A 239,661-nucleotide genomic window follows, 5' to 3' on the forward strand; every position below is an offset into this window, starting at 1 on the left:
GTTTAAGGAAAGCAAAGAAGCCAGTGTCCTTGGATCATAGAGGATGTACGTGGAGGGGAATGATGTGTAAAAAGTCAGGAAGGTAGAACAGGGCCAGGATATGAATAACTCAAAATACAGACAGAGGATCTTCTATTTGATCTGAATAGGAAGCCTTGGGGTTTATTGAGTAGGAAGCTAACATAGCGCTGTGCTTCAGGAAGATCAGCAAGGTAGAAGATGGACTGAACCAGGAAGAGATTTGAAGTAGGAAGACCAACCGGCAGGATATTGCACTAGACCATTCATGAAGTGATGAAGTCCTGTAGCAGGGTGATGACAGTGACAGAGAAAAAGGGGCATATGCTAGAGCTTTTATGAAGGTAGAATCAACAGGCCTTGGCAACAGTTTGGATATCGGGGTTGAGAGAGAGTAAGAAGGGGCAGCTAGGTGGTGCAGTGGATAAAGCACCGGCCCTGGAGTCAGGAGGACCTGAGTTCAAATCCGGCCTCAGACACTTGATACTTACTAGCTGTGTGACCCTGGGAAAGTCACTTAACCTTCACTGCCCCACCAAAAAAAAAAAAGAGAGAGAGAGAGTAAGGAATTGAGGATCAAACCGAAGTTAAAGCTAGGTAAGTTGGAGGATGGGGTTGCCCTTGACAATAATAGAGAAGTTAGGAAAAGGGGAGGATTTGGGGGAAAGACAATGAATTGAGTTTTGAACATGCTGAGTTTAAAATGTCTATGGGATATCCAGTTTTAGATGTCCAACAGGCAGAGATACAAGACTGGAAGTCAGCAGAGAGATTAGAGTTGGATAAATAAATTCAAGAATCATCAGCATAGAGATGATCATTGAATTCATGAGAGCTGATGAGATTACCAATATAGAAGAATAGTACAGAGGGCCCAAGACCGAACCCTTTGGGATACCCATGGTTAGCTGGTATGACTTGGATCAAAATCCAGCAAAAGAGACTGTAGAGGGGTCAGATCAGTAGAAGGAGAATCAGGAGAGTAGTTTCCCAAAAACCTAGAAAGAAGAAATTATGGGTAAGAGAATGATTAACAATGTCAAAGACTGCAGAGAAGTCAAGAAAGATGACTGAGAAAAAGCTATTACATTTGGCAAATAAGAGATCATTAGTAACTTTAGAGACAGAACTTTTGGTTAAATGATGAGGTCAAAAGTCATACTGTAGGGCAGCTAGGTGGCACAGTGAATAGAGCACCAGCCCTGGATTCAGGAGGACCTGAATTCAAATCCAGCCTCAGACACTTGACACTTACTAGCTGTGTGACCCTGGGCAAGTCACTTAACCCCAATTGCCTCAAAAAAAAGAAGACATACTGTAGAGAGGTAGTAAGGAATTTAGAAGAAAGGAAGCTGAGACACCTATCATAGAGAGCCTTTTCAAGAGTTTAGCCACAAAAAGGAGGAAAGGTATGAGACAATAACTGGTGGGAATGGATGGATTAAGTGAGGGTTTTTTGAGAATGGGAAAGACGGGCAGCTAGGTGGCTCAGTGGATAGAGCACTGGCCCTGGATTCAGGAGGACCTGAGTTCAAATCCGACCTCAGACACTTAACACTTACTAGCTGTGTGACCCTGGGCAAGTCACTTAACCCCAATTGCCTCACTAAAAAAAAAAAAGAGAGAGAGAATGGGAAAGACATGGGTAGGCAGTAGGAAAGCAGCCAATAGACAGGGGGAAATTGAAGATAAGTGAGAGAATGGGGATGATATAGGGAACAATGTGCTATAAAAGACAAAATGGAATCACTTGAGGATGTAGAAAGTTTTGTCATGGCAAGGAGAAAGGCCATTTCATTATGTAAAGAGAGGTCAAGGAAGAGGTAGTTGCAGAAGGCATCGGAGTAATATGAAAGAAGGAGGGGAAGAGAAGGAACTCTTCACAAATTACCTCAATTTTTTTCAGTAAAACATGAGACAAGGTTCTCAGCTGTGAGAGTTAGGGGAGGGAGACCCACTGGAGGTCTGAGGAGAGATGAAAAAATTTGGAAGAACCACTGTGATGAATGGGATTGTGAGTCAGTTAGAGAGGTATAAAGGGCTTGCATTGTAGCACTTAGAGCCCGGTTGGGGTTATGTAACATAAATTTGTAGTAGACCCAGTCAGGAAAGCCCCATGATTTTCTCCAGCTTTGTTTAGCTGCACATATTCAATCCTCCAATATATACTTTTTTTCAGTGCAATAGGAGAAATGTTGCTCGGGGCCTTGCCACATAGACTAGCTTTTCTTAAGGCCCTACTCCATGAAGATTGGCTGGTTCTTTTCATTAAGAGGGCTTAAAACTCTCCTTAAGAGCTGAAACTCTGCTTGATTGGCTAAGGGGACTGACTCAGTTGGTTGACATGGGTTCCTGGTTACCTGAGTAGAGAGGGACACAAGGTGATCCACCTCCTTTTTGAGGCTTTTTTACCTCAAATGAATAGTATGGTCAACACCAAGAAGCAGTGATCAACTGAATCAATCTGGAATCCTCACTGCAACAAAAGATCTATATTGTGCCCTCATGCACCCTTCTTGCCCTCAGTGAGACTACAAGGAGAGAGAGTCAGGGGCGTGACAAAGAGGAGCAGATCAGTATATAGCAGATGTGTAGGCTATCATTCACACTTGATGTCAGTGGAATACCTTCAACCCTGGAAGGTAGGTGCTATTATTATTCCCATTTGACAGATGAGAAAACTGAGGCAAACAGAGGTTAAGTAACTTGGTCAGGGTCACACAGCTGGAAGGCATTTGAGGCTGGGCTCAAGTTGAGCCTTGAAAGGAGCTAGGGATTCCAAGAGGCAAGAGTGAGAGGGGGGAGCGTTCAAGGAACAGAATCAGGAGCTGTTGTGTCATGTGCAGGGAATAGCTTGGCTGGAACATAGTTGGTGAAGGGAGACAGGTTAGTGAAGAGCAAGATGTATTATTTTTCACACAAGTTCCAGGACCCCGTGAAAGCTATCCATGGATCCCAGGTCTGCTGATTGAAGTCTTATAATAAATGGAGGACTCAGGGGCAGGGAGGTGGCACAGTGGATAGAGCACTGGCCCTGGATTCAGGAGAACCTGAGTTCAAATCTGGCCTCAGACACTTGACACTTACTAGCTGTGTGACCTCGGGCAAGTCACTTAACCCCAATTGCCTCACACAAAAAAGTGAAAGAAAGAAAGGAAGGAAGGAAGGAAGGAAGGAAGGAAGGAAGGAAGGAAGGAAGGAAGGAAGGAAGGAAGGAAGGAAGGAAGGAAGGAAGGAAGGAAGGAAGGAAGGAAGGAAGGAAGGAAGGAATGGAGGACTGACTGAGTCCTCTCTCAAAGCTTTTCAAATAACTTTTTTCTTCCTCTTCCACCTGCTTAGACTACCCAACCTCATCCTCTCCCTTCTGCAGCAGCTCCTTGCCTGGATTCCTCAGGTTTCAAGATTAGGTAAGAATTAGCAGGAATATTCTCATCCTCCTAACACATAGCCCCTCAGCTTCTGACCATCCACTCTAGCCAATGTACTATAAAATGAATGAAGACTGTATTTATTAAGTGACTGGGGATATAAACACAAGCCAGCAAGCCAATCCTTGACCTGTAAGGAATGTACATCCTAATGGGGGGCGGGGGGGGGGGGTGAAGACATCAAGGCAAACCAGAAAGTTGGAGGGGGAATATGTGTAAGACAGTACATCATATGAACATGACCTGGAGTGTCATGGTGGACTGCATGTGGACAAGATTAGGCAAAAGCTCCTTTCTCAAAGCCCAGACTCCCAGGGGCAGAGTCCAGGATCGTCTGGAAAGAGGACTAAGACCATGGCCCAAAGGGAGAGTCAACATAATTTGGAAATGTCTGGGAAAGGACCATAGAATTTAGAACTCGGAAGAGAGCTTAGGAGTTTATCTAGTCCAAACCCCCGATTTGACAAACGAGGGAACTGAAGTCCTGAGGATGAAGTGCTTTACCCAGTTACACAAGTAGTGAGCAGCAGGGTCACAATTTGAACACAAGTGCACTGACTTGCCAAGGATTTTTACAGGGGGATTCCTGCTGAATTTCAGTTTAGATGAGATGGTTTCTGCCTTCATCCTTTTCTAGCTAACTCATCTTGACAGGACTTTCTCCACCGTTCCTGAACACCAGCCACCTTTTCTTCTGATCATACACACACACCCACTTCATGTGTTGTCTTCTCCCGTTAGAATGTAAGCTTCATGGGGGCAGAGACTCTCTGATTCTATTTGTATTCCAGTGGTAAGCACGGTGCCTGACCCATGGTAAGCGCTTAATACATGCTTGTTGGTTGATTGACTGACTGATTTCTAACTTAGAGATGTGATCAAGTAAGAGTTACTTCATCACTCCACCGCATCATGGCTTCATCCAATTCTTGGGCCAGAAGGGACCTCCAAAAGCTAACCTGCTAACACCTAATAGAGTCTTCCATTCTTCACAAGAAGATTCTGAGCATCTCACTAATGGGCTCTTTCACCATGACATAAATCTCTTTTACTGAAAGGTCAGTCTGATTCTTTTTTTTTTTTAATTTTTTTTTGGGGGGGGGCAATGGGGGTTAAGTGACTTGCCCAGGGTCACACAGCCAGTAAAGTGTCAAGTGTCTGAGGCTGGATTTGAACTCAGGAACTCCTGAATCCAGGGCCGGTGCTTTATCCACTGCGCCACCTAGCCGCCCCCAGCCTGATTCTTTTGATGGGACTTCAGAAGAGACATAGAGGAGATGGCCAAAATCATCTACAGAACAACTGCTCGCTGACTTAGAGAAAGTTTGAACTTTCCCAGAGTTCCAGCGGAAGTCTTTCTGATTTACAAAAGAGCTACATCATAACCCCCAAATATCAGCTTCCAAACTCTTTCACTGCTACAGGCTATTTGTTTTCCACCAGGTAACACACACCTCGCCGTGGCCCTGGGCTCTTCACACACCTGCCAAAGGACTTTATCGCCTACAACTGGACTGAGGGGCATGTGATACTTCCCAGGGAAAGTTCTTAAATCCATGCACTCAAAGCATAAAACAGTGTTCATTTGGAGAAGTGGCATTATGTTGAAGAGGAGGAGGAGGAGGAGGAGGAGGAGGAGGATTGTTATTTCTGCCCCTGGAATGTTACAGAGAGGTATTAAAAATAAGCTTTGCCAATTGCTGCTGTTTTCCAAAGTCAGCAGACATAGGACCCTGCTGTGACCAATCAAAAGGAGCCTTGAGGAAAAAAAGTTGGGCCATTCTTTGAAACACCCTGATTGGCTTGAAGAGTTGGAGCAGGGCCACTATCCTCTTCTGGGCTTTCCATAGGTGGATTCGAAGTAAAGGAGGGTCCCCAACAGCTTTTTATCTTGCTCCAGAAAGGAATGTCTTCAGGGATTTCTCTGGGAGGCCCTGGCTCAAGAAGTAGGGAAAAGGTAAATTGTAAATAGGAAACCAATTTGAAGGGGAAGAATTTGAAGCTACCATGGTGGCAAGCCCTAGAAGAAAGAAAATCGGCCTTATCTGAAGTCATCACCTTCCTCCATCCAGCTCTGGATGGTTAAAGGGAAAGAGAGGATAGATTTCATAGAATCAGAGAGAGCAGAGGTATAGCCAAGGGAGACTGGAGTCTCTGGAATTAGCCATCAAGGGAAGTGACCAAGAGAAACCACAGTGTGCACAGGCTTTCTTTAAAAATCATCACCATCATAATAAGCTCCCCTGTGATATTCCCAGAGTTGGACTCAGAATCAACAATTCTTTTTTTTAATTCCATGGAAGAAGACCGTTGCTAAAACGCTGGGACCAAGTTAAAGGATTGTCCATGGTGATTCACCCAAGCCAAAACAAAGAAAGAAATCACTATGTCCCCGTTTGTAATCCTTGGCCGATTCCTTTTTCCTGCTCAGAAAACCCTGCTCATCAATGCCACCTAAGGCATTCAAGGGTATAGAGAGAGGCCTAGATACCATTTTTGGTCTTTTTTTTTCATCAGAGTAAAGGCAGAGTCGCCACTAAACTCTGCCGCCTCAAAGCGGGTGCTACCTGAAAAGGGAGACAAGAAAAATTTAAAGCTTGGTGGTGGTGCTCTTTGTTTGTTTGTTTGTTTTGTTTTGTTTTTTTAACTGGGGAACAGGGAGAAAGTCAGGGCTCTTGATAAGGTCAAGGTAAAGCTGAACGAAAGGAAGGGATCAGGCAGGTCAACAAGAGGAGGAAGAGTAGACCATGGCCTTTCTGAAGGAATTGCTTAAAGTGAGGAATTTGCTGCTGGTCATCTTTATCCCACTTCTGCTACTGCCTCTACCAATTCTACACCCCAATAGCGTAAGTATCTTATTTGTTTTCTCACTCCAATGTCTACATGAGCTGACAACTGCATGGCAAATGGGAGAAGGGGTCATCATCTACCGATGAAGGATGGGTGGAGCCCCTGGATGCTTATGTAGTACATAAATAAGATGTAGGACTTGGACTCTTGGCCATTCCTTTTAAGGTATGACTGATTTGCATTTCGGGGAGAATGCTAAAGAATTTCCCAACCTGAAATGGCCATTCTTACCAACATAGCTTTCTTGGTCTATCTGTGCTACCGGCAGTGAGGTCAGAGAGACAGGTAAAAGAAAAGAGATAACCTGAGATAAAGAAATAGAAAAAACCATTCGCTTCTATAAGAAAACATCTTCAGAGACAGGAAACAGGCACTTGCAAACAGGAAACAGGAAACTTGCAAAGGCAAGTTGTAGAAATGGGTAAGGATACTCAACTGTAAAATGAGGGAGTTGGACTAAGTTGAACTCTGAGGCCCCTTCCAGGGCTAGATGCTATGATCTTGTAACTACTGATGAACTTGTATTTGTTAAGAATTACCACTTGGCTGCCTTGCAATATAGTGGAATGAATAATGGTTCTACGGTCAGAGAACCTGGGTTCAAATCCCACCTCTGAAGCTATACTACTTGTATGACCGTGGGCAAGTCACTTACCCACTCCTGGGACTCAGTTACCTCATCTGTAAAATGAGGAGGTTGGACTAGATGGCTCCTGAGGTTCCTTCTGGCTTTAACTCTATGATCTGAAAAGCGCTAGAGGCATAGATTAGACCAGGAGTTTGTAACCGATTCTGTGTCATGGACCCCTTTGGCAGCCTATGAACCCCTTCTCAAAATAACCAGGATTTTAAAAATTCATAATTAAAGGAAATACTAAATTTCAGTTAGAGGTTAGTGAAAATAAAGATGTATTTTCCCCATCCAAGTTCAAGGACCCCCTGAAATGTCTCCTTAGACCCGAGGTTAAGAACCATTGATCTAGACCTTGTAATAAATGGTGTCCAGAAAAGCATACCAGATTTTAAGTCAGGGGCCATGGATTCAAATCCCACAACAGCTACTTATTAGCCAGGTAACTCAGGAAGTCATTTCATCTATCTAGGCTTCAATTGCCTAATTTTTAAAATAAAATAGCTTAGGGGTAGGTAGGTGGTGCAGTGGATAGAGCACCAGCCCTGGAGTCAGGAGGACCTGAGTTCAAATCTGGCCTCAGACACTTAACACTTACGAGCTGTGTGACCCTGGGCAAGTCACTTAACCCCAATTGCCTCACTAAAAAAAAAAAATGGCTGGAATACATTATTTTGAAACTCCCTGCCAGCTCTACATCTTATGATCCTGTATCTTGCTATGACAGTAAATGTCAAGATTTAGATTTCAAGGACCAAACTCAGTTTCGGCAAAGTTTCTTGGGCCAGAGTTTGGGGATCTACTTGTACGTCACTCGGGTCACAGTGGTCCCAGAAAGCCAAAACTTCATCAGAATTCTTACTCTGAAAGACACAGAGAGACAAAAATCGAGGGTGGCTTCTTGCCCTGATCTTGGGCACGTGATTCTTCTGCTTATTTTTTTGTTCTTGTGGATTTCCCCTCTGTGCTCTTGGCAGCAGAGAAACAAAATACTCGGACTAACTAATGACACATTCAAAAACAAAGAAGATCCCTAAGTCCTCAGAGCATGACCTTGAATTTCAGCAGGGTTCATGGAAACAGATCAGTCAGCATCCTCTGTTTTGGTTTCCTACATTGAATTTCTCTCAGACTTAGCACTTGCTTCTCTTCCCTCCTCTTCAAACACAGTCCTTAGTCCTATAGTCCTCTGTAAGTTGTGACTTGATAAATTTCCATCAAACTGTTCCAACTCTTTGAGATATTGGATAAGAGAGAAGGGTGGAAAAAACCAAAAAGAAAAAACATATCACCTTCACCTTAGCTATAATAACTTGGTCGGTAAGATTAAGCCTAGGGGGAAAAAAAGTGAAATGGAGGAGATTAGGATGGTTTCCTCTTGGAAACAAACTGACTTAAATCTTTCAATGAATACCCCTAGAGAGGCAAAGAGAAGCTGATTGAGGTTTGGCTGAGATTGCTGCTCGAACTTTTTGTACTTCCACCCTCCCCATGTCCCCTTGCTGCCACTTCGTTTTCTATTTCAATAATAACTCCCACTTATATGACTCCTTAAGGTTTAAAAAATGCCTTCCCCACAACAACCCTGCAAAGTAGATGGTGCAAATATTATTAACTCTATTTTGCCAATGAGGACACTGAAATTGACACTATGACTTGCCAAACATGTGCCTGCACAGCTAGTGTCTGGGATAACACTTGAACCCCAGGGCTCCTGATTCCAAATCCAGTGTTCTGTCCCCAGATGCCTCCCTTTAATCCAAATGCATTTTAATAAAAAAAAAAATTTTAAGGCGGAGAGGGAGGAGGGAAATGACACAGGAATCTGTTGAGATGAAATGAAATTGTTATTGTTCAGTCATGTAGAACTCTTTGTGACCCCATTTGGGGGTTTCTTGGCAAAAATACTAGAATGGTTTGCCATTTCCTTCTCCAGTTCATTTTACAGATGAGGAACTGAGGTAAACAGGGTTAAGTGACTTGCCCAGGTTCACACGGCTAGTAACTATCTGAAGCCATATTTGAATTCAGGGAGATAGGTCTTCCTGACTCCAGGCCCAGCACTACATCCAGCTGCCCTGGGGTTCTTTGCCAAGAAAACTCCAAATGGGTTCATAAAGAGTCTGACATGAATGAAACAACTTAAATTGGAGGGGACCCATTAGTAATCTCCCTAATTCTTCCCTTTCATGTAGGTCACTAGAAACTTCTCTCCAGGAAAAAATCAACCTTTTCTTCCAATACAACTTTATAGTTTCTTAATTTCTGTTCAGGGGAGCGGCCATTAAGGGAGATGGTGTGGTCTGAGTGAAGGAATCTTGGACATTGTTCTGGTCCCAGTTCTGCCCCTTAGTAGTTGTGAGATCTCAAGCAACTCACTACACTTCTCCATATGTCAATTTCCTCATCCATAAAACAGAGATAGTAACGTTTTCCCCGTTTACCTCATAGTATTGCAGTGTGGATCAACTGAATATAAGGCCCAGTGGAAACTGTAAAGGGCTCTACAAATATCAGCTACTAATATTATTACTCAGAGTGCTCTAGGGCTGTTAGCCAGCCCTCTTCATTCTTTAGCTTCAACTTGTGATGTCTAACTTTTCTGTGACCTATCATGAGCTGAGAGAGATGTCTTTCAGAAGCAAAATGTGATATGTGACAGATAGGGTCAGGGTAGCCAGAGCCATAACTCACAACTCTGTCACCCAGAACATACTGCAAAAGAAAAACAAAACAAAACAAAAACCACCTTCAAATTTATCCTGCAATTTATCATTTAAAAATAATAGAGGTTATTCAGTTAAATTGAAGTGAGAATTAGTTACTATAGGGGGCAGCTAGGTGGCACAGTGCATAGAGCACCGGACCTGGAGTCAGGAGTACCTGAGTTCAAATCCGACCTCAGACACTTAACACTTACTAGCTGTGTGACCCTGGGCAAGTCACTTAACCCCAATTGCCTCACTAAAAAAAGAAGTTAATTAGAGAATTAGTTACTATAGTGGCCCACAGATGGGTGTTATTAACAATACTCAGGGTCTGGTCATTTCTTTTTCAATTAATTATTTTGGGGGAGAAGAGAGAGAGATTAGTGACACCCTTTAAATTTCAGTACCCTGAGGTAAGACATCAGCTACTCAGCCCTTGTTATGGCTATAGATGTGGGAGATCCAACTAAAGACAAGAAGGCAGAGAGACATTCTCATTGGGTATTTATGTTCACGGAAGGACAATCAAAAGTAGGGAAAGAAAAGAAGGGGAAAGGAAAAAGATGGGAGAAGAGAAGTGCTAGGGAGAAGGGAAAAAGAAATGAAGAAGAGAAGAGGATGATGAAGCAATCTGGGTAAAGAATCCCTAAGGAACCTCTGTTTTGCCTGGTTTTCAGATTATTTTTGAGTTTGGGTTCTTAGTGCTCTGCTTCCTCTTTAGCTTGTCCTATCTTTTACCTTCTTTGGCTTTTAAAAAAATGTTCTGTATTAGTTCTGAGAAGTATGATTCTTTTTTTTTTTTTTTTGGTGAGGCAATTGGGGTTAAGTGACTTGCCCAAGGTCACACAGCTAGTAAGTATTAAGCGTCTGAGGTCGGATTTGAACTCAGGTCCTCTCGAATCCAAAGCCAGTGTTCTATCCGCTGCACCACCTAGCTGCCCCGAGGTGTGATTCTTTAAAGCCTTGATTCTTCCTTCAACCTAGACTGCATCCCAAGAAAATAAATATAGCATTAATATTAATGCTTAGTTCTTGAAATTCCCCAAGTAGATATGATTGCTTGATCTGCCTAGGCCTCTACGACATTGATAATGCTCCTGAGCCCAACCACAGTAGTCTTAAGGATGGCACTTAGGACCTTCCCTTTTTCTCTGACTCAAAAGTACATAAGAACTGAGAACCCAGAACCTAATTTTATGTGGGAAAAGGGGAGAGGAAGTGGGACTGACTATATTCAGCTTAAGTGGTGGTGGTGGTGGTGGTGGTGGTGGTGGTGTTCAGTTGTGTCTGACTCTTTGTGACCCCATTTGGAGTTTTCTTGGCAAAGATACTGTAGTGGTTTGCCATTTCCATCTCCAGCTCATTTTACAGATGAGAAAACTGAGGCAAACAGGCTGAAGTGACTTGCCCAGGGTCACAGAGCTAATAAGTGTCTGAAGCCTGATTTAAACTCAGGTCATCCTGACACCATGCCCCACACTGGCACCTAGCTTCCCCCATTAAGCTTAAATAACCTCCCCCAAATTAAAACATTAACTGAGTATTGTGAAGCTAAATTCTACTCAACTCAAACACAATCTCAGAAAAGCCCTGTTTATTTTGCCAACAAATTGAGCTGTTTTGAAATTGGGTAGCACATTATCTAAAGAAGCATTTCAGATTGTGATTTTTGCTTCTTAGTTCTCCAAGATAGAAGGAGTCCCATACTTGGAGCCAAAAGGCCTGGGATAGAGTCTTATTTCTGTGTAACCTTGAGTAAAACCCTCACTTTCTCACACTTGTTAATAAATCAATCAATAAGCATTTATTAAGTGCCTACTATATGCCCATGCACTGTGCTAAGGACAGGGGATACAAAAGGCTAAAGAGAGCCTGTGCCCACAAGAAGTTCCCCATCTAATGGGGATAATGAGCTCTGCCCTGTATAAATAAAAGAACTTTTTTTAAAAAATTAAGTTTTTGATTTCATTGTCATAGGGAACTCACAGTGAGTAAATTTCCCCTGCCCATGCGGCTGAACACAGACTGTGCTCCTTTAGTGGGGCACTGAGGAGGTGAAATAACTTATCCAAGGTCACATAGCCAGTATGAGGAATCTGAAAAGCCTGGTCATCTGAACTCTGAGGCTGGCTGGCTATCCATTATGATACCACCTGGCTCTCCAAAGAATTGTTATAAAGTTCAAATAAGCAAATGGAATGTGAAAGGGTTTTGTAAACTGTAAAGTGTTATATAGATATCATCTTATTGTCACTTCAATTGGATGGTTATGCATACATATGTATATCCAATATACATGTACTAAATTAAGAAGAACATATAAACTTCTTAGAATAAACATGTCAATCATAATAATCAATCAAAAAGCATTTATTAAGCACTTACTATACACTAGGCACTATGCTATTTGCTAGTGCCTAGCACATAGTACTTAATGTGGGAGCAGCTAGGTAGTGGAGTGGGTAGAGAGCCAGACCTAGAGTCAGGAAGATTCATCTTCCTGAGTCAAATATGCTCTCAAATGCTTACTAGCTGTGTGACCCTGGGCAAGTCATTTGCCCCCATTTGCCTCAGTTTCCTCATTTGTAAAATAAGATGGGGAAGGAAACAACAAACCACTCCAGTATCTTTGCCAAGAAAACCCCAAATGGGGTCATAAAGAGCCAGACACAACTCAACAACAAAAAACGTTTTTCTTTGGGACAGAGGATCTTTGTGAAGGGTTGGAGTTTGGTTTTTGTTTTATTTTTTTGCTTTAAAGAAAGAAAAAAAGGTGAAACAGAATGTTAGTCTTCAGGGTCTTTGGGGCAACAAAGAGTATTTCCATTAGCAACAATCTTCCTGGAATACTATTTTCTAGAAAGGATCACAGAATTTGAGTGTTGAAAAGGACCTCAGTGCCCACTGTAGTCCAATTCATACACAAAAGGAATTCCCTGTCTAGCATAGCTAACAAGTAGCAGCCTCTGCTAGAACACCCCCCAAGGCAGAACATCCACCCACCATCTTCTGAGGCAGGTCATTCTACCTTTCCACAGCTCTGATAGCAAGTCTTTACTGGCATTGAGACTCAATTTGCTCCTTTACAACTTCAACTCATTGTTCCTGGCTCTACCCTGCTGTGCTTCCACAATGACACTCATGGATTTCATTCACTCAGATGGCATTCACACGTGTGGTACAGTGGCAAAACTTTTGACTTGGGAACCAGGGGCTTGAGGTTCAAATCCCAGTTCTGCCACCTGTGTAGCCTTAATCTATCTGGACTGTTTCCTTATTTAAAAATAAGGGGGCTGAACCTATATCAAATTGCTTACCATCTTGGGGAGCAGAGAGGAGAAGGAAGGAGGGAGAAAATTTGGAACTCAAAATTTTATTAAAAATGAATGTTGGGCGGGGTAGGTGGCGCAGTGGATAGAGCACCGGCCCTGGAGTCAGGAGTACCTGAGTTCAAATCCGGCCTCAGACACTTAACACTTACTAGCTGTGTGACCCTGGGCAAGTCACTTAACCCCAATTGCCTCACTAAAAAAAAAAAATTTAATTTTTTAAAAAGTTAATGTTGGGGCAGCTAAGTGGCACAGTGGATAAAGCACCGGCCCTGGATTCAGGAGGACCTGAGTTCAAATCTGACCTCAGGCACTTGACACTTACTAGTTGTGTGACCCTGGGCAAGTCACTTAACCCTCATTGTCATGCAAAAAAAAGAATGTTAAAAATTGTCTATACATGTAATTGGGAAAAATAAAATGCTATAAAAAAAAAGAAAAGAAAAAGAAGGGAGCTGGATTGGATGACATCCATGATCTCTTCCAGTTCTAACTCTATGATGCTATGAACTTTCTGGCTTATAATAAACCTTCCTTTTTCCTGACCTGGTCTAGCTAAACTTCTCAATAATTTCAGGAGACAGGTAGAAGAAAGAAAGGGCTGCCCTGGTTTTACTTGATGAAGCACACAAAATGTGAGTGAGTGACCACCCCATAGGAAAAGCCCAGATAAAAACTCAGACTGTCGGGGCAGCTAGGTGGTGCAGTGGATAGAGGACCGGCCCTGGATTCAGGAGGACCTGAGTTCAAATCCAGCCTCAGACACAACACTTACTAGCTGTGTGACCCTAGGCAGGTCACTTAACCCCAATTGCCTCACCAGAAAAAAACAAAAACAAAAACAAACCTCAGACTGTCCAACTCTTGGACTGTGTGTACCACACACAAACCAAGTTTGACGATTTTTGACAGAATTGACTGGTTTCCTCAATTTAAAATAGATGTCGGGGGGCAGCTAGGTGGCACAGTGGATAAAGCACTGGCCCTGGAATCAGAAAGACCTGAGTTCAAATCCAGCCTCAAACACTTGACACTTGCTAGCTGTGTGACCCTGAGCAAGTCACTTAACCCTTGTTGCCCCACAAAAAATAAAATAAAATGAAATAGATGTATATTTTTTAAAACTCAATTCAATCAAATAACTACTAGTGATCAGCCAAATTAGTCATAAGAAGTGGCATATTTGTGGTCCCTTCCATGCTCAGAACCTCAGCCAGTCTCTCTGGCCCCTGGTTTCTGACTCTCTTAGTCTTTCAGCCCACTTACTCTCTGGGAGTTCTTATAAGTGCTTTTCAACCTCAGCTCCCAGCATTCCTGTACTATATTACTTTATGGCACCACTCTACTCCTGGATCTCAGAATCGTGGGGTCTCAGAGTGGGAGGGGTCCTCAGAGGCCACCTAGTTCTACCTATACCTGAACAAGAACCTTCTTCATAGCTAACAAGTGGCTGGTCAACCTTTGCTTGATCAGTAAAAAGGAATTCCTTCCCCTTCTGTATAGCTCTTGTTGTTAGGAAGTATGTTCTAATGTCAAGTAGATTTCCCTCCAAACAATTTCTACCCATTGTTCCCAGTTCTGCCCTCTGAGACCAAGCAGATCTGATAGTATCCTCCAAGATGCTGGCTAAGCAGAGGGCATCAAGGTGCGAGTGAGGCCAGTCTTCATAACAGTACAAAGACAAATTTGATTCATAAGATCATAGGTTGGATGTCTGCTGGAAGCAGGGGCATGCATAGCCTTCCTCCACCAAAGTGGGAACTAAGGATGACAAAAACAACCCATGCCACCCACTGGCAGGTCCAAGTCTTTTTTCCAAGTCTCTTTGACACCTTTCCATAGTGGATCTCAATATCGATTTTTAAATCTTGTGGGCCTGTGGGCTCCACTGCCTCAGCCCGCCCTCTCTGCTGATCTTGGTTTTCAGGGGATGGTTGGAAAGGGAGCAGTCAGTGACGTCTGCTACAACTAACCCCCTATTTCCTCTCCCACAGGAGGCTGCATGTGCCTACGTCCTGATCGTGACAGCCGTGTACTGGGTGTCAGAAGCAGTCCCACTTGGAGCTGCGGCCCTCGTACCTGCCTTCCTCTACCCTCTCTTTGGAGTCCTCCGATCCAGTGAGGTTAGACCACAACATGCCACTAGTCTCATTGCACCCTGCTTAAATATTCCAGGTAGAGGAAGCAGTCCAGGATATTTCACAAGTAAAACATACCCAAATATCACTTGAGTAGGGGAATCTCTTTACCCTCTGGGGGAAAAGAATCCACTGCTTTATACAAACATGTATTAAGCACTTACTATGTACAGAGTATGAGTGAAGAGAACTACCCTCATGGACCTTACAATCTAGGAAACCTTTGTCCATGCTATCCCATACATCTGAGGTATTCTGAACTCTTATTATCTCAGCAAGTTCAAAAAGGCTGCTTTCCCTGAACGACCACACCCAAATCCAATTACCACTTTATTCTGTATCCCCTCAGCAAGAGTATACTCTTTATATTATATGGCTTTGTGTTTCGTGATGTGTTCTTTCCTTTCATGTTTCTCTAAAGTACTAAGAATACAAGAATTGAGCAGCAAATGCTCATTGATCATTTGACTTAACAAAAGTTTCCCAGAATGCACACAGCAGCTTCGCAAATGACCATACCTCAGTCTTAGGTCACTAAGACTCATTCAGCCTCAAATCATTGGCTTCTCCTCACTAAATATCCTTAAACTGTCGCCCCTTTCTCTTTTCAAGGTGTTTGCCACCTTCTTTGACACAAATTGTCAAAGTTGGGTTTAAGCCCAGATATCTGTGTTTAAATGTCAACCTGAGACTACAAAAGGAAAATGGAATTAGGGAGTAGAGACTGCAGAAGCAAAGAGAATGAGTTTTCATTCAAAGAAGACCTAAAATCACGCAGAATCTTATACCTGACCAAGATTCCAGTCTGTGCAATCAGTGACAAAAGGCTATCTGGCTTTTTGTCTAAAGACCTCCAGTGAGACCCAACTTGCTACCTCCCAATTCTCTTTTTGATAGTTCTAATTGTCAAAAAGTCTTTGCTTACGTCAAGCCAAAATCCGCCACTTTGCAACTTTGACCATTTCTTTCTAATTCTGCCTTTTGGGGCAGAGCAGAACAAGTCAATTCTCACTTTTTCATATTATAGTCCATAAAAAGCTCGAAAATAGCTATTATTCTCTCTGCCAACCTTTTCCCAGGTAAATGCTTCCAGTTGCTTCAATCTATTCTTATAAAGTATGACCTCCAGGCCCTTCATCATCCTAGTTCACCTTTAGCTTCTCCTGGACTGAAAACTTTGTAAAGGAAAGGGTGTCTTCTAAAGCAATAATGTCAAATTCAAATTGATATAGGGCCAGTGATCAATACATAAAGATCCTTTCAGGCCACATAGTGACTTAGAAAAACATATATTAATATATCTATGTTTTATTGAATTTTTATTTATTTGGTTAAATATTAACCAATTACATTTTAATTTGGTTCAGGCTGCATTTGGGAGTGTATGGGCCATGTTTGACAGCTTTGTTCTAAAGGACCTGAGAAAAAATTTGCTCCTGGACTTCATTCTTCCATTCTGTTCTTTTTATTAAAGACTGCTAACTTAGAGGTCAGATTTTTAAAATAAGCCAACATTTCATTAAATAGGATAAATTTTTTTATCTCATTGTAAACAGAACAAAAGCCAGACATGTGTCCTAGGCTTAGAGGAGAAATGCGGCCTTAGGGCTCTGAAGAAATGGAATCTTCCAGGAAAAAGCAGCTAGGTCAGGTTCTGAATGCTGCAAGGGAGCTGCTAGGCAACAGTCCAACAAAGAACCAATGAACAGTCAGGAAGGTCAACCCAATAAGAGATGCTGCCAGAGTCTGTGGCAGCATCATTGTTGGGCAAGTTAGAGAGCTAGAGATGTTGCTATTCAAGGGTAGAAGAGGAGAGCAATATGGATGAAGTGTAAAGACTTCTCTCCTTAGAAATACTAAAGTACTCCTCTCACTGGTGAGGATGGAGTGGGAAGAAGACAGGAATCATGCAATAACTAGGACCGATTTCCCAGTAACTGGGAGACTGGTTAACTTGGCTTTCACTTCGTTGATTAATACATGATACCAGTGAGACCAAGGACATATGTTTAGCCTTTGTATAAATAAGCCTGTTAACTTTTCACATGGCAAAACCAGTTCCACAGCCATGAACTCTACCCTCCTAATGCTGAATATGTGACTTTGGTCATAGAAAGAATTGAACTGCTCTCCTACTGAAAGTCTCTGCTCCAGTCAAACCAGACCACGTGCTATCTCAGTAGTGGTCTTTGTACTTGACCAACTCAATTTAACTCAATATTTGCTATATGCAAGGCAGTATGGTACATGCTAGGGATACAAAGAAAAAAGGAAAAGACAGTTCTTGCCCTCTACTTATAGTCTACATTCCTACCTCTATTCCTTTAGATATTCCACCACCACCCCCCATTCAGAATGCCTTCTTCCCAAGCCCATCAAAATCCATTACCCCTCCAAGGCCTGATTCCAATCCTACCTCTTCAGCAGAGTCTGCCCTGTTCACCCCAACCAGAAATTCTCTCTCCCTCTTCTGAAATCATCTCTAACCCTTCTGTCTGTACCACTATATGTGCCATGTATTATACATATTTGTGTATTTGCTTTTATCTCCCCAATTTGCTGATAAGTGCATGGAAGGCAAGGACCTTCTCTTATATAAATATATCCCACTTGGGACCTGTTGAAGAATTTACCTATAATAGGAATATGATATGATATGATATAATAGGATAAGATAGGAACACAAAATAGATAAGAAATAGACTATATGTATGTAACAAGATGGAGTTATAAGAATTATAATTGTCATAACAATAAATGTTAATAGTCTGTGTGAAAAATACCTAAAGGTTTTAGCTGTTGACTAAAAGCTCAATATGAGCCAACATTCTGACATGTCAACAAGAAAATCTAACTCATTCTTAAAGCACATCACCAGAAGTTTAGAGTTTATAAAAGCACAGATAGAAATATCACAGTGCAGTAGATCAAAGGTTAGCCTCAGAGCAGAGTTTCTTAACCTGGAGTCTGCAGACTCCCAAAAAGGCTAGGGATTGATTTTAGGGAGTCCATGAATTTGGATAGAAAAAATGACTTCTTTATTTTCACTAACTTCTAACTGAAATTTAGCATTTCCTTAATTTTTTTCCAAACTTTACTTGGACAAAGGGTCCACGGGCTTCACCAGACTGCCAAAGGCAGTGGGAAAAAAGGGTCCGATTTCTAGTCCCATCTCTGGCACAAACTGGTTGTGTGACCTTGGCAAATAACTCAACTTCTCTGTGCCCCAGGCAATACTCTAAGACTCTGTTGTAACACAGCTGCCTTTTGGATCTCCTAATACAAGTGAAGAAACAAGTCTGGATAATGAAAGCATCTAGAACAAGGGAGGTAATAGTCTGGTTGTATTCTATATGGATTAGACCACTTCTAAAGCACTGTATTCCTCTTCAGGTGTCACATTGTTATAAAGAGCCATTTATTAACTGAAGCATGACCACAAAAAGGCAATGATGTTGTATGAGGATTGGCTGAAGGGAATGGGAATGTTAAATCTGGGGCGGAGCGGGGGAAGAAAGATAGCTTTGGGAGGGGAATGAAAAGCAAGGGACATGATTGCTGCCTTAAGATTTGAATGACTATCATTTAGAGGAGAGATTAGACTTATTCTATGTAGTGCCAATGGGACAAAATAAGGGAACAACATGAAGTTTATAGGAAGGTATATTTTGGCTGAACGTTTTGACAATTGGTACTATCTCCAAAAAGATTCCTCTATGGCATAAGAGGTTCTGTTAGATAACTGGCAAAATCCCTCCCAGTCTTGAAGGGTCTATGATTTGATCATTTTTGAGCACCCATACAGATACATATATGTATATCTGAGTATATGAGTATGTACTTATATGCGTATATATGTGTGTATATAGGATCTCATCAATATGAAAGTTCTTCCCAAAGAAGCAGATTGCATTCCTTCCTGCCTTTCCTATGTGACTCTCCTCCGTGTCCTTCCATAAGTTGGTAACAGGGGCCTTCCTCACCTTCTTTTAATAACACAAAGATACCAATGAAGTCCAGGTACTAAATATCAATGATCCTTTGCTCCTGCCATGTGACTAGCCCAGCTTTTCTGCCCATACATTTCCTTCATCCCATGCTTATCTATACTACTCCTTCATAATTCTTTGTTGTCAGAATCTGCTCACATCCACAACACGCCTATTATCTTCTCCTTTTCAATTCATTAGAGCCTGTTGTGGGTTCCATAAGAGAGTGGGGCTGTTGACCTTGTGCAGCCCTCCCTCGCTTAAATCCAATTCACTGCAAGTCATGACATCACCTCCCTGATGTCATGGTCCTCTTTGAGAACAAAGGACAAACAATTCAGATAATCTCACAAGAAGAGTATCAGTAATAAAAAGATGAACTTTTGTTTCACAGAAAAGCTCTAGGTCATTAAAGGAATTTTTCAATCTCACAAAGGCAATCCAGCCTTCTCTCATCCTTTTTTTTTTTTTTTTTTTTTTTTTTTTTTTGCTGGGCAATGGGGGTTAAGTGACTTGCCCAGGGTCACACAGCTAGTAAGTGTCAAGTGTCTGAGGCCGGATTTGAACTCAGGTATTCCTGAATCCAAGGCTGGTGCTTTATCCACTGCGCCACCTAGCCGCCCCCATCTCACAACAACACTAACAACACCAACAATATTTATACAGCACCTCCTATGTGCCAGGCATCATGCTAAGTGCTTTACAATTAGAATCTGATTTGATACTCACAACAACTCTGGGAGGTAGTTGGTGTTGTTATCCCCATTTTTTGAAGAAAATAATAATAATCACTAACATTTATATGGTGCTTACTATATGCCAGGTACTGTGCTAAGCAATTTACAATTATTATCTCATTTGATCCTCTCTAAAACCCTAGGATGTAAGGACTATTATAATCCTCGTTTTACAGATGAAGAAACTGAGGCAAAAAGAGATTAAGCAACTTGCCCAAGGACACACAACTAATAAGTGTCTGAGGCCAGGATAATATTATCCATTATTAGATTATGTTATCATCCATAGCACTCACTATGCCGGGTCTGCTCTCTCATTTTTCTGTATCCTTCACCCTTAGGCCATCCTCTATAAATTAAACTCTCACTGCGGCCACTAAGTAAAAGATCCCTTTCTGGTTTATTGCTTTTTAATCTGTCATGGGGTAGGAAACCAGATAATTGAGCCTATTGCAAACTGGGATTTAATTAGGAGAAAGTTGTCCATGAATGATAACCTAGTGACCTCTACTAAGAAGTAAGGTGGCAGGCTTTCTGCTTGAGTTTCAACAGCTATTTTTGGTACTAAGAAGTGTCAGGAATGACCTCTTCTAAGCATCTCAGAGCTCCCTGCCTGGTACTCCTCAACTCACCGAACTATTCCCAGGGGCCTCTTCTTGCAATCCTGAAGGCCCTTCAGCTAGAGATAAATAGTCTTGTTAAAGCAAGAGGGAAATGTTGAAAGCTAGATCTGAGATAGCAAAACTGCCTGAGCATCCAGGCCCTGTAAATTCTGCTGACATGCACCTTCCCTTTCTGACCCACTTGTCATAAGTTAGAATTTTCATCTTTGTCTAACCCTAAGCTATTTAGGGAACCATTTTCTACCCTGGCCACCCAGCCTCAACTTTCTATATAACCTGACCTTGTTCTTACCTTCTCTATACTCATCTAACTAAACACAACTACTGTTAGCAATTTATCACTTAGAGACAATCCCCAACCTTCAGCCCAGTAGGACAATATAACTTAGACCCAAACCTTAGATCCCAACCAGAAGGAAATATGGACTCTAGGGAAAAGGTTATTATGGTTATAGCTGATAACAACTCCCGTAAGAAACTTCCTGGCAAAGATTTTAAAGAGTGCCTGATAAAGCAATGATGAATAAGGGATAGGGACTTTGACCTATGACTTTATTAATCTCAGAAAATCCTGAATAAAGAAACTCTCTCCATTCAGAAGGGCTAGCATTTTGCCATCTTAAAGACTTGTCTAAAGCAATGAGAGGTTAAGTGTTTTACCCAAGGTCACAAAGCTAATATGTTTTGGAGGCAAAACTTGAACCCAGATCTTCCTGGTTTTAAAGATGGATCTCTATCCTCTCTATGCTGCTTCTCAATTATCAATAAGACTAAAGAAAAACCTCAGCAAATTCCTCCATCCATTCCAATACAATACAAAAAGCCAATACGGTCTCTGATAAATAAGAGAATATATGAAGTATCAGAACTTGGAGTCAGGAAGACCTGGATTCAAAAACTACCACAGGGTGGCAGGTAGGTGGCGCTATGGATAAAGTACCGGCCCTGAATTCAGGAGGACCTGAGTTCAAATTCGACGTCAGATACTTGACACTTACTGTGTGACCCTGGGCAAGTCACTTAACCCCAATTGCCTCACCAAAAAAAACCAAAACAAAACAAAACAAAAAAAACCCCAACTACCACAGACCTTTAGTAGTTTGACCCCAGACAAGTCATTTAACCTCTCTGACTCTCAGTTTTCACATGTATAAATGTCAGCGGCCTCAGAGGTCCCTTCCACCTACAGATCTATGCTCCTATGATTGTAGGCTCTATTCTTAAGAACAACTGACCTGAGAAACAGGATAATTTAAGGAGGGAGAATTTAGGAAGCATCAGACTCCCGGCAAACAAAAACCAAATTCAAAACCTGGATGCCATATAGCGAGGCTCTGGGCAATTAACCTCTTTGTGCCTCAGTTTCCTTATCTGTAAAATGATGGGAGTGAATTCAATGGCCTCCAAAATCTAAGGCTTATGGTCCTATAATTGTAAGGAACCAGAAAATAAAATTGCTCAGGTCTAGTAGAACCAGACAACAAAGTGAAAATGGAAAGAATTCACCAGTCACCTTCTAAAGGACACCATTAGGACCAGCACGCCTTTCCTAGCTTTCAGTCTGAGCTTGATTCCCTGAGGGGAGAAATGTCATTCTTGTGGAAACACACAAGCCACCTATATCACTTAACTAATTTAGAGATCTCATCTACCTCCAAATAGAGTAATAATAATATTAATAGGATTAGAATTACTAGTACCGTTTGTTACTGCTATTATAATTATATTATTTAATAATATATAATTTCTGTATTAATATTTCTATAATGCTTTAGGGTTTTCAAAGTGCTTCACATATATTCTCATTTGACCATCACAACTCTGTGACAAGGGTATGAGCAGTTTTACAGATGGGGAAACTGAGGGTCAAAGAAATCACATGACTTGTTTAGAGTCAGACAACCAGTAAACTATATCTGAAGCATGATTTGAACTTATCTCTTTCTGACTACATGTTCACTCTATCCTGTACCTCATCTAGCTGCCTCAGTGACCTTGACCATTTGTCTGCCGAAATTTGAAGTATCTGCCAGACCTTCTTAACCAGACTCCTCCTTACACTTGTATGAGTTTGGGAGCGGGCAAGGAAGTTGGTTATATTAATGAAGGAGGGCCAAGCCACAGGGAGAAGGCTGTGGCAACTTCCAGCCATTCTGCCTCCCTACCCCAACACTGACTGCCACAATGGAATAGGAAAGAGAGGGACTGAGACCACAGCCCCAAAACCAATCATTTGTGGGTATGAAATAGACCCACCAGTTGGGGGGTCTGTGCCCTACAAAGACCTCTTCTCACCACCACCACCAAAGACCCATCCCCAGCTGCAATTTCCTCCCTGACACTTGGAGAATTCCCACAACTTGAAGCCTGGCACTTTTCTGACTGGAAAATCATGTTACAGTATGAATTATATAATCATAGTGGTTTAATACTGCAATGGACCTTAAGGATCATCTAATCCAACCCTTTCATTTTTCAAATGAGGAAACTGAGGGCTAGAGAGATTGTGACTTGCCTGAGATCACACAGTTAGTTAGCAGAAAAACCAGGAACCATAAAAGCCACATCTCCGGGCTCCCAGCACAGTGTTCCAGCCACAATACCCTACTATAATGTTATTAGATATTCTTAATGCTTTACCAGAAGCTTTTCTTTGTATATATGATTTTAATACGTGTCATAATGATCTTAAATGTGATTTTATTACACCAAGTTTTTCTGCCAAGATGCAGCTACATTTTTTGTGACTGAAATCAGTGGAAAAGAATCAATTAAACTTAAATTCATTTTAAAATGAATTCTGCTAGAATGTATGCTATATTAGTGAGGAAAACCTCTTCTGCACATAACTAGGAGCAGCTGCTTGGAACTACCTACCGTACATGAATGTTGCATGGTCGTTGGTATGAGTGGAGTTGGGTGGGGTAGTCTGCTATGGTTTCTTAGAGGCAGAGAGTTTCTGGCTAGGATTTGAAATAAGGGAGAAAAAAATTTGGCAGAAGGATGGCTCTCCTGGGAAATGGGAAGGAATGATGGTAAGCAGAATTCTTTAGAGAAAGCAGACAGTCTGAGATTGGGATAAATGGAGGTCTTGTTACATTTGATAGAAGGACTATGACTAGGCATTCAGGTTTTATCGTAGCTGTAAGTGGGATCCTGAGTCAATTACTGTCTAGGAAGGAGAATGTTAGTTTCAAAAAGCACTTCAGTAAGAATATAAAATCATAGAATTTCGGAGTCAGGTAGACATTGGCTATCATTTAGTCTCTGAGAAATCCTATTTGTTATGTCTTTTCCAATAGATGCTTGGTTTATACAAACTTCTCTTTAAATACTTCCAGTGAATCTAACTACCTTCTAATCAACTTGTTTATTATTCCACAGGACAGCCTAGTCTTTAGAACATTATTTCTTACATTAAGCAAAAATGGAATCCTTTGTAACTTTCACACCCTAATTCTAGTTCTGCCTTCTGGAGAAAGAAAAACTAGGCTGCTCTCTCTTCTATGTGCTGGCCTATTAAGATATTGGGGGCAATTAGGTGGCCCAGTGCATAGAGTACCAGGACTACAGTCAGAAAGACTCATCTTCCCAAGTTCAAATCTGTCCTCAAAGATTTATTAGCTGTGTGACCCTGGGGCAAATCACTTAACCTTGTTTGCCTCAGTTTCCTCATCTGTAATATGAGCTGGAGAAGGAAATGGCAGACCACTCCAGCATCTTTGCCAAGAAAACCCCAAATGGGGTTATGAAAAATTGGACAGGACAGAAAAATGCCTCAATAACAACTATTCACACACATTTAGTAGACTAGTTATACTGTAAACATGACTTTTATATGCACTGAGAAACCAAAAAAGTTATGTGACTTGCTTTATTGTGATATTTGTTTTATTGTGGTGGTCTGGAAGCAAACTTGCAATATCTCCGAGGCATGCCCATACTTCTAAATCCCTCGTGACCCTGAACTGATCCCTTTCTTCTCAACACAGTACAGTCTATTTTCAATATTCCTCTTTAAAAAATGTTACCCAGGGCAGCTAGGTGGTGCAGTGGATAAAGCGTTGGCCCTGGATTCAGGAGTACCTGAGTTCAAATCTGGCCTCAGACACTTGACACTTACTAGCTATGTGACCCTGGGCAAGTCACTTAATCCCCATTGACCCGCAAAAAAAAAAAAAAATGTTACCCAGGGGCAGCTAGGTGGCACAGTGGATAGAGCACTGGCCCTGGAGTCAGGAGTACCTGAGTTCAAATCTGGCCTCAGACACTTAACACTTAATAGCTGTGTGACCCTGGGCAAGTCACTTAACCCCAATTGCCTCACTTAAAAAAAATGTCACCCAGAGCTAGACACAGTACTCCAGATATAGTCTGACCAGCAGAGAGTACAGAGGAAATATTACTTCCCAATATGAACAGCATAGTTCTATTAATACTGCCTGATTGCCTCTACTTAGAAAACACTTTTTTTAATCTAATTCAGTTTCAGCTCATTCAAACGAAGCCACCTGATTTTTTTTCACATGAACTTCTGTCAAGCCCAGTCTCTTTAGCCAATATTTTAAAAATTGATTTTTTGGGAAAGTAAATGTTGGACCTACTTATTAAAATTTATTGATTATTAAAATAAGGGACACTTATGCCTACTGAATCTCCTCATTTTGACCTGTCATTCCAGCCTGATGAGATCATTTTGAATCTTAATTGTCACCCATTCTATTAGTTATCCTTCCGGTACTCAGCTATGGTACACATGCTTTCTTTGTCTTCTAGGGCATTCACAATATTCAACAGATGAGAAGGACAAAGCCCTGTGATGTGGAGTACTAAAGATCTTATAGCTGCATATAGACAAGCATGTTATTTCCCTTGGTGGAATATAAGTTTCTTGAGGATAAAAACTTTTTTTTTGACTTTGTATCCTCACAAACTGACACACAGCACATGCTTAATGACTAATTGATTGATTCTTGAAGCTATGTGTAGAGAGGCTGAGATCAATGAGGTGCACTAGTCTAGGTTATTCTTGTTTGGCCTTCATTTTGGAAGAGTTTTAATGACATCACGGGGTGATGTCTTGACTTGCATGTGAATTGGATTTAAGTGAGCAAAGTCGTCAGACTCACTCTTTCCTCCAGAGCCACTGAAGTCCAATGGCAGGACAAAAATCAAGGGACTAGTCTAGGTATGTGTCACATTAATGATAATATAACTGACATTTATTTAGCACCTTAAAGTTTGCAAAGTGTTTTACTTAACATTAGTTTGGGCCTCACAACAACCTCATGAATAAGATATTCCAGTTATTATCCCCATTTTATGGAAAGGAAAACTGAGGCTCATGGAGGTGAAGTAATTTGCCCACAGTCATAAGCTAGTAAGTGCCAGAGATTAGATTTAAACCCAGATCATTCTGAACCTAAGTCCTGCACTCTATCCACCATTCCAAGCTCAACACTGTGCTCCTCAGGGATTCCAAGGACTAGAGTTCTGTTCTAATTCTCTCTTCTCTACACTGCCATCAGGTGGTGCTATGGTCATAGGGTGTAACCAGTAACACCACTGATTTTTAAATCGTGGCACAATTCTGAAAGGCCAAAACTTCCAGGCATGAGAAGACTGGGACCAAGAGATCAAGGTTATGACTGTGAAAATGAATGAGAAAGGACTAGCTGAAGAAGTTCTGTAAGGATACTTATGTCATAGCCATTGGCCCTCAGCTTTGTCTGGGATGCCCAAGTAAATTCAATTGCTAGTGGAAACTGCTGGGTGCTTCCAGTTCCCAGGAGCCATAGCCCCACATATGACTTCTAACACCTGCATTGGACTTCCTGAAGGGCTGTAAGAACCAGAGCCGGTATTTTGAGATGGGAAGTGCGAGGAGGCTGAAATAACAATTACCCTAAAATATATCTAGTTATTGTACAGACTCTTGAAGGTAGCTACTGAAGTCACTCTTTGAAAAAGCACTTCAGAGTACCAAGAGGCAGAAGTGTGGTCCAGTCAGTTGGGTGTCCAAAAAATGAGCTGTCTGTAGTTCAGTCTTTCATAAGCTAGAGATAATACTACTGAGCTACCTGCCAGGACTATGGTAAAGTACCATGCAAATAAAACTATTCATTAGAAAGGAATCATCCAAAGTCAGAATAGAACCTCTGTCTTTCTGACTTCTTGTCTGGTGCTTTTTCCATTCTAGGATGATGGGTGACTCCGGGACAACTTTTCAGATGGTTGCTTAAGTTATTTCTAAAGCCACGTCAATGCATTTTCATCTCCCTGCAGCAGACTGGCACTTTTATGCTTAGGCCGGACATCAACTCCTCCATGTCACCAACAGAGAGAGGATGGCTTTCCCCAAAACATTAATGAGCTCCTGCTGAACCGGGATACCATATCCTCAGTAGGAATAGTGATAACTATTTCCTTTGATACTAAGGGGAAAATGGATTTGTCTATGAGGACTGAGTTATCAAAAGAGGTCAATCAGTCAATCAAAAAGCATTTTGTTAAGTGCCTAGTATTACTGAGCACAGGCTAGGTACCAGGGAAGCCAAAAGTGAGACAGTTCCTGCCCTATGCAAGCATCTTTATGGAAATAGTCTTTCCTGGGATAGACATCCCTAATTCAGGAGTCAGTTTGGGAGCGCTCTAACTTGGAATTGGGGAATGAATTGGATAACCTAAAAGACCTTTCTAGCCCCGGGCTCCTGTGTGATTTTTCACAACATGGATGAAATTAACCAAACGCAGGCCATACAAAACACAGCTTTTGTTTGCACTATTTTGTCGGGTGTTCTATACCTTCCCTCTCCAACTTCAATCATTTTCCAGGAGGCCAAAACCATTTTTATTCATTCATTTAATGAGCATTTATTACATATCTACTTTGTGCTGGGGAATACCAAGAAAATTTGGTTCTCATCTTCCAGAATGCTACAATTAGTGAATAAATGGCATACATATGAATGAAAATTAAATAATGATATGAGTTTAAAATACAAACAATGTCATAAGACAGCACATATTACAAGTCATCTTTGACTCTTTCTTTTCCCTTCTTACACACATCCAAACAGTTTCCAATTCCTGCCAATTCCATTACCATAGGATCTCTCCTTTCTATTTTTGTTTTTTGGCTAGGCAATGAGGGTTAAGTGACTTTCCCAGGGTCACACAACTAGTAAGTGTCAATGTCTGAGGTCGGATTTGAACTCAGGTCCTCCTGAATCCAGGGCCAATGCTTTATCCACTGCACCACCTAGCTGCCCCAAATGGTGGGGAATTATTATTATTTGGGGGGGGGGGGCAATGAGGGTTAAGTGACTTTCCCAGGGTCACACAGCTAGTAAGTGTCAATGTCTGAGGTCGGATTTGAACTCAGGTCCTCCTGAATCCAGGGCCAATGCTTTATCCACTGCACCACCTAGCTGCCCCAAATGGTGGGGAATTATTATTATTGGGGGGGGGGCAATGAGGGTTAAGTGACTTTCCCAGGGTCACACAGCTAGTAAGTGTCAAAGTCTGAGGTCGGATTTGAACTCACATCCTCCTGAATCCAGGGCCAATGTTTTATCCACTGGACCACCTAGCTGCCCTTCTCCTTTCCATTACAATAGAACCCCCAAGTTCCCCCATTTAGACCCTGATCTTTTCTTATTTAGGCAACTGTCTCTTAATCAGTCTCCTTATTTACTGTGTATCCCATCTCATTTATATCTTTCACAGGAGTTTCCTAATCTTCCTAATCTACCTTTCTGACCAATCAATATCAATCAAAATACATTTAATTAAGTACCTACTTACTATGTGCCACTAGCTAGATGCTAGTGATATAAATATAAAAGTGAGACATTCCCTGCTCTCAAGGGGTTTACATTCTACTAAAAGGATACAAAATGAATCCTTAGTAACTTACAATTAGGAAAGATACATTCTCAACACAAATAAATACATATAAGATACATACAAAATAAATAGACAATGATTTGTGGGAGAACACAGTGACAACCAGGAAAATCAGGAAAGGCCTTTTGAAGGTGGTAGCTATTGAGCTAATTCTTGAAAGGAGTTAGAGGTTCTAGGGGTGAAGAGGGAAAGCATTTCAGGCATGGGAGATACCCGATGCAAAGGCACAGAGTGGAAAGAGGAAATATCAAATGGGAAAATGGGGAACAGCAAGTTGACCAGTTTAGTTGGGAATACAGGAAATTATATATAATCATTCTAGAATGACAAACTGGAGTATAATTAGGAAGAGTCATGAAACGTTTCTTGTTCATATCCTTTGACTATTTATCAAATAGGGAATGGCTCTTATTTTTATAAATTTGACTCAGTTCCCTATATATTTGAGAAATGAAGCCTTTATCAAAGAAACTTGCTGTAAACCTTTCTTCCCAGTTTTCTGTTTTGGCTATGTTAGTCTTATTTGTGAAAAACTTTTTTAGTTTCATGTAATCAAAATCATCTATTTTATATCTTGTGATTCTATCTATCTCTTGTTTGGTCATAAAATCTTCCCTTATCCATAAATCTGACAGGTACATTTTTCCATACACCTCTAATTTCCTTATGTCACTCTTTATGTCTAAATCATTTTATCCATTTTGACTTTATCTTGGTATATGGTATGAAATGTTGGTCTATGCTTAGTTTCTGCCAAACTGCTTTCCAGTTTTCCCAGCAATCTTTGTCAAATGTTGAGTTCTTATTGCAAAGTCTTGGATCTTTTTTTTTTTTATGAGATATTTTATTTTTTCCGTTACATGTAAAGATAGTTCTCAACTTTTGTTTATACATGCTTTACAATTTCAGATTTTTCTCCCTCCCTCCCTCCCCTCCCTCCCCCCTCCCCTAGACAGCAGGTAATCTGATATAGGTTATATCTATATATCTCTATACATATACATATAGATATATATATATACACACACATATATATACACATAATAACATTAATCCTATTTCTGCATTAATCCTGTTACAAGAGAAAGAATCAGAGCAGTGATGCAAAACCTCAAAATAGAAAAAAAAAACAACAGCACCCAAAACAAAAGAAATAATATGGTTCAATCAGCATCTATACTCCACAGTTCTTTCTTTCTTTTTTTTTTTCTTGGATTTGGAGATCCTCTTCTATCATGAGTTCCCTGGAACTCTTCTGTACCATTGCATTGGTGAGAAGAATATAGTCCATCACAGTAGGTCAACACTCAATGTTGATGATACTGTGTACAATGTTCTCCTGGTTCTGCTCATCTCACTCATCATCAGCTCACGTAAGACCCTCCAGGTTTCTCTGAACTCTTCCTGCTCATCATTTCTTACAGCACAATAGTATTCCATTGTATTCATATACCACAACTTGTCCAGCCATTCCCCAATTGATGGGCACCCCCTCAACTTCCAATTCCTTGCTACCACGTAAAGAGCAGCTATAAATATTTTTGTACATGTGGGTCCCTTTCCTCCTTCCATGATTTCTTTGGGCAAAAGACCTAAAAGTGGGATTGCTGGGTCAAAGGGTATGCACAGCTTTATCGCCCTTTGGGCATAATTCCAAATTGCTCTCCAGAATGGTTAAAGTCTTGGATCTTTGAGTTTATCAAACATTAAAATATTATGTTCATTTACTACTGTGTATTGTGTACTTAATCTATTCAACTTATTCACCACGATTTCTTAGCCAGTACCAGATTGTTTTGAAGATTACCACTTTGTAATATAGTTTGAAATCTGGAGCCGCTAAGCTGCCTTCCTTCACAATTTTTTTCATTGATTTCCTTGACATTCTTGGGTCATGAAACTTCTCTACTTAAAATCCACCAGCAATTCTCCATTGTGTACAGAAAAATTATAAATCCTTAATCATTGCATTCAAAGCCTTCTACAATATGTCTCTAATCCACCTTTATGTCATCTCCTCCATATATTCTACATTCCACTCAATCCATTCCATTCTATCTTCATTACTGCCCTTTCCAATCACTGAGTCTTTGCCCATGATACCTCCAATGACTGGAACATTCCATTCCACATTCCCCACATCTCAGGCTGTTGAAATCCTTATCCTGCTTCAAGGCCCAGTTTTGTCCATAAAGCTGTCCCTGATCCATTCCTTTCTCCATACCCAGAATTTCTTCCTTTTTAAATTTCTCATAGTACTTTGCTCCTCTAGACTTTTCCTTTGCACTTAATTCATTCTCCCTTGTGTCATAATTATTTGTGTGTATATGTCTTCCTCACCTCTCCCCACCTCCACCATTAGATTATAAGTTTCTTGAGAATGGGGTCTTTGCTGTACCTCTCTCAGTATTCATGGAGTCAAGAAGACCTTAACTCAACCAACCTCAGACACTCTCTAGCTATGTGACTCTGGACCAGTGATTTAACTTCTGTTTGCCTCAGTTTCCTCCTCTGTAAAATAAAAATCATAATAGCACCTACCTACCAAGGTTGTTCTTAGGATAAAACAAGATAATATTTGCAAAGTGCTTTACAAACCTTAAATTGTGTTTGTCCTTCATTCTTTTTGTTTGTTTGTTTTTGGTTTTGGTTTTTTGGTGAGGCAATTGGGGTTAAGTGAGGTTAAGTGGGGTTAAGAGAGTTAATTGTGAGAAGTGTCACACAGCTAGTATGTGTTAAGTGTCTGAGGTCAAATTTGAACTCAGGTCCTCCTGAATCCAAGGCCGGTGCTCTATTCACTGTGCCACCTAGCTGCCTCTGTCCTTCATTCGTGAAGAGGACCATGACACTGGAGTGATGTCATGACTTGCAGTGAATTGGACTTAAGTGAGGGAAGGCTGTACAAGGTCACCAACCTCACTCTCTCTTCCAGAGCCATCTGGGTCCAGTGATAAAATATATATCAGGATGACAGTGGAGATGGCCCTGGATGTTTTTAAAGGCAATTAGCTTAAGTGACTTGTCCAGGGTCACACAGCTAGTTAAGTGACTATGGTGAGATTTGAACTCAGGTCCTCCTGGCTCCTGGGCCAGTGTTCTATCCACTATGCCACCTAGCTGTCCCTTTTTCAAACCTTAAAGAGCTATATTTATTCTTATTCTTGGGCAGCTAGGTGGAGCAGTGCTGGGCCTGGAGTCAGAAAGACTTCCTTTTCCTAAATTCAAATCTCAGACACTCACTAGCTGTGTGACTCTGGGCAAGTCACTTAACCCTATTTGCCTCAGTTTTCTCATCTGTAAAAGCAGCTGGAGAAAAAAATGGAAAAAACCACTCCAGTATCTTTGCCAAGAAAACCCCAAATGGAGTCATGAATACTCAGACATGACTGAAAAACAACTCAACAACACCAATTCTTATTCTTATCATTCCCACGCTCAAGTACAGTACCTTATATGTAGCTATACTTCAACATGTCCATGACTCAGTGCTGATCATCCATGCCATTTCATCCTGTGTGATTCTGGTCCATTCTTGTCCGTGTTGTCCCATAGATTCTCTATGAAGGATCTGGATTTAGAACCAGAAGGAACCCCCTTCCCAGTTGACTTGATGATAGGAGTCAGTCCAAGCAAGTCCATAAATATTTATTGGAGAGTTAGAAGAAAGTCTCCATAAATCCCCCATTCTTCTAGATGACTGGACTCGTTCCCTGCCTCCCTCCAGGTGGCTGCAGAGTACTTCAAAAACACCACCCTGCTGCTGATGGGAGTCATCTGCGTGGCAGCAGCAGTGGAAAAATGGAACCTACACAAGCGGATTGCCCTGCGCATGGTCATGTTGGCAGGAGCCAAGCCCGGCATGTAAGTACAGCCTTAAGCTACTGATAGATTCATCCATGTCAATACCATAATCTAACCAACCAAATGGTTAGGCTTTTGGTAGACTATATACATAACATTAGACTTCTGCCTGATGGAACTTGGGCATTATCTAAAACAAGACAGACATGTAGACTATGTGACCTTCTTACAATGTTTTTCTTTTCACCTTTTAAAATTTATCAGTATTCAGGAAACAGTAAGGGCAAGAGGTCGGGGGGATTGTCTAGGATGTACAAATGTGGTTGTCAGCATTTTCCACTCATGCTCAAATTCTATGTTCATATTTCTACTTGGAGGATGCATTGGGTACAAAAGGTCAGCAATCCACTACCTACTCCCTTAAGTAAGATTTTTTTTCTGTTCTGCCATTTCAAAAATCAGAGGGACTGTTTACTCTGACAAGTGAGATCAACATATGCATGATGCTTGAAAGGGCAACAACATTGCTCCATGGTAGGTCTATCAAATTAACAGCCCTGCTCCTTCCATTGTATAGAGTTGAGCTTGATCACTTAGTCTCTTTTTTGTAGAATGAGAACAAGAAGATAAATACCTTCTAGGCATGTGGAGATCATTAACTGGGTTACTTTTGAAAGAATTTGATCTCTTTTGAATCTTTTCTGTGGATTAATCACAAGAAAATATTCATCCCAGACTAGATTCTCCCTGACCCATTATCTACTGGTTTCTAGATCATCCCCACTCCCCATTTCCCCATTTTCCCCATCATTTGCTATAAGTTCATGCTGTATTAAAAATCATTTGGATATCAGCTTACTCAAAACACCTTTAGAGCATTAGCCTACCCCAGCAATAATTCAGAAATTAGATATGCCTACCCCACTCCACCAAATTGCATTATGTTTCTTGTCTATCAAGTGAGGCTATTTTCATAGATGCCTTGTAGAAATATATACTCATATTGTCACAGCTTTATGTAATAAATCAAGAAGTCAAATAGAAATGATTTTTAATAATCTATAGCCCTAAAAAAAATTATCCATAGCTCTGTTCTTCCCTATTAATAGCCAAGACTGTCATTACAGGAAGAAACAAGAAGCATTTGACTTTAAATGGGCTTAATGGCTCAGGGAGAAAACAAAAAACTGCATACTGGGTTCTGGATTCTGTTCTCTACTTGGCCACCAAAACACCTTAGTTGGTTTCCCTTTATATTTGATGGTATACAAACACTCGAGTTCAAATTCAGCCTCAGACACTTACTAGCTATGTGACTCCGGGGCAAGTTACTTAACTTCAGTTTGCCTCAATTTTCTCATTTTGTAAAATAGGAATAAAAATAATAGCACCTATTTCCCAAGATTGTTGTAAGGCTCAAATGAGATAACAGAATAGCACTTAGCACAGTGCCTGGCACCTAGTAAGCACAATATGAATGTTAGCTATTATTATGTCAATGGTAATTCCTCACTGAGCTCCCTCGTGAGGGTGTTGTCTGACATGTTTTAAGATTATTTTTACATGTATTCACACACAGGAGAATCATGTGGCTAAAGTAAAGGAAAAGTTGTTAACAAATACTATGCTTGGGGCAGCTAGGTGGCACAGTGGATAGAGCACTGGCCCTGGATTCAGGAGGACCTGAGTTCAAATCCGGCCTCAGATACTTAACACTAGCTGTGTGACCCTGGGCAAGTCACTTAACCCCAATTGCCTCACTTTAAAAAAAAACAAAAAACAAATACTATGCTTCTGGCACTAGGGCTATTGTCTATTTAAGTAAGGACTTCTGCCTTGCTTAAGACCATTAGCTCTTGAAATGGTTTACCGGTTCTCTGGTATGAGATATAAGTCCAAGTTTATGCTTAATATATATCTACTATTACTAGATTAGGACCATCCAATGCAAAGCTACTGAGAAATCTACATGCCACTTAGAGGAAGAGTCAAGCTGACTTGTTTCTAGGGCTCTAGATCCCATTACAGTCCTCTTTCAGGTACCATGAGCCCCACTGACAGCTTCTCAGTTGTGCTGTGGCCTCCTTCCTTCCAGGCTGCTGCTATGCTTTATGTGCTGTACCACCCTTCTGTCCATGTGGCTCTCCAACACCTCCACCACCGCCATGGTGATGCCCATCGTGGAGGCCGTGCTGCAGGAGTTGGTCAGTGTTGAAGAAGAACAGGTCATGGCGGCCCCTGGCAACACCAGCAGTGAAGAAACTGAGCCAATCAGTACAGTTTGCTTGAGTTTTCCTAAACCTTTAGCACTCTCCTCTTCCCCATACAAGACCTTAGGTCCCTCTTCTCCCCCCATATATCTCCCTGCTCCTGTGACTTCCATACTTACCTGTATGGCTCTATTTTCCAGTATTCCCCCTAAAACTCTGAGCATTTTCCTTTGAGACTGCCCACTGCCAATCCCTGTTTCTTCCTCCTATCTCAAATAGTGACGGCCACTACAAATTCCTCCTTTTTCCTCAAGTGTTGTGGACCATGTCCAAAGCCCAACCTGAAGCCCATGTATATTATCCCTTTGGGCCATCAGATCAGAGAAGGAAAGCATGGCTATCCACCAAGCCACTCTGGGAGTTAGAAAGAAACAATGATGAATGTTATTGGAGGCTTGAAATACCTTCTCACCAAGCTTAAAACCTTTAAAGAACCATTTACTGGGGGCAGCTAGATACACAGTGGACAAAGCACTGGCCCTGGATTCAGGAGGACCTGAGTTCAAATCTGGCCTCAGACACTTGAAACTTACTAGCTATGTGACCCTGGGCAAGTCACTTAACCCTCATTGCCCTGCAAAAAAAAAGAAAAGAAAAAGAACCACTTACTTCCCTGTGTCACCTGAAGGCCCAATATATTCTCGCTTCTCCCTTCTTTCTCTCTCTCCTCCTCCTCTTCCTCTTCTCTAACTACAGGTCTTGGTGAAAAAAATGGACCCCCTTCTCTGGAGCTAATTTTTGTCAATGAAGAGTGAGTACATCCATTCCCCGAGAGGGAGAGGGGGAAAGTTTCTGCCTCCCTTTGTATGTGTGTTGTACACTTATCATATTCTCTTTTACATTATAATTAGCTGTACTCTGTGTTACTTATAGCTATTGAAAAGCAGCAGGATGTAAGGGACAGAGTACTTGCCTTGAAGCCAGAAAGATCTAGATCCAAGCCCCACTTCTGAATATTCTGGCTATATGACCCTGGGCAAGTCACCTAACCTCTTAGAGTTTTAGTCAGTTCTCTAAAACTGTAAGTTACAAACAAGGTGCCAACTTGTATTAACAGAAGAACTTCACCATGTCCCACAGGTTCAGTTCTTATCCCTGGTTATTTTCCCAGACATTTCATCCCTCCTACTAGCTGCAAACTCCTTGATAGCTGGTGCCTTTGTTATCATTTCTAAACAGAGTGCCTTGTACGTAGTAGGTACTAAAGGAGTGTTTATTTTTTCCATTAAAAAACATAAATATTGACTGTGAAGAATGAAGAGAACTTGAATCTCCTAAAGTCCCACAAAGTCCAGTTCAATGTCCTCCCTCATCTCTTGTTCTTTTTGCTCTCTTCCAGCTCATCAACCCCAGATTTCCCTTCTCTGATGCAGGGCAAGGTACTGCTTTTTCTTCTTTCTGTACTCAGGGATCACTCATCAGGCCAGTGGGATAAATCAGGGAGGTAGCGATGCCCAGCCTCCCTGGCCCCCAAGATCATTACCTTCTTCTGGCTAATGAAGGCAAAGAACCACTCAAAATGGAGGGGTAGGGGAAAGCATCCAAGTGTTGGCAAGTCCATGACTGGCATCCCCTTCTACCACAGGGTCGATCCTAAATGACTCATAATAATGGACACCACCTCAGAAAGTACAAATGTATCTCAGAGGGCAGCTAGGTGGTGCAGTGGATGGTGCACCAGGCTTAGAGTCAGGAAGATATCCTCTTGAGTTCCAATCTGGCCTCAGATACTTACTAGTTAGCCATATGACCCTGGGCACCTGTTTGCCTCAGTTTCCTCATCTGTAAAATGAGTTGAAGAAGTCAATGGCAAACCACTTACAGTATTTCCTCTAAGAAAACCCTAAGTCTAGTCACAAGGAGTCAGACACAACTGAACATCTCAGTTTTCACAAACTTCATATAGGAAAGTTGAGATTTACAAGAAAGATATATTGAGGTATGGGGTGGGGGGAGAACATCATTAATTACTTTAAAGAAAAATCATTCCTATTCCAAAAAGGATTCTCTATTTAAAAAGCATTAATAGTCTTAAAAATAGTTTCAGGGCAGCTGGATAGAGCACCAGTCCTGGAGTCAGGAGGACCTGAGTTCAAATCCAGCCTCAGACACTTAACACTTACTAGCTGTGTGACCCTGGGCAAGTCACTTAACCCCAATTGCCTCACCAAAAAAAAATGTTTCAATAGTCCTTTAAATAGCAAGCTTCTCTATATTTAAAAATAATTCAATTTACAAAAATTCAATATGTACAAAATTTTAAAGGTATATATATATATATATATATATATATATCCATACATACACACACACACACACACACAGAGTACTATAAGTTGGAAGCAATTTAAAGTTTTTGTATCATGAATCCATCTGACAGTCTAGTCTATGAACTCCTCAGAATCATGTTTTTAAATGCATAAAATAAAATATATATGCTTGCAAAGGAAATAAATTATACTGAAATACAATTATTGATATATAATAAAAGCATGCTCACAAATCCCAAGTTAAAGAACCCTGGGTTTAAAGAATTTTCTTTATTTTAAAGGGGGCGGGGGGAAAGAACTAAAAGTTTCTTTAGAGAAAAGAATATTCCAAAAAATTAGGATCAGCGAGAGAGAGGCATCTTCTACCAGACTTTTAACCTGGTGTTTGACACTGAGGGTGTTTTGGAACAAACAATACTATTATTACAACAGTAATAACAATAACAAATTTATATAAGGTTTTAAAGTTTACAAAGTGTTTCACTTAGCAAGATGGAAGCAGAACTGCTGAAATGGGCAGTCCCAGTCAAACAGTCACCTTCCTTGGCTTCTATCCCCCTGACACCACAAGTCTTCCACAGCCACCCCCAGTGTCAGGGGTACTCATGTAGGCACTTTGTCCCAGACAGCCTTCTCCTGGCAAGCTCACTGCTCTTGTTCCTGCAGAACCTGAATGGAGTACATATGGTCACCAACCCTATCATGTCTGTGAAACCTCAGAGCAAGAGACAGCACTCGCCTCAGGTAAGGGGGTCTGAGGTAGTCCTGTTTTGTATATGAAGCATGTTTTGAAGGCACATCGTCTTCCATGTGTGTCCCTGCAGACCTTGGAGGATTAGGTCCCACAGTGCTTAGCGGTGTTATGTCTGAGCCCTCTTTGCCCAGGGATAGAATAATGCCCTCCTCACCCACATGAAGGCTTTAAAGGGTCCAGCTCAGGTCCTTCCCAGGGAGACAGGTATGGCATTGGTTCCAAGCAGTGTGACCTATTCCACTACAATCTGGCCCAACAGTGGGCAAGGGCCAGGGAGGGAAGGGAATGAAGAGAAAGGGAAAGGTGGAGGAGATTCCTACCTTAAGCTGTGTCAATGGGAGCTGTTTGGTGGGTTGGTTGGTTGGTGTCCTTCTTTCTCAAAGAGGATCAAAATGACATCATATTGGAATTAAGTTAGCGTGTCCACCTGTGGCTGATCAGACCAATACAAGCTCAGAATGTTCTACCACAGGTTCGACACAAATAGTTCATTTATATGAACATTTGGGATGGAGATGTCTCCAAATTTGCACATCTCACAGTGGTGGGTGGATCATAATAATAGATCACATTTTATATACATTATGACGTTTGACCCTTCTAACAGCCCTATGAGGTAGGTGCTATTATTCCTCCCATTTAAAGATTAAGAGACTGAGGTTCAGAGAGGCTAATTAACTTGCCCAAAGTCACACAGTTAGCAAGTATCTAAAGTGGGATTTCAACCCAGGTCTTCCTGACTCTAGGTCCAGCATTCTATCCACTTTACCACACTGGCTTCTGCTGGTGAAAATTTGTCAGGAAAAATTGTAGAATATATTCCTTTTCAAGTAGAATTTGGATTATATGACCTCTGAGGTCCCTTCCAGCTATTGAATTCTGGGGTTGTATGAACAGAATGTCAGCTCCCTAAGGATAGGGGCTGCTTCATTTCAGTTTTTGTATTAGCATAGTACTTACAGATAGCAGGTATTTAGTACCTAGTAGTGGTGGTGGTGGTGGTGGTAGTAGCAGCAGCAGCAGCAATAGTAGTAGTACTTGTTGTGGTTGGTGGTGGTGATGGAGATGAGGGTGATGATGGTGGTGATGGAAACGTTGGTGGTGAAAGGCAAGCATCTTTCTGGAGTATGAACCTGGATACCCCATTACTTATGATGCTCTCTAAACCAGGCAGCCAGAGCTGAGATGGAGGGGTACAGTACATTTCCTTTGGCAGGAACGGCTATTAGTCCTGCCCCCTGACCCTAGGAACCTGGAGCTGAGCAGCAGGTACAGATCCCAACATGATCACATGGTCTGCAAGTGCCTCTCCCTGAGCATATCCTATGCTGCCACCATTGGGGGTCTGACCACCATCATTGGCACATCCACCAGCCTCATCTTCCTAGAACACTTCAACAAGTAAGTCATGTGGAATTTTGCCTCAGGCAGAGCCTGGGATAGTAGAATAATGCCATCTTTGATTCAAAAGGCATAGATTGTGGTTTGATGCAGCAGGCCTGTAGCCTTTTGATTACAAAGTACCATGTTATAGTCTGAACACCCATCTTTCCAGACTCAACAGTGAAGCCTGGGTTCCTAGTACCTAAGCAAAAGAGCTATGTCAGACAGCCCAACTACTAAAGACCACAGTGGTCTGTCTAGGCATCCCTTCCAGTCCAGCATTCCCGAGAATAGAAACAGCCCTAAATAAAACTCTAAAGTATATAAAGTTTGTCTTAAGATAGAGAGCTGGCCTTGGAGTCTGGAAAGACCTAGTTTTAAGTAGAACTTCTGACACTTGCTGGTTATGTCACCCTGGACAAGTCACTTCACAGCTCTCGGCAATTCTTTAAGACTACATTAGGAGGAGAGGCCAATCTGCTTTGATCAGGGGAATATCCTCAACTGGAGTTCCCTATACCAATAAAATCACAGGAGAGAGAGTAAGAGAGACAGAGACAGAGAGACAGACAGAGACAGAGAGACAGAAACTTTCCTTTATCTTTATGGTAGCTATTTTGATTACTCAAGGGCCTTTTTTGTTTACTTCCAAGGTCAGAGGAATTGAGGTTGTTGGCTAAATGACTTCTAGATATGGAAGATGTCAATCTATAATTATAGACATCATCCCAACCATATTTGTCTCCCAGAACTTGTTAATACCAAAGTGCCATGTGGAACTTCATCCTCCCAACCTTCGTGGTCAGTGACCCAACTCTTTCTCTTCCAGCCAGTATCCAGATGCCGAGGTGGTGAACTTTGGGACCTGGTTCCTTTTCAGCTTTCCCATCTCCCTCATCATGCTGGTGGTGAGCTGGTTCTGGATGCACTGGCTGTTCTTGGGTTGCAAGTGAGTAGACCCTAATTCAGGAGCCCTGTCAATCCCTCTCAAACACAAAAGATTGACATAGTTCCTCTGTGCTAAGCACTGAGGAGATGGCAACAGTCCTAGCAGTGTGCTCCTGAGGAACCTCACCTTCCTCAAGGAAGGGGCTTCTAACATCTCTGGTTTTTAAAGGTGACTTTTTGATAAACCTAGAAAGAGTGCTTTTAATTAGGAGCCAGGAATTCTCCATTCTGGTCTTAGCTGTTTCATTGATTAAAAGCAATATCAATTACCTATTCAGTCAACAAACACTTATTAAGAGTCTACTATGTACCAGGTTCTGTGCTAAGCACTGAGGATACAAAGAAAGGTTTTTTAAAAGTTCCTACTATCCAGGAGATGGGAAGATAATCTGCAAATAACTATATACAAACCAATTACATACACAATAAATTGGAAATGATCATTAGAGGGGGCAGCTAGGTTGTACAGTGGATAAAGCACCAGCCCTAGATTCAGGAGGACCTGAGTTCAAATCTGGCCTCAGACATTTAACACTTACTAGCTGTGTGACCCTGGGCAAGTCACTTAAACCCAATTGCCCTGCCAAAAAAATAATAATCATTAGAGGGAAGTCAGTACTAGAATTAAGAAGGATCAGGAAAGGCTTCCTGTAGAAGATGGGATTTTCCAGGCATAAAAAGGTGAATCCACCATACTCTGCTATTGTTGGGAACCACCTGGAGTTCAGTTCTCCTGATAACAAACTAGGAAGGACTGATGAGGCAGAGAATAAGCAGGGCAGGCAGTCAGGATGGAGAAGGACCACAAGTCCATGCTATATAGGGATTGGTTGAAGGAATTGGAGTTATATGATCCAAAAAGAGAAGACTCCATAGGGACATGATAAAATGTACTGGAATGGATGCCATTGGAAGAGAGATTAGACTCTTCTGTTTGACCCTGGACTAAGGCTGAGGAACTGTAGGTGGAAGTTGCAAAGAGGCAAATAAAGGCTTAAAAAAATTGGGAAAACTTTCTAACAATTAGAGATGCCCAAAAGAGGAATGGTTGACCTCAGAGGAGTATGGGGGGAGCTCTGGGCACTGGAATTTTTCAGACACAGTTTACATGATGTTATGGCAATGATTCTCTTTGGGAGATGAGTTGGCCTAGATGACCACTCCAACATTCAAATTGAATAATTCTGTAAATCCTCAGGAGGGCAGTTGGTGGATCAGTGGATAGAGCACCAGGTCTGGAGACAAGAAGACCTGAGTTCAACTCTAGCCTTAGACACTTACTAATAGTGTGACCCTGGACAAATCACTTAACCCTGTTTGCCTCAGTTTCCTCATCTGTAAAATGAGCTGGAGAAGGAAATGGAAAGGCACTCCAGAATTTTTTTCAAGAAAATCCCAAAAGGGGGGGGGGGGTCTGCTGTGCTGAGGCAGGAGTGGAGCCCAACTACACAGTCACACTGACACAGATCCAGTCCTAGCCAAGGAAAGAGACCCCCAGAGCCTCTGAATCACCTGCAGCACCAGTATCATCTGAAACTAAGCTCATAGTCTGATGAGTGGGCTGAGCGATTGATGGGAGGAGATTACAGGAGTCTCTGCTGATGCTGAGGCAGAACTTGGGGTTTCCACCCCTGCTGGGAACCAGGAAGTAGGTTTGATTAGTAGTGGTCCAGGTAGGGGAGGGGCACAGGCTCATCGGAGCTGACAACCACAGCACACAAAATTTTGCTGTCTGGTTAATTAGCAAGTTGGCCTGAGGTTATCTATGGACCAGGCTAGGTGAGTGAAGAACCTACCCCTCCTTATATCATACCACCTGGGACCCTTGAAGCTTGGGACAGGGCAGGCCGGAGACAGTGCCCCACTTTAAGGAGCTAAAAGACAGGCAAGATGAGCAGACAGAAAAAGGTGAGGATCATAACAAGTTTCTTTAGTGTGTGGAAATTTATTTTGATTTGGGGACCCTACCTTTGGGCTGAGATTGGAAAGCCTTAGGCCCTCAGGGTCTCTTCTGTGTGTGAGGGGCTGGTGCCCTCCCCCTCTGCTTCAGCTGAGCCAGAAAGCCCCGTGGGCTGTGCAAGATGCCCGGTCAGACAGCTGGGGGGAAGAAGCCCCCAGCTCCCTCCGCCCTGAGCGGAGGTATCTGAGAGATGCTGGGCTCTGGTGTGGCCTGTGCTGGGGCCTGTGCTGGGGTGCATGAGGCTCAAGTGCAGCCCTAACCCCAACCCCCCACCAGCCACAGCCCTGGCTGGTGGATTAGCTTGGTCTGTGGGGGCACAGGAAGCCCCAAGATTTGAGTGGAGAGAAGAAAAGGTATATATAGACCTGGGGGTTAGACTCAGGAGGAGGATAAGGACAGATGAGAGAGGCTGAGAAGAGGGTCGGACAAGGAGACAAGAGGTGGAGAAGAGGACTGGGGGGGCAGCTGACAAGATTAGAAAGGTTGGAGGGTGGCAGATTAGAGATGGGGCTACAAGGACGCAGGAGAAGATGAGAAGAACTAGGAGCAGGGAAAAGAGAGGCCAAAGGGCAGACTGATGGAGCAGACAGACAGAAGGTCGGTGAGAGAAAAACACAGGGGTTCAGCGGTGGCAGTAAGGAGAGGAAAGTTAGAAGCAGGGGGATTTACAAAGTGAAAGGGTACAGGCGGAGTTAGTGAAAGTAGCTGAGCAAGTGAAAATACCCTGAGGTGAGAGGTGGCTAAGGCCCTTATTGTATTAAAAAGGTTCGAAGCGCAGCAGGTGGGAAAGAGATGCAGTGAAAAGAGACCGCAGAAAAGCAGTCAGGTTGTACATTTTATTTCCCTGTATTCTTAATTTTAAATAGTATCTCATAAATAAACTCTGCTTTGATTATTTAGTTAAGAGCCTTCTTAATCTTTAGTTTATCAATTTGGGAGCAGTGTGGTGGAACTTTATAAACGGCCCACATTAAATTAATAGCAGTCAGATAGCCAAACAGTCAAAAGTCCCCAAATTAGTCATCCACAGCTTAGTCCCCCCAAAATAAGGCCCAGCTAGTCATTTAAAATATTCTCACAAGTGATAAATTAGATCAAGGTGCACCCTCAGAAGAGGATAGCAATGTCAGGGCTCCTACAACCAAAGTTCCAAGAAAAATATGAATTAGTCTCAGGCCATAGAGGTGCTCAAAAGGGATTTTGAAGATAAAGTAAGAGAGGTAGAGGAAATATGGAAAGAAAAATGAGAGTGATGCAGGAGGATCATGAAAAAAAAAGTCAACAGCTTGAAAAGTCAAATTGGCCAAATGGAAAAGGAGGTACAAAAGCTCTCTGAAGAAAATCATGGCTTAAAAATTAGGATTGAGCAAATAGGAGCTAATGATTTTATGAGAAATCAAGACACAATAAAACAAATCCAAATGGATAAAAAAAAATAGAAGGCAAGGTGAAATATCATCTTGGAAAAACAGCTTACCTGGAAAATAGATCCAAGAGAGACAATTTGAAAATTATTGGAATACCTGAAAATCATGATCAAGGAAAGAGCTTAGATATCATCTTCCAAGAAACTATCAGGGGGAAATTGCCCTGATATTCTAGAAGCAGAAGGTAAAATAGAAATTGAAAGAATCCACTGAGCACCTCCTGAAAGAGATCCAAAAAGAAAAACTCCCAGGAATATTATAGCCAAATTCCAGAGCTCCCAGGTCAAGGAGAAAATATTGCAAGCTGCCAAAAAGAAAGAATTCAAGTACTATGGAGCCATAGTCAGGATATCACAAGATCTATCAGCTTCTACATTAAAGGACTGGAAGGCATGGAATATGATATTCCAGAGGGCAAAGGAACTGGGATTACAACCAAGAATCACCTACCCAGCAAAACTGAGTATAATCTTTCAGAGGAAAAAATGGAACTTCAATGAAAAAGAGGACTTTCAGGTATTCATGATGAAAAGACCTGAACTGAATAGTAAATTTGACTTTCAAATACAAGACCCTAGAGAAACATAAAAAGGTAAACAGGAAAAAAGAAATTAAGAGGAATGTTAAAAGGTTACACTGTTTACATTCTTACATGGGAAGATAATACTTCTAACTCATAAGAACTTTCTCAGTATTAGAGCAGATGATAGAAATAAATTTAGAAAGAGGGCACAGGTGGGAACTGATCATGAAGGGATGATATCTGCAAAGTATTTATTTTTCATTTATCTTTTTTTGTGGGGTGGTTGGAGTTGGGTGACATGCCTGAGGTCATGCAGTGGGTGAGTGTCTTATGTCTGAGGCCAGATTTTGGCTTGGGTCCTCCGGGGTCCAGGGTGGGTGCTTTGTCCACTGTGTCATCTAGCTGCCCCATGATGACATCTTTAGGTTAAAATTGAGGGGTGAGAGGAATGTACTGGAGGAAGGGGAAGGGGAGAGGTAGAATGGGGTGAAATCCCACATGAAAGAAACAGGAAATGGCTTATGGAGTGGAGGAAGAGATGGGAGAGGAGCAGGGCAGTAAATGAGCTTTACACTCATCAGAATAGGCTCAAAGACCTTAATCTCATCAGAATTGGCTCAAGGACGGAATAACATACACACTCAGTTGAGTGGAGTAATCTATCTAACTCTGCAGGAAAATAGAGGGGAAGGGGATGAGGAGGGAGGGGAAAAAGAAGGGAGGGCATATGAGGGAGGGGGCATCAAGAAGCAAATCCCTTTTGAGGAGGGATAGGGTCAAGAAGATAAATAATAGAGTAAATATCATGGGAAGGGAATAGGATAGAGGGAAACAGTTAACAATAGTAATTGTGAAAAAGAGAAAAGGGGGAAAAATTGTACAAAAAAATATTTATAGGGGCAGCTAGATGGCACAGTGGATAGAGCACCGGCCTTGGATTCAGGAGTACTTGAGCTCAAATCCAGCCTCAGACACTTAATACTTACTAGTTGTGTGACCTTGGGCAAGTCGTTTAACCCCAATTGCCTCACTAAAAAATAAAAAATTTATAGCAACTCTTTGTGGTGGCTAAGAATTGGAAATCAAGGGAATGTCCATCAATTGGGGAATGACTGAACAAGCTGTGGTATATGATTTTATTGGAATATTATTTTGCTATAAGAAATGACAAGCAGGATGATTTCAGAAAAACCTGGAAAGACTCATATGAACTGATGTATAGTGAAGTAAGCAGAACCAGGAGGACATTATGCACAGTGACAGCATTATTGTCCTATGAGCAATTGTGAATGACTTAACTACTCTCAGCAATACATCCCAAAGGGCTAATGATGAAGCATACTATCTACCTCCAGAGAAAGAACTGATATTGATTGAACACAGACTAAAAAAAAAGAGTACTTGTGGATTGTACATATATAACCCATATCAGATTGGTTGCTGTCATGGAGGGGGGAGGAAAGGGAGGGAGGGAGAAAAATTTGGAACTCTAAGTCTTATGAAAATGAATGTTGAAAACTAACTTTACATGTAACTGGAAAAAAAAAGAAAATCCCAAAACACGTCACAAAGAGTCAGCTAGGACGGGAAACAACAAAAACAACTACAAACCCTCACTATTTAAACTAATTTTAGTGGAAGCCATACCCAAATTAATTATGTGAATTGTAGATTCCTTTATTTATTTGTTTGTTTGTTTGTTTGTTTATGGGGGGGGCAGGGCAATGAGGGTTAAGTGACTTGCCCAGGGTCACACAGCTAATAAGTATCAAGTGTCTGTGACCGGATGTGAACTCAGGTCCTCCTGAATCCAGGGCTAGTGCTTTATCCACTGCACCACCTAGCTGCCCCTAGAGATTTTTTTTTAAAGATATATTAAAAACAAATAAATAAATAAAAATTTTTTAAAAGATATATAAGTTAATGATTTCCAGAAAACAGAGTAACTCCAACTTATCATTGAAAAAGTAGCTCCAAGTCCTATCCTGTTTAATGAATACCTACACCATTTGTTATTAACAAATTCCATTTGAATAATAATAATAGTTAGCATTTATATAGCAATTTAAAGTTTACAGAGTACTTTGAACATGTTATTTCATTTGATCCTCCTGACAGCCCTGTAAGGTAAATGCTATCATTCTCCCCATTTTACAGATGAGGATACTGAAGCTGAAAGAGGTAAAATGATTTGCCGTGTGTCACACAAATAGTAAGTGTCTGAGGCCAGACTTAGACTGTCCTAAGGCCCATAAGAATTTTGTTCTCCCTGTACCCCCTGCAATACTGATTTCACTTGGGGCAGCTATGTGGCACAGTATATAGAACAGTGGATAAAGGAGGACCTGAGTTCAAATCCAGCCTCAGACACTTGACTGTGTGACCCTGAGCAAGTCACTTAACCCCAATTGCCTCACCCCCCAAAAAAAAATTAATAATAATACTGTTTAACTTGCTTGGCAAACTGCTTCTTCATAAACTGTACTAAGATAAACTCCAGGCTAGGTCAAGTTTTCATAAATTCCACAACATTAAAGTCTTGAATTACATAAGGGATAGAGCACTGCATTTGGTGCAACCCATGATTTAAATTCTGCTTCAGGCACCTAAACATTGTGTGACCATAAGCAAGTTAATTATCCCCTCTAGGCCCCACTGTCTTCACCTGTAAAATGAGGGTGCCAATACTTGCAGTGCCCACTTTACTCCCTAAAGCACTTCATAGATAAGAGGCATTGCTGCTACATTTGTCCCCCAAAGAGATCAGAAAAAAAGGGAAAGGGCCCACATGTACAAAAATATTTATAGCAGCTCTTTTTGTGGTGGCAAAGAACTGGAAAACTGAGAGGATGCACATTGACTGTGGAATGGCTGAACAAGCTGAGGTATATGATTGTGATAGAATACTATTGTGCTGTAAGAAATAACAAGCAGGATGCTATCAGAAAAACCTGGAAAAATGTATATGAATTGATGCAAAGTGAAGTGAGCAGAACCAGGAGAACACTGAACACAGTAACAACAACACTGTGTGTGAATGACTCAGCTATTCTCAAAACTATTCTGAAGGACTTATGATGACAAATTCCATCCCCTCCAGGGGAAGAACTAATGAAGTCTGAATGCAAATTGAAACATGCTTTTTAAATTTTCTTCATTATTTTCAGTTTTGGGTCTAAATTTTCTTCTGCAACATGGTTAATATGGAAACAATTTGCATGACTGCACATGTATAATCTATATCAGATTGCTTGCCTTCTCAAGGAACAGGAAGGGAAGGAAGAGAATTTGGAACTCAAAATTTTTTTAAATGAATATTAAATTTTTTGTTTACATGTAATTGAGAAAAAATAAAAATTAAATGTAAAAAAGCATAAGTTTGAGGCAGTATTAGAATCAGAATTTTATAGTCATCAGGGCATTGGCAAACACAAGAGAAAGAAAACAGGGTGATTGATGACGACTACTTATAATAACAAAAACTGTTCACATTTCCATGTTGTTTGATAGCTTGGGGAAAAAATGCTTTCCTTACTCCCACATTATGAGGCAAGTGGTGGGGGCATTATTACCCTCAGTTTTGTAAGATGAAGACACTAAGTCTCAGGGAGATGCCCAACCTTATACACCGTAAGTGGTGGACCCAGTGTTCTTCCAGGCTAGAGTTTTTTCCACTACCGCAAGCTACCTGTAACAACCCAGGTATATCTCACATGCATAGATCTGCCACCTTGCATTGATATACAAGAAATAGCCCTCCACCCTCCACATTATGTATACCTGGGTGGGTAGATGTATGAGAGGCTATGTGGTGTGCAGATATGTGGGAACATTCATGTTCCAGAACGTATTTCACAACAACTATGTTGTTTCTCCCATTAGAATGTGAGCTGCCTATTCCTCTTTGTATCTCCAGCGCTTTGCACAGAGTAATAACTTATTAAATGCTTTTTCATTCATCCAGATCAATGATAAAGTGGGGCTAGGGAGGAGAAAACGTATGGGTGAGAGGGAGAAATAAGCATGGGACCACAGAGAGCTGGGGGCTTGATGTCTGATCTACCCTCTGACTTCTCCTTTCCTTAACCTGGAGCCTCTCTCTTCCCCTTCTCAGTTTTAAAGAGACCTGTTCCCTGAGTAAAAAGAAGAAGACAAAAAGAGAAGAGCTTTCAGAAAGGAGGATTCAAGCAGAGTATGAAAAACTGGGAGACATTAGGTAAAAATGAACCTTCTCTCCTTCAAGAGATAACACATAGCATTAACACAAATGAAGGCTTGTTTTTGTTTTTGTTTTTGAGGCAATCAGAGTTAAGTGACTTGCCCAGGGTCACACAACTAGTAAGTGTCTGATGCTGGATTTGAACTCAGGACCTCCTATCCACTGTGCCACCTGGCTGCCTGAGGCTTGTTCTTAAGAGTCTCTAGGTTCAAGGATTTTCCATTACTATAAACCCAAGGGTTCAAGAGATGCCACTGATTGTCCATGACAAACTATGCCAGAGTCCTGATGACCTCACTCCCATTATCCCAAAAGCATTTCTCAAAGTGCATTTCCATAACAGGTGAAAGGTGGGGAGACAAAGGAGAAGATGAGGGAAAGGAAGCTCAACCACCCTTCTGTAACACAAGACACACCCTCAAAGGCTCTATCACCAATTATCGCTCATTCAATTTTTCAGCCCAACACAGAAGCTTTACTTGTGGACAGTAGGGATAGCATGGCAGGGTACAGTAAAAAGAGCACTAAATTTCATCATGGAGCCCAGATCTGAACCCCACCTTCCCTCCTACTACCCCTGTGACCTTGGGCAAGTCACTTCAACTGTCTGGCCTTCAGCTCCTTCCTATTTAACATGATGCTAGACTCAATATTGGACCTGATGGCTTTCATTCTCTTCTATCTGTAACTCTATACTCTTACTTTTATAAGCACAGAAGAGCTGTTGGTTTGTATCAACTCCCTAAGGCAATATTTAATGCAGGCTTGCAAACAGGCTCTAAGTATGGACTTGCCCACTGGGTTTTACCAACTCTTCCCATATGAACAAAGTCATGGTTAGTGATGGCTCTTCTGGTGGTGGGCATTTTGAAGTGATCAAGTGGAAAGAACACTGGATAGTGAGTCAGAGGATGTGGGTTCAAATTCATACACATACCCACATTTGCTGCCTGTGTGACCTTGGGCATCTCTTACTGCTCAGAGCCTCTGGCTCCTATGATGCTAGGCTAGAACCCAGGAGCAAAATGAGGGACCTAAAGGCCTGGGGATCAGTCAGTGGATGTTTCCTTCCTGTTTTTTAGCTACCCTGAGATGGTGACTGGATTCTTCTTCATCCTGATGACCCTGCTCTGGTTCACCCGGGAGCCTGGTTTTGTCCCTGGCTGGGATTCATTTTTTGAGAAGTAAGTAGTAGAACCTCCCTCCTTGTGAACAAGTGCCCCTAATTCCTCACGATGCAATCTCTTGTTTCCTTTCTTCTTCACAGAAGCCATCTCTTTCCTTCTCCCTTCTTCCCGATCTCCAGCCCCATCCCCAGAAGAACTGCCCTAGAACTAGCTTAGCCCCTTCTAGAGAATCTCAGAGGAAGAGAATCATGCAGCCTCCTCATACCTTATACCCCCTCTTGATGTTAGGAAATTCTTCCTTGAGCAGAAGACATGAGGAAAAGATGAGAAGGATAGTAAAGAAAGGCAAGATAATTCTGCACCTTTTCCAAAAATTAAAACTACTTCCCCACCACACACACACACACAAAAAGGGAAGAATACTGCTTAAAGATTGGCCCTGGAAAAGATGTGAGAAATTGCATCTCTCCCTTTTTCAAAGGGGAAGGAGGGCTAATAGGTGGGAAATCCTGCATTGTACTATTAGAAGTCTCTTCCATCAAGAAGTGGTGGATGTATTACTGAGCTGCCTTTTTTTCTCTCCTCAATCTTTGTGATGGCTAGGAGAGGGGATATATCTAGAAATGGATGTGAGATTAAAAAAACAAGAAGTGTCAATAAAAATAAGATAACTTTGGTTAATTTTTATCTTTGTTCTGAATTCTAAAAGCCAAATACAATGAGCCTTTGCATGGACATCGCAGAACAGAAAAAGACAATAGAGAAAAGACTATTAGGTACAACAGCTTGCTTTAAATATATGATAAATATAGCTTTCACAGCAGCACTACTTGTCTAGCCTTCTTGCTGGACTTCTTCCTGTTCTTTTCTCTCCATTGCTAGAAAAAAAAAAAAAAAGATGCCTCAAGAACCCTCTTTTATTGCTCTTCTTTTCCTTAAGATAATTTTTTTAATTTAGAAAAAAAAGTCTTTTCCTACGTAACCTAAGGCTGTCCTGCTGCAATTTGCCAGTTTCCTCTTATTCTGCCCCTTTTGGAAACTATGTTTGGAGAACACAATGTATAACTTCTCTTTCATATGCAGACAGGCTGGGAATGGGAGTTATTAGTATGATTCTGTGTTTTAGCTTGGGTGTCACCAGAATTTTTCCAGTCCGGTGATACTGATCATTTTACTCAATGAGTAAAATGTCAGGGGATCTGTGTGTGTGTGGTTTTTTTGTTGCTGTTTGGTTTTTTGGAGGCAGTTGGGGTTAAGTGAGTTGACCAGTGTCACAAAGCTAATCTGAGGCCAGATTTGAACTCAGATCCTACTGACTTCAGGGCCAGTACTCTATCCATTGTACCATCTAACTGCTCCCTACCTTGTCATTTTAAAGTGCAGATCCCAATTTTTTTTTAATTCAATAAGCTAGTCAATGAAATTAAATGAGGTGCCCCTGAGTTTCATTTCCTCACCTGTAAAAAAGGGATTGTCATAGTTTGTCCCAAAAGTCTTAGTGTAGTCTTAAATTATTAAAGCTTAAATTAAAATGTTAATAAAATTAAAATTTGGGGCAGGTAGGTGGCGCAGTGGATAGAGCACCGGCCCTGGAGTCAGGAGTACCTGAGTTCAAATCCGGCCTCAGACATTTAACACTTACTGGCTGTGTGAACCTGGGCAAGTCACTTAACCCCAATTGCCTCACTAAAAAACCAAAAAAAAAAAAACCAAACAAACAAAAAATTAAAATTTAAACACACATTGAGTTGAAAATTGTAATAAATTAAAGTTTTAATAGCTTATAACTGTACTAAGACTTTTGGAACACCCTGTACTTGCACTACCTCCATTACAAAGCTATTGTGAGGAGCAGCTAGATGGCGCAGCGGTTAAAGCACTGGCCCTGGATTCAGGAGGACCTGAGTTCAAATCTGGCCTCAGACATTTGACACTTACTAGCTGTGTGACCCTGGGCAAGTCACTTAACCCCCATTGCCCCGCCAAAAAAAGAAAACTTCATACAACACAATCATATTAGAACTGGACTCAAAAGTCCTGAAATTAAATACAAACTTTGCCACTTACTAGCTACATGAGCAAGCTATTTAACCTCTCTGGGTCTTGGTTCCTTCTCCTGTAAAATGGAAGAAATAAAACATCATTTCCTTATCATTAAAATCAAAGAAATTAGGTCGACAACCAGAAACCCCTGGATACCATGGTGCACCTCTAGTCTCTCCTACAGCATCTTTGACTTTCACACTTGTTTCTTTGCTAGGAAAGGCTACCGTACAGATGCCACCGTCTCTGTCTTCCTTGGCTTCCTCCTCTTCCTAATCCCAGCCAAGAAACCCTGTTTTGGAAAAAAAGATAAAGGTAAGAGGGAAACTGTGGTGAGTGACACTAGATCCTAAGGACTGACTATGGTCAAAGAACAGCTGATTCTGCAGTTTTCAAAGAGAAGCAGAAGAAAAAAAAAAGCAGAAGAATGATGCCAAATGACCATAGTAAGTAAATGAAAACGACCCTGAAAGCCAATGAAGCTAAGACAAATTGTAGGGATTGCTCCAGGTCCCAGAGAACAGAGATAAACAATGGGTTCCCTTCCTCTCCGTAGAGTAGGGGATTATGGCTTACTTTTCTCTGTGTTTCAAGGGAGGGTTCGATGAGGGAGAAGGTAGATTGAGAAATGGGATCGAAAAACAAAAGTCATTCGTAAAACTTTCACAGAGAGCCTGGGGTTTATCATGACCCCTTCCCAAATATCAGAAGAGTGGATCCATTCCAATCGCCTTTATCCCCTCTAATGAGGCTCCTGGGTTTTCATATAAGCTCTGTACCTCCATGAAACTGCAGATGCTGGGGAGAGCAAAGATTCCATGGAAATGGAGCCCATCATTACATGGAAGGACTTCCAGAAGACCATGCCCTGGGAAATTGTCATTCTGGTGGGAGGAGGTTACGCTTTAGCATCTGGAAGCAAGGTATCTTTTTTTTTTATGGTTTTGGAGCGTTGTGTGTTTTTGCAGAAGCTTCATTTAATTGGAGATCTCAGCGCTGGGAGGGATGACCTAACTTGTGATTTCTCTGGGACCAGTAAAGGAATTGAGTGAAAAAGAATGAGTGTCAGGCAGCTAGGTGGCACAGCGGATAGAGCACCAGCCCTGGATTCAGGAGGACCTGAGTTCAAATCAGGCCTCGGACACTTGACACTTACTAGCTGTGTGACCCTGGGCAAGTCACTTAACCCCAATTGCCCCACACACACACACACACAAAAAAAGATTGAGTGTCTATTCCACAATCAGTTAATTTCCCAGGGCATGGTCGTCTGATTGTCCCACTAACCAACTTTTCTAAGGATGTTGTTGTTGTAGCCATTTGTCCATTCTCGAAGGGAACCATGATGATGTCAGGACTTGCAGTGAACTGGATTTAAGTGAGGAAGGACTGTGCAAGGTCATCAACCTCACTCTCTCCTCCAGAGACATCTGGGTCCAGTGGCAAGATAGATATTGGAACAATCAGATACGGCCCCAGATGTTTAAGGCATTTGGGGTTAAGTGACTTGCCCAGGGTCACATAGGTAATAAGTATCTGAGGCCACATTTTTAACTCAGGTCCTCCCAACTTCAGGACTAGTGCTCTATCCACTGTGCCACCTAGCTGCCCCAGTTTCTAAGGATGAGATAGATGACTGGTTGTGCTTTTCTGTTTGCATTTTGTTTTAAAGATATCAAGAATTTAAGACAACAAACCCCTTCACAACTAAAGAGGGTAGTACCTTCAGATGGCCACATCACATTTATTGGTTCATGTTAAGCTTATAGTCAACTTAAAATAATAATGACATCATCAAACAACTCACATTTATATAGCACTTTAAGGTTTAGCAGCTAGATGGTGCCTAAGTTCAAATCCAGTCTCAGAAACTTACAATCTATGTGACCTTGGGTAAGTCACTTAACTTGTTTGCCTCAGTTTCCTCAACTACAAAATGGGAATAATAATAGCACCTCCTAGGATAGTTGTGAGGATCATAAGAAACAGTATTAGAAAAGCACCTAGCACAGTGGCTAACACATAGTGGTGCTTAATAATGCCTGTTTCCTTCCTTCTTTCATAGCCCTTTCTGAATAACCGGGAAGTACGTCATTTTCTCAGGAAATGCTTATTAAGCAAAGCCTCCTCATGCTATACTTGTACAATTGATTTAAAAAGCCCAAAACACTCAAATCCTATATTCAGTACTTATTACTGTTAAATTTTACCCTTTTTTGGGGGAGGAGTAATTGAGGTCTTTTTGATGTTTAAGTATAAAAACATTTGTATAGCTCTGGAGCTGCAGATCTTAAAGGTCAGCTGACTCAACTCCTTCATTTTACTGGGAAGGAAACTGAGGCCTCAAGGGGGTAAGTGGTACCTGAGGTTACGCAGGGATTGAGTGGCAGTAGGGGTTCAAATTCAGGCCCCATGACTCCAAATTCAGCACTCTCTCTACCTTAAACAATCACAGAGGAGCTACATTGGACTGATGAGGTAGATTTAAAGAGCCAAGTTCATAGTCCTTCTGCCCTGGTAAGTGTAGTTCTGAAACATGGATGGCTTGTGATCATGGCCCCAGTCACCCCAATTAGAAAAAGCAGACTCTCTAACGATTATTTAGGGGGTTGGGATCCCAGCTCTGCACTGTGATGGTCACTCTCAAGGCCCTGTGTGGTTTCTGGAGTTGTCCAGAGCTAGTGATGATGGCTAAAATTTAGATAGCACCTAATGTGTGCCTGCTGGGCATTGCACTAAGCACTTCACAAATATCATCTCATTTGGTCCTCACAACAACCCTGGGAGATCGGTGCTATTATCCCCATTTTAGAGATGAGAAAACTGAAGCAACAAGAAAGCAAGTGACTTACCCAGTGTCATACTGTTAGTAAGTGTCCAAGGGAAGACTAGAATTCCTTTCTTCTTGACTCCAGGCCTGGCATTCTATCCACTATGCCAGCTAACTGCGCCATGCCCTGAACAAAGGGACACAGGGGATGGAAAGCCTAGGGTCGACCACAGGTATTTATGAAAAATAAGGTATGGGCAACTTTTTTTTTTTTTTGCAGGGCAATGAGGGTTAGGTGACTTGCCCAGGGTCACACAGCTAGTAAGTGTCAAGTGTCTAAGGCTGGATTTGAACTCAGGTTCTCCTGAATCCAGGGCTGGTGCTTTATCCACTGCGCCACATAGTTGTCCCCTCAACTTTTTAACAGAATAAGAGAATATGCCTAGGTATCAGTCATAGCGGTGGAAGTAAGGCAAAGGAAGGGCCTAAGGACAGCCAATCACTCCTCCCCATTGCCCTCCAGTTATCTGGAAACAGTGACCCAAGGTTTCATCAGAGGTCTTAGCCATTCTTTCTGGAAGGCTCCAGGAGAGATAACTCAGAAGCAGAATGGATCCACGTCTGAACAAGAATCCCTCTGAAAGCCTCCATGACAAGTGTTCATCCAGAACATCTTACATGATTGCTAGTGAGAGGGAACCGGCTCAAACCTGAGCATGGGTAGAAGGTCAGTTTCACTTCTGGATAATACTCAGGGTCAGGAAGTCCTGTCCTTCTGTAACTGCTGCCCATTACTGCTCATTTTGTCGTCTGCTGCCAAGCAGAGCGAGTGTTTTCTGTCCCCCATCCAGCCCATCCAGTACTAAAGACAGGTGTCCCATCCACCCTGAGGCCTCTTTTCTCCAAGCTAATGGCCTTCCCTTGCTTCTACCAGTGCCTGTATGGAACCTTCCCTACTTATCCTGGACCCCCTCCTCTGGACAATCTCCAGCTCATCTATTTCCTTTCTAAAATGTGGCTCTCAGAATTAACCAGAATACTCCAGATGTGTTCTGAGCAGGTCAGAGTAGAGTGGGCCTATAACCACCTTAGTCCTTCTCTTATTACAGCCTAAAACTGCGTTAGCTTTTTTGTCTCAAACCACATTCCCTTACAGGCAGCATCATTTTCACACGTGAAATACATCATAAGAAAGAATTTCTCAGTAAAGGGGCAGCTAGGTGGCACAGTAGATACAGCACCAGCCCTGGATTCAGGAGGACCTGAGTTAAAATCCAACCTCAGACACTTAACAATTACTAGCTGTGTAATCACTTAACCCCAACTGCCTCACCAAAAATAATAATAATAATAATAATTTCTCAGTCATAAGAATGATCTAATGATAAAAGCTAGCATTTATATAGTGCTTGACAAAACATTATATGTGTTATCTCAGTTGATCCTCTCCTCAACCCTATGAGGTAGGTGCTTTTATTGTCCCTAGTTTACAGATGAGGAAACTGAAGCTGAGAGAGTGACTTGCCCAGGGTCACACAGATAAATGTCTGAGGCTGGATTTGAATTCTGGTCTATCTTGACTCCAAGTCTAGCGCTCTTACCTACCTACAGCACCAGTTAGCTGCCTCTATAACGTGTCTATTGCCACAGAAGGTGATGGAATGAGGGTTAATGGAAACCAGTCCTGATCTATACAAAGGCAGGAGTGGCCTATTTGGCCTCCAGAAATCCCTTACAAGAGTCCAGCTTGAAGATTCCTTGGCCATCTCAGGTATTTCCATCTCACTCTTACCCCGTCACTCTCCTTTCCTGCAGTCCTCCGGTCTTTCCACATGGATTGGGCACCAGATGTTATCCTTGAGTAGCTTCCCACCATGGGCAGTCACCCTGCTGGCATGCATCTTGGTATCCGTGGTGACTGAGTTTGTTAGCAACCCTGCCACCATCACCATCTTCTTGCCTATCCTCTGTAGCTTGGTGAGTAGAAACAGGGGGTAACCTCACTTCGCTGGTTAAACTGTTCCAAACAGCCCCAGTTTGGAGGCCGAGATCAACGGAAAGGGACAAAAAACGTGAGAGTCTATTCTCTTCTATTTCTGATTATTTCCAACAACTTTCAGAGTTTTACACCTCTGAGTCTCCCTTTCTGTTAGGTAGAGGATGAGTAGAAATAAGCTTAAATGATAGGAGAGGGGCCAATAGTTAAACATTAGAACAGCTTGAGTGCAATACTAGAATTCCCTTTCCAGAGTGAATGATTGGAAAAGTGTGTATTAAGCATTTAATGTGCAAAGCCCTGTACTGTGTGCAGAGGATACAAGTAAAAAAGCAAAACAGAACAGGAATCCATATTCCAACTGAGAAAACAACATTTATAAGAGGTTTCAGCTGCCAATCAGGTGGAAAAGTCAGGTGGTCCTCAGGCTAAGCATCAGAGCAGATGCTAATATACCTTCTTTAGTGTCATTTCCATTGATAAAATCATATATGCTGAACAGCTTGAGATGACAGCCAACAGTGTTAGGGAAGAACTGGTCAAAACAACATCAGGAGATTCCTTGTAGAGGCCCCCACAGCCCAGTGCAAAGTGATGCAGGCCCTTCACCTCCATAACCACCCCAACAAAAGTGTCTGAGCCAAGGTAGGAGGGAGCGGGTGAAAACTGAGAGTTACCCCAACCTCAGTAAGAGAACCCTTCTACCAGGTTCAGCTCAAGAAAGAAGGGGAAACAGTTGCCTAGGAGTTTGGAAGAGGCTGAGGCTAAGGAAATGATACATGATAGAAAAATGGTAGCAATCTGCCTCACTCCATCTATCATGAGACCCGGTGAAAAGGAGGCCAAAAAAATCCCTCCTCTTTCTTTATTTTTGTTCCTTTTCCACATCCCTTCCCTGCGCTCTGACATCTCCTCAGTCTCCTGCCTCTCTCCATTGGGCCAGAGGTGGGGTGGTATTGGTGAAATCAAGACAGTGGAGTCAAAATTCTGTAGTCGCCCATCATCTTCACTTAGAAGAAAAATCACATTTCAGAGCTATATACTGAGCATACTCAGCCATATGACAGACATGTGCCACTGGTCACAAAGAAGACTGAGAAAGACTGTAGATAGATGGTTTAATGCAACCCACTGCTACTGGGGGAAAGATCTCCAACCTATTGGGAATGGCTCAATAGCATCAGCACATGATATTGACTTAGAAAAGATGGTCTTTGCGAGTGGTAACTTCACATGATGGTAGCATCCTCCAAGGAGCAACAGTTAATATTACAATCATTCAGAACTCACCAAAAACAAACACAACAAAAAATGGGGGGGAGGGGTTTAATACTAAACTTAAAGCTCCTATTAATTCTCTCCTAGTCTGAAACCCTACACATTAACCCACTCTACACGCTGATCCCTGTGACCATGTGCATCTCCTTTGCCGTCATGCTGCCAGTGGGCAACCCCCCAAATGCTATTGTCTTCAGCTATGGCCACTGCCAGATCAAAGATATGGTAAGTTATGGGTACCCAAGGCCCCAGTATCTCCTCCCCATTCCCAGTCCATGAGAAATGAGTGTTTGCCCCCAACTCTCCTAAATAATAGTGCCCTTTACCAAAAACCGTGTTCCTCATCCTCAAATCAGACATCCCCAATAGCTGCTTTGCTGGTCCAGTCATCCTTCTTCCACTGGTCAAGCCACCCACCCTAAACCCTTAAGATCTCTTTGATGCCTTCGGGTGTCCTTTCCACCCCTCTCTGCTAGGTTCTGATTTGTCATGCACAAAAGAGAACTTCAGGAACCACTGCAGTACGGACCCCGCAGCCTTTAAAAGAGGAAAGGTCTCATTGAAGAGATGGAAATAAGAGGGTGGGACATCTTGGATTAATGATATATGTGATTAAAGGGGGGGAACTGGGGGTATTTACCCTATAAGCTTCAGACGGGCATATGATAACACTCAGGTGGAAGAGAGATTAGATTTGTCCTTGTATTCCCCAGAGGACATAACCACAAGCAATGGGTAGAAGTTGCCAAGAGGGGGCAGCTAGGTGGAGCAGTGGATAGAGCACCAGCCCTGGATTCAGAAGGACCTGAGTTCAAATTTGACCTCAGACACTTGACACTTACTAGCTGTGTGACCCTGGGCAAGTCACTTAACCCCAACTGCCTCACCAGAAAACAAAAACAAAAAGTTGCCAAGAGGCAGATTTAGACTTAATGTCAAGAAAAACTTCCTAACAATTAGCTCTGTCCAAAAGTAGACTAGAATGAATGCTTTAGGAGGTAGTGGGTTTCCCTTCTTGAGGTTCTTTAAGCAAAGATGGCTGCTTGTTGGGTATGTTATAGGGGGAGGTTCCTTTTGGTTATAGGTTGGAATACATGGCCACTGAGCTCCTTTCCAACTCTAAAATTTGGTGATTCTGAGTCTATGATCAATGATCTTTGATCTATTCTATGATCAGTATATGGGCTACGTACTTGTACCTTGGCTTCTCCACCAGATAATCATTCTACTAGCTGATCCCTCACAGAAAAAAATAATGCTTATTAAAGGTTATAACATCATAGATTTAGCACTAGAAGGTGGACTAGAGGTCATGAAATCCATTCTCTTCACTTTACAGATAAGTAAACTGAGGCCTAGAAAGTTTAAGTAACTGGCTCACTATTCACAAAAACTGTGAAGAACAGAGGCAGGATTTGAACCCAGGTCTTCTGCCTCCAAATTCAACATTCTTTTCCTTAAAATACCTTTTGTTAAAAGTACCATCAAAGGCTACAAATGTCATACTGTTCTGACTTTAGAAAAATGAAAGTGAAACATGCAGAGTTCATTTCATTCTTTGTCCAAAGCTTTCAGAAAGAGTGGCTAAAACCTCTGATAAAACCTTGGGTCACTGTTTCCAAGTCCTGAATACAATTATCCCTTCTACATCATGGGGGTTAGGGCTGTGGCACCCCCAAGATCTGGAAAAATCTGCATAAAATTTTTGGCCCTTCCTTAATACCAGAAAAGAAATCTGATTTTTTTTCTTTTTCTTTTATGAGGTGTTTACAGTACCTTATTGTAAAATTTGGGTTAAGCATTTTTTCTGTGTCATTTGTGGCTTCTGCAAAACTCCCCCCAAATTTCCATTTTTTTCTTATGCCAACCCACAATATACCCCAACGGAGAAAGGGGTGTGGAAGGGATAACTACATCATGATTCTTCATTCACCTTTCCACAGCTACATATCTCCCCTTCTCCCCAATAACAAAAAGAACAAGAACAATCTTGAGGTTTCTAGTTTATTGTAGTTTGTAGATATTCAAACCCTAGCCAAATACTATTTGTGAGAGGCAAGAGGGATGTAGGAACACAGCAGACCTCCAGTTAGTTTCCAGTTCTGCCCTTTACTAGCCACTTGATCTTGGCCATTTCATCTCTCTAACGTCAGTTCTCTTACTTCTAATGCAGACCCAACACAAGCTCAACATGCCACCTCCTACCTCCATGCATTTTCGTAGGTCATTCCTCAAAATATGCTCTCCTCCTCTGCTCTAAATTTCAGAATGCTTACCTTTCTCGAAGGCCATTTCCTCCACACAGCCTTCCCTGATCCCTTAACTATTAGTGCGCCTGCCTTCCTTCCTTCCTCCCTTCCTTCCATCAGGAAACATGCCTACAGCACTTTTTGCTGGATCTTTCATTCTCTATTTTGTCTTATGCTCCCCCTCCAGACCCTTCTCCAGTAGAATGTAGGCTGAGGAGAAAGACTAGTTTAATTTTGTCTCCATCCTAAGTGCCTAGTGCAGTGCCATGCATGTAGCAGCACTGAATGATGCCACGATATGAAGTATCTATATTTTCATCAGCATAGATATCCCTGTGTGGAAATTCCCTCTACCAAATGACTTAATAGATAATAATAGCTAACATTTAAACACTGCTTTAAGGTTTGCAGAGTATGTTACCTGTCATCTCATTGTTATTCCCATTTTGCAGATGAGGACCCGGCCTTTCCCTGGGTCATGCTGGGTCTGAGGCAGGATTCAAACTCAGTTCTTCCTGACTCCAGTTCTAGCAGTCTATCCACCAAGCCACTTAGATACTTGCCTGAGGTACACAGAGGTTAGTGATCTGCCCAGAGATGCATTCCAAGTCTCCAAAGCCAGATTGGAATCTGGGTCTTCCTGACTCCTACCCCAATACACTATCCATTATACCATGCTGTTACCTAGAGGTTGGCAGCTAAGTAGCACAGTGGATAGAGTGCTAGGCCAGGAGTCAGGAAGACTCATCTTCCTAAGTTCAAATGAGGCCTCGGACACCTACTGGCTGTGTGACCCTGGGCAAGTCACTTTAACCGCTGTTTGCCTCAGTTTCCTGATCTGTAAAATGAACTGGAAAAGCAAATAGAAAACCACTCCTGTATCTTTGCCAAGAAAACCCCAAATGGGATCACAGAGAGTCAGACACCACTGAAACAACTCAACAGCAACAACTTAGGGATTAATAAATATCGAATTGATTTGAACCTACTTCCTGTTCTAGTGAAGATAAAACAAGACAAAGGTTCTGAAAGCTTCATATATTTTAAAAATACTATACAAATGTGTAAACAAAAGGCAGCAGGGTACAGCGAGATATCCTAGAAACCAGGAAGACTTGGTTTTAAGTCCCATATCTGATACATACTGGTGTGAGCCTCAACAAATCACTGAGTATTTTAGGTAACTCTTATCTATAGCTGTAAGTTGCAGAGAAGGTAATGACCTACATTGGTAGAGGGAGTTTCCTTATTACGAAGTTCCCTATACCAGTAAAAGCATAGGTCTAGTCTCTATTCCTATTGGCGTGGGGCTGGTGACTTTGCACAACCCTCCCTCTCACTTAAAAATCCAACTCAGTGCAAGTCATGGTCCTCTTCGAGAACAAAGAACAAAACAACACCAGTATCTATTGCTACTATTACCTCTATACATATTCAACAATAGGGACACCCACTGCTAACTCTTCCTCTCTCCTCTCACTGTCTAGCAGATGGTATTCTCAAGTGGACTACCTGCTTTTTTCAGACTTCTACCTTGGTACCAAAACAATGGCCTTTATTGCCCCAGAATTTAGACAATGGGCTTTTATGCTAACCATAGCAAAGGACCAGAACAATTAATAACTCCCCAGCTCAGGCTAGAGTACAGTAGGGAGAGGTTTCCCCTGTCTAGTCATTTGTTTGAAAAAATTTCCTAGCATACACTTTTCCCTTGCAGTTTTTCCAAGTAAGTGCCAGGCTAGGTTTGTTTTGTATATACTCTTTGTATGCTTGGCAACTCCCTTGGGTGGAGTAATAGTTATGCTTACGTTACTAATCTTTCCATCTGGCCAAGCTGTTCCCACATCTCCCACACTCTACACATAATTCTGCCCAGTGCTATGGCATAAATGGTATGGGTAAAGGTTACTGAGAAGATATTCCCTGGTAAGAGTCCCCATGCTGGTCCTATCTCCAACAGAAAGGGGTGAGCGGAAAGAAGTAGATATAGGCAATCTCCACTGACAGATAGAATACCTATAGTGTCGATGAAGCTGGCATTGTTCACCCTTTCCCATTCCTAACTCCTGAGAAATTTCCCTTCCTTTCTCACCCTTCTATAATTACCTGGCAAAACCAGAACACATGGCAGAGGAACAAGAACATTTAGGAGCAGTGGTAGGAAGATGTAAGGTAAAGCCAAATGATAAAATGGCAAAGGTGATGTAGCTCCCACAATTGAGACACTCCTCTCTCCCTCCTCGCCCCAACTCCCTCCCAGTGAGTTTGTGCCTTTGGGTTTAGGTAAATGACTGGAATATATTGGTTTGTTTCCTATAGGTGAAAGCCGGCTTAGGTGTCAATGTAATTGGACTGGTGGTAGTGATGGTGGCTATCAACACTTGGGGAATTAACCTCTTCCATTTGGATACCTTTCCAGCCTGGGCTAAGGTCAGTAACATCACTCATCAGGCCTAGCACATGTGGACACACTCACCAAACCAAAGACAGTGAGTGCAGGGAGAGTCCAAACGGCAAGCTAAGGAAGTTGACATGTACACACAACCCCGGAGCCAAGCAATCTGAAGCATTCTTCTCTTCAAAGGCCAGTCACATGTGCATGGAAGAAAAATTTATCAACTGGAAGGAGAGACATTCTGATTTTCCACTGACTTCTTTCCTGCCTGTCTTATAGTGGTCATTAAGAAAGTAGATTTGAATTTTTCCCATTCCTTTCTATCCATTCCCTTTAGATTTAAAAAAACAAAAACAAAAAACAGAGATGTGGTTTTATGTAGGGCCCTTCTAGAAGAAAGCAGTTTCTCTTTTCAAAGCCAGAAAACCTGAGGAAGAACTCTACATCCAGTCTTGCCTGTGCAAACCCTGCCCTGTATTTTAAAAGCAACCTCTCACTGCAGTCCAGAAGCTGAGTTCTTCTCCTACAACAGCCGACCTGGATCTACCCTGTAGCATGTTACAGCATTAAATGTCCCTTTGGAGAGCTGAGGAGTGAAACTGTCAAGTAGAGAAGCACAGAAGGTAAAACAATGCTGGTTAGAATAATTAACACTATTTCTCATCATTCTAGGTGCCTCTCCCAGCTCCTAAAAGGCAACTTTAGTTTCTTTCCTCTAAATAATGGATTGTCCTAACTCCTGCCAAGCAGAACCTCTATTACAACTTCTTCCCCACCGGCATTACCCTTGTTGTCTGTAGCATTTCCCTCTAGAGGAGTAACACAAAGGGGGGGTGGGGGGGGGGAAGGATGTTTCCCTTTTCAGATAGGTCCATACCGTTTTCTATCTCAACATGAAAAGAAGTGCTCAGAATTAATAAGCTTTAGAGTTGGGAGGAACTTAAGAATTCTAGTCCAGCCCTCTCATTCTACAGATAACGAAACTAAAAACTAAGGCCCATAAAAGTAGACTCTCCTAATGTCATATAGGCAATAGTGACTGAACTAGAATTTGAAACCAGGGTCCCTGATTCCAAACCCAGCACTTCTACTACACCAAGCTGGGAGGGACAAAAGAATGAAGGGTAAAAGGAGATTGGCACCCCTCTGTCTAAGTTGCCTCAAGCTTCCCATTAACATGAATATTTTCTCAATGGTTAGGGAGGAAAAAAAATTTTTATGACTATTTTATCAGAGAACTAAAAATTATATATAAACCAGTAAAGCTGCTAAAAGTATTATTTTAACTCTATTTAACCCTACATAGAACTAGAAGGGACCACAGAAAACTATGAAGCTTTTATCATTTCCTAAGACCCTTCCTTAGCAGTAGCTAACACTAGGTGGGTGCTAGAAGGTACATTCTGATAGGGAATCATTGTCATACCTTGCAGACTAGAAGGCCCTGTAGGGCACAAATGATCTCATATCTTTCTGTTTTCCCTAGTGCTTAGCACTATTTCCTGTGCAGTAAGCATCCAGTAAATGTTTATAACTAATGAATATTCCAAAAAGACCATTTCAGAATACAAGCTTCAACTCAATGAGAACTAGCCTACTGTCCCATAATCGGGTTCTATACAACTAAATGAATGCTCATTATTCCAGTAGTTCATCAGCATCATATATTTCTAATCACTGACATCAGTTATTTGCTAAATGTCTTTGAAAGAAGCCCTTGTAGTCATCTGCACTGATTTTAATTGGCTTTAAGTTCCTTGTTAGCATGTTTGACTCCTCCTACATGAGTAACATAAATAAAATCAATTATTTAGCTTCTCTGGGTTGTGAAGATTCTTTTATTATCTAAAATTAGCACTCCATATTACTCATATTCCTATACTGTCTTAAGGATTTTATAAGAGATCATTTGATTTCAGAGTGGTGGGAGAAGGAAGAAAATATATGTGAAAAATAGAAACCAGGACTATGAGAGAACTGCTCTTTCCTGAAGTCATTAATATCAACCACGGCTCCTAGTCCCGTCATACAAAATCATCTTTTCTACTATTCTAATGTTGGGCACTAACACGGTTACTTCATATGAACAGTATTTTCTAACCATTAACACTCCAATACTTGATAACATCATTGCTCACGTAGCCCCCTTCCACAGGTATGTTTCTCTTACCAAGTTCCCAAAATAAGCTATTCTTTCTAGACTCAAAGAATTTTAGACCTGGGAAGGACATAAGATGAAGCTAGAAAGGATCTCAGGAGTTCAATCCAACCCCCTCATTTCACAGATGAAAAAAAATGAAATTCCAAGAGTTTAAGTGATTTGCCCAGGGTGATACAGCTAGCATCTGAAGCAGATCTACCTGATTTCAAACCCAGTGCATTACACACCACACATAACATCCTACCTCTCAACTTCTTCATTTTATAACTAAGGAAATGGAGACTCAGAGTGGGGAGAAAACTTGCCAAAGTTACACAGTGAAGTAGTCGCAAAGCTGAGACCACCAGGACCAAGGTCTCCTGACTCCTAGTTGTATGGCTCTTTCTACCATGACATTTCTTAAATTCTTAGATATTCCTCCATAGTGTTGAAGGTAATCAATATTTGACAATTGGCTACACAATTATGTTTCTCAGACTCAAAGATGTAACTTGAAAACTTGACGATCTATGTAAACTCCCTTTTAAGGCTCAATGTATTCCCTTCCCCAAGCCGGGAGCCCTAGCAATAAGGGTGAAACTAGTACATCTCAACTAAGGATCAAAATGCTACATTGTGGGGCAGCTAGGTGGCACAGTGGATACAGTACTGACCCTGGAGTCAGGAGTACCTGAGTTCAAATCCAGACTCAAGACAATAGCTGTGTGACCCTGGGCAAGTCACTTAACTCTAATTGCCTTGAGGAAGAAAAATGCTACATTGTAGTCCAGAACAATGGTATCAAACTCAAAAAGAAATAGATGCATTTGGGGCCACATGTTAACTTAGAAAACCACAAAATAACACTATCTTTCTTGCACTGTATTTTTGTTAAACATTTCCCATTACATTTAATCTGGCTCCAGCCACTCAGGGAGTCATTACCTCCTGCCATAAAGATGATGAACTCAAAAGGCAGAATGAGACATACATTTTTAGACATGGTCAAAATATGAATTTGTTTTGGTGCACTATGCATATTTATTGTGATGGTATTTTAATTATTATTCAGTGAAGAGAAGTGACAAGAAATGCTTGATAAAAATAATTTTGAAAAAATAACCAGGAGATGCTAAATAATCTTTGGCAATTAAAAGACACGCAATGATTTTAAACTGTTATTTAGTCATGGATACTGCTTTTTCTCTTGATGGAAAATGGATCAGAATCTTACACTGAAATCTATGATAAATGAATCATGCCTCAGTTTTTATTCATGTAACTTAGCAATCTCAGAACTACTAATATACTGGAAGAAGCAAAAATGAAAAGAAAAAAATGTTATGTACAAATTACAATACAGGAAATATAAGAGAAAGCTCATTTCCTCCATGATAGTATATAATGTTCCTTCAGCAGAGGCTAATCAGCGCACACTGAAAAAAGGGTAGACCACAGGGGAAATACAAACATTGGAATAACATCCAAAGTGTGAGGTCTAGCCTAGTGGAAATGAAAACATTATGTGCTATAAATATACGTGTACACACTCTGTGAACATATTTAAAAATACTCATATATAGATGTCTTCTATTTTACTCACATTCACAGAAATGGAAATTGAAGAGGAGTAAATTAGGTGGAAAAAATGAAATGGGGGAGTAAAACTGTTCTTTTAGTTCATGCAGCAGGGTGCTGAAGTTTATAACAGCCTAAAACACCAAATCAGAAGGAGCTAAAAGCATTAGTAATTTCAGCCAATGAAATTATGACCCTCCCTTTTTTGGCAGAACATTTAAAGCTTTTCTGTTCTTCATAATGTAAAAGTACAGTGAGTACAGCAATGTTTTCCAAATTACTCCACAGAATGCACATTCTACATAAACTTTAGAAAAGTGAATCATGTACATATTCTCTCATTTGCTCCCTCACAAGAGCCCGGTATGGTAGATAGGAAAAGTAATTCCTCCATTTTATAGATGAGGGAACTAGAATTCAAAGGCTCGCCAAAGCACATAGCTAAAGAGCTGAGCAGGATGCAAACCCTAATTTCAGAATCTACATTCAATGGTCATTCCATTTACATCATGCTCTTTTGTAGAAACAGTGAGGATCTAAGACTAAGGCTTTGTATAGATGCCCCAAAACTTGCCTATTTAGTAAAACTCTACTTTTGGGTAAAGACAAAACTTCTGATGAGTTCCTCTAGATGGTCTTGTGACAGAAGGGAAGGGGAAAACAACTTTCAATAAACCAGTTTCCCCAGAACCTCTGAGAATTTGTAAAGATAATAAAGATGATAAAGTAATAATCAATGTTGGCAGTCCTATGGGAACACAGGCACACAAACTGTTGGAGGAGCTATGAATTGGGCCATTCCTTCTGAAAAATTATTTGGAGTTATGTGACTAAAATAAAAATCCTTTAACCCATCATTACTACTCCTGAGAATATAATTCCAAGGAGGTCAAGACAGAAGAAGAGGTCTTAAATATACCAAAATATTCATAACAGCACTTCTAATAATAGCAAACAGAAAGCAATGTTGTTGTCATCAATTGGGAAATGGCTGAAAAGACTGTGGTACTTTAATGTTTGCAGACACCATGACAGAGTGGATAACATGCTGGACACTGAGATGAGAAAAAAGACCTCAATTTGAGTCCACCTCTCATGATTACCACTTGTTCAGCCATGAGCAAATTACAACCTCTCTCGGCCTACCTCCTCATCTGTAAAACGGGAATAATACCTCAAGTACCTACCTCACAGAGTTAATGTAAGGCTCATGAGGTAATCTATAAGTTACTTATAAGCTTCAAAGCCCTATATAATGATAGCTTGAAGCAGCTAGCATTTATATGGCACTTTAGGATTTGTAAAAGACTTTACAATATTTTCATTTTTATCTCCAAAACCCTGGGAGGCAAAAGCTATTATACCCATTTTACAAACAAGGAAACTAAGGAAGACTCTTCTCTCTGAGAAGGTATCTAATTTTTGAAAACAGCTAAAAGTTGTTCAGAACCAAGTGGTTCTAACCAGGTAGATTAGACCAGCTGGTCAAAGGCAGTAGAGCTTAGTAGAGACAGGAAGCCTTGAAGTCAGGAAGACTTTGCTTCTAGTCCCACTTCTGATATATAATGGCTATTGGACCTTGAGTAACTCACCTAACTTCCCACTGCCCTAGGAAACACTCTAAACAAACTAAGTTGTAAAGCAAGTGATCTGCATTTGTAGATCAGCAATGCAGTGGATAAAGTGCCAGGCCTGGAGTTAGGAAGACTCATCTTCCTGAGTTCAAATCCAGCCTCAGATACTCACTAGCTGTGTGACCCTGAGCAGATTACTTAACCCTGTTTGCCTCAGTTTCCTCATTTGTAAAATGAGCTGGAGAAGGAATGGCAAACCATTACAATATCTTTGCCAAGAAAACTCCAAATGGAGTCATGAAGAGTCAGACATGACCGAAACGACTAAACAACAAACAAATGATATCAATAGATCTGGCCGAAAATCCAAAATAACCCCAGCTGGTCAAAACCATTTGTCTCTCCCTTTCCCTTGTTCCCTCCTCCAGCCCCCAAAAAGTAACAACAGTAGTTTTATTGTGGTTTAGATATCAGTTCCAAAGGCAATGTTAACTAAACAGAATAGCACCAATTTTGGAACTGGAAGGGCCCTTAGAGATCCTCACCTTGAATACTTTAAAAAAAAATTTTTTTTTTTAGTGAGGTAATTGGGGTTAAGTGACTTGCCCAGGGTCACACAGCTTGTAAGTGTTAAGTGTCTGAGGCCGGATTTGAACTCAGGTCCTCCTGAATCCAGGGCCGGTGCTCAATCCACTGTGCCACCTAGCTGCCCCAAATACTTTCATTTTAAAGAAAAATAAACTGAAGCCTAGAAAGATGATGTTACTTGCCCATGGTCAAAGAAGCTCTACAAGACAAATATTTGTAATTCTGGTCTCTGGATATCAAATCTAGCAGTAAGTTCCTTACTTACTACAGGGCACGGTGTAATGGGAACATCATTTGGAAAAGTTTGTGGTTTCCCAAGGGGAAACTTAGCAGTCTACTGCTTTGGATCGCTAAGTTCTGATGTGGTTTTTTTTTTAATTCCTTACTTTATAGTTACAAAATATACTGCTATGCTGGGTGCGTATAAAAGCAGGAAAAACTAGTTCTTTCTGCTTATAGGTTCTGTTAAATAACTTGGGTAATGACACACCACAAGTGTGGTTGCTAAAAACAAAAAAAAAATTTTAATTAAAAAAAGCAACCCACAAGTCTCACTAAAGCAGGATTCCTAATCAAATAATATTTAATTTTGGCATATTTTAAAATATGTACTTTTAAATTAGTGTGTGGATTGGTAGTTCATCTGCCCAGCAGCAGGGATCATGGAAGAGAACTAAATGTATATAGTGGTGGAATGTTCCTTGAAATAAATGGCTGAATTTGAAAAACAAAAGTTGTAGGAGGTGAGCCAAATTTTTTCCAGAGAATATATCTTTGAAATAATTAAAATAAATATAAAAGTACAGTGCAACAAATATTTTCTTTATATACAACTTTTCACTTATACACAATTACAGAAAGCTAAATCTCTTTAAAATGAGAATGATTACATTTAGGAGGCAATATAGGACAAAATAAGTACATTAATCATAGAAAAACACATTCCAAGGAGACTAATCTCAAAAGCAAGTTTAATGTGTTATTTCTTTTTCCCCCCCAGGGCATATACTGTTCAGCAACTAAGAGGTCTGGGAAAAAAAATACTTGCTCATTATTTAACAGGTTACACAAATAATTATAAAACTGCTGTGCTATGACCTAAAATAAATGAAAGTCACCAGAAATCAATTGCTATATAATGGTTTTAATTGATTTGGAACAACATTGTTTGACACTAAATGCTTATAAAGCATCCAGTGTGGTAGACATAATTAGAGAATTCGTATTACTGCCATCTGTTCAGTCATAAAAACAGCAACTTAAAAGTTACCAGAAATCCACAATTTAAAAGATAAGGGGAGAGACCACTAATCAAAACTAGCATTTCCTAGTCAAGCACCATGACTGAAGTAACAGAATCTCCCACGCAGGTAACAGGGGTCAGCGGAGTCCGGGAGGGGTAATAAAGGGTAGTTTGGGTGGTACAGGTGTATTTTAGCTCAAGGCATCTCAGTGTATCTCAGGGTGAAGAAAGTCATCCAGTCCTGCAGGAAAGAACGGGAGCTTTTGTTTCGAATAGGAAAGCATCCAGACGACATTACTACATGCTGGCATTAAGAGCTAGGAGGCTTCTTCTTGGCGTCTACATCTTTTTTAATCTCTTCAAGCTTTTTGGCCAAGTTCGGAATCTTTGAAAAGAAAAGAAAAAATTTTAACTTTGCATCTAACCAATACCCTCCCTCCCCATCCACCAAAGACAAATAAGTTTCACAAATATGTATATCATATAAATTTGACAAGTTTACATTTCTTTCCAAAAGAGTTCTAAAATCATAGAAATAAGTGCTACTAATACTGCTACTTGAGTACTAAAATATGTAAAAATTTTGTTAAGTTAAAGGAGGAGGCTTCCTTGAAAATGAAGACTATTTCCCTATTTTCCACTATATCACACATTCAAATGCTGTATGAATGAATGAAACTCATAACTAGGAAATTTTATCATTCCAATGATAAGGTTGATACTGCAAATGCTCTTTATTACACAAAAATCTGAGTCTTGAAGACTAACAACATTTTACCTACCATTCTTTAAAGCAAAAACATCCTTTCCTCTGAAAATCTTTTCAGAGGCTCATTTCCATTTCACCTTACCCCCCTCCATTGGTAGTTAGGCAATCCTGAGTTTCTAATCTGCTTTTATAAATGATTCATTCTGTGATTCTGGGAAAATAAACTGTTATAATCTCCATTCAACAAATGAGGAGGCCATGACTAAGAGGAATGGTTACTTTCCCAGGGTTCACCACAGCAAGTAAATGTCTAAGGCCATTTTTGAACTCCCAAATTCAGTAATCTATCCACGAAACCATCTTGCTTCCTTAGATAGTTCTGAAGAAATCTAAATAACTTGTAGAAATTGGGACTATAAAAACCAGTCTTAAAATTATCAGTAAATTCTGTTACTATAATTAATTTCTCTCTACAAGTGGAAGTGATATGAAGCAAAAATTATCCTGCTAAAGGTCTTTTATGCCCTTTCCACTTGATTTTCTACAGGACTTGAAGAAGAGCCCCAATTAAATGAGAAAAATTACAGCAGAAGATCATTGGGAGATTGCTCTCAATTGCTGACAAGTCGCCTTCTTGTGGCGACTTGGGGCAAAGATAGCACTATGGCAGTATTAAAGCGTAAGGAAAAATATCTACTAAATGCTGGACTTACTCCAAGATTTAACCCACAGCCATCATCCCTTATATATTTAAGGGGAAACTGCTCCTTATTTTTGCTGGGATTCAGTTCTGGCAAGGAAAACACCCACAGTTAAGGTAAATCACTATAAAACACTTCAATAGAGACAAAAAGGTCTTAGATGACAGCCACTTACATCATAGTTCTGAGCCAGATACATCCCGACCACATTGCCGAGTGTAAATCCTAGCTGAAGGAAAAAATGGAATAGGAGTTACAGATGTAAAGGGAAAAAGGAATAAGTATTTAGACAGCACTTATTAAGTGACAGGCACGATGTTAAGCACTTTACAAATACCATCTCACTTGATCCCAAATTGATATAAATTGACATTCTTTTTTGGAGAACAAATTTGGCAATACATGATGGAGTTACAAAACTCCCCTTGACCCAATGATCCCAGTAATAGGCATATATCCTGGAAATTTTTTTTTAATGAAAAGGAACCATATCTACACAAAATTCTACACAAAATCACTTCTGTTTCTTTATTTGTAAAAGCAAACCAGAAACAACTTATATATCCAAAGATTGGATATATATGAACAAATAAAATACATCATCACAATGTAATTGAATATTATTGTATTGTTACAAATAAGGAATATAAAGAAACATGGAAAGATAAAAGGCAAATGCAGAATCAGAATATACACACTGAATGCAACTATATAAAAACAAGACTTTATTTAAGTAAACAGATCAACACAGGACAGTAAACTATTTTGTTAATATCTAAATTCTTTTCTTTAAATTGTTGCCCCCCCCAAAAATCAAAAATCATAAACAAATAAATAAATCATTCTGATTGGTATAGCATTCTTATAAGTTAGCTCCTTATTTGTATTTGTTTACACAAATTTATGACAAAACTTTGGGGGGGGGGCGTGCGGTAATGAGGGTTAAGTGACTTGCCCAGGGTCACACAGCTAGTAAATGTCAAGTGTCTGAGGCTAGATTTGAACTCAGGTCCTCCTGAATCCAGGGCTGATGGATTATCCACTAAGACACCTAGCTGCCCCTGACAAAACTATTTTAAGTTAAAAGTTATGAGTGTTGACCTTTCCTCTCCACTTATGAGAAAAGGTGGCCAAGAAAGCTTAACACCAAATCAAATACTATGCCATCTTCCGTATTATTCCACAGACAGATGCAATGAAATTTCACCCTATCTTCTCATCCAGTATTAAAGTGCAAACTCATTTTCCTTGCCAAGGCTAACCTCTCCACATGGGTCGTTGATCCCATACCCTCTGCAACCTTACTACTCTTATACCTATCTTCAATCTTTGCTCTCTCTCTACGAACCAGCTCCTTCCTATTTGCCTACAGACATGCTCAGATTGCTGCATCCACAAAAATCCTTTGTCCCTTTATGCTAACATCTTTTTTCTCTTTTTTGCCGCTAAACTTCAAGAAAAAGAAGTGTGCATTCACTGACATACTTTCCTGTCCACTTAACTCCACAGCCCCCACAATCTGGCTTCTGTCCTCACTCTATTGAAATTACTCTCTCTAAAGTCTCCAAAACACTTTTTTGTTTTGTTTGTTTGTTTTTGTTGTTTTGTTGTTTTGGGGCGTTTTGGGGGGAGAGGGGGGTGGTGGAGCAATGAGGATTAAGTGACTTGCCCAGGGTCACACAGCTAGTAAGTGTCAAGTGTCTGAGGTCGGATTTAACTCAGGTCCTCCTGAATCCTGGGACTGGTGCTTTATCCACTGCGCCACCTAGCCGCCCCCTCCGAAACACTCTTAATTGCTCAATCAACCGGCCTTTTAAAATTTTTCCTCTTGAATTTTAAAATCTTTTTGACACCCTCTATAGGAAACTTATTCCTTCTTCATTTTAATTCAAATCTATTCATTCTCTATCAGTGGCATCATAGTTAATTGCTTTTCCTCAATGCCAAACATTTGAAATGATTGAGGGGAAGGGCTAGAATAGAGGTAAATCAGATATATCAGAAGTTAATCATTTAATTATTATACAGTTTTCTTTGATATAATATTAATTAATAATAACAAACCACTATGGCCAAACTTTAAGGTCAAAATTACAGATGCATATGCCAGAACAAAATACAGCTTTATCTTATAGTTCTGGAGAAGATAGATTGTGCAGTAGGTAAAGTTCCAGACTCATTGTCCTGAGTTCAAATCTAGCCTCAAACACTTACTAGCTCTATGACCTAGACAAGTCACCTAACCCTGTTTGCCTCAGTTTCCTCATCTGTTAAAAAAAAAAACTGGAGGAAGAAATGGCAAACCATTTCAATATCTGCCAAGAAAACTTCCAAGGGGTCACAAAGAATCAGATATGACTGAAAAATAATTAAACAATAACAACAAATACTTGCATTTGTACATAATACAAGCCTGTTTGGATGAGTAAATTAAGAGAAGGGGGAAAAGGAAAAAAAAAAAGACAGAACACAAAGAGAGGTCTCTCACAAAAAACCAAATTCCAGTAATTTTCTTTAGAAAATTGTGACCTTTCCACAACCATCATGTCACATCCCAAACTGTTCAAATTCTTTTTGCAGACACTTAAATGTGAGGGTAAAATAGAGCCACCTTAAAAGGGGGGGGGGGCAGCTAGGTGGAGCAGTGGATAGAGCACCGGCCTTGGATTCAGGAGGACCTGAGTTCAAATTTGGCCTCAGACACTTAACACTTACTAGCTGTGTGACCTTAGGCAAGTCACTTAACCCCAATTGCCTCACCAAAAAAAAAAAAAAAAAAAAAGGATGGAATTTGACTAGTTTTTTTCCCACAGACTTTCAAAGAACCAAATTCTTTTATGGATGTCATTTCATCTGTGCTAGGGCTCTCTACAACTACATAATGGTTCCACTTCCTTTTCCAAGCCTACCTCTTAGATATTTTAAATTCATAATTCTTCATCGTATGTAATAGGCTCTGACCTATGTCTACTATGTATCTCTCCACTGCCCTTTAGATGACCTAAAATTTTGAGTATGATTTGCAACCATAAGGGATCATCAGAAGAATATTGGTATTTAAAACACAGGTTTGCAGGAGGGATATACTGAGATATGGAGAGTAGATATGGAGTGTATGAGGTATTCAGAGCAGGACAAGCACCTCTGTCGTGAAGGCTGCTAAGTCTTTTTCAGGGCTGCTCATCCACCTTTGGTGTCCACCTTCACCCAACTCTCACCTGTGGCTCCAAGAAGGTATAGTATGCAAAACACCCACACCCTGGTAAAACCACCTATGAAGACAGGCTAGCCAGGAAGAGCATAACCAAGAGGCCTCAGAGTCAGGGGATGGCTGCCCCAAGCATGTGAAGACTTCTCCCAGAGGAACATGCAGAGGAGGACAATGGCCATGCAGGCAGCTGAAGCAGGCACTGTGGGGTGCTTCGGGTTTGGTCAGACACTGAAGATGTCAAGGTCATCCACTAACGTTTGTCTTGTCACTGACTGGATTTCAGTGACAGGAAGAAAAGTGAGGCTGATAACTTTGTGCAACTCTGCCTCACTTAAATAATTCACCCAGGAGTAAAGATGTCACTCTGTGATGTCACTGGCCCTCTTCAGAACTGAGGGCAAACAACAAAACAATGTTGGGCTATACAAAAAAGCTAAGAACAAAACATATCAATAAATCTTATATTTTTTTAAAATGTGGTCTTAGAGAAAAGATGAAGAAATCTACCTCTCTCCCTTTCTTAGAAAGGTGAAGCTATATGGCAGCATATTTATTTAACTGGTTTTTCTTCTTTGCTAAAAAGCAAGGCTTATTGGGTAGAAAAAGAGGGAGATATTCAGAAGCGTCTCATGTAAAAAGAAAAAGCATCAATAAAACAAAAATAAAAATAAAGCTTTTAATTTCTGGGAGATGCTTGCAGTCATTAAAAGCACTACACAATTTCCCACTTTCCTGTACCCTTTTCAATTCTGGTCCCATTTTGTTACCCATCTGCAGTGTCTATCCAAAATACATGTACTGACAGACGAACAGATTATTCACCCAAGTACATTTTCAGTCTGGACAAGAAGCATCCTTCTACCACTTTTTTACCCTCTGGGGAAAAACTCTTAGGCCAAACTCTTGATTGATTCTGGATTTCAATTAGAAGGCTGTGCAATATTCTGGGACTTGAAATCAATCAACACAATGCTAAGGATAATCCAGAAAACCTGACCAAACACATGGAATCTCTATACCACTCCCTCTCCCTCTCTTTGACTTGAACTTTGCACTTGACATCTTCCAGGGCAGGGTCAAAAATCCCTGACAAGTACATGTCTATCTGCTCTGTGTTTCATTTGATAACAACCAGGAAGTCAAGGTTGTACCTTTCAAGGACTCTTCTATGGTCTCAACATAAGCATGAAACACACCATGGCGGAGAACAATCTTCGAAGCAGCAGACCTTATCTACCCATTCATATTCCTCCTTAACAGTCAATAAACATAGAAGGATTCTGCACATGCTAAAAACAGGTCCATTGAAAAGATGTGGGATACTACAGAACATGCCTGCAAAAGCCTACCTGTTCTCCCATACCCCCATCATGGGCCCCTCAACATATGGGCAAATCATTCTCATAAAGCTTCTATAGAGATAGGAAAGCAGGCACAGGGGTCCATAGTGACTGATGTTCTCAATCACTTTTTGTCTGTAGTTAATATTTTGTTTCCCAAGCATTTGGCATCCTCCCCTTTTTCAGATTTATTGGGAATCAACCCAAACTCACCTTTTGCTTTTTTGTTTGTTTGTTTGTTTGTTTGTGAGGCAATTGGGGTTAAGTGACTTGCCCAGGGTCTCACAGCTAGTAAGTGTCAAGTGTCTGAGGCTGGATTTGAACTCAGGTACTCCTGAATCCAGGGCTGGTGCTTTAACCACTGCGCCATCTAGCTGCCCCCCTACCTTTTGCTTTTAACAAGTCCGAGGTCAGACTATATACAGATCAGCCAAGTCAGTTTAAATGTACATAACTTGTTGTTTCCTGTCTTTTAAGACATAGTCAGTATCTATTTCATTACTTAATTGGTGCTTCCGATTTCCAGCACCTTCTCACTTTTTCCCTGAAGGAAGTATTCATGGTAGTAGGTAACTCTTCTGTGAAGGCCAAAGCTTCTGTCCTTTTCCTTTTCTTAATCTTGAGCCACTTGCTCCAACATTTTTGCTGACCTCCTCTATACCTACCTTTGCAATTAAATCACTGAGTATTAAGACCCTTCAAATCAAATTAAATGGGCTTTATTAAGTCCCTCACAGAATTTTTCTATCATCCTCTGAATTGACTGCCCAAACTACAATTATATTCATGGTGGGTGTTTGTTTTGGTCTTTACAAATTTTCATAGTGACTACTCAAAATATAAATTGTACCATGAAATAGAAATTACTGTTGCATTTAAACATAACAGCTCTAAAACCAATTCTGCCAGCTAATTTATTTGCCTCTCCAAAAACAGCCTGTGTGCCATCTTTCCATTTAGTTGCAACTCCCTTTTGTCTCCTTGATTTATTTATATCAAGAATGTCAAAATTGATGTGATTCAGTTACTCCAGTGGTATGTCCACTCAGTGGTCACTGGACATGGACTTCACTTTAGAGAAATAACTGAATCCACATTACAGACTGTCTAGAGGCCATACAATTCTCAGTCCCCTTTGTTCTCAGCGGATCAAATACCCGCAAAATCCAGGGAAGTGGGAGGGGTGAGAGGTTAGAAAATTTATAAGGTCAACAATGGGAAATCACTACACAATTTGAAGACAGGGAATGACATTAGTCTGGAACCTATACACCTACAGACTTTGACAGGAAAAAGTAGAAAGCCTGACCCAAAGTGGCAGTATGACTTTTATTGGTGGTGGTGGTGTTCAGTCATTTCAGTCGTGTCTGACTCTTTGTTGACCCCATTTGAGGTCTTCTTGGCACTGTTACTGGAATGGTTACTTGACAAAGTTACATTTCCTTCTCCAGCTCATTTTACAGATGAGAAAACTAGGATAAAAGGAGTTAAGTGACTTGCCCAGGGTCACACAACTAGTAAGTGTGTGAGGCCAGATTTGAACTCAAGAAGATGAGTGTTCCTGACTCCAGGTCTGGCACTGTATCTACTCTGCCTCCTCACTCACTGCTCAGCAGCGGGACTGGTAGGAGGCAAATCCAAGAGACCTTTATAAAGAAAAATCACCAAAACCTGGTGATAGAGTGCACATAAAAGGGGAGGTTGTTCAAAGTGTCAAAGATGACAATTTCTAATCCAGATGAGTAGTGATTCCATGAACAGAAATGCATGTGGAAGGGAGGGGAAGATCATCCACAATTCACATTACTAAACTGTCACAGTTCTCTAAATATGTTGGATTACTTTGCTCAGGTTGAAAGAATGTATGACTCATATAACCAATCTGTATTCTATTTCCAAATATAATTAAGTTACTCACAATCCTTATTGTTAACACATAGGAACATAGTGTATTTTTTTTTAATTCTAGCAAAGTTAACTTGACTTATTCTTGCACAACTTCCCAACTAGCTGAAATAGTTACATGAAAGGTTACAAATTTATTCTAAGGGTTCTTCCTAAATGTATATTATACCAACATAAATTTTAAATGACTAAAAAAATTAATTTTTAAGTATGTATCATTATTTTTATATATGCATATATATAGTAACCAAAATTACTTTGTGTTTCAAACATAGAGAAATCCAAAAATGACCTCCACGAAAATTTCTGTGATAATTTGCAGAATTAACTAGATTCAAGAAATCGTCAAAACTACTTTCATCTAGATTGAGTAGAGGCAAAACAAAACTATAAACTATTTAAAAGGCAAAAATAAATGAGAGTACTGTTCCCAAGGCACAGAGTCAAGACAGCAGAGAAAAGCCAGGGACTCACCTGAGTTCTCCCAAATTCCCCTCCAAACAATTTTAAATAATGCCTTAAAGCTAATTCTGGGGGCAGCTAGTTGATGCAGTGGATAAAGCACTAGCCCTGGATTCAGGAGGACCTGAGTTCAAATTCAGCCTCAGACACTTGAAACTTACTCGCTGTGTGACCCTGCCCAAGTCACTTAACCTTCATCGCTCCACATAAATAAATAAATAAATAAATAATTTTTTTAATAAGATAAAACTAATTCTGGAGCAGCAGAATCCACAAAAGGACAGGGTGAAACAATCTTCCAGCCCAAGACACCTTAGAAGGTTGGCAGGAAAGGTCTGTCACACAGGGTGAGAATGGAGCAAGAGTCAAAGCAAGCCAGCAGAAGACTGGGCCCCAACAAGCCAGTACAGGCATTGGGGGCAACAAACTCACAGGGGCAATTTCTGGAGCTCTCAGCCCACAGACAGATGGTAAGGGGTAGACAATGTCAGAAGATTACAGGAGACCCCTTTCTGGAATCATGTGCAGGACTCTGTTGCACTGTCCATACACAACTCCAAATCACAAGAAAGGAGGGAGCACTAACAGAAGCAGGGACCCTGGACATAGTTCCAGAGTAGAAAAGAGTGCTTGTGGTCACTCACAAACAAAAACACAGGCCAGGAGAATAGTAAATACATCTCTCCTTAGATCATACCACTTGGAAGAACTAAAAATTTAAAGACCCCTCCAGAACTACCTCTGAGAACAGCTGCACAAAAAACCTGAAATTTGGGACAGTTCCCCCTCCACCACAGAAGCAGAGTGCAACTTTAACATAAAGTTAAAAATCAAAAATCAGGCTGTAAAATAAGCAAACTACAACAACAACAAAGGACCTAGCCACAGAGAGTTACTATGGTGACTGGGTAGATCAAAACACAAACTCAGAACTACTACATCCAATACCTCAAAAAAAAATGTGAACTAGTTTTAAGCCCCAAAAGAAATCCTGGAAGAGCTTAAAGAGAATTTTAAAAATCAAATAAAGAGAGGTAGAGGGGGAAAAGAAACTGAGAGTGATGCAAGAACAGTTTAAAAAAAGAAAAGTGTCAACAGCTTGGTAAAGGAGAAACAAAAAATACTGAAGAAATAACATCTTAAAAAATAGACTAGGCCAAATGGTAAAAGAAGCACAAAAAATCCATGGAAGAAAAGAACTCTTTAAAAAAGCAGAAGTGGCCAAATGGGAAAAGATGTACAAAAATTCACTCAAAAGAAGACTCCATTAAAAAACAGACTTGGTCAAATGGCAAAAGAGTTAGAAAAATATATAGAAGAAAAAAACTCCTTAAAAGTAGAATTGGCCAAATGAAAAAGGACGTACAAAAGCTCACTGAAGAGAATAGTAGGCCTCCACCAGTCGCGGACAACCATGGATCAACGCCTTGAAGAGCCACAGGTCACAGTGTGGCTGTGCAGTCCGATACAGAAGCCGAAGCAACTGCTATAACGAGGACATCGGAAAACTGCGCTCTGAAGAAAATAATTTCTTAAAAATTAGAATTGGGCAAGTGGAAGCAAAGGACTTCACGAGACCTCAACAAACAATAAAACAAAATCAAAATAATGAAAAAATAGAAGAAAATGTGAAATAACTCATTGGAAAAACAACTGACCTGGAAAATCAACCAAAGAGTGATAAAATAATTATTATTGGACTACCTGAGAGATATGATTTTTAAAAAGAGCCTGTACATCATTCTTCACTAAATTATCAAGGAAAACTGCCCTGATATTCTAGAACCAGAGGATAAAATAAAAATTGAAAGAATCCACCTGAAAAGGGTCCCAAAATGAAAACCCCCAAGAGTTCCAGAGCTTCCAGGTCAATGAAAAAATATTGCAAGAAGCTAGAAAAAAAACATTTCAAATATCATGAAGCCACAGTCAAGATAACATATTAAGATTTATCAGCTCCTACATTAAAAGACTGGAGGGCCTGGAAGATGATATTCTGGAGGATAAAGGGCTAGTATAACAACCAAGAATAGCCTACCCAGAAAAATTGAATATAATCCTTCAGGAGAAAAAATGGACATTTAATGAAATTGAGGACTTTCAAGCATTCCTGATGAAAAGAACAGAGCTGAGGGGGCAGCTAGGTGGCAAAGTGGATAAAGCACTAGCCCTGGAGTCAGGAGGATCTGAGTTCAAATCTGGCCCCAGAAACTTGACACTTACTAGCTGTGTGACCCTGGGCAAGTCACTTAACCCTCATTGCCCTGCCAAAAAAAAGAAAGAAAGAAAAAGAAAAAAAAAGAAAAGAACAGAGCTGAATAAAAAATATGACTTTCAAATACAAGATTCAAGAGATGCATAAAGAGGTCAACAGGAAAGAGAAATCATGAGGGATTCAATAAGGTTAAACTGTTTACATTTCTATATAGGATGATGATACTTCTAAGTCCTAAGAACTTTTTCATTATTAAGACAGTTAGGAATCTACATAAACAGAGGGTAAGAGTGTGAGTTGAGTATGATGGGTTGCTATTTAAAAAAATAAAGGAATCAGAAAGAGGAATGCACTGGGAGAAGGGGGAAAGGAGAGGCAGAACTGGGGTAAATATCTCACATAAAAAAAAGCACAAAAGAGCTTCTACAGTAAAGAAGATGACTGACAGAGGTGGGAGGAAGTGCTTGAACCTTAGCCTGATTGGAATTGGCTCCTAAAGGGAATAATATATACACTCAGTTGGGTATAGAAATCTATCTTACCTTATAAGAAAGGAAGAGAAGATGGGAATAAAAGAAGGTGGGGTGGGGAGGTAGACTGCAAGAAGGGAGGGCAGACTCACGTATGCCATGCAGAAGCAAAACACATTTGAGGAGAGATAGGGTAAAAGGAGAGAGAGTATAGGATAAATTAAGAGGGGGGAGAAATTAGCTGGAAGGAAATATATAGTAGATAATCATAACTGTGAAGAAAAATTTACAGCAAGTTTCTCTGATAAAGACCTCATTTCTCAAATATATAGAGAACTAATTCAAATTTATAAAACTAAGAGCCATTTCCCAATGGATAAATGGTCAAAGGATATGAACAGGCCATTTTCAGATGAAGAAATCAAAGCTATTTATAGTCAAATGAAAAAATGCTCTAAATCACTACAAGAGAAATGCAAATTTAAACAACTCTGAAGTATCACCCTGCACCTATCAGATTGGATAATGTTATATATAATATTAAAATGACAACAGCACAAGACAAAAGCAGAGACAAATCTACAAAGCTCTTAGGAAAATAAGAATTGGTACAGATGTTCTTAAACTGGGATCCATGGCAAAATTTCACTGGACCCTGAACTTGGGGCAGGAAAAAAAAATTACTTCTTTATTTTCAATAACCTTGAACTGAAATTTAAGGGTTTCCTTCAATTATTTTTTTTAAAAAATAATCAAATCAGGAGGCAGCTAGGTGGTGCAGTGGATAGAGCACCGGCCCTGGAGTCAGGAGTACCTGAGTTAAAATCCAGCCTCAGACACTTAACACTTACTAGCTGTGTGACCCTGGGCAAGTCACTTAACCCCAATTGCCTCACTAAAAAAAAAATAATAATAATCAAATCAGGATCAAATGAGATAATAGTTCTAAAGAATGCTTAGCAGAGTGCTTGGACACATAGTTAGCATTATATAAATGCTTATTCCCTTTCCCATTATTCTGAGAAGGGGTCAACCACCAGGCTACCAAAGGGGTTCATGATACAAAACAAGTTAGGAACCCTTGAGTTAGAAGCAGTGTGTTGTGTAGTAAAGAACACCAGCTCTAAAAGCTCTAGTAAGTTCTGCTATTTACTAGGGTGCAGACTTAGGTGGAGGAGCTGAGTGGTTCAGTGGATAGAGTGCTAGGTCTGGAGTCAGGAAGACTCATCTTTCTGAGTTCAAATATGGCCTCAGACACTTACTGGCTCTGTGACCCTGGACAAGTCACTTCACCCTGTTTGCCTCAATTTCCTCATCTGTAAAATGAGCTGGAGAAAAGAAGAAATGGCAAACCAGTCCAGTATCTTTGCCAAGAAAACCCCAAATAGGGTCACAAAGAATAGAAAGGACTAAACAATAACAAAAATAGTCTTACACAAGTCATTTAAACTAGATGAACCTCAGTTTCCTAGTAGCAAAATGAAATTATACACAACCATCTCTAAAAGTTCAGCCCCGCCCTAATCCCACAATGCAATAAAATCAAACACCAACTCAGCTATAGTCCCTGCTTTTGAGAACTTGATAAACTGGATGGACAGACAATTAATTCACACAAAACAGCATACAATGAAATACTAAATTATGTGGTACAGATTATAAGAGTGTGAGAGGGGGGCAGCTAAGGTGGCGCAGTGGATAGAGCACCGGCCCTCGAGTCAGAAGTACCTTAGTTCAAATTCTGCCTCAGACACTTGACACTGACTAGCTGTGTGACCCTGGGCAAGTCACTTAACCCCAATTGCCTTAAAAAAAAAATAGAGTGTGAGAAATGATTATTTGTAACCAATATCTTGGAGGTTCAATCCATTATGAGAAATGATTATTTATAACAAATATCTTAGAAATTTAATCCTGTCTTCACCTCTCCTTGGTGTTGGTCTGGGCTATAAACCTCTAGATAAGATAAGATAGGGGCAGCTAGATGGCGCAGTGGATAGAGCACCGGCCCTGGAGTCAGGAGTACCTGGGTTCAAATCCGGCCTCAGACACTTAACACTTACTAGCTGTGTGACTCTGGGCAAGTCACTTAACCCCAATTGCCTCACAAAAATACAAATAAAATAGATAAGATAAGATACTTTCCTTGGGTTTGGTGACAGCTATAAATCTTTAGTAATCTTGATGAGGTAAGATAGATCCTTCTAAATTCTAGTCAGGGCCATTAAATTTGGTCTAGGGTAAAGGTTACCATTATGTCCTGCTAAGGAGACAGACTTTTTGTTTAGATAGAAAGACCTCTCCTCTGATGAGGGGTTATTCAGCTTATTTGTTTGAAAGAGGATATGGATGCCCAAGGTTGAGGGTGGTCTGCTACAATCTAGCCTACCTTTAATCAGATTTGATTGCTTCTCAATGGACCTCCTCTTGCCCAAAAAGAGATAAAACCCTAAAGATGCAGCCATTCTGGTGCTCTTTTCTTTTTTTAAATTCAAGAGGTTAAAGAGTCATCTTTGTCCATCTCTTACCAGCATGATTGATAAACATGATTATGCTTTACCCAGAATTTGTCTCTTGTGATTATTTTACTCATCACAAGAGGCATGACTGAGAGGTAGTAAAGTCAGAAAGCTTTCATATAAGAGGTAAAACTAACTTGGCTTTAAGCATGAATAGAATTTGTATTACTGTAGTGGAAATACATATGGCTCTGTGATCCTGCAAGGCTTATACCCTCTTTAAATACAATTATCAAACAAGAAAACATCCCAATTGACATTTATGTCATATTTTACAGTTTACAAAGTAAACTATATGCAATAAATTCATTTATTATATTGTATCCACTTAACTGAAGTAGAGAGCCTCAATAATACGAATGAATCCCTATTTCAGAAATAAACATACTGAGGCCCATATGAAGTACCATTCTAAAATTATTCCACTTGCCAAGTAATATAGCAATGGTAAATGTGTCATTTACCCAATGTTTGAGATATTTTGAGCTTAGGGGTCAGGTATTCAATAAATCTGAAGTTAGGCAGCAAGAAATCTTTCTTCCATAAATTCAAGCTTAGCTACCTTAGCTACCAGAAGTAGTCCTCAAATTCCTATCTTAATTCTTCTCCTGTTTCCTTTAAAAGATTATCATCCATGCATTAATCGCAAATGTTGTCCGACATTCTGTCTTGGGCCCCATTCCCTCTATATACTCTTTCAGCGATTTCATCAGCTTCCATGAGTTTATCATCTCCATGTAGATAAATGCCAAATCTATATATGCCAGCCCCAACTTGCATTTCACAAAACATATCTGCCTGTTGGCCATCTTCACCAGGATATCTATAAGCATCTTAAACTCAATATGTTCAAAATTACACTCATTTGTCCCAGTCACTCTTCCTCCAAACACTCAGGTTTGCGTATCTCAAGTCAGACATCTCTGACTTGTTCATCACTCTTATCCCTCTCACCCAGGTACCAAGTCTTTTCAATTTTACCTTTATCTTTCACATCCAGTCCTTTCTCTACAATGAGAAGTTCAAGTTTTCATTTATCACTTGTAACATTACAACAGATTGTCTCCTTGTTTCTTGTCTACTTCCTACACAGCTGTCAAATTAATATTCCTGGGGCAGCTAGATGGTGCAGTAGATAAAGCACCAGTCCTGGATTTAGGAGGACCTGAGTTCAAATCTGAACTCAGACACCTGATACTTACTAGCTGCGTGACCCTGGGCAAGTCACTTAACCCTCACTGTGTATGAAATGATTATGGATTTGAGTCAGATTAAACTCTGAGGATGGGGTCTGGAAGATACCCAGCCCCGCCCCAGTATAGTTAGTTTAAAAGTTTATTGCTTGTCAAATTCTCACTGTCTTCTTTAAGTTTTATTGCCAATTAACAGTATTTTTACTTCTGCTCAGTTTCCCCACTTGTCAGCTACATATTAGTTTTATCTGGAATCCATCATGGGTCAGAACCCCAGTCCCTGTTGAGTGGGTTGGGGAGTTTGCCCACCAATTCAATACTCGGGACTCAAGAAGAAAGGACAAGGCTCAGCACAGGATGCAGCAATTAAGTTGAGACCAGATGTCAAGTGACATGTTTCTTTTTCTCAGAGCAGAATCCCCTTGACCCTAGGCTCCCAACAATGGATTATTCTTTTATTCTTTATTCTATTTCTTTGATTTCCCAACATAGTCAAAGACAAATTTTAACATGACTACAAAACAATGCTGAAGCATCTGAGTGACTCTTCCTGTTATTCAGGTTGAATATCTTTAGAGATAGAGGCCAGGAGAGGGGAGTCAGTGGGAACTGTGAGATCTGAAACATCTGACTGTTACTCCCCCGTTCCCTCTTCCTTTGGTTTGACCTTGTTCCCCCTCCCCTTTTCCCCCTTGTTCCTGGAACACGTATGCATGTCTCCATACATTGTACACGAGCTAAACATGCTCCCTGGGTGAGACAGGATTGGATGTTAGATTGTGAGCTCGCCCTAGTGTGTGTGGGGACTTCCCCTCTGACCAACATTCCTATAAAAGGTCAAGGCGTGTATTAGCTATTGCGACTCAGATATTGAGTTTGCCCATTCCTGCAGGAATGTAATAAATCTGTCTCTGCTTGACTTGGTGGTCTCCTCAAGTTATTTGGGTAAACTGAGGCAGTTTGCCCCAAACAACTGTCTCACCAAAAAAAAAAAATTAAAATTAATATTCCTAAATAGAGGGTCTGACTATGTCACTCACCTACTCACCTCCTCTATCACTCCCACTCTCTCATTTATCTTTATTCTCTCCTTGTCTACTGGCTGCTTTCCCGCTGCCACAAACTAACCCATGTCTCTCTCATCCCCAAAAAATCCTTACTTGATCCATCCATCTGTGCTATCCTCCTATGTCTTCTTTTTCTGGCTAAACTCCTTGAGAAGGTTGTCTACCATTGATGCTTCCCTGCTTCAAGACTCTTCACTCCAGTTCATTCTCCACTCAGCTGTCACCTGATCTTCTTCAAGAACAAGTATGGGGGCAGCTAGGTGGCGCAGTGGATAGAGCATCGGCCCTGGATTCAGGAGGACTTGAGTTCAAATCCGACCTCAGACACTTAACACTTACTAGCTGTGTGACCCTGGACAAGTCACTTAACCCCAACTGCCTCACTAAAAAAACAAAAACAAATACAAAAAAAAAAGAACAAGTATGACCATGTCAACTTTCCTATTCAATCAATTCCAGTGGCTCCCTATCACTGCCAGAAGCAAATATAATATCCTCAGTTTGGTCTTTAAAGCCCTTTATAACACAGTGTCTTCCTATTTTTCCAGCTTTCTTACACATTAGGACTAAGGGAAAAGTGAAGCCAGCCAGAGTTTTAGCTATTTCCAAGTACTTAATTACTTTTTTTTTTTTTAGTGAGTCAATTGGGGTTAAGTGACATGCCCAGGGTCACACAGCTGGTAAGTGTTAAGTGTCTGAGGCTGGATTTGAACTCAGGTCCTCCTGACTCCAGGGCCGGTGCTCTATCCACTGCGCCACCTAGCCGTCCCCCATTAATGGCATTTTAAAAAGTAATTAAGGGGCAGCTAGGTGGCGCAGTGGATAGAGCACCGGCCCTGGAGTCAGGAGGACCTGAGTTCAAATCCAGCCTCAGACACTTGACACTTACCAGCTGTGTGACCCTGGGCAAGTCACTTAACCCCCATTGCCCCACCAAAATAAATTAATTAATTAATTTAATTTAATGCCATTAATGCCTATATTGGAGAAAGCCATATCTAAAGCACAAAAATGTATCTCAAGGGGCAGCTAAGTGGTGCAGTAGATAGAGAACCGGCCCTGGAGTCAGAAGTACCTGAGTTCAAATCCAGCCTCAGACACTTGACACTTACTAGCTGTGTGACCCTGGGCAAGTCACTTAACCCCAATTGCCTCACTAAAAAAAAATCTCAAAGCCACAAATCTAGGTCATGTTGGCATTAACAATGTTATACCTAGCTTTGATAATGAAGTTGACTTTAATTAGATCGAATTTCTCCCCAAAATGCCAGCATATGTAGCCAGAATATGCCATTTTACAATCAAAGCAAATTGACAATGCATTTAAATTAAGTATTTTCTACAAGTAAATGACATAAAAATATAAGCAGCTTCCAGACTACCAACCCATCTGGGACACCTGTGAAATTACAGAAAACTTGCTGAGAGCACCATAAAAACACAGGCCCAGTTGGGCAGGTTATGCTAATGATCCTTTATACTGGTCTGGATAACTAAGTGTTGCTGTTCACTGCTGTGCAATTCTTCTATGAGCCCATTTGGGTTTTTCTTGGCAAAGATACTGGAGTGGTTTGTCATTTCCTTCTCCAGCTCATTTTACAGATGAGAAAACAGAGGCAAACACGGTGAAGTGACTTGCCCAGGGTCACAGATCTAGTAATTATCTGAGGCCAGATTTGATCCCTAACTCCAGGCCTGGCACTCTATCCACTTTGTCACCAAGCTGCCCAGGATAAATAAGTAGCTACTGTATGTTTAACAATGAGGTAGTACTTTACCTTCTTGTTAAAAATAATCTGATCCTGGGGCAGCTAGGTGGCTCAGTGGATAAATCAACAGGCCTAGATTCAGGAGGACCCAAGTTCAAATGCTGCCTCAGACACTTGACACTTAGGTGACCCTGGGCATGCGACTCAAGCCTCATTGCCCTGCAAAAAAAAAATAATAATAATCTGATCCCTCCCCAAATGCTAGTATTCTCTCTTCCAGACTACTTTGTATTTTATATGGTTTTTATATATTCTTATTTATTCACTTTATACTTGTTGTATCTATTTATATAAATACTTCTTTCCCCTATGAGAATGCAAACTCCTTGCCAGTAAATAAGTGTTTCAATCCAGTAAATGCTTAAAACTTCTTGATTAACATTATACAAAAGAAACCTTATATTCCCTTCTCATAAAGTTAAAGTGGTCACTCAAAAGACATTTGACTATATGCCACTTACAAAATATTAAAACCTAAAGAATCTGGGATTTTAAATAGTAAAATAAACGTTTATTTATTTTTAGAAACTTATTGGCAAGTCAACTCATAAAACTTGCATCATCTGTCTATTAAGCATACTATTTCCTTGAAAAGGGGAGATATCAATCATGTTCAGATGAAGAACTGTAGTTTTTTAAAAGGTTTATGAAAAATATTCCACTTATTCATGGCAATACATTTCCCCCCAAAGAGCACCTTGGAAAAAAGTTGTGTACAACAGTAAGAACTGTGCCAGCTCTACACAAGCCAATCAGTAATCTTCAAAATCTGGAAGCCATAAAATTCTGTGTGGGTACACTAAACCAACTGTAATTTCTGCCAAGTCTCGGTTTATTCCCCTCATTAGTTACTATGTTTAAAAGTCATTATTTATTGCTATTTTTCATCTTTTATGACAAGGACAACTAGTATGTCTCCAAGGCAGGATAACTACATTAAGTGTGGTTGGAAAAATAAACATCCCCCTACTACGCCCTCCCCACTACCAAAAAAAAAAAAGCATCAGGAATACAACAGGCTTTAAAATCCTTGGGCTACACCCGGTTTTTATGAACCAGAAAAACTCCAGAGAAAAATGAAGGTGGAGGGGAGGAATTCAGGTCCGTGGTGAAGTAGGACAAGGGGTAAGAAAGGGAAATTTCGATTTGCTCCAACCATCACTTTGGAAGGGCCAGATCAGATCGGGTGGCAGCCTTGGGGTGCTCGCAGAAGGGAAGGAAGACGACAGTGACGGAGATAACAAGATTCAACCTGACAAGGCAAGCCCGGCCAAGAGTTGGGAAACAAAAGACTTTGAAAAGAGGGGGCCAAGGCAGGCGAGCCTGGAGTCCTCAGGAAGGCTCTTGTAATGACCCAGGACCCAGCATCCCAAAAAGCACGCCAAAGGGGTCCCCAGGCCGGGAAAGCGCGGCGGAGGACACAACGTGGGGAGCGGGACACTCCCCGCAGGCCCCGCCCCCCTTCGCCCCGCCCCGCGGGGGACTGGGGCTCCTCCCGGCCGAGGGAGGGGGCGCGCGAAGCCTCAGGAGCCGCCTCCAATTACCCCACCTTTCCCTCCCCGTCCGAGTCGCTTGGGTCGCGGCAGAAAAGGCAGCGCGAAGCCGGCACTCACCAAAAACTGAATCATGGTGATGGCGGCAACAGGGACAGCGGCAACAGCAGCTGAAGCAAGAGGCCAGACCAATAAGCTCTATCCCTCCCTCTGAGAGGGTGGCGGAAGTGAGTGGACGGAGAAAAGGGGAAAGAAATTTGCTTCCGGGTCACGAGGACACACACGTGGTCTCTCTAGCCCCGCCCCCCGCTTCCCGCTTTAAGTTTTGAACAGGAAAGTCTCCGCCCCCGCTATGGCGGGGAAAGGGTCGAGGCTGCGATCTCAATTGGACTCACTAGACGACTAAGGCTGTGATTTGCTCCCACCTTCCGTCTCTTAGAGTCAGGGTGTCCCCAAAGTGTTAGTGCAGCTTTAAGCTCTTATCCTGCCCCAAAAAACATATAATCTCACAGAACCATGGATAAAAATAAAAGGGACGGTTAAGAGGACCAAAAAAACAAAAAAACCCAACACTTAATGTTGGATGGGTTGTGGAAGGATAGTGGCCCATCATGTGAGGCATGCCTCATATGTAAAATGAAGGGAACTGGACTCCTTGGCCAAGATGGTGATCTGTGGGTGCAGGGAAGGGAGTAATTTGTTAAAAGGCTAGAAAAGTAGGAGGGAGATGTGTTGTAAAGAGCTGTAAATGCCAGAGTTTACAGATACTCCTGGAAGTAACAGGGAGCCAGGCATTAAGTCTACTGAGCAGTGAGTGAGTCACACCTATAATTTAGGAAAATTAAATTCTCAGATACTGAAAAAACTGATTAATGCAATGATCAATGACAGTTGAAAGATAATAGATAACAGAAGAGATACTGCAGGACTGGAAGATAGCAGATATTCTGACTTTTGAAAAAGGGGAAAAAAAAGAATTTGTAAAATACAGGCCAATAATCTCCACTTCAATTCCTGGAAAAATTCTAGAATATACTATTTAAAAGGGGTTAATTAATATTAGAAAAGGAAGCCATGATCACAAAGAGCCAGGCTGACTTCAGCAAGAACAGATCATGTCAGACTAAACTAATTTCTTCTTATGACAAGGTTACAATCAAGGAAATTATATATAGTTTACCTACAATTTAACAAAGTGTTTGATTAATTATCTCATCCTATTCCTACATGAAAGAAAGACACATTTGTTAAGCATTTACTATGTGCCAAAGTGCTTAAAACATAAAACAAAAACAATCCCTGCTCCCAAGGAGTTCACACCCTGATAAGGAGGAAATCTATGAGTTGCAGACAGGGAGTGATGGTTTGGGTTGAAAAGATTGATGAATGAAGTCATAGGGATGTAAGCTGAAGCATCTTTTTTCATGAACAATGACAGAGTTGGTTTGATTATGGGAAGTGTATTAAACATATCAAATGGCAATCAGGATCCAAAAAAATATCTCGATGGGCTAGAGCACTGGGCTAACTCTGAGAAAATGAAACTTAATAGGGACATGTTTTTATCTTCCTCTGGATAAAACTGGATATATTACTTATTTTGAATATTTTCTATCTTCAATTGACCTTGAATACATTTAAATATCTCTCCTTAGAAAAGACAGTAAATCAGAAAAGAAAATTCAGGAGACGTGCACCAGAAGAAACAAAATCATTCTTTTATTTTATTGTCTGTATGCATCAATTGAAACAAAATCAACATGAGAGCAAGTAAGATAATGGACATTCTCTCATTCTGAAGTACTGATCAATCACCAAGGCATTTGTAGCTAAGCACCAGTAAAAAGTGAATTCTAGATACCGTAAGTATCATCACTGAAGAGAAAGTAGCAGTCAACAACAGAAACTAGCCACTATACTATAAAGAGATAGGATCCCGAAAGCAGAGAATTATCATCGAAGAGAACTATAAATTAAGCTAGTACACCAGTATTACATCTCTCAGATTCTACCCAGGTCTAAAATTCTATAACTTTCTTATTGGTTATGTATATGTGTGCATATATACATACACATACACACATATGCATACATACACACAAACAATCAATCTCTGGGGATTCTCAAAATTTTGATTCCAAAGAAATAACTGCTGAGCTAAGGCTACTCAAATAGCACCATCTAGTGGTAACCTCAAACCACAAGTTCCTGGCAATCAAATTCTGAAAGGATGTTTATTAAAATTAGACACTTTTAGACCTAGAGGATTTGGGAGATCATCTCATCTCTTTCATTTTACACATGAGATAACTGATCCAGAGAGGTGATAGCCATTTCCTCTAGACTAAAATGCCATTCTGATTCATTAGTCTTTAAAAGTCAAATGTCAATAGACCAGAAATGGGGATAAAGGCACATCTAACATTATAACAAGTCAATACACTACAAAAAATAGGGTATCATCTACTACTAGTGTGAGTGCTCCTGAAGCCGACTCCAACCCTCTGTACTATAAGAGTGGAGATGTCAAACATGCACATCCATGCAGGGCCCCAGAAGAACCAGATTATAATGTAATTGGGAAATATTTAACAAAAGAAAAAAAATATATATATATATATAGGTAATATTACATTTTAAAACTAAGCCAATATGTGGCTCCCAGGGATCCTTCTGTATGAATTAGTCCTCACCTCCATTTGAGTTTGACCCCACTGGTATAGATGACCAGTTTTCCTGAGGCCCTGTCCTTGCATTTATTACATTCTCCTCGTATGCTAGTTATCTGTGTATGCCTTTCACCCCATTTGGCTTTAAGCTTCTTGAGAGCACAGTCTGTTTCTTATTCATTCGTTTGATAAGCATTTATTAAACTTGTTGTCAGGCACTGTGCTAGGTGCTAGAGACACAAAAGCACACCCCCCCCCAAAAAAAAATCCATGCCTTGCAGGAATTTATATTCCAATAAAGTAAATCATGGGCAAAGATAAATATGAAAATATGCATGCATGTATATGTATATATATAAATATGTATATTGTAATACAAAATAATTTCTTTTGCAGGGAGAGGATAATCTAGACAGTATTCTTGTTAGAAGGGGGGACTTGGAATTAAGCTTTGAAGAAAGTTATGGATTCAAGAAGACTGAATGCAGGCATGATGCAGTATGAGCTAGTACAAGGTCAAAGAGACAAGAGATGGAATGTTATGTACAGGAAAGAGAATACTAGTCAGTTTTCCTGGAAGGCAGAATTCATGAAACCAAAGTCACACGCACTAACCCTAGAAAGGTAAGCGGGAATTGTATGGTGAGGGGCTTTAAAGGTAAGGGAGGCAGGCCGAAGTGACACAGCAGAAAGAGCAATGGATTTAGAATCCGAGGACCAGAATTCCAACCTGCCTCTGCCACTTAATGCCTGTGGGACTCCAGACAAATCACTTAACCTCCCCTCTCCTCAGTCTCCCCTACATGAGGGGGTTGGACTAGCTTCTGAAGACCCTTCTAGCTCTTGTTGTGGTTTGTCCTCAAAGAGGACCAATGACATTAGCAGAGTGACGTGTTGACTAGCAAGTGAACTGGATTCAAGTGACAAAGAGCTGTGCAAAATCATCAGCCACACTCTCTCTTCCAGAAGCATTGGAGTCCAGTGGCAAGGCATAAGTCAAGACAACTGGTGATGGCCCAGGATGCAGTGGAAGACCTTGGCCTATTTAAGCTAAGGTCTTTCCAAGTCTCAGTGATTAAAGGCTAAGTAAGAACTGAGACAAAAGATGGCCTGGTTTGCCTTGCCAAAAGAATCGATATGGGAGGGGAATACCCTCAGAGTTTCTGGCCAGAACAGAAAACAGTTGCTATTTGCACTCATTCTGAGACAAAAATGAGCATGGATCCCATGGATTCTGTTTTATGCATTTAAAAACATCCTGAGAAGGGGTGCATAGGATGCATCAGATTGCCAAAGGGGTCCATGACATACAACAAAACAGTTACCACCTAGAAATAAGAGAAAGCCAATATAGCTTTCTAAGCAGAGGAGTGGCAAGGTAAGAGAATTCATCCTTTAGGAATATTTGAGAGTGGTGTTAAGGATGGACTTGGAGAAACTGAAATTGAGCCTAATCAGGAAGTTATTGCAATAGTTATCTTTGTATCTGTAAAGCCTAGCATAGTGCTTTTCCATCTCAGATACTCACCTCACTGCCATGGACAAAGAAAAAAAAATCATCATCTGGTATCTACCCTCTGGTAATGATAATAGCTAATACTTACATGGCACTTTTAGGTTTTCAACACTTTACATGTGTTAGCTCATTTGATCCTCACAACAACCTGTGAAGTACTATTAGCCCCATCTTACAAAAGAGGAAACTGGGGCACAGAGAGGTTAAGGGACTCCAAGAGGGTCATACAGCCAGGGAATGCCAAAGGCAGGATGTGAACTAAGGTCTTCCTGACTCCAAGTTCTCCACTCTATTAGAGTGTACCACATAGCTGCTCTGGTGAAGTTTCTCAAAATTCAGCCTTCCAATGACATACAGTCCATAAAAGGCATCCCTCCCTGATCTGATGCCTCTCCAGTTTGGTAGAATCTACCAAATCCTGGCTAACATGCCTTTCAAGAACCCAGGTCACAGTGACACTGCCATAAGGCATTAGAGAAAATGAAATTTTATTTGTTGATAGTCAATAACCTAAACAATTTTACAATATCTACTGTGCAAAATAATGGAGAGAGTTAAATGCAGAATGAAGAGTTGAGACCTTCTCATCCAAACCCAAACTGACATTACATATAGTTAGTTCCCTCTTCTCCACATAGGGTGTGGTGTGTCAAGCTACCCAGGCTGTATTAGGAATTAGGCTCCCAATAAAACTGGTTGAGAGATCGATAAGCTGGTCAAGTCTGAAGATTCCATAGAGGGAAAGCCAATAGACTTATCTTAACCTGTGGTCTTCAAGTACTTAGACAAAAGTTACAAAAGCAGGTAATTAACTTCTGTATGACAAAATTAAACAAGTGACAAAAAATTACAATACATGATTCACTGGTAATGTAATAACAAATACCCCATTTATCCAGCACCAGTAGGAAATATAGTACATACATGAAATTGCCATATAATTGAAACTTCCTTCTAAAAAAACCTTTTTTGGTCCATTTCTTTTCTTTTCTTTTCTTTTTTTTTTTTGACAAGGCAATTGGGGTTAAGTGACTTGCCCGGGGTCACACAGCTAGTAAGTGTTAAGTGTCTGAGGCCAGATTTGAAATCAGGTCCTCCTGAATCCAGGGCCAGTGCTCTATCTACTGCACCATCTAGCTGCTCCCTTTGGTCCATTTCTTTTCTGAAATTTCATATACAAAATATTTTCCACTCTTCCTTGCCTTATCAAATATATATGAGAAACAAGAAGAGAATTTAACCCACTTCTGATGTCCAAGGGATACACAGAAGCATGATGTAGTATAGCTTGATGCACTACCAAAATTGCCACAGGCTACTGAGGTTCCTGTTATCTTCTCTCTCAGTTTTAACTATTTACATATTTTTAGCCTGGAATGATGTTCTTGACCCTTGCCTCAGATACTCAAGGAATCAAATTAAAAGGAGCTAGTCAAGTGACTTTAAGATCCACCATCTTAATTAAAACACTTAATTAAAACCCAAGTCAGAAGGCATGGGAGGGCAGGAGGAGTCAGAATGGAGAGGAAAACTTCTCTCATTCACTTTCCTCATAAAACTAGGCCTCCTAACAAAGAAATGCTTTCCCTTCTCCCTTTTCTTTCTGTCTTTTTTCTGGTTTATTTCAATATTGTATCTTTGCCAGAAGTCTAATGGGGAAGTATACACTATTGTAAATGGCATTTTTAATCATCTTTCTTATTCAAATAGACTACCTTTAATTACTCCTATTTGTTACCAGGGTTCTTCTGAGTGAAGGAAGGGATTCTTGGTCCCCACACATCTAGCCTAATTTTGTTTTTGTTTTTGCTCTAGATTTTCTTTCAATGCCCTTTACCAATGTTGATCGACAACAATTCTATGATTTAGTTTTAGCTGGGACAGTGAGAAGTGAGGCGACTTGCCTAAGGTTACACAACCCGTTATTTGTCTGAGGCAGGACTTGAAACAAGGATTTCTTGACTCCCCACCCCAGGATGCCTCTCTCCTCCTGGTATTTTTTGTACAGCTTTGTCCTGTGATGGGTAGGCCAGGGCCAAGCCACTACATGTCCAGTTTTATTCTCCACTGCTCTCCTACACAAAACCCTCTGGTTCTAGGCAAACTGGTCTATTCAGTGTCACTAAACATGCTGTATACTCACTACCTCTGACCTTTTGACCCTTCTGGTGTTATTATCTGGAAGGTCTCCCTCTTTTCTATCTAAATCTTACCAGCATTTCTGGGTATCCAAACCAGTTCCAAAATACTATCTGAGAGAAACAAAGGCATTTTGATAAATATCTTCTGTAGTTATTTTGTCTTCTTAATTACCATGAAAATCTGTAACATCGAAAGCAAAGTTTTCAGTTTCTTTGCTTACCTGAGTTTAGAAGAGCTGTTGCTTCTTCTCAACAGTATTTCTGAAGTGTTAGACCAGAATGGTAAGATTGAAATGAAAAAGGAAGCACTTTCACTAGACAGAAAGTGTGACCAGACATAGAGTAATTAGATAGAGCAATGATCATGTGAAATTTTGGTCATTTCCATCAAGTTAATTATATATGAAATAAAAATATAAAGTTGATTTGGGAAATATCAAGACAACTTTTGAAAAACAATTGTCAGATAGTTATTCCTCCAGTTATATGTGTAACAGAATTTATAGTTTCAGCCCACAAAACATTACTGGAAAAGAGCAGTTTTCTATTTCTATAGTACACTGCTCAAAAAACTGAATAGGCCTAATTTACAAAATGAGTTATATTTACTTATCCATATTCCTACCCCAAGAGTAAAAATGAACATGAAAAACAGCAGCACCATAGTTTTACTGTGATAAAGTAAGGAAAATCCGAAGTTTCAATAATACACCTTTTGTTTTACATATAGAATAGGATCCAAGAATTTTTTTTGCCCTCCCACTCCCAAATAGGGGATCATTCACTGGGTCATTTTTCAAAAGATGGAATATCCATTTGTTTAAAATAAAAAAAAAAACATTTTATTTTTTTTAATTTTTACTTTTACTAGTGGGGAATCAAGATGGAAATTGTACAGAAAAACTATTTGTATAAGAAGAAAAATATGAAAATATTTTTTGGCCATAATTTAGCTGGTCTATAAAACTAAAATTAAAAGTGTCCCTCATTTCATCTGTTCAGGAAGAAAGGACTACAAAGAGTCTTTCAGCCCCTTGACAGCCTTAATAAGCCACGGATTCGCCTGACAAGTGCTTGTATGAAACAATAGCGGGATCGAACTTTGGAGTATAATCCTTCAATATCCAGAAGCTTCTTTTGCAGTGATTCACCAAAGACACTGATGGCCTCAATCTGAAGCTAGAGGAAATGAAAAGGACATTTCTCAAAATGGCAATGTCAAGGTCATTTCATAATTTAAAACAGCTCAGAAATTTCTATACCAATTTGGTCCTTTGGTATATGTCAAGTTTATTTTCATTCACATCCATATCCCACATTTTCTATCCCAATAGTTACTGATGTGTTAGGGTTTATTTTGGATTGGAAAAGGGGATAACAGCTCTTTTTAACAGATCTACCACTTACATATGATGTATATTACTATCTAGATCTGTGATTTCCATAGTTTGGGAAACTCCAGGTGTAGAGACTCATTCCCCTGACTGATGCAGATCAATTAACTTACCTCTCAATTACATTTTCAAAGAGTTGCCAGGGGGCAATGAGAGGTTATGAGACTTTGTCCATGGTCACAAAGCATATATGTGTCAGAAGTGGAATTTAACAACACACACCTTCCTGACTCCCAAGCTAAACTAGCCCATTATCTACTATGCTAGGTACCTCCAACAGTCATTGTCACCAATTTTATCTAACCTTTGTATTTTGTTTAGGGATACTATAGCCTTAGTATCATACAGCACAAAAGACCAATTCCCTGTATGTGTGTATACACATAAGGCACAGCAAATGAAAGATGTGTCTCAGAACTATAAATCTGCTTTAAGTACTGACTGCAAATTCAATGTTTATTTATTCTTTATTTAGGAAGCTGAATGGCACAGTGGATAGAGAGCTAGAACTGAAAAGGAAAAGAACTGATCTTAAATTCAGCTTTAGACACTTACTAGCTGTGTGACCCTGGGCAAGCCACTAAATTTCTGTCTACCTTAGTTTTTCTCTACCTCACAGGGTAGTTCTGAGGAGCAAATGAAATAATATTTGTAAAAGTACTTTGCACAATGCCTGGCTAGGTGCCTAACACACAGTAAATGTTTAATAGATTTTTGTTTCATTTTTCCCTTCCTTGAATTCTATGAGACTAACATAAATCTATAATCCTACATATAGCCAAACTTAAAATTGATGTGACATCACAAATCTAGTCTGGCCAACAATATGTAATAAATTACCTCTATAAAATAACTGTTACATAACTGTAGTCAAGTCTAAGCTGACAGCACTGCAATTGAGGCATGAGTGCAAAGCTGGACCACCTCCTCTTGATCCTGAATTGGACCCAAATTTCAACAATACTATCTCACCCAACAAATATTTGAGTGTGTAATGTCTGTGGTGTATCTATGTGACTTGCTCTGGGACACAATGAGTAGGTGTCTACAGTGAGACTTTAAAGCTAGTCTTCCAGATTCCACTGTTAGCCTTCTGTTCACTATGCCAGATTGCTTCTTATATATTTGCAAGGCACATCAAAATGAAGCAAAGAACACATGCATAATAGTGCTGCTCTTACAAAACAACCCAAACAAGGTGTTTTACTACTATTTTATCATCAAAGACCAGTTTCATTAGAAACTAATAACTACTTAGGGTCTAAGTATATTAACAGGGTTAATCAGGAGAAGCAAAACTATCAGCCCACTTAAAATGATTGATTTTTTACCTTCCAAATTTGAGTATCTGATTTAAATTATATCCTAAGGTTATATTAACTTTTTTATTAAAAAGAAAACAAAACGTATGGAATCTACCTTACCTGCTCTATATCATGCTGGCTCACTCGAGTCAGCCCACTTCTGAAATCCAAGTTTGCTTCTGAAGTGAAAGCATCTAGAAAAAAAATAAAGGTTTTTACTTTTATTATAATTAGAATGTATATGGATATTAATTTATCTACATATACCTGAATAAAAATGTTAGATAGTATGATTTATTGGCCAATAAAGCCGCCTTTCCAATTCTATACCTACCTCTGTGAAAGTCAAAATGCACATAATACAAGTTGCTGATTATCGAGAGCAGCAGATCCCAAGATGCTATATGAATATCTATCCAGAGGTATTCTGGATACCTCTAACTAAGTCAGTCTACGACTGAAGGATACAAACAGCTAGGGTTCATGAATGTTCTTGAGCCCAATACTGGAGTAGAGAGGAAGGCCAAGTAAACTGGCGCATGTTAGCCAAAGGATCTGGAGATGGAATGCTGCAGACCTAGCAAAAACTGGCATACCTTATCCACAAGCTGGCCACCTCCAAGCCAGGTAAGACATGTGACTAGCCTTTGGCTTCATTTGCCTATAGGCCACATAACTTTTTAACTTAGGAAATCTAGGCCCTCTATACTTGCCTGCCTAAAACAGAGGCAAAATCTTGTCCCTTACTCCTGGCTTCAACTATGATTCTAGAGTAATGTATTCTAACGTAAAGTTAAAATTATTACTTGCCTAAAGCCTGACCCAACTGCCTACAGTCTAAACCAATTCCTTTTTAAACAAAAGGGGGGAAATTTTTTTTAAGGGACCAAAAAAAAGAATGTGCACAATATGAAATACTTCGGAGTCTACCTCCAAGACAAACACAGAAAATATATGAACACAATTACAAAACACTTTTCAGACAAATAAAAACAGATCTAAACAAATGGAAATATTAATTGCTCAAAAGTAGGCAAGCCAATATAACAATTATACCTAAAATAATTTATTTATTCAGTGCCATACTAATCAAAATATCAAAGAATTATTTTATAGAGCTAGAAAAAAAAAGAAGAAAATTCATCTGGAAGAACAAAAGGTCAAGAATATTAAGGGGATCAATGAAAAAATGTGAAGGAAGGTAGCCTAGTAGTACCAGATTTCAAAGTATATTACAAAGTAGTAATCATGAAAACAATCTGGACTGGCTAAGAAATAAATGGGTTGATCAGTGAAATAGATTAGAAACATACTACATAGTAATCTAGAATTTGATAAACCCCAAGATCCAAACTTCTGGGACTAGAACTCACTATTTAACAAAAACTGATGGGAAAACTAGAAAACAGTTTGGCAGAAACTAGGCATAGACCAGGATCTCACATTGTACCTAGATAAAATCAAAATGGGCACATGACTAAAATATAAAGGGTGATACCATGAGTAAATTTGGGGAGGATGGAAAATTTTTACTTCTCTTATCTATGGATAAGGGAAGAGTTTATGATCAAAGAAGACATAGAGAAGATCATGGGAATATAATAGATAATTTTGATTATATGAAATTAAAAAGGTTTTTTCACAAACAAAGCCAATGAATCCAAAATTAGAAGGAATGGAAGAAACTAGAGGGGGAAAAAATCTTCCAACAAGTTTTTCTGATAAAGGTCTCATTTCTCAAATACATAGGGAACTGAGCCAAATTTATTTTAAAAATAGCCATTCCTGAACTGATAAATGGACAAAGGATACAAACAGGCAGTTTTCAGAAGAACAAATAAAATATTAATAGTCATACAAAAGGACAAATTGTTTTATTAAAATGGGGCCTCCAGATAACTATGTAGTCATAACTAGTTCATAATAACTACAATTAGCTTGTCATAATGTGGTGATCCTACAAAGAAGTCAAAAGAAAATTACTTGTCAAAACACAAATCTCATTCTCTGTAGGCATTTAAGTTTTACTATATCATAATGCAATAATGTACATGCAAAATAAGTCTTACCTTGTAACCTCCTACTTTTAAACGTAGCCCTAGAAGTCAGTAGAGAATCTTGGGAATCAGTGGGAGTGCATCGTAACAGATAGTATTCTAAGTGGCGCCAAAAAATAAATAAGCAGGTCTCTACAATATCTACAAGTATGACCTTAGGTCAAGGAAAAGAGTTTTATTAGGGCTATTTTCTAAAAAAGGGATCTTCTGAGTCTAGTATGTGTTAGAGTACCAACTATTTTAAAAACATTACTGCTGCTGTGGATATGATGCAGTAGCACTATTCTCATTAGGATTTTTGGGGGGAGAAAATAGTTATACACAATATTGAAATATTATGTGCACATAAACACATATACATACATGATGAAGTAGCTATTAATATAGTTTTAATCAAAGAGTAGAAAAGAATTAAAAGTCATATCATTTTTTAAATAATGATATATATGTTGAAAATGTGAAAATGACTCATTTAGCTATTTTTGTTACTGGTCAGTGGTTTATCGAGCTGTAGGATAACCGATGAAGGAGCTATGTTGCTTAAAGATTTGGGGATTGGGAGGACAGTGTGTTACTGTTGGCTTTTCCAAGGACAAACAAGTAGTAACACTAAAGATGTGCAGAGTAGTCTCAGGGGAATCAGAAGCAAGGTCAGGGTTCCCTCCTGTTGCTGTGCCACAATTTTTAACCAATTAATCAACATTATCAATTTCAACATATTTAACCCAAACAATTTTTAACCTATTAATCAACATTATTAGTTTCAACATATTTAAGAGGAAGTGAAAAAAAAATCTTTATTGTGTTGAATAGCTTGGAGAAAGAAACAATGGAAATTATAAAATTTGATTTATATAAACTCCAATCACCCACTAAGCCTGATGTGGAAAATCACATGTAGGCTCTGACCTTGTCTGTCTCAGACAGGGCCTGGCCTTGCTGTGTTCCAGCTGCAGCTGCAGGCCTGTCTCTCCTTTGTCCTTTGTAAGGCAATCACTGACCTCATCCTTGTTTCATACACTTGTATGTATCTTGCTGTCCTGTAATGATGACTATACCACTATACCATGCCTACTCTTTTTGTATATAACCAGGTGGGCTGCAAGACTCAGGGCCCATTGTTGGAGGTTTGACCCCCACCTTGGGCCTGTGAGTAATAAACTCTTTCTCCACCTCAAGTACCTGGCTATTTTCTGTGTCAATCATGCTGTAACAAGCCCATTCAGAACAAGAAATCTAATAGTTCCATTATTCTCAGCCCTGTTCAAGCCACATCTAGCATATGTATGTTCAGTCCTAGGTGCCACTTCTTAGAAAGATATTAGCAAGAGCACTGGATCTGGAGTCAGGAAGGCCGGAGTTCCAATCCAGGTTCTTACTAGTTCCCTCAACTGTAAAATGGGGATAACAGGACCTAAGTCACAGCACTGTTATGAGGAACAAATAACTGCTTAACACAATACCTGGCACATAGCACAGGCTTAATAAATATTTATTCCATTCCCTATCCACACACCTTTAAAAAAAAAAAAAAGGCTGTTTCCTAAAGGAGAAAAGTTTAATGAAAGGGAATGGTTTGTTTTCAAACTAAATGTAGAATTTTAGTTCTGTTAGATTTCATCTTGTTTTCAGCAAATTGCTAAAGCTTTTTCTTTCAACCCACTGTTCTAATCTATAAAATATTTTTAATTCAGTCATTCAACATGTTATCTAAACCTCTCCACTTCTGCATCATCTGCAGACCAGATAACCATACATTCTATGTCTTTATCCAAATCTGATAACCCATCATGACAGCCATATTTTCTATGCCTTTATCCAAAGTACTGATAAAAATTACTGAACAAGGGGGCAGCTAGGTGGCACAGTGGACAGAGCACCAGCCCTGGAGTCAGGAGGACCTGAGTTCAAATCTGGTCTCAGACACTTAACATTTACTAGCTGTGTGACCCTGGGCAAGTCACTTAACCCTCATTGCCCCACCAAAAAAAAAAAAAAATTACTGAACAAGGCAGGGCCAAAGATACAAATCAACACTCATTAGATTCAGCTATTTAAGCAAGCTAGAAACCACCTAACTATACAATCAGATGGATAAAAATTTATCCAGATTACAAGGCTTTTACAAATGGTCAACTGCTGCATTCCCCAATAGTTATTCCCTCAAGACAAAAGCTCAGCAACCTGTTGATGGACTAATTGAACAGTGAAGAAGTAGTGTAGGTACTTCTTCAGAGTACCTCTGAAGGTACTTGTTACAGTTCCAATTACAGATGATATAGTTCCAATTATACTCGACCAACTGACCTCATTGTCATTGCCACGTTTTCAAGCCTTTAGGGCTCTTTTGTGAAGAGAGAAAGAGAAGATAAATGTAAAAGAAGCTGTTAATCTCCTTAACTCATTATCATTATTATTGTAATATAATAACCATTAAAAGATAATTCCTAAAAAGTCAAAGGGTAATAAGTTCATATGAAGGGTATCACCTTAACCTGATCATTTTAAGTAAATCACTTTCATTTCAATGGATTTAAAAATAAAATAGGCCAAAGGAAAACTCCTTATAGCTGTCTTTACAGAAAAAATACCTTTCTAACACCTGTCCTACACGTGACCTAGGGGAGAAAGACACACACTACATATGACTCCCCTGAAGAAGTCTTCTCTTTGAATGGCATGTCCTCCAGAAAGAGAAACCAGCCCAGAGCAAGGAAAAAGTTGTTGGAAAGAAGTATTGAAGGGACCTGCATTCTCACTTATATCCTGACAGAGGAACAACTTTCACTCTTCAAGTGAAAGAAAAAAGAATGGTTCTGGCTGCCAAGAGAAAGGTCAAAATATAAAAGTTGTAGGAATCCAGGAGAGAAAAGGAAAGGGCAGGTTTACTGGCAGTACTCATCAACAAATAACTCTAGTTATATTGATGAGAGCCCCAGGCTGACAGGCAAGGCCAGTAAAGATCCCAGTTGGGCTGGCCCTGACCCCAGAGCCAAGCAGAGCTCAGCTGACAAAGCATGGCAATGGGATGACAAAGCTTCCTAGCTTCACCTCACCATTCTCCCCAAGGCTCGAAATTGTATTCTAAGATAGGCAGGGTCTTCGATGCCTTCTTGGCACTCACTGTGGGATTACTGAACACAGTTGGGAGGTTTTTAAGAAATACTTTGGTTTGGAATTTAAATGTGCATAAAACTTCATACTTCAAGGACCTATAGTTGATGAGCTCTTTCTTCCAGGGTATGCTACAACCTATTTATAATAACCTACACTGTTAAAAGTCCAAGGCCTAAGAAGGTTAAATGAGTGTCCAAGGTCACTTAGCTACTATGGGTCAGAGGCAAGATGTGAACTCCAATATTCCAATCTGCAATTCCAGTATAGTATCCATATCCACTACATCATGATGTCCCTCACATAGAGAATGAATCGGGGGTAAAAACCACAATCACTTTCAATTCGTTAAGCTGTTGTGCCCAGTGAGAGAATAAATAAGCATGCTATAGTTTTCAGTAGACCTCAAAAGGTTTACATCTTACAAGACTTTCTATTATTTGATTAAGGATACAAGAACAAAGGGAAAGCAATTTGGCTCGATTGTTGATCAACTTCACCAAACGTCGTCTTGCCAAGATGTACTTCTGGGAAGTGGAGATTTTATCGACTCCAGCAGGCATCACTGACTGGCACAACTGCAGAGAAAGGGACACATCATGATGGATATAATACAAATCCAGCAAATTTTCATGGCATACCCAATATGTGAAAGGAAAAAGACAGCACCATAGACTTAAGCAATATGGTCATCTTCTCCTGGGACAGCAGCACTTTACTGCTGACAATTTGTCTGTTTTTCACCAACTTCAAATTATTCTGACACTTTAACTTTATATCTAAAGTAATTCTAACTGGGTTACTTTGTTTGTTTGCTTGTTTATTTTCACTTTTTTCCACCACTTGAATTTATAGATTGCTTCCCAGATATTTGCTGGTAGTTAATGTGTAGCTTGTTGTTGTCTCTTTACCTATAAATGGACAGCACATAAAAGCTAAGGACTGAAATATCCAAACCTTAGTTAACAAAAGGGGCTGGCTTCAACATCTAGTGAATCAGGAACTATGTCTAGAAACTCTGATTTCCAATAACAATTAACATATTAATACTTTGTAAAAGTACTGAGTGTTCTTCTCAAGGCTCAATTGTTAATTGAACAGATACAAGTATCTATCCTATACTGATAGTGAAAGAATATTCACACCAATGAGATCACAGATTCATTGAAGCACAGAAGCAAGTCTCTTCATTTGGAAGCTTTTAGTATATCAAAACTGTTTGGTAAGTGTGATAAACTGCTGATCACTGACTGATTAGTAGACTAATTAAGACTAATACCCGGAATATAGAGGACTACATAGCTCAATTAAAGGAATCAGCAAAACAAGACAACATCACAAAACCTCCAAAACAATAGGGAAGAAATATTGTTCCTGTAATTGAATCTTTAATTTTAACTAATTCTTAAAGTTCAGAACTTTAATAAATGAATTTCAAATTGGCATTTCTATAGAATACACACTAAGTAGTAATCAGAATTTGAATAAGTTTAGGTAAAGGCCTTTATAAGGTTAATTCTTCAATAATAAACCAGTTTCATCAGTGTGAAAGGTATCACTTGCACCTACCAGCAGACTGCATAGACACTTAAATGTTTACTGCCTTAACCTTAAGTTCAGAAAGAATGTGACGACAGGGAAAGTATAATGATGAAAGATAATCTACTTTCCTCATCACAGATTTTAGATTATAAGCTTCTGAAAATATGTATTCAAAAGTAACATTTTCCCACAGACCGACAGGTGGGTTCCATGAGGTGTTCCCCACATGACATTTTATTAAAGAACTGTTAGATTTACAAAGTACAACCACAATATTAGACCCAGATTCCAAAAGGCTACACATAAGAACCAGTCTCATCACTTGATATAGTCAGTCATTCTTCATCTATCATCTTTGATCAGTTATCTTTAAGAACAGTTCCCCTTTTCTTTATCAAAAAAACATTTTTTTCTCAATTTCTTTTTTCCCAGTAAGGCTAGGCAGTTTATTATAGAACACACACCTCTTTTATCTCATCTGGGGGGAGCTGTTCTACATTCTGTAGTTTGTTGACATTCTGTCGATGACTGTCATAATAAGTGAAGAAATCATTGGCACTTTGTTTCAGCAAGTAGACAATAATGCCCAAGCCAGGCAGACGCCAATATGGGACCACTGGTGCTTGAGTGTCTAAGTAGAAATGACAAAACAGGAGAATATTTAACACAGTTATGCCAGTATATTAATCAACAACTATAATGACCAGTTTTAATACAAGGAAAACCCATCAAATCTAAGGATGAGATGCCATATTAAAAAAGACTTCATAGCTAATAAATTCCCACTGACAAAATATACTACCTTGTATCACTAAAAACAATTTTAAAAGGACAATTGGTATAAGAGGACCAGAAACCATGATATATAATAATAAAAGCTGCTATTTATAAAGCACTTAGTTTTTCAAAACAAGTTACAATACCTCATTTGATACTCACAACAACCCTTGAAAGAATAGTACTATAGGAATTACTGTCCTCATTGTACAGATGAGGAGACTGAGGTTGAGGGAGGTAAACTGACTTGTCTATGATCATACAGCTAATAAGAATTTGAGCAGAAATCAAATCTCAACTTTCCTGACTCCAACTCAAATGATCTTATGATGATTAGAGGAAAGAACTAGAGATGACTCATTAAAGAAAATAACACATTATGAAAGCTGTCTTCAAGTATCTGAAGAACTGTCATGTGGAAGATGGATTATACTTGCTTTCCTTGGCTCCAGAGGGTAAAAATAGGACCAACAGATAAAAGTTACAAAGAGGAAAAATTATGATCAATATAAAAGGCATTGAGTTCTCTACATCAATGGTCTTCAAGCTGTAACTAGATTACCACTTGTCAGGAATGTTGTAGAGTTCAAGTGTGAACTGGACTAAATGCTCTCTAAGGTAATTTCCAATATTCAAGATTCTGGGAATCTATTTGTGCTGGGTTCATTTCTAGTTTTCTCTCATTTTGATTATTATATTATCATCTTAAAGTTATTTTTTACTTTCAGCTTGGATGACTTTATTTTGGGAAGGGCCAGAAAGGTCCCTCTGCTCCCAATGGGCAATAAATCCTGTAGAAGGACAGGTACAAAGTTACCAATGTTATAAAAAATGTAAATTCCATTTTATCCAACTCAAAAGTAAATATTTGTGGAAATGGGGTAGTGAAAAAAAAAACAAACAAAGCAAAGCCCTGTTGAACTGGATTATATCAAAATAAGGGAAGAAGGAAAAGGAATTTATATAGTGCCTACTATGTGCCAAGCACTGCACTAACAACTTTATAAATATATCTTATTTGATCCTCCCAACAATCTTGTGAGGTTATTATTATCTTAATTTTACAGTTGAAGAAACTAAGGCAAACAGGTTAAGTGACTTACCCAGGATCACATAACTAATAATCTACAAACAATTGTATTTCGATATAAGTAAATTTGTGCTGGTTCAGCATAGAGAAATTGGTGACAATTTTTGTCAGTGGCCAAATTTAATATTAATCTAAATTCTTGTTTCATTCTCTGGTTTCAAAGAAGAACAAATTTCTTATAAACCAAAAGAATAAGAAGAATAAAAATGAATCCTCAAACCAAAAACTTTACTGACCTTTATCAAAAGGCTAACTGCTTGAAATACAAATTTTGTTCTTCTATTAAACTGAACATAGGAGAAAAAATAGGAAGAAATCGCTTTTTATAAATCTTTTAAAACTTTGTTACCATATATTTAAATGTGATTTGGGGAATTAAGTGTAGGAGGAAAAAGGCACAGTCTCTTTAAAGGTAATTTGTGTTACAGCAGTCCATTAAAGGATAGGTTGTAAAACTGAAGTAACAGAAAAAAATTCTTATTTTGAGCTCTCTGAAAAAAAGTTTGGGCAGATTACAAATTAGCTTTTTGTTGTTGTTGTTTGTTTGTTTGTTTGTTTTGTTTTTGCTGGGCAATGAGGGTTAAGTGACTTGCCCAGGGTCACACAGCTAGTAAGTGTCAAGTGTCTGAGGCCGGATTTGAACTCAGGAACTCCTGAATCCAGGGCCGGTGCTTTATCCACTGCGCCACCTAGCTGCTCACAAATTGGCTTTTAGAAACAACTACTTTTCCCCTAGGAAAAAGAGAATCACAGGGAGTTCACTAATGCCTGAGTGAATATTCATGGAGTGCTCATCATCTCTCTTCTATTTTGATAATAACTTCAAAGTCAGTTTCTACCTGGTGAAAAGAGAGAATTTAATTTATTGGGATTATTAGAGGGAAAGGGAATAGTAAGACTACCAAGTGGAATATGAATTCTCTCTCTGTGATAAATTATAAGCATACTTGGAATGGTTTCTCCTGTAAGAGTAGAGAAAACCTCTAAAGATTTTGGCACCAAGCTGCTTTGAAAAATGGAGGTCAGAGTAGAGAACTGTGTTCATACTCTGTGGGGGTTTGTCTACAAGAAAAGATTCAAGATCAATTGACATTTAGTCTACTTAGACCTGGAGTAAATAAATAGGATAAATTAAGTAGAGATTATTAACAACAAGAAAAGGAACATTTCAGTTCTGAACCATAATTAAATCAATTCTAGGAATTGCGCTCCGGGAAATGGTGTGTCAATTTACTTTCCTATGGCTCCACTCCCTTTCCAAAACAAAATATCCCTCCTTGCATGTCATTCTCCTAGATGTTTTTCTCTCTCCCTATTAGAGTGTGAGGTCCTTGAGGGCAGGGACTGGCTTCACTTTTGTATTTGTAGGCCTAGTGTAGCTTTAATTAACTGCTTAATACAATTATCCCTCCCACATCTCAGGTTCAGGAAAAGGGGGGGAGGGGTGATATTAGGGACACCTTGCCCCCAGGATCTGGAAAATCCATGTAAAATTTTTTGGTCCTCCCTTGGTCCCAGAGAAGGCATCTGATTTTTTTTTTTCCTTTTTCTCTTATGGGGTGTTTACAGTACCTTATTGTAAAATTTGGGTTAAGCATTTGGTCATAGGCAATATTATACAATTATATATTTTATGCATTTCTGAGTTTCCAATTTTTTTTCTGTGTCATCTACTGGTCTTTGTGTGTTGTCTGCGGCTTCCACAAAACTCCCAAAAAATTCCCATTTAATTTTTTATGGCAACCAAAGATATTTTGAAATTGCAAAGGGGAAAATCACGATGTGGAAGGGATAACTATAAATACCAGATACTATATGCATGTATTTAAATCTTGCTCTAAATGTATACTTTACAATTTCACACCAATATTAATATATAGTTCTTAGTATTATTGGTTTGTTTTAATATGTAACTCTACATTTATGTAAAAAGCACAAATGAATGAAAGTTATGACCAGGTACTCAATCAACTACACCTTTGGAAATGTCCATGAGACCATCCATCTGGTAGTAGTTTGTTCAAATTTATTGCCCAGTGCCTATAAGAGAATAAGCTGACTCATATTGCTCACTAGCATAGAAAAGCTCAATCTAAGCCTGATGGAAAGAGTTGGTCTCAAAGCAAGAAGGCCCAGGTTCAAGTCTTCTAACATATTCTGACCCCTGTGTGTGCCCCTGAATAGGTCACCTCTAGGGGCTCTGGCAGAGAAGATGCTGGTTTGCATGGGTGGAGGGAGTTTCCCATACCAAAGAAATCACAAGTACAGTTCCAACCTCAATATAAGGAAACAACAGCAAATTTTGCTTTCTACTATGAGAATGATGAAAACAAGGCCTTGGGGTGAACTAAAAGCATATACAGAATTACCAAACCAAGAAAATTACCATATAATATATCAATTCCAAATAATTTAAGTACTTCCCTTCACACAAAACATTAACGTTAAGTGTCTGAAGGAGATAATTTACCCTCACAGCACAAGTTCAGTCAGTAAATACCAGTATTTCAGGTAAAGTGACCCGAATCTTCCACAGGGTCCGTTCCAACTTTCGGATATGATTTTGGAAATCGAACTTTAGCAGTGATCTGGTACGACCCCTTCGTGTTATAAATTAGGTAACAGATCCTGAGAAAGTGATTTATCTAAGATCACATAGCTAGTTACTTATTGGAAGAATGAGGGCTAGTATCTTATAAAAGTTTTAAAACATGCAAATAAAACTAGGAATGCTTCAAATGAATCAGTGGAAAATGGCAATGTGAATGATCTTTCCAGTTACTAATAAGTAGTCTATTCATTGTACTTAGTTTAATTTATACATGGTAAAGATGGAAATGTGAATTTCAACAGTGTAATATCTTCCTATCAAATGTGTGAATTATCTCATTCAGTAGATTCTGACAGTATCACAAATATTTGTGGACATAGATGAGAAAACCCAAATATTTTAGGTATCATGGTAAAACTGGATACACAAAGCTCCATGAGTTGCTACTGATTCTTTCTTCCACCACTTAATGAATGGAAGACCTCTGGAGAAGACCCTGAGAGAGGAGCCTAACCCAACCCACAAACCTGCACCCACACTTGAAATGGTCCCTGCTTAGGTCACCAGCATGTCGCAGGCTTAGTCACGGTGTGAGGGACAGCATTTACATTAATCGCCGCAAAGAATCTGAGAGGACAAATTATGAAAAGCTAAGAAAATTTTAAGAACAATACTCAGTAGGGGCAGCTAGGTGGCGCAGTGGATAGAGCACCGGCCCTGGAGTCAGGAGGACCTGAGTTCAAATCTGACCTCAGGCACTTGACACTTACTAGCTGTGTGACCCTGGGCAAGTCACTTAACCCCAACTGCCTCACCAAAAAAAAAAAAAAAAAAGAACAATACTCAGTAATTGGATGTAGTTTAACACACGAATGGCTTTTATGGATTGAACTTGTTTCTCTCCAATACCAGCTACTTGCCCCAGATCTTTGGGAAAGTCTTGTCTTCATTTCTGTGCTCAAAGTACAAATTGTAGCTCTTAACTGAAACTGTTCTTTCCACAGACACTTGAACTAAGGGCCAGCTCTTATCCTGTGCCCAAGAAATCCATTGATTTTACCTGTTCCCATGTATGCTCCCAACCCTCCAAACCTAGCCAATATCTCTTTTTTTTTTCAAGTGAGGCAATTGGGGTTAAGTGACTTGCCCAGGGTCACACAGCTAGTAAGCGTTAAGCGTCTGAGGTTGGATTTGAACCCAAGTACTCCTAACTCCAGGGCCGGTGCTCTATCCATTGCGCCACATAGCTGCCCCTGCCAATATCTCTTAAGTAGAATAACTATCCCAGCCTAGAATCCACAGCCCCAAGACTCTTATATTTTTCCCTTTTTATTCTAATTCGTCTACACAAATTAGATTTAAAATTAAAAAGCAATTGTATTTATGATTACTTCAGTATTGTCTCAGTAAGGGATGTACTTAGAATATACTTACCTCACTTATTAAAATAAAAATAGAACTTTGTTGTAAAAAAAAAAAAGAACTTTGTTGTAACCATTTAAATAACAAATTCAAGTTTCCAAACTTAGAAAATAGAGTAACAATTCGCACCTTGTCGTGGTCCATCTCTGTTAATGGTTTCAGAAAGGCTAGGGGTGAAGAGACATACTGCATGCTGAAATGTAGGAGAACTCTGTAACATGAGTGACTGGCAATATTCCATGACATTGGCACAAATCTGCAGTGGAAGAATGGCAGGCACAAGCATCACACACAACAAAACTGAGACATATATCACTGAAATCCAGTCTAAAACGATTTCAAATTATATGATTCTCAATTTAAAGAATACTTCCAAAATTGTTACTCCTCTTACCTGTTGCATAGCCAGTTCAATCTCATCTCTCTTGTTCACTCTATCTCCCTCCACACCGTCTTGAAATTTAAATTGCCGCAATCTGTCTGAACCACCAAAGCGACTTAATAGTCCTAAGCATTGACGCTTTTAAAAAAAAGTAACAAAATTCTAGTTGACATATCATTGAGTAATACAAGGTAGTTTAGGAGAGGATTCGTGTAGAAGGGGGCACTTGAGCTGGACACTGAAGGAAGTGGGGCCGAGAAGGGAATGCTGAACAGGCATGAGGAATAGACAGTGCAAAAGGCAAGGAAATGAGAGGAGGAAGCATCGTGTGTGAGAAATAGCAGGAAAGCTAGTTCACTATACTGAGTCTATATATTTTTTTCCAGGTTTCTCTGAAACTTTCGTCTCCATCATTTTTCATACCACAATAGTATCTATAACATTCATATACCATAACATGTTCAACCATTCCCCAACTGATGCATATCACCTCAGTTTCCAATTTGGGTCATCACAAGGGACTGTGGAAATATTTGTGTATATATGGGTCCCTTTCTCCTCATTCTTTGACCTCTTTAAGGTATACACCTAATAGCGGTACTACCACCACTACAATTTAATGGTTTTGGGGACATAGTTCCAAATTACTTTCAAGAATGGACACAGGGGCAGCTAGGTGGTGCAGTGGGGAGAGCACCGGCCCTGGAGTCAGGAGTACCTGAGTTCAAATCCGGCCTCAGACACTTGACACTTACTAGCTGTGTGACCCTGGGCAAGTCACTTAACCCCAATTGCCTCACTAAAAAAAAAAAAAGAATGGACACAGCTCCACCAACAATGCATTAATGTGCCTATTTGCCCATAGTCAGCTCCTCTTGAATTGTAATTTTCCTTCTTTGTCAACTTTACCAATCTGATGGGTTTTAGATGCGCTTAACTATATTTCTTCATCATAAGAAAGGGTTCTGTTTCTGGAGGGAAGTAGAATCATGGAGAAGTGACAAGATAGCTTTTAAAGAGGATTAACAAAACATTCATTTTATTTCAAGTGAATAAAGATAGGCCACAACATGAGTTCTGACAAGGTGATGTAGCAAATATGAACATCTCAGAGTCTTCTTTCTTATGGACCTGAATCTGAAAGCAACTAGAACAATTAAACAAGTAGAATATCCACGATTTGGTTTTCATTACTGAGTTTTGATACAAATCTAAGTTCACTTTTATGATTAATATCATCACATAAAAAATGGCACAGTAACTTAAAATATGGGAGGCAAATGAGGGATGTGGTATAGACTTCCTACATGTTTCTCCAAAAGAAACATGGAATTTAAAAGAAACAAAATGGAAGCTTTGCACAGTGGCAGTATTATAGCCAAAAAGGTTTATCCAAGGCACAATTATTGCTAAAAAAAATAAAATAAATACAGTAAATTACCTGGAAACGCCCTATGTGACCCTGTAGCTCCATCAGAGACCCTTCGGTTACATCAACATCAAGTTCACTTAGCACCCCTAAAAATACACGGAGACTGTTTTAAATTATAATTTCATAATCAACAGAATGAAAAATACTATCAGATTTCTAATATTTATACACCCTTGATGTTCCCAGATAGACCTTTGAAAGAGATATTTTAGGGAACTTGAACATAAATGCTCATGCCAGGAGAAGAAATAGCATCAGATGAAAATGTTACAGGTATACAAAAAGTAAACTCCGGAGACATGAAATTAACTGTAAAAAAACTATTTTAAAAGTGTTCTGAGGGGGCGGCTAGGTGGCACAGTGGATAAAGCACTGGCCTTGGATTCAGGAGTACCTGAGTTCAAATCCAGCCTTAGACACTTGACACTTACTAGCTGGGTGACCCTGGGCAAGTCACTTAACCCCCATTGCCCCGCAAAAAACAAAAACAAAAACAAAAAGTGTTCTGAGGAAAATTTCAAAAACACTCATCATCACAAAAAATTTAATTACATCAAAATTCAGTAGGAAAATTATTTTTAAGGAAGTCAGTCTGACATACCAAAAAACAAGAAGAATTTGTCATGTATCAATTCTGTAATATAATATTCTTTCTCTAGTTAAAATACTGCTAATAATACTTTCCATGTTCTTCTTCATGCCTTTATGTTTAGAAACTTAAAAGTTCCCTGTCCTCTTTGACCCCTACTCCACACCAATCATCTATCACTAGAACGTACATAGCATAGACTTCATCACTGCAAAGTAATGAGGTCCCTCTAAGATCTCAGCACATGGCATCTGCTCAGCACGTCACAGGATAATTGGATGGGAAGGCCTCATGGAGAAGATGGTGTTTAAGAGGAGTTCTGAAGGAAAACAGGGATTCTAAAAGGTGGAGGTGAGGAAGAAGTGTATTTCCAGCATAGGAAGAGCCTGGGCAGAGGCACAAGGAAGGAACAGGAAGTTGGCCAGTCTATTAGACTGCAGAGTGTGGAAAGGGAAGCAATATAAAGAATGAGACCAGAGAGGGAGTTTGGGCTAGTGTGTAAAGGAGTTTAAACAACAGAGGAATGTATAGGTGATCCTATATGTAATAGGGAACCATTAGAGTTTCTTCACGAGGCATGACAGGTAAAAATGTGCTTCAGGATTAATTCTGTAGTAGCTGTGCAGAGGCGGTATTAGAGAAGGAAGAAACTGGAATCAGGAAAACCAATTAGGAAATTACTATAATAGTCCAAGACATAATTAGCACCTTAACTTCTCATAAAAAATGTATCAACTTGAAGAGATAAAACACACACACAGAACGATCTATCAAAAATCATTTAATCAGGGGCAGGTAGGTGGCGCAGTGGATAGAGCACCAGCCCTGGAATCAGAAGTACCTGAGTTCAAATCCGGCCTCAGACACTTAACACTTATTAGCTGTGTGACCCTGGGCAAGTCACTTAACCCCAATTGCCTCAGTGAAAAAAAAATTCATTTAATCACTTATTATGCATCAGGTACTACACTAGGCACTAGGGATACAAAGGTAGTATTAGATGGGAAGGTATTAACAGCTAGGAGACTGGGAAAGGTTTCCTATCAAAAGTAGGTGATGAGCTGATATTTGAAGGCAGCCAGAGAAAGTAAGAGGTGGAGTTAAGGCGGAAGAGCACTCCTGGAACGGGGGATAGCCAGTAGAAAAGATGAGGAATGGCATGTTTGAGGAATTGGATATAAGCCAACAAAGCTGAATCACAGAGTACATGGAGGGAAGGTAAAGTATAATAACAAAACTAGAAAATCAGAAAGGGGCCAGCATACAGGACAGAAGACAATCAAATGCTAAATTGTATGGAGGACCACAAACAAGTACCATAGGAATTCAGAGAGTAGGTGAAGGAAGGCTCTAAAGAGGAGATGAAATTTGTAATGGGTAGGATTCAGAGAGATGGAAGAGAGATAATTCTAAGCCAGATGTACAGGGGGAAAGCAGGAGCAGAGAGTGCGCCACTCAGATGACATGTTCCTCAGGGAGACAAAGGGAAATTGGAAGAGAGGAAAAATGAACCAATTTAAACTATAAGTCTTAAGATGTCATGTGTTGCTTTATATGTTTGATCTTCTCCTAACTAGGCTAAGTCATATAAAGGCAAGGGCCAAGTCTTTTACTTCTTCCATCCTTAAAGCACCTATTATGTTATATAATATTTTACACACAGTAAGCACTTAATAATCACTTTCAGAGTGGTTTCTTGTTCTGAATACCACCTTTTTACAATAACCTGAAGTTTGAAGAACAAAGATGATCCTAGGAGCTGTTTCAAAGTTTAATCAGAGGAAATTAAATCCATGTAATCATACTGCCAAAGATTTAATATTTTAGTTCATTTCAGTTAAATGAGCACAATAATATCACTGGCATCAATTTCAGATACATCATCGACACCAGCAACATTTTAAAAAACCACAGTGAGTCTCTAAGAGAGTACTAAAAGTTCATTTAAAACAATTAGCTCACCGGGCAATGCAGCTTTGCTGATAATTCCTGTGAGGAGGGCTAGCTCCTGCAGGGAGCCTGCACTGACATCCTGACAGCGTAGTATTGCTTGTATGGTGTCAGAGTGGGAGATGAGAAACTGCAACACCTAAGTTGAAGAGAGAATGAAAAGAAGAAAGCAAAAGAGAGGAATACAAGTAAGGATTTTCTTATAAATTTTAATAGTACAGTTATTAGTGAAAATTAACCATGCCCTTCAATAAAATGAATAGACCATTAAATACAAGAACTTTTTCAGACCCAATTTATGATTTCATCAATGTAGGGAGCTCCTGGTAAGTAAAGTCCCTCCACTAAAGCAGATCAATGTCTACTGCAAACACAAAGAAAAGCCACTAGACCCCTTGCGCTACAAGAGTGGGTAAACCATTAAGCCAGGAGGTTTGGGTTTGGGGTTTTTTTGCCTTTTACTGTTTACCTTTTAACTTGTATGCAGAGAGGCAGCATGACATAGTAGATAGATTGGAGTCAGGAAAATCTAAGTTCAAGTCCCCTCTTTACATATACTGGATGAATTCCATTATCACTTCCAGCCTCTGCTCCCCACAACAACATTTTATGACACACTGCTCTTTCATTACTTATTTAATGTGAATTATGAATTATTTCATGCATGTAAAGCCTTGAACCCCAATAAAATTCTAGATTTCTCAAGGGCAGGAACCATATCCTAACAGTAATAACCCACTTATTTGGAGATCAGGCTTTGATAAACATCTCCTATGCCAAGACAATGAAAGTAAGTGAAACACACAGAGTACTAAATACAGAGTTGATCTGGATGTTATTTCATTAGGATAAGAAAACTCTGAAAAAATTTCTCAACCAATATAGATCGTAAATGATTTTGCAAGTACATTTTTGATAGTAGGCTGAAACCCTGAAAGGTTGGGTCATTTGTCCAGGGTCCTATGGCCAGAATGTCTGTGACACAGTTTATGGACTACATCTTCCTGACTCAGCGGCCAGGATTCCTCTAATCACTGCCATGCTGTCTCTCAATAGTATCTACTCAATCATAAACAGAATTCAATTTTATACCCAACAGAACCAAGAGAACAATTTGTACTCTAACACCAATACTAGAAAGATGACAGACAACTTTGAAAGACTTGAGAATTCTGATCAATGCAATGACCACCAACACAATTCCAGAGGGCTTGTGATAAACACACCACCCTCTTCCTGACAGGGAGGTGATGGGCTTTAGAGTGTAGAGAGAGACACATTTTTTTGAACATGGCCACTTGTTGCATTTGCAACAAGGGTGGGTTTTTTTTTTTCATTTCTTTTTTCAATTGGTGGTGGGAGGAGAGGGTGGATGTACAGTCATTGAAAAAATTAAATTTTTTTAAAAATGTAAAGCTTATACCCTTGCAAAATATATCCACAGAACCTTAGATCTACTGCACTCTACTTAATTGCTCTATCCATTAACCACAATATCACACCCAGCAAACTGATGGTACTAGCAGTAAAACCAGTATAACAGATAAAGAAACAGTAATAAAGTAGTCAACAAACTAATAAAGGGAGTCAGCAAACTTGGCTTCTAGTTCTGGCCACGCACAAGTTGTGAGACCTGGACAAGTGAATTCACCTATGTCTTAGTTTTCTCAGCCATAAAATGAGAGGGTTAGATTAAAGGTCAGTTATGGTGTCTTCCAACTCCTTGATAAAACGTAAGCTGCTTGGGAGTAAGGACTGTGTCATTTTTTTATCTATAACCCAAGGACTCAGCATAGTACCTGGCATATGACAGGCACATAATAAATACTTGTCAACTGATTCCAATTCCAAAATTCTACAATCCTTCTTACCTGTCCTGCTGCCTGCAAATGCTGAGCCATACTTGATGTGAGGATGACCTGACATAACTGGAGAGCAGGCAGAAGAATCTGGCGATATCGATCCACAGGAGCAGGAATGAATACGGGAGGGTCTCTCATGCCAAACAGTCTTTATATATATGTCAATAAAACAGAGAACAAAATATGACAAGATGGTGACGCTTTTAAAAAATGGATCACTTTAATATGTAGGATAGTGGAATTTGCAAAATAGACAAACAACAGAAAGATGATCAAATTGTTAAGTTATTAACCTATTAATTGTTAAGCTATGAATTTCTATTACTCCTATTCATAGGGTGAGACAAAAGGGTATGAGCTTTATTGCTAGTGCTTGCTTCAACAGCACACATACTAATTGGAAGGATCTATAGTCTGGCTCAAAGGAACAAAGCTCTTACCCACACACTATATATTCAGTGCACTCAATCATAGCTTGGTTAACAGAACTATTACTATGAACTTTTAAGACTTCTTAAGAAAGAAAATATTTTTCATAAAACAGTGCCTGAAATTTCCACTATAACTATAACCCTGGTTAAAGCAGATACTGCATCAAAAACATAGAAACCAAGTCACCTCCAAATTTCTCTCTCCCATTCTTGACTTCAAAATATTTCTTTATTCTTTATTCTAATAAGATTTCCTTTCAAATTGTATTAAAATTATTAAGGTGACAAGAAAATGTAAAGTTGGAAAACAACCTTGTAACCTTCAAGATTAGGCCTCAAGTTATCAAGATATCATGCTACCTCCACCAACCTAAAATTTGGAATTATAGAGAGGCAGGTAATCTAAATTTAGCAACTGGAACCTCAACTTGTTTCCCCAACTAAACTTTTAAACCAGAAGGAAATGTTCGATCACATGTAGCTTAATCACCTAAATTGTAGATGAGTTTAAGGAAATGCTTTTTGTATCTAAGTTCAAACTGGAATGAACAACCAAACAAAAGAAAATTGAATAATGCAAAGAAATTTGATGGAGAACATTAAGAATTTGCAGGTAGTTTGGTACATGTTTACAAAATGAAATGCTGAATTCAGAAAAATGATGAATTTTTAAACCTTAATTTTAAGTCCTTCATAACACAAGATCCACCAACTAATTGTTCTTTAGTTTCATTTCTGACTCTTCAATAAAATTCTATGGGCTTGGGGGCAGCTAGGTGGCGCAGTGGATAAAGCACCAGGCCTGAATTCAGGAGTACCTGAGTTCAAATCTGGCCTCAGACACTTGATACTTACTAGCTGTGTGACCCTGGGCAAGTCACTTAACCCCCATTGCCCTGCCAAAACAAAAACAAAAACAAAAAAAATTCTATGGGCTTGCTGGAATGCAAATGTCCTCTCACATAAAAATCAAATTCTCTTGCAAGCTCAAAGCTTCTTTCTGATAATGAAAACTTTGCAAAAACACAGTGAATTTTTATTACTTCATTGACAGTGAAAAGAGCAAAGGAAAAAAAAAGAAAAAAGAACAAAGGAATAGATATTTTGGGCGCAGTTTTAATTTTCTTTTTGGACAAGGAAATTATACTTTACCAAAATTATGTGATTACTTTACATAAACATTCCCCTCCTTACAAGCCCATATTTCTTATATTCATCAAATTCCATATAAAGCCATCTGTCTAATCATCCACCTGAGGATTTATACCTGAATGAGTTTTTGCATATCTATTTTTGATCCTGGATATGAATATGTCTGTGTGCACATGGGCCATTTACTCTGTTACTGAATAAACTCAGGGAAGACAGCCTTGAGTTTTGTTTCCTTCTACAATCCTTTACCTGAAAGTTGCAATCCTCCTGCCCCCATTAGGCAGGGCTGGCTCCCCCACAACAATGTGGAGGCAAAGAAGACAGCAAGCAGTTCAGAAACACTTTGAGGCAATTAAATGTTCATTTAAAATGCTTCTTGGCCATTAATGGATGGCCAAATCAACATGTTAAAGAAATATTGCAAACTTCACTCATTATTATACAGATTCTACTAACTTGCAAATAAAACTCAAACTACCAAGAGATTTGTTTTTTACAAGGACTCTAAACTGGAAAGGGGATTAATATAGACTCAAAAAGTATACTAAGAGACTATAATACAACACTTCACTATGCAGTGGGATTTGAATATCATTTAAGTAGGTTAAGTTACTAGAATATCAAAAACACTGTTCCCAGGGGCAGCTAAGTGGCGCAGTGGATAAAGCACCGGCCCTGGATTCAGGAGTACCCGAGTTCAAATCCGGCCTCAGACACTTTACACTTACTAGCTGTGTGAACATGGGCAAGTCACATAACCCCCATGGCTCCGGAAAAAACAAACAAAAAAACACTGTTCCCTAGTAAGACAGCCCTATGGCACGGTCTTTTCTGCCACCTACCATGCTCAGAGAGGCAGTTTTATAATGAGGATCCATTGAGCGTATCTGATGAATAAATCATACAAGTCACATATTTCTGAATCTCTTATCACACTGGATTTTTAAACGAAAATATTTCAGCTACTCATACAAGTTCTCAATTATTCAGAAAAAGACAGTTCAATATGTGAGTTAATCCTGCTTTTGTCTTTTCCCTCCTATCACATTCTAGAGAAAACAAAATTATAATTCATCTATTTCTAGTGTTTAAAACTACTTGGGCCCTTTTTAAAAAAAGTTTTGTTTTGTTTTGTTTTTTATTGCTATGCTCCAATTGCCCAATAATTGTTATACTTTCTACCACACTCTGAAAATTTCAAATACCATACAGATGTTCTCTATTTTTGGATGTGTTCAGCTCAATTTAGCAGCTTAAATAGAACTGTGAATACATAATGTGAATTTAAAAAAAAAACATTTTTTCTTGGCACAGTAGATAAAGCAATGGCCCTGAATTCAGGAGGACCTGAGTTCAAATCCAGCCTCAGACACTTGACACTATTAGCTGTGTGACCCTAGGCAAGTCACTTAACCCTCAATGTCCCACCACCACCCCCCCCCAAAAAAAAAACCACACCACTTTTTCTTTTACTATAAGGCTTTGAGGCAAGTGTTAGGTTTGTCCAACACTATACCTTAAAGTAGTCACTGTATATTATCAGGATTCTAATTATCAGAAATATATTAATAATAGGAAGCAACAGAGAAAAGAACTACAAAGAAAAAACCCCAGTGTTCAAACAACTTTTAAAAACCCAACAAACTGAAATATTTACTCACATAATGTCTCTTTGCACCAATATTTTCAATATAAAAGAAAGCATTCCTCCAATATAATTTCTATATATTTTGTTGTTGTTTACTTAACCATCTTCATTAAATAGTCACTAAGAATGATTCTCTCTTAGGGCTTAGGGAGGAATACCATCTTAGGCAGAAATGGAATCTAAAAGTCTCCTAGTATTTCCATTTTAATTAAGTCACAGAAGCTCAACTTTAGGAAGAACAGAGGGTGGTCATCTAGTCTAACTTCCAACCTTATGTCTGAATCTTGACAAATATCCCAGACATGTGGTCATTCAGCAGCCACTTTCATATCTTCAGTGACAGGGAACTCACTGTCAGAGAAAGCATCCAATTCTATTTTGGAACAGCTCTAATTGTTAGGAAATTCTTCCTTAAGTTATGCTGAAATCTGTCATAAAGTACATGCTTATAAGAATGGGAGAGAGAAATAGTACAGAAGGGCTTAAATACATTAACATCATGAATGAAGAGAAGCATGGAAACATTCACATGAAGCAAGTAAACTAAGAAAACCAAGACAAAATATACAGTAACTGTTGCTGCTGTTGTTCAGTCATGTCCAAATCTTCATGACCCCATAGACCACAGCACGTGACTGTCTGTGGCATTTTCTTGTCAAACTTACTAGAGTGGTTTGCTATTTCCTTCTCAAGTAAATTTAGGCAAACAGAGGTTAAGTGACTTGCCCAGGATCACACAGCTATTAAATATCTGAAGCCAGATTAGAACTCAGGTCTTCTTGATTCCAGGCCCAGTGCTCTAGCCATTAAGCCATCTATTTACCTCATACACAATGACCACAACAATGTTAATAGAAAAAAAAACACCAGAAAACAAAGAGCATTAATGTTGCAAAATTACAAAGAAATAGCATGGCCCTGAAGAACAAATGAGAAGACACTTCTAGTCTACTCCTTTATAGAGGTAGAAAGTTCATGAAATGTGGTACATTACACATATACCAATTTTTTTTTGATATATTGAACAATTTTGCCATTCTCTTATCTTTTTTGTTCTTTAAAATATTATTTGTTATATGACTCTGTAAAGGGAAGGAATGCTGGAAGAAATTTTGGTGATTAAAAAAATGAATAGGGGCGGCTAGGTGTCGCAGTGGATAGAGGACCCACCCTGGAGTCAGGAGTACCTGAGTTCAAATCTGGCCTCAGACACTTAACACTTACTAGCTGTGTGACCTTGGTCAAGTCACTTAACCCCAATTGCCTCACAAAACAAAAACAAAAACAAAAAAATTAATAAAAATATATCTATAAAATTATGATAAATAACATATTTATAAGAACAGGAGACAGAAGTAGTACCAAAGGCTTTAAAAGTGATGTGGAATGAGCAAGATTCTCTTTCTCTTTTTAGTTTCAAATCTGGAGCAGAAAATTCAGGCACAATTGTTATAGCCTAGGACAACACAGTTTTTTTTCTAATGAGAATGAGACATAATCTGACCAGAATATGGTACAAAAGTGATAAAGAGATAACCAAGCAGGGGTAAAAGTAGTGAATAGCAGTAACTACCTCTCTTCCTCTCTTCAGCTTAGGTTGTACAAGAAAATTGTGTTTCTGCTGGGAATGCAGTTACTATTTTAAATTAAAATTTTACCTTTGTGTTGAGGATTAGGGTAATATTTTTCCTGATTTTCTTCTTAAAATAGAAACACACTGATATATTTACTCAGATCATCAGAAAACAATTTAGTAAGTATAGAAATTATGCTAAACATTACATCACCATTTACTACTCATAATAATGACCTAAGGACATATCTTATAACCCAGTAAAACCCAGTAATACCACCATAATCATTTCTGCACTGCATGTTCATTTTCATGACGATAAGGGATGAAAGGAGATAGATGCAAGAGCAAATGGTTTTAAACAAATGTAATTTGTTACTAGCCACTTGCAAAACTGTTAATATCTAGAATAAGAGATGTTATATGGCTAAATCTGATCTCTGGGAACTTCTGTTAGCACAGCTCACAACTAACAAAATGTATTTAATGTATGAGCTTATCTTTCTGAAAATTGAGTGTAGAAGGCTTTGTTTAATACAACAGTTGAAGCAGAATCTTACCAGCCAGAAGCCAGGACAATTTAATTTTCACTGGCACACTGACTCATCCTAAAAGTAGGGAGAGGAGAGCAGCTAGGTGGCGCAGTGGCTAGAACACCGGCCCTGGAGTCAGGAGGACCTGAGTTCAAACCCAGCCTCAGACATTTAACACTTACTAGCTGTGTGACCCTAGGCAAGTCACTTAACCGCAACTGCCTCATCGGGGAAAAAAACCACACACACACACACACATTAAAAGTAGGGAGAGGAAAATGACACAATATCCCCAAACTGAGAGAGTGCTCATACTGGGTTCACACTGTACTAATACTTACCCCTGATGGTCTATCTCTGGACGCATGTCATAAACTTGGCACTGTGCCAGTCTCACAATCACACCAGACTTCAGCAGTTCTAATGCTCCTTGTTGTATTTTGGCCACTCTTGTCAAGAATGCCTAACAAAGTAGAAAAATTTATTAAGCACCTATAGCATGCCACACACTGGGGAAACAAACACAAAAGTTGACAATTGTGCCCCAAGGAGCTTGTATTCAATCATAAGAACTGGTCAAAGTTATATTGTTTACTCTTTCAACATTATGAAATGCAAAATGGATGGTTTTGATTACATTAAATTAAAAAGGGTTTGCACAAACAAAACCAATGCAACCAAGATAAGAAGGAAAGCAGAAAGCTGGGAAACAATTTTTACAGCCAGTGTTTCTGATAAAGGCCTCATTTTTCAAATCTTTAGAGAACTGAATCAAATATATAAGAATGCAAGTCATTTCCCAATTGAGAAATAGTTAAAGGATACAAACAGGCCGTTTTCAGATGAAGAAATTAAAGTTAGCTACAGCCATATGAAAAAATGTTCTCAATCACCTCACAAGTATCCAATTGGCTAATGACACAAAAAGGAAAATGATAAATGTTGGAAAAGATGTGGGAAAACTGGAACACTCATGCAGTGCTGGTAGAGTTGTGAAGTTATCCAACCATTCTGGAGAGCAATTTGGAACTCTGCCTAAAAGTAGAGTAAAAATTGTGCATACCCTTTGACCCAGTAATACAACTACAAGGTCTATATCCCAAAGAGATCATAAAAAAGGGGAAAGGACCACAAGTACAAAAATATTTATAGCTGCTCTTTTTGTGGTGGCAAAGAATTGGAAATTGAGGGGATGCCCATCAAATGGGGAATGGCTGAACAAGCTGTGGTATATGAATGTAATACTACTGCACTGTAAGAAATGATGATCTAGCAGACTTCAGAAAAACCTGGAAAGATTTACATGAATTGATACTAAGAAAATAAGTAGAACCAAGAGGACACTGTACACATTAACAGCAACATTATGTGATGAGCAACTGTGACAGATTTAGCTTTTCTCAGCAATACAATGATCTAACACAATGCCAAAAGACTCATGATGGAAAATACTCTCCAAATCCAGAAAAAAACTATGGAGTCTGAATGTAGATTAATGCATACTATTTTCACTTTTGTGATTGTTTTTATTGTCATTTTTTCTTCTTTCTTGTTTTTTTCTCTTTATTCTGATTCTTCTCTCACACATGACTAATGTGGAAATATGTTTAACATAACTGTAATGTATAACCTGTATCAGATTACTTGCTGGCTTTGGGAAGGGGGAGGGAAGATAGAAAAATTTGGAACTCAAAATCTTACAAAGGTGAAATGTTGAAAACTATCTTTATATGTAATTGGAAAAAAAATAAAATAAAATACTATTTTTAAAAAAAGATTACTCTCACATAAAATCATATTCTCTCATAGATTAAAACTGAATAATGGAAAATCCCAAACTGGCTAAGAGGAAGCAAGTGCGGCTGGTACTTTTCCATGAGTGCCTAGCTCTAAGTTGCCAATGCTGCCACTCTATATTGCAAACTTTTTTTCTCTGATCCGAATTTAGCTAACCAAGTATTTGATTTGGGATTTGAACCACGTCAATAGGATCAATCGATGAATCAAGGTTACATAAGAAAAAGTTTTCACAAGAGTCAAGCAGTGGTGTTACCCAATTCATTCTAATGCAAAGATGCCAAACCCTGCCCTTTCACACCAAGAAAATGAATTTCCACACTATAACCATACTAACCACATTTAAAATGAGCATTGGATTTAGAGCCAGAAATTCTATGTTTGAATTTTAAGCTGTTTCTTAATACATGTAACCCTAAGCAACTCATATCCTTTGAGCCTTAGTTCCCTTACCTGCAAAATGATGAACTGGACTAAATTATCTCTAAGGGCCCTACCAACTGTAGATTCTACAACCCCAAACTTTAAAATTTCTCAGTGATAACTATAACTCATATGATAGTAAATAACATTTAAGACATATAGTGCCTGAGTTATCTTTGGTAGGTTTGTAAACCCTACACATGTAGCTGTAATTCACTGCTACTGGTTGAATGAAACTAAGTGCTATCACAGAGCTTACTTACCATTTTGGATTCATAAGTATAGAGAGCTTTCAAAAGAGGAGGTTGGGGAGTAAGCAAGCTCTGTAGAGTGAGGTCATCTTCCACTAGGCTGTCCACAAGCACCTTCAAGTAACCACTGTTGGAGAGATACAAGAGCCACTGCTGTTGTTTATCTACAGAAACAATCCGGTCAAGCAATGCCAGGGCCAACATCTGAAGAAAGAATAAATCAAAAACCATAAAGATAACTCACAAAGAATGCTATTTACATATCAGAAGTTTATAATGGTAGGAAAATGTTGTTGAAAAGATTTATTCCTTTTTTTTAAAGAAATGTAAAACCTGATGAATATTCCCTTGTATTATTCAGGATCTTCCTAAGTTTCACCAAAGAAGTACAATTTTCTGGGTGAAAATGAAAATTTTCATAGAAAGTTTATATATTCATGTTTAATCCATCAACAAAGTGGTAGTAACTAAACAAATTTCAGTAAAACACGACTTTTTGTTTTAAAATAATTTTTTAAAAAGTTCTCTCTCAGGAAAAAAAAGGTCTAGAATATAAAAATAAATTCTACTAGTTCATTAGACATCCTGGAAACTAGAAAACTATATTAAAGTGCCACCTCTTGGACAAGAATATCTTTTGCACAAAACATAACAATAAAGCTTGTTCAGTATAGTTTTAGTGTTAAATATATATTAAGTAACTAAAAATTGGCAAAATATATACATATAGACATACACGGACATGTGTATATGCATACATTCATGTATATAAACACATAACTCTCCATTAACCAGAATACAATTTCCCAATAACACCACATATTCATATATTTTATAATAAGCCAGAAAATAAATCTCATCATAATAGAATAATTTTTAAATTGATCTACATTTATATCTAAGCAACTGAATTTCTTATTTAAAATAAAAAATATGGGCTTAATTTACTCTTCCAATCTCATGACCATCACAGGCATCTCGACAGACTACTTCCATAAGGGCTGCTCCATAACTCTCAATGATAGCTATGTTTTCTCGCTGCAATTTACTGAAAACATCCTCAGGTGCTGTTAGCTGTTCCCACATGGTCTTCTTAGCTAAAACAGCAAGGAAAGAGAAAATTTAACTTTTGTCAAAAGGACAAGGCTATTTAATGAATATATTTTCTATATAGTAACGTAAAATAAATTTTTATAATTTTAAAGGCCTAATCAATGCATCTAGAGCAACTAACTTCAGAGAACACTCGATATCCCATAAACATCCCTTAGGATTACAATAAAAGGATATTAATTATTTTTAGAGGAACTAAAATGTGTTACAAGAACCTAGTATAACTAGAAATCCATGGTTATTCTCTTTTGTATTCAATCATATACATCTAACTCTGGTCTTGTCCAGCCCTGTGGAATCTCTCCTTCTTGAAACCTTCAAGAATTGCCTGGAATGACTTACATGCAATTTTTTTTTTTGCAATTTCTGACTAAGATTTTACATTTTAAAAAGCTGCAAAAATAATTTTCAGATTCATTAGAGTTCAAAGATAACATCATAATCTAAGGATTACAATTTCCAATTAAAACCCTCTATTATAAAAACAGGCAGCAGGAAAACTATAATCCAGAATACCAAGCTTCCATTAGATGACACTGGTCTTTGTGACTCAATTTGGAAAATCTGAAGGATGACTTGTATATGTAACATCTCTTATACTAGCATAAACTACTGTCCTCTCTTCAATGTACAATAAAGAAGGCTCCACTCTCAACAAGAGGAGAGATGTGTTGCTGAATGCATTTGCCTACAGAAATATTACATGGCAGTGATATGTGGTAGAAAATGCATTGGATTTAGCATCCTGACTGCACTGTTTTATTATGTGATCCTGGGAGAAATCACTTAACTTCTCTAGGTCTCAGTTTTCTTATCTATAAAATGAGAAAGCTGAATGAACTTTAAGGTTGCTAAAAGTTGTGTTCTAAGTAAGTGCTACCAGGACTAATTCAGATAAACCCATAACATATAAAGGATAACAACTACTAATAGTTTATTTCAGATGCATCATAGACTCATTGGGTTGTGTGAGCTGACCTGGAAATCTAATCACTACTTACCACAGTGAGTCTATAGGAAAATGGATTCTGAGGCCCAAGCAATCAACCTGAAAACAAACTTTTGGAATACAATTTTACAGTAAATTGGGAACTATGATCTAGAAAATAAGCATATGTGACCAATGGGAGTTAGGCCCAAAGATAACATTAAGCATCGAAGATGATCATTCTAAAATTAGGGACTTAATTTTTCAGAAAACATACCTATTAAGAGAAATACAAGGGGATGAAGAGGTAACAAAGTTTATTGCAGAAGCACAGATTCAGAGCTAGAAGAGACCTTTATCACCTAATCCAACCCTCTTGTTTTACAACAAATGAAGTTATTGAGACCCAGAAAGGGGAAATAAATAACTTAACCAATATCCAGCTCTTTACTACACCACTACTTTCTATCTGAAAGTTTTTGTACAATGACTCATGCCCCTCCCATTCTATAAAACAGCAAGATTTTAAAAGGTAAATTGACATGGGTAGCTTTGAAAGTAGCATGCTAAATTTACTATACTTTTTAAAGGCAATCTGTTCATAATAGAAATTCAAATTTCAAATATGATCTTACTTTTCTGTTCCTATATTGGATATGGAAATGTTCTTTTGTAGTGTTCATTAAATTCAGAACATAAAAAAGAAAATAAAGGGGAAAAAAAAGGCAAATTCATGAAGATCACTATAATAGCCTCAAACTGTTTTCCTTTACATAAATCTCTCTTCATCCTTCAATCTATTTTGCATATCATTGCTACCTTGTTGTTGTTGCTACTGTTGTTGTTCATTCATTTCAGTCATGTCTGATACTTCATGACTCCATCTGGAGTTTTCTTGGCAAAGATACTGGTTCTCCAGTTCATTTTACAGATGAGGAAACTGAGGCAAACAGGGTAAAGTGACTTGTCCAAGATCACACAGCTAGTAAGTGTCTGAAGCCAGATTTGAACTCAGGAAAATGAGCCTTTCTGACTACAGATCTGGAATTCTATCCACTGTGCTACCCAACTGCTTAATTTTCTCTAAAGTATGGAAATATTTTATACCATCTGAAAACAGTACTACCCAGCTGCTTAATCTCCTCTAAAATACAGAAATATTTGACACCATTTGAAAACAGGGTTAACATTAAGTAAATTAACTGGTGCCACCACTTCATCATAGCTCTGGGAAACTACTACAGACTTTAATTCAAAGAAAATCTAAGCGTTAATGCTGACAACCAATTTTTAATCACATGTGAACCAAAGAATGGGTGATAAGTTCTTGGAAAATTGAAGAACAGACAGAGCTTCAACTACATTGTTTGAAAACAGCTTAGTTTACTCTGTTTGGCAAACTTCAACTTTAATGGAATTAAAACAAAAAAATGAAACAAAACTAATATTATGCAAAAGTAAGCATAACTGTAAAGAACAAAAAATAACTGCTCTGCTGAAAGAGAATAAAGTTTCAAATCACTTTATATGTTGGTTTTACTAATTAATATACAATGAATTTAAACTTGATTCAAGTTATTTTTTCAACTACCAATCTTACTGCAACTTTTTTACTGTTTTCAAAGATCCATTTATATAGAACACTAGCAAGAAATTAACAAAATAATGAAAAGAAATGTAAACATAGTGCCAATTAATCATTCACACACTGTTCTAATTTTATTCTATAGATAACTCGTTCAAAGGAAAGAATAAAAGAAAAAAATGAAGAAAAAAAAACCACCAGGAAATCCTGGATATAAAGTCTATAAAAAACTATGCCAGGGAAATGTATATTCATAGAGGTAACACAATTTTTAAAAGAACCTGAAAAATACTTATCAGAATGAAATCTACATTTCTGGAAGCACAGAATGTCCTAGTGATACATGACATAATGCCCTAAATACTTAAAAGAAAGGGAATTAGTCCATTAAGCAGATAAATATTATAAAGGTCTCGACATCATTGTAAATTCACGAGTGCCAGGCACTATGACCCAAAGCAGATCATGATGCTAAGAGTCAGAAGAGCTGACCTTCACTCCCAACTCATTATTAACTAATATGAATCCTTTACCTTTTAATACTTTCTATTTTTCCATATATTAAAGTTAATATTCATCTTTTAATTCGCTATAAAAATAAACTAAAACAAAAAAGTAAAAAGGTGCTGAACAAGGGGGAAGGGAAGGGAATAAGCATTTATATCATCACCTACTATGTGCCAGGCATTGTGCTAACTGCTTTTTTAAATAAATATTTTCTCATTTGTTCTCTTCCATCACTATATGTCTATGAGCCTGAGAGCTTCTGGAGGGAAGGGACTGTTTTGTACCCTTTTTTGTATCACTTGCACTTGACACAGTGTCTAGCACCCTGAAGGCACTTAATAAATGTGTGCTGCCTGGCCTTCATTGCCTGAGTATGGGCATAGAGATAGCTCTTGGTTTTTCTAAGTATACATTAGCAGAATACAAGATTTGGCCTCACAAGCTGGAAATGTTCTGAATACAGGTCCAGAAATGCATTATGTCTGATAATCATGGACTAAATAGAGAGACTAACCCAAAGGTTAGTCACCAAGGAACAGAATTTTGGGTCATGGCAACTCATGAAATCGGTGGAGGGAGTATAAGCATGAATAAATCACATAAAGTATCATAATATCAAAAGAGAACAAATATAATGGATCAATTTGTAAATTTCTTTTTCTAGAAACCCATCTATTATTTGGTTAAAAACAAAAGTTACTTGGCATATTTGGTTGTTTATATAGCATAAGATAACTTATGCACTATGTAAAAAGTAGATTTCAAAAACCTGTCCCATTTAAATACTAGAAAAATATAGATTTTTAGAAGAAAGAAAAGCCTTCAAATACCAGAAACCATTTCTGATCAATTTAATAAATAGCATGTTGATTCTGGCCCTAAGTTATTACTATTCATCACGTTATTCATTAAAAACAGCCCAATTTTGCTTTGTTAAGTTTTAATATATTTTTGGAGACCAGAGATTCCTAGTTAGGATTATCTAATCCAACCCCTTTATTTTACAGATGAGAAAAGGAAGGACCAGAGAGATTCAATGCCTTGCCTAAAGTCACATAAAGCACAAGTGGTAGAGCCAGCATTACAACACAAGTCTTCTGGCCCCAAACTGAGTGAGTGCCCTTTCCACTTCATTATACTATCTTTCTAAAAATTACAATGACACCACCTGACATTTGCACTAAGTGCTTCCCTAATACCCTTAAAAGATACAGTGAAGAAATTATTGTTCCCAAAAAGAAAAACAAAATCAGGAATCCAAACTATTTTACCTGCTTCTAAAGTGTCTGGTTCATCTGGCCTCTGGGCCATCTGTAAATAGTAAAGCAAAGAGCCATACAAGTGCGTCCTCACTCTTTGGAACCCACCACCTAGTGAGAGAAAGCAAAGGTTTTAAATTAAAGTCTCTTAAATATACCAGAGATGCAAATCGACATACAAATAATATGTGTAAAAATACATAAGCGGCACCTGTTTTCAAAATGAAGTCTAAGAGTTTCTTTAATATGATGTGAAGAGAGGAATCTCCAATAGAAGCAAACCCCACAGTAATGCCCTCCGGAGCAAGCGGCAAGGTGAAAGAACTATCGAGCATCGAAACAAACTGGGATTCTCCGGGCCCTGCAGCAGCCATGGGGGATGGCTGAGGCTGCTTCTGCTCTGTCCGTACAGACTGGCTCAAATGAGCTGTAAGGGTAAACACAGCCCCCGCCACAACTGGCATTAACTCTTGAGCTGCATCATCATCTAGTATCTTAAAGACAAAAAAGAAGAAAAAACAGAAGATAAGGCTCATACTTTCAGCTGTAATCAGAGTATCTTTATGTATTGCCACTTGGTCCTATGATCTTTGCAACTATTACAAAAGTAAAAAGATAAAAAACTATATAGTTTAAAAAAACAAAATAACAAAAAAACAAAAAGGGGGCAGCAACTAGGTGGCACAATGGATAAAGCAATGGCCCTGGATTCAGGAGTACCTGACTTCAAATCAAGCCTCAGACACTTGACGCTAGCTGTGTGATCCTGGGCAAATCACTTAACCCCCATTGCCCCACAAACAAACAAACAAACATATATAGATATAGATATAGATATAGATATAGATATAGAGAGAGAGAGAGAGAGAGAGATATTATTATTATTTTTTTTTTTTTTAGTGAGGCAAGTGGGGTTAAGTGACTTGCCCAGGGTCACACAGCTATTAAGTGTTAAGTGTCTGAGGCCGGATTTGAACTCAGGTACTCCTGACTCCAGGGCCAGTGCTCTATCTACTGCACCACCTAGCTGCCCGAGAGAGAGAGAGAGAGAGAGAGAGAGAGAGAGAGAGAGAGAGAGAGAGAGAGAGAGAGTGTTTAAAGGGGAAAAAAAGTAATCTGAAGAAAGATTTTAATAAAATGAACTAAGAGTCCACACCACCACAATCTACACCATATGAGCTCACAAAGAAAAGCCCTTTAATAATTAATGTGCCCTATTTATTACCATGCTTTGTTCATACTTGAAAAAACACTAGGAGATTTAGCAATTTAGGATATGTATTACCTTATCATGTACATCCTGTAAGAGGTCACGAATAATCAATTGCCTATCCTCTGCCTGTATGAGGTCCTGAGGACAAGCAGTTAGAATAATTTCTACCAGCTGTCTCCATGACTCCAGTGCATGCCGTTTTGCATGAAGGCACTGTAACAATTTGTTTCTGCCCACAACATATTGTAGAATAGTGCTGATTTCCTAAAGATCCAGAAATTGAAAAGAAGTCATAGATTAGTACATAAGCAAACATGGTCAAACGAAGGAGGCCCTAGGATCCACTGGAGTGTCCAGATTAATTAAATTAGCTATACAGAAGAAAAGGCCATTACGATCTCAACTGCCTCCTTTCTCCCTTCTACCCACCTCGTGCCTAGCTTCAAATATCATTTTTTTAAAGGAAATTTATTTGGGGCAGCTACATGGCACAGTGGATAAAGCGCCAGGCCTGAATTCAGGAGGACCTGAGTTCAAATTCAGCCTCAGACACTTGACACTTACTAGCTGTGTGACCCTGGGCAAGTCACTTAACCCTCATTGCCCTGCCCCCCCCAAAAAAAATAAAATAAAAGGAAATTAATTTATGGAGACTAAACCAGACTAAAATACTGCAGGTAATTTTTAAATACTTGTTTCCTAGAAAAACACTACTATACCACAGGCCAGCAAAATATATCACATATAGCAAAGATGGCATGTGAGGTGATTTTTCATGACATATTAAGCCAGGGTTACAGAGAAAGGAATTTATAAGCAGGTGCACAAAAAGGGACATAGCTCTATCCTCCCCCTCCTCCTGGGTAACTAGACTCCTAAGAAGCCTAAGGATCAGGAGAATGTTTTTTCCCATTTGTCCCTTCTCTAGACATATGAGCTTAAGTGAGCCCTTTGGGTGTGCTCTCCATGTGTACCACTACTACCAAACTCCCATGCTGACTGTGTGTACAGGAGAGTTATATCACCTCCACCAAGATCACCACCACCATGTTCTCCCTCACCCTTTTTAATAAAGAATAAATGAATGAAGACTTAGCATGCCACTTCTGAAAGGTCAACCCTTGATCTATGTCCTGTCAGAAACCAGATACACATTATTTACTCATGGGTATAAAATTAAGCTAACTAGTTCAAAAGTTTAAAATCAAAGAAATACTTTTGACATTTAGCCGTTAAATGGTTACTTAAAACATTTTTGTCCTTTAATTTAACTTTTGATAAAATCAATTGAATTTAACTTTCTAGGTAATATCCATTTTCGACATCTTACTACTCAAAAGAATATCCTTACTACTTGTCAAACACTATGAGGTAAATCCCAAGTTTATCATGTGAAAAATTACCTCTTAAAAATTAAATTACCCTTTCCATTTTTAATGTCCTCTTTAACTCCTTTTTTCTTTTTCTCATCCAAACTTCACACTGTATGAGAACGAGTAACTTCAGTTAACAGGTCTTACCTCCATAAGCAAAGGTCTCTGGCCTATAGCTGCCATACCCTGAAGAGCATTTACTTCTGCCACAAGAACCCTGTGAAGAAGCTGGAGATTTAGGGGAGGAGAGAGACGCAAGGTTACTGCTTTTACACATGGATAAATTAGAATTTAAAAGCAACTCAGTGGCCAGGAGCTGCTCTAATGCAGGTGAACAATCGCTGACTAAGCCAAGCTTCCTAGTGTGCTGTGAAGATGGTGGTCTCCACCTTCAAGGAGTTTCCTTTCTACTAGGCAGGGAGACAGGGAGTGACTATCCACAGATCGTTAGACACACAGACTCACTGCTATCTGACAGTGTCAGTACACATAATGTACAATTACAAAACAGTGAATACTAATAAAAATTTATGAAGTACAAGAGTGGCTCCAAGCTTTCTCTGTGGCGTGTAGTTGGTGACAAAGTACTGTGGATCTTCTTAATATTTACAGTATAATGCTAAGATCCATTACTGCAGTCTACAGATGATAAAATGCTTCCAAACACTTCACAATTCTAGTTGGATGGATCACCTGCTATGAAGGTAACTAGAGATGGGAAGGTATTTAGGGGAAGGGACGAAGGCACACAAACATATTTCCACATTCTTCATAATCATTTTATACACGGAAAGTGGAGTCAGAAAAACTTCTGCATGATCAGTATAATCAATCACTCGAAAAGTCATGTGTCCAACCACTTTGACATGGTAGCTAAGTCAAAGCACTGCTTACCTTAACATTGCAAACTGTCTGCCCCCTCAAATTCTTGTGTTCACAGTTGGCAATGACCTGCTCAATCTGAGCACGATCAAAAAAATCCAATTGCAAAGGCTCAGGAATCTCTTGGCTGAAGTCAATTGAATCCAAAATACTTAGTATTTTTCGACGTACTAGGAAAGATAAATAAAAAGTCGATTTCATTCAAGAAAAAATCCAACTATGTAAAATCTTTATCTTAAAAGGTAATTTTTAATAAGAGCTAAAGCAACAAGAATCTCTCTAACCCTAAAAACGTATCTAAACTATTTACCAAAAGTCAGCATGCATGTATCCAAGGAGGCAGCTGCCAGAAAGTAGGAGACATCTGAAGGTCAAGGGGGCAGGCTCTATGGCCCTGAACTGCCCCTCCCTTGTGAACAGGTACAGTATTAGCCCTGGGAGGCTTCTTTGTGCTACTAGCCTAAACTCCTAAGAAAATTCCAATCTGCCAATAGTAACTCCTCCACCTTCAGAATTTTTCAATTTAATATGGCTGTGACGCCTGATAGAAATTTCTACCTTTCCTGGAATATGGATAGACAGTAGACCCACAAAAGCTAGTCCCTACTTACCAAGTCTTCAAATGCATTACACACTGAAACAGGATATGAATTTACAACATTCATTGTCACAGGCCACTTCCAGCATTCTTTTTTTTTTTTAGTGAGGCAATTGGGGTTAAGTGACTTGCCCAGGGTCACACAGCTAGTAAGTGTTAAGTGTCTGAGGCCGGATTTGAACTCAGGTACTCCTGACTCCAAGGCCGGTGCTCTATCCACTGCCCCACCTAGCTGCCCCCCACTTCCAGCATTCTTAAGCCTTGCTAATTGCAATTATATTATCATATCTACTTGCATGTATTACTATAAATCTTACTAACTATATAATACCCACTATAATACTTCTCACTTTTTCCCACTGCCCAGGTACACTATGGTTCCAAAGTCTTATCTTCCCTTTTCAATACCTTTTCCAACTCACTAGATCCTAAGACACAGGCAGGCTTTCTTATCACTTTTGTTAGAAGCAAGACATCTAGAATTTCTGCTTTCTGGCTGCCAATGCTAGTTTCAACTATGCATCAACGGCCCAAAAGGAAACTACGCTGTCACCAATATTATAGGAAGCCCATAGTATCCCATCCAACAAAAGGTTTTCTTTTAGTCTATAGACAATGTCTGGATTATTAAACATTCCATGCAGGGTTAAGAAGAGATATTACACCAAAGGCTAAAGGTTGTGTTATATTATACATAAAGTCTTAACTTTCTATTTCAATTTTTCATATTTTCAACATGCTTTTACCATCTCATTTCCTTCTAGTTGAAAGTTCCAAATTATTAATAAATATAGATGACAAATAGCCCTTCTGTATAACTTATCTATTTCCACTAAGAAATTCAATCCTTCCATTAGCTTATTAAAATGACTTTAGAAAAGATCATGATTAGAAAATAAATTATCTTTAAAAATTCAAAAGGGCTTTACCTTTTGTGGCAGTATCAAAGTGAAGGAACCCACTGACAGACCTATTTTCATCTTCTATTCCTCCTTCACCATCTGCTACAGAATTGGAAAAGGAAGAAAAAATATAAAAATTTCAAAAATACACTTAACTTCAGTAACAATACTAAATGGGGGGCAGCTAGATGGCGCAGTGGTTAAAGTGCTGGCCCTGGATTCAGGAGTACCTGAGTTCAAATCCAGTCTCAGACACTTAACACTTACTAGCTGTGTGACCCTGGGCAAGTCACTTAACCCCCATTGCCCCGCAAAAACAAAAACAAAAACAAAACCACAATACTAAATGGACTAATCATCAAAGATAGTCTTTTATTAAAGTCCAAGAGATGGTTTTCAAAAACTACTACTTAGAATTATTCAGTCTAGATAGATAGATAGATCTTAATACCTATGTAAGTATATAAATTTCAATCATATAAGATATAATAAGTCCTTTATAAGGAGGCAACAAGAACACAAAGACAAAATGTTTTGGAAATTAAAAACAGTCACCTCCCATATCTCACTCTCTAGCCACTGCTCTTCCCCAAAGGAGCTATTTTAAAATTCAAAAGAAAAACAAAATTTTTAAAGTACAGTTACCCCTTCCACATTACAGGGATTAGAAGTACAGGTGCCCCCATGATCTAGAAAATCTCCATAAAATTTTTTGGCCCTCCCTTCATACCAGAGAAAAGGCCCGAATTTTTTTTTTCCTTTTATGGGTTGTTTACAGTACCTTACTGTAAAATTTGGCTTAAGTATTTGGTCACAGGCTCCGTGGAGTCTGCCCGCCTTGGCATGTCATCTGTGGTTTTCACAAAACTCCCCAAAAAATTCTCATTTAATTTCTTATATAAATGAAACCATCATGGGGAAAGTCATGATGAGGAATAGGGATAACCGACGAAATCTATACAAAGAAGTGGTTATCATACCTAGTCTGTGATGTCAATACAAGTATTATGAATACAAAGTTTCTGCACAACAGTTCATAATGAGGGAGCCTCATAATGTACAAATGGCATATATACATAGCACACTGTGAACAGTTAATAAATATTTTTAAAACATTAAAAACTTTTTTTAAAAACCCTCTAATGTACCTTAAAGTGTCTGTATGTGGAGAAGAGGAATAGCACACTGCAATATACACTTAAATAACACAATAAAACAAACTCCCATATTCATAATTCACCTGAGTAGGGTTTGACGGGCATATCATCTAGCAACAGGTGCAGTAGTCTTTGAGTGTGAGAGCGCTGGCGATTAAGAGAAGTTACTCTTAGCTCTATTGAGGCAGTCTTCATAAGCCAGGACATTTGATTCAGCATGGATATTTCATATTCTATAAGTCAAAAACAGGAGTAGGTAAAAGGGAACCCACATAGAAAAAGAATAAAATAATGAACTATAGATGGAAAAACAAAGGGGAAGCAGAAAAAGCCCTGGATTTTGAGTCAGGAGAGACAAGTCGGAATCATACTTCAGATACTGCTAGGTGTGTGACAGGCAAGTGAGAACCTCTGATCCTTTGTCTTAATCTTTAAAATAGTATAATATTTATAGTACCTGCCTCAAAAGGTTATCATGAGGATTTAATAATAACTGATATTTACGTCACCTTAAGGTTTGTAAAGTACTTTAGAGAAATTATCTCCTTTGATCCTCACAACACTGTGAGGTGGACACTATTATTATTACCATCTTATAGCTGAAGCAATGGAAATCAAAGTGAGGTTTGTGAGATATCTATTTGCCCAGAACAGTACTGCTAGTATGAGTCTGAGGTTGACTGCAAATCCAGCCTTCTATCCATGCCTTGCTACATCTCTAATGCAATGTGTGCAAAAGTGCTTTGCAAACTTCAAAACACTCTGTAAATATAAGCTATTGTTATGATGTTTTATTTATTTTTTTTCCTGACCTATGATTTTACTGGCATAAGGAATTCCAATGCAGATCAAGAACTGCTCTGCAACTTGTAGTCTTAAGAGTTAGTTGCGGACAATGAGAAGTTGTGGCTTGCTCAAGATCAAACATTCAGCATGCATCAGAGACAAAAATCAGGTCTTCCTGACTCTAGGCTAGATCTCTATCCATTATACAACAATGTTTCTATTATTAATGAAGATGATAATAATGACAAAAATGAATACATGGGCATAAAAACAGACTTATCTAAGCAAAAAGACCAGACCTGCTATTTGGCAGTCAATCAACAAGCACTTCTTAGGTACTTAATATGAGCCAAGTACTATGTTAAGCACTGAGGATACAAAGAAAGGCAAAAAAATAGACTTTCCCCTCGAGAAGCTTACATTCTTTTTTTATTATTATTATTTTTTTTGGTGAGGCAATGGGGGTTAAGGGACTTGCCCAGGGTCACACAGCTGGTAAGTGTCAAGTGTCCGAGGCTAGATTTGAACTCAGGTCCTCCTGAATCCAGGGCCAGTGCTCTATCCACTGTGCCACCTAGCTGCCCCAAGAAGTTTACATTCTAATGGGAGAGACAATGTATAAATAACTAATATATACAAAATATTTACAAAGTAGATGGAGTATGATGGAATGGGAAGGCATTAGTAGCTGGGGAAAACAGGAAAAGCCTCCGAAGGAAGATGAGATTTGAAGTAAATCTTGGAAAAAGTCAGTAAAAAAGAGGTGGGTGTGAGGAGGGAGAGTAATAAGGCTTTTTCATTTAATTTCAATAAAGCTTTATTTCACTTAGAAGAACTATCATAAACATCCTGAAAAAACAAGTATATTTAACAGATAAGAAAAAGCAAATGCAGACAGAGGAAAAATTAAAATCCTCATTAGTGGCACAGTTTTTTGTACACTAACTGAACATGTATATTTTATACTTCTTTACATACATGCAGTATTTCCCATTAGAATGTAATCTTCTGGGGGCCGCTAAGTGGCGCAGTGGATAAAGCACCGGCCCTGAATTCAGGAGTACCTGAGTTCAAATCCGGCCTCAGACACTTGACACTTACTAGCTGTGTGACCCTGGGCAAGTCACTTAACCCCCATTGCCCTGCAAAAAAAAAAAAAAAAAGAATGTAATCTTCTTGAGGACAAAGTCCTATTTTTACTTTTTCTTTGTATCTCCAGCACCAAGAACAGTACATGACACACCATCTCCTAAAAAATGCTCAACTAAAATGAATCTAGAACTCTAAATCATACTTGAAAATCACTTCAGATGATACTTCTAGACAATGGAATGATTATTGGACTTGAAAGATTTGATACTATATAGTTTGATATTATAATGCAAATGCTATATATTCTTTTAAATTTAAAATTAATTTTTGAGAATTTGAAAAAAACACTTAAAATAATGGGGGGGAGGAGCTAGGTGGCATAGTAGATAAAGCACCGGCCCTGGATTCAGGAGTACCTGAGTTCAAATCCGGCCTCAGACACTCGACACTTAACTAGCTGTGTGACCTTGGGCAAGTCACTTAACCCTCACTGCCCTGCCAAAAAAAAATAAAAATAAAAATAAAATAAAATAATGAGGGGCACATTTTGGATATCATTCAATAATAGTGGAGAATCATCTTTTCTCTTGTGATTTCTACCTTAATAATAATATATGTTTCACAGCTCAATTCAACCAGCATTCATTAAATATCTACTATAGGGGGGCAGCTAGGTGGCGTAGTGGATAGAGCACCAACCTTGGAGTCAGGAGGACCTGAGTTCAAATCCAGCCTCAGACATTTAACACTTACTAGCTATGTGACCCTGGGCAAGTCACTTAACCCCAATTGCCTCACCAAAAAAAAAAAACCATGCTAACACAGACATAAAGAATAGTGGAGTTCTCAAGGAGTTTAAATTCTACTGAAGAAAAAAAATTAACACAGAAAAGAAATAGGGCTTTTTTTGAGAAGGTAGAAAGCACTCACAATTGGGGGCATCAGGAAAGATACTAGAATGCCTGTTTCTATTCTGTTAAGTTTAACTCATAAAAATGGCAAAGTAGTAAAAAAAAAAAAGAATGAGCTGACATTTTTTAAGATAACTGTTAAATATGCACTACTAAGTCTTGATTAAGATAGGACTCCAAGTTTTAAAAACACATTAAGCAAAATACTATTGGCCAGTTTGGGTCTGGGTTTGGATACAGCAGCCCTCAAAATCTATTCCTAATTTAAACAACTAGAGGCATATCCCAACTAATATCCTTAACTGGTAAACATAACAGAACAATCCACTAAAAAAAAAGTAACAGAACAATCATAAAAATCTGAAAAATAAAAACAAAAGCCCAATGTTAGCAGATGAGTTAAATTTAGGCAACTATGGGTGAAACAATGTTGCAGGGGACAAATAATTCATCAGCAACAAAATTACAAATACCAGATAGGCCAGATTCCTATTATAAAAGTATAACATCAGGGGCAGCTGGGGGCTTTACTGTACTTCTATTTTATTAATAAGTATTTCTCACTTTTATTTTATGGTTCTGGTAGCACTAAGGAGTACTGTGAACTGCATGTTTGACACCTCTGCTCTAGAAGGCTAATGGCTAAAATGGTAACCTAAGAATCAACCCCCACCAACTGCTGCCCTTACTTACTCTTACAAACCTGCTCCAGCAAAACCCTGAAGTTTGGACCAGACCAAATAATGACCAAAAAATCCAATGACAAACTATAGTAAGAGGGGGCAGCAAAATGGCAGTAGATAAAGCACCAGCCCTGGATTCAGGAGGACCTGAGTTCAAATCTGGTCTCAGACACTTGACATTCACTAGCTGTGTGACCCTGGGCAAGTCATTTAACCCTCATTGCCCAGCAAAAAAAATAAAAGTATTGTGATGAAATAATGGGATTTAGCAGATTCTCAAAGACCCACCTGGAGATCAATCTATACTGATTGAATCAAGTGAGAGTGATTGACTACTGATTAAGCCTACTTCAAGTTAACTGGATTGTAATCCCACCTGGCTATCCCTTAAGAAGGTATTGTTCTCAGAAACTAGACTGTGAACTCAACTTGAGAACACCTTCAAAGCCAATGGATTTGGATGACGCCAACCAATCACCTTGAAGCAGTGTGAAAGGACCGCCCCTGTTCCAGACCTATAAAAAGCTTCCACAAACAGCTTGCTGGAGAGTTCCTGGTTCCTGATTAAAGCAGGCTTGTGAAGGAGAACTTGAGGAAGAACCCAACCAAGCTGGAACTCTAGGCTAGGTAGGACTTCTTTTTCTTAACTTTCTGAACTCCTTGTAAATATCTGTATGCTTTAATAAATGTTTAATACCCAAAGACGGGTACTGAGGCTTTTTAATTTAAGGCGATCACACAATTTAGATTTTAAACATCATAGTATAACATCTATCTTTACAAACATCAGAGGGAATTATGCTAAGCAGATGGGATTGAGTGTTTTGGGATAAAAGCTAAGGGCTCCAAGATGAGTTTGGATGTTGATTCTTTTTTGTTTTTTAAATGTCCACAGCTGTAAAAGTTATAATCCATCCAATCTTCCCATAAGAATAAGGAAATAGGGGAAGCTAGGTGGCACAGTGGGTTGAGCACCGGCCCTGGATTCAGGAGGACCTGAGTTCAAATCCGGCCTCAGACACATCACTTATTAGCTGTGTGACCCTAGGCAAGTCACTTAACCCCAATTGCCTCACCAACAAAAAAAAAAAAAAAAGGAAATAATGCCACAAGTAGAAGGGTACATGACTAGAGCTGAAGTCTGGAATTAGAGATGTGGGTCCTATTTTTCAAGAGAGCAAAGCAGGGACAATGGTTCTTTCTGAACATGCATTAATTGGGTACAAGTTGTTTTTGGTTTTTTTAAGCTCAACTTTTTCTTTTCTCATTTCCTATTCCAAAAGCAATTAAGTAAGGGAGCAGCTAGGTGGCGCAGTGGATAAAGCACTGGCTCTGAATTCAGGAGGACCTGAGTTCAAATCCAGCCTCAGACACTTGACACTTACTAGCTGTGTGACCCTGGGCAAGTCACTTAACCCTCATTGCCCCACCCCCAAAAAAATTTTTTTTAAAAACACGTTTCAGTATTGGGGCAGCTAGGTGTCACAGTGGATAAAGCACTGGCCCGGGATAGAGGAGGACCTGAGTTCAAAGCCAGCCTCAGACACTTGACACATACTAGCTATGTGACCCTGGGCAAGTCACTTAATCCCCAATACCCCACCAAAAAAAAAAAAAAGTAATTAAGTAGAAGAATGAATAGGCTTGATGTCACTTGGTGGAGAAGAGGGCTAACTAACTACTTAGGAAGTTTTTAACATACCTGCATGACAAGAGACAGACAGCTAGAGTAAAGAGCACATGCTCAAACTGAGCACAAGCTCAACTGGACATGTTTCTGGAGATTAGTAGGAAGACTAGAGTAGAACATTATTATAATATATTAACATTATAACCAAGTGATATTTGTCAGGGCCACTCTATGTGGTACATGCATGTATAGAAAGGAAAAATTCTGAAATGACTTGGTTAGCCTCCATCACCAGTATTAGTCCTCTATCCTAACACCAATGTCATAAGTGGAGTCTATTCACTGAACCAATTTTTGCACAAAGGGTTTGAATCCTCTGAAGTGATTTTACTGCAATCTGGACAAACAAAAATAGAGTGGATTTTTACAATTCCCCCCTGAAATATTCCCAGCACTTTCTTTCATTTTCCTCTCTCTTAAGTGTAATTTCATAATTTTAATAGCTAGTCCAGGAATTAAGCCATAACCCTTGAAAGGCTAGGTTTTTAAAACTTTATACAATCAGCTCAAATATCAACCTTCTGGACCCCATGAAACAAAAGTGATAGATCATACAAAAAAAGAATCAAAAAAACTTCCACCAATATTATATAGTTGTACCTCAAAAGTTAGAGGACAAATTAAAATGAAATTAGTGGATTTACTCCCTACCTACCTTATATTTAACTTTTGTATCTATTCTGCATATATTTATTCTGTACACACAACATATGTATATGTGGTCTTCCCAACAGAATATAAGCTCCTTGAGCTCAGGGACGATTTCATCATTTCCTATATATCTTTAGTACCTGGTACAGTTCCTGGCATATAGTAAATGCTTACAAAGCTTATTTGATTGAATGATGAAAAAAAGTCATACCTCTGTTAGAAAATGGTAGATGCTGCAACTGAGAAAACAAAAAATCTTGGCTGGTTCTCAAATACCTCATAGTTGGACCAGATGTATCTGAGCATGCACACAGCTGATAAATAACCTATGTAATTAAAATAAGCAGATGTTTAAGTTAGCAGTATTAAATCAGCTACAACATTTCAAAGATAAAGAATTTTATAAAATTAGTTCTATGAAGGTAAAGTGAATTTCACCAGCATTGGCTCCACAACATTATAAACAACCAAACAAGATGGCCAAACACATTTCCATGACTAAAGAAGTTATATACAGCAAGAAATTTATGACTATGTAAACTCTTAATTATTTGAATCATTATTTTGTACCTATGTGGGGAAGAGGGCAGAAGAATTCTACTATGCTTTGTATTTATAATTTGACTTTCTGAAATATTCACAATTTAGGGATGAAGACACTGAGGCACAGAGGACAAAGATTCATATGAATCAAATCCCAGTAAATATAACCAAAACCGCGCGAAAATTCTCAGTGTAACACAAAAGGCTTCCAGACCATCTTACTTAAAACATTACCTTCCCACCAAAAATCTCAGCAGAACAAAAGAACACAAGCTGCCTCTTGGTCTTTTTTGGTTCTTTTCTTCCAAAATTTGACCTTTCAATGAGTAACTGGCAACAACAGTTAAAGAATGCAAAGGTAAAAAGAAAAAAAAAAGAATGCAAAGGTGCTCACTCTAACTTAGTCACACAACCATCCTAAATTCATTTTGTATTTACAAGATCCATTTTAGTTCCTGGTCTAAAAAACTGAGCAATATTCTCTATACCTGGTAGCACAGTTCCGCAAGTTGAGGTGATTCCTTTACTGCCATAGGACCAGTTCTCCCTTCTGTTCCTTTCTCCAAGATATTTAATATGGCATGAAGACAAGTCCGAGGGCAACCTAAGACTCCTGAATTCAAGGCAAAAGCAAAAATGATTCCTCTTAACGTCCTTCCTGAACTTCCAATAACATTACAAAAATTACTCTTTACAAAACATTTAACTGGACTGAATTTTCCTTTAAAAGCTATATCCAGGGGTGGCTGCACACACCTATAATCCCTACTACTGAATCACTGGAGCTCAGGAGTTCTGAGTTCCAGTGAGCCTAAGTTAATGGAGCATCTGCACCAAGTCACACTAACTAACAAGAGTAGGTCAGTGGCTACCAAGCTGCCTAAGGGATAGCAAACCAGTGCAGGTCAGAAACTCAGCAGGTCAGAGGTTCTGTGCCAATGAGTAGTGACCACTGCACCTACTGCCTGAATGAGACAGGAAAACCCAGTAAGAAACATGCTAATTACTGTATTTATAAGTCAAATGTTAAACTGAAGGAAGTCTGGGCAATGTCAATCCACTGGCTGAGAACTGATACAATATTATGAGTTATTAGTAAAGGCCAAGATTTAACTCCTCAATTATCCCAGACAGACTTATCAGATTTCCAGAAACACACACCATCAAATATAATTAGGTCACCCTAATTGAGAAATAAATGTTAAGTCTACATATCTGTTCTCCCATACCTGGATCCTGGAGGTTCGTAGTACTAACAGGTTTCTTCAATTCAAAGCCCAGGAGATATAAGGCAAGATTGGGTGGGTTGCGCTCCAGAGAAGTGATGAGAAGATTCAAGATGTGGATTCTTGTTTCGTGACGGATTCGTGCTAACTTCTTATCAGGTTCTAACTCTTCATTAAGAAATAAAAAAGCAAGGTGACAGTATCATAAAAAAGTTAATGTGAATAAAGTGACATATTTTGTTCTACACAAATAGTTCAACTGTTTATTCTAAGTTAAAATTTACCTAATCTTCCACTATTTTGCACTATTTCTTTTTTCCCTAAAAGTTTCCTGAAATTTTTTTGATAAGTGGCCTTCCATTTTCTGACTCTACTACTGAGTTGTTTTTGTTTCATTCATTTTCCTTTACTCACTTAACTACATTAATATAAATAAACATCACATTAATATAACCCAGAATTCAGCATACCTTCTTCTGGATTAATGAATTCCTCTGCATCTTCACTATCCAAGCACTCCACAAATCCAGCCATCAGTTTCTGGCTTACACTCTGAAATCATCAGAGATAGGTAGAAGAAGAAAAAGTACAAAAATTGAATCATAAATCAGGGAATATAGGAGTATAAATATCCATGTGAACTAAAAGATGCACTTTTTCAACAAATTAAGTAAATTTCATTTACTTTGGGGGGGCAATGAGGAGTAAGTGACTTGCCCAGGGTCACACAGCTACATTTAAATACTTTTTAACCTAGCCCCAGGGCCCCTTCTACCTTTCTAGTCTTTTTACACCTTACACCCCAAGACACATTTTTCAATCCAGTGAGACTGGTCTCTTGGCTGTTTCACGCTATCCCCCATGCCTGGAATGTTCTCCCTCCCTCCACCCTGGACTACCTGACCTCCCTGGCATCCTTTAAGTCCCAACTAAAATTATACCTGCTCACAGGAAGCTTTTTTTTTTTCCTTTTTGGTGAGGCAATTGGGGTTGACTTGGCCAGGGTCACACAGCTAGTAAGTGCCAAGTGTCTGCGGTGATTTGAACTCAGGTCCTCCTGACTCCAGGGTCAGTGCTTTATCCACTGCACCATCTAGCTGCCCCTCTATTCTCTTTTAATTCTTTCCTTTTTATCCTGTATATAACTTGCTTTGTATATATTTGTTTGCATGTTGTCTCCCTCATTAGACTATAAGCTTCTCGAGGGCCGGGCACTCTCTTTCGCCTCTTTTTGTATCCCCAGTACTTAGCACAGTGCCTGGCACATTTAATAACTGTTTACTGATTAACTGAGTTCTCTGCTCTTTTGAGAGATTTTGTGAAATTGTTAGTCTCTCTACAAAAAACACTTCATGTTTAACAAGTCCAAAGCATGTTGCTAGCACTTTTCCCTTTGAAAAATGAAGAAAAAGAAAAAAGAAAAATGAAGTGACACTTTTAAAAGCCACATTAAATTACTCTATTTTTCAAGACTAAATGAAATTCAATTATGCTTTCTACAGAGACATCATCACCAATTTTATACATCTGGAGCCCATGGTTTAGATACTCTTCTTATCCATTAGAAGAATTTCTAATCTTCTAAACAACAGCCCCAATGTTAAGAGGCTCCTTTAAACAGCTGGTGTTTGATAAGCAGAAGTGTGACAATTGTCAGAAATGTGAAAACTGTTCAAAGGATAGTGAGAACCAAAATGTAAAAGAGATGAAAAAGCAAAATATCAAATGATATGGCATAGACGGGGACTGCTGGGAAACCACAAAAAGAGACAGGTCAAGCCAATAAGCAGTAATCAGAGACAGAATGACTCAATTACAACCAAGCTAAGCAGTCAAAAGTAGTTCCAAGCAACAGAAATTGTATCTGGAGCTACAAAGTCACATGACTTAAGTCTTTAAATGTGCTCAGTGTAGAGACAATTGGTCAAACTGGCCTATATGATAACTTTTTTGTATCATCATCCTTAAATATAAAGAACAACCATATGTATACATTTTTTCCCCTTGGAGATAATTTTTCATCAATAAGAGCGAATTCCTCTAAGATATTTTGACAATATATTCATCCAGTGTGCGCGTGCACACACACACACACACACACACACACACACACACAGAGTTTACCTGATCATGTGTGAAATCTCCTACTAATTTTATCTGAATGTTAGAATTGCAAGAAATACAGCAAAGGATCTTTGCACTTTCAAAAGCCAGTTCCGGATTGCTATTGCCATGATAGAGGTACCTTTAAAACATTAATGTTAGAAGTACATCTTAGTGAAAATTTTGGCCTCCTACAGTTATCAAAGAATGCAGACTCAACGCAGAACAAGAGCTCAAAACTAGTGAGTCAAAATTTAAACCAAACAGGTTACCTGGCATATATGAGAAATTTTTTTTTAATCTTTAATACTGAAAATGAGGATATACTCTTACAATCTACAACAAGGCTGATATGGAGAAGTAATGACTTTGACATTTTAAACTAAGCATTCTGTGTTCATTTAACTTAATTGTTTTAAAGGCAACTGATCCTGGAAAACATTTAAGCCATTAGCATAGCAGAAATAACAGAACAGTAATATATTCCATCAGAAGTAACCGAATCACATCCTGTTTAAAAAGGCAGCAGTAAAAAAATACACTGCATTAGCAGCAGTCCTGTCAAATCTAGAAATCCCAACTTCATCTTTTTATGTTTTTTTCTATCTTCAGCAGCCACTTACCTGGCAATATTAACCACATTATCTGCTTTCTTAGTTCGGGGATTGATGCCTTGTAATAGCTGTTCCAACGGAGTGACTATTAGAGCCAGCTGACTTTCTCTTAGAAGATCCATAAAGAGATTCTCCTTCTGCAGAGTCAAATTGAGAAGAGCGAGGCAGTGCTGCACTGCTTTCTCCAAATGTTTCTTTCCTATAATTGACAAAGTGAACTTAGAATCTCTAAAATCTGTGCCATATCTACTAAAATATGATGTGACATGGCAATTTCTAAAGGTACTCCAGCTGCGATCCCTATCCCACCAGCAACCACAGCTCCTGAAGACCAAGAAAAGTTCTCACCACTAAAATCCTTCTACAATGACAAATGGTTAAGTATCACAAACGGATAAGGTTTTAATCATGTAAATGACTGATCTTAAAGATCCATTACCATCTGACAAATTCAAAGGTAATCAACATAAATCCATACCCACGCATCTATGCCACAAAGAATAATTCTATAAAGGCTTTATCCAGGCACATTACAAATATCTGATCCTGGGGCAGCTAGGTGGATAAAGCACCAGCCCTAAAGTCAGGAGGACCAGAGTTCAAATCTGACCTCAGACACTTGACACTTACTTAGCTGTGTGACCCTGGGCAAGTCACTTAACCCCACCCAAAAAAAAAAAAATCTGATCCCACAAAGCAATTATTAAACCATGAAATCACACAATTCAGTAGCTTAACGGAAATCCACTTATTACTGAACTGAATCTGAAGTATAGTGAATTCAAATTTTAAGGACCAGCATAAATAAAAATTTACATCATGTTCTTATGCTGACAAAAGGAGTCCACCATATTCTCCTTGATGTCACCACCACCTGAAGCATCCACCTCTCCCCTCTTTGTAACAGTTAAATTCCAGCAACCGCTTAATTTTCAAACAAAAAAATGCACTTTGCCAGATTAAAGAAATAATATTTTCATGTCATTCAGAATGAAGACAGCTGTCAGTTAATAAATAAACCTTTTGGGACTACTAAAACAGTAAACACAGGCCCAATAATTTTCTGAGTTTAGTAAAGAAAAGTAGCTTGTTATTGAGTAACATATCCTAGCAGATAGGGGACAGGATCCCTTAGGAATAGACATTTAATGTTTGATTTTATACTATTATATCATCCTATCCAAAAATTTAAGCCAAAGTTGTCCAGAAAAGGCAAATGATGGAGGAAATTAGTAAATTTATTTATTATGAATGAAAAATATTATGAGAAGTGTTAAACTTGGTCCGAAGATAGTGAAAAACTCAAACTGGGAAAACTATAATGCTACCTCTACAATCACATCTATTACATTTCTTTTAAATACACATTCTTAAAAGGCTTAATAATGCTGCTGTCTGAAATGTGATTTTATTACATCCTGGGATTAATATCCAATAGATATTCACTTTACAATAAATTTTGCTGAAATACAGTAATTTTGACAGATCTCTACATTCCAACTTTAGAGAACTGAAAACATATAGTATATCACAGAATGTTTGAAAGTGTGAACTAATAAAAGTATGCCTAATACTGAAGGCAGGGATCCTGAAGACAATGTAAACCCCGCCACCACGTGTGTATGTGTGTGTAAATATGTATGTGTAAGAAATAGCATCCAGATACATACCAGGAAAAGGTGCATAGGTATCAAGCTGCTTGACCCCTTCTTCCAACAAACTAAGAGACAGTTCCAGCATTGGTGACTCATTCAGAAGATGATACATCAAACTAAATCCTGGAGGTTTATAGGCTATGATTTCTTCTCCTAAAAAGGAAATACCAAAACAAGGACCAGGAGATGAAGAATCAATAATCTTTAAACATTAAAAAAAACCTATTTATTGTTTTAAAATAACAAGCTCCCAAACAGAATACACATGCACAACCTTTACAGTACTACATAATAAAAACTAACTTAAGTAATTACTTTTGTTTGAAGAGAGCTTTGTGGTTTATTAATGACTTAGAAACCTTAATAGGGAGAAATTTCAATCCATATTCAATCCTGCTAAATAAATAAATGTTTATCAACTAATTAAATTCCACAAGGAAGAATTCATACTTGGTGGCAAACATAACAATATGGAAAATATTGGATGTTGGAGGGGATGTGGGAAAGTTGGGACACTAATACACTGTTGGTGGAGTTGTGAAAAGATCCAACTATTCTGGAGAGCAATGTGGAACTATGCCCAAAGGGCTACAGAACTGTGCATACCCTTTGATCCAGCAATACCACTGCTAGGTTTATATCCCAAAGACATCCCAAAAAAGAAAAAAAGACTTATCTGTACAAAAATATTTCTAGCAGCTCTTTTTATGGTGGCTAAGGATTGGAAATCAAAGGAATGCCCAACAATTGGGGAATTGCTAAATAAGCTTTAGTATATGATGGTGATGGAATATTATTGTGATATAAGAAATGACAAGCAGGATGATTTCAAAAGGCCTGGAAAGACTTGTATGAACTGATGTATAGTGAAGTGAGCACTGTGCACAGAGACAGCAATATTGTGAATGGCTTAACTATTCTCAACAACACAATGCTCCAAGGCAATTCCAAAGGACTAATGATGAAACATACTATCCACCTCCAAAGAAAAAACTGATATTGATGGAACACGGACTGAAGCATGCTATGTTTCACTCTTTCATTTTTTTCTTTTATTCAAGTTTTCCTATACAAAATGACTAATATGTTCATGTTTTACCTAATCGTACATGTATAATCCGTATCTGCTTGCTTGCCACCTAAAGGAGGGGAGAGGGGAGATAGAGAAGGGATAGAAAAATGGAAGCCAAAACTATAAATAAAAATGTTTATTGCTTTAAAAAAAAAGAATCCATACTGGGTGAAAAGATATGACCCTAATTTTCTGATGTGACAGACATATCAGAAGTGAATTTTTTTCAAATACCTAATTTTTAACTTCCAAACTACACAAGTAAAGTATATGTTAAAGTAGAAAGTAAAAAGAATCAAATTACCTCGCAATTCTACAAACTGGTCCACAAAATCTTCCAGCTGAGGTTCATAATCTCTAAGCAGCTTATAAAACACCTCCAGCACCACCTCAGCTACTTCCCACTAAATAAAATCAATCATTTTTCATTATTAGGAGTGGGCAGGACAGACACAAGATAACAAAGATTCCAACTTATAACCACATACTCTTAGAGAGCTTCCAGAAAAAGAAAATACTTTTCTTGATAGCACTTGTGACTTGTTCTGCATTCTTTTCTTTCCCCCATTAGAAGAAAATTTAAAAATACAATACCTTTTGTTTTGCTGTCTTTCTGGACTTCATGTACAAGAGTGTGTTGATCAAATAAAAAATTGAAGGCTTATTTATTAGCATTAATATTTATACAGGCAAGTAACCATTATCTGTATTAGAATTTACTCAAAAAATTTTTGATTTCATCATATGAGAAACATTATAAAGCAAACATCCGTGCCTTTAAATCATTTTACTTTAAAGAACTATAGTCTATTATATTTGCTGACTACGCAAAACCTAATTTGGTGGGGCAGCTAGGTGGCTCAGTGGATAGAGCACCGGCCCTGGAGTCAGGAGTACCTGAGTTCAAATCTGGCCTCAGACACTTGACACTTACTAGCTGTGTGACCTTGGGCAAGTCACTTAACCCCCATTGCCTTACTAAAAAAAAACCTAATTTGGCCTCTGGCTCCTCAAGAAATTTTACCCTTTGTTTCAATATTTCATACTACAAAAGTACACTCTTCTCTTCTGTCCTGCTCCTCCTCCCTCCACAAAGCCTTAACCATCCATATACTTAAGAAGGCTGACAATGGACCGAGCATGTGACTCCCTCTGATTAACCAAAGCTTGCAAACTCTCAAGTGATGCTTGTGTGCACACATTACCTAAACCACTCCAAAGCACTAATTATGTTCTCTGAGAAGCAAACATCTGTGAAAAATGACATCTTCTAATGTTTAAAGAAAAGATTCACAAAGTCCAAAGGAAAATGGCACAGAGCAAATAATAACCATAAAGGGCAAAAAAAAAGGTGGCTACCCAACCAAGATTCTGACATGTGTTACGGACCCGCTCCCAGGACCCTCTCCTTGCTTCCTTGAGGTTAGTGCCTGACTCAAGGTCTTTCTCTCCTCCCCAACTCCTGCCCTCCCACTGGGGGACTTCATCATACATACTGGCGCTCCCTTAAACACCCAACCCCCAAATTCTTCAGTCAACTCCTTTCCCATGACTTATTCTTCTCTACCTCAGGCAGACACAGAGATGGACTTGATCTTGACCCACTTGACCTTGTCATCACCCACAAGTGTTCTACTTTCATGTCCATGAGTGTTGAAATTCCTTTATCTGACCATCATCTTTTATCACTCTATCTTTCCCTCAACCTTACAATTCCTAATCCTGTTCTTCCTCCTAACCGTGCCCTCCAATTCCTCCATCCGTCTCTCAGTTCTTTCCCAGACCATTAGTCCTACACTGGCTATACCTTCATCCCTTCCTGATCTTGACCTACTGGTGAACCAGTTCATCATCACTTGAGTGCCTTTATTCTGTTGGAGTTAATACCTCCCCAAACCCTAACTGTGGATTATTCCCATCATCGGCTGCTATCACTGTTGGCATGCTTCTAAGGGGAGCTAGAGAAAACCAAGAAAATCACATGCTGACTGTGTCCATTACAAATTTATGATGCATGATCTCATATGGGCCCTCACTATAGTGAAGCAATCCCTTTGTCATCTCCCTAATCAATTCAATATTGTACTAATAACAGGGAAGATTCCAAATCTTTTCATTATTTTTCAAACATTACATGGTACTACATTCCTATCTAACATCACTTACAGCTATTACACAAAGAGCTGTCCTTCTTGCCAAGGCAAACCCCTCTACATGCATCCTTGATCCCATTCTATCCTGTCTTTTCTAGCAGGCTGTCCCTCTCTATTATGCCTACTCTCATCTTCCATCTCTCCTTTTCTCTTCCTCTCTATGGGTTGCTTTCTTGATGTCTACAAAAATGTCCAAGTTTCCACCATCCTTGAAAAACTCCCATTAGAGACATAACCCTATTTCTCTATTCCCTTTCATGGCTAAAGTCTTTAAGAAAGCTGTATAGAATCAGTGCCTCCACTTCCTCTCCTCTTCTAAACCCTCTGTGGTCTGGCTTCCAACATCACCCTTCAATTGAAACTACACTTTCCAAAGTTATTAATGATCTCTTATTTGTTCTCCTAATCTCCACCTCCTGGCTTCCTTCAGATTAGCTACAAATACCGTGTTTTTTCCAGGTTTCCCCTCATTCACTCCCACTACTGCCTTCCCCCTAAGATTATGTCCAATTTCCTCTGCATAAATCTTATGTGTACAGAGTTATTCGCTTATTGTCTCCATCAGAAAAATGTGAGCACCCTGAGGAAAAGAACTGTTTTTACCTTTCATTGGATTCTCAGCGCTTAGTGCAATACCTTCAATAAAAAGTTTTTTGAGTGGATGTTAAAAGAAATCCTGACTTATGGGATTACAAAAAAAGAACAAGATGGAACAATGTTTACTTGAGTAATAGGTATTAAAGTCATAGCGATTAAATAAAATAAAATAAAATAAAGTCAGTGATCTCTCTGGAAATGGAAATTTTTTTTAAATCATAAAATATTTGTAATCATGATGTAAGTACTATAGTTATCATATAGCATCTAATTGATAATAAAATGTTTGACAATAAAACAAATATTTTTGTATTAGTAATAATACAGTTACTATATGTAATCCTAAGACATGTTAATAATATGTTTTTTAGAGTTCAGGAGGTATGTCTTTGAGAACTCATTCCTACTACAAAGAAGACAGTAAAAAACAGCCCATTTGAAAAATTTCCTGGAAAAATAATGCAACTATGAAATCCCAGGGGAGCTATCCCAGATGGCAAAATCTAAGCCAAATTGAGTCAAGACCCAGTTAAGAGTCCTCACTTAAGGGTAGGTGGAGACAGCACTACAAATTAGACTGGTTCTATAAGCCTGGAAGGTATGAGCTGTCCAGGAAATAAAGAATCCTTGCAAGACAAGGTCTTTTAAACTAAATCAATTGGGGAAGGTGAATTCAACAGCCACAATTTCAACATTACAGATAATTCCTTTTTTTCCTGACAAACTTCTGAACAACTATTCATTCTAATGCATTTGAAATTAATGATACATAAAATGTCAAAGACCTGACACACGGTAGATTTCTGACATCTAAAGGATTCATAAAGTCAAGGGGAAAATGTCAGAGCAAATAGCAATTACTTACTCATATAAGTAAATAATAGAAATATTCTGATTTTAATACCAAAAGTCAGGTTTTTTTCCTGATTTACAGAAATAAACAAAAGCTATCAATTCCTGGTGCTAAAGAGTTCAAAATACAGAAATGAGATAAAAACAGTATTGTTCCAATGGACATCACTGTATCTTCCATTTATAACACCTAATTGGGGGGTTGGGACAAAGAGGGTTAAGTGATTTGCCCAAGGTCACACAGCCAGTAAGTGTCAAATGTCTGAGGACAGATTTGAACTCAGGTCCTCCTGAATCCAGGGCCTGTGCTTTATCAACTGCAACACCTAGCTGCCCTCACCTAATATTTTTTTTCTTTTTAAGTGAGGCAATTGGGGTTAAGTGACTTGCCCAGGGTCACACAGCTAGTAAGTGTCAAGTGTCTGAGGCTGGATTTGAACTCAGGTCCTCCTGAATCCAGGGCCAGTGCTCTATCCACTGTACCACCTAGCTGCCCCCTCACCTAATATTTTTAATACAAAAGCAGTATAGCAAATAAAAAGATTTGAGGGAAAAAAAAGCCAAGATCCCTCTGGGAAGTTACCTTTTCAGCTGCTCTGCGATAAGCTCTAGTGCGAAATCGAAGAAACACAGAATCTCTGAGGAACTGCAAATATGGATCAAAGCCAGGTGGACGAAGTCCAGCCCCCAAGTTAGATGGAAATGAACTTTCTACTAGTGTGCTAATCAGCTGACAAAAGGCCCTTGTGAGTGGATATTCTTCACACCTGGATTCTATCTCGTTTAGTTCAACCTTACCAATGGAAACAAACATTGAAGACAAAAGTTAAAAAATAAGAAAATTTGACATTTGAAGAACAGAAGCTGAGACTCTCAAGACATTAACTCATTAAACATAACATTTTTGCAAGATGTGAAATAACAAATATTTTCATGTTTCAAAGAAATGCAAAGAAGGGGTGTGTGTCTGTAAACATATATAGATCAAAGTAATTAAAGAAGCAAAAATTCCTAATTTCCCATCCAGTGTCCCTATTGATGAACTGCACTGTATATCTTCAAAAACCTTTAACTCTACTAAAATAAATTTAAAAGAACAAAACTGAAATATTGGACATAAAACCAAAAGAAGTACATTCTGACTCAAATAACCCAACTTAAATGAGAAACTGCAGCTCACAAGGCTAGCCTACAAGCCATTTTGCATTCTGAAATTCCATTAAAAGAGCCTTGCTGCATCAAGGCCTCTGATAAATTAAAGCTTTTAATTCAGATCTATGCAGAATTTGTTTCAATTCAGCACTGACAGAAAACTCCTGAGTCTTGAATGGAAAATACATAAAATCTGAAAATAGTATAGAAATATGGTAACAAAAAACACAGTTTCTTACAGCTTCCTCCAACATTAAATGAAATGTATGAAATTAACACTAATGACTAACAGGAACTATTTACCTCAATGCCAATTGCTTGTCTCTGACTTGGGATCCTTACAGTCTGTAGTATCTTAAAAATAAGAAGAAAAGAAATTAGAGACATTTCTAGTCTGTCCATAAAGCAATGGTTTTTGACTGTCATCAATTATCACAGTTACCATTATCTTTGATTATATTTTACAAGTGCCCACTGACTAAAATAGCATATCTAATGTCTCATGGGCTTTCATAAATGTAAATTTCAGTTAAAGGTATAATATCAATTACTGAGGATTTTAGCAATTTTCAAATATTAGCAACAAACAAATCCCTTCCTCCCTACTCCAATAACAGAAGATGAAAAGGCATTTCTGGGATGAAATGTTATTAGTACTGAAACAATGATTTTCAAATGTGAGTTTATAAGTAGACCTAAGTTGTTGTTCAGTCATTTCAGTAGTGTCTGACTCTTCATGAGCCCCTCTGGGATTTCCTTGGCAAAAATTCTGGAGTGGTTTGCTATTTCTTTCTCCAGCTCAATTTACAGAAGAGGAAACTGAGGCAAACAGGGTTAAGTGACATGCCCAGATAAGTATCTGAGGCTGGATTTGAACTCAGATCTTTCTGACTACAGTACTGGTACTCTATCCATTGCATCATCAAGCTGCCCCTTAAGTAGATCTATAGCTGGAACTAAAAAAATAAAAAGCAAATTCTAAGGACATGCTTCTAAGGCAAATTTCTAAACACTGATGTTTTGCCTTGACTTTGCAACTGGCTGCCCTAAAAGTCTATGGATTAAAATACTCTTTTTAGTCATGAAAATGCTATCATACAGAACCTTTTAATACAACTACTAAAGATAGCTATAATGTTTCAATATTATATTACCCAAAAAAAAGCCAAAATCTTTACACATAAATTCTAAATTTTCCATGAAACACATGAAATGAATATACCATTATATTTATCCAAGTCAAACCATAAGAAAACAATATTTTTTTAAAAATACTATAACTTAACAAAAGCCAACTTCATTGTATTTTATTTTACTCCCCCCCCCAACCTTGGGGCAATGGGGGTTAAGTGACTTGCCCAGGTCACACAGCTAGTGTCAAGTGTCTGAGGCCAGATTTGAACTCAGGCACTCCTGAATCCAGGGCCAGTGCTTTATCCACTGTGCCACCTTAGCTGCCCCCATTGTATTTTATTTTAAAAACTCATATAACTATCTAAAATCCTCTGGGCACAAATGCTTGTGGTTATCTGTAGTATTTCACTTTCCCTAAAATAAGCTCTTCAAAAAAAAAAAAAATCAATGAAATATTGAGTGTTATGCTTTTTGTTATTTCTAAAAATTCATTTATTCTGCAAAAAAATTTCCTAGCCTAGAATTGTTCCTATATTTGTAAACTTTTTTCAGCCTACCACTAAACTCTATCTGAATGTAAGCCCTAAATACAAAAATGCCAGCATTAACACTTTACATTTAAAGCCAAAGACCTCAAATTTTTTTACAACTATTAAAGTGCATTCTTCCTCTTATGCACAGAAACACAGATAGAAAACCATAAGCCTAGAACCTCCTTCACTTAATCTTAAGCTAACTCTACGCTTGACACCAGGAAACAAACAGTTTTATACTGTTCTTAAAATGAAGTGAATACAAAGTTTAAAAGACAGTCATTGCAGTGGTTAAAGCACTGGCCCTGGATTCAGGAGTACCTGAGTTCAAATCCGGCCTCAGACACTTAACACTTACTAGCTGTGTGACCCTGGGCAAGTCACTTAACCCCCACTGCCCCGCAAAAAAACAAAAAACAAAAACAAAAACAAACAAACGAAAAAAAAAGACAGTGTGTCCCAAAACGGAACAGCAGCAGAGTGTAATGAGAGGTCCCACAGAGGTATTACAATCACTGAAGTGTATTCACTTGGTATGAGGGTAAGGAAGGAAAAGGAAGAGGCATTTCCAACCCATATGTTCTTCTGTGGTAAAACTAGACACTTCTAGAGGTACAGGTCTAGTCTACAAACCATAGGTGAGAGAGTATCATGCTCATTATTTATTAGCATTTAACAGAGAATGGTGAAAAAAGAAATCCCGATTTGCCGCTGGCAATCTAGGTAAGCTTTCAGAGAACAAACAAGCAGCAGAATCCAGGCCTGTTCGTTTCCAGTCCTGTACTATGATCAATGAAGAGTGCTTCAAATGGGACATACTCAAATGCATAAAGTTCCTGTCTTTGTTGGCATTGTTACCAGGCATTACTTTGCAAAGTACATTTAGAAAAAATATTCTACCTGTGTATATTCCAAAGACTGCCACAGGGAAGCAGCAATTTCAGGAGATTTTCCAAAGGCTGTAAGTGTCTTCAACAGCTCAGCTTTTAAAACAGGAGGAATACTACACTGCAGGAGTCCCAGGATGACAACCACAGGGGTCCACTGAGGATGCTCACAGAGAGCCAAACGAGCATTTTCACTCTGAAGCATTAAACACAGAAACAAAAAAAAATTTTTTTAAGGTAAACATTTAAAAAAAAACCCAAAAAGGTAAACATTCAGTTTCTAGGACCTTAGTTTTATTACTGACTTGTTAAAGAAAATATTGCTCAGAGACAAATGGTGAACATTTGCTAACCCAAATGAGTATTCATTGACTATTATATCACTAATAAAGGATATCAATGTATCCTATTATATCAGATCACTATATTTCAGCCAATTTCCCATTTCAAAGAATGAAGTAGTAGCATCATTTACAGGATAGTGTTAAACCAATATAATTACTAAATAAACAAAAATTCAAGATGATCTAATCTTCTCAAGGTCACACACATCAGTGAAAGAAATAGAAAACAACAAAATCGCTAGTAGGACCTTTGCTTTTAACTACCTTTAAGCTTTCTGGTGAAAAAACAAAGTTAATATAATTCAAAATAGAACTTATATGCCTAGGACTGTGCTATATACTACAAGGGACACAAAAGTAGATAGATATCGATATAGTTAGATGTACATATATAGAGATAGATATCTAGATATATAAAGCTACTTTTATAGTAATATACTATATACTATATAGTCATAATGTATACACATACATACATACATATATGTGTATGTAAATATGTAATCTCTGCCCTTAAGAGGTATGATGGTATAATGACGAGTGAAAGGGAACAAGCATTTATTAACTGCCTACAATTTACCAAACACGGTGCTAAGTGCTTTACAAATATTATTTTATTTGATCCACACAAGCACTCTTGGATTTAAATGTTAGTATTATCCTCGTTTACAATTTAAGAAAATGAGGCAAACATAGGTTAAGTGACTTTCCTGGGGTCACACAGCTAGTAAATATCTATGGGTAGGTTTGAATTCAGGCCCTCTTGACTTCAGGTCCAGTACTCTATCCACTGTGCCATATATAGCTGCCTCTATGACTCGGAATAAGAGAAGACCTGGATTCAAATCCCACCATTGACACTGGCTAGCTGGGTGGCTACAAACAAGTTCTTTAACCTCTCTAAGATTCATCTGTATTATAAAGGTAGTATTCAGACTTCTATCAGCATGAAGATCAGCTGGTCACATGGCTAAAAGTGAGGTTTGTATAAACAATTTTCAACTTGTTATTATACCACAAGACAGGATTGCTAGCAAACTGGGACATAGTGTCCTCCATGGAGAAGCAGGGGTCTGGCTGAAGGCTATCTTTCCTATGACTCCCCACCTGCTCTACTGACACTGAAGCCCTCTTCATTGTGGTATACAGATTACTCTTAGTTCACAAAGGCCTAAACAAGAGTAACAAGTGACCCTGGTAGGCCCCACACCAAGCTAGGAAGGTTTTGAATATCTGTTTCTATTGTCTGAGAATCAGACTCAGTTGGGAGAGGATCATCACCAGAAGTTTTACCACCACATAATGTATATTTTTGTCCATAGAGACTCATGAAACCATTAACTAAGACATAGTAGTGCTGTGACCTGTACTTTGTAAACTTTAAAATACTATACAAATATCTGCTATTATTACTACTGATATAAGACCAAGCACCAAACAATAACTCTAAACAGGTGGGAAATTATATGATAATGAAGGTTCAACTAAGTGCTGAGGACATTAAAAGCAAAGAAAAATCACTGCTTAATTAGGAATAATATGAAGGAAAAGGTGAAGTGAGGCTTTGAAGAAGATATGTAATCTGTTATTGCCAAGGGAGAAAAAAAAGGTATTGCATACTGAAATTAGGGTAAGACAACGAACAAAGGGGCAAAAGCAAAAATGTGCTTAGAGTTTGTAGCACCATATTAGAGAGTAATAAGACAGAATAGGTAAACTAGGTCCATTTGATAATGTTAGGCTAAGGAAACTAAACTTAATCTGATCTCCTTAAAACGGTGCTGTAGAAAAACATATTTGCCAGCTTGCAGAACTTACTAGAGAGGAGAATGAAGAAACCAAGAAACCAAGGCATTAGCTCTCAATCGGGCATCTGATCTACCCCTGGCAGATAGTCTTTGAGAGCTTTTTGGTCAAAAAAGTCATAAGCCCTTTGCCCAGCTGGGAATGAGCATTTCCAAACTTAGCTAGATTGTTCCTCAGACCTGTCAGACCTTGTTCTCTGATGGCACAACCTTTAAGAACACAGGGTCATGGGGCAGCTAGGTGGCGCAGTGGATAGAGCACCGGCCCTGGAGTCAGGAGTACCTGGGTTCAAATCCGGCCTCAGATACTTAACACTTACTAGCTGTGTGACCTTGGGCAAGTCACTTAACCCCAAAGAACACAGGGTCACTTCTACACTACTATGAGGCTCTCGGGGAATTCTTACTATCAACAGAGTAAAATATTCATTAGTATAGATGCCACTGCTGAAGAAGCATGAGTTTCTCAATGACTTTTGTTCATCAGCAAGAGTACAGTTCCAATATTATGGATGACATATTGAGTTTTTAATAAAGTCTCTTTTTATACTGAATCGTTTTCTTGTTTCTGACCTAATGTTTCTAGTATTCAGTTTATCCTAAAGAGCCTGAGTATCCTTCCCTCTGATGGGTATGAAGACACGGAGATCAATATAGAATGTTAAATGTACATCATATTTATCATCCTAAAGTTTTGATTAAAGAAATTTAATACACCTTTTAAAGAGGTCTTTCTTTGAAAGCACATAGATAGGACTCAAATACTGTGGAGAGACTGATTACCTACCCAGGTAATGATAGTAGTTGTGAGCTGTAAGAAGGAAATCAATCCATCCTGCTCCTTCTGGGTGATGCCTCGCAAAGGTAGATGACGGTACTGGACACTATCAGCACTGGGCAGATCTTTCCTTAAGTGTTCATGATACAACATCAAAGAGTGAAAGAAATGCTCCCAGGAAACAGGGCTGCCACCTGCTCCTTGAATGTTTTCAGCTGTTTTAAGACACAACAAACAATTTCCTAACTGCTTGGAAATGAAGGTGGAAAAGCAACTGCTTGCTGAACTTCTTTCTCCTTTACATGTGAATAAAATGCCTGTTTGGAAGCTTTTTGGTTACTATGTTGTAAAATGTAAATTTGCAAGCTCTCCATCACCCTTTGGGGACCTTCGGATTAGTTTTCATACATTGTCTAACATGAGATCATGCCAATACATTACTTGAGTAACGGATGATTAACCATTTATGGGTTAGTCACCCAAAGTTCCCCCTTTGACAACAAAGTCTACTGTGTCATCAGAGTCACAAAAAGGGCTGCTTCCTCCCGCAAAGAACAGAAAATTATTCCAAATAACATCATGAAAATTTAATATTTTCAAATTAAATCTTATTATTACATACCATAAGGGATAACTGATAGACATAGTATGTGCTCCTTTGCAAATCATCTGATGTCATGAGATCTTAGAGGACAGCCCTTAACACAATGGGTGTAGCCCCCATGGAGGACTTATGGGAGTAAATGGACAAAAAAGGCCATAGAATAAGAAGGCATAAATGGACACAACTTGTACCACTAGAGGGAGGAACACCAGAGAGATGAATGTACTGAATAGAAAGTTTCTGAAGTTTGGGGTGTATTAGGACAATATTAAGGCCAGGAAATAATTGTTTTGTTATGATCTGTATTGATCAGTTTATGTCCAGTTTATACTCCACATTAAGTGGAAAAGTTTGAGAAGGCCTGGAGGAAAATAACCAAACTGAGCAAACACTGTAAAATCAGACCTGTGCTAGAAGACTAGCAGATATACTTTGCTTTTGACAATAGATGTAATCTTGAAAAGGTGAGGGAAAACTAAAATTTGGCAAATTGAATCATATTTTGAAATGGAACAAAACTTCCCAAATACCAGTGTGTTAACAGTACATACTTCAGATCTTCCCAATAGCCCAAGTTTCCTTCTCTGTTTTCATGATCATAGATCAGCCTAATTTTGTCAATATTTGTCTTGTTTAATATTGACAATATACACTGAAAGGGAATTTGATGTATATACAAAAGACTATACACTGCCATGTAAAATTTCATCAACAAAAAAAAATTATGAGGAGTTAGCGATATGGCATAAAATTTCATCAGTAGTTATGGAGCTATGGGGATATTCTGCCTGGGGGGGGGGGTGCTACAACCAGTTTCTAAATTGTTCTTACCATGACTACTGCCATTGACTTTCAACAAACTGAAGCAGTAATGAGCACACTGCGGCCCGCTGGCCAATCCCTGGAGCATTTTCAAATATGGAATATAAATAGTAGGAGGAAGTAGGTCTCCCATTTGCCTAACAAACTTTGACAAGACAACCTGAAAAAGAGAAAAGTCTTTAGTTTACATCAAATATACCTTTCCTCCATATTAAGATAGCATTATGGGTAGGTCCAGTGTAAAATCAATAACAGTTCCAGTTTAACAGCGGGCTCCCAACCTAGGTAACATTCTTAATTCATTCTCTCTCACTCCCAATGTCCAATCAGCTGCCAAATCTTGTCATCTTTACCTTCATATCTCTCATATAAATCCTCTTCTGTTCTCTGACACAGCCACCACCTGGACTACTGCAACAGCCTGCTGATTGGTCTCGCTGCCACTCCGGGCCATTCTTCACTCAACTGTCAAAGTGATCTTCCTAAACCACACCACCTCTCTGTTCACTATCAACCTCAGGATCAACTATAAAATCCTCTGTCATTCAAAGCCCTCTATAACCTGCAGAACTGCCCCAAACAATCCAGTATTTCTAACAATGTACGCATTTCCATGTTCACTGCAATCCAGTCACAACAGCCTCCTTGCAAGATGGAGGCGTTTCACCGGCTGTCTCCTGCTGCCTGGAGTTTTCCCTTCTCATCTCAGCCTCCTAACTTTCCTGGTTTCCTTCAAGTCCCAGATAAAGTCCCACCTTCTATATGAAGCTTTTCCCAGCCTCCTTTAATCTTAGTACCTTCACTCTGTTGATTTTCTCCAATTGATCTTGTGTGCATATTATATAGGTAGATATAGAGATATGGATACACACAAACATATAGTTTGTATGTTGTCATTTGAGGGCTGTCTCCCTTATTGAGGGAGAGCACAGTTTGTCTTTTGTCATTCTTTGTAGCTTAACATAGTGCCTAACACGTGATAAATGTTTGCTGACTAGCAAGTTAATTTTCAAATGCTTATTATTCACAAATTCACTTCCAAATGTGGATAGAATTAACTTAAACTGAAAGGAATTATTTTATGAACTTGAAATGCCATTTATTTAAAACAATGATAATAACCTCATGAAAAAGGTCCTAAGAATGTTTCCAGGCAACTTACATCTTAAATACATAAAACAGAACTCTAGAAACTGACTCACCTAAGACACATACAGAAAATCAACAGGTATATTTTCAGTTTAAACCACCAAAATTTTCACTCCTGGTTCAATTTATCAGCTGAACTAGGAATAGGTAAAATATGGAACAGGATATTTAACACAATGGAGCTAGTATTTTACCTGCACATCCAACCCAACACCATTATTTTTCCCTATTCTTTTTCTCAAATATGAGCCCTGCTATTTTGTTCTCTTTTCTTCTTTGCCATTTCCTCAGCCTATATATACCCACACTAATTTAGGCAGATAGTAAATTTAGGAACATTCACAGGTTCATAGATTTAGGACTGGAACGGAACCAGTCCAACTTCCTAATTTTACAGATGAGGGGCAGCTAGATAGCACAGTGGTAAAGCACTGGCCCTGGATTCAGGAGTATCTGAGTTCAAATCCGGCCTCAGACACTTGACACTTACTAGCTGTGTGACCCTGGGCAAGTCACTTAACCCTCATTGCCCTGGAAAAAAAAACAAAAAATAAAACGAAAAAATACAGATGAGGAAGCTGAGGACAAAGTGACTTGCCCAAGGTCACGCAGCTAGTAAGTGGCAAGAGGCAGGATTGAAACCCAAATGCTCTGACTCCAAATACAGTTTACCTTCCCCTGTAGCTATTAGCTAGCATTTATAGGGGGCTTTAAAGTTTGCAAAGTGCTTTACAAATATTATCTTATTTTATCCTCATAACCACCCTCTGAAGTAGGTAAAATGATTATCCCCATTTTACAAATGATGAAAATGAGGCAAGGCAGAGGTTAAGTGACTTGCCTAATCATACAAATAAGAAGTATCAGAGGCCAGATTTGAACTCAGATCTTCATGACTTCAGTTCCAGTACTCTATCTACTGTACCACTTAGCTGCCTCATATACCACGCTATGTCTCTAAATATTATTAATTATGGGCCAGGCTATACAATAAATAAAAGATTTATAACTATGAGATAACCCCTAGAATTTCAAATTACACAAAGGTGAGATGACAATGCCAGGTTTTTTAAATGTCATACAAATCCCAGCGTAACAATTTCTTGATCTTTATGTACTAGTTTTTTTTTAAATACATGCCCGCATCATGCTGATTCTTGAGATCACAACATTGCTGACCTGAAATATATTTGTAGTTACCAGACCTCTAGTTTATTTTCTTCTGTACTCTTGCCTAGCCTACCCTCCAATTTTATGAGGGAGATGCTGACCACTTAATCTTTATGTCCAAAGAAAACAGAATAAGAAGAGCATGAATTTAATTAAGAGGGATTGTGTGGGAAGCCATAAAGAACTAAGCATCTATTAGATGCAGCAGTTAAAAGAAATGATTGCTAGGTTTTCACTGAACTATAAAATTCTTTAATTCTGGGCATTCTTTAATCATTATAATACAGTACCTCAACTGGGCTACCAAGAGAAGTTTCAACTCCTAGTGAGCTTTAAGAAAATAAAAAACAACTCTCTGAGCTGGATGATTTAGACATTCATATAACCTGAAGAAGGAATCTATTAAAGAGGGGCTTTTTTTGAAAGCACATAGATAAGCTTTAATTCCAGCTCCACTATTTGGAGTGGCATAAAATTAAAGGCTTCAATTATTTTAAAACATTGTCCTTGAGGGGCAGCTAGGTGGCACAGTGGATAGAGCACCGGCCCTGGAGTCAGGAGTACCTGAGTTCAAATCCGACCTCAGACACTTAACACTTACTAGCTGTGTGACCCTGGGCAAGTCACTTAACCCCAATTGCCTCACTTAAAAAAAAAAAAAACAACATTGCCCTTGGAAAATTTAGAAACTGAAAAAATCATGGTTTCAAATCATGGTTTCAATATATTGCAGTTTGGCATAAGAAATTAAATGGAAATTTTCAGGGAGTTTTGCAGAAGCCACAAATGACACAGAAAAAGTTTAGAACCAATCAAATTTATAAGAATCCAAGTCATTCCCCAATTGAGAAATGGTCAAAGGATATGAACAGGCAGTTTTCTGAGGAAGAAACCAAAGCTATCTATTCCCATATGAAAAAATGCTCTAAATCGCTAATGATTAGAGAGATGCAAATTAAAACAACTCTGAGGTACCACCTGACACCTATCAGATTGACTAAAATGACAAAAAAGGAAAATAATAAATGTTGGAGCTGTGGGAAAAATGGAACACTAATGCATTGTTGGTGGAGCTGTGAACTGATCCAACCATTCTGGAGAGCAATTTGGAATTATGCCCAAAGGGCAATAAAGCTGTGCATACCCTTTGACCCAGCAATACCACTTTTGGGTCTTTTTCCCAAAGAAATCATGGAAAGGGGAAAGGGACCCACATGTACAAAAATATTTATAGCTGCTCTTTACAGGATGGCAAGGAATTGGAAGTTGAGGGGGTGCCCATCAATTGGGGAATGGCTGGACAAGTTGTGGTATATGAATATAATGGAATACTACTGTGCTGTAAGAAATGATGAGCAGGAGGAGTTCAGAGAAACCTGGAGGGTCTTACGTGAGCTGATGATGAGTGAGATGAGCAGAACCAGAAGAACATTGTACACAGTATCATCAACATTGAATGTTGATCTACTGTGATGAACTATATTCTTCTCACCAATGCAATGGCACAGAAGAGTTCCAGGGAACTCATGATAGAAGAGGATCTCCAAATCAAAGAAAAAAAAAAAAAGAACTGCGGAGTATAGATGCTGAAAGAACCATACTATTTCTTTTGTTTTTGGTACTGTTGTTTTTTTCTATTTTGAGGTTTTTCATCATTGCTCTGATTTTTTCTCTTATAACATAATTAATGCAGAAATAAGATTAATGTTATTATATATATATATATATATATATATATATATATATATATAAAACCTATATCAGATAACCTGCTGTCTAGGGGAGGTGGGAGGGAGAGGAGGGAGGGAGAAAAATCTGAAATTGTAAAGCTTGTAGAAACAAAAGTTGAGAACTATCTTTACATGCAATGGAAAAAAATAAAATACTTTATTAATTAAAAAAAAGTTTAGAACCTTAGAAATGCATAAAATATATGCATAAAATTGTAAAATATCAATATATTTTATATCTTAATACCATAATAATTCAGATTTTCTCTGGCATGAAGGGAGAGCCAAAAATTTTTAAGGGAATTTTCCAGATCATGGGGTACCGTTGCCCCTAACACCCACCACAACCACCCACCCCCAGTGTGGAAAGGATAACAATAGATTCTTGGGGCAGCTAGGCGGTGCAATGGATAGAGCACCAGCCCTGGAGTCAGGAGGACCCGAGTTCAAATCCGGACTCAAACACTTAACACTTACTAGCTGTGTGACCCTGGGCAAGTCACTTAACCCCAATTGCCTCACCAAAAAAAAAAAATAGAATATGACATAACTAAAAAACAAAATGTAACAAACAACAGATTCTTAATGGCCCATCTGCAGTCCTTTGTTGCAAGGAAATACCTAGAAACAGCAAAATATAGTTAAATTCAAGGCTCTAACTTAACAAATCTAACTAAGCAAACAAATGAAAGATATAACTAACCTGGCGTTGAGGGGGTCTCTGATGAGCTACCCCTAGATAAGATCCCATGATAGTAGAAGTCTGGAGAGGTTCTGAAGGACACCAATATTCCAAAGCAAGCTCCAAATTAAAAGGGTTCTTTTTATACAGCTCAGCAATCTGCGCAAGTTGTGAACAAAGATTTTTTTAAGGGAAATGTCTATTTTTTCTTAACAAAACATGTAAAAATTTTAATTACAACCCTAGTATTAAAGAGGTTAAATATTTATTAAATTACTAACTATAATTACAAGTTATGAAATAATCACAGATGTCTGAAGAGTTAATGACCTGATTTCTCCCTTTCTCTCATAAACAAAAGAGAAACTGTGCTATGTACTCGATAATCAGTCAAGAACTTCATTTAAGATCCACCTCTGACACATGCTAGCTGTGTGGCTCAAGGCAAGTTATTTACCTTGTAAATTCCCCCAAGACACTCTCTAAGACACTGTTAGATGCCCAAAAGATGCTATGTTATTTAGTAAAGGGAATTTCTTCAGAGTTCCTTAGACTAATGAAATCACATATCCAGAAAAAAAAAGATGTTAAGAGGAAACACTAAAAATTGTAGGTACTCGAAGAAAGTAAATATTATTAGCAGAAAGCTGAAATCTAGACAGAGTGGTACATTTTGGCCTTCTTTCAAACATACACATTCCACTCTAGCTCTTCCTATAAGACTCAGAGACAATAATATCAATGAAAAGAATACTCTAAATTATTCATGATGACACAGGAAACAATGATAATTCATATCTGTAGGTACAATCTCTTTCCATGTATAAGTTAACTTAAGGTAAAACAGCTCAAGAGTTCATAAGGACAAAAAAACAAACAAAAAAGTTAAAGTGTATCTAATAACCTGGCTTACCAAAAGCATAAGGTGTTCCAGATCTCTCCGAAGTGAAATAGGAAGGTCATTACCCAAATGCAAACTCATGTGAATCATTCGAGCATCTTCATCTGCTCTATTTCTCAACTGTTTCACCTATTACATTCATTACACATATGTTAAAGATATTTATTAACGGTAATGAAATTTTAAAAATAGGCAGCTAACCCAAAGAGAGATTAAGCATAAGAGAATATTTTTCTTTTAACCTAGTTGCAAAATTTTAATGAAGTGAAGAAATTTACAGCTGAATTTTATTACTAAATTATCAACTATGATATATAACAATATTTTAATGGTATAGTATATTTCATGACAGGGGTCTATTTTTTTGTTACCAACCTTTACCAAGCTTAAAACAGATTCCAAAAGGTAAAAACAGAATACCATTTCTGCATTAAAAACACCACCATATACAAACAGTAAAAGAATGTCACTGAATTCTCTTCTTCCCAAGTCTTTCCATTCCCAATTTGTCTTAGAAGGAAAGCTGAAGCAGAGCCAAGACGGCTGAGGAAAAACATTAAACACACAGAGCTCCTGATACAATTACCCCAAAAACAGCAACAAAAGAACCCCCTGGAGCAAAAAAACCCACAAAAATACGGGTTGAGATTATTTTCCAGCTATAGATAAAGGGGGCCATGCTGGGCTGCGAGTAAAGTCCAACCCTGCAATCATGCTGATAGAGACCCCAGGCAGCCACACCAGAGGAATTTACCCCTGGAGCCTCAGAATCAGCTGCAGTACCAGCAGCTTCCAGAACTGAGTGTGCAGTCGGGTGAGAGGGCTGAACGACTGGCTGGGGCGGGGGGGGGGGGGGGGGGGGGGGGGGGGACGGACAGGGGTATCAGCAGGACCTAGGGAGGAATTCAGCTGTCCCACCCCAGCAGGGAACCAGGAAGAAATGCTCGGTGGCAGGAGGCCCAAGTGGGGGAGGGGTACAGGCTCATCAAAGCTAAAAACCACCATAGCACTCTGCTGGCTGGTTAACTAGCAAGTTGGCTTGAGGTTATCTTCAGACCAGAGAACGGGCCAGGAGAGAGAAAAACCTGCCCTCCCTCAAACCAAAACACCTGGGACCTTCTGAAGCTGGGGACAGCAGTGTAGCCAAGAAACAGGGCCCCCCAGTGGGGAGTTAAAAGTCAAGTAAAAAGATGAGCAAGCAAAGAAAGTTCAGAATTATAGAAAATTTCTTCAGTGACAAGGAAGATCAAGGTGCACCCTCAGAAGAGGAAATCAACCTCAGAGCCCCTACATCCAAAGCTTCCAAGAAAAATATGAACTGGTCTCAGGCCATGGAAGCTCTCAAAAGAGACTCTGAAGAGAAAGTAGGAGAGATAGAAGGAAGATGTAGAGAGAGGAAGGAAAGAATGGAAAGAGAAATGAGAGCGATACAGGAGAATCATGAGCAAAAAGTCAACAGTTTGAAAAGTCAAATGGAAAAGGAGACAAAAAAGCTGTCTGATGAAAATAATTGCCTAAGAATTAGGATTGAACAAATGGAAGCTAGCGACTTTATGAGAAACCAAAACACAGAAAAGCAAATCCAATTGAATGAAAAAATAGAGGGCAATGTGAAATATCTCCTTGGAAAAACAGCTGACTTGAAAAATAAATCCAGGAGAGATCATTTGAAAATCATTGAACTACCTAAAAACCATGACCAAAATAAGAGCTTATACACCATCCCCCCCCAAAGATTGTCAGGGAAAATTGTCCTGATATTCTAGAAGCAGAAGCTAAAATAGAAATTGAAAGAAGGAAAGCTGAAACCCAGAATCTTGATAGCAAATACACACACAAAATAAATTTTTAAGTGCTTCTACTTGCTCTATACTTAAGAATAGGAGCTATTTTTGTTCATTTGTAGCTGTCAAGCAAATACACTTTCAGTTGAATGAAAACCCAGAAGAAGGCAAACCAGTCAGCAAAATTCTTGGCTTTTGGACACTATATAATGATTGTTTTCCTCAAAGTAATAAAATAACACTCACTCCCAAATGAAATGCTATCTACTTTTCGAATCACATTCTTTTTGTTTCAGATCCAATAGCTTTTTCTTTCTAGAAATACAGCAACTAAAACTGCACAAATGTATTTCAGGTATGGACACCATTCCCTTTACAATGGTAAGATTATTCATAGATTTATAGGATTGTAGACTTTAGGAACCTTAGAGATCATCGAATCCAATCCCCTCATTTTACAGATGAGGAAACTAAGATTCAGAGAGGTTAAGTATAATAAAACATTTTCTTTTTAATGTGCTCCCTGATGAACTCAAGCCCTTTTGTTGGGTTTTTTGGCCACAGGAGCATGTTGAGTTGCAATCTTCAGGAAACAGCCTACAAAGACTCAGATATCCTTCTTGGAAGTTTCAAGTTAAAATCACTATATAAGCAAAGTCTGTATTTTCCCCTAATTTTGCTAACTTACAGCTGTTGATAGAAGGCCATATGGGTTATTTGGTACCCAAAAGGACCTGGTGTCATCTATAAGCCTAGATTTTTCACTAGGTATCCTTTTTCCCTTTTATATGTAAAAATGGGAAATACAATCAACTCTAGTGCTGTTCCCTGGGAACCCTATTGTCCACACTTTTCTGTCCACAGAATCATCCATTTACATACTATTTTTCTCTCTCAAAGCCAGTTCTCTATGCATGATAAAAATTATTTTCCAATTAGCTCAATTCAATCAGCAGAATATATATACAATCAATTTCCATGATTCAGAAACTAAATTATAACACAACAGGTAGGGCAGGAACATTTTCACAATAAGTGAAACAGTTTAGTGAATGCATTCAAAGTTCTGCCCATCTTGAAAAGTCTGGTTTGTTTCCAAAACAAAGCTAGTATACCAAAGCCAACTTTTAGGTTAGTTTTAATCCTGTCCCAATTCTGTTTCTAAAGCTTACCTTCATTGGCATAAGTGCAAGGAAGTCTGTGATGAGGTTATGAATTCTACGGATATAAAATTCTTCTTGGTAGAAGTTTTCTGAGCCCACTACAGACTCAGTTAGGAAAAGGAAGATATTGTCTGCAATTGCAAGTTCTGCCATTGCTTCATCTGCTTCTGTAAATTCAGCAAGAGCTTAAAAAAAATTAGGAAAAAAAAACAAAATAATGGTACATTTCTTCATTGAGGAGATAGCACATCAATATACCTTACTTGTATAAAACTCAGATTCTTCTGCTAATCCATACTCTTGCTAGGCACAAAAAAAACTGTCAAAATGCTGCTTACTGATGAGTAAATGAACACTGGATTACACAGGTGTAGATATACTAGGGAGATAGACTGGCATTCAAAGCATATGGGTGAGGGGGCAGCTAGGTGGCACAGTGGATAGAGCACTGGCCCTGGATTCAGGAGGACCTGAGTTCAAATCTAGCCTCAGATACTTGACACTTACTAGCTGTGTGACCCTGGGCAAGTCACTTAACCCTCATTGCCCCGCCCCCCAAAAAATTGAAGTTTAATTTGAGCAGCTAGGTGACACAATGGATAGAGCACCAGCCCTGGAATCTAGAGGATCTGAGTTCAAATTTGACCTCAGACACTTACTAACTCTGTGACCCTGGGCAAGTCACAACACCAATCGATTGACTCCAAAACAAGAAACAGTTCCCACCCAAAACATAAGGGGGAAAAGCTACCTCCATATGACAACAGAAGAATTAAGGACAAATAACTACTTTGGAGGAGGGGGGTAGGGTTGGGGCATCTGATCTAACCAAAGATAGCCTCTATGCTACCATTATTCTAGTTTTATCATATTAATATTAATATACTAAGGATTGTTTCAAAATATAAAATCAAATTATATAAAAACAGCCTTAAAATTTACCTAAAGAACCATATAAGTTATGACCTAACAAAATCTGCCAGTCTAAGAAAAAATGATATACATATTAAAACCCATAAATAAATTGCCTTGAGCTTTAAATCCATAAATTTAGCCCATTTTCCTAAAAAATGCAAAGTTAGTGGGTCTTTTTTTTTTTTTTTTGCCTTTGAAAAGGACTGCTAAATGTGATGAGGACCAGATGGCAGGCAAGCTCTCTTCCTCTATTCCCACACAGATATTTTCACTGACTTTTAGGTTCAAGAAATTGTGTGGGCAGGACACAAGGGTCTCAGACCAGAGAAGAGTCAAGTCTTTAGTAGCATTTTCATAACTACATTAGCAGACATGTGGAAAAAAAGAGCTCCCTACTGCATCAGAGTTCAAGAACAAGAATAGGTCATCTATAACCTAATAGATTAAAGGGTCAAAAAATGTTAATCCCTCAAGTAGATTCAACTTAATAAATACTTTTCTACAACATATATATATAACCTCTTCAAAAACATGAACAGTATCACTCATTTTTTCCACTTAATCCAGTTTGGGGAATTTGCTCAAAGAAGGCATTTAATATATATTTGAGATGGATTCTATTTGCTCTTTTTAAAAGATTACTAATTCTCATCAGAAAAAAAGTATAGCTTAATTTCTTTACCTAAGAATTTTCTTTGATACAAGAAAAAAGTTAACTTTAAGGATGTCTATATTCTAAAAGATATACTATATATATTTACACTTGATATAATTCTAAATAGCTTCCTGTACTAACAGATGTTTCTATCTCAATAAGCAAATACCATCTCTATTGAAATTGTATTGTGTAAAGCAAATTTCAGATTTTTTAAAGACTTCAGAAATGACGAATACTGCTCCTAATCAATTTACCTGGCACATCAGAGAGTTGGGATATCCCCCGCAATGCCAATGCCCAGGCAAGTCTAACAGTGGCTTTCAGCCCAGGTAGTTTCCAAGGCTGTGAGTCTTGAAGGCGAGAGTGAATTGATGAAATATACTGTCTCTCTGTTAACAGCGGTAGTTGATGAATTATATCTGTAATTATATATAATTATTATACCAAAAACTGCATAATAATGATATTCTCAGTTCCTCAATAAAGAAAAGAATGGCTAAGAGATTTGATTTTCCTTCATCAGTTCCTGAGTCAAGTGCTATATAGTAAATTTATAAAAAGACAATGTACACGAAATTTTAAAATGTAAGAGAAAGACAGTACTACCAAATGTACACATCAACAAATAAAGAGCATTCCTCCCTCACCATGGAAATTTGAAAACAATTTAGCATTGTCTATGTATGATAAAAGATACAATTTTAGTAATAAATTATAAGCAGCAAGAACTTAGAATTTTCTGCAGAGATTAAAACTCTACCAAAACAGATGAAATAGAGGAACAAATCAAGCCTTTATTCTGATTACCTTAACTGAATTAGTCAAGAAGCACTTAGCCTTTCATTGACTTTAAATTTAGTAACCAAAAGCATTATAGTACACCAGAAAGATACCAAAACTACAGGGTAAATTCATATTCAAAAGCAAGAACCCCCAAAAGTAAACATTTAAGGACAATTATCTTTGACATTCGGGGAATTCAAAGTACTGTGAATTTATTTTATTTAATGAAACCTCATTTTTTGGAAATTATAGAGATATTATAGGGACCGGACTCTATAGGATCTAGAAAGAAGTTAGAAAACTTATCTGGTTTATTCTACTTGCCACAGAGGGAGTAAAAGAGGAGAGGATATAGAGAAACAGTCCGGAGGTAAGGTGAATACATCTCTGATTAAGGGGACTAGGGTGAGATGAAGAATTATCTAGGTGATAACTGAGAGGCAGCTTGGAAGGGATGAAAGAAAGCCAATCTCTGAAGTCAAGAAACCCTGGATTCAAGTTCTATATCTGACACATACTGGTTATATGAACTTAGGTAAGTCATTTAACTTCACAATACCAATCAGCAATGGTCAAGAGTTTACTCATAAGGAGTTTGTTCCCTGCACAGTGAAATCAGGTCTGGTTCAACAAACAAAACTAATAATATATAAGCAAAAATTTATGAGTACAATTTTGTTGGGAATAAAAATTGAGATTACTATTTCTTTTAGATTTTCTCAGTTTTAAAGAAAATCTGTTTAAAAATTACTAAAGTGAAATTTTGGGGCAGCAAGATGGCACAGTGGATAGTGTCAGGCCTGGAATCAAGAAGACTCATCTTCCTGAATTCAAATATGGCCCTAGCTACTTATTAGCTGTGTGACCCTGGGCATGTCACTTAATACTGTTTCTCTCAGTTTGCTCATATGTCAAATAAGCTGGAGAAGGAAATGGCAAATCATTCCAGTATGTTTGCCAAGAAAACTCCAAATAATGTCATGAAGAGTCAGACACGACTGAAAAATGACTGAACAAGGTAAAATTTTATACAGGAATGTGCAACTCAAAAGATGATTTCTTTCTAAAACTTCAATCTCAAGATCCTTCTTTATAACAGATTTTTTTTTTAAAGATTAGGAACGGGGCAGCTAAGTGGTGCAGTGGATAGCGCACCAGCCCTGGAGTCAGGAGTACCTGAGTTCAAATCTGGCCTCAGACACTTAACATTTACTAGCTGTGTGACCCTGGGCAAGTCACTTAACCCCAACTGGGAGGGAGGGAGGGAGGGAGGGAGGGAGGGAGGGAGGGAGGGAGGGAGGGAGGGAGGGAGGGAGGGAAGGAAGGAAGGAAGGAAGGAAGGAAGGAAGGAAGGAAGGAAGGAAGGAAGGAAGGAAGGAAGGAAGGAAGGAAGGAAGGAAGGAAGGAAGGAAGGAAGGAAGGAAGGAAGGAAGGAAGGAAGGAAGGAAGGAAGGAAGGAAGGAAGGAAGGAAGGAAGGAAGGAAGGAAGGAAGGAAGGAAGGAAGGAAGGAAGGAAGGAAGGAAGGAAGGAAGGAAGGAAGATTAGGAACAAGGGACAGCTAGGTGGCGCAGTGGATAAAGCAGCAGCCCTGGATTCAGGAGTACCTGAGTTCAAAACCGGCCTCAGACACTTAACACTTACCAGCTGTGTGACCCTGGGCAAGTCACTTAACCCCCACTGCCCCACAAAAAATTAAAATTAAAATTTTTAAAAAAAAGTATAAATGGAACGGTATGTGTTACATACTGAACCACTCAATAAAAAAGTATATATTTAAAATGTTATTATATATGTGAATTGTAAAATAGCAATTTCATTCATATCTATTTTACATGTGAATGGTGTAATATTGGACATGTGAATAGTAAAATATTGGCAATATCGGACTCTTATTTGGAAACAAACTTATAACATTTCTCATTTTAGCTGAATTTTGTAAACCGTCAAATTTAAGCATTAATCCCAAAATTTCAAAAACTTGTTGAAAATGCCTTTCTTTACATATAGCATAGCCAGTCTCAGAATTAGGTTCAAGTTCCATTTTTGTCATGTACGCACTGTGATTTTGGGCAAGTCAATGAACCTCCTGGTGCCCTAAACAACAAAGGCAACAAAGCTGCAGAGCAACTGATTGCCCATGGACATTGGTAGAGGGAGATTCTACACCAGGAGCTCCCCACTACAATGAAGTCATGGGTCTAGACAAAAAACATGTGTGTACATGCACGCACACGCACACAAACACATGCATGCATACATATATACACTACCATGGCACGTACACACACATACTCATGTAGAAACCCTCCTTCTCTCTCTTCCCCACCCGCTTTCCCTCCCTCTACTCTTGCAGTCTCCAGTACCTTCTCGGTCTTCTGCACCCTGCTCTATGAAACTGATATCAAAGCAGTAAAGGAGAGCCATGACGAGAGCCAAGTTCACACTATCCAATGAGCCAGAAGCTTCAACTGTGACTCTTTCTAGATGGCCAATAAGGAGCAGAGTATCATCTTTGCTTAAAGGCGACTGGCAGGTCCAGGAAAATAGGCTTTCTGCCAAAGACTGGCGGCATTCCTTGATGAGATCTGAAACCTAGAAGTCAAATAGACAACTCTCATTATGAATCAACTACAGTGAAGGGAGAAGCTAATATGGCCTAATTAACTGAAATATATTTGAATTCCCCAAGTCATTTTAAACTACTTTTAAAATTCCAGCCAATCCCTGCTACTCAACCCTGTAGGTACCAAACTGTCATAGAATATGACCTTCAGAAGAATTTACCTCAGATCCACGGGTAGAGTACCAAGAGACACAGAAAGAAAAAACAACAATTAGCAGGCAGTTCCCTACAGCTGGAGGCCCCAATCATCTCAAGGTGTCATAGCATTCATTCCCTAGGGTTTGATTAGATGTAGGTTTTCATTGACTAGATATGACTACATTTTACATTTTTCAGAGATCTCTTAAGAAGTGATCTGGATGAACCCTTGCCTCTTTGCGATGTTTTTCACTGCCCAAGCCTCTCTCCCGTTGTAGTTTCTCAAACTCATTGTTCACATCAATTTGTGACACTAGAGATAGGATTTTATGAGTCAATCCCTGTTCCATTAGTTCATCTGTAAAACGTGTTGTCATGGACACCAGCTCAGGACTATAATGATAAGAAATAAACAGTTAGAAGGAGACATTATTATCCAACACAGGAGATGCCATAAAGCCACATTCTGTTAACATTAGGTGTACATATAGTGCAGCCAAAACAGTTCATTTACAACTTAAGGCTTTTTTGGTTGATTTTTATTTTTTATTTTAAACTGTATTTAAAAACAACTAGGATGTACTAAAAATTATCCCTTAGATGATGCTTATGTTTTGAAATCAACAGGTTTCCACCCATGTACAATCTCATCATTTTTCATGTGGTTTCAATATAACACACATTTTAAATCTACCACATAGTTCTAAGGCAGAATATAAAGTCATTGCTCAGGTTATTGCAAATATTTGGCTTAAGCCTGCATATCACTTCCTAAGTTATAATTTTCCATGTTAACTTCTAAACTAAATTTTTTAAAATCTGTAAAACCAAGTGAAATCCAAAGAAACAGGCAGACCTGAGTTCTAGTGTCCATGTCTTGCCTCGCCGTGACTGTATCAAGGCTTTGAGGGAATTTGCAATGCATCTCTTTCCGTCCCAGTATAAAAGAACTGCTACTAATCCTCTTGTGAGGCCTGGAAAATGAGGCTGCTGGTGTTCTCCTAAAAATGGGAAGAGAGTAAAGAGGTTTTTTTTAATCTTCCTAGTAGAAGATTCTAATAGTTGAAATAACTTCTGGATAAGCTAAAAATCACTGAATGAATAATCTTTATTGACAAACCATCAAAATGAAAAAAAAAACCACAGAGAGAAAGCATAATGTATTAAAGCCCAACACTGGTCCTGGTACTTCCAAAGTTCTTTGGATCCCTGATCTCACCTGTCTGTATAGGTACTCCATTAAATACAGCAGATCGTAAAACTCAACCACACGGGGTAGCTAGGTGGCACAGTGGATAGAGCACCAGCCCTGGATTCAGGAGTACCTGAGTTCAAATCCAGCCTCAGACACTTGACACTTACTAGCTGTGTGACCCTGGGCAAGTCACTTAACCCCATTTGCCTCACTTTAAAAAAAAAAAAAAACCTCAACCACACTTTCTTCTCCTGAGTGATTCCTGTATCATCACATAAACATCCATTGGTCTCCCTCTAGGACTTCAACATTCCAATAGTACCAGTGCATTCCAATAGTACCGTCTGCAGAGTCCATCCAAAATCTATGGTGTGGATGGGCTACCCATCTAACTTCATGTTGGAAGAAATAAAGTCTTCATCCATTTGACATACTTCTGTGGTCTGTCAGCCTGAGCTTTTTTTAGTGGTAATGGCTTTCAGGAAGAAGGTTCTGAAGCATTCTGGGGATACTTGTTTTCAGCACAAGGATATCTACAAATAGGAGCATCTAGAAAAACCCGGCATGTAAAAGGAAACATTCTTGCATTTAGCGTCTGGGCAAAGTATCTTTCCTGACATGACATCTTTGGTGTCGGTACATCTCCTTGTTTGATGGCTCCATTCATAACGATAATCAGAGGATTGTTGAACAAAGTTATCTCTCTGGTTTAGGTTATGTTGTGCGTTCTTAACTTGTATGACAGACACCTTTCGGATGCCTTTAAGACTTTTGTTCTCAATCAAATGCTTAAACACTAAGAATAAACATAATGGAATCAATCATGTGACCAATCTGTTCTCATAGTTTCATCAAGTATACCCTAGATCCACAGAGATAATTCTTACAATCATTTTATAAAGATGTTCTCATCTCCATAGACTTATGGGTCAGTAGTTGCTGAGATTCTTTCAATCTCCTTTTAGTTACTGTGATTTTTTTCCAATCTTTCAGTATTTTTTCCTCTTTCAGATTTTTTAAAAATCAGTCCTTCAATACTTTTTAAACTGTATCACCTCCACCAGGGATTTCTTTTGTGCTTGTGCATATTAAGCATCTTAATAAAATAGTATAATGATAATAATAGCTTGCATTCATGTTTTACATAAAACAATCTGTTTTACAGCTTTCACAGTGCTTTCCAAAAAAAGGTCTTCATAACAGAAAGGCAAAAAAATGGAATAGAGTAGATAATGCAGCATATAGTAGTATACTAAGACTCTAGCCCTGATATATCTTTCAGTCTTCAAATCCACACATCTCAAAAACGTCTCTTGGACAAATCCTCCTGGCTCTCTTCAGCACCTCAAACCCAGCATGTCCAAAACCAGATTTATTATCCTCTTCCAAAAACCTGCTTCTCTTTCTGCCTTCCCTATTTCCCACTCTGTCAAGCCTCTGCATCTTTGCTCATGCTATTTCCTATACCCTGCATGCCCCATTCAACTGCACTTCCCTCAATTTCTGCCTATGTTAATCCTACCTGGAAATTAAAGCCCAACTCCAATGCTACCTCCTCCATTAAGCTTTCCATGATTCCTCTCAGGCAATAGCAATCCAGACCGCCTAAGTAAGATCTTGTAAACTTTGTTCTCTCTTATGCACTTATTTCACATCACCTTGTACTCTTCTTATTTATGTTTATTATTTATGTAGAAATCCATAATTCCCTTCTAGACTATGTTTTCCATGAGGGCAGGGAACTGAGTGCCATTTATTATGTGGATCTGTTCCATCACCCTGCCAAGTCTTCTGCACGTCAGATTCTCATAAAAATTCGTTGAAGTTGCTGAAATGGAAAGTTTAATTCCATTTCTATTTCTCATCCCATCCTTAGTCTCTCACGTGGCACTGGGTAATTCGAGAACTTAAGACCTCAATTTCCTTGTGGACAAAATAAAAAGATATTCGCTCTCGAGAGAAGAAGCCTTATAGGTAGATAGATAGGTAGGTAGGTAGGTAGGTAGGTAGGTAGGTAGGTAGGTAGGTAGGCAGGCAGATAGATAGATAGATAGATAGATAGATAGATAGATAGATAGATAGATAGATAGATAGATAGATAGATAGATAGATAGATAGATAGATGTCATAAAGTAATTTGGGGATCTCAGTTTACCATTTCAGTTACACTAAAAATGGCTAAGTTAATACAATACTTTTCAAGTAAATTAGCTCCTTTATTTTAAAAAATGGACAGACCTGGATTCTAGATCATTTGCCATTTTTCTAAATATGTACTGATAATTATAATCATCAGCACTATCGCATTACAATATCCATATTTATATAAAATTACAGTTTTCAAAATTCTTTCTTTACCACAATCCCATGCATTCATCAGAGCTTCAGTTTGATTCCAACCTACCAGCCAAAAGAAGTTCTACAGCGGCTAGTTCACCAATGTCAAAGAGGTCACTCAGGATGAAGGCTTCTTTAATGAGCTGCTCAGGAAGAAGTCGGGTTCCTTGCTGACCCTGGATAGCAACTCCTTCTGTACTTGCCTTCTGAACCTTCTCATGCTGCTGAACATTTTTGGCCTAGAAAGGGAAAATGATGATAAATTGAGCATATGACTAGCAGGAGGTTTCATGTCACCTCTAAAAGTATGATATTAGTAACCCAGCCTTGACATTAGTACTAGCAGAAACATTTTTTCTTAAATAATCTAAAAAGAAATTTGACAGCCTTAAAGTAATAATTACTCTAGTTCCCCTCCTTTCAGTCTAACCACTTCCTCAGCTTCCATGGGTTCAATTATGATGTTTATGACAATTTTTTATCCAGCCCTACTCTGTATTCTAAGATCTAGTCCAGAATATGCAATTTACATGCAACATTAAAACAGAACTCATGATCCTCCCCCTAAATCTACTCCCCCTCCAAACCTTCAGATTTCCACTGGAGCCCCTACTATACTCCCAGTCTCTCCCATTGATGACCTCGGAGTCATCCTCAGCTCCTCCCTCACCTTCTCATCCAAACAGTTATCTTGTCTTATCAATTGTACCTCTATTACATCTCTGGTATCCACTGTTTTCTATCAACTCACATGGCCACCAACCTACTTCTTTATCCCCCGAGAACTTAACAATCCCTTTCTCCTTATATAATTGTCAAAAGAAAAGCTCTTACTGGATTCTTGAATAATGAGATGAAATCAGGTTTGTGTTTCTTTAAAATCAGGTCAAGAAGGTGTACAGCTTCAGGTTGTCTTCTCCAAATGGCATTTCCCACTGTTTGCCAGATGTCTTTGTATGGACCCCAGAGGCTAGCAGCTTAAAGAAAAATGAACAAATTAAAATTAAAATCTATTTGGTATGCAAGCTTATCAATCTAAAACTATTCAGTTTCGGGGGCAGCTAGGTGGTGCAGTGGATAAAGCACTGGCCCTGGATTCAGGAGTACCTGAGTTCAAATCCAGCCTCAGACACTTGACACTTACTAGCTGTGTGACCTTGGGCCAGTCACTTAACCCCCATTGTCCCACCAAAAAAAAAAAAAAAACACAAATAAAACTATTCAGTTTCACTATTAGACGAAGAAAATTATTTTGCAGAGTATAAATAATCCTACTTCTAAATACAGAAAGCTAGCTATACAAATTATATATCAACTTATTAGTATAAATTTAGAAATTCTGATGTTCTTAGAAACAAATATGCATGATACTTTACTTCTACAGAGTAGGTACAAAATCTAGACTCATTTCATCAATGCAGGTCAGCACTTTTTCTGCAACTTAAAAAGTCTGACTTTTCTAGAGAAAGGGGGTTAAAAACATGACACAACATTCCACTGAAAACCAAACCAGATTAAAATGCAATTGAGAATATTTATCAAAATAAATAAAAATACAATAAAAAAAGACTACATTATAGTTTAAAACTAAGTCAATCTGCTACACATAGGGATCTTTATGTATGGGTTAATCCTGCCTCCTTATCATCCCCACCCCATGCAGAACTTGAACACAGGTATTCCAGGCTCTGAGGCCAGTTTTCCATTCACTACACCAGTCCGGTATCTCATAAAATTACAAGAAGAACAATGGAACACAATATACACAGATTATGAACAGCAGGGATGCTTTTATGACGTTTTGGTGAACAAGACAGTTTAGAAATCTGGAAGAGAGAAAAATAACTGCAATTTTTCTGGAAAGCTATTTGAGAGCAGCATAGAGTTGTACTTAAGTTAATATAGATACAATAGGTTAGGTGGACCTAGCAGTGCTATACAGAATGAACTAGAGAGACATTAAAGGTACAAAAGCCAGGAAAGAGGTTATTATAATAATCTAGGTTTAAATACATGGACTAGAGTTGGCACTGAAGAAAAAAGAGAGAGAGAGAGAGAGAGAGAGAGAGAGAGAGAGAGAGAGAGAGAGAGAGACAAACACCAGAAACATTGCAAAGAAGGAATCAAATGGACTTGAGTGACTGACAGAAATAGAAGGAAGAAAAGTCAAAATAACTTAAAGCTAAGTCAGGAAAAATTTTCAAGCAAAATATCACAGAAATAATAATACTAGAGAAAGAACAGAGGCTGTTTAAGTTCTAGCCTGCAGAGAGCTATACTCAAAGTAACAGCCGAAGTTTAAAAGTCAGTCAGTTTCTAAGTACTATATTTAATACTCTGAAAATTTCTATTTTAGTCAACCAGAAGAAACTCAGTTCTTAAAGAGGGACTCTACTTTTGGTAATGCAGTATAGGGGAGGGGCACTGGTTTAGAGTCAGGGACTTGAGCTGAAACCTTAACTCCACTATTTACTACCCGTGGGAGCCTGAACAAGTTCTTTAAGAGCCACACTCAAATCAGATTAAAATGTTACTGGGAAAATGTTTAATAAAATAAAAATACAAAAGTACAAAATAGATCAATGTTAATTTGTCATTTTCTAGGTTAACATGCTGCCACAGAGATCCATTTCTATTTGAGTTTGACACCAATGGACTGAAGGATCAACAGAAGCACTGTATCTGTGTCTCTGTTTTGTTCAAAATGTTTATTAGCAACATGGATAAAAGTACAGAAAGCATTCTTACTGAAGCAGAGAAGATCCAAAGCTGGGAGAGGTAAATAAGATGCTAGATAACAGCAAGATTTAAAAAGATTAACAGGCTAGAACAATGTGCCAAAATTAGATATAACAGAGATACATGTAAAGTCTTACAATTCCATTTTTAAAAAATCAACTGTACAAATACAGTTCTGGGAAGGTCTAGCATATGGTTGTTCATGTGAAAAAGATGTAGGCTTTAGCCTTCAAGCTCAAAGGATGAAAAAATGTTATGTGCCCATTAAAAAAGCTAATGCAAATAGAATTCCTACTATACTACAGATGTGGCTTGACTAGGGCATTTTCTGGGCACAAAAATAAAGGGTCTAAGAACAAAATGAACTATGTAGAGGGAAGAGTGGGGGTAGCAACTAGAATAATGAAAGGTGAAGAGGTGCTGAAGGAACTGATTCTGGCAAAAGAGCCCTAATATCAGTACTCAGTGATAAAGGTATTTTTTAATCCATTTAAAAGGCCAAGAGGGAAGAAGAAGTATGAGGAACATAAACACAGTTTTCAAATACTAGAAGGGCTAACATGTGGAATAAAGTTTAGACTTATTTTTTGTAATTCTTAATTAATAAGGTAAAAATTCTAGGAAGGCAGATTTCAATTCAGTATAATGAAGAGACAACCAAAAATGGAATGGGCTGACCTTTGAAAACAGTGAGCGCCTCATCACTGGATGTGCTCAAGCAAATACTGGATGACATTTTACAGGGACTTCTGTACTGGACAGGAAGTTAGACTAACTGACCCCTTAAGGTCCCCTCAAGATCTAAGATTCTGATTTTAAGTTTTGAGATACTAAAAGAATATCCCCAAACACCACACTCAAGAACTGGTTGCAAATATGAAGGAAAAAATCTACTGGGTCTGGTTCATCCAAGAATCTGTGGAAGTCAAGAATCACAAAATGTAACTCACAGAATCACAGAATTTGAAAGTTGGACTAGACCTCCACAGCCATCTAGGGTAAACCATATATAAAAGAAATTCCCCTCTCTCCCAAGCCATACTCAACAAGCAGACATTCAATCTCTGCTTGAAGACTTGAGAGCAGGGAGAATCTACCACCACTCCATACAGTCCATTCTACTATTGGAAAGGAAATGCTTCCTGAACTCGAGTCTCAATTTGCCTCTGCAATTTCAATTCATTGCACCTGGTTCTGCCCCCTAAGAAAAAAGTACAGTACCCCACCTACTTGACAATCCATTCAAATTCTTGAAGGCAGCTATTATGGCCCCTAAGATTTCTCTTTTCCAAGGTAAAAAGCCCCAGAGTTCCTTCAATTTAACTTCAAATGGCATGGACTCCAGTCACTTCCCCACTCTGAATGGCTTCTTCTGGATACTCTGAGTCTAGCTTTATCAATGTCTTTCTTGAACTGTGGCATCTAGAACCAAACCCAATAATATTCTAGATGAGGTCTGACCAGGCCAGTGTTCAGGAGGACTATCATTTCCTTATTCCTGGAAGAGATGGCTCTCTTAATTCATTAGCTTTTCTAATGCCACATACTGAGTTTATAGTCCAATAAAACATTCATGAATTTTTTTCACAAAAACTGCTTCCTAACCATGTAGTCACCATTTTATACTTGTGAAGCTGATTTATGAACAAGTATAAAACATCAAATTTATCCATATTAAATTTCATCTGATCAGATTCAATACAATGCTCTAACCTGTCAAAATGACAATACAATTGCCTATTTTTTCTCTTAGTTTGAAAAATAGTATTTGAAAATTTATTTACTTTAGAAAACTCATACTACTGACATGACTCCCTGTCTCCCACAGGCCCTGGTCAGTGGAACCTCCAAAGGTTCGACTCTCTACTTAGATGCACCTAATTTGGGTTTTAAGGGAGGATCCCACTGTATCCCTCAATGCAGGGGCAGAAGTCTCCAGAAAGTTTCCATCAAGCAACGCTGGAAGGCAGGCTATGGCTGATATCTGTTTAAAAAAAAAAAAAATGCAGCCTAATCCCTAATCCCCTTCCTGAAGAGAAGGAAACTGAGCAAATGAAATGGGAAATCAGAGGAAGAAGAGCTGCTGAAGTAACGTTCCTAAAGCACAAGTGTGATCATGTCACTCACCCGCTCAACAAACTTCTGTGATACCTATTACCTCCAAGAACAAATTCCTCTGGCATTTAAAGCCCTTCACAATAGGACTACCATCCATTCATGATCTCTGATAGGACATCCAAGCTGGCCTTCTTGCTGCATCTCACATGATACTCTGTCTTTTCCTCATGCCTTCTCACAGGCCTTCCCCCATGTCCTCCCTCCTCACTCCTCTTACAATCCCTAGTTTCTTTCAAAGCTCAATTCAAATGTTATCTCCTCCATGAGGCTCTTCCAGCTGCCACCCCACACTTACCTTATTACCAGTTACCTTTCATTTTTTTTTACATCTCTACTGTATAGACTTCTGTGTGTCCATGTCTCCACCTAATAAATTCTAGGCTCCTTTAATCATTGTCTTTGCATCCCCAGTGCTTAGCAAACAGCAGATATTTAATAAATGCTTCTGATTGACTGAACGGTGATGATAAAGGAAGGTGGTTCCATGGAACAACGACCTCCCTGCCTTGTATTCCACAGGGCACACAAACTCCAAATCCTCTCCTAGGAGACTTTGCAAGAGTGCTCAATGAGTGGACAGCACAGATCTACCTCACTTTTTCCAGTAGGTGGCATTTGCTCCTGAAAGGCTGTGGGTCAATGAAACCTTTTATATGAACCCTGCAGTAACATAACTGAAACCACTTTTTACACTCATTTGTTTTTTCTGTAAATCTGAATATTGACACATTTAGCTTATTTAGAGGTTACAAGCTCCTCAAAGATGAGGACTATTTCAAATAACATTTTTTCTTTGATTCCTCAGCACCTAGCAGAGTAGATGCCTGAGAAACTGAATGAACTCATGGAGGAACTCATGGAATTGTGGGTTCAAATCCCTCTTCTGATACTCACTGTGACTCTGGATGAGTCCTTTATCTTCCATGTGCCTCAAAGTCCCCTCTGGTATTTCTCTAGATCACAGACAAGGAGTCGTTCCCCCTCCCCCTTCCCCCCCCACCACGGGGCCCCAAAATCAAAGACCTTGGCGTTCACATAACTTTATTTCAAGTGAAGTATTTCAGTGTGCTATCTACTAATGGAGTCTGGGTTGGTGGAGTCGGAGTCTTTTCACTGTGTCCTCCATTGCCAAAAAGCTCTCCCTCCTCACCTCAGCTTCTTGGTTTCCTTCAAGACTCGGCTCAAATCCCCGCTTCTGCAAAAGCCCTGTCCCCCTCCAATGCCTCCCTCTCAGATGACCTACACTGCCTATAACACACAGGTGAAACTGTTTGCATGTTGTCTCTCCCGTTAAAACGGGAGCTCCTTGCAGGTAGTTTCCCTGTCTGTAAAACAGGAAAACCAACAGCACCCACCTCCCAAGACGACTAGCGGCATGACCCTGGGCAAGTCAGTTAATCTCTACTGGCCTCAGTTCCCTCGTCTGCAAACTGGGGCTGGTAATAACAGCCCCTACTTCCCAAGGTTGTGTGACCCTAGGTAAATTTACTGAACTGCCTGCCTCAGTTTCCCCATCTGTAAGATGGAGAGAACAGCAGCCACTTCCTCCCCGAGTGACTGAAGATCCACGCGAGATAATCTTTGTGAGGCGCTTCGTAAACTGTTCGAGGCACCTCCCTGCCTCCCTCCCGGGCCGAGATGTATGGTCCAGCCAGGGGCACTCCGGCGGACCGACGCCGACCGAGAAGGCGTGAGAACCGCTTCGGCCGCCCCGCCCCCGCCTGGGAGCGAACGAGGCTGCCCCGGCAGCGGCCCGCAGCATTCAAATCCCGCCGAGGGGCGTGACGCGAGGCCGGCCCCAAAGCCAGGCCCGCACCGGGGCCCAAACCCGGGCAGAGACGGGAGCCGTGCGCCCCCGCGCCCAGCCTCCACCCTCCCCGCACCCTGGGGCCCAGCGGCCCGGGGAGCTGGCGCCGCGGCCGGCTTTCCCCGTGGCCGAGGAATCAATCGGGGGCTCCCGCCGGCTCTTACCCGAATTTACCGCCAACAACGAAGCCATCTTGGAGGCCAACTACCCGGGTTCTCCCGGCGCACGGAGGGCCCAGCAGAGAGATAGGGAAGGCCACGGTGGTGCCTGCGCAGAATTGCTGCGATCCCGCGCTCTAGGAAACTCACGCTGCTACGACGGAGGCGTGGGGCACAGGTCCGATATCAGCCTCTGGTGCGAAATATCGATTCTCGTCGTTAACGTTTCTTTTCAAATAAGGCAGGGGCCATTCGAGTAACTTATGAGGTCTTCATCCGAACGCCGGCTCCTCGCAGGACATGCTGGGATATGTAGTTCAGTTGTCACTGTCGGCTTTCCTATAAATTAGTAAGTGAAAGCAGAGAAGGGATCCCCGGAATTAATAATTTTAAGCCTATTATTAATATTTCTTGATTCCGGATAAATTATTCTTGCTTCTCCCTATGATTTAGAGAAGATGTGAACGCAAGTCATCCTTTCATCCGTATTAAATTGCTTTTCTCTTTACTCCCTTCCGTCTGGGAGTCTTTAACCAAAAGTTTCCACGAAGACCAGAAATTGAATGTACTGTTAACAATATTCAAAAACAAAACAGTATTCCAAGCTTAATCTGTCAACATAGTTGCACAGAGCAGGGAAAAGAAAATCACAAAGATGTCATTAATATACATTAATGTTCCAAACATTGGTTTCTTTTCCCAGCTCTGTTATTTTAGCATAATAGACATAAACACCTGTACGGTATTTATATAATTTTTTTTCTTGAACAGTAAGTTTTTACAGATGAAATTTGGGTTTGTTTGGGGGGGTGGTTACGTTACTATAGCTTCCCTTAGGATCCTTTGCCCTCCCAGAGATTGTCAAACAAATTGCAAAATAAGAGAAATAAATCCTCATTACTGATCAATACATCGGAAAAGTCTGAGAATGTGTTGCAGTGTACACCATTAGTGGATCTCTCACTTATGTAAAGGGGTGGGATGGAAGTCTACATTTGCATGACTATATTTTAAAGATGCTCCATACACCTTACAAAATCGCATCGTTACTTACACTGTTCCATATGGGTTAAAAGGAAACAGGAGAGGGCAGCTAGGTGGCACAGTGGATAGACCACCGGCCCTGGAGTCAGAAGTACCTGAGTTCAAATCCGGCCTCAGACACTTAACACTTACTAGCTGTGTGACCCTGGGCAAGTCACTTAACCCCAATTGCCTCACTAAAAAAAAAAAAAAAAAAAAAGAAACAGGAGAGGGGGCAGCTAGATGGCACAGTGGATAAAGCACCAGCCCTGAATGCAGGAGTACCTCAGTTCAAATCCGCCTCAGACACCTGACACTTACTAGCTGTGTGACCCTGGGCAAGTCACTTAACCCTCATTGCCCCGCCAAAAAAAAAAAAAGGAAAACAGGAGTCATTTCAACCATTTTACCTTGGAAAAAACTGAAAGACAGATGGTAAAGATTTAAGTTCTCAAAGAACGCCAGTGAGAAGACTCAGTCCAATCCAATCAATATGTATTAAGCATCTACATTGAGTTATGTTCTGAGAAAACAAGGGGATGGGGCAGTAGGTAAGGGAGATAGTCCCTGACCTCAAGGAGTTTACATTTGCATGAGGATTCAAAATAATTTCAAAAGGAAAAGAGTGCTAACAGTTGAAGGGATCAAGAGAAAGGTCTTATGGAGGAGGTGCTACCTTAGGGGTTCTTTGAAGGAAGCTAGGAATTCTAAGGCATAAGTGAAAAGGGATTACATTTGAGACATAAAGGACCACAAGTACCAAAGCATAGACATGGTAAATAGAATGTTTTGTACAAGAAAACCACTAGGGGCAGCAAGGTGGCAAAGTAGATAAAGCACTGGCCCTGGATTCAGGAGTACCTGAGTTCAAGAATCCAACCTCACACACTTGACACTTACTAGCTGCATGACCCTGGGCAAGTCACTTAACCCCCATTGTCCCGAAAAAACAAACAAAAAAAAAAAAAAAAAAAAAACGAGAAAACCACTAACAGGCTAATTTGACTGGAATGGAGAATGCATGAAAGAGCAATATAAAACAAAACTGGACAACTATGTGGGAGCCAGAATGAAGAGGGCTTTAAATGCCAAACAAAGGAGTATTTTATCCTAGAGGAAACAGGAAATCATTGAATATTTTTTAGTTGAAGCAAGGCAACAAGTATATATTAAAGAATTTACAATGCATCAGGCACAGACATGTAGGGGATTGACATGTTGGAAGACTATAAATTTGACCACTATATGGAGAATGGATTGTAGAGGAAAGAAACTAAAGGCAAAGAGACAAATTAGGATGCCATTGCAGAGTCCAACTGAGAAAATAAGAGTCAGAAGTAGAGGGGAGGCTGTTTGAGTGGAGAAGTTTATAAGAATATGAAGACAGAACCATCAGTTATCAAGGGAAAGGGAAGAATCAAAGATGACTCACGAGGGTGTGAATATAGGTGACAGGAAATACAGCAATGCCATCAATAGGAAAATGGTAGTTTGGAAAAGAAGTTTTAGAAAAAAACACGAGTCCCCTTTTACACACATTTAGTTTGGGATGCATACAACTATCCAAGAGAAGCTGTTCAGCACCAAGCAATTACAGCAAAGAGATTAAGAATAATTAAATAAATGTGGAAGTCACATGCTTAGAGATGATAATTAAACTGATAATAGTGGATTTGATTGCCAAGAGAAAGAATATAGATAGAAAAGGAAAAGGTCCAGGACAGAAACCTATACTTAGTGGTCAGGGAGGAAGAGGATAATCCAGCAAAGGAGAATGGCCAGAAAGTAGGAAGAGAACCAAAAAAGAGCACTGTCAGGAGAGAAAGAATGTACAGGAGAAAAAAGCCTACAAGTGGTTAAAAACTATAAAAAGACTGAGTTAGGGGACAGCTAGGTGGTGCAGTGGATAGAGCACCGGCCCTGGAGTCAGGAGTACCTGAGTTCAAATCTGGCCTCAGACACTTAACACTTACTAGCTGTGTGACCCTGGGCAAGTCACATAACCCCAATTGCCTCACTAAAAAATAAATAAATAAATTTTAAAAAGAAATAAAAAGACTGAGTTAAATGAGGCCCAGGAAGAGGCTGTTTCTTTGTATTTCTGTGCACTTAGTACAGTTCAGAGAACACCTATACTATGTGCTTAATAAATGCTTGTCTGTTGATTGATTGATGATTGATTTTACAATTAACAGACAGCTGACAATCTTGGAAAAAGAATTTGTATTTGAGTGTTGGGGACAGAAATGGCTTGCAAGAGGTGGAGAAGTGAGAAGTAGATGAAATGAAATCAATGCTTTTAAACCAGGCCTTCTAGCAGTCTATGAGGAAAGAAGAGTAGTTGAATTTAATCAAAGAAGAGAGTGATCAATTCAGTACAAGAAACACCTACCAAGAACTTAGAATGGGAAGACAGTATCGTGTGCTATGCGCTAAGCAAATTAAAACAAAAATCCATTCATGACCCTAAGGAGTTTCTACTATAAGGATTGAAAACAGATGAGGAAGAGGTGGGGAGTGGTAACAGGGAAGACGTCCTGGAAAATACAAGGCTAAAGTTGTGTTGGAAAAATAGGACATAGATGGGGAGGGTGATTTGAGTTGATAACAAGGAAAGATATTCAGGAAAATGTCAGGCTGAAGTTGCATTGTAAGGAAAGGATAATGACTGCATCAAATAGACATCAAAGAGAAGGCAGCTAGATAACTCAGTGGATAGAGCACTGGGGTTGGAGGCAGTAAGACCTAAATTCAAATCTGACCTCAGACACTTACTATGTGACTCTGGGCAAGTCACTTAACCTCTGCTTGCCTTAATCCACTGGAAATGGAAATAGCAAACCACTACAAGATCTTTGCTAGGAGAATTCCATGGACAGTATGGTCCACAGGATCAGGAAGAGTCAGACAGGCATCAAAAAGAGGTACCATAGGTGGTACAGTGGATAGAACACCAGCCCTGGATTCAGGAGGACCTGAGTTCAAATCCAGCCTCAGACACTTACTAGCTGTGTGACCCCTGGGCAAGTCACTTAACCCCCATTGCCCCCACCAAAAAAAAAAAAAAAAGGTAGCTTTTTTATAGTGGCTAAAGTGCTGGACTTGGGTTCAAATCTTCCTTCTGATCCATACCAGATTGTGACTGTGGACTAATCACTTAATGTTTCTTGAAAACTTATCTAAGTTAAAGTGGTTGCCATCTGAGTGGAAGAAGTTCACTCACCTGTGAAATCACAAGTCCTTGATGTGTTAATACGATAGACTTGGATGAGAAGAAAAAAAGCATGAAAAAAGGCATGCTCGGCTAGAGCAAAACTATAGAGTGGAGAAAAAAATCAGAATGAATCCTTCCTTCCATCTACTTCAAGCCCATTCATATTACAGACAAGTAAACTGAGGACCAAATACGTGGAGTACCTTGCTATTGGCAAAACCAGGATTAGAACCTAGGTCTCCTGTTTGGTTTAGAAAAATCCTTAAATAGAAAAACTCAGGTCATTTTTCCACTACTCCATGGCTGTCACCTTCACTATTCATCCAGATTCCCCCAAATAACTCAACCCAATATTTTTATTCTTGTGTGCCCCAACAAAGCCTACAATAGCCTAAATCTCAGAAGTCGGTGGACTTCTCTTGAGATGTTTGAAATTACCTTTAAATGAAGTGGAGCCCGGATATATTTATAGTACAATAAAATAATGGCTCATCTTCCTGTTTTAATGTAATGCCCTAGTAGCATAAGAAAATATAATCACATACCAAGGATACGAAATAATCATTGTAGAAAGGAAGGCCACTCAAATTATACATAGGACATGTGAAATATCCCATGTGTAGACCCACCCCAGCAAAATTATTATAACACTCGAAACCTTAAGTAAATGTGGCAGTCCTAAGACAGTACTTTCTGTGGGAATAGACAATAATAACCTTCAAATTCCCCCTTAACTCTCTCCCCATCAGTGCCCAGTTCTGCCACTTAGGGCTGCAGGTGTGCATAGGCATAGGCAAACTAACATTCTAATTAGTAACTGGAAAGTGGTTTTATCCTTCCTATTCAGTAATCCCCTTCTTTTATCACCAGCATAGACTTCCTGTCTACCTTCCAACTTTCTGCTTTCCTTATTCCTTTTGTACTCATTTTATTGGATCTTTTGCAAACAGCTTTTACAATTCTCACTTCCTGTACTCTCATTCCTATCCAGATTAGTCCTATGCTCTATAGGTCTAACTGCCGATCAAGGGATTAGCACTAGTCTTCTACTGCGCCCTCTGAAACCTCTAATATTGTGAGCTTCCAAACAACCTCAACCTTGGTCTTTGCTTTTAATGATCTTTTCATATCTTCACCTTAACCAAACCTGGTTCCCCTCTCTGATCATTGTCTCCTATCCTTTCATCTCCTCCTATGCCAGATACTTCCAAAACCCAAACCTTCATCTTCACCAGGAAGATTAATATGTATTCCTTATTCTCCTAATCCATCATAAATAGTCTAACTTCACTTTCCTCCTTTCATCTTGAATGTATAACACAGTAGTTATTAAAGGAATTTGCCCACTAAAGTTTTGAGTTTCCAGGGAGAAATGAGGCTTGGTTTTGTGAGGATGGACATAGCCTTGGGTACCTCATTGAGAAGAGAAAAGAGATCTTCCTCAGATTCAGTGACTAGGGCTGCCTCCAAGATGATTAGTTTGCAACAACCCTGAGCTCCTTCTAGAAGGGGCTACCAAAATGTGAATTGATTGACTCAGGCTCTTTGGGGGATAGATTCTTGTTAGAAGAGAAACTCATTTGTGCCCACACACAAAGGGAAACCTCAAAGATTCAGTAGGTTTTTAAAAACATCTTTCTTCCCTTGCATCTTTCTCCTTTAGAGAGCCCAAGAGTACTGCAATGGGGAGGTTCTCTATGCCCAGTGCCATTAATGACTGTCATGGAATGGAGGAAGATGTTATTCACGTGCCCAGAGTGGAGAGATTATAGCCACTTTTGCCTTTGTTGTTGTTTCTTTATTTTTCCTTTTTTTTCTATGCCCTTATTAGAGACCTGAAAGTAGATTTCTACAACTTGAGGAATTATAGCATTTGGTACAGTGATGGAAGACTAAGAGCTCCTGCAGAAGTACATGTGATCAGCCACAAGGTCTGGACAATGTCAATCCCTCAACCCCAGTTTCTTGGATCATTCTTGAAAGTTAGCCTCAGAGGGGCAGCCAGGTGGCGCAGTGGATAAAGCGCCGGCCCTGGATTCAGGAGAACCTAAGTTCAAGTCCGACTTCAGACACTTGACACTTACTGACTGTGTGAGCCTGGGCAAGTCACTTAATCCTCATTGCCCCGCAAAACAAACAAAAAGTTAGCCTCAGTCCCATGTTCAAGGATCCTGGAAAATGGCCTTCTTTGCATTGAAAGGGAATTTCCTAGGCAGAATAATCATGGAATCTAGTCTTATGGTCACAGAAGGGAAATTTCTTAGCTGGAACCCACCTTGAAAATCATTCCATTCATAATTCAAGACTTGAGAAATCTTTCCTTCTATGTATAGAAAGGGAATTTCCTAAACAATCTGCTACTTTGAATAGAAAAGAGAATCACTGACGTTCGCTTCATAACCTTGGACCACAGGTTTCACAACCAGTTCACATGGCTTCCACCTTTGAATCTCTTGTACTATCAACCTTATACTCTGTCAGCAATGGGTCACCTCCCCACCCCCACCCCATCTGCCTTCTTCTTTCCTATTGCTATGCCACTGGGTACCACTGAAGAAAGTCATACATACAAGTTTGTTGACTTGACCACTCCAAATTCATGTTGCCTAACTTCACCAGGACCCTTACCAATTTTTTTTTGGTGAGGCAATTGGGGTTAAGTAACTTGGACAGGGTCACACAGCTAGTAAGTGTCAAGTGTCTGAGGCAGGATTTGAACTCAGGTCCTCCTGACTCCAGGGCCAGTGCTCTATCCACTGTGCCACCTAGCTGCCCCGACCCTTACCAATTTTAATTGGCTCTCTGTCAATCCTTCCTGCAGCAACCTTTCCAAACCTTTCCCTCTCTCCTCAAGTCCTTAATGACATCCCCAACTACTTGTTTCTCAACAATGACTTGACCTCCTGACTGAAAATATTGAGGCTATCCAGTGCAACTTGCCTCATCTATCCTAGTCCACACTTCAGAATCCCTTTACACCTGTTTTATCTTCTTTTGTTCTTGTTTCTAAGGAAAATTAGCCTTTCTTTTTGAAAGTTTTTTCAATAAATGAAAATCCACCTTCTCTCTTTCTCTTCTCCCTATTCCCCACCCAAATTGAAAAAGAAAAAACAAAACCCTTGTAATAAATATGGATAGTCAGGAAAAACAAAAAAGTAGATGTCTAAATCTACACTGAATCTATCATCTGTCAGGAGGTAGGACAAATATTTCATCATCATTATCATAGCTAACATTTATATAGCACCTATTATGTGCCAAGTACTGTGCTAAGCACTTAACAAATATTATCTCATTTTTCTCACAACAGCACTGGAAGATAGGTCTTACTTTACACCCCATTTTACAGATCAGAAGATTGAAGCAAATAGAAATGTTTGAAGCCAAATCTGAACTCAAGTCTAGCACTCTTTTCTATCCTACCTATCTAGCTATCACTACCCATCTACCTTGGCTAGCTAGCTATCATTATAAGTCCTCTGAAACCATGGCCAGCCATTGCTTTGATTGTTCTTTCATCTTTCAAAGATGTTTGTCTTTATAGTATTGTCATAAATTGTTCTCCTTGTTCTGTTCATTTCACTACATGAATTCTTCCCGGGTTTCCCTGAAACCATCTCCTTAAAAATTTCTTACAGCACAATAGTATTACATTTCATTCATATACCATAATTTGTTTAGACATTCCACAATCAATGGGTATCCCCTTAGTTTCTAGTTCTTTAGCACACACCCCCCCACACACACACCCACACTGTTCTTAATGTTTTTGTACATATGAGTCCTCTTCCACTTTATTTGTTCTCTTTGGGAGTATATACCTAGTGGTGATATTACAGTCTCAAAGGATATGTACATAACCCTTTTTTATTTCATCCTTTCCAATCTTCATTGGGAATTTACCTCCTCAATCTCTCTCCCTCTCTCCCTCTCTCCCTCCCTCCCTCCCTCCCTCCCTCCCTCTCTCTCTCTCTCTCTCTCTCTCTCTCTCTCTCTCTCTCTCTCTCTCTCTGTCTCCCTGTGTTTCTCTGTGTCTGTCTCTATCTCTCTGTGTCTCTGTCTCTCATATCTGTCTCTTCTTCAATTGCTCCCCTTTTAATAGCTTCTATTCTGTTGACCTGCTGAGATCTACCCTATCCTTAAAAAAAAAATCTTCATTTAATCCTGACATCTCCTCTAGCTATCATCTATTTTTAAACACTTTCACTGCTAAGCTCGGAGGGTTTTCTACTCTCCTTGCTTACAATTCCTAACTGCCCATTCACTTCTTAGTCCCTTTCAATCAGGCTTCTGACCACACCTCTCTATTGAAACTACTTTCTCCAAGGTTACCAAATATCTATTAATTAAATACAATGGAGTTTTTTTAATCCTCATGCTCCTTGATACCTTGTAGTTTTAGAGCACTGTCCACTACCTTCTTTTAGATACTTTTACTCCCTTAGATTCAGTGATAGCACTATGTCCTACTTGGTCTCTCTGGATCTAAAGTCTTTCCTCACCCACAATTGCCACAATAAGTAGCCTGAAGTACAGAAATATAAATTATGTAAAAGACTCAAAGGCTGGTTGTACTAAACAAGTAATAAAGCTTAGCAACAATAAGATAGGGAGAGTGCCCAGAATTCACCTAGCATCCTTCTGGAAGACTGAAGGCTAGTAGGGAATTCCTGCTACATCCTCAGTTAAGGAAAGAAAGGAAGCCAAAAGTTGATGGATTCTAATCACCTAGGAAAGACTCGAAAATCACTTGAATTCTACTGCTACAGCAGTATAATATCCCCATGAAAGTTATTAATGCTATCTAGCCTTAAGCATCCTGTGGCAGTTTTAACTTGGCCACATTGCAGATCACTGAACATTTTTAAATGTACATTTAATAACTGCCTAAGTAGTAATAGACACATCGATTTAAAATGCTGTTAAAATTAGATACCAAATTAATGTTGCTTCAGGAAACTTTGCAGTTGCCATTTTCAATGACTTTTGAAAATTTCAGTTTCCAACCATAAAATTGTATTAATATGAACACTGTAAAATGGTAAAATAAGCAATTATTTTTGCATTTGATAAAAAACACATGATTTTACTTCATCGGAACGTTGTTGCTCCTGGGCTTTTAAAAAATTAACTCTGCATAGGGCCTACCACAAAGCTAGGCACTTAGTAATTATTTTTTATGATGATGTTAGAAATCCTTGATTATTATAGCTTCCTAAGGCTAGAGGAGACCTTAAACACACTCCTAGGCAATTCCTTTTTTAATACTATTAAAGACAAAAGCATCCAACAGAGTATAACCTGGAATTGAGGAAAGTTAAGAGGCTTTATAATAATTAACCTTGTTTTGGGGAACTAAAAGACATTGATCTATGTGAAAATATCTCAGCGCATCCAAGATAAAGTTACCATAACAGGAAGGCAAACCACTGGTAATCACCATACAATCTAAGAAAAGATGAACCAAGAATGTGGCAATGTTTCGCCAGCACTGTCAGGAGAAATGGATGTTTTGATAATGAAGACTGGATCTTGAGACAGAAATATTACCAGAGTACAAAAAGATAATGCACCAAGATTAATTAACGGAATAGCATTAGAGTTTAGAGGCAGGAAACCTGAATCAAAGTCCTAGTTTTAACACTTATTAGCTGTGTGACTATGGACACTCTCATATAACTTCTCTAAAACCCAGTTTCCTCATTGACAAAATGGGGATAATGATGTTTACACTATCTACTTAAGAGTATAGAAAGAGCATTTCATAAATTCTAAAATGCCATATACATTATCATTATCTAGAAGAAATACATGATGAAATCCTGATGCAATCATAGAGTAGGTTTGCTGTTGTGTCATTTCAGTAGTGTAATTTAAGATTCTAAATGTGGATTCTAATCTGTTCCCCCAGTTTTGGGGAAAACTGACTAAAATCACTGATAAAACAAGTTTAGGTTTTTAAGGGTTTATTGAAAAATAGAAAGAAAAAGATTGATAACAGAATTCCAACATCCTGGCATTCCTATCTTTCCTCATATTTCCTGTGAAGTCCTCTGCCGCCACCACCACCATCAAGTCAGGAACCCAAAAAGAGCAAGAGCTCTCCACGCAGGCCCTCTTTCCTCCTTCCTGTCTCCTCCCAGAAAATAGGAGGCTCCTCAAGTAGATTGGCTGGTAGCCTTGATAGACAGCACCCATGAGCAAACGTCACTTCCTGACGCCAAGGAAAAGCCACAATGCCCTCTGAGGCATTTTCCTCATGGTGGAGCTTTCCCACAGCAAGTTTCCAGTAGGTGGCATCATTCCAATCATTACACAGTCATGCCCAACTCTTTGTGACCCCATTTTGGGATTTTCTTGGCAAAGATACTGGAGTGGTTTTCCATTTCCTTCTCCAACTCATTTTACATGAGGAAAACAGGGTTAAGTGACTTACTCAGTGTAACATAGCTAGTGAGTGTCTAAGGCAGAATTTGAATTCATCAAGATAAGTTTTGCTGATTCCAACCCCAGTGCTCTATCCACTGTGCCACCTAGCTGCCTTAGAGTAGGTACAGAGACAGAATATAGTTGTAATGAGGGACATCAAATATACATTGATAGGCTGGTGATTCATTTTCTCTCTCTCTCTCTCTCTCAGACACACACACATACACATACACACACACACACACACGCACACGCACATGCACATGAATACGCACACACACATGCACACACGGGCTGCTGGGTGGTGCAGTGGATAGAACACCAGAATTCAGGAATACCTGAATTCAAATATGGCTTCAGACGTCTACTTACTAACTGTGTGATGCTGGGCAAGTCATTTAACTCTGCCTCACTTTCTTCATCTGTCAAATATCTGGAGACGAAAATGACAAACAACTACAATATATTTGTCAAGAAAACCCTCAGTGGGATCACAAAGAGTCTAACACAACTCAACAACAACATGTGTGTATGTACGTGTGTATATGTATAAATTTTCTATAAAACTGGTTGCTAAACATTTATCAATACACCACTGACTCAAATCCAAAGAGAAGTGAGAAAAGATAATAAAAATACACCTAGCTGACATCAATGAGTTGAAGATAACCTATCTCTGACAAACTGCTTTCAAAAGAAACAAAAGAAGTTGTTGGTGTGATTGAACTGCTGTGTGCTGTAGGTCTAGAAATGGGCAATTGATGTCCCAATTTTTAAAAAGGGGAAGAGAGTGGGGACCTTGTATTCCAGGCTTGCTATCTTGACATCTCTTCTTTGTAAAATTCTTTACTAAAGAGATAGTAAGATAATCACTACTTTGGTTCATTAAGAGTCAGTCATGCTAAACTAAATTCATTTTCTTTTTCAAGATGATTACTATACTGGTGGATCAGGGAAGATTACAGGCATAGTATACAGTTATTTCAGCAAGACATTTGACAAAGTCTCACATAATATCCATGTGTATAAGATAAAGCTATAGACTGGATGATAATACATTTAGGTAGATTCTGAACTGGTTGAATGGTGATGATAATTTCTGGATCAGCTCTGGTGGCAGTGGTTCCTCCTCAATGGAAATTTTCAAATAGAAATAGGACAACCACTTTCTAACACTGTTGTAGAAGATATTTTTGGTGAGGTACAGGTTAGACTTGATGTCTCACTTGAGGTACCTTCCAAGAATGAAATTCTGTAATTCTACAATTATCTGCTGAAGGTGGGACAAACAAGTTTGAGCTAGCAGGTGTTATGAATGGATATGCCCAAAAAAATAGCCTGGCATACCAGTTTCAAGGATGAATACTTAGCAAAGCACCCAGAAAACACTTGGTCAGGGAAGATGGAAGATGATACTGACTAGTTTAGGTTGAAATTAAAGCATACATTAGAAGAGGGGCTTCCCTATGGCCCAAAGCTTGTCATATTTACAGTTTACCTTGGAATCCTGTAGGATCACAGTTAAATGGAAAGACCATGGGACTTAAAACATTCTATCCAATTATTTTCCAGTTCTGCAACATAACCAAATCAATACTGCCATTGCTACTGGAAAGGGCATGTCAATCAATTACCTTATCACTCCAGTCACCATTCCTGTGACTTGACAAACCAAAATAACCCTTTCTGTTTACCACTCACTTGCAGGTATTGTCTCTGCCTATTAGAATGTAAGCTTGGGGGCAGCTGATGTGACTCTGGGGAAGTCCCTCAAACTCTCTTGAGCCTCAGCTTCCTCAACTATAAAAGAAAAGTTAATAATACCTATAGTAATACCTCACAGGGTTGGGTTGATTTTTTTTTTAAGCTCAAAAGACATAATACATGTAAAATACTTTACAAACTTTAAATTCCTGCATAAATGTCAACTATCATAATCATCTACAAATTAGTCTATACTTCCCTTGGAGGGAGCATTGCTCCAAATTGGCATGGCCATCAATTGGAGGACCATCATTTTTGCCCTCTGGTTTGTCCTAACCAACTCATAGCTGCTTAGAAAGTCCTATCCTGGGGCAACTTGGTGGTGCAGTAGATAAAGCACCGGCCCTGGATTCAGGAGCACCTGAGTTCAAATCCGGCCTCAGACACTTAACACTTACTAGCTGTGTGATCCTGGGCAAGTCAGTTAACCCCATTTGCCTCACCAAAAAAAAAAAAAAAAAGTCCTACCCCAATTGGGAGCTTCTATATATTGGTGAGGCAGTTGAGGTTAAGTGACTTGCCCAGGATCACACAGCTAGTAAGTGTTAAGTGTCTGAGGCTGGATTTGAACTCAGGTCCTCCTGAATCCAGGGCTGGTGCTCTATCCACTGTACCTAGCTGCCCAGGAGCTTCTATTCTTAAAGAGAAATAGCTTTGCTCTCACTGAAATAAAAGTGCTAAAAGGACTCAGTGTCAGTCTGAGGGGGAGAGCCAGATTCAGAACTACACAATGCTGTCTATGTTCTGACTAGTTGTGGGGAATCATAGAATCACAGAAATCCATATTCAAAAGGGACCTTAAAAGGCATATAGAGGGGCAGCTAGGTGGCGCAGTGGATAGAGCACCGGCCCTGGAGTCAGGAGTACCTGAGTTCAAATCCGGCCTCAGACACTTAACACTTACTAGCTGTGTGACCCTGGGCAAGTCACAACCCCAATTGCCTCACTTAAAAAAAAAAAGGCATATAGAGCAATCCATATTCAATAACAAGTCACTACTACAACCTAACCAAAATATGGTTAAATATTTTCCTGAAGACCTCCTATGAAAGTGAACCAACTACCTTTGGGGTGGCACATTTCATTTTTTAATATCTCTAATTATTAGGAATTTTTCTTCACATTAATCTAAAATGTGCCTCTGTGTGATTTCTACCCTCTTGCTCCTAATTCTTCCTTCTGGGGCAACACAAAATAGGTAGAATTCCTCTTCTAAAAGATAGCTTTTCAAGTGTATAAAAATAACTTATTTCTGTCCCATTGCTCTTCCCTCCCTCATTCACCATCAAGGGTGTCTCCCCAGTCTTCTTTTCTCTAGGCTAAATTTCCCCATTTCCTTCAACAGGTCTTCATATGACATGGGCTTGAGATCCTTCCTTATTCTGTGTGCCTTCTTCTAAATATTCTCCAGCTTATTAACGTCCTTTCTAAAATTTAGTGACTAGAATTGAACATGACAGTCTAGATGAGGTCTAATAAGGGCAGGTATCACCTCCTCACTCCTAGAAGATGTGGCCCAAGCTTGCATTAGCATTTTGGGAGGTTGTCCTGTCATATTGTTTGATAATCTGCTATACTACAAACTTCCAGACCTTTTCCAAATAAGCTGCTATCTACCCACATTTCTTCCATCTTATACTAATAAAGTTGATTTAATCAATTAGCACAAAACTTTGCACTGAAACTCTATTGTATTTCATTTCATTAGATTGAGCCCAATGTTTTAGCCTGTCAAGAATTTTTTTGAATTCTGACTCTTCCAGTGTGTTAGCTATCCCTGCTAGCTCTCTGTCATCTGTAAATTTTATGATCATGCCATCTGTGCTTTAATCCTAGTCATTAATATAAAATGTTAAACGGCACAAGGACAATTCCTTGGAGTATTCCACTGAATATTTCCTTCCAAGTTGACAGAGAACCATTAATAACTACTCTTTGAGCTTGACCACTCAACCTCTCCCAAATACATCTAATTGTACCGTGGTCTAGTTCACACTTATCCACCTTTTGTAGAGAAAATTCTTCTTGTGGAAAAATAGGATAAGATACTTTATCAAACACTTTGCTAAAATTGAAGTAAACTATATCCATAGCACTTACCTGATTTACCTGGTTATAAACCTTGCAAAAAAAGAAATAGGTTTAGTCTTGCATCACCCATACATAATGACTATGTCATTATGATCTCTGCTTCCTTAGAATTGAAATCAAGCTCACTTTCCTAGAATCTATAAATTCAATTCTATTCCCGCTTTTTGAAAAATTGGTACATTTGTCCTCCAATTCTGCTGTCCCTCTTCTCCATAATCTCAAATATCACTGTCAGTGGTTCAGCAACTATATCCAGAATCTAGCTTCTGAGCTGGAGGGTCTGGGTTCATTAGATCGAGTTCTACTCTCCTTGGAGGTATTCTTATCCTCCCTACCTCCAATATCAGGAAAGAGGTCCAGAGTACCAGGTTACCAGAAACATTAAAGATTTCTTCAATTGTATGTAATTGAAGAAGCTGGTACAGAACAAATTGTCTATTCACCTATTCTTTTACTCAAAAAATAGAACTCTTTATTAAAATAACAGTATGTTACTAATAAATTTCTAACCTCAAATGAAGCCAAACATAAAGGAATAAAAGCATTTAAGTATTGATTAGAATACCTCTTATTGGCCAGAAACTCAAATATTGTCACCTACTACTCATCTAAACGTAAGTTTTTCTTCCTTCTTAGAGAGAGAAAGTTGACTTTCTCTTATCTATCTACTAAGCAAGGACTTATTCACAGCTTAGTGTTCTGGCGGGCTACTCTTTTTTTCAGAATGAAGGTGTTAATTGCCTCCTTAACACCCACCTTTTAAAAACTCAGTTCTTCATACACTAACAGCCTTTGCTCCTAAGGAAAAGTTGCTTTCATTTTTTTTTTTCAGAGCAACAGCCCAAGTTCTGAGTTTTCAGGCCCTGTAGCTCTCAGAATGGTGGAGAGGTAAACTGGCACTGAAACAAAGACATACAACATGCTAACATTTGCATTATGGCTTTCCAAGATGATTTCTTTCCCAAAAGGGGTCCATCTGGTAGCAGATATCTACTTCAGTCATCCAAGTTTCCCTTATGACAATCTGTTTTAGTACTTTTTTGCTAAGTTAACATGATAGTTGACTTTCCAGGTTCTTCAATTCAGTGAAATTCATCAAATATTTCTGAAATGCATACCGCGAACAAGAATTCCAGAGATAAAAAAGTTTAAAAAAAAAAGATCATTCTTGCCCTCTATGGATGCACTTATCTTCTACTAGAGAGACAGGGCATTTACACAGATACATATAAAACAAGGCAGTAGTAAAGGAGGAAAGAGAGGTAATGAGAAAGTACTACAGGCAAGTGGCATGAGATTCAAATAGAAATGGGTGTCACTAGTGAGCAGAACCAGGAGAATATTGTACACAGTAACAGCAACATTGTGAAATTATCAACTATGATAGACTTAGCTCTTCTCAGCAATACAATGGTCAACAATTCTAAAAGACTCAAGATGAAAAATGCTATCCACATCCAGGCAAAGAACTGATGGAGACTCAATACAGATCAAAGAATACTATTCTTCTTTTCTTTTTTTTGAAGCATACTATTTTCACTTTTTTTGGTTTTTGTGTTTTTTTTTCCCTTTTGTTATGATTTCACAACACAACTAATGTGGAAATATGTTTAACATGATTGTACATGTATAACCTATATCAGATTGTTTGCTGTCTTAGTGAGGGGGGAGGGAAAGGAAGGAGGAAAATTTGGAATTCAAAATCTTATAAAAATGATTGTTGAAAACTATCTTTATGTGTAATTGAAAGAAATACTATTAAGTAAAATAAATAAATAAATGGGGGTCACTAATCCATATGTAAGGATCCTTGATGTTAACCATGTTGATTTAGTTGTGTTTTTGTTTTTGTTTTTTTTTTTTAGTGAGGCAATTGGGGTTAAGTGACTTGCCCAGGGTCACACAGTCATTTAGTTTTAAAATGTAATGTTATCTATGCTTTAATGTACTTCTAATTATTAAATATTTCTCACATATTTTATGGTTCTGATAGCACTAAGGAGTATTGTGAACTGCATGTTTGACACCTCTGCTCTAGAAGGCTAATGGCTAGAATGGTAACCTGACTAAGAATCAACCCCCACCAACTTACTCTTACAAACCTGCTCCAGCAAAACCCTGAAGTTTGGACCAGACCAAATAAATAATGACCAAGAAATCCAATGAGAAACTATAGTAAGAGGGGGCAGCTAGGTGGTGCAGTGGGTAAAGCACTGGCCCTGGATTCAAGAGGACCTGAGTTCAAATCCGACCTCAAACACTTGATACTTACTAGCTGTGTGACCCTGGTCAAGTCCTTTAATCCTTATTGCCCTGAAAAAAAAAGGGAGGGCGGGAGAGAAACTATAGTAACATCTTGCACCTGAGAATGACCTGAAAACTCACCCAACATCCCACAGTCAAGAGAAAAGAGTCATCTCCCCCAAGCAAAGCCAGTGCCAGCTCCTCCCATGCAAGCAGAGACTGGATCCATGCACCCTTCAAGGATTTATGTCCAAGGACATCAAGAACAGAGGTTTTGGGGCAGCTAGGTGGTGCAGTGAATAGAGCACTGGCCCTAGAGACAGGAGTACCTGAGTTCAAATCCAGCCTCAGACATTTAACACTTACTAGTTCTGTGACCCTGGGCAAGTCACTTAACACCAATTGCCTCACTTAAAGAAAAAAAAAAAAGAACAGAGGTTTCCCTTGAGAGCTCCCTGGAGTGGGGATGTGGAAGCCATAGTAGAATAGCAATAGACAATAACCACCATGGTGTCACAGTTCTCAGACTAAGATAGCCCAGGCCCAGAGGTTCTGAGGTCTCTAGCACTGTGTTGAGACTCCAGAGAGGCCCTGAAGATCCAGTACTCTGAACTTCAAGGATGCAGTAGGATGGGGAAGGGAGGTATTGCCAAGATGTGAAATTCAGTGTAAGTCCAAAAAGCAAAAACAAAACAAAACAAAAAAACTAGGGGCAGTTAGGTGGTGCAAAGGATAGAGCACCAACCTTGGAGTCAGGAGGACCTGAATTCAAATCTGGCCTCAGACATTTGGCACTTACTAGTTATGTGACTCTGGGCAAGTCACTTAACCCTCATTGCCCTGAAAAAAAAAAAAGAGCATTGGGGAGAGGAAGGCAGCCCTGCCATAAATCTCTAATTCAGCAAATAAAGTTGAAATAAGTGGGGTAAGTAAAGATGAAATAAACACATAAAAGAAAATACTTGTATGTATCAAAAATTACTGCAAGCCTAACTCTCTAACAATTATAAGCAGAAACTAAAAGGGAAAAATGTACTTTTCAAAAGGAATGCATGGATGCCTAGAAGAAACAACACAAGAGATTAAGAAAAATGAAATAAAATTTCCTAAAGAAAGAATTAGAAGAATGTCTTAGAAGAGAAAGTACAGTCTCACCCAAGAAATTGAATCATTGAAAACTGGAACATACCAAACAGAAATCAATGATTCCATAAGACAACAAGAAATAATAGAATAAAATCAAAAGATGTTTTAAAAATAGAAGACAGTGGGGTAGCTAGGTGGCGCAGTGGATAGAGCACCGGCCCTGGATTCAGGAGTACCTGAGTTCAAATCCGACCTCAGACCCTTGACACTTACTAGCTGTGTGACCCTGGACAAGTCACTTGACCCCAATTGCCTCACACACACACACACACACAAAAAAAAAATAGAAGAAAGCATTTCTGATAAGACCAGAGCTAGGTAGAAACTTTTAAATATAAGCACTAGAGTCCAGAGAAAACCAGAAAGGTAAACTTATTTATTTGAGCAATTGGAAGGAAATGTCTGATGATATAGTGTTTAATATCTTCAAAGGATATTAAAAAGTGTTAAGAAAAAGAGAGGTTCTGAAATGGATTGGTTCTGTTTTGAGGGTTGGAAGAGGGAAAAGAAAAGGGAGGATAAAAGGAAGAACACACTAGTTTAGAAGAAGGAGGTGGTGGAGAGGCATAATTGTGGTGTGTGGGAAGAATATACAAACATGGAGGGAACAGTGTAGGGCATTAGTTAAAGTATAAAAGAGGGGGCAGCTAAGTAGTGCAGTGGATAAAGCAGAAGCCCTGAATTCAGGAGGATCTGAGTTCAGATCCGGCCTCAGACACTTGACACTTACTAGCTGTGTGACCCTGGGCAAGTCACTTAACCCTCATTGCCCCACTAAATAAATAAATAATACATTAAAAGTAAAAAAGAATAAAAGAGGGGGGAAAGAAAAGAATGAGGATGTGAGGGAGTACCTTAGATTGCCCCTTAGACAATTGGATAATGGTTGAACAAGTAGTGGTATATGAATGCAATGGAATATTATTACGCTACAAGAAATTACAAAATAGGAGATTTCAGAGAATCCTGGGTAGTAGGAATTGATCAGTGATGTGAATAGAACCAGGAAAATTTTCTCTCTCTCTCTCTCTCTCTCTCTCTCTCTCTCTCTCTCTCTCTCTCTCTCTCTCACTCCCTCCTCTCTCCCCCACCTCTAGATATAGATAGATATATACATACATATATGTTTGTAGTATACATCTATGTGTATATATGTATAGATACATATATATACGGGCAACAACATTGTAAAAAAAAAAAGCTTTGAAAGACAAGAACTCTGATCAAGGCAATAACCAACCATGTGTACAGAGGACCTGTGATGAAACGTTAGCCAGGGAACAGCTAGGTGGAGCAGTGGATAAAGCACTTGTTCTGGATTCAGGAGGACCTGAGTTCAAAGTAGACCTCAGACACTTGACACTTAATAACTGTGTGACCCTGGGTAAGTCACATAACCCTCGTTGCCCTGCAAAAAACAAAAACAAAAAAATATATATTACCTGTTTCCTAACAAGAGTGATGTACACAAGGTAGAGACATACATTTTTTAACATGGCCACCATGTATTTTCATTTTACTCATGTTTATTTGTTGTAATTTAAGGGGAGAATTAATATCTTGCTTTATAGTTTTATATAGGATTATATAGTGCTTTCAGGTTTGCAAAGTTATCTGTATATCAGTTGATCTTCACAACAACCTGGTGAGATAGGTGTTACTATTACCTTCATTTTACATATGAGGAAACTGAAGCTGAGAATTTAAGTGACTTGTCCAGGATCACATAGATACAGTATCTGAGGTGAGATTTGCTCTCAGGTCCCCCTAAGTCTAAGTCCCACATTCTTATTCACTTCACAACCTACGTGCTTCAAACAACAGAAATGCCAAAAAAGAAAAAAGAGGGCTATTGTAACATTTTTTAAAGGCACAGAAGATAATAGTAGGGAGTTCGGAAAGGAGCATAGAAGAGAAGCAGGACAGTTTTGAAAGTAAAATTTTTATATATTTTAAAAGAAAAAGCAAGTGTATGGAATATTCACAGTTGCATATAGTATCCTCTTTTGTGTTCCATTGTGTGTATAGAAATTTTTTTTTAAATGGGGCGAGGGTTAAGTGACTTGCCCAGGGTCACACAACTAGTAAGTGTCAAGTGTCTGAGGCTGGATTTGAACTCAGGTCCTCCTGAATCTAGGGCTGGTGCTTTATCCACTGTGCCACCTAGCTGTCCCTAGAAATGCCTTTTTAAAAAATTTAATTTCAGAATAAATTTTTAAATTTTAAATTAAAAGTGAAAAAATAAAGTACTCTAAAAAATTTGTAAGCCAATCACACTTCTTTATCTCCATCTACACCTTTTTAAATATTATCCAATATATGGTATATCTTTGTAACAATGCTATATAACATTTTCTTCTTATGGGCTTTTATGTCCCTATGGTGAGGACACTATCTACATAAGAATTGCTTAGAAAAAAGATGACAAGGTAAATAATTTCAAGGAATGAGGGATGAAGAAAGGCATTTATGTGAATTATAATTATTGATTGTATGTTACTGGTATAAGGGACATCTGGAACTAGGGAATGAAACAAATAAGAGGAAGGAGGTGCAAATAGAAATATATTCTTTCCAGAGACTCAAAGAATAAATATTAAGGCACTGTCCTGGCAGTATTATCCAATTCTATACAAGTGTGATAGATATTTTTTTCTATGATAAAGATTATAACCTCACCCAGAACCATTTTACATGTATTCAAATCCTAGTTCCTTTCATATTTGATAATCTTTATATATCAGTGGAAGTAAATTAATGGTAGGATGGCTAAGGTTTTCCTTGGAAAGGCACGTGAAGGAGCTACTGAGGTTGTTTACATCATGCATCCAAGGTAACATGAAAAGTTATTTCATTGGACACTGTCATCTAATAAAGCCACCATGAAGATAAATGAAGCCAATGCATTAATGTCTGTGGGAGAGAATGAGGAGGTAGAAAAATTCTACCAGGAACCCATCACATTACATCAACATACACATTTCATACTTGATAACAAATGTAAAGGTTGGCATAAAGGAAAATGATGAAAAATATATTGGAAAACATGACTCAGGAGTAAGAAAGTAGAAAAAGTAGGAAAAAAAGCCTTATACATTGTATAGAAGCCTCACATCTTTACAAGATAATTTCATCAAGCAGAGAGTTGAGAGGCATTAGATTAGCAAGTATTGAATAATATCACAAAGACACTAAATTGACAATATTCTAGCAATAGAAAATTATCTAGCATTGATGTGAGAGTTATTTCTTAATCAGCTGTCTGTCAGCAGTCAACCCACTGGCTTGTTAGAGCAGTAATCAAAAGCAAAACCAAATAAGAATAATGAAAACAAAAAGATCATGGTGTGTTGTAAAGGTAACCTCAAAGTTGTTGATATCCCCAAATAGGTAATGGATGAAAGTGCATCAACACAAGGTATCAGCATTCCCCAAGAAAGTTTCACTGGTGTAAATCAGTTGTTACAAGAAGAGACCAAAAGTCTAAAAAACACTTCAGCTAGCAAACATTTGATCTCCTATAAGATGGTAGACAGAACAACTATGAACAATATATATTTATTTGTTTATTTGATCTGTCCCTCTATCCTCTCCTGCCCCCAAGGAGTAACTCCTCCCCTCAAGAAACCCCTAACAACAGCAGCAGCATCAACAACAGAACAACCACCAATATAAAACCTTCAAGGGGGCATCTAGGTGGCACAGTGGATAGAGCACCGGCCCTGGAGTCAGGAGTACCTGAGTTCAAATCCGGCCTCAGACACTTAATACTTACTAGCTGTGTGACCCTGGGCAAGTCACTTAACCCCCATTGCCTCACTAAAAAAATTAAAACAAAACAAACAAAAAAAAACCCTTCAATAAATAGCTATATAGTATAGCAAAGCAAATCTCCATATCAGTCATGTTATATTTTTCACTTCCAAAGTGAAATTAGCAGAACTAGAACATCATACACAGTAACAGCAATAGTGTAATGATAAACTTTGGAACTGAAAATAATTTTTAAAAAAATTACATTCTCTTTTGGAAGGTGTGACATTCTTCATTCTTTCAGTTTTGTGGTTTCTCATTGTACTGGTCAGAGTTCCACAATCTTTCAAAGTTGTTTTTCTCTATAAGAGGTGTCAGACACAGCCACAACACTCCTCAATGTGGCTTGAACCAGATTAGAATGTTATTGGGAAATATTTAACAAAATAAACAAAAATACAACAGAACATAGATCATATTAGTATATGATTTTCTAAGTCAATATGTGGCCTGCAAGGATACTTATGTATGATTTTGTGGCCCTCATTTTTATTTATTTGACACTACTGCTCTTTAATAGTGTAATGATTGAAGAAATTGTTTTCCTAGTTCTACTTACTTTGGTCTGCATCAATTCATAGAGTTCTTCCAAGTTTCCTCTGAAAGTGCTGATTTCATCATTTCTTATGGTGCAATAATATATTAAGATATATGATATCCTTAAGTAGAGAAAATTAATATTAATACGTCACAATTTGTTTGGCTATTCCTCAGTAGGAGAGTATTTCCTCAGTGTCTGATTTGGGGCTACCAAAAAAAGAATTACCATAAATATTTTTGTACATATGGATTGTTTTCCTCTTTCTTTGAGGTCCTAGGATTATTGATTGTATAGGGTCAAAGGTATATGCATTTTAATAACTTTTGGGGTACTGTTCTAACTTTCTTTTTAAAATGGCTAAAGCAATTAATAGCTACAGCAGCAGTGCACTAGTGTATTTATTTTCCCTAAGCCCATTTAATGTATGTTGGGTGTCATTTTTTGTTATCTTTGCCAAGTTTGATGGGTATGAAGCAAAACTTCAAAGTAGCTTTGATTTGCATTTCTCCAATTATTACTGCCTTAGAGCATTATTTTCACATAGTGGTTGATCAATTGGATTTCCTTATAAAATTGTCTCTCTCTTTCCGTATATATATATATATATGGATGTGTGTATATATATATACACACACACACATACATATATACATACACACACACATATATATATATACAAATTTAAAATTTATGAGACTAAGAGCCATTCCCCAATAGATAATCAAATTATACATATAATTTGATTATATCTATATAATTTGACTATTGGGGAATGGCTCTTAGTCTCATCAATTTTAATTAATTCTTTGTCTCTCAGAGAAACTTGTTGCAAAGATTTTCTCCCAATTATCTGTTTTTCCTTCTAATTTTTACTACCTTGATCAACATCAATCTGGAATTTATGCTCATGCATAAAATCTTACAGAAAAAAATAGTGAAAGATTATAAAAATCATCATGTCACAAAAACAGTAAGAAGCACTAGAGGAGTAAGCAAGTCTACAAAAAGTTTCATGAAAGACCCAACTTAGAAAAATCATCCTTGGAGTATTTAAAATTGGACTAGATGAAGAGGGGGAAAAACTGTTGAAAAATGAAAAAGATCTGTCAAGATTTCCATAGCAGACATTTTTTGTCCATCAATGACAGCAAACTCCTAACATAAGTCTCTGAAATACAATGTGAGGAATTAGAAAAGTCATTAAGAAAAATGAAGATGTGAAGAACAAGCTGGACTATGCCAATTAGTCACAGAGGAGTTATGCTGATGACATAGGTTTGGAAGTGTTATGGGATCAATTCTCAAAAGATGTAAAAGTGGAGAGAGTACCAAATGCTTGGAAAATATCACAGACATTATTATTCCTTGAGAAAAAGGCTATCACAAAAATATCAATAATGATTACTTTCCCATTTCTTCAAAATCTTTATTAGAATAATCTATGGCTGCTAGATATGGAATGCCATAGTCTATGAAGAATTAGTTTCAGGTTCCTTAAATGGTGTTCATGAAATAGCCTGAAACATGTTAGTAATGAAGAATTGCTCAGGAAAAGCATCATAAAGGATCTCATCAGAGAGATTTATGAGCAGAAAGGGAAATAAGCTAGTCATTCAAGAATAAGGGATGTCTGATGGACAGACTATTGCTCTATTGGTATCCACATAATGCCAAAGGATTTAGAGGACTCCTGCCACTTTGGGCCCAGATGCAAGTCTTTTGCACTTTGCATTTGGGGTCAGGTAAAATAAAGAGTGTTCTGTATTTCATGTATTGTCAGCCCAAGTTTTTGTATTGGAAGTGATATTCCTCTTACCTCTTTTGTAGAGTTCTAGATACGAGCCTTGTGTGAAGGCAAAATTAGCACAAAGGAATGATTTGTGAGGTGCTCTCCAAGATGGAGACTGGTCTATGTAAACCCAGAATTTTGGTTCTGGGCCATAGGTAACACATATAAATCATCGTCGCTAATATGCTAGAGCTATTCTCACAGTTCTGAACTCAAATTGTCTTAATCCATATATTTACACTAAGGCCTGGAAGCAACAAGTTTGTATTTCCCCAGTTATTCTCACTCTGAAGCATTAAGTAATTAAAGGACTTTTCTACAGACATTGAACCAATCATGCATTAATCAATCCAAGGTCTCCCGAATCCAGTCATTCGATTTATTCATCAGGTTATGCCACCTGCCTCCCAAACATATTTGTTCTCTCAGGCCCTTTAGAAAAGAATGACTGAAAATGCATCTGTCAAAAATGGATTTGTTAAAAAAAAAAAAAAAGGATTTGTGCTTTTGTCAGGATTTGGACCTCATTGTCTGCTCCTGTGAACATGCTAGTGCGCTCTTGACTGAGAGCATAAGAGAAAAAATGATGTCTTCAGAGCAGAAGACAACAGCATACATATGCAAGTGTGCCCTATAGACTTCAGAATTCTTTTTGGACTCTCTCATTCTGAGCATAAGGGGTAACAAAATGGTTTGGCCAGGCACAATTGCCTACTTCTTATATAACTACAACCAGCCCTCTATTATCTATGCCATTTGAGTTGGAGTGGGAAGGAATAGAATCTTTGATTTGGAGGGGGACCTCAGGTTTTCCAGTCCAAAGTGAAGTCTTGAAATGGACACTGCGTTTTCCCAGGTTCTGTTCCTGGAATGGAATCCTGGGATCCTATGTGATGGAAGTTGATGTCCAATGAGGGGGCAGCTAGGTGGTGCAGTGGATAGAGCACCAGCCCTGGATTCAGGAGGACCTGAGTTCAAATCCGACCTCAGACACTTAACAATTACTAGCTATGTGACCCTGGGCGAGTCACTTAACCCCAATTGCCTCACTCAAAAAAACCAAAAAACAAAAATGTGGGATGTCCAATGAGAAAACGTTAATGTTAATGAGTCATCTATAAGTAGATTAAAGATTATATGAATCAAATTGCTTGTGACTTTTAGAATTTATGTCAGCAACAGGTATAGTAGACAAAAAATTGAAACTACTGAATGAAATAAGGTTTAGAAGTTATGTTGTAGATTTGAACTATCCATGGTTCAGATTATTGATGTTAACTGGACCAAAAATTGAGCATGTTTTCCCTTATTCGTCAAACAATGGTTTGTGATCAGGAAAACTGCATTAATAAAGGTTGTTGGGGCAGCTAGGTGGTGCAGTGGATAAAGCACTGGGCCCTGGATTCAGGAGGACCTAAGTTCAAATCCGGCCTCAACCACTTGATACTTATTAGCTGTGTGACCCCGGGCAAGTCACTTAACCCTCATTGCTCCACAAAAAAGCCAAACAAACAAAACAAAAAACGGTGGTTGTCTTAAAGTGAATGGATTAGCCAAACTTGGGAAATGATGGTATTGAAAAAAAGATCCCTGCTTGCAACAAGCCTGCCCTTTTTAAGGGGCATAAAGGAGTATGGCTAGTATTAGCCTGCTGCTAAGAAGATTCTGACTTGTTATACATGTTATATGCCACAAGTTCTCATTTCTCCACTGGTCCTGAACTCCAAAACTAAAGAATTTGTTAGAAGTTGCATCTCTATACTTCATGGTTCACCACCCCTGAGCCCCATACATGCAAACCTATGGTCTAGAAATAAGCATTATTGGGGCAGCTAGGTGGCACAGTGGATAAAGCACCAGCCCTGGATTCAGGAGTTCCTGAGTTCAAATCTGGCCTGAGACACTTAACACTTACTAGCTGTGTGACCTTGGGCAAGTCATTTAACCCCCATTGCCCCACAAAAAACAAAAAACAAATGAAATAAGCATTATTTCAATTTTGTAGATGAGGTATGGGCTCAGAGGAATTAAGTGATTTGCCCAATGTCATATAGTATCAGAATCAAGCCTTGAATCCAAGATCTTTGGATTCCAAATCAAGTCCCCTTTTCTAGGATCTATACAATTTCACAGTATTTGACCGTACATTAGTAATTTTAATCTTTTTCATCTCTGCTCAAGATTCTGATAGCAATCTCCCTTCACTCTATGGCAGATGGATACTTGGGTCGGCTGAGTACAGTTTCTGGCCATTAAACTTTGATCAGCTATTACCTACAGGTGGGACACAAAGATATAATTAGTGCAAGGGTTTTTCCTATGGATCACTGTCATCCCGTAGGTAAATGGGAATGCTTTCTTCCGGGGAAAGTGAGCTTCTTTTCCACATCTCATTTTATGAGTCTCCTCCATCTGCCCAGTCTTCCATATAGCACACTGTTCTATGCCCCCATCCCAATAATGTCAACACTGTTTTGTCCCTGACCCAGGGCCCACATCCACCATGATTTTCTTATGGGAAAGGGCCAGACTATCTAGGCGATGGATCATCCTCTCTTCTGGCACAAATTCATCTGAGGTTAAGTTTTCCTTTGTATTAGCACTTCCCCATAACTAAGTTGCCTCCAAAGACCAGGATTCCTGGTTATGGCACTGGCAAAACATGGTATTGCGGCCGTGTTCCATTATACCACCAGGGCCTGGAGGACTTTGTGACCACTACACGTGCTCTCTGCATTGAAAATACGGCTTTCAGGGGCAGCTAGGTGGCGCAGTGGATAGAGCACCAGCCCTGGAGTCAGGAGGACCTGAGTTCAAATCCTGTCTCAGACACTTGACACTTACTAGCTGTGTGACCTTGAGCAAGTCCCTTAAACCCCAATTGCCTCACAAAAAAAAGAGAGAGAAAATATGGCTTGCAAGTGGCCTAGGAAAGCAATCCCTTAAAGCCCAGATAGCATCCATGACAGAGGAAACTTTATGGCCCTGTGAGAAAGTGGAGCAAGATATCCTTCTATATCTCCACTCACTATCAGCCCTCCAGATAAATTTATTGGGCAGGCCAACGAGATCCTGGTGTTTCTCACCCAGATCTGGCATATTGTGAACCTCCACCTAGAGGAAGTATACATCTGAGTAGAAGAGCTTTCAGTTTTGGTACCTCTCTTAGGACACACCATACATAATCTAGGGTAATTCTTATTGAAGTATCAGACTTGCCTTCAGTTATTCCAGCAGAGATTTGACATTCCTCTTAGGACTAACTCCTCTTCTAATCAATATATCAGGCATCTTTGGCAGAGAAGGAAGCAAAATCATGCCAATGATATGGAAATAAAATTACATATTTAAGTTTATGTCCCTAATATATTTTTACTATTGCAATCTAAATGTTTGTTTTCTATTCATACTTTTTTGTTTTAAATTTTTAAAAACATTTTTCCATTGACATGTAACAACAATTTTTAACATTCATTTTTTAAAAATTGAATTCCAAATCCCCTCTCTCCTTTCCATTCTTCCCCCCACCTTGTGAAGGCAAGCAATTTGATATAGATTATACATGTATGATCATGTAAAACATTTCCATATTAGCCATATTGCAAAAGAAAGCATAGACAAAAAAACCCAAGAAAATAAAGTTTTTTTTTTAAAAAGCTTTGATCTTCATTCAGACTCCATCAGTTCTTTCTCTGGAAATGGATAGCATTTTCCCATAAAGACTTGTTAATCTGGTTATATATTCCCTTGAACCCAGGAATAATGGGATGCATAATATAATTTGGAGAGGGGTGCCATGGACTATGGGGTTGAAACTCCTGGATTGTGCCAGTTTTTTCTAGGTTCTCAGTCAGAACTTGACTTGGAATGAGCCACTATTGCTGGACTAGTTAAGTGAGGGACTGCCAGGCTGAGCAAGCATAGATTGTAATTACCTTGCAATCAGAAATGTAAAAGTATCTTGGCATCAGGGCATCTAGGTGGCACAGTGGATAGAGCACCAGTCCTGGATTCAGGAGGACCTGAGTTCAAATCTGGCTTCAGACACTTAACACTTACTAGCTGTGTAACCCTGGGCAAGTCACTTAACCCCAGTTGCCTCACCAAAAAAAAAAAAAAAAAGTATCTTGGCATCATCGAGTACTGCCACTACCCACTGCCTGAACTGACCCTACCCCCTTCTATATTGCACTGCCCCTCTCAGCCCCACCCTGTTTGACCAAGAAGAGCCTATGTAGTTGGGGAAAAGGCTCTTTCTCAGCTGATTCCTGCAGGACAGTCAGAGAGATTGGGAGAAAGCTTCCACTTGTACTGCAGTCAACCAGACAACTACTTGGCAAACTGTTTTTCCAAAGACAGTAAGGTTCCTTAATAATAAGACTAAGCATAAGGGCAGCTAGGTGGTGCAGTGGGTATAGTACCAGCCCTGGAGTCAGGAGGACCTCAGTTCAGGTCCGGCCTCAGACACTTGACACTTACTAGCTGTGTGACCCTGGGCAAGTCACTTAACTCCAATTGCTTCACACACAAAAGAAGAGCATCAATAAAACATTTATAAAAAAATAAAAATAATAAGACTAAGCATGAAACCACCACTTTCCATTGCCCACAGTTCAGCTGGCAAGTGACTGCTCATGTGCCACTTCCTACAGGAAGCCTTTCTTGATTCTCCAGGTTGCCAAAGCTTTCTCACTCTTAACATTACTTTGTATTACTATGTATATAGCTTATATTTACTTATTTTTATATATGTTGACCCAGCCAAATTGAAGCTCCTTGAGGGCAGGGGCTGTATCTTTTTTTTTTTTTTTGGTCTTTGCATCCTCAGTGCCTACCATAATGCTTTACACCTAGTATGTACCTAATACATTTGTTTATTGAATGGAACAGAATGGAATCTCTTCCCTCTCAGTGGACTTTGATCTTCCAGACTTCTGAATTTGGAGACAGTGTAGCTACAGTGGAAAGGATGCTGAACTTAGATCCATGGGACTTGGGTTCAAATTTGGACTTTACCACTTACTACCTTCATGACTTTGGGAAAGGCCCTCAGTTTCCTCGTCTGTAAAATAAGGGGCTTGGTCTAGAAGATATCTAAGTTCCTTTCCAGTTTGAGTTCAATGATACTATAATCCCAGGGGTGGGGAAGGTAGGTGGTGTGGTGGATAAAGCACTGGCCAGATTCAGAAGGGCCTGAGTTCAAATATGGCCTCAGATACTTGACACTTACTAGCTGTGTGACCCTGGGCAAGTCACTTAACCCTCATTTCCCTGCAAAAACCAACACACACACACACACACACACACACACACACACGCACATGCGCGCAAACCCACAATGATACTATGATTCCCAAAGTTCTGGGTCAGGACATGGGACCTTTGACACAAGCATGCCTGAGGGTACTTACTGGGAAACCTCCAGAAGGTTCTGTCAAGGATTTAGGGCTATGGATGTGACACAGAATCTTCTTTGCTCGGTCTCTTGCTATACAATTCAAACCACTGGGGTAATTGGATGCCCAGATATGTCTCATACTGCCACAAAAAAAAAAAAAGAGTTCTCTTACCTTGTTTTCTTGCTCTCCCTTCTCTCCAAACACAATTCTACCATCACAGTATGATAACCTAGCCTGTTCTTCAGCTTGGAGGCCTATGATCTCCCTATTTTTTATTCTCTTGGCTTGAAAATGAGAAAAAGGCTAGCGTATTCTGTAGGCCTACTCGCAATAGCCATAGGGCAGCTAGGTGGCACAGTGGATAGAGTTCTGGATTTGGAATCAAGGAGACTCATGAGTTCAAATCTGGCCTCAGATACTCACTAGCCGTGTGACCCTGGGTAAGTCACTTACCCCTTTTTTGCCTCAGTTCTTCATTTGTAAAATGAGCTAGAGAAGGAAATGGCAAACCATTCCAGTATCTCTACCAAGAAAACCCCAAATGGGGTCATGAAGAGTCAGATGTGACTGAAAACGATGGAACTGGCAATAGCTACTGCATTCTTGCCCCACAGATCAACTGCTTTGTCTTCTCGATTGTGGTAGCATCCTGGATAGAAGCACTAAATAACTTTGGTGCAAGAGGCAACTTTAAGGCCCTCACCCTGGGTCCAGTGGGAACAAATTACAGTGAATAACCAAGGACAGCCTTCTATACTTAGGCAAGTGGCCCTTGAGATATTTCCCTGCAGATGTGCAGCACACTCATGAACTCCTTACCCTTGATATTTCCTTGATGATTATGTATTTTATAGTTTGACTAAATATGGCAGTAAAGTCATAACAAGCACTCAGAGACATAATTCAATCTGTTCTTTTCCTCAAACTCTAAGCCTACATCTCAAACTTATAGGACTTATAAAGTAGGATGTTCTATAAGTACTTCAAATATGTCTGTGATAGGTCAGGAATTGAGGTAGGGATGTGGCAGGTTAGATTACAAACATAGAATAGTTGGCATGAGCCAATAAGGAATTTCCCCCAGGCATGGGGGGCCTAAGGTACAGGTGTCTTTGTGTATTTACTAAAGAGGCCTTCTGAGTATATAAGGGACTTACAGGACTAGCTACCCCTCCCCCACCTTCTCAAACTTGATGAATCTCTAACCCCTTGAGGGCAGCCTTGATCACAATAGGAAGACCTTAGGGACCTCTGTCCTCTTGTGTGCCTGAGGCATCAGAGGTACCACCTACCTGGAGGAAACAACTTACTTGAATATTCAGGCTGTGAGTGCTCCATGGCATCAGAACAGAATTGAAACAAGAAGTCTGAAACTAAGCTTCTCTCTCTCATCCTTCCCTTTGAGTGCATTGTTTCTATCATAGTACCACTGATATTTGGGATCTTGGACTTGACTCTCTCCTCTTTCCCTCCTTTCTATTACCCCTTTTCTATTCCTACAACCACTCTCCTACTACTTACAATCCCTTAGCTATAAGCCTAGATTACTGCAAGAGTTCCCTACTTGGTTATCTACTTACTTCTATTGATCCCATTAATCAATCAGCAAATGTTTATTAAGCATTTATTATGTTCCAGGCACTGTGCTGGGTACAAAGAATGAAATAATCTCTACTTGTAATAAGCTTATCTTTTAAAAGGGAAGCCAACCATATATTGAAATGTACACCCCATAAACATAAAGCTAACAAATACAAACATATACAAAGGTGTTAAGTACATGGTAGTTTGGGAATGAGGGAACCAGTGGCTGAGAGATAAGAAAAAGCTTCATTAGAAGATGGTAGGGGGCAGCTAGGTGGCGCAGTGGATAGAGCACCAGCCCTGGAGTCAGGAGTACCTGAGTTCAAATCTGGCCTCAGACACTTAACACTTACTAGCTGTGTGACCCTGGGCAAGTCACTTAACCCCAATTGCCTCACTAAAAAACAAAAACAACAAAAAAGAAGATGGTAAGTGTGATGCAGTAACTGGACTTCATAAATGTCTCCCCTTCTGTGAGAATTCAATGCCTGCTCTTGTATGTATTCCTCTCATGGGTGAAGACAATGTCTTAAAAGGTAAATTCCCATAATCCAAGTCGCATATGGATTTAAAATTGAAGATCATGATGATTGCAAAAAATGTGAAAAATGCTTTATATAATTTGACCAAATAATCAGTTGGAAAAAAAACCCCACAATCTTAAAAGAATGAAAATCTCTATGAAAACAAACTCATACTATTAATTTCAAACTATAGATGGCATAGAAAAGAAACCTTTATCTAACATTTGAACTCACATTATCTCTGAGTGAATTTAGGGCATTTTTGATTTTGATATCTAAAATCTCCAACTCTCATTTTAATATCTTGCTGTCTACTTCTGAATTTCTGCAAAATATGTCCCTGTCTATGGCAGTAGAAGCAGATTCTTGAAATATGATGATGATAAAGTTTCTTTTGTTTTTCTTCAACCCCTTTATTTTTTCTGTTGGTTCTTTTATAGTACCAATGCTTAATAAAGTTATTAATTAAAGGTGAAAGCAGGTAAAGATCAATCAAAATAGAAAATCCACAAAAATGAAGCATTAACATGATCTTATCTCCCATTTGTCTGATTAACCTGACTAAAGTTAGAGAAAAGCAGGTACTTAGCAGTTACTTAGGTACTTAGCAAGTAGAAGAAACCCAACTGAAAATTTAAAGTGAGAGGCACATAAAATCAATGAAAATAGAAGAAACTTACAAACATAAAATTTTTTACCCAGTGTGAAGATCAGAATGTTGAAGGATTCAGCAGTCCCTTCATGGTTGCCAAACTGTGATGTTTAAAATCTAACTTGTGTGATCACCTTAAATTAGAAGCTTTAGCACCAGTCTTTGGGCACTAAACATTTATTAAAGCATACAGGCATTCACGTAGAGTTCAGAAAGTTAAAAAAAGGCCTATCTAGCCTAGAGTTCCAGCCTGGTCTGGTTCATCCTCAAGTCCTCCACCAGGAGCCTGGTTCAATCATGAACTCCCCAGCAAACTGATTGTGGAAGCTTTTTATAGGTCCAGAGCATGGGCGGTCCTTACACACTGCTTCAAGCTGTCATCCAAATCCATTGGTCACTGGACTTGAAGGTGGTCTCAGTTAAGTTCAAAGTCTAGCTTCTGAGAACAATACCTTCTTAAGGGCTAGCCAGGTGTGATTACAATCTAGTTAAATTGAAGTAGGCTAATCAGCAGTCAATCACTCTCACTTAATTCAATCAATTTAGATTAATCTCCGTGTGGGCCTTTGAGTATCTGCTAAATCCCATTATTTTATCACATAGGGGAAGCTAGGTGATGCAGTGGATAGAGCACAGACCCTGGATTCAGGAGGACCTGAGTTCAAATCTGGCCTCAGACAGAAAGAAGGAGGAGGAGGAGGAGGAGGAGAAGAAGAAGAAGACTAAGACGAAGACGACTTAAGAAAGGAGAGAGTCCATTCTAGGTCTGGAAACAGCCAGTGCAAAGTCAAGGAGATGGAGATGGAGAGTTTTGAGAAACAGAGAGAAGGCCAGCTTGGTTGGATCACACAGTGCAAGAAGGGGTGTCATCTTGGTTGGCTGTTGTCCTTCATTCTTGAAGAGTACTAAAATGACATCACTATGTTAGAGTCAAGTTACAGTGTGTCCAACTATGGCTAATCAAACCAATATGAGCTCAGAATGCTCTACCAAAGGTTGGGCACCAATGTCCATGTGAACATTTGGAGTGGATTCTCTGAATTTGTGTATCTTGTGTTTCTTTTGAGGTACTTCAATTCTGCTTTGCTCATAGAGCACAGCACCTTCTCTGATGAGGGCAAGCCGTGCTAAGAGGTCCTGTGTCAGTGTCTCCCATGTCATACAATCAATTTCAAAGTTCTTCAGAGAATCCAAAGTGTTTTTATGATGCCTTGAAGTCTATTTATGAACCAAAGACATATGGTGCATTTCAACTACTCAGTGCTAATGTAGACACATTGATTAGTGATAAGGACATGATCCTGGAGAGATGGGCTGAACACTTCCATAGTGTTCGCAACAGACTGTCATCAATCAATGCTGAAGCCACTGACTGTTTACCTCAGGTTGAAGTCAGTGTCAGGTACAAAGAGACTGGAAAGGTAGATTCTGGTCAGATTACATTGGGCTTTAAAAGCTATACAGAGTAGTATATTGGAGAAGCAATAAGAATCCATTAGAATTGCTTGAATAAGGGAATCTCATGAGAGATCCAGGTAAAGATACCCAATAATTTAGTGGTGATATGGGTTCGGAGTTCAAGAGAGTAGGAATAGATGGATTTGGTAGTCATCTGTAGAGACAGAAACTCAGCATGGCAAATTGGCCTGAGAGACAAGAAAGACCTGTGACACATACAGGGTGTGTGGTTCAAAGGAAGCTGCTTAACTTTTCAATCTCTAGGCAAGTCTATATAAGACTATAAGTTGAAGAGAAAGTGTCAGAGCATGTTGGTAGAGGAAACTCTTTTTACAAATTTTGTATTTATTTAATTTTTAGTTTATGGGATAAAATAAGCATTTTCATAACATAGTATAATTTTAAAATTCACATGAAACAGTACATCTATTGTGTACAACTTGTTATTCAATTTAAACATGTAATAAAGTTAAAATGCATATTTCTTTTTTTCTTCCTTCCCCCTTCACAGAAATGGCTACCATTAGACACAAATATGTATGTATACATAAAATCATTCTTTACATATTTCTATTTACCAGTTCTTTCTCTTAGTGAAACCATAGGTCCAGTTCCCATCCTTCATCCCACAGAGATAACAGAATTGGTAGGAGCTGATTAGAAAGGTAGAGATTGTGGAGAAGGGAGAGGAGGTTTTAGGATTGAACCTTAGGTGACGATCACACTTTGTGTTGCCTTTCACTTTGGCAAAACATACTTTCTGTATCAATTTGTATCAACAGAAGTGGTTCTAAAGCTACAGTTTTAACAAAACAAACCATGGAGTTTTCTCTCTGTCTTCCTGGTGTCTATTTCCTAAATTCATGGAACCTTGCTGGGCTTGAATTATATTGGTGGAACTCAGAAATGCAGAACACCATCATCAAGACTCAGTCTATTACCTGGATTCCCAGGGCTAGATTTAGAAATGGCAAAAACAAGTCTCTCTTCTTTAACTTCACTCTCATTTTTTGATAGGGGCAGCTAGGTGGTACAGTGGATAGAGGGCAAGCCATGCGGCTTTTCTTTGGCATCAGGAAGTGACGTTTGCTCATGTGTACTGTCTATCAAAGTTACCAGCCAATTAGCTTGGAGCTGTGTGTGCATGTGGGGGATGTTCCCAGTTTCACAGGAGGCTTCTGGGAGGAAGGAGGAAGTGTTGGTCCTTTTTGTTCCTGACCTCGCCATGGTGGATCAGATGATGGGGTCTCTTAGAAATAGTTAGATTTTTACCTTTCTCTCTGATCCTAATGCTCTTTGATAAATACTTAAACACTTAAATACTCTTCCTAAAGCTTATAATTTATTAGTGACCACTCATTAGATTTTAGATACTATAGCTAGCATTTTAGCCCCTTACAGAAGAATGGTTCTGGGAAATTGGGGAGGAGAGAGAGAGGCTGATGACTTTGCACAGCTCTGCCCTACTTAAATCAGATTCACTTGCAAGTCAAGTCATCACCCCCCTGATGTCATTGATCCTATTCCAGATCCTATTCCAGAACGAAGGACCAACAACAATCTGGCAAATGGAATGGACAGGCAGTCTTTCTTATTCCCAGCTGTTCCTTCTCCTGTTGGGTATGGGGAGATAAGCTTCTCTTTTCAGCTGAAATGGGAAATAAAGAGCTTTCATTTTAGGGGTATGGGCTTTATTTGAGTCAATATAATTTCATACTCTGATAAACCTTGCAATGCAGGAGGACCATCATCCTACCTATGCTGTCAGACTAGGAAGCCAAGAGAAGGAATCAGCAACTAGAGATGGTTCCCTGCCTCAGGTCTTTCCCCACTCCAATCCATCCTTGATACAACTGCCAAAATGTCTTTCCTAAGTGTAGGTATGACTGTATCACTCCTAGTTAATAAGCTCCAGTGGTTCCATATGACCTCTAGGATTAAATATGAAATCTTCTATTGGGAATTTCAAGTTCTTCACAACCTGCCCCCTTCCTTTCCTTCCAGTCTTTCTTTCTTTCTTTCTTTTTTTTTTGCGGGGCAACTGGGGTTAAGTGACTTGCCCAGGGTCACACAGCTAGTAAGTGTGTAAAGGCTGGATTTGAACTCAGGTCCTCCTGAATCTGGGGCCAGTGCTCTATCCACTGTCCTAGCTGTCCCTTCCTTCCAGTCTTCTTACACAGTACTCCATTTCCTACACACTAATACTCTACAGACCAGCCATACTGGCCAAATGTGTTTATTTCTCACTCACAAAGTTCCATCTTCTATCCCTGTACCTTTGAACTGGTTATCCCTCACACCCAAAGCACTCTCTCCACATTCACTTCTTGGAATCCTTGGCTTCCTTTAAGACTCAGCTCAAGTGCCATCTTCAATAGGAAGCATTTCCCACTTCTCCCCTCTGCTGGTGCCTTTTCTCTGGGATCACCTCCTATCTCTACTCTATATACTTTATATGTATATTGTTGTTCACATATTTCTCCCCAAATTAAAATGAGATCTCCTTGAAAACAAGGAGCATGTTTTTGCTTCTGTTTGTATCCCTGGTGCTCTGTGACAGCATCAAACATAGTAAACACTAAATGCATGTGGATTGACACTGATTACAATTATTTTAAAATTTCATTTTAAAGAAAAGGGGGCATCTTGTTTGTACTTATTCATGTACATTTCATCTTTCCCATTAGCCTAGGAGCTCCTAGGGGGCGGGGACTGCTCTTGCTTTTTCTTTGTATCCCCAGCAAAATACCTGTCACACAGGAAATATTCAACATAGGCTTGTTACTGCCATGTCACTGACTTAGACAGATCTTGCAGGTAGGTCATACATTTCCCCAATCTTCCCCTATTTAAAAAGAAGAGAACACAGAAATAAGATATTAAATAAATAACCAATTTAAAATAAATAGCCAGGGGGCAGCTAGGTGGTGCAGTGGATAGAGCACCAGCCCTGGATTCAGGAGGACCTAAGTTCAAATCCAGCCTCAGACACTTGACACTTACTAGCTGTGTGACCCTGAGCAAGTCACTTAACCCCAATTGCCTCCCCCCAATAAAATAAAATGAATAGCCATTTAAAAAATACAAACTGCGTCAAGAAAATGATTCACCCTGTGCATGTTTGTGCATGCATATACCATAACACATGTATTGACTTGGTGAGCATTCTGGAGTGTGTGTGTGTGTGTGTGTGTGTGTGTGTGTGTGTGTGTGGCATGTGTAACGTGGTCCCTGCTAGTGGCTTCATGGCAGCTTTCTTTTTGGTTGGGGGTGGTGGTGTAAATTTTCATTGGCCTCTCCCAATGGAAAGAAGAGACACATTGCAGGCTGAACTTGGCTGGCTAGAGGAGTGCATATTTCTGTCTCAATTTCTCTGCTTTTTGTTTAGTCTTTGTAAATGTCTTGAGTTGGAAACATTTCTCTAAGATTTTTGCAAAAGACTGAGAGAGAAATTTTTGGTGGGTGGAAGCAGAGGGTCAACAGGGGAAAAAAAGGAGAGAACAGAGCCTTTATCTCACCATATGTCACATTCTTTTGCTGGTTTGCCTAAGACTGCATAGTAACATTGTGAGGCATATTTAGAAACAGTTGAGCTATGAAGTTTCCAATAGTGTGTTCCTCACTTAAAAAGCCATTGATATGAAAACAGGTTATTTGTTTCTTCAAGACACCCATGGGAAAAGATGCATCCTTTTGGGGAGTAAATATGCCTGAACACACTGGAGAATATGTTTTCTTTCTTTCCTTTTCTCTCTTTTTTTTCAAATTCTTTTCTTTCTTTCTCCCTTCCTCTTTCTTTTCTCCTCTTTTCCTCTCTCTCTCCCTCCCTCTTTTCCTTTCTCTGGTACTTCAAGAGCCTGGATTAAGAACCAAATACAAATACTACTACTAGGTCTGTATCCCAAAGAGATCCAAAAAAAGGGGGAAAGGACCTATTTGTACAAAAATATTTCTAGCAGCTCTTTTTTGTAGTGGCAAAGAATTGGAAATTGAAGGGATTCCCATCAATTGGGGAATGGCTGAACAAGTTGTGGGACATGATTGTAATGGAATAGCACTGTGAAAAAAGAAATGGTTAGCAGGCAGATTTCAGAAAAACCTGGAAAGATTTATGTGAACTGAATAAAAGTGGAGTGAGCAGAACCAGGAGAACATTGTACACAGTAACAGCAATATTGTAAGATGATCAATTGTGAATAACTTAGTTATTATTCTCAACAATACAATGATCCAAGGTAATTCCAAAGGATTTAGGATGAAAAATGCTATCTGCAGGGCAGCTAGGTGGCCCAGTAGATAAAGCACTGGCCCTGGATTCAGGAGGACCTTAGTTCAAATCCAGCCTCAGACACTTGACATTTACTAGCTGTGTGACCCTGGGCAAGTCGCTCAACCCTCATTGTCCCCCCCCTACACACACACACACACACACACACACACACACACACACACACACACACACACACACACACACACAGGTGAAAAATGCTACCTGCCTCCAGAGAAAGAACTGATGGAATAAGAATATAGATGGATGCATACTATTTTTTTTAACTTTCTGTATTTTTCCCCTTGTTTCCCCCCCTTTGGATCTGTGTCTTCTTTTAAAACATGACTAATATGATAGTATGTTTTGCATGATTAAAATATCCTATATGAAACTGCTTACTAACGCAGGGAGGGAGAGAAAATTTGGAACTCAAAATTTTTAAAAAATGAATGTTAAAAATTGTTTTTATATATATCTGGGGGAAAAGTAAAATCCTTATAAACAAATACACAGATGAATAAATAAATAAACAAATTAAATGAATGAATGAATGAATGAATGAATGAATAAGTAAGAAAATAAATAAATAAATGAAAGCCCAGAAGACAGATTGGCTTTAACTAGGGGGTTAGAGGGTGGGAAAGAACCAAACATAAAGATTTTAACTTTCTGGGTAAAGTGAATTACCTACCCATGCATACATGCTGATAGCCTAGCCAGGAGAGATGGAAAGAGAATTGTTTCCTCAATTCATAGGTATTGCAGGATGATTGACATTGAAATGCTCATGTGCAGCACAGGACCAATGGAAGCTATTTCCCAGGGTAAGGTGAGGAGGCTAAGATTGCAGCCAAGTAATTCTACCAGTGTGCTCCTTATTTTTGTTACCTTCCTTAGTGAGGAGAGCACTCTGCACACTAAAAGTACATATAATAGGAGCCCCTCCTTAGCCAGCAGCCACATTACTAGTGTTTGTCTATGGGTCAGATGGATATAAGAAGCTCATTCTTTCCTCTAAACCCATAAGAGTGCACAGCTAGCTCCCACCAGAGCACAAACCAGTTGGTCCCAGGAGACAAAATCATCATTGATTCATGTCCCGTGAGTACTAAATGGAATATGTGCAAGAAGCCACATGACATTCTAAGAAGCAAGATACAGTCAGTTGCTTCTCTCCAGAACTTTACAATCTATAATTGGCAATGGTTTTAACATGCAAATAATGAAATTAACAGCCACACAGTGCCTTTCTTTAGCACTTTCAACTTTTTGAAAGCACTTGATCTCATTTTTTGAAAAAAGAGTTAGATTCATTCAATCAATATCTGTCAAGTATGCACAGCTCTCTCAGATGCTTTGAATGCCGCTGTGCTGTATGGAAGGGGGGGTGTGGATTACAAGACTTTCTGGGGCCCATTCCAGGCCTCATTCTACAAAGAAATCAGAGTTTGGGCCATACATGATGAGCCAGCAACCACTGGAACTAAATGTGATCCCAGTTCCTTTTAATGCTAGTGACTTCCTCTAAGATGATGCTGTTTATGGCCTGTTTATACATGATTGCCTCTCTCATCAGGTTGTAAACTCCTTGAGGATACATTTAACCCTGCTTTGTATCCCCAGCACTTAGCATAGTACATGGCACATAATAAATGAATATTGATTTAACTTGTCATTGCCTTTCCTTTCATCACAGTTATCTGGTTCTTCCATTTATTCGATGCCTGATTCTGGGCAAGTCATAACTTCTCTCACCCTCAGTTTCCTCATCTGTAAAATGGGGGCAATAATGCTCAAAAGACCTTTCTTATATAATTATTGTGAGGAAAGAACTTTGTAAAACTTGCTATAGAAATGTGACCTTGGGGGTAGCTAGATGGCACAGTGGTTAAAGCGCTGGCCCTGGATTCAGGAAGATCTGAGTTCAAATCTGGCCTCAGACACTTGACACTTACTAGCTGTGTGACCCTGGGCAAGTCACTTAACCCTCATTGCCCTGCAGAAAAAAAGAGAGAGAGAAATGTGACCTTGGGGGTAGCTAGGTGGCGCAGTGGATAAAGCACTGACCCTGGATTCAGAAGGACCTGAGTTCAAATCTGGCCTCAGATACTTGACACTTACTAACTGTGTGACCCTGGGCAAGTCACTTAACCCCCATTGCCCTGAAAAGAAAAAAAGAGAGAGAAATGTGATCTTACTATTTCTCAATTTGGGGGAACACATTAGGAATGCTTTCCATATTTGGCAATTGTGGCATCATTAGCTATGACCTAATAATGATCTTATTAAGCTACAACTAGAGTCAAACTATCCCAAAAGGCAATTAAACATTTGTTTGGTAGCTTCTGGGCTAACCTATACTTATTGGTCTTATTCAGAGGTGCACAAGGTTTGGGTGAATGGAGTCAAACAATGGCTGGCCATCTCTGGAAACTTCACCTAGTCTAAAATTATGAGGGTTTGCTTGATGAAGGAAGGTCATATAGTCCTGGTTATCAGCCAAGCTTCCATTTGCCCGAGATTGAGTCTGTGGATGTAGATGCATCCATAGGTGGCAGGCAGAGACTAGGAAATACACAATTGTCAGCTGGTATTTCACTAAAAGAGCCAGTCTCTAAGGAAACCAACTGACCGAATCTTTTTGGTCATTTCCTACACAAACCCAGTCACCATCCAGATTTTCCAGGGCATATGCTCACATGTCATGATTTCCTCTCTTTCACCAGTCCTTGCAGTCTAATATATCCCCATTGTGTTTCAACATCATTTTCCATTAGTCTTCATTCAATTTGATTCAACAAACATTTATTAAATACCGACTGTGAACACAGCACTGCACTAGGCCCTAGGGAAGATGAAAAAATTTGATAAGACCATCCAATATGATCTCACACAGGGATATGACATTTAGATAAATAATGGTAATACAAAACAATCCCTGAAAAACATAAACAATGGATACAAAAGCAGAGCTATAAGCAAGTGGAAGAAGTATTAACAGGACTAGGAGAGGCAATGCCCTGAAGTGGACCCTACCACCTCTTTTTAAGTCCATTGAGATTGACAGACATTGATGGTGGGTTTTATTTTGTTTTGTTTTTTTCAGAGCTGTTACCTGTAATTTTTGTGCTCAGGCAAACAGCTTGAAAATAATTGCTGGGGAAGCTGTGTGAGGGAGACATGAGAGGCTGTGGGCTGGGGAAGAGTGCACCTAGGGTGGAGCAGTCAGTGGCCGTCTGGTAGCTTACTATTTCAATTAATTCTGGCTAATGTAGGTGTAAGCTTTACAGCTTAGTTGTTTTTATGTGCCCTTGGATAAAGCCCTGATTCTCTTGGCCTAATTACAGTTCTTTGTTTTATTCCCGTGTTTACATATTTAAATCATAAGGCCAAATGCAGTAGTGGGAGGAGGACTTCAAAGGGGAAAAGTTTCTATTTAGTGCTCTCACCTTTCCCTGTCTGAGCTCTTTTACAGGCATGTCTTCCTTCCCCCCTACCCAGCATTCCTTGCCTTCCCAGGTGCCCAGCATTCTCATGCTGCCCATGATGTTCCTGTACCAAGGAAATAGATTTGATAATCGAATACACACTAAGGTGTGGGGAACAATATATTACCTCCTGAGAGGTATCTGAATTTGGTTATGAGGCTCAAATCGAGATAATGTATGAAAAGTGCTTTGTAAACTTTAAAGTACTATAGAAATGTCAGCTATTATTAGTATTAATGTTAAAAGAAAAGCCTGGAGAGGGGAGTACTTTACTCAGAACAATAAATATTTAATGGCAGGATTTAAGACAGTGTGGCATCTGGTAGGAAAGAGAAGTCTGGGCAGGTGGTACTTGATCATTAAGGTCTCTCAAATCACTCACCGCAGATGTGACTTCCTACTTAACCTATTCATTTACCAGGCTTGGTTAAGATGCTTCCTTAGCCTTAGCAACAAATTAAGAAGAGCTTACAATTTAGTGGTAGGCGGGAAAGGGCATTGCTTTTAGAGTCAGATCTGGGTGAGAAGTTGTGGCTCTTTCTTGCTAGTTTTATAACCTGGGGTCTATCACTTGAGCCTCAGTTTTCTCAATTGTAAAGGGAGGATTTAATTGGAAAGGGTAATGTGTCATAGCGGAAAGAGCTCTTGCTCAACCCAAAGGATCTAGGTTTGAATGTTGGCTCTTCCATTGAAGGCCTCTCTGAACTTGGCCTTGATCTTCTCATCCCTGAGTTCTAGCATTTATACGCTTTCCTTTGCAGGGTTGTTGTGAACATAAAATGAAACAATGTATGCAAAGTACTTGATAATTGTAAAGCACTATAAAGATGTAACTATTAGCTAGTACTGGCGAGCCTTTGTTGGGAACTCTAATTTTTAGCTCATTTGAGGGTTTTTGTGAAGCAGCGCAACCCCTTAGTCTTGGCCTATTTGGCTCCTCTCCACCCCAATTCTTTTTTAAGCACAAGTCAGAAGCCAGAGATTGACAACGCCCATTCGTTCCTGGAGGGGAGGGAGATGTTTGTGAAATTGGCATAGTGCTTCATGGACTGACCAACTGCTCCCACCTGAATCTGAGATGAAGGTCTCTCTGCTCATGTGACAAAGGTAGCAGCTAAAACAGTGAAGCAGTAGCAAGAGTGCCTGAAGCCCACCTTGAAGAGGCAGTGAAGGATGCATGATGTGTTAGAACCATTTGTCTTCAGGCTAGGGGGGAATCATGAGATTCATTAGTGGGAGGACTTGAACCCAAAGAGAAAAGGGGATCTCCTGAATAGTAATAGTCTTATGGTTGCCTCTACAGCTACCTCAAAGTTTGAGAGTTCAAGGACCAAGCCTTTTAGAGAGAGAAGTCTAATTCTGGGACATTGCTAGTTTCTGGAGGAGGAGGATGATTGCACACCTAGCCCTCATATGTGAGAGAGAGAGCAAAGTAGGAAAGCCACAGCATGCACTTGCCCCCACTATTACCATGAATCTGAGTCCCTGAGGGAAAGGTGAGGCTCATTGGAAAGGGAGAATTACATTGACCATTTATAAGTTACTACGAATGCTTTACATATTTCTTGTATTTTCTGTGGCCTGAAATAGAAACTGTGCTATACTCTATAGGTGTTGTTTTGACTGCTTGCATGGTAGCTGAGTCTTTTACCTGCATCTGTAGCTATGATAACAAGCTTTTGAGACTGTCTGAGAACCAGGCCTGTGATATTTTATCTCCAGGGTACTCTAGTACCCTAAAGAGATTGAGGAGTTTCTCTCTTCTGCCATTGGCTTGAGCCCCCATCAATTGTGTCCTCCCTCTTTTTTTAGGTGCCCACCACTTAACACTAGATTGGTTTTTACAAAGGGATATTTACTTCAAAGATATAGGAAGAACAAACATAAAAAACCATTTCCCTTAACATTTATTTATTTATTTGTTTGTTTGTTTATTTATTTGTTTGTTTTGCGGGGCAATGGGGGTTAAGTGACTTGCCCAGGGTCACACAGCCAGTAAGTGTAAAGTGTCTGAAGCCAGATTTGAACTCAGGAACTCCTGAATCCAGGGCCGGTGCTTTATCCACTGCACCACCTAGCCACCCCCATTCCCTTAACATTTTAAGGCACAATCCCCACACCACACAAGCATATTATTTTGGCCTCAGGAAAGGAAATGGGAATTAGGTTTATAGTTTTGCTCCATTTTTACATGGCATTAGTCCTACCAAGTTCAAGTACAAAGTCTGATGGACTAGTAGTGTCTTTGGACGCTTGCTCCTTAGGGTTTCTCTGATGGGTTGGCTTCAGCATTTGACCTAGATTGCTACACTAGAAGATCCCTCTGTGTGTGTGTGTCTACATATACATGCACATATACATACACATACTTATACAGTACATATACATATATGTGTATGTTGTATACATGAATGTATATCACACACATATATTGATATATCACATATGTGTATATTTGTTGTTCAGTCATTTCAGTCCTGTCCAACTTTTCAAGAACCCATTTCAGGTTTTCTTGGCAAAGATACTGGAATGGTTTGCCATTTTACAAATAAGGAAACTGAGATAAACAGGGTTAAATGAATTGCCCAGGGCCACAAAACTAATAAGTGTCTGAGGCCAGATTTGAATTCAGGAAGATGAGTCTTCCAGATTCTATCCATTGTGCCACCTAGCTGCCCCACATATATGTTTATGTATCCATACACACACAGGTGTGCTGAACTCAATTGTGGGGGGAGGAAGTAGACACCAGGACTTTTACTACAAGGTGTATGAAGCAGTCCTTCACCCTTAGATAGGAATGCAGTAGAAAGCCCCTAACCATTGCTTAGGCCATTTTAAAGATTAAGACAGTTCCAGCTATACTGTTGAGTTTTTAGGGGGGTGAGGCAATTGGGGTTAAGTGACTTGCCCAGGGTCACACAGCTAGTAAGTATTAAGTGTCTGAGGTTGAATTTGAACTCAGGCCCTCCTGAATCCAAGGCCGGTGCTCTACTTCGCCACCTAGCTGGCCCTCAGCTACACTGTTAAAGGAAAAAAAGACTATTTCCAGACCCGTATCAAACCAATGCTTAATGTGCACTCATACTCCAGTCCTCTAATCTTAAAAAATCAGGACATCTATTATCTTCCATGTTGGTGACACCTGATCTTAGTTGGTCTAGGTTTGCCTCAAACCCTGATCATACTATAGTTTATTTATATTCTGTGATTTCTCAGGTGGAACTCTGGGTAGGGACAAAACAGGCGGGAAAAGTGATTGAGAGGACACTCCAAAGAAATATTATTTTGGATACCAACAGCCAAGATTGAACCCAGTTCTTGTAAACCTCAGTGATTGGGGGTGGGGGGGAGACATTGACAATGATTAGAATCAGGAAATGCTTTGATTAAGAGGTGGCCAGCCCCTGAACTGAGCCTTCAAGGTAGCTAAGAATTCCAGGCAGAGACTAGGAGGGAAAGCATTCAAGCCTTTGCAAAGACACAGAGAGGCTTGAAGTGGGATGTCATGGAAGCAGAACAGCAGGTAGTTATTGCATCGAACTCCATGTTAGCTGGAGCACAGAATGTGTGAGGGGGAGTAATGTGAGATCGTTTGGAAAGATTGGTTGGAGTTAAATTGTCAAGGTCTTAAAATGTGAAATAGAAGGGTTTGTGCTTTATCCTTGAGGCAGCAGGGAGCCACTGAAATTCCTAGAGCAGGAAATTGACATGATCAGAGCTGTGCTTTAGATTCCATTTGGATTCCATTTGGCAGCTGTTTGGAGGATGGACTGGAAGCAGAGAGACTCATTAGTAGGTTATCAGTGTTTCAGATCTCTTGGCTCTTGCTTTGTATTCCCACCCACCCTTTCCTACCCAGCTGTATTCATTTTGCATTTCTTTGACTTCTTTATGGTCGTTGTTGTTGTTGTTGTTGTTATTGTTGTTTTTACAGGGCAATGGGGTTTAAGTGACTTGCCCAGGGTCACACAGCTTGTAGGTGTCAAGTGTCTGAGGCCAGATTTGAACTCAGGTCCTCCTGAATCCAGGGCTGATGCTTTGTCCACTGTGCCACCTAGCTGCCCCCTCTTTGACTTCTGTTACACTCATTTTGTATTTCTCTGATCTCTCCACCAGGCCCTTGGTAAACTCATCATTGGAAAATATTATCTTGCAAGATTCAATCAGTGGTTTTTTTTTCTAGTATCTATAGTATCCTTTATTTATTTTTTTAAAGTAATAAACATTTTAATTTATAGGTTTTGGTTCCAATTTTTATTCCTCCTTCCCTCCCTCCCCTCTGCCCTCCCTGAGATGGTAAGCAATCAGATATGGGTTATACATGTATTATGTTAAACATTACCATATTAGTAATTTTGTATAAGAAAACCTGAATAAAAGAAAAAAATGAAAGAAAGTGAAAAATAGCATGCTTCAGTTTGTTCCATCGATATCAGTTCTTCCTTTGGAGGTAGATAGTATGTTTCATCTAAGACAGTCCTTTAGGATTGTCTTAGATCATTGTATTGTTGAGAATAGTTAGGTCTTTCACAGTTCATCAAACAATATTGCTGTCTCTGTGCACAACATTCTCTTGGTTCTGCTTACTTCACTATACATCAGTTGATACAAGTTTTTCCAGGCCTTTCTGAAATCATCCTGCTTGTCATTTCTTATAGCACAATAATATTCTATCCCCATCATATACCACAGCTTGTTTAGTGATTCCCCAATTGATGGTCATTCCTTTGTCAATCAGCTTTGATACTCATTCCTCATCAGTACTCTCTGCCTCTCTGATTGGAGGGTGGAGCCACAAGCTACAACCCCCATTAAAGGAAGAAAGACTGGAAAGACATCTCCTCATTTTCCACCTGGCTGGTGGGAAATGTACTCGTTTTTTACTCTTCCACCATGTTCCCTGCACTGGGTACTCCCTCTCCCCACTTTTCAGTTTTCTTTTGTGTGTTGTCTTTCTCTGTTAGATTGTAAGCTACTTAAAGGCAGAGACTTCCTTTCTTTTTTGCATTTGCATCCCCAGCACTTAGCATGATGCCTGGTCCCTTCCCTCAATCCCATTTTACTAAGACATTCTTTTCTTTGTAGCACCTTAATATTTTCTTAGTGAGCTTATAGTACTGATGATAAATATTTTTGAAAAAGCATAGGTAGCTTTGGCTGAGGATTGGAAAAAGAAAACTCCTAAAGCCTTTATTCACTGTTACTTCCAAAGAAAGAAAAAGAAGCACCTGGGGAAAAAAATCTGTCATTGAGAGAAACCAGGTAATAACTAGTCTGGGAAGTTACTAAAGAATAAGTCATGCAAGGCAAAGTTGATTGCTTTTTGAGAGAAATATAAGGTCTATAGATGGAGGGAAGGACCTTATCTAGATTGTAGTAGCATGCTCACTCCTTCCTTCCTTCCTTTGGTGGAGAAATGAGGGTTAAATGACTAGCCCAGGGTCACACAGCTAGTAAGTGTTAAGTGTTTGAGGCCGAATTTGAACTCAGGTCCTCCTGAATCCAGGGCTGGTGTTTTATTCACATTGCCATCTAGCTGCCCCCTATTTTATCTTTCTTTTTTTTTTAGATTAACTCTTTTTTTTTTTTTTTTAGTGAGGCAATTGGGGTTAAGTGACTTGCCCAGGGTCACACAGCTAGTAAGTGTTAAGTGTCTGAGGCCGGATTTGAACTCAGGTACTCCTGACTCCAGGGCCGGTGCTCTATCCACTGCACCACCTAGCTGCCCCTAGATTACCTCTCAAAACTTCTGAGTAGCTGAGGAACATAGTCAAAGCATTGGGTATGGGAATGCCACTAGGGCCAACTCACAAAATATACTGGGTCATAAAAAGACTGGTGTCTGGGAGGTACCAAAGAAGTAGTTTAGGGGAAATCCAGATGTGTGATGACTAGGACCTTGACAAGGGATCCATGGGAACAGAGATTAATGAATAGATTCAAGTGATGTTGCAGAAAAGCAAAGCTATATGAGTGGGCTGAGAAGTGGCAAATGAGTTGAGTTTCAATGGAAGTAAGTACAAGGTAATGAATTCAGGGAAAAATAATATGAACTGTATTTATAGGATGATGTTATATCTGAGTCATGTATAGCTAAATGCTTGTTCAGCATCCATTTTACCCCACCCCCACCCCAGATCACATGCTGATAGAAATTAGAATGTCAAACTATCTTCTCCAAGATTTATTGTACAACCCCCCCCCCCTTAGCTCCCACACTCCCACATCTCTCATCAAGGCTTTATTGGGACCACTGGTGTGCCAGGTACATAGTGGCCTGTGCTGTTGGAAAAAGAAAAAGAGGAAACAAAAGTCTTTCTATTTTGGCATTTATCAAGGACAAATGTAATTTGAGACACCTTTCTGGGGGAGTCATGCATAGCATATCCTGCATAATCCTACAGGGTCCTGGATCCAGACTATCAATTATAATCTCAGAAAAATTCACAGGGATCAGAGTGCCATAGATTTAGAGTTAAAAGTAACCCTAGGGATCATCTAATGCAACCCTCTGGTTTTACAGATGAGAAAACTGAAGCCCAGAGAATTTAAATGACTTATCCAAAGTCATACAGATAGGTAACAGAGCTGGGATTTGAGTGCAGTTCTTCTAACTCCAAACGTACTATTCTTTCTACTGTACCACAGCACCTTGTAACAATTATAGGTTGTTGAAAGTTAGTTTGATAAGGTTGCCATGTGATAACTCCTTTAAAATGAGGGCATTTTAGTAGCTAATCTTTAAGGTACCTTCTAGATTTTACATTATCTGATTCTATAAAAATACTCAAGGAGGCTATTAGAAATGAATTTGAAAACAATATTGTATCCTTATACAAAAATCACAGCTGCACCTCAAGAAAGATAGAATTGAGATGGAGACAGTCCAGAGAAGGGAAAATAAATTAAGGAAATGGGGAATGGAGGAGAAGAATGACTGATATTTGAGACCAGATTAAAAAGAACAGGATTCTTCAGGCTAGAAAGCTGAAGGCTGAAAGAAGATTTGACAGAAGTCTACAAAAACAATGAACAATACAGAAAGGATAAACATAGACTTGTTTGTTCAATCTTAGTAGGCTAGAATTAGAAGTACCTCCTTGAAGCTTGAGAGAGTTAAGTTTAGGACAAACAATAGCTTTATAATAATAATAGCTAACATTTATGTAGTACTTTAAGGCTTGCAAAACATTTTACAAATATTATCTCAGTTTATCTTCAAAACAACCCTGGGAGGTAGGTGCTATTATTATGATGCCCTTTATAGATGGCAAATAAAATGAAATACTGCTTTACACAGGGGGTAGTCAAATTATGAGACTATCTCAAAAGGTGATAAGTCAAAGAAATACAAATAATTTTTAAGGGTTTAGATAAATTAATAGATAATTATCCATACTGCATTATTAAGGAGAATCAGGTTATTTGGGTGTTTTCCAAGTCTTGTGAAGTTGGTGTCAGAGGACTACCATGCCCTCTCACAAAGTTTTCCTTGGAGCTTCTATCATGGGAAGAATTTGGGGCTGGATGGTACATAAGTCTGATTCACTATGGTAGTTCCTTGGCAGCTGACTGAATGTAAAGGACAAGAGAAGGGCATAAAATATACAGAGGTTTGGAGCAGGTGCTGTCCATGGTGATAGAGAAAATCTTTGCCACATTGAGTCAAGTAAGTTCAGGAACTTCAAAGAATTTGGAGGAGGAAGGGATTTAGAAATTACCTAATCTAACCTTGACATTTCACAGAGAAGAAAACTGTTGCTCAGAGAGGTGAAATAATTTGGCATTATAAAATCATAGTTGAGAGCTGAAAGAAACTTTTGATTTGAGATCATCTCATTTAATTCCCTCATTTTAGAAACAAACAGTTCACAGAGGAAGTAAATGGCAGAGCTGGGACCTAAACCCAGGTTTTCTGATTCCAAATCCAATTTACTTTCCATTATACCAAGGTTATCATCTCACAGGTATCACAAAATCATAGAATCTTAGTTGGAAAGTACGTAGGGGGCCCAGTGAGTCCAGATGCTTGTGAAAATATACAGAACAGTCAGATTCAACTTTTGCTTGAAAACTTTTTTTTTTTAAGAGATACACTATTTTATTTTATTTTTAAATTTTTTTTGCAGGGCAATGAGGGTTAAGTGACTTGCCCAGGGTCACACAGCTAGTAAGTGTCAAGTGTCTGAGGCCGGATTTGAACTCAGGTCCTCCTGAATCCAGGGCCAGTGCTTTATCCACTGTGCCACCTAGCTGCCCTTGAAAACTTCTTTTGAGGAGAGAACCACTGCCTTCTGAGACAGTCCATTCAATTTGTGTGTGTTTGTTAAGGAAATTTTCTTTACATCATGCCTAAATTTGCCTCTCAGAAACATTCACCCATGGCTCCTAGTTCTGTCCTTTGGCAAAGAACAAGTTTAATTCTTCTTACACTTGACAGTCTTTCAAATTCTTGAAGAGAATTTTCATATGATTCCTCCCCTATCTCTCTAGGACAAACATCTGCAGTTGCTTTAAACCACCCTCATTTAATATGCTGTATAGAGTCAAACTGGACTTCTAGTTTTTCTCTTCAAATAACCGAACATTGTATCTCTCATTCCTGTGTATTTACACAAAGGAGTTACAATTCCAAGTAGGTAGTCTCTCAGAATACTGAAGAAAGATTACTTTATTCCAGGCTCACTTTACTTCCTCCTTGAAACTTTCTCTCTAATCTCCTCAATCCTTAGTGCTCCCTCTCTCCTCAGTTTACATTATATTTACTTATTTAAGTACCTATTATGTCCTAGTAGTGTGTAAGCATTTTGAGGGAGAGAGTTGTTTCATTCTTCTCAGTATCTTTGGTTTCCACTCTTCTCCTCTACCCCCCCCCAACCAAGGGTCTAGCACATAGACAATGAATATTTTATTGAATTGAATCTATCCACATGCACAATAGCTTCAAGAACAAAAAGGCAACAATAAAACACTACATTATTCTGATCAAATACAACAGACAATGTTGGTACCATGATATCGGAGTTAAAGCAGATATCTTTATTGGTGATGAAGGGTAAACTACAAATGTGGAAAGTGACAACATGCTACTAAGTGGCTTTTCTAAACTCTGTCCCAGGAAATGTACATTGTGGGTAGGGGTGGAGTGGAGGACAGTATTGTCTCCTTTGTGAGACAATACATTCAAAAGATATTTCACCTGTAGATTTGTCATCAGTAGTCACTTATCAAGATTTTTCATATCTCATTTTTACAGAAATCCTTTAGCAATAACATTGTCTTTTTGGACTGAACCTATGATTTCATTAGTATAGGGAACTTCTGATGAATACAACTCCCAATACCAGAGTATATGAGCACCTGTTCTTATGGTCTTAAAGTAAAGTGCCTGTGTCACTGATTAGGTTAAGTGATTTGCCCAAGGTAACACAGTAAAAATGTGTCCAAAGTAAATTTTAAACTCTACGTCTTCCTGCCTCTGAGGCCAAATCTCTATCCAATCAATGAAAGAATGAATTAATGAATGGTGCTTAACAATACAATGCTTAACAAATATTTATTAAGCACTTACTTTTGCCAGGCACTATTCACTAACAACTATATTCCACCAAATGGGTGTTGCCTCAGGCAATCTGAAACCTGTGAAAGGCTTTAGCTTAAAAGGCCAAGGTCTCCCTCCCACTGCATCCTGGGTCATCTCCAGCTATCCTGATGTATATCTTACCACTGGACTCAGACAGCTCTGGAGGAAAGAATGAGGCTGATGACTTTGCACAGCCCTGCCTCACTTAAATCCAATTCACTGCAAGTCATGACATCATGTCTCCAGTGTCATAGTCCTCCTTGAGAATGACAAACAACAATATTCCACTGCTACTCAAGAACACTCATCAATTAGAAATAACCCCCCAAAACACACAATCTAGTACCTTAAATAAATGAAAATTTACCACAAAAATTGTAAATAATTCACCATAGTCTCTGAAGTAATTTGTATGTTTTGGAGGCAGATTCTATTAGTACTTAAATGACTGGTATTGTCTATTTTCATTCTCTTATTATACTCATTAAACCGTTAATGAATGTACCTTATCACTTGGCTGTTTTTTTGTTCCAAACTACCTTCTTTTTTTCCAAATAATTTCATTACTTCAAAAAAGTACTGTTACACTTTCTTTCACTTAGCCTAATCAAAATCCCAAATAATCTTCCACCAGATACAGATAGGTGTGGGTGGTGGTAGGATGTGAGTGGTGAGAGGGGGAAGGGAGGTTACAAGCACCTACCAGGCACTACACCTTGCACTAAGTGCTTTACAAAGATTATCTCATTTGATCCTCAAAGTATATTCCTGGAGTAGTAAGATGTCTGCTTTAACTCTGCTAGTACCAATATTATCTGTTGTATTTCATCAGACCTTTGTTGTCTTCTAATTGTTTACTTTATTTACATTATGGTAGCTATTGTGCATATTGCACTTTTGGATCTGCTACATTCTAGTTTTCACCTGTTTCTCTGATTTTTTTTTATGCACATCATTGCTTATGGTGCAGTAATACTCTATTACAGTCATATGTCATAATCTATTTAACCATTCCTCAGTTCTCAAGCAAGTGTTTTATTTTCCATTTTTGTTATAATCATCTCCCTCATTTTCTCAAGTCCTTTTCAAATTCTACTGAAAGCTTTCACAAGTGATGATTCCCAAATTGCCAAATATAACAGAATCTTATAGATGAGGGTGTGGTGCTCCCTCGGGAAATCTGCAAAAATAGAATTGTTAAATACCTACAAAATACTTATCTACTGTGCCAACTAGGTGCCCTTCATCCAATATTCAATACTGTAAACATTAAAAAAGGTTAATAATAATGATTATATAAACAGATAACACTATGTGATATGGTATGTTATCAACAAATTTTAGATTAGACTATTACCTTGGGCCCAGAGAACAGAACTAGGTTGAAGACAGACAGTTGATACAAATACAGACTTAGCAATTAGAATTGTCCAAAAGTAGAATAGGGAAAGTAGGTTTCCTTTCAACTGAAGAAATGATGGCTAGGAGATCACGTTAGGAATTTGAATCAGGGATTTGGGGTCAGGTACAGTTGATATTAGTGACCTTTCATATAATTTCTGACATTCCATCAGAGTCCCATGACCCGACAGAGAAAATAAAAAGGATACAAAGAAATTCAGAAACCAGAATACCGGGCAAGGTGGAATAAAATTCAACTTGGATAAATTTAAATTAATGTATTCACACACACAAAGACACTAATCCTACCTTATTCAATGGCAGACAAGAAAAAAAATGGGGAGTAAACACAAGGACAATAATAGATGGCAAAGAAAAATCCCCTCATTGGTCCCATGAACATCCATGATGTGCCTAAAGGATATCATTTAGTTCATACATTTTTAATAGGAATTGTGATTTCATTGGTATAGGAAACTTCCAATGAGGAAATGCTTTCTAACAGTAAAGATCAGCTCCTGAATACCTTTTATATGCAAGGTACTGAGCTAGGCACTGGGAATACAGAGACAAAAATCAATCAATCCCTGCTATCAAGGAGATTGTATTTTATTGGATCTGTTGGGTTTTGCTGGATTTAAATCCTATGTTCTTTTTTTCATCAATGAGAATACCATCCTGTATGACATTCTATGAAGAAAGGGAGAATTGGAAGGGGACCTCAGATAGTATTTTTTCCCCATGTAGATGGAAGATCAAACAAGGGCAAAACAAACAAGCAAACACATAAACAAGAGTGGAGGAAGGCGAAGCAATCTTGTTGACTATTAAAAGGAACATTTTTATTGTAAAGTTGATGGGCTTGGAATTCCTCTCTGGAGATTAGCAAGAGAACAGATAAGACCTGTTCTTGATCATTTATACTAGGGGTTCTGAACCTTTTTTTTTTGTGGTAGCATTGACCCTTTGGGCAGCTTATAATGTTTTTAGATGAATAAAATAAAATATATAGTATTACACAAGAAACCAATTATATTGAAATACAATTATCAAAGTATTAAAAGCAAAGTTCACAGACCCCAGTTAAGAACTTCTGATTTAGATATTTCTTAAGTTCCATTCCAGGCTGATGTTTCTAATGATTATACTGTTCTATTAAGTACAATTTATTAGATGTTTTAGTCTTTATCATGATGACATTTTTGTTTTTAAATAATGATAAATATGCTTATTTCATGAATGGAAGGCATGGAGAAGAGTCACAGAAGATGGGTGTTGATCATGATCAGTGCCCTGGGGAAAGAACTCATGTCCTAGTCACAGATACATTGGCGTCTCGGAGAATAGGAAATATTTAATGAATAAAAATATGTATTCTAACCAACTTATATTTATATACTTTTACCATTCTTGAAATTAATGTACACTATAAACCTCTCCTCCTCCCCCACCCAGTTTTGGAGGTGGCTAATGAATAGAGACATAAAATTATGATCCTAACTTTAATTTGTGCCTTCTGATCCCTTCCCTTCTCATATCAGCATTTCCTTTAAATTTCAATGCTTCTCCTCCAATCCCTACAGCAACAGTATTTAGAACTGCTAGGGTCCTTTGAAATGACTAATTATATCTTAGGTAAGACAAAACTTACTTATTATGATCTAGCAGGAGGAGGCCCTGAGCACTTTCCTATTTTAATGGTGCACTCCTTTGAGTAGTACAGTAAATATTTATTGTGCATCTATAATATGCCAGCAAAACAGAACTCTGAAAGGGCACCACAGTCTTTGCATTATTAAGATGGATAATTCCTTTTTACCTTTGACTTTATAGAATGTTGCATGCAATCTTGTTGGCAGAGCTAGTATTACCTGTGGTTGCCACTGATAGGACTAAGACAAGGTGATAAGGAGAGAAAGGAGAGGAAAATGGAGCAGGAGAAGAGGAAAGAAAAGAGAATTTTAATTCAATAAACGGTTGAGTACTCTCTGGGCAAAAGAAAGGTGCTAGCTCTTGAGTAGGAGAAATAGATACATAAAAGCCAGGGCTTGTTCTCTATGGGCTTTGTTATACTGTAAAAGGATGGAATAAGTCAGGTACCTACCTGTTGGTACTTTGACCATGTCTCATTTTCCAAATAGAGTTTATTCTCTTGGATGACAAGGAGACATTTATATACACATGTAATAAAACATAAGCAGTGTCGAAGTCTGCGAGCCCTGGATTCAAGTCCTGACCTGGACCTGACTCCTCCTCTCCTTGTGATCTCAAACAGGATATTTACCTTCACAGCGCCCCCACCTCCCCCTCCCCCGGAACTTTCTAAGGTTCTACGTGGCAGAACAGCTGCTAACCTTCATTTGATCTAATTAGTCGAAGGATTCTCCTCAAGGGCGTTCCCTCCACTAACAAAAGCACAGATTTTTTTTGGAAAAAAGTAGAGTGTGAAAATGCATGAAATATAAAGTGCCTTGAGAATTCCAAGTAGAGAAAGCTCACTTTTGGCAGGGGAAATCAGGGAAGGTAACTTGAAAAGAAAGGACTGCTTCCCCCACCCCCACCCCCACCCTCATTTTTATAGCCTCAGCGCTTGTCAAATTGGTGATGGGTGGGCTGGACGATTTCACTTGGTAGAAATGTCACCAGCACATTTCTCTTATTCTATTAGTTGAAGCAAAAAGGTTAATAGGTTGAATGTTAAAGGAGGATGTTCTTTCAACACGCAACTCATTTTGTGGTAATTAAGAAATTGGTACGTTAACCACTAACACTACACAACTTTAGCATATATACTTAAAAAAATAAAAACTTTCAAAGTTCTTTCCAAACATTGCATCAGTCAACAAGTATTTATTGTGCATCTACTAATTATATCTTACACTTTGTATACCTTCTTACGGAAGCTCTGTCCAACTTTTCATAGAACTTTTTCTCATTTATTCTCATAACGATGGAACCATTCTTTTTTGGGGGACGTAATTGACTCGCAGTTTGCCCACCTGTAAAGAGAAGAGGTAGGATTAAAGTATCCCTAAATATCTCTTCTGTCTCTGAAATTTTATAATTCTGTGGTTCTTTTGTTGTTGTTGTTGGGAACGGGAGGGGGAAAAACCTGACAATTTCAGCCTTCGCGGACCTGTCAAAGTAGCGTCACTTCTATTTACAGAAGGGGGAGCCTGAGAGAGCCGGCAAGAGTAGTCTAGGCGGAAGCTGGTTTGGAACTTGAAACTATTGCTTTACCACCCGACCCATATCTAGTATCACAAGGGCAAGAAGAAGAGGCTGCTGAACCTTCGTTTTAGGGTGCTGGAAGTCATAAACGGTAGGGGCTTTGAACTGAATTTTTTTTCTTTTTAGTCGTGAGGGCTTTTACGGGACGACCTATTTTTGCAGCTTCATGGTCAGATAGTGGGGAGAGGGAAAAAGATGAGCAAAAAGAGC

At 39.0% G+C, this 239,661-nt stretch overlaps 3 protein-coding genes across 5 annotated transcripts; 1 reads left to right on the forward strand and 2 right to left on the reverse strand.

Moving 5' to 3' along the window:
* The first annotated feature begins 5,359 nt into the window (after window positions 1-5,359).
* On the forward strand, window positions 5,360-62,597 carry SLC13A4 (solute carrier family 13 member 4). Of its 2 annotated transcripts, XM_043969134.1 has the most exons (16): window positions 5,360-6,292; window positions 14,959-15,087; window positions 32,084-32,220; window positions 34,256-34,434; window positions 35,127-35,181; window positions 35,770-35,809; window positions 37,367-37,444; window positions 38,671-38,855; window positions 39,667-39,786; window positions 47,810-47,911; window positions 48,997-49,098; window positions 51,302-51,399; window positions 51,880-52,007; window positions 55,670-55,831; window positions 57,216-57,353; window positions 61,697-62,597. In XM_043969134.1, the coding sequence occupies exons 1-16, from the start codon at window positions 6,194-6,196 to the stop codon at window positions 61,832-61,834; spliced, it is 1,890 nt and encodes a 629-aa protein (XP_043825069.1). In that variant the 5' UTR covers window positions 5,360-6,193; the 3' UTR covers window positions 61,835-62,597. The 2 variants fall into 2 exon arrangements, with proteins under 2 accessions (XP_043825069.1, XP_043825070.1); XM_043969135.1 differs by lacking the exon at window positions 5,360-6,292 and having other exon boundaries at window positions 34,256-34,364.
* A 6,009-nt stretch (window positions 62,598-68,606) lies between these two features.
* On the reverse strand, window positions 68,607-88,209 carry STMP1 (short transmembrane mitochondrial protein 1). The gene is made up of 3 exons (XM_043967169.1): window positions 88,070-88,209; window positions 70,481-70,534; window positions 68,607-69,280 (listed from the first exon to the last, which is right to left on the reverse strand). Exons 1-3 carry the CDS (start codon window positions 88,082-88,084, stop codon window positions 69,206-69,208), a joined length of 144 nt encoding a protein of 47 aa, XP_043823104.1. The 5' UTR covers window positions 88,085-88,209; the 3' UTR covers window positions 68,607-69,205.
* A 1,463-nt stretch (window positions 88,210-89,672) lies between these two features.
* Window positions 89,673-184,033, reverse strand: NUP205 (nucleoporin 205). 2 transcript variants are annotated; one of them, XM_043967846.1, is made up of 43 exons: window positions 183,811-184,033; window positions 177,817-177,959; window positions 177,050-177,221; window positions 174,307-174,451; window positions 173,684-173,843; window positions 173,053-173,281; window positions 170,160-170,324; window positions 168,342-168,517; window positions 165,398-165,514; window positions 164,506-164,643; window positions 159,763-159,913; window positions 158,337-158,542; window positions 155,414-155,596; window positions 153,150-153,200; window positions 152,278-152,487; window positions 148,397-148,496; window positions 147,036-147,173; window positions 145,375-145,564; window positions 144,773-144,893; window positions 143,119-143,200; window positions 142,652-142,816; window positions 141,911-142,035; window positions 141,091-141,205; window positions 135,150-135,299; window positions 133,937-134,008; window positions 132,422-132,579; window positions 131,675-131,755; window positions 130,227-130,418; window positions 129,153-129,435; window positions 128,954-129,052; window positions 124,498-124,646; window positions 123,562-123,753; window positions 121,420-121,541; window positions 115,751-115,889; window positions 113,892-114,018; window positions 111,350-111,426; window positions 109,921-110,046; window positions 109,656-109,782; window positions 104,151-104,317; window positions 102,599-102,722; window positions 99,043-99,171; window positions 97,094-97,167; window positions 89,673-95,454 (listed from the first exon to the last, which is right to left on the reverse strand). In XM_043967846.1, the coding sequence occupies exons 1-43, from the start codon at window positions 183,836-183,838 to the stop codon at window positions 95,302-95,304; spliced, it is 6,051 nt and encodes a 2,016-aa protein (XP_043823781.1). In that variant the 5' UTR covers window positions 183,839-184,033; the 3' UTR covers window positions 89,673-95,301. The 2 variants fall into 2 exon arrangements, with proteins under 2 accessions (XP_043823781.1, XP_043823780.1); XM_043967845.1 differs by having other exon boundaries at window positions 133,937-134,011.
* Between the last annotated feature and the right edge of the window lie 55,628 nt (window positions 184,034-239,661).

This window comes from Dromiciops gliroides, chromosome 5 (genome assembly GCF_019393635.1).
Source record: "Dromiciops gliroides isolate mDroGli1 chromosome 5, mDroGli1.pri, whole genome shotgun sequence".
Taxonomy (NCBI): Eukaryota; Metazoa; Chordata; class Mammalia; order Microbiotheria; family Microbiotheriidae; genus Dromiciops; species Dromiciops gliroides.

What these genes read in the sequence shown, in the direction of transcription:
- NUP205 (XM_043967845.1), bottom strand. Translation starts at nt 183,838, where the DNA reads ATGGCTTCGTTGTTGGCGGTAAATTCGG. An exon ending in TTGCACTTATGCCAATGAAG is followed by an intron (nt 165,515 to 168,341) that starts GTAAGCTTTAGA and finishes TGAATGTAATAG; the next exon opens with GTGAAACAGTTGAGAAATAG. An exon ending in AATGTGGTTAATATTGCCAG is followed by an intron (nt 144,894 to 145,374) that starts GTAAGTGGCTGC and finishes AATGTTTTAAAG; the next exon opens with GTACCTCTATCATGGCAATA.
- STMP1 (XM_043967169.1), bottom strand. An exon ending in ATCTGGCTCAGAACTATGAT is followed by an intron (nt 69,281 to 70,480) that starts GTAAGTGGCTGT and finishes TTCTTTTCAAAG; the next exon opens with ATTCCGAACTTGGCCAAAAA.
- SLC13A4 (XM_043969134.1), top strand. Translation starts at nt 6,194, where the DNA reads ATGGCCTTTCTGAAGGAATTGCTTAAAGTGAGGAATTTGCTGCTGGTC. An exon ending in TTCCTAGAACACTTCAACAA is followed by an intron (nt 38,856 to 39,666) that starts GTAAGTCATGTG and finishes TTTCTCTTCCAG; the next exon opens with CCAGTATCCAGATGCCGAGG. An exon ending in TGGGATTCATTTTTTGAGAA is followed by an intron (nt 49,099 to 51,301) that starts GTAAGTAGTAGA and finishes TTTCTTTGCTAG; the next exon opens with GAAAGGCTACCGTACAGATG.